This window comes from Bombina bombina, chromosome 6 (genome assembly GCF_027579735.1).
Source record: "Bombina bombina isolate aBomBom1 chromosome 6, aBomBom1.pri, whole genome shotgun sequence".
Classification (NCBI taxonomy): Eukaryota; Metazoa; Chordata; class Amphibia; order Anura; family Bombinatoridae; genus Bombina; species Bombina bombina.
Window position 1 is genome coordinate 892,430,092 of NC_069504.1, and position 288,358 is coordinate 892,718,449.

General features: G+C 38.6%; 1 protein-coding gene across 1 annotated transcript; it reads right to left on the bottom strand.

The window, feature by feature from the left end:
- Nucleotides 1-35,192: 35,192 nt before the first annotated feature.
- Nucleotides 35,193-166,912, bottom strand: MINAR1 (membrane integral NOTCH2 associated receptor 1). The gene is made up of 3 exons (XM_053716156.1): nucleotides 164,762-166,912; nucleotides 86,045-86,299; nucleotides 35,193-35,720 (listed from the first exon to the last, which is right to left on the bottom strand). The coding sequence occupies exons 1-3, from the start codon at nucleotides 166,910-166,912 to the stop codon at nucleotides 35,523-35,525; spliced, it is 2,604 nt and encodes an 867-aa protein (XP_053572131.1). The 3' UTR covers nucleotides 35,193-35,522.
- Between the last annotated feature and the right edge of the window lie 121,446 nt (nucleotides 166,913-288,358).

The following is a 288,358-nucleotide window of genomic DNA, read 5'->3' on the forward strand; positions in this document are numbered from 1 at the left end:
AGAGATGCCCAGGATCCCTGGGCATTGGAAATTATACCCCAGAGATATCTTCTGGATTTCAAAGCTTTCCCCCCCAAAAAAGGGGAGTTTTTGCCTTTCACATTTATCTGCAAACCAGATAAAGAAAGAGACATTCTTGCATTGTGTACGTGACCCATTCAGTTCCAATAGAGGAACAGGGACACAGTTTTCCTCAAATCGGTTTGTGGTTCCCAAGGAAAGGAAACCTTCAGACCTATTTTGGATCTAAAAGATCTTAAACAAATTCTTTAGAATTCTATCATTTAAGATGGAAACTATTCGTACCATCTTAACTATGATCCAGGAGAGTCAATAGAGGACTACAATGGATTTGAAGGATGCTTATCCTCACATTACGATGCATAAAGATCACCATCGGTTTTTCAAGTTTGCCTTTCTAGACAGGCATTACCAGTTTGTAGCTCTTTCCTTTGGGTTAACTACAGCCCCTAGAATCTTTATGGAGGTTCTGGGGTCAATTTGGCGGTCCTTAGGCCGCGGGGCATAGAAGTGGCCCCTTATTTAGACGACATCCTGATACAGGCGTCAAACATCCAAGTTGCCAAGTCTCATACGGACGTAGTACTGGCATTTCTGAGATCGCATGGGTGGAAAGTGAACAAGGAAAGAGTTCTCTATCCCCAATATCAAGGGTTTCCCTCCTAGGGATTCTGATAGATTTTGTAGAAATTAAAATTTACCTGACGGAGTCCAGGTTGTCAAAGTTTCTAAATTTCTGCCGTGTTCTTCATTCCATCCGCGCCCTTTGGTGGCTCAGTACATGAATGTAATCGGCTTAATGGTAGCGGCAAGGGACATAGTACCGTTTGCACGCCTACATTTCAGACCACTGCAACTATGCATGCTCAGCCAGAGGAACGGGGATTACACAGATTTGTTCTCCTGTTAAATCCGGACCAAGAAACCAGAGATTCTCTTCTCTGGTGACTATCTCGGGTCCATCTGTCCAAGGGTATGACCTTCCGCAGGTCAGATGGGACAATTGTTACAACAGATGCCAGCCTTTTAGGTTGGGATACAGTCTGGAACTCCCTGAAGGCTCAGGGATAGTGGACTCAGGAGGAGACCCTCCTTCTAATGAATATTCTGGAACTGGGAGCGATATTCCATGCTCTTCAGACTTGGCCTCAGTTAGCAACTCTGAGGGACATCATATTTCAGTCGGACAATATCACGACTGTGGCTTACATCAACCATCAAGGGGGAACAGAAGTTCCCTAGCAATGTTAGAAGTCTTAAAATAATTCACTGGACAGAGACTCACTCTTGTCTAAAAGCTATCCCTATCCCAGGTGTTGAGAACTGGGAGGCAGATTTTCTAAGTCGTCAGACTTTTCATCCGGGGGAGTGGGAATTCCCTCCGGAGGGGTTTGCACAAGATCAAGCAGGAGAGTGCTTTGGTGCTTTTGACAGCGCCTGCGTGGCCACGCAGGACCTGGTATGCAGATCTGGTGGACATGTCATCCTTTCCACCACGGTCTCTGCTTCTGAGACAGGACCCTCTACCTCAGGGTCTTTTCAACCATCTAAATATAACTAATCTGAGATGGACTGCCTGGAGACAGAACGCTTGATGTTATCAAAGCATGGCTTCTCCGAGTCAGTAATTGATACCTTAATACAGGCATAAAAGCCTGTCTCTAGGAAAAATTAACATAAGATATGGTGTAAATATCTTATTGTTATGAATCCAAGGGTTACTCATGGAGTAAAGTCTGGATTCCCAGGATATTATCTTTTCTCCAAGATGATTTTGAGAAAAGGGTTGTCAGCTAGTTCTTTAAAAGGACAGATTTCTACTCTGTCTATTCTTTTGCACAAGCGTCTGGCAGGTATTCTAGACGTTCAGGCATTTGGTCAGGCTTTGGTTAGAACCAAGCCTGTGGTTAAAAATGTTGCTCCGCCATGGAGCTTAAAGCTGGTTCTTAAGGTTCTTCAAGGAGTTCCATTTGAACCTTTTCATTCCATAGATATCAAACTTCTATCTTGGAAAGTTCCTTTTTGGTAGCTATTTCCTCGGCTCATAGAGTCTCCGAGTTATCTGCGTTGCAATGTGATTCTCCTTATCTGGTTCTCCGTACGGATAAGGTAGTCCTGTGTACCAACCTGGGTTTTTACCTAAGGTGGTATCTAACAAGAATATCACTCAAGAGATTGTTGTTCCATTCTTGTATCCTAATCCTTCTTCAAAGAAGGAACGTCTATTACACAATTTGGACGTGGTTCGTGTTTTAAAGTTTTACTTACAAGCTACTACAGATTTTCATCAAACATTCACCTTGTTTGTTGTCTATTCTGGACAGAGGAGAGGTCAAAGGACTTCAGCAACCTCTCTGTCTTTTTGGTTAAAAAGCATAATTCATTTAGCTTATGAGACTGCTGGACAGCAGCCTCCTGAAGGGATTACAGCTCATTCTACTAGAGCTGTGGTTTTCACTTGGGCCTTTTTTAAATGTGGCTCCTGTTGAACAGATTACAAGACGGAGTCTTGGTCTGCGTTTCATACTTTTTCAAATTTAACAAATTTGATACCTTGCTTCTTCGGAGGCTATTTTTGGGAGAAAGGGTTTTTTACAGGCAGTGGTAACTTCCGTTTAAGTACCTGCCTTGTCCCTCCCATCATCCGTGTACTTTAGCTTTGGTATTGGTATCCCATAAGTAATGGATGATCCGTGGACTGGATACACTTAACAAGAGAAAACATAATTTATGCTTACCTGATAAATTTATTTCTCTTGTAGTGTATCCAGTCCACGGCCCGCCCTGTCACTTTAAGGCAGGTAATTTTTCCATTAAACTACAGTCACCACTGCACCCTATGGTTTTCCTTTCTCTGCATGTTTTCGGTCGAATGACTGGTAATGGCAGTTAGGGGAGGAGCTATATAGCAGCTTTGCTGTGGGTGGACTCTTGCAGCTTCCTGTTGGGAAGGAGAATGTATCCCATAAGTAATGGATGATCCGTGGACTGGATACACTACAAGAGAAATAAATTTATCAGGTAAGCATAAATTATGTTTTTTATTATTTTCTATGCTTATATTACTTCTTGTCATTTCTCAAAATGCATGAATAAAGTAAAGCTTTTTCCTAGATTTCTACTAGCCCTTGCTCTGTAACCAGTGGAATCCCAAACTCTAATTTTTTACAGTAGAATGCTACTATAGAGGACTTATATCTGTTCTTATCTGGTCCCCACCACAGATTATCAACCTGAAAATGAGGGGAAATGTTAAAAAGTTGCACTTTTTCATCCTAATAATAATAAAAAAATAAGAGAATTCTAAAACCTGAAAAATTCTTCATGCACACTATTTACTTAGGTACCCCCCTAAAAATGTAGGACTGAGACTCAAACCCTTCCCATTCTAAATTGACCCTAAAAGTGGAACTCTCAGCAATTTTCATAATTAAATTAGGACCTAAGTTCTATGACTAAGGATCAAGAATGTGCAAAGTGTTTATATATCTACATGTACCTTGTAATGTGATCTAGAGCTAAGACAACCCTGAGCTTAGATATTGAGGTTTCTGTAAATATCTGTATAACCAAAATGTGTTGTGCACCATGACACAAAGATGGCTGCTGTGGTGAAACCAAAAAAAAAATAAAAATAAAAAACTGGTGGTTTTGCAATACCAATACATAAAGGTAATCACTATTAGGAAAAAAAAAATGGCCAAGCAACCTATATTAGACCATTTGAGATGGATTAACCCTATAGTAAAATGATATTTTCAATTTTTATTGGTGTAACATTTTTGGGGTAATTTCCCCTGAACCAATACATAGTTTGTCACTTCTTTACTTCTATGAATTGCTGATACCAGCACCCTGGTGGTTGATAATTATAGGTGAGAGTGCAGAACAACACTTGCATATTAAAAACCTACTAAATAGTGTTTGATACATACTGTTTTGGGGGGGGGGGCATGAATATTTGGATAAATGTGGAGAGAAGTTAGAATAAATTTGAGAGGTAATGGGGAAAGGTCCTGCAAACCTACTCACAATTTTTGGAGGATACAGGTAGATAAAGCTGTTGAGCGGAATCACTAATCTTATAATCTGAATGAGGGGGTGGAACTGTTATCAGATTTCCTGTAACAGATATAAGCAGATTAGAGAGCCTTCTCCAAGACTTTCGGTAGACATCAGCCTTAGGAACCACAATGGGCATAGGAACAGAAGAAAATCGGTATTTACATCAACCTACAAAAGATGGAAAAGCAGCAGATTCATGGCAATTGTTGTTCAATGCAAGTGGTGCCAAAGGCAACACTAATATCACAGGTAGAGAGCAGAAACAAAGGTCAGGGGAAAGATGACAGAACTACAACAGTGACAAGTGATTGAGATCAGAATCCAGTAGAGTTGAAAACAAATGTTGCGAAAGGCATCTGTTCCAAACCAGAGTATGTACCCCATGCATCATGTGTGAGTATGCACCCCATGCATCATGTGTGAGTATGCACCCCATGCATCATGTGTGAGTATGCACCCCATGCATCATGTGTGAGTATGCACCCCATGCATCATGTGTGAGTATGCATCCCATGCATCATGTGTGAGTATGCATCCCATGCATCATGTGTGAGTATGCATCCCATGCATCATGTGTGAGTATGCATCCCATGCATCATGTGTGAGTATGCACCCCATGCATAATGTGTGAGTATGCACCTCATGTATATTGTGAGGAGGCTGTAGGTAGGTGTCTAAATGTACATTTTAAAATGCATCAGTAGAGATAGGGAGGGAGCTGATTATTTTTTCTGAAGCTCCCATTTTCCGGCAAATGATTATGTATTTAGCATCAGCATGTACAGTACAAGACAGATACATAGGATAGAACCACCTGATATAGATGGGGATTTTTTGTTTTATATATATTGTTTTATAATGGTTTCTCACTTTTAGATAATGATAATAAAAAACAAAAATGAGTTACTTGATATAAAATTAAAAGGCGATCACGAACCCTCATCTATCATCTCTCTATAAATTAGATTTAAGCATAAAGGGAGATGCTTTAGAAGGAATTACAGTAATGTTTCCTTATATTAGTGTGTGAGTGTAAAAAATATTTTACTGGGTTAAATATGTTTCACTAGCTAAGCTGATTTTGAATCCTTATACATTATTGTTGTTTAATACTCTGCTCTTAGCAGACCAGCCCTACATAGAACTCAGCATGTCTGTGATTTATGCATCTGGGACATCCTTGTATCATTTTGCTTTGATGTTTTGTATTTATGTCAAATCTTCACTTTCCTTAATTTTCCCTCACGATCTGCTTTTGAAATAAATAATGAAATAAACCTGTTTCCAAAAGCACTGGGCGATATAAAAATATAAATCCTACAAAACTCAAAATGTTTTTTTTTCTTAGTAGTAAAAAAAAAAAAGAACCTAAACACTCAAACACACGCATATTTACAAATGTAGAGGCTTAGGCCCCAATTTATCAAAGGTCTTGCGGACCTGATCCGACACTGCGGATCAGGTCCACAAGACCTCGCTAAATGCGGAGAGCAATACGCTCTCCGCATTTAACATTGCACCAGCAGCTCACAAGAGCTGCTGGTGCAACGCCGCCCCCTGCTGACTCGCGGCCAATCGGCCACCAGCAGGGAGGTGTCAATCAACCCGATCGTATTCGATCGGGTTGATTTCCGGCGATTCCTGTCCGCCTGCTCAGAGCAGGCGGACAGGGTTATGGAGCAGCGGTCTTTAGACCGCTGCTTCATAAGTTGTGTTTCTGGCGAGTCTGAAGACTCGCCAGAAACACGGCCCTTCAAGCTCCGTACGGAGCTTGATAAATGGGCCTGTGTTGCTCTAAACCTCTCCACTCAGGTAAGAGGATCTGTCTCATCAATATTGCTCAAATCCTAAAAGAATTTTAGAAACACAAAATTTAGCTAAAGTCATGTTTATCTCTTCAAGCAGGGTTCTGCTTGTTTAAAATTTCTGCTAAATTGAAAAAAATTGTGCCTATTAAAATCATTAATATGGAAAAAAACACTTATCGAATAGGGAACCGGCTGCACCTTCCGTAGTCACCACAAACTTAGTAGCAGTATCAAAAGAAAAGTAAGAAAGCGCACCTCCTACTGCATATAAAACTAGACAAATATCCAATTCCAATCCATACAAAATATACTCACAAGGGAGACAGCACTTGTGAGTGCTAATCATCACCTGTTGAGAATTTATAGCGTCTCAGCTCACTAACCACCATTTCAGCTCTCCACATAAAGTTTTAGAGACACCCCTCCACATCTATATATAGGTACTTGTAAAAGAAAGACACAGTAGTGTGATACCGTAAAGACACAGCTCAGAATGTTGTGGGAAAGGAGTATACTCACACTTTAAGGAGCTGATACACAGCTCTGGATGAATTGCAGTCTCGGTATAAGCCACCCAGTCAGCTATACAGCGGTAGAGGAACACTTGGTAAAATAGTACATTTTAATAAAATCAAACATAAAACTTATAAAATATGTATGCCAGTGTTAGTCACTCGGGGGTAAAGTATATACATAATATTCCATACAAGGTATCAAGTTCTTAGAAGCAGGATGGCACCAGAATTGATACATTGTAACTCCCTCTCACTGTGATGTCACTGACAAACTAACCCGACGTACATTTCACCATGCCCACGTGGCGTTTTCAAGGGTGATCACTTCTCTCTGTCACTGCTCAAGTGTCGGATCTTTCACTACCAACACTTCAGCAGAGAAGGCAGTGTTAGCGTCTGCCTTCAATCTCTATAGAAGCTAGTGTTACAGCTTTTATGGCTATAGTGCTCTTCTTCTGTAACGGAAGTTTGATGTGGACAAGTCAGGAGGAGGACACTTTGGGTAAATAATAGTAATTGGGATTTGACCGTACAAACTTAATTTAGCGTTACCTTAATTTCTTGCGTGATATGAAAGGTAAGGATGCATTTAATTTAAAGGGACATGATACCCAAATGCTGATGCAGTATAGCTATACAAAGCTGACTAGAAAATATCATCTGAGCATCTCTATATAAAAAGGAAGTTATTTTAACTCAAATTTCCTAAGTATTCACACCACACTGTAAAGAGACTTTAAGAAGCCAGTCAGGATGCTTGTCCCAGGACTTGCAAGAGAGTGTGCATCTGTCATGTGCAGGCACATTCATGTTATTTTCCTATTAAGTTTAAGTAAGTTCTATGAAATCTATTGAGATTTCAATGAAATCTCATGAGCTTTCAGTGAAATCTCATGAGAACACAGCAACAGCAAAGCATTACCTCAGCACTGCTGATGCTGATTGGCTATTGTTTAGTCATGTGCAACGCTAAAAATTTAAAGGGACACTGTACCCAAATTTTTTCTTTCATGATTCAGATAAAGCATGACATTTTAAGCAACTTTCTAATTTACTCCTATTATCAAATTTTCTTTATTCTCTTGGTATCTTTATTTTAAATGCAAGGATTTAAGTTTAGATGCCGGCCCATTTTTGGTGAACAACCTGGGTTGTCCTTGCTGATTGGTGGATAAATTCATCCACCAATAAAAAAGTGCTGTCCAGAGTTCTGAACCCCCAAAAAAGTTTAGATGCCTTCTTTTTCAAATAAAGATAGCAAGAAAACGAAGAAAAAATGATAATAGGAGTAAATTAGAAAGTTGCTTAAAATTGCATGCTCTATCTGAATCACGAAAGAAATAATTTGGGTTCAGTGTCCCTTTAATTTCCTTTTCATTAGTTAAATAATTAATTTCATTTCGGCAAAGTAGTTTAGTTAAGTTTAAAAAAAAAAATTGTTTCGGCAATCAGTTCCGAAATTTGTTTTCGGATTTGTTTGTTTTTTCGGATCCATTCTTTATTCCTATGCATTATTCTATTCTGAAGTTTAGAACAGAATAATGCATATGAATAAAGAATGGATCCGAAAAAACGAAAGGATACGAAAAAACGATTTAACATAACTATTAAACCGCCGCCACCCACATCGCAACACTAAATAAAGCTATTAACCCCTAAACCGCTGTCCCCCCACATCGCCAACACTACCTAAACCTGTTAACCCCTGAACTGCCGTTCCTAAACATCGCCAACACTAACTAAAACACTAAATAAACCTATCAACCCCTAAACCGCCATTCCCAAACATCGCCAACACTAACTAAACCTATTAACCTCTAAACCGCAGTTCCCCGACATCCCCGACTTTAACTAAACCTATTAACCCCTAAACCGCAGTTCCCCAACACTAACTAAACATATTAACCCCTAAACCGCCATTCCCAAACATCGCCAACACTAACTAAACCTATTAACCCCTAAACCGCAGTTCCCCAACACTAACTAAACATATTAACCCCTAAACCGCCATTCCCAAACATCGCCAACACTAACTAAACCTATTACCCCCTAAACCACCATTCCCAAACATCGCCGACACTAACTAAACCTATTACCCCCTAAACCACCATTCCCAAACATCGCCGACACTAACTAAACATATTAACCCCTAAACCGCCATTCCCAAACATCGCCAACACTAACTAAACCTATTAACCCCTAAACCGCCATTCCCAAACATCACCAACACTAACTAAACCTATTAACCCCTAAACCACCGGCCCCCACATTGCAACAACCTAAATTAAACTATTAACCCCTAAACCTAACACCCCTTAACTTTAACATAATTAAAATAGACCTAAATTCAACGTGCAGCTGGACAGGAGCTGAAGTATAATTGTTTACATAGCACTTACTCTTGTGAGCTGAAGACATTTTGAGGTTCTTTTTTACATAGAGATGCTCAGGTGATATTTTCTTGTCAGCTTTCTACAGTTATGTAAATCTTATGTAATGTTTTTACAGACACTTTCAAGTGATTTAGCATATGAGTAGTATATCCCTTTAACTATAGTTTTTTTTTAAGTGTAATATTTTTATTAAATGTTTGAACAAGAAAAACAAATTAGCAAATACACAGGTCTATACGTATCATCACACTGCAATATTATTCATAAACAGTAAAATAAAATAATAACTCAACAAGAATTGTAATACATGAGAAATAGTGCACTTAATAGGGCCTATTTATTGCCCCGTGTTTCTGGCAAGCCTTCAGGCTCGCCAGAAACACAAGTTATGAAGCAGCGGTCAAAAGACTGCTGCTCCATAACCTGTCCGCCTGATTCTAACATCGCCGGAAATCAACCTGATCCAATACGATCAGGTTGATCGACACCCCCTGCTAGTGGCCGATTGGCTGTAAATCTGCAGGGGGCGGTATTGCACCAGCAGTTCATAATAACTGCTGGTTCAATGATAAATGCAGAGAGCGTATGCTGTCGGCATTTATCGATGTGCAGCGGACATGATCCGCAATATCGGATCATGTCCGCTCGCATCTTCTTAAATAGGCCCCAATGTCTTTAAAAAAATACACACTGTCCATAATTTATACCAACCATTATAAGCATCCATACATAGTAGGAATACGTTGAGTCCACTTTAACCTAATATTGTAAGGTCATATTACTAATAGATAAAACAGGGGGAACAAGGATTAAAGTTTGTAATCCCTAGTGTTCAGACAATATACCAGGCAAGATTGCTACTATCAACAATCATGTTACCACTAGGGGCTCCACTCCAATAAAACTCCACATTAAGGAAAAAAGCCAATTTACCCACTTTGATGTAACAAGGTTTTTCCAAGTTAAGAGTTCTCAACACTAAGGGGCCTATTTAAGAACGTGCAAGCGGACATGATCCGACATTGTGGATCATGTCCACTGCACATCGATAAATGACAACAGCATACACTGTCGGCGTTTATCATTGCACCAGCAATTTTAGGGAACTGCTGGTGCAATACCGCCCCCTGCAGATTTGCGGCCAATCTGCCACTAGCAGGGGGTGTCAATCAACCCGATTGTATTGGAGCAGGCGGACAGGTTATGTAGCAGTGGTCTTTAGACAGCTGCTTCATAACTTGTGTTTCTGGTGAGCCTGAAGGCTTGACAGAAATATGGGGCATCAAGCTCCATACCGAGCTTTATAAATAGGCCCTTAACTGTTTTCATTCTTTAAAGGACGGGCACTTTATTTGTTTTCAGTATTGAGGAATCAAACGATTAGCGCATTTTAGCATAATTTTGAACAAAGTGTTTATCTATTTACATTTTTTTGAGGGAGGATAATTGAGGAAGATCAAAGAAGATTCCATGTGATGAATTACCTGAGACCAGTATGGCTTCACCTTGCAGTCCCACCAAATATGAGGGTACTCTCTTCCCCCACACTCCCTCCAACACCTATCAGAGACTAAGTAATAAGTGGATTTAAGGTGAATTGGTGTTAAATACCACCTCATCAATAACTTTGTTAGTTTCTAAAACAGAAACAAATAATGAGAATTTTTTAGTGGATAAAAAAATGTTAGGCACTTATTCTTAAAATGTCCATTTTAATCTAATTTCTCATTGAAGGGGTAAAAGAAGGGAGAATATGGAATTTAATATCAAGCAGGGGCTGACATGAAACTGAAATTGTTCCTCTTACTAGAACACGTTTATAACATAGCATTTCAAAAGTTGTTTGTGATCTAATAAAATTACTCTTAACAGGGCTAGTAGAGGTATAATAATGTATTCTGTATGTTCAATAGTATACAATGTAGTTTTTTTAAGTCTAGGCTTCACAGGGCCCAGATAAATTGGTCCAGCAGTTACTATAATTAACAATGACTAACAATGTTTCTACTGGAACAATGGATTGTAGATAAGGATATGCAAAGGAGCTTCTCAATGCCTTAGACTTGTTCCAGTATCCATTTTAATCTTTTTGCTTTGCAGCATATGTGTGTATATGTGTGTGTATATATATGTTTGAGTGTATGTGTGTGTGTGAGTGAGTGTATGTGTGAGTTTGTGTGTGTGGTGTGTGTATGTGTATGTGTGAGTGAGTTTGTGTGTGTTTGGGTTTGTGTGAGTGAGTGAGTATATGTGTGTGTGTATATATGTTTGAGCGTATGTGTGTGTGAGTGTGTGTATGTGTGAGTTTGTGTGTGTGATATGTGTATGTGTGAGTGAGTTTGTGTGTGTTTGGGTTTGTGTGAGTGAGTGAGTGAGTGAGTATATGTGAGTGTGCGTATGTGTGAGTTTGTGTATGTGTGAGGGAGTTTGTGAGTAAGTATATGTGTGTGTGTGTGTGTGTGTGTGTGTGTGTGTGAGTGTGTGTGTATGTTTGTGTGAGTGAGTTTGTGTTTGTGCATGAGTGATATAAACATATTAAAAGTTTACAGTGCTATAATCTCTTCATAATTCACTACATAGCTCTTTCTCTTAAAAATGACAGCTGAATCATCAAGTACTTCAATAGTATCATTTGTATTCATAAGTAGCACATTCAAAGATTTGATTTGCTTCCCTAGTGAGGGAATTAAAGTCTTGAATCCCAATGAAGGACATCTCTATCATTCTTAAATTGTTCAGTTAATTTCTTCTCTACTGACTCATGTTAATATTGAAATTACAGCTAGAATATTTTCTCTTTCTGTCATTGCTAGTGTAGGACAATCATGGCATATTAAAGCGTGTCATGTAGAGAAAAAAGTAGAGGCTCAGAGACTTTTGCATAGATAGAAATATAGCAAAATAATACAAATACATCAACACAGCTGAGTTATAACCTTTAGAGGGTTCAGATAGATTTACTAAACATTTTTCATATATTATAGCATTTGCTGCTTTTCCATATACATGATAAATGTTTTAGTTTAACGACTTTAAAGGGATAGAAAGGTTAACACTGAAATATGCATAAAAAATGTTTCTAGTAAAAGTTAGTACTGTTTCAGCGACATTCATACAAATGCTACATATGACGAGAGGATCAGAATTGAAACATCATGGCTGCTCAGAGAGCTGGCAGAGGTGTTAGGGTTGCCACTTCGGCCATATTTTCCTGGACACTTATGAGTCACACATGCTGCAGGGCGTGCAGAGGGCAAGATACACTGCTCACCTGGACAGCACACGAATAGTGACCTGGACAGCGTGCCTAGCATCATAGGCAGTCCCCCATGATCCGATCCTGGGCCTTGAAATCACGTGATCACATTAAGGATAGCGTGATTTCGATTTTGCTAATAGTGTTTAAATCGGAACTTTGTTCTGGTGTGAACACTATTGTACCACCACAAAAGGGTTAAAATGGCACTTTAATAAACAATAATTTTAAATTGTGTGCCAAGTAGAAGTGTGAATATTATGGCAGCAGTTTAACTAATCATGTTAACCAATTTAGATTCATGTTTACATCAAATGTGCAAAAGTGATACTTTCTGCATTTGAATATAAGGATTTGTGACAGTAGTTACTTTTTAACTTAACCCTTTGAGCCATTTTGCTAAACTAGTTTTTTTCCAGCTATTTCTATTTTAACGTCTATCTGGGTGGGTTTTTGTGTGTGAGAAATCCTTGAAATTTGTATAATTATTATTTTTTTCAGACAGTTATGCATCTTCATTAATTCCTAAAAATTTCAAAAAGTCTCTAAACAAAATAAAAAAACAAAAACAATTATTTTCCCAATTTATTTTTTATTGCATACCTGGCTAATAATCATTATTTCTAAATTTTGCAGCCAAAATGTTTACAGTTTAATATTAAAGGGACATGAATACCTAGGTAGGCTCAAAAGCAACAATGCACTACTGGGAGATAGCTGCTGATTGGTGGCTGCACATATATACCTCTTGTCATTGGTTTACCCAATGTGTTCAGCTACCTTCCAAGGGGCGGAACTACAGGGGGTGTAGAGGTCGCAACTGCGATGAGGAACCCGAATCTGAGATTCTTGCACCTGGGCCCTGTGGTTTCTAGTTATGCCGTTGTACCTTCCTGTAGTGCAATGCTGCTCATTCAGCAAATAATACCAAAGGAATGAAGAACATTGCTAATTGAAGTAAATTGGAAAGTTGTTTAAAATTGTATAATTTATCTGAAATATGAAAGGAAAAAAATTTGGGTTTCGTAACCATTTAACCCTTTCATTGCTAAGCCTTTTCCACCTCAGTACTGAGACAATTTTGAGTCTTTTTTTGCTACTTATATTTTAACCCCTATTGCCTAGGCAAAAGCCTTTTGCTTATCTAGTATTCAGGGAAATAGTTTTGCACATTTCTTTTTTTTTCAGGCACCAAGAGAAAGTGTCCTCTGTTCACAACAGACACCCTGGTACTCCTGGAAAGTGAACCCTGCTTACTAATATACCGTGGCATTTGCCTCTGCTCAGCAATAGATGCCCAGGTACCCCAAGAAGTAGCCCCCACTCACTAATATTCACTTAGGTACCCTGTGAAAGTGGACCCAGCTCATTAATAGGAGCCTAGACAACCCAGGAAAGTGGCACCTGCTTGCTAATATCTGCCTAAAAACCCTCAAGAAGCGTGGCCCCTGCTCGCCAATAGGCTCCCAGGCACCCCAGGAAAGTGTTCCCTGCTGGCTAATTGGCACTCAAGCACCCAAGGACAGTGTACCCTGCTTGCCAATAGCCACTTAGGAACCCTCAAATAGAGTGGCCACTGCTTGCCAATATGTGCCCAGGCACCCTGGGAAAGTGGACTATTCTAACCAATAGGCACAAAAGCTCTCTGGGAATATGGACCTAGCTTGTCAATAAGTGCCCAGGGATCCCAGGAAAATGTGCCCTGCTCAGCAATAGCCACCAAAGAATACTCAAGAAAAGTATCCTCTGTTCTTCAATACATGCCCTGGCACCACAGAAAAGTGGCCCCTGCTCGCCAATAGCTGCCTAGGGACCCTCAAGGAAAGTTGTCTCTACTCACAAATATGCACCAAAGCACCCTGGTATCAGGGTGCCAAGAATCAGACTTAGACGAGAAGTGCAAAAATAATCACACCTTTATTAATAGCAAAAAATAATAAAAAAAAGTCCACAAGTCAAATAACAAGCCAGGAGTCAAAACCAGAGCTGGTAGTCAGACAAGCTGAGTCAGGAGCCAAAGCGAATAGTCAGAAAAGCCAAGTCAGGAGCCAAAGTGAATAGTCAGACAAGCCGGAATCAGGAACAAGGAGAACAGTAGAGTCAGGAACAAGCCAGAGATCAGGAACCAGGAGGGACGTCAGTCAGCCAGGTAATACACAGGAACTCTCACAAACTGGTCTGAGACAACGCAAGGGCAAAGCATACTGAACAGAGGCCCTTTAAATAATAAGTGATGATATCACAATTCTGAGACTGTAACCTGTCTCACATGGATGATGTACACCAGTCTGGCCATAAAAGGGCATGCAGGAAATGAGCAGCATCACACACTATGCACCAGAGTCAGCAAGAGAGGTGAGTAAAATGGCTGCCAGCAGCACATAGCAAACAAAGCAGGAAAAAAACCCTGACAGTACCCTCCCCTCAACGACCCCTCCCCCGTGGGAGGACAAAAGGCTTATTGGGGAAACGAGCATGGAAGGCACGGAGGAGGGCGGGAGCATGAACATCAGAGAAGGGAACCCATGAACGCTCCTCTGGACCATAACCCCTCCAGTGAACCAAATACTGTACGCGACCCCTGGACATGCGAGAGTCAATAATGCTGCTGACCTCATATTCTTCATGGTTGTCAACAAAGATAGGACGGGAACGAGGCAACATAGTGGTAAACCGATTGCAAACCAATGGTTTCAAGAGGGAGACATGAAAAACATTGGAGATGTGCATTGCAGGAGGAAGGTCAAGAGCATAGGCCACAGGATTGACCCGTCGGAGTATTCGAAAAGGACCACCATAATGGGGAGCTAGTTTATTGGAAGGTACACAAAGGTTCAAGTTGCGGGAGGACAGCCAATCCCTGTCACCAACCTGGTATGAAGGCGCGGGCAGACGCCTATGATCAGCCTGGAACTTTTGGCGCTGCATAGAATGATGAAGGCAATCCTGAATCTGCACCCACGTGGAACGGAGTTGCCAGAGATGCTCCTCCAAAGCCCTGAGACAAGAATGAATCGGGCAAGAAGGATGGTTGAAACCCATAATTCGCCATGAATGGGGATAAATTGTAGGAAGCATTAATAGCACTATTATGAGCAAACTCTGCCCAAGGTAACAGTTCAGACCAATTATTGTGGTGATCTGAGACATAGCAACGAAGAAACTGTTCCAGAGCTTGATTAGACCATTCCGCAGCCCCATTGGATTGAGGATGATATGCCGAGTAGACGGAAAGCTGGATCCCCATTTGAGCACAAAAGGAATGCCAAAATCTGGAGACAAACTGGCTGCCCCAGTCCGACACTATCTCCTTGGGTAAACCATGTAAACGGAAGACCTCCCGGGCAAAAATTGACACAAGCTCCTGAGCGGTAGGCAGCTTCTTCAAGGGAATGCAATGTAACATTTTAGAAAAACGGTCAACCACCATAAGGATAACAGTATTGCCATTGGAAACAGGGATCTCGACAATGAAGTCCATGGAATGATTTGTCCAAGGATGCTCACCATTAGCAATAGGTTGAAGAAGACCTACAGGAAGACGTCGAGGAGTCTTATTCTGTGCACAAACTGAGCAGGAGGCAACATACGCAGCAACATCAGAACGAAGACCTGGCCACCAGAATTGTTGGGTGACAGACCACATCATTTGGTTCTTGCCTGGGTGACCTGCGGCTTTAGGATAGTGGTAAGTTTGCAAAAGTTTAGTTCGAATATTCTCAGGAACAAAATACTTACCACTAGGTTTCTCAGGAGGTGCATTGGTTTGTGCAGCCAGGATCTCCTCCCCCAAGGGAGAAGTCAAATTAGTATGTATGGTAGCCAAAATATGGTCAGGAGGTATAACTGGAGTAGGTACAGACTCCTCGTTGGACAGAGGCAAAAATTGTTGAGAATGGGCATCAGCCCTAATATTCTTACTACCAGGCAGGTAGGAGACCTTATAATTAAACCGAGACAAAAATAGCGCCAATCTGGCCTGTCAGGGCGACAAACATTTTGCTTCAGATAGATAAGTTAAATTATTGTGGTCAGTAAGAATGAGCACTGGTACGCTAGTACCCTCGAGAAGATGCCTCCATTCCTTGAGTGCCAAAATTATGGCCATTAAGACTTCAAAAGGTGGCCCTGTAACCCACAATAGAGGCAGAGCCCCTCGCTCCTCCTAAAAGCCCTCTCCGCCGTGGAGAGATGCGTGAATCCCAACTGCATTGACTCAGCAGTACCTGGCGACTCGGGACCAAGAGGCATGGGAGGAGAGGGAGGCATGGGTGGGAACGAATACATAGGAGACAATGGAAGAGGAGGCTTCCGCAAGCGCTCCTTGAAAGAGGGCCTCTCTCTGAGTCTGATGTCAATTAGGATCAAAAAAGACACCAAAGCCTCAAGATCCTCTGGTAAATCTCTGGCAGCAACTTCGTCTTTAATCGCATCAGAGAGCCCATGAAAGAAGGCAGCAACAAGGGCTTCATTGTTCCAACCTACCTCTGCGAGAAGCGTATGGAACTTAATGGCATACTGAGCAACAGATCTCATACCTTGCTGAATGGACATGAGTTGTTTAGCAGCAGAGGAGGAGCGAGCCGGAACATCAAATACCCTTCGAAAGGAGGCCACAAATTCAGGATAATTTGAAATCACAGGTTTATTAGTCTCCCACAAGGGATTGGCCCAGTCAAGAGCTGTGTCAGAGAGTAACGAGATGAGAAATCCCACCTTAGCTCTGTCAGAGGGAAACGCCTGAGGTAACATGCCACATGGTTCAAAAACCCTCTGCACTAACCTCCAATTGCCTCGTTCACTGAGTTTCGAAGCTTTCCGCCTCTGTTCTATTCTTAAATCATGGGGATTCCCCAACACAGCCCTCAGGGATACCACAAACTGGGAAAGGCGTTAGTCGCTGGCTTTACAGATTAAAGGTGCTCTTTCTTATCACTACAATACACTTATTGAACCATACTCACTCCATAAATTATCCCAACATATAGCATGGGAAAAAGAGTTGCGTTTCGTCTGTGAAATTGATACCTGGCATAGAGAAATTTTAATTACCAGAAAAATTCTACACTGTGCCACCCTGTGGGAATTACACTTCAAAATAACAGTACGTTGGCACTTAGTCCCAGTCACTCTACACAAGATATACCCCACCCATCCACCTATCTGCTGGAGAGGCTGTGGGCATCTGGGCACACAGAGTCACATCTGGTGGTCCTACCCACTTATTACTCCCCTCTGGTACCAACTCTTCGACATACTTGAGCAACTAGGCATCACCTATCCATTAAGCCCCCAGACATGTATATTACATCTGGAGTTCCCTCCGCTCACTACTCCACAAAAATATCTAACAATATATTTATTAATGTCCACCAAACTAGAGATTGCGAAGGCCTGGAAGCAGAAATCCCCCCCATCCATCAGATAGGTCATGGCCACCGCTTCATTCATACACAAGATGGAATCCTACGCATATGCAGCCTTGGATTCGTCTGACACTTACCTTGATAAATGGCGCCCCTGGGTAGAGCAAATTACCCCCTCAGAAATTTAAGCTTCCTCCTTAGATACCTCCCCCCTTATCCCTTATCCCAAAACTTTTCCTTTCATCTCTCCCCTGCTTTCACTCTCTCCCCATTTCCTCCTTCTCTCTCCCCCTTTCACCCTCCCCCTTTCCCCCCCCCCCCCTTTTTTTTTTTTTTTTTTTTTTTGTTCTCCCTCCCACATATCCCTTCTACGAGCTGTGAGATATTACCAATTTCTGCACATCAGTAATAATTATCAGAAAAAGAGAAATCATCCTTGTAACTTCAGGTCATGCTTCTATCAATGTCTTATCGGTCATTAAGCTTAAGTTCTTAACCTTTTTTCCTTCCCACAAAGATAAGGTACTGGGGTCACGACCCCACTGCAACTGTTGGATATAATGCATCATTGACTGAATGTTCTTTTCATCTTGTTTTTATTTTTCTTGTATCTGACAATAACTGAAGTTACTTTGGAAAACAAAAGAAAACGTGTATATTGGAATTAATGTTATCCCTGCGCGGATACTGATCATTCACTTATTCGCATTTATTTTTCTCAATAAAAAAATCATTTTTTGCAAAAACCCTCTGCACTGAATAGGATCACCTCCATATCGCTGAGGTAGAGGTGCAGAACCGGACATGCTCCTGGTAGGACTAGGTGCAGCAGCAGAAACAGAAGCAGCCAAAACTTGCGGAACACTTTGGTCCAAATGTGCAGTGCGAGTTAACAGGGTTTGCAGGGCTAGTGCAAATTGAGCCAAGCGGTGATCCTGTTCATCCATCCTTGAAATGATGGTAGGTAAAGGTGGATTATTAGCACCATCAGGATTCATGGCCCTTGCATAATGTCAGGGTGCCAGGAATTAGACTGAGACGAGAAGTGCAAAAGTAATCACACCTTTAATAATAGCAAAAAATAATAAAAAAGTCCACAAGTCAAATAACAAGCCAGGAGTCAAAACCAGAGTTGGTAGTCAGGAGCCAAAGTGAATAGTTAGACGAGCCGAGCCAGGAGATAAAGCGAGTAGTCAGACAAGCCGGAATCAGGAACAATGAGAACAGCAGAGTCAGGAACAAGCCAGGGATCAGGAACCAGGAAGGACGTCAGGCAGCCAGGTAATACACAGGAACTCTCACAAACAGGTCTGAGACAACCCAAGGGCAAAGCATACTGAACAGAGGCCCTTTAAATAATAAATGATGACATCACAATTCTGAGACTGCAATCTGTCTCACATGGATGATGTACACCAGTCTGGCCATAAAAGGGCTTTCAGGAAATGAGCAGCATCACACACTATGTACCAGAGTCAGCAAGAGAGGTGAGTAAAATGGCTGCCAGTAGCACATGGCAAACAAAGCAGGGAAAAAACCCAGACACCTGGAAAGTGGCATCTGTTTGCCAGGAGGCACCCAGGTACCCAAGGAAAGATTGCCTGGGTGCCTATTGACATGCAGGGGCTATTTTCCCAGGGTGATTGTGCTCCAATTAGTAAGAAAGGGCCACTTTCTTTGAGGGTTCCTAGGTAGCTATTGGAAAACAGGGGGCACTTTCCCAGGGTGCCTATTGGCAGGGGCTACTTTACCATGGTGCTTGGGTGTGTTTTGGCGAGCAGAGGCCCCTTTCCTGGGGGTTTGGGCTACTTATTGGCTAGCAGGGCTACTTTCCTGTAATGCCTGGGTGCCTATTGGCAAGCAGGGACCACTTTTCCGGGGTGCCTGTGTGCCTATTTGGCAAGCAGAGGGCACTTTCTCAGGGTGCATGTGTGCCTTTTGGCAGGCAGGGGCCACTTTCCCAGGGTGTCTGGGCACCCAATGGCCACTTTTTCTGGGCTTCCTAGGTGCATATTAGTTAGCAGTAGCCACTTTTCTGTGGTGCTGGCTAGCTTATTGGCAAGCAGGGGCCACTTTTCTGGGGTGCCTGTGTGCTTATTGGGCAAGCAGGGGTCACTTTTCCAGGGTGTTTGGGCACCTATTGGCAATCAGGGGCCATTTACCTGGGGTACCTAGGTGCCTATTGGCAAACAGGAGCCACATTCCTGGGATGCCTGAGCACCTATTGGTAAGCAGGGGCCACTTTCTCCAGGTGCTTGGGTGTGTTTTGCTGAGCAGGAAACACTTTCCTGGGGCGCCAGGGAGCCTATTGGTGAGCAGAGGCCACTTTCCTCTGATCAAGTGCCCTAGCTGCATGAAACGTGTCTGATGCGGAGGGTCTAGGCTCTCTCACTTTGACTTTTTTCTATATATGTTTTTATTGTGTAGTGCAAGTGCCTTTGATGTTTTTAATGGATTTATTAAACCTTGTTTTATATTTTACCATGCTGGGACTTCTTTTGTTTTCACTTCCCTGTGGTGTCTGGGTGCCTATTGGCAAGCAGGCACCACTTTCTATGAGTGTCTTTGGGTCTATTGGGTGAGCAGAGGCCACATTCCTGGGTTGCTTTGGCTATTATTGGCTAGCAGGGCCACTTTCCATTTATTCCTGGGTGCCTATTGGCTAGCAGGCACCTCTTTTCCTGGGTGCCTGTTTGCCTATTGGCTAGCAGGGGAGAATTTTCTGGGGTACCTAGGTGCCTATTGATGAGCAGGGGCCACTTTCCTGGGTTGCTAGCAAGCCTATAGCAAGCAGGGGCCAGTTTCCCAGTATGCTTGGGTGCATTTTGGTAAGCAGGGGCCACTTTAAAATAATCTTTGAGAAAGCCGAATACCGGCGAAATGCACTTCAGGCGCTCTTGAGGCCAGTAATACTCTCAATTAGTTCCTTATATCAGCAATTCATGCCTATTTTAGTTGGATAATGGTAATTGGTCCTGACTTTGGCAGTTTGTTTTCAGACCGGTACTTACCGCTCCAGTACTGCATTTTATAAGAGTTATTGTTGCGAGGTTAATCATCTTTTGTAGTTAATTTACTTTTGCAGTCTGTGAGCATTTTTGGGTTTGTACCGAGCTGAGGATTTGCCATTGCTTCTATTTGACTTATTTTCTGAACCTTTTGGTATTACTGGCACTCACTCCTATGTTAGATTTTTTTTTTTTTTTTTTTAAAGACATTTTTTATTGAGGACATATTTTTAACATACAGCCTTTCTCAAACATGAACATAAACAGAATCTATATTTAACAAAGCCTGAAAGGTGCATTCTTATGTGCAGGGTTCTATTACTGCTGTCAATGACTGAGAATAGAAGCTTCTCCCTGTGTGGGAGTCCTCGTTTTTACAGAGGTCACCTTATGCATATACAATAAACTCTCAGGGGTATACAGGTGTATATCATCAGTCTACAAAGGTGTAATCCTTAGGGTAACAAACCAGTCAAGGGAAGTAATCGGTTAGCATGGCATTACTCAGTGTGTTGTGGCTCAGGCTTCAATTGGGGCATGGGGTTCTCCGACCCCTCTCCGCTTGTTATCTGGTAGATAGAGCTCTGGGCTACTGTCTTAGCTCCTATACAGGAAAGGGGGCAAGAGGTGAATATGGGGGTCATGCGTGAAGGTGGCTGGAGGGGATGCGTTCCTATCTCTCTGCCCTCTCTCCAGTGTCTAGTCTCTAATATTAGGGGTCGGGCGGGTTAGCATAGATTCCAAGGGCTCCCAGACTGCGCAGTAATTGCCCAGTTGTCTTCTCTCTCTAGCAACGTAGTTTTCCATATTTTTTTTTTTTTATAAATTCTTTTATTGAGGTTGTGCAGAATAATACAAATTATGTAAAATAACATAACAATTCACAATACTGGTAATACAATACAGAAGACTGGAACCTCTTTCACATTTTAACATGGCCTAAAAAGAGCATATTTCCTCACTTGACATTGAAGGCAGCTCTTGTGCCGCACAAAACGGCTACAGACTCTGAGGGAGGAAAATGATTAGATTGAATGAATACGTTTAGACCTATAAGCGTAGATTAGGGTGATAATTAACATACCAGGTGATAACCACAATGAAGGTATTATTCCCAAGTGGAAATAACATGATGAAGCAAACAATCAAAGACTCTTCTGAAAAGTTATGATGATCAGACCTGCTGAAGAATAGGTAGTAGTTAGAGCCATCTCTGTGGTAATATGTAGAAAAGAATGCCAGGAAGGCATTTATGGTGTGGCATGGGCAAGATAAGCCACATAGTTAATCCCCCTGCATTAGGAGGCATATTATATACTGGGGGGGGGGGGGGGGAGGTGGTAGGTTGAATACTATTAGTAAATATATAGCTATCAACTATAAATAAGTAGGTAGGGCAACCCTCAAGGGTTTATGCTGTGTGTTGGCAGCTAAAGATTTGATGGTTACTATGGGAGCGTCATTCTGGTAGTATTAGGCATATAGTATGAGCATAATTAAACATACATCTTTTTTTTTTTTTTTTTTTTTTTTTTGGCTTATTAAGGAGACAGAAGGTCTCAATCTCATAGCAGATTTAAGTTTGTACTATTAAATACGTACGAAATATAACATAGATAGCCTGTCTAGGGCCTTGCCGTAAAGTACATTGTAAACATTGCTTGCACAATTTGGTGTGCGCTGCGGTACAAGGCTGCGACTGCAATATTTCCCCTGAGCTGTAGATTTGTGAAGTATAGGCGTCACGCCGCCCCGGCCGCAGGCAGACGCGCGCCTTGTCTAATAGTTACACTAAAGCGCCAGGGACATATGTAAAGGTCAATACTGAACTCTGCAGCTCTGAGATACATAGGGAGATGATAGTTTAGCTGTACTTCAGCAAGTGTGATGAACCAAAGTTTAAAGCAATGGCTAGACATACATTCCTGATAGCCCAACTTGTTTTAGCTTATTCACTATTAATAACAAATAACATGTAAGAAAACAGGTATATCTTGCGCATCTCTAAAGATAATGCAAATATGTTAAGTAGGAGCTATTCTGCATATTAAACTTTAGGTAACAGTTTGTTAGCATAGTATAATGTAAGATAATGTAGATGAATATTCAGATTCAAAAGTCATGCCCAACAAAACAATATAGAGTTTAGCACAGATAGTAGGTTTTGAGTAACAGTTAGTCAGCATAACAGAGTAGATTAGTGTAGATGGGTACCTAGGGTAACTAGTCAAAATCAACAAACAATATAAAGTTAAGCTAAAATTTTACCAATAATAACAGTGTGGCCCTGAAGGGTGTTGATAGAAGGAACTGATTTGAATTATGAGGATATATATCAACGAAACTAATAAAAACAATGAAAAGGGTAACCAATCATATCACCAAAAACTATGGGGCAGAAGCTATCCAGGTGTTATGGGGGAGCAGGCAGATCTACGAGGAGCCAGTATATGTATAATGGCCTGCCATCCCCTATGTTACCAAAGCCCTCATCTTAGGAACTGACTACCGCTCTGCAAACATAGCCTTTCAGTGTTAAAAGATCAAACTTTAGTGTTCCGTTTATTTCTGGATTAGAAGGCTGCTCTTATCTGCTATTACACTGGTTATAGTCCATTAGTATGAAGTGTCCGCTATTCCGCGTGGTCTCTCTAAGCAGTCCTGTAGTCTAGGTTAGATAGAGAGCGGTGGAGCGGTGCACTAGAAAGAAGAGTTATTTACCCAACTCCAGTCCGCAAGATGGAAGGCAGTTCCGGAGCTCGCTGCAGCACACGGCTTCCAATATCGCCCTCCACCCCGCCGGGCGCCGTGTACAGAGTCTTGCCCGGGGCCTGACGAGAAAACCTCTTGCTTCTACCGGTACTTCGGTGTTATCCTAGGGTCGAGTACTGTGTAAGCTCGAGCGCTCCTGTTTCTGCACCCCGGAGCGTCTTTATGCCCAGGCTCGTTGTAAAAACACTATGAGTGACAGGGCGGCAATTAGAGCTAATGGCGCCAAGGCTCTTAATTTTCGATTGGGAGCCCAGGATGTCTTTGCCTTCCAAGACATCCATGCAGGTAAAATCCTCTGTTATGAGGTGCTGTAGTTCCAAGCTAGTAACTGGAATAGGTCCCGGACTCAGCCGATGCAAAACTTGTGATATGCGGGGAATGCCGGGGCCCCAAAGCATCCCCCCAGGCAGTGTCCGCCTCGCCTAGACTCAGGAACATCGCTGTTGGGATTTCGCCATTCTCCACCGAATCATCATCTCCAGCTAGAGCGGCAGCAAGCTTATTATGGTGGTGGGTAAGGAGCTTGTTGATCTCATTAAGTAATTGGCGGATGTCGGCCATAGTAACTGCTTACCCACGAGAGTGGCAAGATGGCCGTTGTCCTTATGAATGCGGAGTAGTTTTTCCAAGCTTATATCAAAGTTCATTGACCCCCAGACTGCAAAAGAAAGATTGTAGAAAGCATCTCACTATAGTGGAGGTTCCTTATGCATCAAAAAAGCTGATTTTAGGTCATTTTTAGTTGAATTTATGCAGGAGCTCTAAGAATATGCGACCTCTCCCGTGCACTGCTGGCTCCGCCCCGTTTTCCATATTTTTAATATAGTTCCCATTCTCAATTACGCTCTGTAGTCTAGGGGGTTGACTCTTTTTCCAGTTCCTGGCTATAAGCAATTTAGCAGAGATGAGAATATAGATCAAGAGGTTTTGTTTAGTTTTAGGGAGCTTGTCTATGTCTAGATGTAAGATGGCTAGGGCTGGGCTCAGGGTTGGAGTTAGTTCCAAGTCTGTACAAATCTTTCCTACTCTCTGCCAATAAGTCGCCAGTTTAGGGCAGGTCCACCAAACATGGATGGGGGAGCCCGGTTCTCTGCACTCCCTCCAGCACAGCTGTGAATGTTCTGGGAAGAGTCTCTTTAATTTTGTGGGCACTAGGTGCCATCTGGTTATCACTTTAAAATATAGTTCATAAAGAGTGACACAATGGGTTGCCTTTTTCGTTAGCTCAATGGCTTTGTCCCAGGTTTCTGCTGAGAATGTGACCTGTAACTCTTCTTCCCATGCATTCATATGGACTGTTTTTGGGGTAGTCCCTTCCTTTATAAGGCAATGATAGTGTACTGAGAGGGGTTTGTGTAGTTGGGTGTTGGTTGTCCATCGTGTCTCCCAAATGGTCAGGTCTCTCAATGAATCATCTAAAAAGCCCCAAGATCTCATCAGGGTACGGAGTCTCAGTAAGTCAAACTGGTGTCTAGAGGACAGTGTGGGAAGGCCCACCATGTCTCCATGTGCTCGTAGCTGTCCATTACTGTAAAAGTCTCTCACAGAGTTTATTCCCGTAGTAGCCCATGCACTAAGATTTGTGTTAAGTAGTCCTATCAAGAGACCCCTTATCGGATGTATTGGTGAGGGGTGTGGGGCCACTAATGTATTGTGTCTCAGCTTAGTCCAAGCATCTCGGCACCCTTTCACGATGTTGTTTGCAACGTGAACTTTGGCTTGCCAATGTTGGGGCAGCCAAAGAAGATCCTCTAGGTAGATGTACGCTGGGAGCGATGCTTGCTCTAGCTCCCTCCATCTTGTTGGTGGGAGGGCCTTAGCCCATGCTGTAGCATGGGTTAGCATTGCAGCTTCATAGTATGTTTTGACACTGGGAAGGCCAAGGCCTCCTTTCTCTATTGGCTGTTGCAAAATATGTGCTGCTACCCGGTGTAGCCAGGTGTATGAGTTAAAGAGGGTCTGAAACCTCCTCAGCAGTGCCCCCGGGACTGGTATCGGGATACAGCAGAATAGGTAGGTGAGCTTTGGTAGGATCATAATTTTTAGAGCCGCTACCTTGCCCATCCAAGATATATCACTATATCTCTTAGAGTTAATTTCCGAAGTGACAGTTGTTAGCAGTGTTTCAAAGTTCTCTTTGATCACCACAGTCTTTTTATGTGAGAGGAAGACTCCCAAGTGGCGGATTCCCTTGCAGGACCACTTGAAGGAATAGATACGCTGGATCTCATCCCTCTCATTCTGAGGGATATTGATGGAGTAAGCCTCCGTTTTGGTCACATTCAATTTGTAATAGGAGATGTCCCCAAATTGTTTAAAGAGGGCCATCAGTGGAGGGAGAGACTCTACCGGGTCCGAAAGGAAGACCGTAAGATCATCGGCGAAGAGAGCGAGCTTTTGGGGGGTATCATGCATCTGTACTCCATGAATCAGAGTCGACTCTCTGATTGCGATTGCTAGGGGTTCAATAGCTAGGACGAATAGTAGGGGGGAGAGAGGACATCCCTGCCTGGTTCCATTACTGATTGTAATTTTAGGAGAGCAGAATCCCACTCCCCTAACAACTGCGGTCGGGGCTGAATACAGTGTTTTGGTTGCAGTGATGAATGGGTCCGGCACACCAAACGCTGAAAGTGTTTGGAATAAGTAGTCCCATCTCACCCTGTCAAAGGCCTTCTCGGCATCAAGTGACAGGGTGAGTATAGGGAGTCCCATGTCCATTGCCTCCGAATAAATATTTAAGAGGCGTCGAGTATTATCGGTGCCTTGCTTTCCCTGCACAAAACCCACTTGGTACAAGTGTATAATTGTTTGTAGGTGCTTCCCTAATCTATTTGCCAATATTTTGGCATCCACATTAATAAGCGATATGGGCCTGTAGCTGGAGCACAGCAGCGGGTCCTTGCCCTCTTTGTGGATAGTGGTGATGTTCGCTTCCAGGAACTCCGCCAAGAAAGTGCCTTTAGTCGCCACACTCTGAAACAGCTGAAGCAATACCGGGGATATGATAGGGCTGAGCTCCCGATAAAACATAACCGTGAACCCATCCGGTCTGGGTGCCTTGTGAGGTGCTAGGTCATTTATAGCTCCTTTGACTTCCGCTAGTGTGAACTGTCGTTCCAGCTTGGCCCTAGATTCCTCCGATAAGGTGGGCACAGGCAGTCTCTCCAAGAACCTGGAGATATTGATATGTTCAGATTTGCTAGTTGCCTCCGAATTCTCAATATTGTATAGGGAGGAGTAGTAATCAGCGAATGCTGCTCCTATTTCTTTGGGAGAGTATACTACGCCTTCGCGCGTTGCAATGCAGGGTATCCTTTTCTGCAACGTACGCTTGCAGAGCTTATTAGCTAGGAGTTTGTCTGCTCTATTGCCTTTGTGGTAATATAGTTGCTTGAGCTTATGTAAATTCTCTTGGACCCATGATAAATCTCTCTTGGAGATTTCATCCCTGATAAGTCCGATTTGGAGAGCTATCTGGGTGTTTGGGCTTGTTTTGTTCTCCTGTTCAAGGGTACGGAGGTCTCCATACAATTTCGCTAGGGGCTGGCCAGTTTCTTTGCGCAATCTGGTTGATTTTTTTATAAAATGTCCACGTAGGTACGCTTTAAGAGCGGCCCACACCATTGTGACGTCAGCAAGTCCTGAGTCATTATGTGTCAGAAACTCCTGCACAACCTCCTGGAGTGCTGGGAGTTCTATTTCCGATAGCCATTGCTCCGACAGTTTCCATGGGGGTCTATTAGTGAAACTTGCAACTTGAAGTCTAAGTAGACCATGTCATGGTCTGACCATGTGCATGGGCTAATGTTAGGGTTGACAAATTGGTCCAAGGACCATGAGTCACAGAATATATAATCCAGTCTGGAGTATGAGTTATGGGCCTTTGAGTGGTGCGCAAAGTCTTTCACTGAGGGTGCTAAGCACCTCCAGGCGTCATAAAGGTTATGTTGGTATATGAGTTTCCGGAAGGCGTTGGAGATAGAAGAGGTGTTTCTGTCAGAGCGTATTGCACTCCTATGTTAGATTTTTAATCTGAGTTTTATGCACATTTACACAGTTAGTGTTTTTATTATTTTTTATATTGGTTCACAATAAATGTTTTAAATTATATCCCCTTTTGGGTGACTTCCTGCCTCAATACTATTTATAATTCTATATCCCTTTTTTTGAGTTCTCAGACACTGTCCATCTTTCCTTCTCCCTTTGTACACTTTAAAGTAGTGCCTAGGAGCCTATTAGCGAGCGGGGGCCACTTTCTCAGGGTGCCTTGCAGATATTGCCAAAGGGTGTGTCTGGGCACCTATTAGCTAGCAGGGGCCACATTCCCAAGTTGCTGGGTGCCTATTTGTAAACAGGGGCCACTTTTCCGGGGTGCCTGGGAACCTATTGTCAAGCAGGGGCCACTTTCCAATTTTGCTGAGTGTGTTTTGGCAAGCAGGGGACACTTTTCTGAGGTGACTGTGTGCTTATTGGGCAAGCAGGGGCCACTTTCTCAATGTGTCTGTGCACCTATTGGCAATCAGCTGCCATTTTCCTGGGGTGCCTAGGTGCCTATTGGGGAACAGGGGTTACATTTATGTGGTGCCTGGGTCTCTATTGGTAAGCAGGGGCCACTTTTTCTGGGTGCTTGGGTGTGTTTTGCTGTGCAGGGAACTCTTTTCTGGGGTGTCTATGAGCCTGTTGGCAAGCAGGGACAACATTTCTGTGATGACTGGGTGCCTATTGGCAAGCAGGCTCCACTTTCTAGGGGTGTCTGTGGGTCTATTGGGTGACTAGAGGCCACTTTACTTGGGTACCTGGGCTATTATTGGCTAGCAGAAAAATTTTCCAATTATTATCCTGACATCAGGCGCCACTTTACCTGTGTGCCTGTGTGCCTATTGATGCTAACAAGCCTATGGCCGATATTTCCGAACAGGTGCCACTTAGCCAGGGTGTGTCTGGGCATCTATTAAGTAGCTGGGGCCACATTCCCGGGTTTCTGGGTGCCTATTAGTGAGCAGGGGCCACTTTTCTGGGGTTCCTGGGAGTCTACTGACAAACAGGGGCCACTTTCCCATGGTGCTGGGTGTGTTTTGGTGAGCAAGGGACAATTTCCTGGAATGCCTTAGAGCCTATTAGCTAGCAGAGACCACTTTCTCAGGGTGCCTGTGAACCTATTGGGCCAGCAGGGATCACTTTCCCTAGGTGTCTGGGCATCTATTGGCTATCAGGGGCCATGTTCCTGGGGTGTGTGGGTGCCTATTGCAAACAGAGGCCACATTCCTGTGGTACCTATTAGTAAGCAGAGGCAACTTTCTCAGGGTGATTGGATGTGTTTTGGTGAGCAGGGGCTTTTTTCCAGGAATGCCTGGGAGCCTATTAGCTAGCAGTGGCCACTTTCTCAGGGTGCCTGTGAACCTATTTGGCCAGAAGGGGCCACTTTCCCTGGGTGTCTGGGCATCTATTGGCTAGCAGGCACCATTTTTCTGGGGTACCTATTGTCAAACAGGGACCACATTCCTGTAGTGTCTGGGTGCCTATTGGCAAACAGGGGCCACTTTCCAGGGGTGTCTGTGGGCCTATTGGGTGAGCAAAGACCACTTCATCAGGGTGCCTGGTTCTCATTGGCAGGGGCTACTTTACCATAGTGCTTGGGTGTGTTTAGGCAAGCAGAAGCCACTTTCTAGGCTGACTGAACTACTATTGGCCATTATTCTGTTATTCCTGGGTGCCTATTGGCAAGTAGTGGCCCCTTTGCAGGGTACCTGTGTGCCTATTAGGCAAGCAGGGCCCACTTTCTCAGGGTACCTGTATGCCTATTGGATAGCAGGAACCACATTCCTATGGTGCCTAGGTGCCTATGGTAAGCAGGGACAATTTTCCTGGAGTGCTTGAGATTCTATTGGCAAGCAGGAGTTACTTCCCTAGGGTACTTGGCTGCATTTTGGTGAGCAGGGGAATTTTTTGTGGAATGCATGGGAGCCCAAAAGTGAGCATGGACTGATTTCTAGGGGTGCCTGTGCCTATTGGTTGAGCAAAGGCCATTTTTTCCATGGCATCTGGGCACCTATTGGCTTGCCGGTATCACTTCCTGGTGACTGGCTATTGGCTAGCAGCAGCCACTTTCTCCAGGTGCCTGAGAGATTACTGAGTAGCAGGGGCCACTTACCAGGGGTACCTGTGTGCCATTGGCAAGCAGGGGAAACTTTCCAGCAGTACCTGGGCACCTATTGGCAAGCAGAGACAATTTTCCCTGTGTGACTAATGGCAAGCCGGTACTACTTTCCAGGGTGACTCTCGGGAAGAAGAAGAAGCCAATTTCCTCAGGGTCCCTGGGCACCTATTGGCAAACAGGAGCCATATTATTGGGGTGCATGGGTGCCTAATGGTGAACAAGGGACACTTTCATAGGGTTCTAGGGTGTGTTTTGGTGAGCAGGGCCCACTTTCCTTGGGTGCCTGTGAACCTATTGGTGAACAGGGGCCATTTTTCTAGGGTGCCTGGGAAATGATTGGTGAGCAGGGGCCACTTTCCCAGAGTGCCATGGTTTTAAAAGCTGGAAATAAAATATACACATATAATTTGAATTTCTGAAAACTATTTGACTTCGAATTAGACAAAAGGCTTTTGCCTGGACCAATCCTACATAGTCTAGTATAACTAAGTTATTGTTGGCTTCAGTTGTGATTTAAGTAATTTTGCTGTTTTTTTGGAATTCAATATACATTTTTTTCCCTCTTAATGTGCTATTGGGAAAGATTTTAACAATTTCTACTGATGTTTTGATACCAATTACTAGACATTAATAGATTCTAAACTGACACTCTACCACAGCATAATTACAATCAATAATTAATGTGATGTCTAATGTTAGGAATATTAATTCTGTTTATGCAAAGGTCAAACTACATTTATACTTTGAATTACCCTGTGTTAACTGCTGAATAAAGCATTTTATTTTTTTTGTACACACTGAAATCAAAACACATTAGTAGGCAATGAACAAGGCATTAATTTCATTAATTGTTGCCAGATATTTAAAAGGAAATGTGCAGTGAGCGCTTGTTACCTTATTAGCTATCTCAACCCATGTGTGATGGTCTTCATATGTGCATTATATATACAGTAATATTACTATTTGATACACATGGGAGCAGTACTGTTTTAAAGGGACATGAATCCCCAATTTTTTTTGGAACAGCATTCCAATTTACTTCTATTATTTAATTTGCAATGCACAGGAGTGAGCCAATCACAAGAGGCATCTTTGTGCAGCTACTAAGCCTATTTAGCTATGTTTTTCATCAAAGGATATCAAGAGAATTAAACAAATTACACAAAAGAAGTAAATTGGAAAGTTGTTTAAAATTGCATGCTCTTACTAAATCATGGGGGAGGGGGAATCAAGTTTCATGTCCCTTTAATGAAAAGGAGACCTATTTTTTTATTTAAAAGTATTACACATTTTTTTGTATAGCTTAAACACATATAGTGCTATATTAGTTAAAAAATGTTTTAAATATATTTTATTTACCCTCTTAAGTTTTTTGCCACCACCTCTCTGTGCAGCTTTTTTTTGTTTTCACTTTTGACAGGCAAGAGGTACAGCCAATGGAAAGCATACCGTCTGCCCTGTTGAAAACTATAACAGCTTGTGATGCTGCAATTTAACTAACGTGTGTAACTAGGGATCTTCCACTGGTTTAATGGTTTATTTCAACACATTTGCATGCCTCTCAAGCATAGTAACACCTTTTCCCCCATACTTCAGGAACATCCATTAAATTAAAAAAAAAATCTGTACCTTTTAGATGCAACAAAGAAAACAATTATTTTTCTGTCCCTTTAAGGTCATATATTGTAAAAAAATAGCACTATTTTCTCAGCACATACTTCATGACAAACTTCTTTAAACAAGCATGAAAGTCAAAATTAAACTTTCATGAGATCCGTGTTGACTGGCGATGTGGGCAGAGTTTTGAACAGGGAGTAATCCCTATTTTTGTCTTATTTAAGGATGGATTGTGAGACTTACAAGACAAAAATTGCAATTTCTCGTGTGTCTGATGATCCCTTTATCATTGGGGTCTAAGTATTGGTCTCACTGTGTAAAGAAAAATAAGATAAGGATGATTTTATGTAAACATAGACTGATAAGTTGACATCTGCTCTACCTACAAGCTCAGCCCATTTGTTTGGGTTGTGGTTTCAATTAGCAGCTATTTCATGAACAAAAATATAAATATAGTAGCAATTACCCCTTACTTTTTTATACTCTGCAGCTAGCAAGCCATTGCAAACACATTAAAGGAAAACCAATTTTACAGTGCACTGTTCCTATAATAAAATGTTTGACTTTTGAAACCTATCAGGGTGTTGTGCTTTACACGCCAACAACCATGGGCTCCTCTAAGTAGCCGACTGCAGATAAGAAAATATACATAATTGACTCTTACAAAGTAGTGGAATGTTATAAAAAAAAATAGTTAAACGCTTCCTGATTGCAGATTCCACTGTCTGAAATATCATTTAGAAATGGAAGCTAAGAGGAACTGTTCAAGTCAAAGCAAAATCTGGAAAACCAAGACAGATATCCTATATAATTGCTAGTAGACTGGTCAGGAAAGCAAATCCCCCCCCCCTTTACTATAAAGGACCTGAGGGAGGATTTAGATGGTAGCATAGTCCATTGAACAGAGATGCCTGCACAAACATAACATAATTTGCATCATGGATGGACCGGCAGAAGGAAACATTACAAGCAATCCAATCACAAAACTCAATGTCTGAAGTATGCAACACAAAATATAGATAAGCCAGAGGCATTCTGGGAGTAACTGCTGTGGTCTGATGAATAAAAAAATCAAGCTTATTGGATACAGTCAATCTAGGTATGTTTCAATTAATATAGAGAAGCATTTAAAGAAAAGAATGCATTGCATTGCCGACTGTTAAGCATTGAAATATATATTATGCTTTGGGGCAGTCTGTCTGTCAGTAGCAAAGGGAAAACTGTAAATGTAGAAGGAAGAATAGATTCTACTAAATAGCTACAAATCCTGGAAGCAAATGTTCCACAGTCAGTGAAAAAACTGAAACTAAAAAGAGCTTGAGATATACCGACAAGACAATGATCACAAACAACAAAGGCTCCACAGCACCAGTTTAATTTAAAAAAAAATGCTTAATTCAGTCCACATAAGCACAATAAGTTGCGGTCAATTTTGATGAATTAGTGCCCGGTTTTTAATAATCCTATTAATAAACAAGGGCACTTTAATTCATCAAAATTGACATTTCACTCATTTTCTTCAAAAACATACTTTTTAATCCTGATAGCCGCTGCAGCGCTTCCTCTGCCCGTCGCAAGCCCTCTTCGCGGGTCCAAAATGACGAATTTGGCTTCCTCCAATCACAGCGTTGCCTCAGGCCATGATTCCCCCGGGGGAAGCCATGATTGGAGGAAGCCGGATTCGTCATTTCTGACGTATGACTATGAAGAGGCTTCCGACGGCCGGGGAAATAGCTGGAGCGGCTGTCAGGATTAAAAGGTAAGTTTTTGAAGAAAATGAGTGAAATGTCAATTTTGATGACTTAAAGTGCCCTTGTTTTTAATAGGATTATTAAAAACCGGGCACTTATTCATCAAATTTGACCTTCACTTTAAACATGCATCCAAACAAGACAATGATCCAAATACATCTGAAAATTAAAGGCACAGTATAAACCAATTTTCACTTAACTGCATGTAATAGACGCTACTATAAAGAATAAGATGCACAGATACTGATATAAAATTCCAGTATAAAACTGTTTAAAAACTTACTTAGAAGCTCACAGTTTAGCATTGTTGAAAAGGTTAACTGGAACACACACTGAAAGTGGTTATATAGCAAAAAAAAAACAGACAATCCCCCCTTCCTCTGCATATGAAAAGATTCTTTACACAAACAGGAGCAAGCTAGAGAAGGTATACGTCGGTATTCTCCTAAAACTTTGGGGTTTGATTAGTAGTCTGAAAATCAGCACTATTTAAAAATAAGCAAAACTATACATTTTTACAAAAACACACCCAGATGAACTATATAAATGGATCATCTACAAAACATTTATGCAAAGAAAATTCTAGTGTATAATGTCCCTTTAACCATGAACTACATAAAGAAATGAAAGATTAAGGTTTTGGAATGACCTTTGTAGTCTTGAATATTACTGAAAATCTCTGGGTTAATCTACAACATGCAGTGTATGCAACAAGGAAGGGTGGAGGAATAATCCTAAAGCAAGAATAGAAAGACTGGCTAAAAATAATAATAAATAATAAAATCATTTGCAGGGTGTGATGACTGGAAGTACTGACTGGAAGGGTGCAAACACATTTAACCCTTTGAGCTTCTAAGCAGCATGCCCCCCTGCTCCTATACTTAACAATGTTAAGTATAAATAAAGTTGTGCGTGACGTCACCACGCAAAACGGGAAGCCCCGGCGATGCCTGTCACTCCACAGGTATGATCGCCGGGGTAGGAGCGGGTGGGAGCCCCCAGATCTCCCTCAAGTTGGGAGAGTGCTAGTAACGGCTCTGAGCCGTCATTAGCACCAGAGTGGGAAACTCTGTGACGGCTCAGAGCCGTCATTAGCACTCAAAGGGTTAAACATGTCACATTTACAGTTGATTTTTTTTTTACTCAGTTAAAGGGACATTGAACACTAAATATATGTGATAAGAATAGTATTGAGATTATTCCCTGCCTCCCTCTAGTCGTGGGTGCCGCCATATTGAATCTAGCTTTCACTGTATTACAGTGCTGATACGTCACTTCTGTTTTTAGTCTCTCTTTGGATGATTAACATAAGACATAAGAATAAAATACAAATCCAGCAGAACATTTCAAATATATTTATTTAAATAATATTATACTCTTATATTTTATACATTCATCCTGTCCATTCATAATACCGCAGGTTAATCTTTGTTAAAGATGCCCTCTGAACAATGCAGGTTAGTTTAAGGGACATTCTAATTCAAAAAAAATAAATAAACAAATGCTCCGGTTGGTTAGAGCAAGCAGTTTTTGCATTTTTTTTTACCTCCAGCTTGGTATGTGGTTTAAAACATATAAATAAATCCCTTCTCTGAAGTATTGCAAGTCTAAAGCAGAAAACATCCAGTTATTGGTGATTATTTATAACTGCCGCTCCGTTTGGCTGACCAGCCCTGTCCTGCTTGGAATCTGCTTGGAGTCAGTAATGCAAAACAAATTAGAGCATGTTATTTTTGCCTTAAAATGTCCCTTTAAGTTGATAATTATAAATAGCACTTTTCAGTCTCAAACACCAGCAGGATTATGCTTGTCATCTTTCAAAGCTAAAGACTAAAGGGGATTCTTGCAGTTACCTAGCAGACTAAGCCAGTGCAACCTGACCAATGTCTTTAGGAACTCTGCTAGGTTAAAGATATCACATTTAGATTACATGCTAATATGGGATTAGACTACAATGCATATTTAGAATACATTCACATTATTGTATTAAAGCCAAGAGTAGTCCAGGCTAACTGTAAGCATTTCCTCTTTTTAAAAAACAGTTGCTTTCAGGTCATTTAGAAACAAATTTGTTAGGGTAGTTTGGAAATTCCATTGGTTGTAACTATACGAGGAACAGCTTCAATAATGTACTAAACAGTTAATATTTAGCCCTAGCTATCATCTTTGACTTTAATCAATTTGTTAGACATGCAGCTGTTGCCCTTGTTATTTAAAAACAAATCCATCCCACACTCTTAAAGAACTAATTATTTCTCAAATATATTTTATCAGAACTAGACAAGATAAAAGATGCACTCTCTTAGCGCTTCCAAGGAGCAACTGATATCAACATTCATTGATGCAGGTGACGCAGATTCAAGATTTGCCATAGATGTATTGCAAAAGAGACATGTCAGATGTAATTATACAATTGTATTGCTGTTTGAAGGATGCTGATTCATCTCTTTGGCTGTTCATTATTTTCTGTCTCCCGTGGTAATTCTGTTCATTTCTTTCATGTATAGTACTGCTGATTTCATAACTACAAGGAATATTATTGAGTCTTAGTAATGGTACCAAGGTAACTGATCTTGAAATGAAAGAAAAAATAAAGATAATTGATCTTTTTACCTGAAGTCTGAACTCCACTTAGCAGTTGGAACATAAAAGATTTGGATTACAGACATTAGCCTATTTGGTTTGTCTTTTAATATTGCACTGCAACATTGCATTGTTATGGTCACATCTTTCATGGTGTATCAATGGCTTGTTTGTGTCTAACCAGTGGTCCATGTTCACTGTAGCAGATTAGGACTTCATGGTGCAAATAGGGACAACAATCACCAGTATAACTGTGCATGCAGCTGCAGTGATGAGAGCTGCCATTTTACACACTTTAGTACGGCGGAATTCTGCTTCCTTCCTCTTTAGAAGAGAATCGTAACCTGGAGTGTAAATGTCTTCCATCCAGAACTCCAGGTTGTTTGGATTCAGAGACTCCTGAGCCTGTGAATAAAGTGTAATAGAATATTTAAGTATGAGTCAACTAACTCTGGCTTTGTTTCATTGTTTTTATAAAACTCTGAGCTACATAGAAACATACATTTTGAGGACAGATGAGAACCATAGGCTGAACAAGTCTTCCCATACACGGAACTTCACCTTGAGAATTATTTTATTGTTAAGGTATAACACAAATACCTGTTACATTATTTTAACTTATCCCTCCTACTCACCTTTATATATATTTCTTCTTGTTAACTTTTAACCTTCTCATGCAGCCCATTCACATTGCACTATCCAATTATTTGTTTTACATCTTCCATATACAGTATACCATGTTTAAAATGTACGTGGTACACACATTATACATTTAAACAAAAATCTGTTTTTGAAATCGGTGGATGTAGATCTATTAGAGAAGGAGAGAGAGACAGTGTGTGTGTGAGGGGGGGGGGGGGGAGGGGGGGAAAGAGGGTTCCCAATAAGAGGGTTCCCAATAAATTGTTATAGTAGCTGCAAAGTCTAAAATGCATGGGAAGTTACTATTTTATCCCTCCATACATTAAGGCCCCCTTACCTTATCTCTCAGTAATTACACAATGGCTAAAACGTAGATAGATAAATTGTAAAGGAAAATGTATTACCTATCTCTTCCACACCACACTGGGAACTTGATTGCTGCCCATTGTTTACATAATCTTTCTAAAGATAATACTTAAGTATTCCGATTTTTAGTATAGGTTGTGGTTTTAACCGGCAAACACGGCTATTAAAGATAAAGGAACTACTGAGAACAAATTAAAGCACTGAAAATTTTACAGTGCAATGTCCCTTTAAACACATTTAGGTTGAACTCTCTGTGTATTCATAGAGCCGGAAGACAATGAGATACTACAACTCATCATACAGTTGCAATTACGCTTCCTCTAGCTGGTAATCAAACCTCTAAAGCCTGGAGAGCCGGTTGTTGTAGAACTTCCTATTAACCCTCACAGCACTGCACAAAAACTCAACCACATGCACTACTCTAGTGATAGAAAATCCACCATAAAATGCCACACAAATAGAGAGATATAAGACAACACAATAAGTGATGGCTATTGAGACCAGGAAATACAGTCTCAAAACTGAAGGCAGTACAAAAATGAAAAGTTAAAGGGACAGTAAAGTCAAAATTAAACTTACATGATTCAGATAGTTTACTTCTATAGTATCAAATTTGCTTTATTCTCTTTCTATCCTTTGTTGAAGAGAATGCTCAGGAGCAGGAAAGCACTACTGGGAGCTAGCTGAACACATCTGATGAGCCATTTACAAGAGGCATATATATGCAGCCACCAATCACCAAGTAGTACTCAGTAGTAAACTGCTGCTCCTGAGCCTACCTAACTGTACTCTTCAACAAAGGATACCAAGAGGAAGAAAGTAATTTGATAATTGAAGTATATTGAAAAGGTGTTTAAAATTGCATGCTCTGTCGAAAAACATAATTTATACTTACCAGATAAATTCCTTTCCTTCCTGGCAGGGAGAGTCCACGACTTCATTTCTTACGGTTGGGAAATACAACACCTGGCCACCAGGAGGAGGCAAAGACACCCCAGCCAAAGGCTTAAATATCCCTCCCACTTCCCCTATCCCCCAGTCATTCTGCCGAGAGAACAAGGAAAAGTAGGAGAAACATCAAGGTATAAAGGTGCCAGAAGAAATAATATAAAAAAAGGAGCCGCCCAACAAAAATTAAATTACAGGCGGGGTCGTGGACTCTCCCTACCAGGAAGGAAATTAATTTATCTGGTAAGTATAAATTATGTTTTCCTTCCATAAGGCAGGGAGAGTCCACATCTTCATTCATTACTGTTAGGAAAACTATACCCAAGCTCCAGAGGACACTGAAGGAATAATGGGAGGGAACAAAAAAGCGACAGACCCTATTCTGAGGGCACCACAGCCTGCAAAACTTTTCTACCGAAAGCTGCTTCAACCAAAGCAAACACATTAAACTTCTAAAGTTTAGAAAAAGTGTGTAAGGACGACCAGGTAGCCGCCTTACAAATCTGATCCATAGAGGCTTTGTTCTTAAAAGTCCAGGAGGAAGCCACTGCTCTAGTGGAATGAGCCGATATCCTCTAGGCTGTCGCCCCGCTGTCTCATAAGCTAAGCGGATGACACTCCTCAACCAGAAATATAGGGAAGTCGTAGTAGCCTTCTGCCCCTTACGCTTCCCCGTATAGATGACAAACAAAGAGGAAGATTGTCTGAATTCCTTAGTAGCCTGAAGAAAGAAATTCAAGGTATGAACCACATCTAGATTGTGAAGCAAGTGTTCCTTCGCTGAAGAAGGAACAACAATTTCTTGATTAATGCTACGATCTGACACCACCTTAGGGAGGAACTCTAATTTAGTACATAAAACTGCCTTATCAGCATGGAAAACAAGATATGCGGGGTCACATAGCAAAGCAGAAATCTCAGAAACTCTGCGCGCAAAGGCAATAGCCAACAAAAAAAGATAATTCCAAGATAACAATTTAATGTCAACAGAATGCATAGGCTCAAACAGAGCCTGCTGCATAACACTAAAAACAAGATTGAGTCTCCAAGGCGGAGCCCCAGATCTAAACACAGGTCTGATCCTAGTCAGAGCCTTAATAAAGGACTGCACATCCAGAAGCTCAGCCAATCTCTTGTGCAGTAACACCGACAGGGCCGATATTTGTCCCTTCAGGGAACTAGCAGATAGACCCTTCTACAGTCCATTCTGACGAAAAGATAAAATTCTGGCAACCTTAATCTTATGCCAGGAAAAGCCATGCTCTTCACACCAGTTCAAGTAAGTCCTTCACACTTTATGGTAGATACGACGAGTAACTGGTTTACGAGCTTGAACCAGAGTGTTCAATCTCCACGCACTCAGCCTCAGATAATCTAGAATTTGATGAACGAAGGGACCCTGTATCAGCAGATCTCTGCATCAAGGTAACCTCCACTGAGATGAGGACATCCCCACCAGATGTGCAAACCACGAAATCCTTCACGGCCATGATGGAGCAATCAGAATCACTGATGCTCGCTCCTGCTTGATGCGAGCCACCACATGAGGGAAAAGCGCAAATGGAGGAAAAAGATATATGAGTCTGAACCTCCATGGTACTGATAGGGCATTTATCAGTCCACCTGAGGATCCCTCAGCCTGTACCTGGGTAGCTTGGTATTGAGGCAGGATGCCATGAGATCTATCTCCGGCATCCCCCGCTCGCTGCATATCTCTGCAAACACCTCAGGGTGGAGAGACCATTCCCCTGGGTGAAAGGATTGCCTGCTGAGGAAGTCCGCTTTCCAGTTGTTCACACCCGGAAGGTGGATCGCTGACAGCATACATCTTTGAGTCTTCACCCACTATAGTATCTGAGATACTTTTCTCATCGCCAAGGGACTTCTCGTTCCCCCCTGATGGTTGATGTAGGCAACCAAGGTTAAGTTGTCTGATTGGAATCTGATAAACTGGGACAAACCCAAAAGGGGCCAAGCCTTCAAGGCATTAAAAATGACCTGGAGTTCAGTGGAGGCTCCTTCATAGGGGCAGTGGGGGCAGCACCCCACAAACTTGTGGGGGCAAAAAATAAAATACAAGAAAAGTTAGTCACATTCCTTGAATCCTTTTTCAGAATGAGTGGCAGTTAAAATAATAATATCAAAATATATAGAAACTATTTTTAATAAAAAAAAATAGAAATACTTTAGGGCTTGTTTACCCTACTAAAGAAGCAACAGTAGCAACTGAGCTTTCAAGATTTAAGGGCGTTTTGGACATCTGCCCTGTATTTGAGCACTTTACACATACTCCCTCTGTCTCTTTAATAGAATTCTGAGCCACCCCATTCAGTTCTCATTCGACCGTTTAGGCTCAGACGGCCTAAAAAAAAAAAAGAATGGTTCTAAAACTCTCATTGGCTAACAGCATGGGCGAGGGGGGGCTTGTAACAGTAGGCAGAGCGGGAAAAAAAGAGTCAACTCAGCTTACAGTATGGGATGTTGAGTATTCCTCTTGCCGGCTTCCATCATATTACAGCCAACTAGCCAAGAGGAGAGCAGATAAGTACGATAACTGTATGTGGGGCTTGCACACATTCACACTCATTGCCTGCCACAGCCGTTATCAAAATGACACCCAGGGAAAAAAAGCATCATCCCTAGGAGCACTGTGTGATCATCACAGTGTGATGTGCAACAGCTGTGTCCTCCTCCCCTACTCAGCCTAGCCCCCGTTTGTTAGGAGAGAAGCTGGCCTTCCTGACCAGGCTGCAGCGCTATACTACACTCTCCAGAGAACACTCACCATACAGTGTCACACTTGGGGGAACATACAAACGCCGACTTCAGCCATGGTTTCTTTCCCCCCAGGCATGTGACAAGTTGCTGGTTCTAGACATCTTGTCACACACCTGGGGGAGCGGGAGAAACCATGGCTGAAGTTGGCATTTTTATGTTTCTGCACGTATGACACTGTATGGTGAGTGATGTGTATCCTCTTTAAATGGTCACAGCAGTTTAGAAAAAAAATCTGACACACATACAATTTCCTTCAAAATGCTGACAATATTAATTTTGCTTGCATATTTGAAGTAGATTATATCCACGTGCACCGTGTGTTTGCATATGTTAACACAGCTATAAAAGCCACATACACGTTAAAATATACATACACATCTCAACCGGATGACTGAGTCATATTACAGGTCTAGTAAAAGCATTAGCAAATAGTTCATTCTCGTGCAATAGCTAAATTTGCACACACACTGACTGTCAATCACACCGTCGGTGAAAGGGTCCCACCCCTTGAAGCACATGCTAGATCCCAGGAGCTCCCTGACATGGACCTGCAACTGCTGGATTACCGGGTGCGAGTAAATACCACCCGCATCAACAAGGCTGGTCTGTGGTTCTATACTCACCCACTGGTTAAGCTACTGTTCCTGCGGCATCACACCAGTTATGCCAATGGAATTGATAATCCCTTGCTGGCTTTATTAATCAGTGCCACTGCCAGGGTTTTGCAGGTAAAAGTTTGAGGCACCTTACTGGCAGGTGAGAAGCAAGGCAGCAGAATCACCGGGTGAGGTCCCCTACTGCAGCTCAGCACTAACAGGCGAAATAGTTGTGAAAGGCTGGGCTAAAAGTATAATATTATCTTATATGCACTTCCTCTCACTGCTGCAAAAAATGCATTTTTTAAATCCTTAACCCTCACACATACTCCTCTTGCTTCGTCTGACTGCACTGTGTGAACGGCACGCTGACAGCTGCTATACAATTCATAACAGGGATATGAGAAAAGAAAGAGCAGTGTGTTTGATGGCTCAAGATAAAAAAAAAATTTTTTGCAGAGGAGAGAGGATATGGAAAAAGAAGAATGTAGTTTGTGCCCAGACTTTAACCCCTATTGCAATGTCTAGCGCTGAGCCGTGCTACAACAGCAAAAGCTGAATGGGAATAATAAAAAGGTGTAAGGGCTCTGGTAATGTGAGAGGGTGCAGTGTGGGTTTGTAGGCAATAAATAATTAGTATTTATCTGTAAGATGTACTGATAAGTTAGGGAACTTGCTAAGCATTTCATACTTTTTACTAAAACAAAGCATAATTTCCTGCATTTGGTAAGAAAGTGTGTGCATATATATATATATATATATATATAGTGTGTTTGTGTGTGTGTGTATATATATATATATATATATATATATATGTGCATGTATGTATGTATGTATATATATATATATATATATATATATATTTATATATATTTGTGTGTGCGTGTATATATCAATATATCTATATAACTATATATTTCTATCTATATATCTATATCTATATATATTTCTATCTATATATCTATATCTGCATCTGTAGTCACAATCACCCAGAATGGTCTTAAGAAGTACGTGCCTTGGGACAGATGATCTGGACAGAGCCACCAAGAGAGCGAGTCTCTCGACAGGTTGTCCAGCACAATCTGTTGAGACAGATCTAAATGGTCTCCTTTCCATTGTCTCAGCATGCATAGTTGTAAGGGTCTGAGATGGAATCTGGCAAAGGGAATGATGTCCATACAGGACACCATGAGTCCGATCACCTCCATACACTGGGCCACTGAGGGTCTCAAGGAGGCCTGGAGGGCAAGACAAGCAGTAGATAGCTTGCAACATCTCTGATCTGTGAGAAATATTCTCATGGATATGGAGTCTATTATCGTTCCCAGGAAATTCACCCTTGTACTTGGAGTAAGAGAACTCTTTTCCAAGTTTATCATCCATCCACGTGATCGAAGAAAACTGAGAAGGGACCCCGAGTGTTCTTCCACTAGATGAAAAGATGGTGCCTATACCAAGATATCATCCAGGTAAGGCGCTACTGCAATACCTTGTGTTCTGGCAACGGCTAGAAGAGCCCCCAGAACCTTTGTAAATATCCTTGGAGCAGTAGCTAGGCCAAACGGAAGAGCTATGAACTGGAAGTGCTGGTCCAGAAAAGCAAACCTCAGGAACTCAAAAATTTTCCCTTTGTATCAGAACATGAAGGTATGCATCCTTCAGGTCTATGGTGGTAATGAACTGTCCTTCCTGAACTAGAGGAAGGATTGACCGTATTGTCTCCATCTTGAAAGAGGGAACACTCAGAAACTTGTTTAGACACTTTAAGTCCAGAATTGGACAAAAAGTTCCCTCCTTTTTTTGGAACCACGAAGAGGTTTGAATAAAACTCCAAACCTCTTTCTGCTTTAGGTACCGGAACAATTACTCCTAGAGAGGAGAGATCCCGTACGCAACCTAAAAAGGCAGTCCTCTTTTCTGGTCTTGTAGACAGTCTGGATAGTAGGAATCTGCCCCTGGGTGGAGGAGATTTCAATCCTATCCGGTATCCCTGAGATACAACCTCCAGTACATCCTGGAACCAAGCGTCTGAAAAAATAGACATTCTGCCCCCTAATTGATCCGATTCCAGATTGGGGCCGCCTCTTCATGGCAATTTGTTCTCGGTGGGCTTCTTATAGTCTGTTTGGACTTATTTCAGGACTGAGCCGGCTTCCAAGTACTCTTGGGCTGCTCGGACTTGGATGAGGATTGCTGTCGTTGTGATTTGTTAGAACGAAAGGAACGAAAATTAGACCATTGCCGTCCCTTAGGCCTATTCTTCTTATCCTGCGGTAGGAAGGCACCTTTCCCTCCGTTAACCGTAGAAATAATGGAGTCCAGCCCTGGACCAAATAAAATATTCCCCTTGAATGGAAGAGAAAGTAGTCTGGATTTAGAAATCCTATCCTCAGACCAAGAGTTCAACCAGTGAGTCCGGCGGGCTAGGACCGCAAAGCCAGAAACCATTGCATTTAGGCAAATAATCTGCATATTTGCATCACAGATGAAGGAGTTAGCAATTCTCAGAGCTTTAATTCTTTCCTGAATATCCTTGAGGGGAGACTCCACCTCAATGAGCTAGAGTGTCGCACCAGTAGGTAGCTGCTCCAGCAACTGCAGCTACAGCTGCCACAGTGTAATGATCAGCAATTCGATTGCTGTTTCTTTAGTCTGATTATGAGTATTCTCTGGTAAATAGTTTGTATGTATCATGTGATTAAGTCTGTCTGCTAGTGAGGAGACAGAGTCTTAATCACCTGGATTAATGTAGCCCGGAATATTCACCTCAAAATTATAAGTAGTAAGATCAGGTGAATTATATCTGGGTCCAGAGATAAGTTTGTACTATGTAAACTTTTAGATAATAAGTAGCAGTTTATATAAGTTCACAGTGTGGAGTATAATGTTTCAGCTTGCTGGCCCTTTAAATAATATACCTTGTGGTAAAGATAAGTTCACAGTGTTAAGTTTACTGTTTCAGCTTGCTGGGCCTTTAAATAATACACCTTGCAGTAAAGATTTGTAAACAGTGTTAAGAATACTGTATCAGCTTGCTGCGCTGTTAAACATTACACCATACGGTAAAGATAAGTTCACAGTCTTAACGGCAATGCTAACACTTGTATACGGAACCTGGCTCTAGCAGCTGTGTGCGTGCAGCTTCACTGATCCTCTCTGCAGATTGCGGCCTGTGTCTGTTAAGCTGGAAGTTGTTAGAGCGGCGTGCGTGCTGCAGTTGCAACAGGTGACTTCTGCTTTAGATGAGAAGTAGCTTCAGTTGAAGGAGACAGAGCTAATCACAGAACAAGTGATACTCTGTTTTAGACAAGTAACAAGAAAGGCTGGAGAGTGAGTGGGTATCAACCTTCAATAAACCAGCAAAGGTGTATGGGAAATGGAAAGCTTTTAAAGGAAAAGAGAGCCAGATAATTGATTCTTAAGGTGGTATGTGAGATGTAGTAACATAAGTTAAGGTGGAACTGAGGAGTTCATGACACATCCCCCCCTCAAAAGAACCTCAAGGAGGTGTCAAGGCGCTGGACGATCAGGATGCCTACGGTGGAACACAGACACCAGAAGGGGAGCCGATAGATTGGATGCCGGGTCCCAGGAATCCTCAGATGAGTCATACCCCGACCAGCGGACAAGGTATTGGAGTTCACCGTGATACCTTCGGGAGTCGACTATAGAATGTACTTCGTATTCGGGGTCAGGTGTAGGAGATTCCGGAGGAGATGGAGAGACATGGGTAGAGGGATCACAGGGTTTGACAAGTGACACATGAAATGTGGGATGTATACGGTAAGTTGCTGGGAGTTGTAGGGTAACAGTGACAGGGTTGCTTATAGCCACTATCGGGAAGGGTCCCACAAACAGTTTATTGAATTTCCTACAGGGTGTAGGTAATTTAAGATTTTTGGTGGCGAGCCAAACTAAGTCACCCACTTTGTAGGCGGGTTGGGGACGATGGCGTAGGTCGTAGTATCGTTTCTGGGTGGCTTGTGCTTGCTTGATGTTCTCTTGTATGACAGTATAGGTCTGTTTAATGGAGTTGACCAAGTCATTTACTTGTGGACAGGGACTGTTTGCAGGAGGTAGCGGGTGAAAACGAGGGTGCCTTCCTGAGTTGACATAAAAGGGTGAAAATCCTGTGGATGAATTAGTAGTGTTATTGAAAGAAAATTCAGCCTGGGGAAGGAGCGAAGCCCAAGAGTCGTGTTTATGGGAGCAAAAACATCTCAGGTATTGCTCCAACCATTGGTTGGTACGTTCACATAGCCCATTTGTTTGCGGGTGGTACGATGTAGTCAGGTGTTGCTGAATGCCAAGAGATTGACATAGGGATCTCCAAAACTTGGATGTAAATTGCGACCCTCTGTCACTGAGTACAGATACTGGAAGGCCATGCAGTCGAACAATCTCTTTGATAAATAGATCTGCAGTCTGCTGTGCTGTAGGAAGTGAAGCTGTAGGAATGAAGTGGGCCATTCTAGAGAACAGGTCAACTACGACAAAGATGACAGTCATGCCACAGGAGCTTGGAAGATCAACGATAAAATCCATAGAGACGTATGCCCACGGATAGTCTGGTAAGGGTATGTTTTGCAATAGGCCCAGAGGGAGTTGATGAGATGGTTTACAGGTTTGACAGGTGGAACAGGAACTTATATATTGTTTTACTGAGTGTCTCATAGAAGGCCACCAGAAGTGCCTTTGTAGAAGGTCATAGGTCTTATGTATTCCCAAATGACCATCTAAGGAGGAATCATGAGTTATAGATAACACTTTTGTCCGGAGAGCTGGTGGTATGTAATATCTTGACTTATTACAGAGGATACCATTTTGATCAGGGGTGAGAGGGTAAGTAGCCTTTGTTGTATCCAGTTGTTGTTGGTTCTTTAATTCAGTGCTATCAGGTGAGAGTACACCAATTATGGATGTAACGGGAACTATTGTTGAGTTGGGATGAGCAGTGGAAGGCTTAATATCTTTTCGAGACAAAGCGTCCGCCTTACCGTTTCTTGAACCAGGTCGATATGTGATGGTGAAATTGAATCGTGAAAAGTACAAGCTCCACCTGAGCTGACAAAGTACGACTAGTTTGAAGATATTGTAGGTTTTTATGGTCCGTATAAATTACTATTGGATGTTCTGCGCCCTCCAGCAAATGTCTCCACTGGTCAAATGAAGTCTTAATTGCGAGAAGCTCCTTTTCCCCCACTGGATAGTTGAGTTCAGCAGGTGTAAGGAGTCTGGAGAAGTAACACACTGGGTGCAAAGGATCTTTTGGTAAGAGTCTCTGGGATAGAATAGATCCGATGGCGTATTCGGACGCATCCACTTCCAATACGAATTGTGCTTTGCTGTTGGGAATGTGCAGTACTGGGGAAGTAACAAATAGAGATTTAAGGTGTTCAAATGCCTTTTGAGTTTCTGGAGTCCAGATGAATGGAGGTCCTAGTCAGGTTAGTGAGTGGCCTAGCAATGGCTGCAAAATTGCAAATAAAAGCGCCTGTAAAAATTGGCGAAGCCTAAGAACCGCTGGACTTCTTTTATGTTGGAAGGTATAGGCCAAGTGGTGATGGCAGAGATTTTACTATCCTCCATAGATATCCTGCTATTGCTAATGCGATAGCCAAGAAATGATACTTCATTTACATGGAAGAGACACTTCTCTAACTTGACATACAGCTTATGTGTCTGTAATCTGGATAACACTAACCTGACGTGTTTGACATGTTCAGAGAAAGAGGAAGAATAGATAAGAATATCGTCTAGATAGACCACCAGGAAAGTGTCGAGGATGTCCCTAAAGATATCATTAATGAAATTCTGGAATGTTGCCGGAGCATTACACAATCCGAATGGCATAACTGTATATTCGAAAAGACCATACCTGGTCCTAAATGCAGTCAGCCACTCGTCTCCGGACCTTATTCTTACAAGGTTGTAGGCGCCCCTAAGATCAAGTTTAGTAAAAATAGTGGCGCCTCTTAACCTCTCAATTAACTCGGGAATGAGAGGCAAAGGGTACCTGTTCTTTTTAGTACGCTTGTTTAATTCCCGATAATCTATTATCGGACGTAATGACCCATCCTTGTCTTTCACGAAAAAAATGCCGGCACCGGCAGGGGAGGTGGAAGGGTGAATAAAACCTTTTTTTAGATTATCAGTGATATAGGTTTTTAAATGAGCCAATTCAGGTCTAGAAAGAGGATAGATGTGGCCATAGGGAATGGTTGCCCCGGGAAGTAAGTCTATGGGGCAATCGTAAGGCCTATGTGGGGGCAACGACTCGGCTTCTGTTTTATTGAAGACAGCAGAGAAGTCAAGATATTGTGTAGGAATAGGAGATGAGGAAGTAGTGAACAAGTGAGTGTTCGGAAAACAAGTTGAGACACAGTAGGGAGAGGAGAATGAAATGGTGAGGGTATCCCAATGTACCACAGGTTGGTGTAGTTGAAGCCAAGTGATTCCCAGAACAATAGGGTAAATGGGAGAAGAAATAATATCAAAGGAGATAGTTTCAGTGTGACCAGGTGGAGAGGAAACGAGTAAAGGAATAGTCTGTTGAGACACTGGACCAGATGCTAAATGCGAACCATCAATGACTTTTATAGGCAAAGGTGTGCTTTTAAACTGAAAGGGTATTTTATTTAATTCAACCAAACGTAAATCAATAAAGTTGGCGCAAGCGCCTGTATCGATGATTGCGTTACACTCTATCCTGTGTCGGTCCCACTGCAAAAGCAAGGGAATGGTAAGGTAAGCTGTAGCAGTGGTTTTTGTGTGGAAACAATGTTTTATGTTATGGATCTTACCTATCTTCTGCTTTAGTAATAGAGGGCACTCCTTAACTGCATGACCAGTACCTGCACAGTACATACATAAATTCGCAGTTCGGCGTCTAGCCTTTTCCTGAGGGGTAAGTGGACCCCTAATAAAACTGATGTCCATGGGTTGGTCGGACGGTGGACCAACGGTTGGAGGAGTTGGCAGTACCCTGCGAACAGGTGCTGTAGATGGGCTTCTTTCCTGCTTCCTCTCTCTAAGGCGTCTGTCAATTGTAATTGTGAGGGCATAAAGGTCGTCAAGACGATCCGGTATACCAATCCTGGCGAGCTCATCCTTGATCTCCTCTGCAAGTCCGAGACGGTATTGGTTTTTTAGAGATACCTCATTCCAGAGGGAATCTCTAGCCCAGATTCTAAATCTGGTAATGTACTCTTCTACCGGTGCTTTAGACTGCTTTAAGTTCCTGAGTTTACTTTCTGCAGTTATTTGACGGTAGGGGTCATCGTAGAGGCCTGATAATGCCTTTAGGAAAGCATCCAGGGAATTTAGAATGGGGTCCTGGGTCTCATAAAAGGAGTCGGCCCAGGCCCTGGGTTCTCCCCTGAGATAGGAGAGTATGGTTAGAACCTTGGACCTATCAGTTGCATATGTCCTAGGACGAAGGTCAAAAAGCAAGAGGCATGCATTCCTAAACTGCCTTAATGTGGAACGATCTCCAGAAAATTTCTCCGGGTAGGAGACTTGGGGTTCTGCTTGATGATCAGTTCCAGAGTTCCTATTTGACAATGCTTCCCTTAAACAGGCTTTGAGACTCTGGTTTTCTACCTGCAGCTCTCTAAAAGCCTGTGTCAGACTATCCAAACGCTGATTTAGGGTATGGATTTGTGATGTCAGGTCACTGGGCTCCATTATCAAATATAGATTTTATGGCTGGTTTATTATGTAATGATCAGCAATTCGATTGCTGTTTCTTTAGTCTGATTATGAGTATTCTCTGGTAAATAGTTTGTATGTATCATGTGATTAAGTCTGTCTGCTAGTGAGGAGACAGAGTCTTAATCACCTGGATTAATGTAGCCCGGAATATTCACCTCAAAATTATAAGTAGTAAGATCAGGTGAATTATATCTGGGTCCAGAGATAAGTTTGTACTATGTAAACTTTTAGATAATAAGTAGCAGTTTATATAGGTTTGTGACGGATAAGTGAGGTCCCCTTTAAGGTAATACTGTGCCTTTAAATAATACACCTTGCGGTAAAGATAAGTTCACAGTGTGGAGTATAATGTTTCAGCTTGCTGGCCCTTTAAATAATACACCTTGTGGTAAAGATAAGTTCACAGTGTTAAGTTTACTGTTTCAGCTTGCTGGGCCTTTAAATAATACACCTTGCAGTAAAGATTTGTAAACAGTGTTAAGAATACTGTATCAGCTTGCTGCGCTGTTAAACATTACACCATACGGTAAAGATAAGTTCACAGTCTTAACGGCAATGCTAACACTTGTATACGGAACCTGGCTCTAGCAGCTGTGTGCGTGCAGCTTCTCTGATCCTCTCTGCAGATTGCGGCCTGTGTCTGTTAAGCTGGAAGTTGTTAGAGCGGCGTGCGTGCTGCAGTTGCAACAGGTGACTTCTGCTTTAGATGAGAAGTAGCTTCAGTTGAAGGAGACAGAGCTAATCACAGAACAAGTGATACTCTGTTTTAGACAAGTAACAAGAAAGGCTGGAGAGTGAGTGGGTATCAACCTTCAATAAACCAGCAAAGGTGTATGGGAAATGGAAAGCTTTTAAAGGAAAAGAGAGCCAGATAATTGATTCTTAATGTGGTATGTGAGATGTAGTAACATAAGTTAAGGTGGAACTGAGGAGTTCATGACACACCGGTTAAAATAAAAACAACGTAGGTTGAAACATCTTCCTCATAAAAATTTCCATTTTCTTATCCATAGGCCCTCTAAAAGAAGAACTATCCTCCAGAGGGATAGTAGTACATTTAGCCAGCATAGAAATAGCGCCATCCACCTTAGGGATGGAGCCCCACAAATCTAATTGAGAGTCAGGGACCGGGAATCCTTTTTTAAAAGTAGACAAAGGGGAAAAGAAGTTCCTATTCTTTCCATTCATTACTTATAATGTTTGCTATCTTAACTGGCACAGGAAAAGTCAGAGGGTCCTTCCTGTCTTCATAAACCCTGTCTTATTTAGGGATCTTAGGCTCCTCAGAGATTTTAGCTTCTGGAACCTCTAGCGTAGACAGAACCTCCTTTAATAAAAAACGCAGATGCTTAATTTTAAATCTTAAGGAGGATTCCTCTGCTGAGGTTTAGAAATGGAAGTTTCCGACTCAGAAAGTTCACCCTCTAAAGCTATAGAGGTTAACTCATCCTCGGATAGCTGGGACATAGTAGCTAAATCCGACAAATATTTAGATGACTCTAGGTCAGGAGAACTATGTTTAACCTTTCTCTTACGTTTGCTAGAGGGAGGTAAGGCACTCAGGGCCTCAGACACCGCCGATTGTATCTGCGCGGTAAAGTTCGCTGGAAAAAAGCCCCCTCCAGATGGAGGATTAGTTGAGCCGCAGGGAACTGCATGTGGAGCTGGTAGTGTAGAAAGGGTAGTAATCTCTCAGGACACAGTTTCCCGAGAGGTAGACAGCTCAGAGGGGCTAATAGCACTATGAATATTAGCAGACTTGTCTCCCTTCTTAAACTTTAGAATAGTGCTTAGGCAAATGGAACAAAATTGAGCAGGCAGGCAAACCACGGCCTCCTCACAATATAAAATGGAATTATTAATCAGTACAGAAGGAGCAGAACCTTCTAATGTAGTATCAGAGTCCTCCATAGCTAAGATATATCCACAGGACAGACAAAAAAGAACGCTTTTATTCAAAAAAACGTCACCTTTATAATTCCAATGGCTGGGGCACTCACCACCTCGTAGACCCAGACAGCTAACAGTGAAAACGCTCTCCTTAGGAGTGATGTCCGCAGCAGGATCATAGGAAAATGAAAAGACTGCACCTGGTCATGTGGTGCGTAGTACTTCAAATGAATAAAGATGGATACAGCACCCACTACTCACTAGTGCACGGAGAGGGCTGACCAAGCCCAAACAATTCAAGTAGAAGAAGGCAGCCTCCAGCAGTGAGCAAAGTGACTTTTATTTATTAAACACAGGTCAAATACAGCAACGTTTCGGGCTAACAATAAGCCCTTTCTCAAGCCTGACATAAATTGAATAAAACACCATTTAAATAGCCATATTGGCGCCAAACAATTGTGAAAAAAATTGCACATATATCGCCCTCTAGTGGTGGACTTGAATATTGCATGTCAAAATACATTTCTTACAATTACAAAGATACAAATCTGTTACAAAATATTTTACATTGTATACATTGCACAAATTCAATCAACTTCATAAATAAAGTGCCAAGTGATCCTATAAAAAATGAAGAATAAAAAGTAAAAAATTAGAATAATATTTGTGACAACTAAATTCAATGTGAATATATTAGTGAAAATAAATATATTGAATATTCAAATGTATTAGAATTTGAAATCTAAAATTAATCACAATACTCATATCATCTTAATTACCATATATGTATATATAGAAACACAATCAATCGAATGGACTATATATAAAAAATTAAAAAAATTATATATATGGGAATCCTTCAACAAAGGATACCCATATTACAATAAGTCAGAGATTTAAAAACTAATGGGTACTCAGTGAAAATACAGGTAATGCCAAATGTCTATATCCAATAATGTCACTAAAATGACCTTTTTTGACTACTAGTTAAGGCATAATCAACTATAATGCTAAATTTAAATGTATAGCAAAGGTAAATGCAAACCCCTACGCTTAGAGAAGTAACCTCTTTATCTTACTCAATATTGAATTACACTTTTTAGATTTTAAATGTTGTCCAGTTACACTCCCTGTTGAGGCCTTTAGGCCATAAGGTGTTGAGTTCATTGATCCAAAAGGCTTCCCTTTTATTCAATAAGGCCTCTCTATCACCACCTCTCCTAGGCATGTGTATATGTTCCAAAATTTGGAAGCGTAATTGGCTGATACTATGTCCTGCTTGTAGAAAATGCGCAGACACTGGAGCATCCTTGCCACATCTGATATTTGACTTGTGCTCAGATATCCTCTCACGTGCCTCTCTTGTCGATTGTCCAATGTATACCAATGAACATGGACACTTAATGGCATATATGATAAACTCTGTCCTACAAGTCAAATATTCTTTAATTCTGTATTTTCTACCTGTATAGGGATGAAAAAATTCTCCTCCCAGGACTTCCCCTGCTATGAAAAAGGCGCTAAGCTATTATGAGCTGCGCAACACTCAAAAACTAAAGTTTCCAAGCCAAAAGCACACGGTCTATGAGCCCAAAAACTATCACATTAAAACAGTTATAAATAACCCCTAGCTGTTCAAATAATCTCCCTGAAGGAGATATTAACCCTTGATCCTATCGAGGCATAAAGGAGCCACACTGTGACCCTGTATAGCAAAAGTGTAAATATAAAACGGTCTTACCCTCCAGGATCCATGCTGTAGAACAGGTACAGCCTCTCAAGTTTGACAGTCTTGCTGCAACGCTCTGAAATAGGGGTCAATTTATTATTGGCCGAATTGGGCCAATGCACCCTGACCGCTGCTCCTTAGCTCATACGCCACCTCTGAGGCAGTGTACAGCAAGCCGCCCGATCCTAAATGATTGGGCTGATTGACAGGGGGCGGTATTGCACAAGCAGTTCACTAGAACTGCTTGTGCAATGCTGAAAACGGACAGCGTAAGCAGGGGTTGTCAATCAACTCAATTGTATTCGATCGGGTTGATTTCTGTCCGCCACCTCAGAGCAGGCAGACAAGTTATGGAGCAGCGGTCTTTAGACCGCTGCTTCATAACTTCTGAAACAAGGGGCATCAGAGCTTGATAAATATGCCCGTGTCTCAGTGTCGTAGTTGGGCAAATTTTACTACAGTAATTGTCACTATTTTACAGGTACTGTACAGTTTTTATTGAATAGTAATTGAATACTGTACTATACTGTGCTAGTGTTAATCTAAACTTAGTGCTATTGCACACCTAATATATGTTAGTTCAAAGATGTTTTCAGGTTGTTAAACACACTGGCAAGTGAAAAGAAAGCAAAAACTGCCTTGTTTCACTATAAGGTGGTTTTCACTTTACAGCAGGGCTCCGGTCCCTAATCCTAATGAACGAGGTATAACTGTATATATTCATATAGATATATAGATATAGATACATATTTTACTTAAAGGGACAGTCAAGTCCAAAAAAAACTTTCATGTTTCAAATAGGGCATGTAATTTTAAACAACTTTCCAATTTACTTTTATCACTAATTTTGCTTTGTTCTCTTGGTATTCTTAGTTGAAAGCTAAACTTAGGAGGTTCATATGCTAATTTCTTAGACCTTGAAGGCCGCCTCTAATCTAAATGCATTTTGATAGTTTTTCACCACTAGAGGGCATTAGTTCACGTGTTCCATATAGATAACATTGAGCTCATGCACGTGAATTTACCATAGAGACAGCTCTGATTGGCTAAACTGTCTGTCAAAAGAACTGAAATAAGGGGGCAGTCTGCTGAGGCTTAGATACAAGGTAATTACAGATGTAAAACATGTATAATTATAACTGTGTTGGTTATGCAAAACTGGGGAATTGGTAATTAAGGGATTATCTATCTTTTAAAACAACAAAAATTCTGGTGTTGACTGTCCCTTTAACATCATCAGATATAAATATGGCCCAGATTACGAGTTTTGCATTAGAGGCTATGCGGTGCTAACGAGCAGTTTTGTCTCACCAATCACTTACCTACAGCGCTGGTATTACGAGTTTTCAGAAACCCGTTGTTAAAAGACAAGAAGTGAGCGTTGAGCAAAATTTTGCTCATTACCGCACTCCAATACCAGCACTGCTTAAGTTAGCGGTGAGCTGGTCGTACGTGCTCGTGCACGATTTCCCCATAGGAATCAACGGGGAGAGCCGGCTGAGAAAAAGTCTAACACCTGCCAAAAAGCAGCGTAAAACTCAGTAACGCAGCGCCATTGATTCCTATGGGGAAATAAAAGTTTTGTTTACACCTAACACCCTAACATGAACCCCGAGTCTAAACACCCCTAATCTTATACTTATTGACTATAATCTGCCACCCCCGACATCGCCGCCACCTACATTATATGTATTAACCCCTAATCTGCTGCCCCCAACATCGCCGACACCTACATACTATTTATTAACCCCTAATCTGCCGCCCCCAACGTCGTCACCACTATATTAAAGTTATTAACCCCTAAACCTAAGTCTAACCCTAACCCTAACACCCCCTAACTTAAATATAATTACAATAAATCTAAATAAATATTACTATCATTAACTAAATTATTCCTATTTAAAACTAAATACTTACCTGTAAAATAAACCCTAGGATAGCTACAATATAACTAATAGTTACATTGTAGGCAGCTAGCTTAGGGTTTATTTTTATTTTACAGGCAAGTTTGTATTTATTTTAACTAGGTAGAATAGTTATTAAATAGTTATTAACTATTTAATAACTACCTAGCTAAAATAAATACAAAAGTACCTGTAAAATTAAACCTAACCTAAGTTACAATAACACCTAACACTACACTATAATTAAATAAATTAACTAAATTAAATACAATTACCTAAATTAAATTAAATTAGCTAAAGTACAAAAAAAACAAACACTAAATTACAGAAAATAATAAACAAATTACAGATATTTAAACTAATTACACCTAATCTAATAGCCCTATTAAAATAAAAAAAGCCCCACCAAAATAAAAAAACCCTAGCCTAAACTAAACTACCAATAGCCCTTAAAAGGGCCTTTTGCGGGGCATTGCCCAAAAGTAATCAGCTCTTTTACCTGAAAAAAAAAATACAAACAACCCCCCCAACAGTAAAACCCACCACCCACACAACCAACCCCCCAAATAAAATACTATCTAAAAAAACCTAAGCTCCCCATTGCCCTGAAAAGGGCATTTGGATGGGCATTACCCTTAAAAGGGCAGTTAACTCTATTGCAGCCCAAAGTCCCTAACCTAAAAAAAACCCCCATCCAATACACCCTTAAAAAAACCTAACACTAACCCCCTGAAGATCGACTTACCGGGAGAAGTCTTCATCCAAGCCAGGCCGAAGTCCTTAAAGAAGCCGGGAGAAGTCTTCATCCAAGCCAGGTGAAGTGGTCCTCCAGACGGGCAAAAGTCTTCATCCAGATGGCATCTTCTATCTTCATCCATCCGGCGCGGAGCGGGTCCATCTTCAAGACATCCGACGTGGAGCATCCTCTTCATCCGACGACTAAAGCTGAATGAAGGTACCTTTAAGTGACGTCATCCAAGATGGCGTCCCTTAGATTCCGATTGGCTGATAGAATTCTATCAGCCAATCGGAATTAAGGTAGAAAAAATCCTATTGGCTGATGCAATCAGCCAATAGGATTGAAGTTCAATCCTAGTGGCTGATCCAATCAGCCAATAGGATTGAGCTTGCATTCTATTGGCTGATTGGAACAGTCAATAGGATTGAACTTCAATCCTATTGGCTGATTGCATCAGCCAATAGGATTTTTTCTACCTTAATTCCGATTGGCTGATAGAATTCTATCAGCCAATCGGAATCTAAGGGACGCCATCTTGGATGACGTCACTTAAAGGTACCTTCATTCAGATTTAGTCGTCGGATGAAGAGGATGCTCCGCGTCGGATGTCTTGAAGATGGACCCGCTCCGCGCCGGATGGATGAAGATAGAAGATGCCGTCTGGATGAAGACTTCTGCCCGTCTGGAGAACCACTTCGTCGGCTTGGATGAAGACTTCTCCCGGCTTCGTTGACGACTTCGGCCCGGCTTGGATGAAGACTTCTCCCGGTAAGTCGATCTTCAGGGGATTAGTGTTAGGTTTTTTTAAGGGTGTATTGGGTGGGTTTTATTTTTAGCTTAGGGACTTTGGGCTGCAATAGAGCTAACTGCCCTTTTAAGGGCAATGCCCATCCAAATGCCCTTTTCAGGGCAATGGGGAGCTTAGGTTTTTTAGATAGTATTTTATTTGGGGGGTTGGTTGTGTGGGTGGTGCTTTTTTCTGTTGGGGGGTTGTTGATATTTTTTTTTACATGTAAAAAAGCTGATTACTTTGGGGCAATGCCCCGCAAAAGGCCCTTTTAAGGGCTATTGGTAGTTTTAGTTTAGGCTACGGGTTTTATTACGGGTTTTTATTTATTTTGGGGGGCTTTTTTATTTTAATAGGGCTATTAGATTAGGTGTAATTAGTTTAAATATCTGTAATTTGTTTATTATTTTTTGTAATTTAGTGGGTTTTTTTGTACTTTAGCTAATTTTATTTAATTTAGGTAACTGTATTTAACTTAGTTAATTTATTTAATTATCGTGTAGTGTTAGGTGTTAGTGTAACTTAGGTTAGGTTTATTTTACATGTACTTTTGTATTTATTTTAGCTAGGTAGTTATTAAATAGTTAATTAAATAGTTAAAATAAATACAAACTTGCCTGTAAAATAAAAATAAACCCTAAGCTAGCTACAATGTAGCTATCTTAGGGTTTATTTTACAGGTAAGTATTTAGTGGCGGCGACGTTGGGGGCAGCAGATTAGGGGTTAATAAATAGTATGTAGGTGTCGGCGATGTTAGGGGCAGCAGATTAGGGGTTAATACATATAATGTAGGTGGCGGCGGTGTCCGGAGCGGCAGTTTAGCGGTTAATAATTATAATGTAGGTGTCAGCGATGTTGGGGGTGGCAGATTAGGGGTTAATAAATATAATGTAGGTGTCGGCGATGTTGGGGGCAGCAGATTAGGGGTTCATAAATATAATGTAGGTGGCGGCAGTGTCCGTAGCGGCAGATTAGGGGTTACAATTTTTATTATAGTGTTTGCGATGCGGGAGGGCCTCGGTTTAGGGGTTAATAGGTAGTGTATGGGTGTTAGTGTACTTTTTAGCACTTTAGTTATGAGTTTTATGTTACGGAGTTGTACCATAAAACTCATAACTACTGACTTTTAAATGCGTTAGGACTCTTGACAGGGTAGGGTGTACCGCTCGCTTTTTGGCCTCCCAGGACAGACTCGTAATATCAGCGCTATGGAAGTCCCATAGAAAAAAGACTTTACGAAGTTTATGTAAGTCATTTTGCAGTAAGGCCAAAGAAGTGTGCGAGGACCCTAAATCTTCAAGACTCGTAATAGCAGTGGGCATAAAAAAGCAGAGTTAGGATCTTGACGCTGCTTTTTTACCCTATCGCACAACTCGTAATCTAGCCGTATATATTTAAAAATAAAAAGTGAAGAAAACTGAAATGCAAAATATGTGTATCGCCCTTCAGTTATCTTAAGCGTATTATGAAAATATTAAATATAAAATATTGAAAAAAATGTGTAAGAATTATAGTTACTGTAAAATATACATATATTCAAATTATTTTTTAGATTTTTTTAAGAACATCTATAATAATTATTTTCATTAATTATTAATATTTTTCAATATTTTATATTTAATAAATACAGTACATAACGCATTTCAATAGTACTCATGTCAGGTTACCGTGCATGAAGAATTAGTGTACTCCTGTCGGGTTTTGTGTACATGTGTTTATATATATTTATGCATATATACATTTATGAATACATAAATATACATGTAAATACACATAAATACATATATGTATACCACATACACATATTTAGACACATATACCTGTAGATATATATATATATATATTCATCATAGGCCTTTCTATTCAAACACCTTGTGATATACCATATACCTTAGAACCCTTGTAAACATTTGTATTAATACTTATATGAATAATTTTTATCAGCTAGTGTATATATGAGTGTTACACTCTCGCTAACCAGACAATCGCAAATTTTGTTTGCGCTTGATCTAACACATTTACTTTTGACTTTTAATACAAGTGCACATTAGCACAGTTGCGATATTGGTTGCCACTTGTAATCTAGCCCTTATTTAACTAATCAGTTATGACTGGGGTGAAGTCTTTGTGGTTTAAAACATGTTAATTATAAAATGATTACAATTCATTTTAAAAACTATATTCAAACATATTAGGCAATCATCATCAATACTTAAAAAATATTTGTCTTGTCTGATTTTCATTTTGTCAGCATATCAGGGGCTGAACTACCATTGGTGCAGCGGCACCAGGACCCAAGCACTGGAGGAGGCCCATAGCAGCCAGTCTATATATAGGTGTGTGCAGAATGTATACAATCCTAATGCAGGTGAGACTTTTATTAGTGCAGGTTGCAGGTCCTGCTATCTATTTATCTATCTATCTATTCATCCTCAAAATCCTTATAAAGAGCAGCACGTGCATTATTACTATTACCTACTACTGAATTCCCATTGGGGGCCCAAAAAACATTTTGCACTAGGGCCCTCTGTTAAGTAAGTCCACTACTGCAGCATATATTTTATCTCCATGAAAATCCGTGCACTTACTTGAAAATCTGGATATACCCTTTTCTTATAGTTGTACAGTTTGTTTTCATTTGTTTATCAAAGTACACAAAGGTAGCGACTCAGGTGATAGGTAAAAAAGTAAAAAAAAAATACTTATTATTATTATTCACATAATTAAAATGTCAGCATACACAATGCTGGGCAGACATGGGGAAACAAACAAATGTGTCGATCTTTCATTTGTTTATCTAATTGGGAAAAAAATAACATTGGAAGCCTGGAAATATCACAATGGCCGTCTATTGTTTTTTTCAAATTGATTTGGTGGTTTTACTGACTGATTGGAATCAATTGTTAAAATCAATTTAAAAAAAAAATTGCTGCTTTGCAATATTTTATTTATTGAACGTTTGTAAAAAATACAGGTCCCTGTAGGTTATGCTAACTGTCAATGTTATAAAATGTACTTAAAATGCAAAACATCTAATATTTAAGCCTTTCAGTTTCTCAAATCCTGTAGGCTGATGACTAGAAAAATCCTCACAATGTGCCTCCAGCTATACACAGCAGACCTCATCAGAGAAGCAAGCACAAAGCACTGGCTCTATAATGCGACCCAGTGGGACCATGTGACCCAAGCAACATATTCAGCAAAAAACTGCAGGACAATTTCTCTTTTAAATGGTGACATTAAGCTAAATAAATCAATTATAGAATAATCCTAGTAAATAATGATCAGACAAGTTCTTTAGGGATTTCCCAAGGACACGACAGCACAAATAAAATAATCCTCATCTCACATATCCATCAACAGTTTTTACCCATGATAGTTATATTTAGATGCATAGAAAATATTTTTAGGATAATAAATTAACAGGACCCCAATGACCAACAAAATGAAATGCTATAAATATTACAATGTGCACATAAAGCAATTAATAAAGAGTGCATAAATCTTCAGCCTGTAGTCTTAAAAATAAAAGCATGCAGTGGTGTAATATCTTCAGGATAGCAGTCAATACTAATAAACATTAATACTCAAGCGGGAGGAATCATAATCCTTCTAAGAATAAGTGCTTCAGAAATCTAATTTGATCCTTACATTCTGCTGATAAATTTCTCAAGGGAATGGTGTGTTGAAATTCTGACACATGTAAATAAGAGAGAGAACCTAGCAAGAACCTTCAGAAAGAATTTACTACACGCACACAAATAAAAAGTCTTACTATGTAAAAAGTGAGCCAAGTGACACATAAAAAGTTTATCAAATATATTCATATCCAGAATATAGATTGGAAAATAGTCCTCCTATTTTGTATTTTCATATAATGTGCAAGCAAAGTCTTAAATAGATAGAGAAGTATGGCATTAAAAAATGCTGCTATCAGTATGGAGAAACACATAAGTCCTTGTATCAAGCATTAGGGAGTATAATAAAACTGTAAAACTTTATTAGAAAAAAATGTAAAAAACATAGCATAGCGTTTTTAGCATAACATATGGTGTTCCCCTTCCTGTTTTATAGACAAATCAATCAAATATTTAACTCTATAATTGGTGAGTGTGTTTTATTCTAATATACTGTAAGATAGCTAAAGTTATTCATAACAACACTGACAATGGGGCCGATTTAAGAAGCAGAGGATGCTGCTGTTTCCGCGTGAGCAACATTTGTTAAGAAACAGTGGTCATAAGAAAGTTGCTCCTTAACTCGTCCGTCACCTCTGAGGTGGCGGACAGCAATCATGCCGATCAGATATGATCGGGATGATTGACACCCCCTGCTAGCGGCTGATTAGACGCGAATGTGCAGGGGGCGGCATTGCACTAGCATTTCACACAAAATGCATGTGCAATGATAAATGCCTACAGCGTATCATGTCAGCCCGCACATTAATAAATCGGCCCCGATCCCTATAGTACTAATTCAATCCAGAAAACTAAATTGATGAGAAAAATGAAGAAAGGTAACAAACTCTTTGCACAAATTTAGAAATAAGATGAAACAGAAATAAAAACATAACACAGTATAAACAAAAATAGATGTAACACAATAGTTGCAAACATATCTATCTAGTATCATATACTTCAGCAGTCAGATAAAGGGTTGACCTTGTGATGTCAATAATCCATAATATCATTATGATTTTACATCACTAAAATTAATTACTAGATGGTACTATACAAATTATACATTTTTCTTAGTCTCTTTCTAGGTGTCAGGGTTTTTCCCCTGCTTTGTTTGCCATGTGCTGCTGGCAGCCATTTTACTCACCTCTCTTGCTGACTCTGGTGCATAGCGTGTGATGCTGCTCATTTCCTGCATGCCCTTTTATGGCCAGACTGGTGTACATCATCCATGACAGGTTGCAGTCTCAGAATTGTGATGTCATCACTTATTATTTAAAGGGCCTCTGCTCAGTATGCTTTGCCCTTGCATTGTCTCAGACCTGTTTGTGAGAGTTCCTGTTCCTGTGTATTACCTGGCTGTCTGACGTCCCTCCTGGTTCCTGATCCCTGGCTTTTTCCTGACTCTGCTGTTCTTCTTGTTCCTGATTCCGGCTCGTCTGACTACTCATTTTGGCTCCTGACTCGGCTCGTCTGACAATTTGCTTTGGCTCCTGACTCGGCTCGTCTGACTACCAGCTCTGGTTTTGACTCCTGGCTTGTTATTTGATTTGTGGACTTTTTAAATTATTTTTTGCTATTAATAAAGGTGTGATTATTTTTGCACTTCTTGTCACAGTCTGATTCTTGGCACCCTTATATTACGCAAGGGCCATGAATCCTGATGGTGCTAATAATCCACCTTTACCTATCATCATTTCCAGGATGAATGAACAGGATCACTGCTTGGGTCAATTTGCACTAGCCTTGCAAACCCTGCTCACTCACACTGCACATTTGGACCAAAGTGTTCCGCAAGTTATGGCTGCTCCTGTTTCCGCTGCTGTACCTAGTCCTACCAGGAGCATGTCCGGTTCTGCACCTCTACCTCAGCGATTTGGAGGTGATCCTATTCAGTGCAGAGGGTTTTGGAACCAGGTGGGCATTTACTTTGAGATGTTACCTCAGGCGTTTCCCTCTGACAGAGCTAAGGTGGGATTTCTCATCTCATTACTCTCTGACACAGCTCTTGCCTGGGCTAATCCCTTGTGGGAGACTAATAAACCTGTGATATTTTAAATTACCCTGAATTTGTGGCATTTGATGTTCCGGCTCGCTCCTCCTCTGCTGCTAAATGACTCATGTCCATTCAGCAAGGTACGAGATCTGTTGCTCAGTATGCCATTAAGTTCCGTACGCTTGCCGCAGAGGTAGGTTGGAACAATGAAGCCCTTGTTGCCACCTTCTTTCATGGGCTCTCTGATGCGATTAAAGACAAAGTTGCTGCCCGAGATTTACCAGAGGATCTCGAGGCATTGGTGTCTTTTTTTGATCCTAATTGAAATCAGACTCAGAGAGAGGCCCTCTTTCAAGGAGCGCTTGCGGAAGCCTCCTGTTCTGTTGTCTCCTACGTGTTCGTTCCCACCCATGCCTCCCTCTCCTCCCATGCCTCCTGGTCCTGAGTCACCAGGTACTGCTGAGCCGATGCAGTTGGGATTCACGCGTCTCTCCATTGCGGAGAGGGTCTTTAGGAGGAGAGAGGGGCTCTGACTCTATTGTGGGTTACAGGGCCACCTTTTAAAGTCTTGTCCTACATGGCCGGAAAAACGATCACACCCAAGGTCCTGTCGGGGGGCAGACATTTGGTGGTTTATCCTTGTCCCCGGAACCACTAAAGGGGAAACCTTTGGTCATGGTTGTCCTTTCCTGGGTGGACTCCTCCATAGTCACCCAGGCTCTTGTTGACTCCGGTGCTGCCGGCTATTTAATTGACAGTGCTTTTGCATCAAAGCACTCCATTCCTGTTTTGCCTCAGTCCATTCTGCTTGCTATTGAGGCCATTGATGGCAGGCCCCTTCAGCCCACACTCTTTACTCATGAGTCCGGTTCATTATCCATGGCTGTTGGGGCTCTCCATTTTGAAAACCCTCCAGTTCCAGGTGAGAAATTCTCTGCATTTTCCAGTTGTTCTGGGTTATCCCTGGCTCCAAAAGCACAATTCCAGTCTCGACTGGCGCAGGTCCGAAATTTTGTCGTGGTCTCCGCAATGTATTTCTACTTGTCTTCAGAAACCAGTTAAAGTCTTGTGCACTTCTTCGGTATCTCAATTGCCAGAGGAGTACCGAGAGTTCCTAGACGTTTTTGACAAGGTGCGTGCTGGTACGTTGCCTCCTCACCGGTATTACAATTGTGCCATAGACCTGCAACCTGAAACCATTCCTCCTCAGGGCCGGGTTTACTCTCTGTCTGTTGCAGAGAATTGTGCTATGGAGGAGTATGTTGCCGATGCTCTGTCGCGGGGGATAATCCACAAATCCTGCTCTCCTGCAGGGGCTGGCTTCTTCTTTGTGAAGAAAAAGGGTGGCGAGTTAAGACTATGCATCAATTATAGGGGTCTTAATCGTCTTACCATTAGGAATGCTTACCCTATTCTGCTCATTATGGAACTCTTTGACCGCCTCAAGGGTTCTACGGTCTTTTCTAAACTTGATTCGAGAGGAGCGTACAATCTCATTAGGATCAAAGAGGGCCACGAATGGAAAACAGCATTTAACACCAGGAGTGGGCATTATGAGTATCATGTAATGCCCTTTGGCCTATGTAATGCTCCTACTGTTTTCCAGGAATTTATTGTCCTACGAGATATGTTGCAACAGTGTGTTGTGGTGTAATTAGATGACATCCTCATACACTCACCCACGCTTGAGGCTCATCGTTCTGATGTTACACGGGTTCTTCAGAGACTATGTGAGAACGCCTGTTTTGTAAACTCGAGAAATGTGAGTTCCATCAGACTCAGACTGTTATCTCTGTTGCAGGGTTCTCCATGGATCCTGACAAGTTGTCTGCAGTTCTGCAGTGGCCTCGCTCAGTTGGTCTTCGGTCTATTCAAAGTTTTTTGGGGTTTGCCAAGTACTATACAAGGTTTATTAAAAACTTTTCTTCCTTAGTCAAACCTATCACAGACATGACCCATAAAGAGAATGATCCACTCCATTGGTCACCTACTGCCATTAAGGCCTTTGATAGTCTTAAGACTGCCTTTGCGGCCGCTCCACTTCTGGCTCATCCTAACCCTGCCCTGCCTTTCATTCTTGAGGTTGATGCGTCTGAGACTGGAGTAGGTGCCCTCTTGTCTCAATGTCCTAAGCCTGACGGTTGCTTGCATCCGTGCGGTTTCTTCTCTAAGAAATTGTCTCCAGCGGAGTGCAATTATGAAATTGGCGACAGGGAATTACTGGCCATAATTTTGGCACTCAAGGAATGGAGGCATCTTCTCGAGGGTACTTGCATACCAGTGCTCATTCTTACTGACCACAAGAATTTAACTTATCTATCTGAAGCAAAATGTTTGTCACCCTGACAGGCCAGATGGGCGCTATTTTTGTCTCAGTTTAATGATGTGGTCTCCTACCTGCCTGGTAGTAAGAATGTTAGGGCTTATGCCCTCTCTGTACCTTCTCCAGTTATACCTCCTGACCATATTTTGGCTACCATACGTACTAATTTGACTTCTCCCTTGGGGGAGGAGATCCTGGCTGCACAAACCAATGCACCTCCTGAGAAACCTAGTGGTAAGTGTTTTGTTCCTGAGCATCTTCAAACTAAACTTTTGCTAACTTACGACTATCCTAAAGCCGCAGGTCACCCAGGCAAGAACCAAATGATTTGGTCTGTTACTCGACAATTCTGGTGGCCAGGTCTTCGTTCTGATGTTGCTGTGTATGTTGCCTCCTGCTCAGTTTGTGCTCAGAATAAGACTCCTCGACACCTTCCTGTGGGTCTTCTTCAACCTATTGCTAATGGTAAGCGTCCTTGGACACATCTTTCCATGGACTTCATTGTCGAGCTCCCTGTTTCCAATGGCAATACTGTTATCCTTATGGTGGTTGACCGTTTTTTCTAAAATGTCACATTGCATTCCCTTGAAGAAGCTGCCTACCACTCAGGAGCTTGCTTCAATCTTTGCCCGGGAGGTCTTCCGTTTACATGGGTTAACCAAGGAGATAGTGTCGGACCGGGGTAGCCAGTTTGTTTCCAGATTTTGGCATTCCTTTTGTGCTCAAATGGGGATCCAGCTTTCCTTCTCCTCAGCATATCACCCTCAATCCAATGGGAACGGTCTAATCAAGCTCTGGAACAGTTCCTCCATTGCTATGTCTCAGATCACCACAATAATTGGTCTGAACTGTTACCTTGGGCAGAGTTTGCTCGTAATAGTGCTATTAATGCTTCCTACAAGTTATCCACGTTCATGGTGAATTATGGGTTTCAACCATCCTTGTTGCCCAATTCATTCATGTCTCAGGGTATTCCGGCTTTGGAGGAGCATCTCCGGCAACTCCGTTCCACGTGGGTGCAGATTCATGATTGCCTTCATCGTTTTATGAAGCGTCAAAAGTTCCAGGTTGATCGTAGGCGTCTGCCTGTGCCTTCCTACCAGGTTGGTGACAGGGTTTGGCTGTCCTCCCGCAACTTGAACCTTCACGTGCCTTCCAATAAACTGGCTCCCCGTTATGTTGGTCCTTTTCGAATACTCCGATGGGTCAATCCTGTGGCCTACGCTCTTGACCTTCCTCCTGCAATGCGCATGTCCAATGTTTTTCATGTCTCCCTCTTGAAACCATTGGTTTGTAATTGGTTTACCACTGTGTTACCTCGTCCCGGTCCTATCTTTGTTGACAACCATGAAGAATATGAGGTCAGCAGCATTATTGACACGCATATGTCCAGGGGCCGCGTACAGTATGTGGTTCACTGGAGGGGTTACGGTCCGGAGGAGTGTTCATGGGTTCCCTCCTCTGATGTTCATGCTCCCACCCTCCTCTGTGCCTTCCATGCCCGTTTCCCCAATAAGCCTTTTGTCCTCCCGCAGGGGAGGGGTCGTTGAGGGGAGGGTACTGTCAAGGGTTTTTTCCCTGCTTTGTTTACCATGTGCTGCTGGCAACCATTTTACTCACCTCTCTTGCTGACTCTGGTGCATAGCGTGTGATGCTGCTCATTTCCTGCATGCCCTTTTATGGCCAGACTGGTGAACATCATCCATGTGAGACAGGTTGCAGTCTCAGAATTGTGATGTCATCACTTATTATTTAAAGGGCCTCTGTTTAATATACTTTGCCCTTACATTGTTTCAGGCCTGTTTGTGAGAGTTCCTGTTCCTGTGTATTACCTGGCTGTCTGACGTCCCTCCTGGTTCCTGATCCCTGGCTTGTTCCTGACTCTGCTGTTCTCCTTGTTCCTGATTCCGGCTCATCTGACTACTCGCTTTGGCTCCTGACTCGGCTCGTCTGACTATTCGCTTTGGCTCCTGACTTATCTCATCTGACTACCAGCTCTGGTTTTGATTCCAGGCTTGTTATTTGACTTGTGGACTTTTTTGTTGTTGCTATTAATAAAGGTGTGATTATTTTTGCACTTCTCATCTCAGTCTGATTCCTGGCACCCTGACACTAGGAAGATATTAAAGGAGAGGATTTAAAACTTTTTTAATTATTTTGGTATCTTAAAACAAATTGTATACTTACCTGATAAATTATTTTCTTTCCTGACATGGAGAGTCCACAAATCTATCCTAATTACTAGTGGGAATTCAACTCCTGGCTACCAGGAGGAGGCAAAGAACACCCCAGCAGAGCTGTTAAGTATCACTCCTACTTCCCATGAGCCCCCAGTCATTCAGCCAAAGGAATATGGAAAAAGAAGATGACACAAATGTATAGAGGTGCCTGAGGTTTATACAAAAAAGCTGTCTTAACACAAATTAAGGGCGGGTCATGGACTCTCCATGCCAGGAAAGAAAAGAATTTATCAGGTAAGCATACATTTTGTTTTCTTTCCAATGGCATGGAGAATCCATTCTAATTACTAGTAGGAAACAATACCCAAGCTAGAGAACACAGAATGGAAGGGCAGGAGAACAAGACAGGCGGACCTAAACAGAAGGCACCACCGCTTGAAGAAATTTCCTCCCAAAAGAAGCCTCAGCCAAAGCAAAAGTATCAAATTTGTAGAATTTGGAAAAGGTATGCAACGAGGACCAAGTGGCTGTCTTGCTGATTTGTTCCACAGAAGCTTAATTTTTGAAGGCCCAGGAAGAAGAGACAGCCCTAGTGGAATGAGCTGTAATTCTCTCAGGAGGCTGTTGGCCAGTAGATTGCCTAAAATCTTTAGTTGCTTGTAGATTAAATTTTAGAGCTTGCACAACATCCAGGTTATGCAACAGGCGTTCCTTCTGAGAAGAAGGATTAGGAAATAATGAGGGAACAATAATTTCCTGATTGATGTTGCGATCCAACACTACCTTGGGCAGAAATCCCAACTTAGTATGAAGGACCACCTTATCCAGGGGTTAAGTCAGACAGGAACGCTTGGGAATTGAGTTCCTGCACTATTTTTGCAGGAGGAACTTAGTTCCCTCTAGACAGAGAACAGAAATGCTTCAGTAAAGACTGCTGCTGCTGGTGGGAGGAGCTGGACCACAGTCTGGTTAGAAGGATAGTAAAATCTTCTAGTAATGGTCAGTAATACTTCCTACAATACACTAAATGTAAGACTGGCAGCGGTCCTGCTGTTTTTTCACCCCTGTTATGAATATAATCTTTATTATATTTTATTACACATGGTGCTTACATTTCTGTGTGGCTTGCCCCAGGGTTATTTAGCTCCCCTCAGCAGAAATAGAACTATTGCCCCTTAAGTGGGTGAGACTCTGTGACAGAGGAGGATTCTCAGGCCCAAAGGCAACCATTCAATGCTTTATTAGATTTAATTTGCTTTTATTAACCAAAGTCTATAGATTATATACATATAAATACAGTGTGTGTGTGTATATATATATATATATATATATATATATATATATATATATATATATATATATATATATATGGGGAAAACCAGACATGGACTCCTTGCTCAGTGTGCTTAGAGGAATATGGCTACACCTCACTGATGAGGCCCAATGAAGGCCGAAACGATCGTCTGGGGTTGCTGTGTTCCTTGTTCAGAAAGGAATTGCCTGGTATTTTGGCGCTGGACTGACCGTAATAGGCGGGATCAGAGTGATATACTACAGTAAAGTTCTTCTCTGTGAAAAGCATTATTGGGCTAAAAGAAGCTGCACCCAGGTGGTAAATCACCATAGAACAGGCTAACAATAGTATTGAGCCAGTTGTTTGTTCCTGTGAGTGTGCTTCTCTCTGTGTGTATTTAGTCTCCCTATGGGAAAAAGTAGAAACCAGACGTGGACTCCTTGCTCAGTGTGCTTAGAGGAATATGGCTACACCTCACTGACGAGGCCCAATGAAGGCCAAAACGATCGTCTGGGGTTGCTGTGTTCCTTGTTCAGTAAGGAATTGCCTGGTATTTCGGCGCTGGACTGACCGTAATAGGCGGGATCAGACTGATATACTACAGTAAAGTTCTTCTCTGTGAAAAGCATTATTGGGCTAAAAGAAGCTGCACCCAGGTGGTAAATTGCCATAGAACAGGCTAATAATAGCATTGAGCCGGTTGTTCATTCCTGTGAGTGTGCTTCTCTCTGTGTGTATTTAGTCTCCCTATGGGAAAAAGAGGAAACCAGACGTAGACTCCTTGCTCAGTGTGCTTCGAGGAATATGGCTACACCTCACTGACAAGGCCCAATCAAGGCCGAAACAATCATCTGGGGTTGCTGTGTTCCTTGTTCAGAAAGGAATTGCCTGGTATTTTGGCACTGGACTGACCGTAATAGGCGGGATCAGACTGATATACTACAGGAAAGTTCTTCTCTGTGAAAAGCATTATTGGGCTAAAAGAAGCTGCACCCAGGTGGTAAATCACCATAGAACAGGCTAACAATAGTATTGAGCCAGTTGTTCGTTCCTGTGAGTGTGCTTCTCTCTGTGTGTGTATATATATATATATATATATATATATATACAGTATATATATATATATATGTGTGTATATATATATATATATATATATATATATATATATATAAAACAATATTAATTGTGAGGGAGGGTGGAAGTCTTGGTAAGCTCCCAAACTTTTTTTTTATAGGATGTGACCCCTGGCCTTATCTGCATGAAATATAAAGTAAGGGGAATCACACTGCAGAGCCAAAAGCTCGGAAACTCTGCGAGCATAAGAAATAGCAAGGAGAAACAAAACTTTCCAAGATAACAACTTAATATCAACTGAATGCATAGGTTCAAACGGAGCCTGCTGCAGAACTTTAAGAACAAGGTTATGGCTCCAAGGAGGAGCAATAGGTTTAAATACAGGCCTGATTCTGAACAAGGCCTGAACAACAGATTGAATATCTGGCCGATCTGCCAGACATTTGTGCAAAAGAATAGACAGTGCAGAAATCTGACCCTTCAGAATACTGACTAACAAACCTTTCTCCTGGCCTTCCTGAAGAAAAGACAAAGGGGCCTATTTATCAAAGTGTCAACTATGTTGCATTCGCCAGCGTCAATACGCTCGCCAGACATCGCCAGACATTGCTGCTGCGGACCTGAATAAGATCTCCTTATTTATAAAAAAAGTCGTCAAAAACATGCATGTCAAGTACGGTGCAAAGAGCATTGGACTGGTGTTACGTAACTAACAATCATCGATGTCCCGGTTATTTGGGTTTTTCCAACTTTATTTATACCATTTCATTACTGTCCATGAACAAGCACATTTCTCTAAAGCTAATCTTCTATTTTTCAACAAACTTTATATTTATTTGTTATATGATACTTTCACATAAATGAATGTGTATTTGTATTTCTAGAAGTCATATTTTTTAATTTATTTTTTTAAATTATTATTAATGCTAGAATTTGTACATATATCCTTGCACATACTTGTATATGTGTGTGTGTTATGTCAGAAATCTTTTGCAAACATATTTACATGTCCTTAAGTTCCTTTTTTTGTTCTAAACAATATTGTCTGTCATACCTCTGTGTTTATTTATACCACTATATGTATATATTGTAAAGGTATTATTATTCTGAGCAGGAATAATTGCGAATATAACATGTTATTTAGAGTATCATATGTATTTATTTGCAATCAATGGATATTTTAAAAGGGATAGGAAAGTAAAAATTTAAGTTGCATGATTCAGATAGAGCATGAAATTTTAAAGCATTTTAAAATTTGCTTCTATTTTCAGATGTGGTTTGTTCTCTTGGTATCCCTTGTTGTTAAAGAATATGCACATATCCTACACTAGTGGGAGGTAGCTGCTAATTAGTGCCTGTACACATTTGTCTCTTGTGATTAGCTAAATAGATGTGTTTAGCTAGCTGCCAGTAGTGCAATGCTGTTCCTTCAGCAAAGGATAACAAGAGAATGAAGCAAATTTGATAATAGAAGTACATTTGAAAGTTGTTTAAAATTGTATGTTCTATCCAAATCATGAAAGAATATTTTGGGGTTTCCTGTCCCTTTAAGAGCTGGGCCAGGTTTCTCTCTGCACCTTTCTAACCCCTCCTGATTGCAATCTATTTTTAAAAACCACCCCTTCACAGGTGTTATAAAATGGGCTGGCATATAAGATGACATTTCTTCATGATAAAGAAATTCAAGAGAAGGAAGAAAAACACTGAAAATAGCATGCTAATAAAGAGGTGATGTTAATTTCTGCTGTATCTGAATCATGACAGTTTAAAGTTAGGTGGGCTATCCCTTTGAGCTATCAGCTAAAGATTCTATTGAATCAAACATCAATTTGAATTTTAAAATCCTTGTCTAAAATATTACACTGTGTGTCCTAATGTCAGCATCAATGTTTATCTTTAATTCTAAATTCACATATACATACTTTCAAAGTATAATACAAAATGTAACAAATGGCACTTACAAGTTCTGATGAGTGATCAATGACACAAGTTTTGAGCAATTTGATTCGTTAGTGATAGTTTATAATGTGTATTTGAATCAGATTGGCTGATGTCATAAATCGTGATTATGCATATTCCAATCAAAAGTGGTGGAAAAAGGAGTTTGCGTCATAATTGGTGCGAAAAGTGTTGAGTCAAATATGGCGCGAAGTGGAGAGTGGGACCTGTATTACATGGCTTAAACATGGTGCACATAGATTTTTCCAACAAATAAAAAGGAAGTTAGCTATATTATGTTGTGTATTTATTTCATTTTTATTTCTATATCTATTAGTGCAACAAGTTTGGGGCAAAACTTTGCACCAAATATGTAGAAATAATATTGCCCCCTTGCTTTGTAATGAGAGACAAAGTTGTAGCATAATCCATAAGTAGTAATGTATTTTTCATTTTTATCCCTATATCTACTAGTGAACCAAATGTGGAGCAATAATATTGTTTGATTTAGAAAGGGTATACAATTTTAATAGTGTTTCTAATTTACTTTTATTATGTAAAATACTTAATTCTCTATCAGCATCGAACATAAGCTTTCTGTGTTTTCAGACTCCCATTGAGTTCTATAGCATCCGCGACCTCAAGGGTGGCGGATTGAAAACTGGGTACGCTGAGTCAGAAAAGACGCGAGCGTAACTGTAGAATTTTTGATAACTTTATGAGAGCTTCAAATAGTGTTGATTAGGAGGGCGAATAAACACATTTCCGCTCGAATACCACGGTTTTCAACTTGCATCGATCTGTGTCGAATTGAGATTCCATGATCGTATTTTACGTCACAAATTTCAACATTTGCCGATCTTGACGCTTTGATAACTACGGTGGATCAATCTCTTGACAATTACGACACGGAATTACAGTGTATTTTCAGTTTACGCTTTGATAAATAGGCCCCAAAATGCGGGGAACCCTCACCCGACTCCAAAAGAAACCCTTCGATTCGCACCAATAAATGTATTTAATCTTGCGAGTAACAGGTTTACGAGCCTGAAGCATGGTATCAATGACCTTCTCAGAAAAACAACACCTAGCCAAGACTAGGTCCAATCTCCAAGCATTCAGCTTCAGAGAATCTAGTTTTGGGTGAAGGAAGGGACCCTGAAGCAGAAGGTCCTTCCTCAAAGGCAACCTCCAAGGGGTTAGAGATTAAATCTTCATCAGATCCGTGAACCAGATCCTGCGAGGCCAGGCAGGGGCTATTACAATCACAGACACCCTCTTCTGTTTAATGAACACATTTCCGCTCGAATACCACGGTTTTCAACTTGCATCGATCTGTGTCGAATTGAGATTCCATGATCGTATTTTACGTCACAAATTTCAACATTTGCCGATCTTGACGCTTTGATAACTACGGTGGATCAATCTCTTGACAATTACGACGCGGAATTACCGTGTATTTTCAGTTTACACTTTGATAAATAGGCCCCAAAATGCGGGGAACCCTCACCCGACTCCAAAAGAAACCCTTCAATTCGCACCAATAAAGGTATTTAATCTTGCGAGTAACAGGTTTACGAGCCTGAAGCATGGTATCAATGACCTTCTCAGAAAAACAACGCCTAGCCAAGACTAGGTCCAATCTCCAAGCATTCAGCTTCAGAGAATCTAGTTTTGGGTGAAGGAAGGGACCCTGAAGCAGAAGGTCCTTCCTCAAAGGCAACCTCCAAGGGGTTAGAGATTAAATCTTCATCAGATCCGTGAACTAGATCCTGCGAGGCCAGGCAGGGGCTATTACAATCACAGACACCCTCTTCTGTTTAATATGAGCAATAACTCGAGGAAGGAGAGAAAATGGAGGAAAGAGGTACGCAAGACTGAAGTCCCAAGGGACTGCCAGAGCGTCAATCAGAGCTGCTTGTGGATCTCTTGATCTTAACCCATACCTCGGAAGCTTGGCGTTTAGATAAGACGCCATCAGATCCAACTCTGGAACCCCCGACCTGAGGGTTATCATTGTGAATACTTCCGGATGGAGATCCCACTCCCGGGATGAAAGGTTTGCCTGCTCAGAAAATCCGCTTCCCAGTTGTCCACCCCTGGGATGTGGATGGCAGAGAGGAGACAATCGTGAGACTCTGCCCACTGGAGAATGCGAGTCACCTCCTTCATAGCTAAGGAACTGAAAGTTCCTCCCTGGTGGTTGATATACTCCACCGAGGTGATTTTTTCCTACTGGAACCTGATAAACCGGACCAAATACAATGGAAGCCAAGCTGTTAGGGAATTGAAGATTGCTCTCAACTCTAGGATATTTATTGGGAGAGAAGACTCATCTCATGTACAAAGACTCTGAGTCTTTAAAGAACCTTAAACTGCTCCCCAGCCCACCAGGATAGAGAGTCTCTCATTAGGGAGTCTAGAAATATCTTCTAAGAGAGATGCGAGTGGTCTCCGTTCCATTGTCTGAGCATGTATAACTGTAGAGGTCTCAGATAGAAACGAGTAAAAGGAATAATGTCCATGGAAGCAACCATTAGACCAATTACTTCCATACACTGAGCCACTGATAGACGGATAGAGGACTGAAGTGAAAGACAAGAAGCAAGAATTTTGGATTTTCTGACATCCGTCAGAAAAATCTTCATGGACAGAGAGTCTATGATCATTCCCAAAAACATACCTTGCTGTCTGGCACCAGGGAACTCTTTTCCAGATTTACTTTCCACCTGTGGGAACGAAGAATAGACAACAGAGAGTCTGTATGGGATTTTGCTAAATGAAAAGATGACGCCTTAACCAAGATGTCGTCCAGGTATGGCGACACCGCTATCCCCTGAGATATGACCACTGCCAAAAGGGCCCCTAGGACCTTTGTAAAGACTTGAGGAGCTGTGGCAAGGCCGAAGGCCATAGAAGTCAAGGGAGAATAAAAGTGGAAAACACCCCATTCTCGCGCAAACCCGATCGCATATTCTCATGTGCACTAACCCAACATGAAAATATGAATATTTCTTCTTATTGCTCCCATGCACTTTATATATATATATATATATATATATATATATATATATATAATCTGAGCAGTAATAAGCACTCACTGGATTTAAGCACAGCAAACTATTTATTAGGCAGTGACGTTTTGGGGCATACACCCCCTGAAGAAGGGGTGTATGCCCCGAAACGTCACTGCCTAATAAATAGTTTGCTGTGCCTAAATCCAGTGAGTGCTTATTACTGCTCAGACTGAATATTTTGTTAAGCACCCTGGTCTCTGTTTGGGTTGGCAAGTGAGAGTGCACTAATTTGGATTCATATATATATATATATATATATATATATATATAAAAAAAGTCTATATATGTGTACATATGTATTTATATGTGTATATGTCTGTAAATACATATATACACATATTAATACATAAATACAGTAACTGCTTTACGTCTAAGTTTTACAGTAGGGTACTTGCTCTTATGTAAAATTAAAAAAATAACAGTTTAGATTTACTATATTAAAAATACGGGCCCCAAAGCAAGAAATCAATGCAACAAGTCAGTACACCTGAGATTCAAATCTTTTATTTTTTTCAATACTTTGCATGTCCACCTTTAGTTTTGATGACAGACTCAATTCTCCTTGGCATGGAGGAAACCAGTGTTGTACAAATTTCTGTAGAGATGTTCTGCCCTTCTTCAGAGATAATTGTTTTCAGCTGCTCTTTGCTGGATGGGTTTTGTTGCTCTACCATTCTCTTTAAAATACCCCAAAGGTGTTCTACTGGAGTCAAGTCAGGTGACATACTTGGCTAGGTTATAGTTTTCACTTGTTTCTCCTTTAGAAACTCCTTTGTGATTTTGGCAGTGTGTTTTGGATCGTTATCATGCTGGAATATTCATCCTCTGCCAAACTTCTGGAGACTGGGAGTCATCTTGTCAGACAGTATTTTGGTATATTGCAGGCATTCATGGTACCATCTATAAATATCATCTCCCCAACAACTTTTGCAGTCATGCAGCCCCATATTGTCACACTCCCACCTCCATGATTCACTGTTGGGACTATGCATTCACTGTAATAATCCTGACCAGGTTCACACCAAACATGCAGCACCCCATCTGAGCCGAAACATTGTATCTTGGTCTTGGCCATCTTACCAAATAATGTGCTCCCAGTATTCATCAGGCTTTTCATGTTTTTTAGCAAAGTTTAATCTTGCAGTTTTGTGCTGAAGAGCAAGCAAGGTTTTTTTTTCCTTGGATGCTGTCCATAGAAGTTGACATTATGCAATGTCCTTAGCACTGTCTGAGCTGTCACAGAAACTCCAATTACTATCGATAATCCCTGAGCCAAATCTGAAGCACTTGCCTTGATGCAAATCTGAAGCACTTGCCTGTTGCCTGTTTTTTAGAGCTAGATTATGCAAGTAGCGCACTGTCTGTGGCGTCATTTTAGGTCAGCCACTGCGGCTCTGATTTTTGGCACTGTGTATCGATCTATACCTCCTGATTACTGCTGCAACTGCGTTTTGACTGGTTTTTAGTTGGTCACCAATCTTTCTGTATCCTTTTCCATCTTTGTGAAGTCTCACAATCTGATTTTACAATTCCTCTGGCAATTCTTTTCCATGTGGAGACATGATGCAGACTAGCAGATAGACACAGCTCATTGGTCAAAAAATTAGACTCTTCTGGTAACTACGCTCCTGCAATTAGGCTAATTGGAAATCATAGGTGTACTCAATTTTGTTTAAGTGATCTAACTTGTGTGTCAGTGACCACAGGTGTATTCACTTTTGTTGCATTAAGTCAAAAAATTAGACTGTTCTGGTAACTATGCTCATGCAATTAGGCTAATTGGAAATCATAGGTGTACTCAATTTTGTTTCAGTGATCTAACTTGTGTGTCAATGACCACAGGTGTATTCACTTTTATTGCATTAAGTTTATACTTTGGGGCCAATATTTTCAATATAATCTTTCTAAAGTATTTGTTTTGTTTGTTTATAATAGGAAACAGAAATACTCTACTTGGTGATAACATTTTGAATAATTTGATATTTAAGTGATATTGCCCAGGGGTGCACTCACTTCTGTTACATACTGTATATAAATACATACATGTACATATTTAAACATATATATGTATGTATGTCTATGTTAAAGCCCTTGCCTGCCTTTTTTTCCAACACCTGAGACCTCCTTTCTTTGAGCCTTTATCACTTTTGTATGCAACTTTTTTGTTTTGTGAAACAGATCTCTGAAGTTTTATTCTAGCGTAAATCGCATTTACTTTTAACTTGTGATACCAGTGGTAAGCCCAATGAGCCCAAACACCCACGATAAATCCCTTATCGCTCGCGTGCAAACATTTGCGCTCTGCTTGTAATCTGACCCTTTATGTTTTAAACCATAAAACTTTATTTACAATCCCTTTTAGAACCTCATTTACTTTTTTGATTTGTAGTGTATGTTTTCCATTAATAATTCTTACAAGTATTATACAATTGTAAAATTATATGTGTAATAAAATGTGTATTAATTGCAAAATGCTTTATATGAACTAAGAAATATAAAGCTGTGTTGAATTAAAGGGACATGAAACCCACATTTTTTTTCTTTCAAGATTCAGAAAGAGCATGTGATTTTAAACAACTTTCCAATTTAATTCTATTATTTCATTTGCTTTCTTCTCTTGTTGTCCTTTGCTGAAAAGTTTATCTAGGTAGGCTCAGGAGCAGCAAAGAACCTAGAATCTAGCTGCTGTTTTTTTTAACATCGCTGCTCCATTGAATTCAACGGGGTGAATATGATATTGCAAACACAATATCCTCTGGTTAACTTTTTTGAGCGATTGCAAAATTTTTACTTTCAACTTGTAATAACCGATGCGCGCAAAAAGTAAATTTCTATCAATGTTAATGATCAAGTGGGAGCGGTAATCACAGCTCCACTTGTAATCTAGCCCAAAATGTGGGACCGTTGCGAACTTTGGGATAGATGTCCTTAGATCATATATGCTTCAAGCTTTCCCAGTAAGGGTTTCATGAGAACATGTTGGATTAGGAACCATTGATTTAAGAGTTTCCGTTTGATCAGTTTCCAAGACACATTTTATTTTAATCCGACTAATATCTTTATTTGAACTGTACTAAGTGGCTCTTTCATTTTTTACATTAAAGGGACATAATACTCATATGCTAAATCACTTGAAACTGATGCAGTATAACTAAATATAAAAAGCTGACAGGAAAATATCACCTGAGCATCGCTATGTAAAAAAGAAAGATATTTTACCTCTCAATTTCCTCAGCTCAGCAGAGTAAATTCTGTGTAAAAAGTTATACTTCAGCTGCAGGTAAAAAAAATTAAAAAAAATGAAGAAATGAACAGCAGCCAATCAGCATCAGCAGTGCTGAGGTCATGAACTCTTTTACTGTGATCTCATGAGATTTCATTGTAAACTTCCTTACACTGAATAGGGAAATAAGATGAGTGTGCACGAATGCTCGCTCCTTCCGCTGTCCCGGGACAGACATACTGATTTGCTGCTTAGAAGTCTTTTACAATGGGATGTGACTACTGATAAACTTTTGAGGTAAAATATCTTTCTTTTTTACATAGAGATGTTCAGGTGATATTTTTTAGTCAGCTTTATACAGCTATGCTGCATCACTTTCAAGTGTTTCAACATTTGGGTAATATGGCCCTTTAACTTTAATTCTGCTGTTGTGTATTCAGTAACTGCAAAACCTCCCCAGCTGGTACTCAAAGATGACCTCACTCCCATAGAGCAGCACTGGCTGCCACATCTGTAGAACTATTAACCCTTTTTGTGTAGGTAAATCACCAGACAGAGCAAGTACCATTAAGCCTCTACAATAAAATGTGTATTTTGTTAAAAGTGTTGGATTAGTTTAATGTTAGTTACATTTGTGCTATGAAATGATGGTTTGCTTTTTAATTATAGGGACAATAAACAGTAAATAAACTAGTGATGCACCGAAATGGAAATTCTGGACCGAAACCGAATCCGAAAATCCGGGATGCACTTGGCCGAAAACCGAAACTGATACCGAAAATGTGTTTTTTCAAATTATTTTTTTTAGTTTTTTTTTTTGCATAATTAGAGCCAATAAAAAAGCCCACACTTTTATTGAAAGTAATACACTAAAATTGGACCAAAATATCTTAAAACAATAATATGCTACACAATAATTTTACCAAGAAATAAAAAAAAAAGAAAAAAATGCAATTTTCGGCCAAAATGTTTCCTTACTTAAAACAATTATAAATATCAATATACTGTATTCTTCATTTAGTTCTATGTAACAGAATCATATTTAACTGTTTTTTTTTTTTAACCAATTATCCAAATAAAGTATAGTCCTAGAAAACTCATTATATGCAGAACAGTAAGTCAAGTAATAAACTTAAACAGCAGCTCTAGGCTAGCATCAAATTTGAAACATGCTACACAATAATTTTACCGAAAATAACAGGCAAAAAAGCCGAAAACCGAAATAGCCAAAAAGGCTATTTTCGGCTGAAACTTTCTGCGGCCGAAATTTCGGTGCATCCCTAAAATAAACATTAGATATAATGAGGTTATCAGAGCAAAGAGAAGCCTGATAATTAAATATGTAGTTGTACAGTATTTTTAAAAGTATATTAGTTTTTAAATATTGAAGAAATAAGTGCAAAGTTTAAGTTTTTATAAACTAGTGGGTGCACGTTAAAGCCTGGGTTTCTCTTATCTAATCACTTCTGCTGAGGAAAATAAAGTGTGCAAGCAATAGCCGTGTGGACTATATCAATGTTAAAGGTAGAGTACTGTATTGTAAAATTGATTTCTCCCTAATGTGTTTCCAAATACTTGTTATATCAGCTGCAGAGTTTAAAATGTATGGGCGTTGTTCATTTAGGTTTATTTTTGTATATGAAATAACCGTTTCTGCTAACTGAAAACACAACCCAAACATAGCTAGATTACAAGTGGCACTTTAATTTTTTTGCGATAAATGCACTCAAATTAAAATGTTAACACAGGGGGGTTAGCGTGCGTATTAAAAGTTGAAAAAAGTCTGCATGGGAGCAAAGCACGATGCACGCAAACTTCAGGACTTCGGATATTGAGACTGTATTAACTTCTAACTACCGAAAGACTTTAATGGAATGTGCAACTTAAAAAAAAAATGTGTGCAAACCCGACACACATTAGATCTACAGCGCTAAAGCCAAAGGTAGTTATGAATATCTAACGTTTTAATGTTCTTCAAATGGAAGAAAATAGTTTTTATTTCTACTGTATATAGTTAGTGTAAGAAAAGTTTTTGTGTTATCATTCTTATTCTCTGAAAAATGTCCAAGAAATCATAAATTCTGCCAGGGTATGTAAACTTATGAGCACAATTGTATATATCTGAGGATTTTTTTGTTAAATATATATCTATACCTAAATATAATATATATATATATATATATATATATATATATATATATATAAAGTAAATATTTAAAAATAAAAATATTTTTACAATGTTAATTATTTCTATTAAAAAACAGTAAAAAACCACTACAATATATAAAAATATAATAAAAAATTATTTTCACGTTTATATAAAATGTAATTTTTCATGTTTAAAGTGATGGTAAACTCTAGTGTTTTTGAAACACTAGGACTTACTAGTGCTATAAATAAAGGGGACTTTCAGCCATGAAGTATAAAAAAAACTCATGCTTAAAGTAACTTCATTTGCCCTCGAATTTATGCAGAGCTGAGTTGCGTGTTAGCCATACAGCCAATTGCGTGTTAGCCATACAGAATAATGCCGATCGGGTACCAGGGCTATTGGAATCACTTTAAATGTATTTGAGTGGAAAGGGCTCCAAAGTGTGTGTGTGTGTGTATATATATATATATATATATATATATATATATATATATATATATATATGTTAAGATAAAAAAACACATCACAAAAACAAAACAAAAAACAAAGCACTACCAAAAATAAAAAGAACTGTTATGCCTATCCTAAAACTAAAAAGTCCTCTTAAAAAAAGGCCGCCCAAAATAAAAAACCCTATGCTAACACTAAAACCTACGCTAACAATTGCCCCGCAAATGGCATTTTATAGGGCATTACCCTAAAGTGATTAAGATCTTTTACTTGGTACAAAAATCCTTAATCTAAAACCAAATTAATCCCCCTATCCCCCAAATAAAAAGCCTATCTTAAAAAAACTAATCTAAAAATTGCCCTTATAAGGGCATTTGGTAGGGCATTGTCCTAACGTAATTACAGCTCTTTTGCCCAATAAAAAAAACCCTATTCTAAAAAAAACTAATTTAAGAAACAAACCTATCCTAAAAAAATGGCCCTAAAAAGGGTATTTTGTTAGGCATTGCCCTTAGAAGTGCATTTGGTAGGGCTGTAACCTTAAGTAATTACAGTTCTTTTGCCCAATAAAAAATCCTATTCTTAAAAAAAAATCTATCCTAAAAAAAAAACTGTCAAAAAAACCAACCCTATCCTAAAAATATATATACAGTTGTAATCAAAATTATTCAAACCCCAAAATTATGTACAAATTTACAGACTTTAAGCTGTTTACAATGAACAAATCAAACAAAAGCAATTGAAATAGCTCCACACAACAAATGCTTCAAGTGGTTTCCCCAAATTCAACAGAAAATGTAACTCTTAATGAATTTTGCATTTGTTTTTTTAACAATATTGGGTGATTTGAATAATTAAATAAATGGCTGTCAAGCACATTTACAAAGTATCTAAATCAAGTGGTCTTGATGTGCGTATTCATATTGGTAAGTCTTTGATGATGCCCTTGAGTTGAAGGAGAACGTAGCTGCAGATGACAACCATATGTTTTTTTGTTTTGTTTTTTTATTTAAAGGGACAGTCAACACCAGAATTTTTGTTGTTTAAAAAGAAAGATAATCCCTTTATTACCCGTTCCCCAGTTTTGCACAACCAACACAGTTATATTAATATACTTTTTACCTCTGTAATTATCTTGTATCTAAGCTTCTGCTGACTGCCCCCTTATTTCAGTTCTTTTGACAGACATGCAGTTTAGCCAATCAGTGCTCAGTCCTAGGTCACTTTACGTGCATGAGCTCAATGTTATCTATATGAAACATGTGAACTAATGCCCTCTAGTGGTCAAAATGCATTCAGATTAGAGGCAGTCTTCAAGGTCTAAGAAATTAGCATATGAACCTCCTAGTTTAGCTTTCAACTAAGAATACCAAGAGAACAAAGCAAAATTGGTGATAAAAGTAAATTGGAAAGTTGTTTAAAATCGCATGCCCTATTTAAATCATGAATGTTTTTTTTGGACTTGACTGTCCCTTTAAATGTTATTCTAAGATTTTAGCATTGCATTTAATTATAACTTTGCTAGTGGACAGATAGAGTGGGATGGAGACATTGCTAGGAGGGAAAATAATTCTGTTTTGTACAAGTCAGTTTTCAAGCAGTTGTGCTCCTTCACATATCATAAATATCAGCTCACACTATCTTGCCAACTCCATCTGTAGAACATAAACAGAAATTGACATTTGCTCAGAAACTATACAACTTACCTTCATTATCTACAGAATTGACAACTGCAATATATTCTCGTTATCCACCTCACACACTGTTCCCCCTTTGTAATCACCTGTCATCTATAATTTTTTTAATGTCTTCATTGGGTTAAATTGACTTCTATAATTACATTTTAACTCCTTTCTCTAATATTTAAAGTCAAAATTCAACTTTAAAGGGACACTAAACACAAATTGTAAACTACATGATTATAAACATTCATATATAAGAACAATTTTGCAATGAAAACTGCAACTTTATTTTGTCAAATGAGTATATTGTTTTATGTTTATTCTTTTTACTGATTTCACTGTTACCCAGAACAAAAGAACCCTTGCTGAACAATCACAAACTAATATTCAGATATAGCACTAACTGGAGTATCTTGCCTTCTTGTATTCCCTCAAGGTGGTTTAGCACTGATTCAACTTGGTTACTACTGTAAAGAATGATTTGCCTATCGTGATTGTTAATGCACAACTGATAATCCACATTTTAAAAGCATGTTACACCATAGAAACTTACGGCTAGATTTGGAGTTTTGTCGGTAACGACCCGAAAATCTAACGCCGGCTTTTTTCTGGCCGCACCATAAAAATAACTCTGGTATTGAGAGTCCACATAAAGGCTGCGTTAGGCTCCAAAAAAGGAGCGTAGAGCATTTTTAACGCAGCTTCAACTCTCGATACCAGGGTTGCTTACGCAAGCGGCCAGCCTCAAAAACGTGCTCATGCACGATTCCCCCATAGGAAACAATGGGGCTGTTTGAGCTGAAAAAAAACCTAACACCTGCAAAAAAGCCGCGTTCAGCTCTTAACGCAGCCCCATTGTTTGCTATGCGGAAACACTTCCTACGTCTGCACCTAACACTCTAACATGTACCCCGAGTCTAAACACCCCTAACCTTACACTTATTAACCCCTAATCTGCCACCCCCGCTATCGCTGACACCTGCATATTATTATTAACCCCTAATCTGCCGCTCCGTAAACCGCCGCTACTTACATTATCCTTATGTACCCCTAATCTGCTGCCCCTAACACCGCCGACCCCTATATTATATTTATTAACCCCTAATCTGCCCCCTCAACGTCGCCTCCACCTGCCTACACTTATTAACCCCTAATCTGCCGAGCGGACCCCACCGCTACTATAATAAAGTTATTAACCCCTAATCCGCCTCACTAACCCTATAATAAATAGTATTAACCCCTAATCTGCCCTCCCTAACATCGCCGACACCTAACTTCAATTATTAACCCCTAATCTGATGACCGGAGCTCACCGCTATTCTAATAAATGTATTAACCCCTAAAGCTAAGTCTAACCCTAACACTAACACCCCCCTAACTTAAATATAATTTACATCTAACTAAATTAATTATCTCTTATTAAATAAATGATTCCTATTTAAAGCTAAATACTTACCTGTAAAATAAATCCTAATATAGCTACAATATAAATTATAATTATATTATAGCTATTTTAGGATTAATATTTATTTTACAGGCAACTTTGTAATTATTTTAACCATGTACAATAGCTATTAAATAGTTAAGAACTATTTAATAGTTACCTAGTTAAAATAATTACAAAATTACCTGTAAAATAAATCCTAACCTAAGTTACAATTAAACCTAACACTATACTATCATTAAATTAATTAAATAAAATACCTACAATTACCTACAATTAAACCTAACACTACACTATCAATAAATAAATTAAATACAATTCCTACAAATAACTACAATGAAATAAACTAACTAAAGTACAAAAAATAAAAAAGAACTAAGTTACAAAAAATAAAAAAATATTTACAAACATAAGAAAAATATTACAACAATTTTAAACTAATTACACCTACTCTAAGCCCCCTAATAAAATAACAAAGCCCCCCAAAATAAAAAAATGCCCTACCCTATTCTAAATTACTAAAGTTCAAAGCTCTTTTACCTTACCAGCCCTGAACAGGGCCCTTTGCGGGGCATGCCCCAAGAAGTTCAGCTCTTTTGCCTGTAAAAAAAAACATACAATACCCCCCCAACATTACAACCCACCACCCACATACCCCTAATCTAACCCAAACCCCCCTTAAATAAACCTAACACTAAGCCCCTGAAGATCATCCTACCTTGTCTTCACCTCACCAGGTATCACCGATCCATCCTGGCTCCAAAATCTTCATCCAACCCAAGCGGGGGCTGGCGATCCATCATCCGGTGGCTGAAGAGGTCCAGAAGAGGCTCCAAAGTCTTCATCCTATCCGGGAAGAAGAGTAGACCCGGACCGGCAACCATCATCTTCCAAGCGGCATCTTCTATCTTCATCCGATGAGGACCGGCTCCATCCTGAAGAACTCCGACGCGGCCCCATCGTCATCCGGCGACGTCCAACTGAAGAATGAAGGTTCCTTTAAGGGACGTCATCCAAGATGGCGTCCCTCGAATTTTGATTGGCTGATAGGATTCTATCAGCCAATCGGAATTAAGGTAGGAATATTCTGATTGGCTGATGGAATCAGCCAATCAGAATCAAGTTCAATCCGATTGGCTGATCCAATCAGCCAATCAGATTGAGCTTGCATTCTATTGGCTGATCGGAACAGCCAATAGAATGCGAGCTCAATCTGATTGGCTGATTGGATCAGCCAATCGGATTGAACTTGATTCTTGGGTTGGATGAAGATTTTGGAGCCAGGACGGATCGGTGATACCTGGTGAGGTGAAGACAAGGTAGGATGATCTTCAGGGGCTTAGTGTTAGGTTTATTTAAGGGGGGTTTGGGTTAGATTAGGGGTATGTGGGTGGTGGGTTGTAATGTTGGGGGGGGGTATTGTATGTTTTTTTTACAGGCAAAAGAGCTGAACTTCTTGGGGCATGCCCCGCAAAGGGCCCTGTTCAGGGCTGGTAAGGTAAAAGAGCTTTGAACTTTATTAATTTAGAATAGGGTAGGGCATTTTTTTATTTTGGGGGTCTTTGTTATTTTATTAGGGGGCTTAGAGTAGGTGTAATTAGTTTAAAATTGTTGTAATATTTTTCTTATGTTTGTAAATATTTTTTTATTTTTTGTAACTTAGTTCTTTTTTATTTTTTGTACTTTAGTTAGTTTATTTCATTGTAGTTATTTGTAGGAATTGTATTTAATTTATTTATTGATAGTGTAGTGTTAGGTTTAATTGTAGGTAATTGTAGGTATTTTATTTAATTAATTTAATGATAGTATAGTGTTAGGTTTAATTGTAACTTAGGTTAGGATTTATTTTACAGGTAATTTTGTAATTATTTTAACTAGGTAACTATTAAATAGTTCTTAACTATTTAATAGCTATTGTACATGGTTAAAATAATTACAAAGTTGCCTGTAAAATAAATATTAATCCTAAAATAGCTATAATATAATTATAATTTATATTGTAGCTATATTAGGATTTATTTTACAGGTAAGTATTTAGCTTTAAATAGGAATCATTTATTTAATAAGAGATAATTAATTTAGTTAGATGTAAATTATATTTAAGTTAGGGGGGTGTTAGTGTTAGGGTTAGACTTAGCTTTAGGGGTTAATACATTTATTAGAATAGCGGTGAGCTCCGGTCATCAGATTAGGGGTTAATAATTGAAGTTAGGTGTCGGCGATGTTAGGGAGGGCAGATTAGGGGTTAATACTATTTATTATAGGGTTAGTGAGGCGGATTAGGGGTTAATAACTTTATTATAGTAGCGGTGCGGTCCGCTCGGCAGATTAGGGGTTAATAAGTGTAGGCAGGTGGAGGCGACGTTGAGGGGGCAGATTAGGGGTTAATAAATATAATATAGGGGTCGGCGGTGTTAGGGGCAACAGATTAGGGGTACATAAGGATAATGTAAGTAGCGGCGGTTTACGGAGCGGCAGATTAGGGGTTAATAATAATATGCAGGTGTCAGCGATAGCGGGGGCGGCAGATTAGGGGTTAATAAGTGTAGGTAGCTGGCGGCGACGTTGTGGGGGGCAGATTAGGGGTTAATAAATATAATATAGGGGTCGGCGGTGTTAGGGGCAGCAGATTAGGGGTACATAAGTATAACGTAGGTGGCGGTCGGCAGATTAGGGGTTAAAAAAATTTAATAGAGTGTCAGCGATGTGGGGGGACCTCGGTTTAGGGGTACATAGGTAGTTTATGGGTGTTAGTGTACTTTAGAGTACAGTAGTTAAGAGCTTTATAAACCGGCGTTAGCCCAGAAAGCTCTTAACTACTGACTTTTTTCCTGCGGCTGGAGTTTTGTCGTTAGATGTCTAACGCTCACTTCAGACACGACTCTAAATACCGGAGTTAGAAAGATCCCATTGAAAAGATAGGATACGCAATTGACGTAAGGGGATCTGCGATATGGAAAAGTCGCGGCTGAAAAGTGAGCGTTAGACCCTATTTTGAGTGACTCCAAATACCGGAGGTAGCCAAAAACCAGCGTTAGGAGCCTCTAACGCTGGTTTTCACGGCTAACGCCAAACTCCAAATCTAGGCCTTAGGGAGGGAGGTAAAGTAAACAAAAGCTCACATAAATTGCCTCAAAGTATTAACTCAAGCTTCCCTGAGAGAAAGTGAAACAAACACATTTTTTTAGATGTATTTTACAACAAAAGGCTGTAAAATAAACAATGAATGTATATTGCAATAATGTTTCACTTGCAAAAATAAAAATTTTTATGCGTTGTTGAAATGTCAAGTTTAATGTTCTTTTAATGTGCAAGGTAAATGTGTTTATCATATGGTATGTTTTGGTGCTTACCCTTATTTTTTACTTTTTGATGGAACAGTATGTATTTAGCCCACTCTCAAGAAAAATAAATGAATAGAAATAATAAAAATTGTGGTTTTTCATATGCATTTAAAAGACCAACTTTGTATAGAATTTAATAATATATTCCTTGGTGGGGAGGGGAATTTAATTTCAGAATTACAATGCTTTTTAACATTTAACATTGATTTTTTGCCAGTCTTTTAGATTCTAATGTGCGAAATCATTGTTTTTAACACCAGTCTGTCTGTCTATCTGTCATGTGTTCCTAAATCTGTTTTTTAGTGTATGCTCAGAGCAGGCGCAAAACAATTTTTTTCTAGGCCCCTTGCAAGCTAGATTTATGGCCCCCCCTTAAGCTAAGCCTAAATAACATGCTACAACTTGTGTGCACATAGGTTGCTCCATGGCCCCTGGCCTCTCTCTCTCTGCTCAGACTGGTCCGGTCCCCATCCAGGCAGCGGCCCCCCACTCCTGGTTGCCTGAACTGCAGTGGAGCGGCCTTGCAATATGTGCAATGCAAACAGGCTGTTCTGTGGTCTCCCCCTGCTCCGATTGCCGCTGTTTTCCAGCTGGTGATGCGTAAATATCCCAGTAGGCCAATAGAGCCCTGAGAAACTCTTGCCAGATGGCAGCCCCCTCTTACCTGCGGGCCCACCCACATTGTGGGGTCTGCAAGGACAACATTGCTGCCACTACTACAGAGGATTTCAGAGTAGTAAATGTTCTCTTTGTATGAAAGGATAAGTGATTTTACTACTTACCTGTAAGTCTAAAGCTGTCAGTCTCCCTTTTTCTCCTGAATTATGTGCATATTCCTCAATGGTCCATGATGGCTGAGTCCGTTTTACCTCGGCCATTTCTGTGAGACGCATATCAGTATAGATAGGGTTGCTTTTCATGTGGGACTTTAGGGATGCTGGGTATGGGTGTGGACTAAAAACCTGTTCCACCATGAACGACTCCTTGTGGGGTTTGGGCATCCTGTGCAGATGAGGTATTTCATGTTGTCGTTCCCCCTACATAATATTAGTAGGGATAAAACAGAAAGAACAATTGTCATTTAGTTAGAAAAAAAATAATATCTACAGGGCATAAGACAGGCCAGCATCTTCACAGATTAACAAAGTATATTATAATTCCATTGCAGCTAATTTAGCTTTTACCATCCTCAGTTAAGGGGGCATTAAAGTCAATCTCTCTCTCTGTCTCAAATTTTAAGTAACTTTCTAACTTACTTTTATTATATAATTTGCTTTGCTCTCTTGGTATCTTTTTTTAAAAGCATACCTAGGTAGGCTCAGGAGATGGGAGCTAGCTGCTGATTAGTGGCTGCACATATATACCTCTTAACATTGGCTTACTTATATGCTCAGCTAGCTCCCAGTAGTGCATTGCTACTCCTTTAACCCCTTAGTGACCAGACCATTTTTCAATTGTCTTACCTTTAAGGACCAGGGCTGTTTTTACATTTCTGCTGTGTTTGTGTTTAGCTGTAATTTTCCTCTTACTCATTTACTGTACCCACACATTTTATATACCGTTTTTAGCGCCATTTAAGGACTTTCTAAAGATACCATTATTTTCATCATATCATATAATTTACAGTAAAAAAATATAAAATATGATTAAAAATTTAAAAAAAACACACATTTCTTTCTAAATTTGACCCCCAAAATCATCTACAACCACCAAAAATTCCCATGCTAAATAGTTTCTGAATTTTGTCCTGAGTTTAGAAATACCCAATGTTTACGGACCGGGAATTTCAGACTAAAACTTCCCCAAAAGACCAGAGTATTTTTAGCATTTTGCTATCACTCCATTTAAACAGAAATAGAGCCTTGTTTTATATTTACCTATCAAAACTATATATATATATATTTTAGTAGACAGCCCAAAGTATTGATCTAGGCCCATTTTTGTATATTTCATGCCATCATTTTACCACCAAATGTGATCAAATAAAAAACAATTGTTAACTTTTTCACAAACTTTTGGTTCCGCACTGAAAATATTTACAAATCATGACACAAATGATTGTAAATGCTTCTCTGGGATCCCCTTTGTTCAGAAAAAGCAGGCATATAAGACTTTGGCATTGCTTTTTGGTAATCAGAAGGTTGCTAAATGCAGCTGCGCACCGCACTTGTATTATGCCCAGCAGTGAAGGGGTTAAGGTAGCTTGTAGAGTTCATTTTAGCTTTAGTGTATAGCTTCACCTCCCACCTGACACATCCCACCCCCTGATCCGTCCCTGGTCCCTCTCAAACAGCTCTCTTCCCTCCCCCACCCCCCAATGGTCACCCCCATCTTAAGTACTGGCAGAAAGTCTACCAGTATGAAAATAAAAGTTTTTTTTAAAATATTCTTTTTAAAATATGTTTTGTGCAGTGTAGGATACCCCTTACCCCCCAACCTCCCTGATCCCCCCAAACATAACCCTCCCCCTCTACCTATTAGCCTCCATTTTAGGTACTGGCAGCTGTCTGCCAGTACCCAGTTTCCTATATTTTTTTACTTATTTAAAAAAAATATATATATATATATATATATATATATATATATATATATTGTGTGTAGTGTAGCTGCCCCAACTCATTACCCTCCCCTCTCCCAAATCCCTTTCCCACATAGGATCCCCCTCTCCCTCATTCCCACTCCTCCCTCCTTCCCATTCACTGCCGTTTTTTCTTTTCTTTTCCATAGCGTAGCCATCCCATCTGCTCTCCTCCCTCCCTCCTGCCCCCTCCAGCGATGGGCCACCCACCTGCCTCCCTCTTAACCCTCCCACGCTACCAACAATCAGCACCATCGCTGGCTGATGCAAAGAGGGCCACAGAGTGGCCCTCTCGGCATCAGTTACTGACCAGAGGGTGCTGCACGATGCCTCAATAACCCTGAGAGTGCCTGGAATCACTTCCAGCGCTCATTATGACCAAGGACGTGCTAAATACATCCACTGTCGTTAAGGGATGTTTTTTGGAGGTTGTATCTAGCACGTCCATGGTCGTTAAGGGTTTAATAGAGGATGCCAAGAGAATCAAGCAAAATTAATAACAGTAAAGTAGAAAGTTGTTTAAATGGTATTCTCTATCTGAATCATGAAAGAAAAAATATGATTCATCTCCCTTTAACTGATTTGAACAAAAATTGAACAGTAAGGGCCAGATTACAAGTGGAGCGCTAAATATCACTTTCATGAAAGCGATATTTGCGCTCCACTGTGTAATATCAGTGCACACCAATGGGAGACCAGCACTCTATACCGTTGTTTAACTGGGATAATTTAAATGAGCAAAACGAATGGTGAAATAAATTGTACTTTATTCACTAAAAATAGGCAAACACACAGAATACAGAAAGAACACACTCACTTTGGAGCTAGGAGAAAAACTACCCTGTTCTATCAGCCACAGTCAGTAGAATCCAGGTAAATACAAATAGTCCTCTAGCACAGTCTTGTTATAGTCCCTTAGAGAGCTCTTGGATAATCGACCCCTGTATAGTTCAGGCAACTTTTAATAACTCTATCTTTTTCCTCACGCAAAGTGGTTTTGAAAACTGCCCATCTCTCAAGTCAGCTCACAACACGCCGCCTAGCGATGATCTTAGCAACCAATCGTAACCCAGCACACAGAGGGGCATCAATGTTAACAGCTGTCAGTCCCACCCCTGATCACCTGCTGAGATTGTAGTCAGTCTAGCTGAGGATGTACAAATGCAGCCTTTTGAAGTGCCAGACCTGAAGGTAATAGATGGACCAGATACCACTTTTGTCCCTAGAAGATTTACTGCCATGAGTAATTAACTCTCTGATTTGAAGCAGCCTGCTCAGATATGTAAATCAGTCTATTAAGCAGAGACTGTGAAAATCTTTCTTTGTACATTGGCTTGTGACGTAATTTGTAAAAATAGCAATACACCACTGTTATTGACATACATGCATGAGAGGCAAGCCCAAAAACACAGAAAAAGGGAAACCATGTGGGCCCAACCCCCCATTAGTGAGTCTGGGCACCCACTCTTCTGTCTCAGCGCTGGTATTACAAGTTGTCAGCAATGCGAACGTGAGCTGGGAAGCATTGTGCTCACAAGAGCGTGCTTCCATAGGCTGCAATGGGAGCCTCGTTCTGATGCCGTCAGAACGCAAATAAATGAGCGGTAAGGCACTCTCCATAGCGCTGCCATTACAAGTTTCACAAAAACCTTCTTTTGTTGTGTGATATGGTGCGTTAAGCTCCATACCGCACAAAAGCCAAGGCCTGACTTGACGTGCTCGTGCATGTTTTCCCCCATAGACAAAACTAACACATGCAGTTGCGGTAGGGTGATCGCTATAGCGCAATCCCCATTGATGTCTATGGGGAAAAGAAGATTATGTAAAAACATAACACCCTAACATAAACCCCTAGTCTAAATACCTCTAATCTGCTATCCCCCGACATCGCCAACACTAAATAAAGATATTAACCACTAATCCACCGCCCACACGCATCGCTAACACCTAAATAAAGTTATTAACAACTAAACTGCCGCACCGATACTAAATAAAACTATTAACCCCTAAACAGCTGCCCCCTGTATCGCTAACAACTAAATAAAGCTATTAACCCCTACACTGCTGGCCCCCCACATAGCAACTACTATAATAATCCTATTAACCCCTAAACTGCCGGCCCCCCACATCGCAACATACTAAATTAAACTATTAACCCCTAAACTTAACACCCCCTAACTTTAAATTAAACTTACAATATAACTACCTTAAAATAAATAAAAACTTACCTGTTAAAATCAGCCAATAGGATTTAAGCAGCTCTAATCCTGTTGGCTGATTTGAATATTCAGCCAATAGGAATGCAACGATACCCCAATATAAAAGGGGTACCTTGCACTCAAGCTTCAGTGTGCTGTGGATGATCGCATGAAGAGGATCCACGTTGCCGAAGATTGCCGCCGCTGAAGGGGACCAGCGCTCCAGATGAGAACCAGCGCTCCTGATCTCTGAATACCGCACCACACCTCCAGGAAGAAGATAAAAGATAGTGCCGTCCTGTAAGAAGATCTTCACCTCCTAGATGAAGACTTTGCTCCGCCTGGAGTTCTGGACTTCAGGAATGGTGAGTACATTTTCTGGGGTTAGTGTTAGTTTTTTTGTTTTTTTTGGGGGTGTTTTTTTTTTAGATTAGTTTTTTGTCATATGGGCGCAAAAGAGCTGATTGACCTTTTAAGGGCAATGGCCATACAAATGCCCCTTTAGGAGCAATGGGTATAGCTTAGATTTTTTTATTTTAGGGGTTGGTTGTGTGGGGGGGTTTACTGTTAGGGTGGACTTTGTGATTTTTTAGGTAAAAGAGCTGATTGCTTCAGGGCAGTGCTCTACATAAGGCCCTTTTCAGGGCTATTGGTAGTTTATTGTTAGTTAGGGGGTGTTTTTATTTTTGGGTGGCTCTTTTATTTTTATAGGGTTATTAGATTAGGTTTAATTTTTATTATTTTGGATAATTTAGTTTATTATTTTTGTAATCTTAGTGTTTTTTATTTTTCGTAATTTTAGTGTTTTTATTTGGTAATGTTAGGTTTTTAAATTTCTCGTAATTTTAGTGTTTTTTTTTTGTAATGCTAGTTTTTTTAAAATTTTTCGTAGTGTTAGGATTTTTTAATATTGTAATTTTTTTAAATTTTTTTTTATTTTATTTTTTTAAAATAGTAACGTTAGGTTACCGTAATTTATAGTTTAATCTTAGTTTTTTTTTTTATTTCACAGGTAAGTTTTTATTTATTTGAAGGTAGTTATATTGTAAGTTTAATTTAAAGTTAGGGGGGTGTTAGGTTTATGGGTTAATAGTTTAATTTAGTGTGTTGCGATGTGGGGGGCCGGCAGTTTAGGGGTTAATAGTTTTAGTTTAGTATTAGCGATGTGGGAAGCCGGCGGTTTAGGGGTTAATAGGTTTATTATAGTAGTAGTGATGTGGGGGGCTGGCGGTTTAGTGGTTAATAGGTGTAGTATAGTAGTAGCGATGTGGGTGGGCGGCAGATTAGGGGTTAATAGGTTTATTATAGTATTTGCGATGTGGGGGGCAACGGTCTAGGGGTTAATAATTTACTCTAGTGTTGGCGATGTGGGTGGGTGGCAGATTAGGGGTTAATACTTTAATTTAGTGTTGGTGATGTGCGTGGGCAGCGGATTAGGGGTTAATAGGTTTTATATAGTATTTGTGATGCGGGGGATGGCGGTTTAAGGGTTAATAAGTTGTTTATGGGTGTTAGTGTACTTTGTAACATTTTTGTTATGAGTTTTGTGAAACATTTTTGTTTCACAAAATCCATAACTACTGCTCTCAGATCGCGGAATGGCTCACGGCGGTATAAGCTATAACGCTAGCCGGACCGCACAGCCTGTAATATAGGCGCAATGAAAATCCCACACTCAAAAGTCATTTTTTGAGTGCGGAATGGAGAGTTGCGTAAAGGCTAAAATGCTAGCAGTATAGCCGTACCGCCGCAACTTGTAATACGGAGACCTGCATATTCCACGCACAATGTCCAATTTTTCAGCGGTATAGCCGTACTGCAACACTTGTAATCTTGCTGAAAGATAGCAGCAGCTTTACTTTTTTTTATTGAGGTTAGCATATAGTACAGAAATTAGATATACATGTTACATAAACATTAAACAAGTACATGAACATTACGTGTAGTAATACAATTGCCTGTTATCCTGTAATACAATGAGTATTAGACATGTGCATGGCGGAAAAATTTGGTTCGGTTCGGATCGATTCGGAATTTTTCGAAGTTCGGTTCGGATCGATTCGAATTCGGAAAATTCTGAATCGATTCGTTTCGGATTAATTCGGATTCGAAGAAATTCGGCTGGATTCGGTTCGATTTGGTTCGATTCTGTTCAGAAATTCGGCATTTCGGTAAGTGTTAGGTGGGATTAGACTAGTATTATACTGTATATTAGGTGTTAACCTAACATACTGTACAATACTAGTGTAATCCAATGGCCATCCCGAATTTACGAATCGATTCAAACTAATTCGGTTCAATTCGGAAAATTCGGCAGAATTTTAATTCGGAAATTCGGAATTGATCCGAATCCCCGAATTTGCCGAATTTTCCGAATTTACGAATCGCACCGAACCGAATCGCACATATTTAATGAGTATAGCTGTAATCATAATAATGAACAAGCACAACTGAAACCTCCTTTTAGTGAATACAAGTTCCTCTCCTGCTGCAATGAGCCACTTATGGACCCCAATATATTTTAATTATTTTTAGAGGAAATAGAATAAACAGTCTTACTAAACTGGGGAAGGAAGGAGTGAATGAGTGAAGCTGACCAATCATGCTAGGCCAAGTGGGAAAAATAAGGTCAGCGCTGTGATGAAATGTAAGACTTACAATTATATAGGTTGCGGCATAGGCAAGATAAGCTGCATAGTTAACCCTCCTAAATTAGGAGGTGTATGGGGGGGGGGGGGGGAGGTGGTAGGTTGAATACGCTAAATACAAGCTGTAGCGTATAAGGCTTTTAAAATGTAGGGTACCGACTATGAGCAGATAAAGCAAACCTCAAATATAAAAATATAGTATAATAATCAGTAAACTATATGTGTGGGGATAATATATGTGTAACCTCAATGGCTACTATGGAAACACCAATTAAAGGCTAGAATTATATAGGGGGGAGAGATGGTTAATTAAGCTATGGTTTCACAGCTCAAGGTAGACAAGCTATAATAGATCCAGACAGCATATCTATATGAAAAATCTTGTGTTCGCTCTGGATATCAGTGAATACCCAAGGCTGAGCTAATTCGTATTGGGTTAACAGTATGTTTGGCAAAGTAAAGTCTAACAGGCTATTAGCACTGGCATATATTATGGGAGGGGAGACTGTACCTAATGGCAGTAGTGCAGGTCCAGTCTGCACTGAAAACATAGCTATTACTTAGAAGGAGAGCTGTACATCACCTCTCAGGGATGGCCGTAGCCTCAAGTAATGAGCCCTGTACTCAATGGTGCCCACCAGAAGTGAGGAGCCCTAAACATGCACATAGACCTACAGCGTTACAATAGATTTTAATAGCAATCAAGCATCTGGGTGTTGAATGTTGGCAGTGAAGTCCCCCGACCATATACTCTACCTATCATGCCCAGAAATGCAAAAGTTAAAAGGCTCAGATATCCCGGCCGCGGACATCCAAGCCCCTAGGCAGATAATTATTACAAGATACAGGGAGTGCAGAATTATTAGGCAAATGAGTATTTTGACCACATCATCCTCTTTATGCATGTTGTCTTACTCCAAGCTGTATAGGCTCGAAAGCCTACTACCAATTAAGCATATTAGGTGATGTGCATCTCTGTAATGAGAAGGGGTGTGGTCTAATGACATCAACACCCTATATCAGGTGTGCATAATTATTAGGCAACTTCCTTTCCTTTGGCAAAATGGGTCAAAAGAAGGACTTGACAGGCTCAGAAAAGTCAAAAATAGTGAGATATCTTGCAGAGGGATGCAGCACTCTTAAAATTGCAAAGCTTCTGAAGCGTGATCATCGAACAATCAAGCGTTTCATTCAAAATAGTCAACAGGGTCGCAAGAAGCGTGTGGAAAAACCAAGGTGCAAAATAACTGCCCATGAAAAGAGAAAAGTCAAGCGTGCAGCTGCCAAGATGCCACTTGCCACCAGTTTGGCCATATTTCAGAGCTGCAACATCACTGGAGTGCCCAAAAGCACAAGGTGTGCAATACTCAGAGACATGGCCAAGGTAAGAAAGGCTGAAAGACGACCACCACTGAACAAGACACACAAGCTGAAACGTCAAGACTGGGCCAAGAAATATCTCAAGACTGATTTTTCTAAGGTTTTATGGACTGATGAAATGAGAGTGAGTCTTGATGGGCCAGATGGATGGGCCCGTGGCTGGATTGGTAAAGGGCAGAGAGCTCCAGTCCAACTCAGACGCCAGCAAGGTGGAGTACTGGTTTGGGCTGGTATCATCAAAGATGAGCTTGTGGGGCCTTTTCGGGTTGAGGATGGAGTCAAGCTCAACTCCCAGTCCTACTGCCAGTTTCTGGAAGACACCTACTTCAAGCAGTGGTACAGGAAGAAGTCTGCATCCTTCAAGAAAAACATGATTTTCATGCAGGACAATGCTCCATCACACGCGTCCAAATACTCCACAGCGTGGCTGGCAAGAAAGGGTATAAAAGAAGAAAATCTAATGACATGGCCTCCTTGTTCACCTGATCTGAACCCCATTGAGAACCTGTGGTCCATCATCAAATCTGAGATTTACAAGGAGGGAAAACAGTACACCTCTCTGAACAGTGTCTGGGAGGCTGTGGTTGCTGCTGCACGCAATGTTGATGGTGAACAGATCAAAACACTGACAGAATCTATGGATGGCAGGCTTTTGAGTGTCCTTGCAAAGAAAGGTGGCTATATTGGTCACTGATTTGTTTTTGTTTTGTTTTTGAATGTCAGAAATGTATATTTGTGAATGTTGAGATGGTATATTGGTTTTACTGGTAAAAATAAATAATTGAAATGGGTATATATTTGTTTTTTGTTAAGTTGCCTAATAATTATGCACAGTAATAGTCACCTGCACACACAGATATCCCCCTAAAATAGCTAAAACTAAAAACAAACTAAAAACTACTTCCAAAACTATTCAGCTTTGATATTAATGAGTTTTTTGGGTTCATTGAGAACATGGTTGTTGTTCAATAATAAAATTAATCCTCAAAAATACAACTTGCCTAATAATTCTGCACTCCCTGTATGTAAAATATGCATAGACGCAGCATATGGACCTACACAAATAGGCTCACAGTGCCTCCACCCATTTACTAAATTATAAACCATTGATGCATCGCTCATAACAAAATTTTCTATGTCTAAGAGTGAATAGAGTTACACAGTAGGATTGTACAAGTCATACCTCTTGAAACCAGTAGTTCCTGGAGGGAAAGCTATAGTAGGGTTATATATCTGGTTACAGGTGCAGCACATGAAATAAAAAGTTAAAGTGCGGTATATACAAAGTAAACCCCATATTGAAATCTCCTAACTAAGGCGATATTTTATATATTTGGGGGGAGAAGGTGGTTAGTAAGATATATAATAAGGTAAGCAGTCCTTACTCAAATATAAGGGGAAATTCTGTGCCATCACTGAGGAACAAGGAAGACTGTTACATGATGACTCTAAGTGAATCAGTGATACCGTTAGAAAGTAATCTTAACTCTGTGGTAAACTATTCCCCCAAAAATACAAAGGCTTTCTTTTTTCCCCACATCAATGTAAACCTATCAGGTTTGCTATTTCTTTAAAAGGATTGGAAGGATGCATCTTTTGTCCAAATACTAAAATCTGATGTGCTTAGCAAGGAGCAGCAAAATAATGGGGCAGACAAATTGCATTTTAATGCTAACATGCATAAACCTGCAAACATATATTATTGAACCGTGATATAGTTTAAATCTATAGAGAAAGGGGGGAAGCTTAGTTAGTGCTCTCCTATGGATGAGCTAGCAATAAAGTACTGATTAGGAGCTAAAACAGTAGGGGTAATCACCCTTCTTTGAAGTAGAGTGTGCATATTACAATATTTTGGCAGTAATAGAGTATATAGTATACGCCACATTTAGAAATGCATATTAAGAAATAATATAGAATAATAAGATAGTGACCACTGACTCGAGCCATGTCATTTAACCACTCAAATAGATACATGGAATTCTGAGTAGATAACAGCACGTGAATCCTATACACAACAACTAACAAGTATAAATGGAGGTGCAAATATAAACTAAAGATATAGGAACAGTAATATATAGTCATACTAGTATAGCAAAACAAAACAACCAGGGCATTAACCATCTTTTATAAGCTCCAGAGTAGATGAAGCTACTCATATTACGAGTGAGGCACTAACCCACACCATCTTGCCTAGCTGCAATGTTTATAGTGCCAAATGTGATGAGACCGATGGAAACCTCGGGAATGAGCCCCTGCAGCATGCTGAATCCCTGATCCTTGGTATATGGGCAGTGTTGGATGAGGCCACCCGGATAAAGGAACAGTTCTGAGCGTGTAAAGTAAGAGACCTTCCAAGCTGCAACTCCGCTGATCCGAACTGCCCGAGACTGATCCCAAAGGTCACTGCCAGTCGCAGCATAAGATGACTGGTGTTACTCTGGCACTTTGCGGTCTGCTGCCTCAGATGATATGTAAGCTAGGTCGACTCCGCTTGGGAGCCGTGAGCAATCAGTTATGTAAGTTTTGTCCCCTGAGTCCACCTCATTCATGCGGGATGCTGCCGCCCTATGCTTCACTCCCATAGAATTCTGTACGTGGTGCAGCGGTGAACTCTGCAATCCCATGGCTCCCCTATTCTCCGGAACAGGAATGAGTGAGTGAGCAGCGTGATTTGTGAGCGTTATTGCTGTCTGCTGAAGCTCCGTTTAAAATTGGTGTCCGAACACAGCTCTACACCTATCTAGAAAGATATGCATTTTTTCCATAATGCATTCTGCATCCTCCATGCTTAGATAGGATAGTGGGCCCCTAGATTGAGGATGAAAAAAATAATAGTCTTTGGTCAAATTTTGCTCACAGCTGGAGGTGCCGAATAGGCCGCAAGATGGCTTCTTCAAACCACGTTATCAGTGTTAAGCGCACCAGGGTTATGGGGATCTGTTGCTATAGTAATTCTCCCTCTAAAAATAGTCGTTAAGAACGGCTGTGGCTTCAGGTCTTCATTAGTAGCCAAATAGATAAATATATGAGCACAGACGATCGCTAATTTTGCTTTGTATATACATTATAGATAGAGCTGTTGAAAAGTGCGACCGTCTGGTTTAAAAGTTGTCTCCGCCCCAGCAGCTTTACTTTTTAACGAAATACACTAGACTGTATTTTGGTAGCATTTGGGGCACATTTATAAATTAACCAGATATCTGATCTCTGGTTAATTTTATAAGTGCTAATTGCTACCGCAAACTCACAGTAGCAATAACTAGCCACTTGTAATGGCTGATTAATTATTACATTTTCCCGTTTGCAGGCATGCGATAATTTAGCGCTCCACTTGTAATCTAGCCCTGTATGTGGCATGCTCAAAAGTTTGTGCACCCTTCTAGCAGAAATCACAACCTCTAAACACTTTTTGTAGCCGGTTAACCGTTTTTCTATTATTGTTTAGTAATATTACTCCATTCATGTTTACAGAAAACTTCTACTTCAGAAGTATTCTCAGGTAGTCTTGCATGCACTGCGTGTTTGAGATCATCTCAGATATTTTCAATAATTCTGTATATTTAGATTTTTTTTTAACTTTGTTCTGTAGCAGCTGCTACACTGCAGTGTGCCAGGACTATCCACATATATGTCTTGTTAATTAAATACATAAAACACAAACTTTGAAAAAACAGAAGCAATCAAGCACAGGTGGCACAGAAAAACAGGAGCTTACCTGAACGTCATGCTCAGTTCAGTAGCTGAACACCACCAAAAGCATTGAGATTTATTATCTTATTCATTGCATACTGCATTTTAAAGGGACATGAAACCCACATTTTTTTCTTTCATGATTTAGGTAGAACATACAATTCTAAACAACTTTCCAGTTTACTTCTATTATCAAATTTGTTTCATTCACTTGGTATAATTTGTTGAAGAAGCAGCAATACGCTACTGGAGGCCTATTTATCAAAGGTCTTGCGGATCTGATCCGACCGTGCGGATCAGGTCCGCAAGACCTTGCTGAATGCGGACAGCAATACGCTCTCCGTATTCACCATTGCACCAGCAGCTCACAAGAGCTGCTGGTGCAACGCCGTCCCCTGCAGACTCTCGGCCAATGGGCCACCAGCAGGGAGGTGTCAATCGGGTTGATTTCCGGTGATTCCTGTCCGCCTCATCAGAGCAGGTGGACAGGGTTATGGAGCAGCGGTCTTTAGACCGTTGGTTCATAACTGCTGTTTCTGGCGAGTCTGAAGACTCGCCAGAAACACGGGCCCACAAGCTCCGTTCAGGGCTTGATAAATGGGCCCCCTGGTTTCTAACTGAACACATGGGTGAGCCAATGACAATCGCTATATATCTGCAGCCACCAATCAGCAGCTAGAACCTAGGTTCTTTGCTGCTCCTGAGCTTACCTACAGTAGATAAACCTTTCAGCAAAGGATAACAAGAAGGAAGCAAATTAAATAATAGAAGTAAATTGGAAAGTTGTTTAAAATTGTATGCTCTGTCAAAAATGTCTAATTATGACTTTACTGTGCCTTTAAAGAAATCCGTTACCAATGTCCTACTAGTATTCTAATTATATAACATTTTTAATTGGGACAGTTTAAAAGAGAGATGTCTTAAAGACCATTCAGAACATTATTTTAGAATGAAAAACTTGAACTATTATATATTAATAAGTTAGATGATGGGATGTATATCCTGCGCAAAAAACAGATAGGGGAAAGGGGATAGGGGATACCTCTAGCTCTCCTCAGCGGGTACCCTAGTGTACCCAATGTAAAGATAAAACGATAGGAAGTGGAGGTGAGCGCCAAGTAGGCTGAGGATGGGGAAGGAAACACTTAATAGGCTGATGGAATGGTGCCCACAATGTGGGATCTAGATAGTAGTACCTTTAATATGGGTTGTAGAGTTAATGTGCAGAGATATTTAAAAATAGCGTATATAAAATGGTTGTTAAAATTTAAAATGTTTATTTCACACAGTTGATTAAAATATCGGTGAACTTCTGGTAAAACATATACAGTAATAAAAAATCATGGATCCATGTTACAATAACAAGACAATGAAAATACACATAAAAATAAACGTAAAACTATTAGACTTGAAAAACGTATGATAAAGGGTGACCTAATAAGCTAAGTGTCCTATTTGGAAGGTACACCTTGGTGATGAATGTTCTTACAGTTGTATATAGTTAGTCTTTATCCAAACAAAAAATTATGCAACAAAAATAAGTGTCTTAAATCAATATCCAATTCTAAAAAGTCCCAATAAGAATGTCCTGTGCTTGAAAAGATGCAAAAAAATGTGAAAATGTGAAAAAAAAAATTGTGATCATTTGATGTGAAAAGATAAGAAAAAAATGAGAAAAAAATGGTGGCCTTGCAAAAAATACAAAATGTGAGAATCCTCAAAACAGGTGAAGCAAATTGTAAGTATTTCAAAAGTCAATCCAGAGTGTCCAATGTGATGTAGTGATTTCTGTGCAATGAAGCAGTCGCTCAATATGATGCGATAGATATAAATAAAACAGTGAAAAAACCTGTAAAGAAAACAAACAATACTATAATATATACAAACTATTCAGTTGATATATCAGTATTTAGCTTACTCAAATCAGTCGACGCGTTTCGGCCTTTATCAAGACCTTGGATTGACTTTTGAAATACTTACTATTTGCTTCACCTGTTTTGAGGATTCTCACATTTTGTATTTTTTGCAAGGCCACCATTTTTTCTCATTTTTTTCTTATCTTTTCACATCAAGTGATCACAATTTTTTTTTTTTTTTTTCACATTTTCACATTTTTTGCATTTTTTCAAGCACAGGACATTCTTATTGGGACTTTTTAGAATTGGATATTGATTTAAGACACTTATTTTTGTTGCATAATTTTTTGTTTGGATAAAGACTAACTATATACAACTGTAAGAACATTCATCACCAAGGTGTACCTTCCAAATAGGACACTTAGCTTATTAGGTCACCCTTTATCATACGTTTTTCAAGTCTAATAGTTTTACGTTTATTTTTATGTGTATTTTCATTGTCTTGTTATTGTAACATGGATCCATGATGCACATTAACTCTACAACCCATATTAAAGGTACTACTATCTAGATCCCACATTGTGGGCACCATTCCATCAGCCTATTAGGTGTTTCCTTCCCAATATTATATATTAATAACCCTTTCCAACACTAAGCCACATACCTGCCATGGTATCCACCTTTAAAATATTGTATTGAAGGGTATTTAAAGGGATATAAAAATGAGCAAAATGACATTGATCTAATAGGTTAGAGTGTTTTATTACTGCACTTTTGCTTACATATAAATCTTGTATTGTTTAACCTCTGCAAAAACGATTAAACACATAGTTAAAACTAGCTCCAGATCAGCAATGAACTGCTGGGAACTAACTGAACACACTGAGCCGATGACAATGAGAAGAGGCAAATGTGTGTAGCCACCAATCACCAGCTAACTCCCACTAGTGTAGAATATGTACATATTATTTTTCAACAAAGGATACCAAGAAAAAAATAAATTTGATAATAGAAATTAATTTAAAAGTGTCATAAAATTACATGTTTTACCTGAATCATTAAAGTATAATTTTGACTTTCCTATCCCTTTAAGAAATCCCAGTTATTATATGGCTGTTCTCAGCTGTTTTGTTCCATTCTGGCTTTAACTCTGTCGTGTTAGGAAGAAATGTATTAAATATATGCAACAATTTATTTAAAAAATGTAAAGCAGAGTTACCTAACCTGAGGCCCAGGGAACCTGACATGACCTGCAGGTGTTTTTTTTCCCCTTGTGGTCACCAGTGCCTCCTGTTTATAACATAAATGGTTTGTTCCTCTTCTTATTTACTCCCATGTATATTTTGGCTTCTGTCTGTAGGTCTGTGGTTAATATATTGTCAAATAATTATTGTGGCTCCTCGTACCAATTAGTTTATCCCCATGTTTTAATTATTAATCAGAACTGTTTGGTTCTTGGATACTTCATCCTGGGAATATCATTTCTATTAAATTTGAAACATTTCTCACAGAATGAATATACAGTAATTCCCACAGACTTTAAAGAAAAATTTTGTAAAAAGAAATATTCATAGATTTGTGTGCTAGAATATTGCCTTTAATTTTCATGCCACACACAATTTCACATAAGACTAAGATTTGTAGCGTAAAAGGTGAATGTGCTGTATAGAATCATAAGTATATTGCACATATTCCCACCCTTAAGCAAGTGTAAAATTGAAGATAACACAATCTCAGTTTATTACATGACACCTCAGCTATGCTCAAGTGAGGTGAGATTTACTAATTTGAATATATTTTTTGTATTCACCAAAAATATCTTGCAGCAAAATACGCAAATAACTACTTAACACCTCTGATGCCAAAGCATTCAAGGCTAAGCTATTTTTAAAACTTTCTTCCACACTGCTTATATTTATTTTAACACACATTTGTCGTTCCAAGCAAAGTTATTCCTGTATAATGAAAATGTGACTTTTCATTGTCAGAATTGATGGAGTAGACATGCCAAGATATATTCAAAGTAAAAAATATTAATTTTGTAAAAAAAAAATTCAATTACTAATCTCTTGGGATAACTTAAGGCTACAATACAAGTGGAGAGCTAATTTATAACATACCCGTAAATGGGCAAATTCGCCATTTTACGGGCATACAATAAATAACCAGCCATTACAAGTGGCGCTCAAAAAATTAACGAGAGTTTAGACCTCTGGTTAATTTTTAAAATATCCCCTAAAATAACATGTGAGGTCCTTTTTTAAAAGCAGTTTTTAAGGGTTAAAGTGTGCTGGTGTTAGAAAAAAAACCGCAGTGAAAAGTGCTTTTACATAGCGGTCTATGGGGAACTTTGTGTTCTCTATAGATATATATGTATATCCTTATATACATATTTATTTATGTGTTAATATGTGTATATACACATATTAACGGTTAAATATATATGTATATATTCATATACATATATATTTTAAATCTGCTACCCATCGCTGTGCGACTTACCCCCTTTGCTGCGCTAGGTTTTCATGCCGTGTCTGACGGCATGAGAATGAGGCTCCCATTGGAGCCTATGGACGCGCACTCTCTTGAGTGCAATACTTCCGTGCCATGTGAACGCAAGGTCACATTCGCATTGTACCTAACGTGTAATACCAGTGCACATAAAGCAATATTTTGCGCTCCACTTGTAATCTGGCCCTTAGTCTTTAATGATTAGTAAAAAATTGTTTTTTTATGCTCATCAGGGACTATAGGCTAGATTATAAGTGGAGCTCAAAATATTGCTTCCGCGAGAGAGAAATTTGCTCAATTTAGTAATACCAGTGCACGCAAATGTGCACAAGTATTTTCAAGTTAGGTGCAATGCAAACACGACGTAGCAATCGCATTGTGCTCATGAGAGTCAGACACGGCATAAGAACATAGCGCAGCGAAGGAGGTACGTCACAAAGTGATGGTCAACAAATTTAAATATATATGAATATGAATATATACATATATATTTATTTGTTAATGTGTATATACAGTACACATATTAACACATAACTATATATATGTATATAAGCATATACATATATATATATATATAGCCAACACACAATCCCCATAGACCGCTATGTAAAGGCACTTTTCAGTGCAGTTTTTTTCTAACAACCCACAACCGCTACATTTAACCCCCAAAAACTGCTTAGTGCAAAAAAAATTGAAAAAATTTAATATTTTTTTAATTACAAAAAGCCATTACACTCATTTTTGGGGGGGCAATTAGGGCACATTTTAAAAAATTATGGGTATTTATCGCACAACCGGAAACTGACTATTTTGCCCATTTACGGGCACACAATAAATTAGCACTCCACTTGTAATCTAGTCCTATATGTGTCTGTCAGTTATTCTACTAGGTTACTCTGTCTCACAGATAGAGGCATCTCTACAATATATTCACCTTTGCAAAAATGCTTCCTGTGAAGTGTGCACTTATTTTAAATTGCATGTGCTCTTGCTGTTAGCTATGACGTTTCACAGGTGATAAAATGCACAAGCATACCGACCATAGTTGGAGGTGGATTACATGAAACAGTGATATCTTTTAAAAGAAGTATTTTTTCAAAAATTAGTATATTACAAAGATGCTTCTATTCGGATTTGAAAAGCACTGCATTTCAAATGTTATCATCATAACCCTTTTGGCATCAGGGAAGGCAGCGAATGTTCCTTACATTTATAGCAGAACCACCTAGTGTCGCAAGGAGAGGAGTTCACTGTATGGCAGTTCTGTGCGGAGAACTCTTATATGAGCGTATGTCTCTTTAAGGGCTTTGAACAGGGGTATTATCAGTATAGTGAGTATGTGTATTTGTTGTGTTATTAGATTTGCTAATTTTCAGAAGCGCTTATTATTTTTTTAACTTTAATTGATTGAGCGCAACACATTTGTATATGTCTGATGCGGTTATCCCATACAGCAGGGGTAATTTAAAGTGTTTAAAAATATTTGGGCTACTCAAAAGCCAAAAATAGTTTTCTGGGATTTATGAAGTTCTTTTAGATGTTGAGTTAGATAAGTAAAGAATTTAAATATGTTGTTAAAGGGACATGAAACCCAAATTTTTTCTTTCATGTTTTAGAAAGAGCAAGCATTTTTAAACAACATTCTAATTTGCTTCTATTATCTAATTTGTTTTATTCTCTTGATAATCTTTGCTGAAAAGCATATCTAGATAGGCTCAGTAGCGGCTCAGTAGCTGCTGATTGGTTGTTGCACATAGAAGCCTTGTGTGATTGGCTCACCCATGTGCATTGCTATTTCTTCAACAAAGGATATCTAATAAAATAAGCAAAATAAATAATAGAAGTAAATTAGAATGTGGTTTAAATTTGTATTCTCTATCTGAATCATGAAAGTAAAATTTTGGGTTTAGTGTCCCTTTAAGTAACAAGAATGTGGATTGTGATCAGAAAATAAAGACTTCACCATGTTAAATACGGGGCCATTTTTCACTGAAACAGTATTAAAAATTTTCTGCAGATAAACAAAGAATATGGCTTATTGTGATTTAGTCGTCATCAAAATGTCTCTTTGGTATCCGTTAACATGCAAATAATTATCAAACAATTGATTATAATTGGCCCCTATTTTTGCTAAATAAATAATATTGATACAATTATTTTTTATGTTTATGTCTATATACAGTATAATCTCAGTTCAGCCACTTACCAAGGAAAAAAAATAAAAAAAATAGGGCGCACTTGTGTAAAGAACACTATAAAATAGAATTATGCTACTAAAGATTTGTGTTCCAAATTCTACAAGCTTTATTCATTATGCCTTGAGGAATAACAAAGCCTTAAGAAACCTAAAAAAATATAGAGGAATGGATAATCATTCCTAAAACAGACTTGATTTTCTGAGTAATACTTGTCCAGTGGGGAAAAAAAGAATCCACTGGAACATTGAATTTTTTTATTTTTTTTAAAATTTATTTTTTATTGAGGGATAGTAAAACAAAAATACATCTCATATCTGCAATATCTGGCATACAGGAACATTGAAATTTTAATGAATTCTCCACAAACAACTATATGACAACGATGATGTTACATTTTCAGAAAATGGAACATCTAAATTGAGCAGTGCTGTCTATTCCATTCTGTAAAATATACAGAGTAAATCCAAACCCTATGGGGTTTACACATGTCAGATTGACAAGAATGGTCTTGTTGTCCATACGTCTTCTTAAATCAATATCACTCCCAAGAATAATCCAAATGGCATAGAAAAAAATACAATGAGCAAAAACACAATATATATATATATATATATATATATATATATATATATATATATATATATATATATATATATATATATATATATATTATAAAGGGAAATTGTTAATCAAAACTTTTTTCCATTTTATCTAAAATAGAATATATAAACGCTTATTATAGTGCTTGTTTTTTTTATTTATTTATTATTATTCTTAATGCTGTTCCTGTGCTGAATAATCAACTTTATTACTGTTTTTCTGAGGGAGCTGACCCTCCCATAATCTTAGTTGTACGCAATCATGCAGTTCCATATATTTATATATATATGGAAATCCAAGGGGCACCATATGGTATAATCTTGTATTGTTACAAATGAATGTAGATACACTAATAGTATCAACTCACAAGTGTAATGCCACCAAAGGGAAGATTAGTGCTAATAATGCTGGCATTCACAGTCCCCAGCTAACTGGAGAGAGAGAGAAAGAGATAGAGTGACGAGAGTGAGTGACGAGAGATAGAGTGACGAGAGAGAAAGAGTGACGAGAGAGAGAGTGACGAGTAAGATAAAGAGAGAGAGAGAAAGAGTGAGATAAAGAGTAAGAGAGAATGAGAGAGAAAAAAGAGAGAGAGAGAGAAAGAGAGAGATAATTCTATAATTCCACTAATGGTATAACCCCAGGCTCCTCCAAATTCTATTGTCTGTTTTCTTAAAGGGCCATAATACCCAAATGTTTAAACACTTGAAAGTGATGCAGCATAGCTGTAAAAAGCTGACTAGAAAATATCACCTGAGTATCTCTATGTAAAAAAGAAATATATTTTACCTCAAAAGTTTCTCAGTAGCCACATCCCATTGTAAAGGACTTCTAAGCAACAAATCAGTATGTCTGTCCCTGGACAGCGGAAGGAGCGAGCTTTCGTGCACACTCAATTTATTTCCCTATTCAGTGTAAGGAAGTTTACTATGAAATCTCATGAGAGTTAAGTGAAATCTCATGAGATCACAGTAAAAGAGTTCATGACCTCAGCACTGCCGATGCTGATTGGCTGCTGTTCATTTCTTTCTTTCTTTCTTTTTTTTTTTTACCTGAGTATAACTTTTTACACAGAACTTACTCTGCTGAGCTGAGGAAATTGTGATGTAAAATATCTTCCTTTTTTACATAGAGATGTTCAGGTGATATTTTCCTGTCAGCTTTTTACAGTTATACTGCATCAGTTTCAAGTGATTTAGCATATGATAATTATGTCCCTTTAACTTATCTCACCCTGAATCAAATTTTCCCAATTGGCCTTTTGATTGTCTTTGATCATATCATTAACTAATTTATTGCAATCAGCTAAATGCTCTGGCCAATAAATTTAACACTGCTATGGGGAGGCATTGCAGGTTTAGAAAGCATTATTGTAACATCACTCTTAAGTGAACAGTTATAAGTGAGGCATTAACAATTGGGCAAAATAATTACACAAGAATTGAACAAGGTTTGGACAAGGCATAAGGCAAGTTCTGTTGTAACACTGTGTGTTATCCACTGTTTGCTTAGTTTGTAATAATGCTCAATTTCTTCACATTCCTTTTTGCTACTTTTTGTCTCTATAACAAACTACTTTATTCTATTACTCCTTCCCCCTCACCACCTGCACTGTTCATTAGCCCATCTCTCTTAACCTCACCTTATTTTTGTATAACCTTATTCTAATTCCTCTTGCATCTAAAGCCATCACCCCCTTCACTTGTGCACTCTGGAACTCTCACTCTGTTTGCAAATAGCTCACTTCTATCCACGACCTCTTTATTTACCACTCTCTCAACCTTCTGGCTCTTACAGAAACCTGGCTTTCTGCTTCAGACACAGCATCCACTGCTGTACTGTCACATGGGGGTCTCAACTTCAGCCACACTCCTAGGTCTGGCAATAGACAAGGAGGTGGTGTTGGTATTTTACTTTCCTCTCATTGTACCTTTCAACAAATACAGCCCTTCTCTTCCCTCACATTTTCTATATTTGAAGCACACATGATTAGTTTATTCTTTCCCCTCTCTATACGTGTTGCAGTCATATACCGCCCCCCCTGCCTCCTCAACTAAATTTTTAGATCATTTTGCTGCCTGGCTTCCTTCTTTCCTTTCCTCAGACACCCCTGCCCTCATTCTTTGCGACTTTAACATCCCTCTTGACAATACCACTGCCTCCTCTGCAAAACAACTTCTGCAACTAACTTCCTCTTTCGGCCTGTCACAATGGACTGACTCTCCCACTCACAAAGATGGTCATTCCCTTGACCTGATTTTCAGCTATCAATGCCCTATCTCAAATTTCACAAACTCCCCTTTTCCTCTTTCTGACCATCATCTCCTCACTTGCAACATCACTTCCCTCCCTACAACTCCCCCTCCCTCCCTCTACCCCCACACCAAACTTCACAGAAGCGCTAAGACTAAGTCATTAGATCACTAGCAACAGCTTGCTAGCACTCTCAAACCTTTCCTCTCTCCCATCCCCTCCTTTTCCTGCCCTGACCAATCTATATGCCACTATAACTCCACCCTTACATAGGTCATTGACAATCTGACCCCACCTACCATAGCTCAGAAACCACACTCTCATCCTCAGCCCTGACATACTCCTCTGGCACGGTACCTACGCAGATGTACTGCTGAGCGACACTAGAGAAAATATCGGCATTCCGCTGACTTTCTTCACTACAAGTTCAACTTTAACTCCTACTATTATGCCCTTAATCTTTATAGGCAACAATACTTCTCTACTCTCATCTCTACTATTTCCTCTTACCCAAAATGTCTGTTTTCCACGTTCAATACTCTTCTCCGCCCACCCCTACCTCCTAACACAACTTTTTTCTCAGCTCAAGATTTTGCCAACCACATCAATAACAAAAATGGCTCCATCAGAAATGAAATCAGCTCTCAACATATTACCAATCTCCCACCCCCTCAAAAGCTCACAATCATCCAAAACCCAAATAGCCATAAATTTAGCTCTTTTGCCCCTGTTACCAAGGAAGAAGTTTCTGCCCTTATACTGTCCTCCCACCTCACTACCTGTCCCCTCGACCCCTTCCACTCACAGCTACTTGCCTCCCTCTCTTCTACCCTTACCCCTATACTCACACACATTTTCAACCTCTCCCTCAGCACTGGTATATTTCCCTTATCTCTAAAACATGCACAGGTCACACCTAACCTCAAAAAAATTTCTCTCGAGCCAAGCTCCCCATCCAACTACCACCCTATTTCCCTACTCCCTCTTGCCTCAAAGCTCCTTGAAAAGCTAATATATGCATGTCTATCCAATTTCCTTACACTAAACTCTCTTCTTGACCCACTGCAATCTGGATTTTGTCCCCATCACTCCACAGAGACAGCAATTGTCAAGGTTACCAGTGACCTACTTACAGCAAAATCCAATGGCCACTTCTCTCTGCTTATCCTCCTTGATCTGTCTGCAGCCTTTGACACTGTCGAGCACTCTCTTTTGCTCCAAACCCTCCAGTCCTTCGGCATCTGCGACACAGCTCTCTCGTGGTTCTCTTCCTATCTATCTAACCGTACCTTCAGTGTAGCTTTCTCTGCAGCATCCTCTGGCCCGTTACCACTTTCTGTTGGGGTACCTCAAGGCTCTGTCTTCGGTCCCCTTCTCTTTTCAATCTGCACGTCATCATTAGGTTCCTTAATAAAGTCCCACGGGTTTTAATACCATTTGTATGCAGATGACACCCAAATCTACCTCTCTGTACCAGACCTACCTCCTTCCTTACTAACCCGTGTCACTAAATGTCTTTCTCATATCTCATCTTGGATGTCCTCTCACTACCTTAAGCTAAATCTCTCCAAAATCTTTCTGTGATTCTACCAGGAGACGAGCCCCTCTCGCAGCTCATTTGCCGCTGGGGAGTCAGCCGAACGGCTCTGAAGTTTCGGCTTATCTATTATTGCACTAGATGTGCATGCACACTTGTTAGTACCTGATCATTATTATATGATACCGCTTTGCATACCTAGAAGTTTCTGCACCGAGGGCGCCTCTTTTTGTGTTTTTTAGGACTCGACGACTAAATCTCTCAAAAACTGAACTCCTTATTTTTCCCCCTTCTTCCAAAATCTCCACACCCCAATTTTCTATAACTCTTGATAATTCCATCATTACCCCTACCCCGCATGCCTGATGTCTTGGGGTCACACTTGACTCAGACCTTTCTTTCACTCCTCACATTAATTCCTTGGCTAAAGCCTACCGCTTCCACCTTAAAAACATCTCTAAAATTAGACATTTCCTTACACAAGACACAACTAAGATTTTAATTCACTCGCTCATTCTTTCCTGTCTCGGCTATTGCAACTCTGTCCTCTCTGGTCTACCTAGCTGCCGCCTAGCTCCTTTACAATCCATAATGAATGCCTCTGCCAAGCTCATCTTCCTTACATGTCACTCTTCATCTGTTGAACCTCTCTGCCAATCCCTTCAATGGCTTCCTCTTGCCTCCTGGATTAAACACAAAATCCTCGCTCTGACATACAAAGCCCTCAACTGCACTGCTCCCCCCTACATTTCAGATCTTGGGGTCAATTTATTATTGTGCAGATGGACATGATACGATGTTGCGTATCATGTCCACCGCACATCGATAAATGCCGACAGCATACGCTGACAGCATTTATCATTGCACCAGCAGTTCTTGTGAACTGCTGATGCAATACCGCCCCCTGAAGATTTACGGCCAATCGACTGCTAGCAGGGGTGTCAATCAACCCAATTGTATTTGATCAGGCTGATTGCTGTCCGCAACCTAAGAGGTGGCGGACGAGTTAAGGAGCACCGGTCTTAGGACTGCTGCTTCTTAACTATGCTTCAGGCGGAACTGAAGCGGAGTGGGTCAGAAGCAACATCCGCTGCTTCATAAATAGACCCCCTTGTCTCCAGATACTCTGCCTCCCGTCCACTTCGCTCTGCTCACGATCTCCTACTCTCCTCATCTCTTGTTACTTCCTCACATTCCTGCATCGTTCCACAAGACTCTCCCCTAGTTTTAACAGCTTCAAGCGCTCCCTAAAGACTCTACTATTCAGGGATGCATACAACCTACACTAATCTTTCCTAACTCCATTGCTTTCCCCTTGAACCCCTTAGAATGTAAGCCTATGAGCCCAGCTATATATATATATATATATATATATATATATATATATATATATATATAGAGAGAGAGAGAGAGAGAGAGAGAGAGAGAGAGAGAGAAAACATTTGTATGGCTTAACAAACTAAGCATGCCACAAGCCATGCATCTGGTAATGGACTAATAGTGACTTTTTAATTTTAGCAAATAGTCGCTAATGGTAGCAGCGGTATCATTGGTGCTTTCAAATAAACAACTGAAGAGGGGGGATTAAATAGAGGAGTCACATTTAATTAAACCAATTTGTTTTATTTTGTGATTAAGATAGAGCATGCAATTTTAAATAATTTCCAATTTCTTTCTATTATCTAATTTCTTTTGTCCTTGTTGCATCCTTTGTTGAAAATAAAACCTAGGTAGACTTAGAAGCTGCCGATTGGTGGCTGCGCATATATGTTATCATTAGCTTTCAGCTAGCTCCCAGTAATGAATTACTGCTCCTTCAAACATGAGAATGAAGCAAATTAGATATCAGAAGTAGAAAAAGTTGTATATTCTATTGAAAACATGAAAGAAAAAAGTTGTTTCATGTCCCTTTAACTGCGGTGCATGGCATCTGGACAGCTGAAATTAGGGTTAATGACCCTATAACATTGATGCTTTTGTATAGATAAAGGTGTTGTACCAACTTTGGGCTAGATTATGGGGCCTATTTATCAATCCGTCAACTGTGCTGCATTCGCCGGCACCAATACGCTCGCCTAAGATCGCCTAACTTCACTGCCGCGGACCTAAATATGCTCTCCAAAGTTACCAAAAAAGCTGTCAAAAAGCTGCGCACCAAGTACGGGGCGATGAGCAGCGGACTGTTGTTAACTAACAGTCATCGATCTCGCTGCTCTTCGGCTTTTCCCCAGCTTTATTTGTATACTGTTACTAAACGGTGCTCGGACAAAATTCCGACGGACAAAATGCCGAAACACATTCGTCCGTCAGACATATGTCCGATATACACTGCTTCCGACTGCACGCCGAACAGCACAATCACGCAATCACGTAATTGCATAATTGTCATCAGTATAAAAGCGGAAAATTTAGATATATATTGTGGCTACTGAGGTAAAAAAAACAACACAAACACTTAAATAAATAAATTTAAAAAAAACATCAAATTAAAAAAATGGAGTTCATAAAGACGTGTAAAGGAGGAAGAAAAATGTTATATGAAGGTTATGCATACATTGTAGACAAAAAAAAAGAAAATTTCACATATTGGAGATGTGAAAAAAAAGGTTTTTGTGGAGGAAGGCTAAAAACCATTAATGATATAATTGAAAAAGATGCATCAAATCATTCACATCCACCTAATGCAGCAAGAATTTTATCTATGAAAACAATTGAAAAAATAAAAGAAGTTGCTAAAAATTCAGAAGAAGTAACATCAAGCATAATACAAAATTGCACATCTAATTTCCCCCTTGAAGCAGCAGGAGCTCTACCTAAAAAAGAAACTCTTGCCAGAATGGTACGTCGACATCGAACAACACCAAATGGAAACATTTTAAATGATGATTTAAGAAAAACAACCAGAGGAGAAAATTTCATCATGCACGAAAGTGAAAATTTAATCATTCTGTCTACTAAAAAAAATGTAGATCTTCTTTCAAAAAAACAACACTGGCTCTGTGACGGAACATTTGACTCAGCTCCTTTAGGTTTTCAGTTGTATACAATACATGTTTTAATAGAAGATAACCATACCATACCATTAGTATACTGCATATCAAAAAATAAAAATCAGGAAACTTATAATTTAATTTTTAGTATTATAAAAGAAAAAAATCCAGATATCAATCCTATATCAATTACTGTAGATTTTGAAAGAGCAGCAATAAATTGCATGACAAATTTTTTACAAAATACAATAATTTATGGATGCTTTTTCCATTTTTCCCAATGCCTGTGGAGAAAAATACAATCTTTGGGCTTAAAAATATGGTATAATAATGAAAAAAATGCTCTGATCATAAAATGCTTAGAAGCATTAGCATTTGTGCCAGTGGAAGATGTAGTTGAAACATTTAATGACTTTGTAAAATCAATAGAAAAACAAAACAGTAACATTTTATCTGAATTTTTAAATTATTTTGAAAAAACCTGGATTGGCGAACTACAAGAAGGTACAAGAAGAAAACCTACTTTCGATATTACGATGTGGAACACTTTTGAAAGAACAAAACTAGGGTTACCTAGAACAAACAACTCTCTAGAAGGATGGCACAGAGCATTTGACCAACGAATGTCTATAACCCACCCAAGCATTTGCAGACTAGTTTCAAAAATAAGAAAAGAACAAGCAGAATGGGAGTTAACAATTGAAAAAATTGATTCTGGAGTTGAACTGAGAAAACCCAAAAAAAAATATGAAATCATAAACAACAGGATAATGAAAGTTTTAGAAAAATACAGTGAATACTCAAGATTAGACTTTTTAAAGGCAATAGCACATAATATATAAGATTTACTTAAATAAATCAAGATACATTCGGCCAAGGGCAGATACGATCCAAAATTTTCTGTTACAATCAGTGACTCGGGCGCCGCAACCGCCTCTGGGAACCTATCCATGGGTCCCTACCCTCACGATGTACTTTTAACACATAATATAATTATTATAATTATAATATTATAATTAATATGTTATATATAAGTTGATTTAATTGTCTTTTGTCAGTCCACTATTAAAAATGTTATAAATGTTATATATAAGTTGATTTAATTGTCCTTTGTCAGTCCACTATTAAAAAAGTTATAAAACCGTGATTTTTAAGCTTCATTCCCACCCAGCAGCCGGATAAATGTCTTTCGTAATATTGTCCGTCGGACAAATGTCCATCGGAAAAGCGTCAGTCGGATAACAGTCCGGCCACGTTACTAAACACCCACACTATACTAAAATGTTTAACCCCTATACCGCTGCTCCCGGACCCCGCCACAACTAAATAAACTTATTAACCCCTATCCCGCGGCTCCCAGAGCCCACCGCCACTCTAATAAACTTATTAACCCCTATTCCTCGGCTCCCGGAGTACACCACCACCTACATTATACTTATTAACCCCTAATCTTCCGCCCCCTACACTGCCGCCACCTACATTATACTTATTAACCCCTATCCTGCCGCTCCCGGAACACACCACAACTAAATAAATGTATTAACCCCTAAACTGCCAGCCCCCCACATCGCCATAAACTAAATTAACCTATTAACCCCTAAACCTAACAATCCGCTAACTTTATATTAAATATTAACTCATCCCTATCTTATAATAAATTTAAACTTACCTTTAAAATTACATTAAACTATATTAAACTATTAATTAATCTACCCTAACTATTATAATAAAATTACATTAAACTATTAATTAACCTACCCTATTATAATAAAAATACATTAAACTATATTAAATTAATGATTAATCCAACCTATCTTTTAAACTAAAATTACATTAAACTATATTAAAATAAAAATGAATCTAACCTAACTTTTATACTAAAATTACATAAAACTACAAATTAAATTAAATATATTATATATTTAAACACCTAACCCTACTCAAATAATTTAAATCTATACTACAAAATTACAAAGTTACAAAAAACTAAGTTACAAAAAATAACAAACACTAAGTTACACAAAAAATAAACACTAAGTTACAAAAAATAAAAAAGAAATGATCAAAGCTTTAAACTAATTACACCTAATCTAAGGGCCCTATGAAAATAAAAAAGCCCCCCCCCCCAAAAAAAAATAAAAAAAAACCTAGCCTACAATAAACTACAAATAGCCCTTAAAAGGGCCTTTTGCGGGGCATTGCCCCAAAGTAATCAGCTCTTTTACCTGTAAAAAAAATACAAATACCCCCCCAACAGTAAAACCCACCACCCACACAACCAACCCCCCCCAAATAAAAAGCTAATCTAAAAAAACCTAAGCTCCCCATTGCCCTGAAAAGGGCATTTGGATGGTCATTGCCCTTAAAAGGGCATTTAGCTCTTTTGCAGCCCAAAACCCTAATCTAAAAATAAAACCCACCCAATAAACCCTTACAAAATCCTAACACTAACCCCTGAAGATCGACTTACAGTTTTGAAGATCCGACATCCATCCTCCAAGAAGCCGGGAGAAGTCTTCATCGAAGCGGCAAGAAGTCCTTCAAGAAGCCGGGCGAAGTCTTCAACCAAGCCAGCAGAAGTCTTCACCCAGACGGCATCTTCTATCTTCATCCATCCGGCGCGGAGCGGGTCCATCTTCAAGACATCCGACGCAGAGCATCCTCTTCTTCCGACGGACTAACAACGAATGAAGGTTCCTTTAAATGACATCATCCAAGATGGCGTCCCTTAGATTCCGATTGGCTGATAGAATTCTATCAGCCAATCGGAATTAAGGTAGAAAAAATCCTATTGGCTGTTGCAATCAGCCAATAGGATTGAGCTTGCATTCTATTGACTATTCCAATCAGCCAATAGAATGCAAGCTCAATGCTATTGGCTGATTGGATCAGCCAATAGGATTGAAGTTCAATCCTATTGGCTGATTGCAACAGCCAATAGGATTTTTTCAACCTTAATTCCAATTGGCTGATAGAATTCTATCAGCCAATCGGAATCTAAGGGACGCCATCTTGGATGACGTCATTTAAAGGAACCTTCATTCATTGTTAGTCCGTCGGAAGAAGAAGAGGATGCTCCGCGTTGGATGTCTTGAAGATGGACCCGCTCCACGCCAGATGGATGAAGATAGACGATGCCGTCTGGGTGAAGACTTCCTCACATTCCCGTTTACAGGACTTCTCCAGACTGGCTCCCATCTTGTGAAACTCCCTGCCTCGTTCCACAAGACTCTCCCCTAGTTTTAAAAGCTTCAAGCGCTCCCTAAAGACTCTACTATTCACTTGTGCACTCTGGAACTCTCGCTCTGTTTGCAAATAGCTCACTTCTATCCACGACCTCTTTATTTACCACTCTCTCAACCTTCTGGTTCTTACAGAAACCTGGCTCTCTGCTTCAGACACAGCATCCACTGCTGCACTGTCACATGGGGGTCTCAACTTCAGCCACACTCCTAGGTCTGGCAATAGACAAGGAGGTGGTGTTGGTATTTTACTTTCCTCTCATTGCTCCTTTCAACAAATACAGCCCTTCTCTTCCCTCACATTTTCTATATTTGAAGCACACATGATTAGTTTATTCTCTCCCTCTCTATACATCTTGCAGTCATATACCGCTCCCCTGGCTCTTCAACTAAATTTTTAGATCACTTTGCTGCCTGACTTCCTTATTTCCTTTCCTCAGACACCCCTGCCCTCATTCTTGGTGACTTTACCATCCCTCTTGACAATCCCACTGCCTCCTCTGCAAAACAACTTCTGCAACTCACTTCCTCTTTCAGCCTGTCACAATGGACTGACTCTCCCACTCACAAAGATGGTCATTCCCTTGACCTGATTTTCAGCTATCGATGCACTATCTCAAATTTCACAAACTCCCCTTTTCCTCTTTCTGACCATCATCTCCTCACTTGCAACATCACTTCCCTCCCTACAACTCCCCCTCCCTCCCTCTACCCCTCACACCAAACTTCACAAAAGCGCTAAGACTAAGTCATTAGACCAGCAACAGCTTGCTAGCACTCTCAAACCTCTCCTCTCTCCCATCCCCTCCTTTTCCTGCCCTGACCAATCTATATGCCACTATAAGTCCACCCTTACATAGGTCATTGACAATCCGGCCCCACCTACCATAGCTCAGAAACCACACTCTCATCCTCAGCCCTGACATACTCCTCTGGCACGGTACTGCTGAGCGACACTAGAGAAAATATAGGCATTCCGCTGACTTTCTTCACTACAAGTTCAACTTTAACTCCTACTATTATGCCCTTAATCTTTATAGGCAACAATACTTCTCTACTCTCATCTCTACTATTTCCTCTAACCCAAAATGTCTGTTTTCCACGTTCAATACTCTTTTCCGCCCACCCTACCTCCTAATACAACTTTTTTCTCAGCTCAAGATTTTGCCAGCCACTTCAATAACAAAAATGGCTCCATCAGAAATGAAATCAGCTCTCAACATATTACCAATCTCCCACCCCCTCAAAAGCTCACAATCATTCAAAACCCAAATAGCCATAAATTTAGCTCTTTTGCCCCTGTTACCAAGGAAGAAGTTTCTGCCCTTATACTGTCCTCCCACCTCATTACCTGTCCCCTCAACCCCTTCCCCTCACAGCTACTCGCCTCCCTCTCTTCTACCCTTACCCCTATACTCACACACATTTTCAACCTCTCCCTCAGCACTGGTATATTTCCCTTATCTCTAAAACATGCACAGGTCACACCTAACCTCAAAAAACCTTCTCTCGAGCCAAGCTCCCCATCCAACTACCACCCTATTTCCCTACTCCCTCTTGCCTCAAAGTTCCTTGAAAAGCTAATATATGCATGTCTATCCAATTTCCTTACACTAAACTCTCTTCTTGACCCACTGCAATCTGGATTTTGTCCCCATCACTCCACAGAGACAGCAATTGTCAAGGTAACCAGTGACCTACTTACAGCAAAATCCAATGGCCACTTCTCTCTGCTTATCCTCCTTGATCTGTCTGCAGCCTTTGACACTGTCGACCACCCTCTTTTGCTCCAAAACCTCCAGTCCTTCCACATCTGCGACACAGCTCTCTCGTGGTTCTCTTCCTATCTATCTAACCGTACCTTCAGTGTAGCTTTCTCTGCAGCATCCTCTGCCCCGTTACCACTTTCTGTTGGGGTACCTCAAGGCTCTGTCTTCGGTCCCCTTCTCTTTTCAATCTGCACGTCATCATTAGGTTCCTTAATAAAGTCCCACAGGTTTTATACCATTTGTATGCAGATGAAACCCAAATCTACCTCTCTGCACCAGACCTACCTCCTTCCTTACTAACCCGTGTCACTAACTGTCTTTCTCATATCTCATCTTGGATGTCCTCTCACTACCTTCAGCTAAATCTCTCCAAAATCTCTCTGTGATTCTACCAGGAGACAAGCCCCTCTCGCAGCTCATTTGCCGCTGGGGAGTCAGCCGAACGGCTCTGAAGTTTCGGCTTATCTATTATTGCACTAGATGTGCATGCACACTTGTTAGTACCTGATCATTATTATATAATACCGCTTTGCATACCTAGAAGTTTCTGCACCGAGGGCGCCTCTTTTTGTGTTTTTTAGGACTCGACGACTAAATCTCTCAAAAACTGAACTCCTTATTTTTCCCCCTTCTTCCAAAATCTCCACACCCCAATTTTCTATAACTCTTGATAATTCCATCATTACCCCTACCCCACATGCCTGATGTCTTGGGGTCACACTTGACTCAGACCTTTCTTTCACTCCTCACATTAATTCCTTGGCTAAAGCCTGCCGCTTCCACCTTAAAAACATCTCTAAAATTAGACATTTCCTTACACAAGACACAATTAAGATTTTAATTCACTCGCTCATTCTTTCCTGTCTCGGCTATTGCAACTCCGTCCTCTCTGGTCTACCTAGCTGCCGCCTAGCTCCTTTACAATCCATAATGAATGCCTCTGCCAAGCTCATCTTCCTTACATGTCACTCTTCATCTGTTGCACCTCTATGCCAATCCCTTCAATGGCTTCCTCTTGCCTCCTGGATTAAACACAAAATCCTCACTCTGACATACAAAGCCCTCAACTGCACTGCTCCCCCCTACATTTCAGACCTTGGGGTCAATTTATTATTGTGCAGATGAACATGATACAATGTTGCGTATCATGTCCACCGCACATCGATAAATGCCGACAGCATACGCTGTCGGCATTTATAATTGCACCAGCAGTTCTTGTGAACTGCTGATGCAATACCGCCCCCTGAAGATTCACGGCCAATCGGCTGCTAGCAGGGGTGTCAATCAACCCAATTGTATTCGATCGGGCTGATTGCTGTCCACAACCTAAGAGGTGGCGGACGAGTTAAGGAGCAGAGGTCTTAGGACTGCTGCTTCTTAACTTCCGCTTCAGGCGGAACTGAAGTGGAGTGGGTCAGAAGCAACATCCGCTGCTTCATAAATAGACCCCCTTGTCTCCAGATACTCTCCCTCCCGTCCACTTCGCTCTGCTCACGATCTCCTACTCTCCTCGTCTCTTGTTACTTCCTCACATTCCCGTTTACAGGACTTCTCCAGACTGGCTCCCATCTTGTGAAACTCCCTGCCTCGTTCCACAAGACTCTCCCCTAGTTTTAACAGCTTCAAACGCTCCCTAAAGACTCTACTATTCAGGGATGCATACAACCTACACTAACCTTTCCTAACTCCATTGCTTTCCCCTTGAACCCCTTAGAATGTAAGCCTATGAGCCCAGCTGTTTTTAGATCGCCTTCATAAGAGCCGACTACAACAGCGGAATTGGTTGGCACTCTACAAATACCTGATAATAAAAATAATAATAATAAGAAGAGAGAGAAAAAAAGAGAGAGAGAGAAAGAGGGAAAGAAAGAGAGAGAGAGAGAGAAAGAAAGAGAGAGATAGAGAGAAAGAGAGAGAGAGAGAGAGAGGGATATATATATAGAGAGAGAAAGAGAGAGAGAGAGAGAGAGAGAGAGAGAAAGAGAGAGAGAGAGAGAGAAAACATTTGTATGGCTTAACAAACTAAGCATGCCACAAGCCATGCATCTGGTAATGGACTAATAGTGACTTTTTAATTTTAGCAAATAGTCGCTAATGGTAGCAGCCTTTGTTGAAAATAAAACCTAGGTAGACTTAGAAGCTGCTGATTGGTGGCTGCGCATATATGTTGTCATTAGCTTTCAGCCAGCTCCCAGTAATGAATTACTGCTCCTTCAAACATGAGAATGAAGCAAATTAGATATCAGAAGTAGAAAAAGCTGTATATTCTATTGAAAACATGAAAGAAAAAAGTTGTTTCATGTCCCTTTAACTGCGGTGCATTGCATCTGGACAGCTGAAATTAGGGTTAATGACCCTATAACATTGATGCTTTTGTAATATAGACAAAGGTGTTGTACCAAATTTGGGCTAGATTATGGGGCCTATTTATCAATCCGTCAACTGTGCTGCATTCGCCGGCACCAATACGCTCGCCTAAGATCGCCTAACTTTGCTGCCGCGGACCTGAATACGCTCTCCAAAGTTACCAAAAAAGCTGTCCAAAAGCTGCGCACCACATACGGGGCGATGAGCAGCGGACTGTTGTTAACTAACAGTCATCGATCTCGCTGCTCTTCGGCTTTTCCCCAGCTTTATTTGTATACTGTTACTAAACACCCACACTATACTAAAATGTTTAACCCCTATACCACCGTTCCTGGACCCCGCCACAACTAAATAAACATATAAACCCCTATCCCGCCACTCCCGGAGCCCACCGCCACTCTAATAAACTTATTAATCCCTATTCCTCGGCTCCCGGAGTATACCACCACCTACATTATACTTATTAACCCCTAATCTGCCACCCCCTACACTGCCGCCACCTATATTATACTTATTAACCCCTATCCTGCCGCTCCCGGAGCCCACCGCAACTAAATAAATGTATTAACCCCTAAACTGCCAGCCCCCCACATCGCCATAAACTAAATTAACCTATTAACCCCTAAACCTAACAACCCGCTAACTTTATATTAAATATTAACTCATCCCTATCTTATAATAAATTTAAACTTACCTTTAAAATTACATTAAACTATATTAAACTATTAATTAATCTACCCTAACTATTATAATAAAATTACATTAAACTATTAATTAACCTACCCTATTATAATAAAAATACATTAAACTATATTAAATTAATGATTAATCCAACCTATCTTTTAAACTAAAATTAAACTAAAATTAAATTAAACTATATTAAAATAAAAATTAATCTAACCTAACTTTTATACTAAAATTAAATAAAACTACAAATTAAATTAAATATATTATATATTTAAACACCTAACCCTACTCAAATAATTTAAATCTACACTACAAAATTAGAAAGTTACAAAAAACTAAGCTACAAAAAAATAAAAAACACTAAGTTACACAAAAAATAAACACTAAGTTACAAAAAATAAAAAATAAATTATCAAAGCTTTAAACTAATTACACCTAATCTAAGGGCCCTATGAAAATAAAAAAGCCCCCCCCCCCCCAAAAAAAAACAAAAAAAACCCCTAGCCTACAATAAACTACAAATAGCCCTTAAAAGGGCCTTTTGCGGGGCATTGCCCCAAAATAATCAGCTCTTTTACCTGTAAAAAAAATACGAATACCCCCCCAACAGTAAAACCCACCACCCACACAACCAACCCCCCCGGGTCCATCTTCAAGACATCCGACGCAGAGCATCCTCTTCTTCCGACGGACTAACAACGAATTAAGTTTCCTTTAAATTACATCATCCAAGATGGCGTCCCTTAGATTCCGATTGGCTGATAGAATTTTATCAGCCAATCGTAATTAAGGTAGAAAAAATCCTATGGGCTGTTGCAATCAGCCAATAGGATTGAGCTAGCATTCTATTGGCTATTCCAATCAGCCAATAGAATGCAAGCTCAATCCTATTGGCTGATTGGATCAGACAATAGGATTGAAGTTCAATCCTATTGGCTGATTGCAACAGCCAATAGGATTTTTTCAACCTTAATTCCAATCGGAATCTAAGGGACGCCATCTTGGATGACGTCATTTAAAGGAACCTTCATTCGTTGTTAGTCCGTCGGAAGAAGAGGATGCTCCGCGTCGGATGTCTTGAAGATGGCCCGCTCCACACCAGATGGATGAAGATAGAAGATGCCGTCTGGGTGAAGACTTCTGCGGGCTTGGATGAAGACTTCTGCCGGCTTCTTGGAGGACTTCTTGCCACTTCGATGAAGACTTCTCCCGGCTTCTTGGAGGATGGATGTCGGATCTTCAAAACTGTAAGTCAATCTTCAGGGGTTAGTGTTAGGATTTTTTAAGGGTTTATTGGGTGGGTTTTATTTTTAGATTAGGGTTTTGGGCTGCAAAAGAGCTAAATGCCCTTTTAAGGGCAATGCCCATCCAAATGCCCTTTTCAGGGCAATGGGGAGCTTAGGTTTTTTTAGATTAGCTTTTTATTTGGGGGGGTGGGTTGTGTGGGTGGTGGGTTTTACTGTTGGGGGGGTATTTGTATTTTTTTTACAGGTAAAAGAGTTGATTTCTTTGGGGCAATGCCCCGCAAAAGGCCCTTTTAAGGGCTATTTGTAGTTTATTGTAGGCTAGGGTTTTTTTTTTATTTTTGGGGGGCTTTTTTATTTTCATAGGGCCCTTAGATTAGGTGTAATTAGTTTAAAGCTTTGATAATTTCTTTTTATTTTTGTAACTTAGTGTTTATTTTTTTGTGTAACTTAGTGTTTGTTATTTTTTGTAACTTAGTTTTCTGTAATTTTGTAATTTTGTAGTGTAGATTTAAATTATTTGAGTAGGGTTAGGTGTATTTAATTTGTAGTTTTATGTAATTGTAGTATAACAGTTAGGTTAGATTAATTTTTATTTTAATATAGTTTAATGAAATTTTAGTTTAAAAGATAGGTTGGATTAATCATTAATTTAATATAGTTTAATGTATTTTTATTATAAAAGGGGAGGTTAATTAATAGTTTAATGTAATTTTATTATAAAAGTTAGGGTAGATTAATTAATAGTTTAATTTAGTTTAATTTAAATCTAAAGATAAGTTTAAATTTATTATAAGATAGGGATGAGTTAATATTTAATATAAAGTTAGTGAGTTGTTAGGTTTAGGGGTTAATTTAGTTTATGGCGATGTGGGAGCTAGCGGTTTAGGGGTTAATAGGTTTAGTAAGTGGTACTGATGTGGGAGGTCAGGGGTTTAGGGTTTAATAACTTTATTTAGTTGTGGTGGGCTCCGGGAGAGGCGGGATAGGGGTTAATACTTTTATGTAGGTGGCGGCGGTGTAGGGGGCAGCAGATTAGGAGTTAATAAGTATAATGTAGGTGGCGGCAGTGTAGGGGGCGGCAGATTAGGGGTGTTTAGACTCGGGGTATATGTTAGGGTGTTAGGTGTAAACGTAACTTTTATTCTTCCATAGGAATCAATAGGATATTGGGCGGCAGCGAACATAAGCTTTTGCTGCTTTCAGACTCCCATTGATTCCTATGGCATCCGCCGCCTCCAGGGTGGCGGATTAAAAACCAGGTATGTTGGGCCGGAATAGTGGCCAGCATACCTGGTAGTTATTTGATAACTAACAAAAGTAGTCAGATAGTGCCGAATTTGCATTCGGAACATCTGTAGTGACATAAGCATCGATCTGTGTCGGACTGAGACCAGCGGATCGTATGTTACGTCACAAAATTCTACTTTTGCCGGACTGTAGGCTTTGATAAATAAGGGGAATCAGGCTCTCCACAATTATGCTGCGGAATTCCAGTGTATTTGCGGTTGACGGCTTGATAAATAGGCCCCTATGAGCTGAGTGCAAACATTTGTACCTGAGAGTTAAGAGGTTTATTGGGAGGGTTTGTGCTCGTCGGGCTTACGGGTGGCATTACGAGTTGAAAGTAAACGCTATCCCTTGAGTGCAATCATGATTTATGCTAGAATGATTACAGTGACTTCAGAGCTCTGCTTAACTGTTTCGTGAAACTAAAAAGTGTCACAAAACACATCAAAAATATATTACAAAGTATAGTTACACCCATAAAAAAATATTGCACAGAAAAGTTATAAAGGCTCAAAGATATAAGGTTTCAGGTGTTAGAAAAAAAGGGAGCCAAAGGGATTTAACATATACATACATACAGTACATACATATAAAGTGTATAAATATGTATATGTCTAAATATGTATATGTGTATATATATATATATATATATATTTATCAAATTAAATCCAGAAGGCACTCTCCGCTTAAAAGTACCCTTTTATTAAGTGGTAAACATTTTCAGGGTCGCCTCCATCCTCAGACCAATAAAATATAAACAGAAAAACTCACCCATATATACCCATAAACCTCCACCATGTGATTACAATGCCGGGCTATTGTGCTTCTATTCAAAGCAACTGTGCATGCGCCGACGGCGGTAAGGAGCCTCAGCAAGGACAAAATTGCTAAAAAAGCAAAAAGTGAAAAACAGCAATATAATACGTTGTTATGTAAACATAATAGCTTAGCAACAGTACACCTATTCACTACTCATAGCTTCTAATGGATCACCTGCACTATAGTATATAACCTAAATACTATCTAATGCAACTTTAATTCCCTACAGTAAGTAAGGATGGTTACAGTAAGTAACCATCCTTCCTACAACTCCTGTTATGGACAAAGTGTCATTCTAATTCGGCATAAAGATCAAACTGGTTAAATTAATCTAGCGTGTACAACCTATTCTAGTATATAAAAAGGATAACACTCAAAATGAGAAATAATTAGGCTAGTTCAAGAATTTTAACTCTACAAAACATGGTTACATGGAATAATGGAGGAATCATCAACTAGGGGGAAGCCCAATTGTAACTACTTTTAAAGACACAGACACCAAATGCCCACTACAGAAAACACTGGTAATTCAGGACTAGATTGAGTCCCTTTGGATGCATAGTATCCAAATTAAATATCCACTGGGACTCTTTCTGTAGTAGGCATTTGGCCCTGTTTCCTCTTCTTAGTGGCCCTGGGACATGGTCTATGGTTATATGCCTCAGATCAGAGACACCATGTTTGTTGACCAAAAAATGTCTAGCCACCAGCTGGTCACACTCTCCCTTATTGATGGCACTACGAATGGCTGACTGGGGGTTAGCCATTCTGGTCCTGAGATCATCCTTGGTCTTCCCAACATAGAAACTGCCACACGGGCAATGCAAAAGATAGATAATGTACTCTGTGGTACAAGTCACTCTATGTCTGATATAGTATTTTTGTTGGTCCATGGATGTGTAAAAAAATTGCTTTGTTTTAAGCCACAACAGGTTGTGCATCCACTGCATCAGAAGCAACCCTTCTAGGTGGTACTCAACCATGTTCTGCTGGTATAGCACTCTTTGTAGTCAGGTCATAATAATAGGTCCTTTAGGGATCTCCCCCTCCTAAAGCCAACCATGGGGTATCCATCTGGTCAAAAGGTAACAATTTGTCAGAAGTCAGAATGTTCCAATGCTCTTTTAGGGATCTTGGAAACTCAATCCTATCCAGGGTAAATGTGGTTGTGAAGATCACCCTGCTCTTCTTTTTATCTCTTAACACCTTGCTCAATGCCTGTTCTTGTGTCATCTCCAGGGTTTCAGCCAAAACATGTTTAGTTTGGGTCACACCATACCCTCTTTCTTCAAACCTTTGCTGCATTGCCAACAGTTGGGTTTGTTTATTGGTTTCATCTGAATTATTGCGCACCACCCTCTTGAACTGTGATTTTGGTAATGCCCTTTTGAGGCTAGATGGATGGCAACTTGTTACCTCCAATAGGGCATTCCTATCAGTCTCTTTTTGGAAGAATGTGGTAGAGAAATTGGTCTCCCCCTTGTAAATTCTAAGTTCCAAGAAGTCGATTTGTTCAGCATGGTATGCTAGTTTGAACTGTACCTGTGGGTTTTCTTGATTTAATTCTTCAAACGAAAGAAGAAGCTCAGTGATCGTGCCACCCCAGATTATAAACAAATTGTCTATATATCTCTTGAACAGTTTAACTCTGCCTGAAAACAGGCTGGCCTCATTCGTCTCAATTTGTGCCATGAACAAATTGGCAAACGATGGGGCCAAATTGGATCCCATTGACGTGCCTGATACTTGCAGAAAAAACTCATTCTCAAATTTAAAGTAGTTGTACTTCAAACAAAAATCCAAAGGTTGCATAATGACGTCAATCGGAGGGCCAGTGTAAGGATATTTTAGGAGGTGATTAAAGGCAGCTGCCATACCCTGTTCATGAGGAATTATCATGTATAGACTGGTCACATTCAGTGTGACAGGAATGTTTCCAATATGAAAATCAGGCCATGTCTGTAGAATTTTGATTAATTCCATAGAATCCAACAGAAATGACGGAGTGTTGTGTACAATAGGTTGAAGTATTGAATCAACAAAGGTGTTGAAGGATGGAACCCCTTGCAGACACTATGGGTCTGCCAGATGGACACGTAGGGTTCTTGTGCACCTTGGGCAAGGTATATATATTAGCGGAATGATTGGAAAGTCAACTTGTAAATAATCCCTTAAGTACTTAGTGATAGCATCCTGCTACAAGAGGCACTCTAAATAGGAGTCAATCTTCTTTTTGAATAATTTTGTGGGGTTACCTGGAAAATGGAGATAGGTGCTAACATCAGACAGTTGAGACAAGATTTCATTCTTGTATTCACCATAGTCCTAATGTACCAAGGCACCCCCCCCCCCCCTTATCGGCCTGATGATTCCATTAGGTTGCAATGGAAAGGGAAATTTGATCCCAAAAGCAGTAATTCCAGCATTAACACTTTTTCTAGAACGGTTAAAGGGTGTATAATTGATGACCATCATACTAAAAGAAATATAGTTTGTAACAATCTGACAAGATTGGAAAGACAAGTTCTTAAAGGGTTACAAGAAACTAAGGAGTTGGTGATCCGTGAGGCCAATAAGGGGGGTGGCTGATTTTCATATTGGAGACATTCTCATCACACTGGATGTGATCAGTCTGTACACAATAATTCCTCATAAACAGGGTATGGCAGCTGCCTTATATCACCTCCTAAAATATCCTTACACTTTCCCTCCGAATGATGTCATTATTCAACTTTTTGATTTTTGTTTGTAGTACAACTACTTCAAATTTGAGAATGATTTTTTTTTCTGCAACTATCAGGCACAGCGATGGGGTCCAATGTGGCCCCATCATTTGCCAATTTGTTCATGGCACAATTTGAGACGAATGAGACCAGCCTGTTTTCAGACACCAGAGTTAAACTGTTCAAGAGATATAAAGGCAATTTGTTTATAATCTGGGGTAGCACAGTCACAGAACTTCTTCTTTGGTTTGAAGAATTAAATCAAGTAAACCCACAGGTACAGTTCAAAATAGCATACCATGCTGAATAAATCGACTTCTTGGACCTTAGAATTTACAAGGCGGGGACCAATTTCTGTTCCACACTCTTCCAAAAAAAGTTTGATAGGAATTCCCTATTGGAGGTAACAAGTTGCCATCTACCTAGCCTCAAAAAGGCATTACCAAAATCACAGTTCAAGAGGTTGATGTGCAATAATTCAGATAATAAACCAATAAACAAACCCAACTATTGGCAATGCAGCAAAGGTTCAAAGAAAGAGGGTATGGTGTGACGCAAACAAAACAGGCTTTCGCTGAAACCCTGGAGATGACACAAGGACAGGCATTGAGCAAGGTGGTAAGAGATAAAAAGAAGAGCAGGATGATCTTCACAACCACATTTAACCCAGAGAGGATTGAGTTTCCAAGATCCCTAAAAGAGCATTGGAACATTCTGACTTCTGACAAATCGTTACCTTTTGACCAGATAGATACCCCCATGGTTGGCTTTAGGAGAGGGAGATCCCTAAAGGACCTATTATTACGACCTGACTACAAAGACTGCTATACCAGCAGAATGTGGTTGAGTACCACCAAGAAGGGTTGCTTCCGATGCAGTGGATGCACAACCTGTTGTGGCTTAAAACAAAGCAATTTTTTAAACACATCCATGGACCAAAAAAAATACTATATCAGACATAGAGTGACTTGTACCACAGAGTACATTATCTATCTTTTGCATTGCCCATTGCAGTTTCTATGTTGGGAAGACCCAGGATGATCTCTGGACCAGAATGGCTAACTACCAGTCAGTCATTCGTAGTTCCATCAATAAGGAAGAGTCTGACCAGCCGGTGGCTAGACATTTTTTGATCAACAAACATGGTGTCTCTGATCTGAGGTATATAATCATAGAGCATAGACCATGTCCCAAGGCCACTAAGGGGAGGAGACAGGGCCAAATGCCTACTACAGAAAGAGTCCCAGTGAATATTTAATTTGAATACTATGCATCCAAAGGGTCTCAATGTAGTCCTGGATTACCAGTGTTTTCTGTAGTGGGCATTTGGTGTCTGTGTCTTTAAAAGTAGTTACAGTTGGGCTTCCCCCTAGTTGATGATTCTTCCATTATTCTATGTAACTACATGTTTTGCAGGTTTAACTAGAATAGGTTGTACACACTAGGGTAATTTAACCAGTTTGATCTTTATGCCGCATTAGAATGACACTTTGTCCATAACAGGAGTTGTATCATGAAGGAAGGATGGTTTCTTACTGTAGGGAATTAATTTAACCAGCTTGATCTTAATGCTACATTAGAATGACACTTTGTCCATAACAGTAGTTGTAACATGTAGGAAGGATGGTTACTTACTGTAGGGAATTAAAGTTGCATTAGATAGTATTTAGGTTATATACTATAGTGCAGGTGATCCAAGCTATGAGTACATAACGTATTATATCGCTGTTTTTCAGTTTTTGCTTTTTTAGCAATTTTGTCCTTGCTGAATTGCGCTGAATGGACGCACAGGAGCCCAGCAGTGTAATCACACAGTGGAGGTTTATGGGTATATATGGGTGAGTTTTTATGTTTATATTTTATTGGTCTGAGGACAGGAGCGACCCTGAAAATGTTTACCTCTTAATTAAAGGGTACTTTTAAGCGGAGAGTGCCTTCTGGATTTAATTTGCTACATACAGGAAGATTTTGAGGTGCACCGTGGCAGCTGTGTCTTGTGAGAGTGAGTGCTGGATCTTATTTGTTCTACTTGCTATATATATTATTATATATTTGTCTATATATGTGTGCATATATATTTATGTATTTAAATGTGTATATATGTATTTACAGACATATATACACATATAAATGCATAAATAGATATGTACACATATATAGACATATTTAAAGTGCATTGGAGCCCTTTGCAGTACGTAGATGAAAACATAAAAAAAGCATATTTATGCAATATTATTTTTTAATAAAGGTTAAAGATATATATACAGTATATATATATATATATACATATATATATATATATATATATATATATATATATATATATATATATATATAGGTATAGATAGATATTTTACCAAAATACCATCAGATATATGTAGAAATATGTATTTATGAATAAATATAACATATTCTGTTATTTGAAGAACATTGGAATGTGACATTTTCATATTTTCATGTCGGGTTAGCACAAATGAGAATATATGATTGGATTTGTGCGAGAGGGAGGTGTTTTTTCCCACTTTTTTTTCTCCATTGACTTCTATGGGGGAATACGTGAAAGCTCAAGTGATATTCTAACCGTCTTTTTGCGCTTGTCAAGTTAGCACAAGAGCAAAAATCAGTTTACTTTCAACTTGGCGAGTGCAATTAACACTAAAGTGGAAGCGTAAATTTGTGCTCCACTCGTAATCTGGAAAACAGAAAGAGAAGCAGTCTGCCAGAAATGAACAGCAGCTCAATAGCTTGTTTTATGGCCTGGTTGCCACCTGGGAGTAGCTTCTTTCTGCCCAATTGTGATTTTCACAAAGGAAAACTTTCCTGTAGTATATCAGTCTGATCCTGCCTATCAAGGTCAGTCCAGCCCCGAAATACCAGGCAATTCTCCTCTGAACAAGGAACATGACAACACCAGACGATTGCTTCTGCCTTCTGCGGGCCTTGTTAGTGAGGTGCAGTCATATCCCTCTAAGCACACTGGGCAGGTAGTCCACAACTGGTTTCCCCCATCACCCTTAGGGAGACCTCCCCAAGGTCATAATACAAATGCATACAAAGAAACAAGAGCTCTAACAGGAACAAACAACAGTTCTGTAGCTTGTTCTGTGGCGAGTAACCACCTGGGAGCAGCCTTTTTTAGCCCAGTTGTGCTTTTCACAGAGGGAAACTTTCCTGAATTATATCAGTCTGATCCCGCCGAGTAAGGTTAGTCAAGTCCCGAAATACCAGGCAATTCTCCTCTGAACAAGGAAAACGGCAACCCCAGATGATCGTTGTAATCTGGCCCTTTGTGAGACACATGCTAAATAATAGCAGTGAGCAGTGTTCCCTCTAAGGCCACATTTTGTGATCGGTCCAGCAGTGAAACAGTTAATTAGGGAACTGGACCCAGCAGTTAAAAAACACTACACAATGCAGATAGCAAGGTATGGTTCCCTTATTAACTGTTTCACTGCTGGGCCGCTCACAAAATGTGGCCTTAGACAGAACAGAGGTAGCTAAAGTACACACATTGGGCCAGATTACAAGTGGAGTGTTATCTAATGCTCCCTCTCGAGTGTGAAATCCACTAGAAGTAAGCTTTTGTGTGAGTTGGGTAGCGCTCGTATTACAAGTTGAAAGTAAACTGTTTACGCTCACGTGCTAATTTCTACATATATCTGATGTTTTTTTGCACAAATATATATATATATATTTATAACTATATATATATATATATATATATATATATAATTATATATAGGTACAAATATATACAGAAATATATATATAAATATATTTTTATAAATATATAGAACATATTCTGCTATGTATAGAACATTGGAATGTGAAATATTTACTGTAAATACACAGCATAACACTTTATTAAATATGAATATTGCATACATATGCTTTTATATGTTTTAAATCTACTTAAATGCAAAGGGCTCCAATGCACTTTTTATATATATTATATATAGCACTTTTGCATCAAAACTTACATTCACTTTAACCAGTGGTCGTGCTAACCCAATGCGCATGAGTATCCAAAAAGGCACTAAAACAAATTTGCTGACACCATCACTGGGCTACCACAATATTGATTGGTTTCATTGTCTATATTAGTAGCACTTATTATTAACTATTTGTGTTTTGAATCCATGCTATATGTCAGCAATTAAACATTTCTTTGTATATATTATGGATGTATAGGAAAATATTTGCTAAATGTCCCTCCAAATTTTAAAAAAGGTACCATGGGCACAGATTATTATCAATTTGGGCACATATTCTCAAAAAGGATACCCACCCTCTGATGGAGGCCATAGTGTAAGAAGTGTATTTTTTCATAAATTGAATTATCTAATGAAATAGAGTAATTTTATTTTTACCCATATTCCTCATTAATACAATAAATATTTACTTGTAAATATTGATATATATTTTTTAAACATGAATATGTAAGCCAGTTTGTGGCAGAGAAGTGAAATTAAAAAGTAATTAGAAGCAAATCCTGAAATATATCATATAAAACACTCATGTAGAGCAGCAGAGGAGGAGGAACAATTAGGTAAATAAATATTTACTGATGATTGATTAGGATACCAGATAAAAGGATTTGCTTGGTTAACTGCAAACTTTTGGTGAGAAGGTAGATTAGAGGAACATTAATACTGAATAAATGTTAAATATAATGAGCTATTCAAACCAAATATTAACCCGAGAATAATATGCATTTTTTTAAATTATATTCATTTGTAAATATGAAGAAATATTTTAGTCCCTAAAAAGCAATGTGTGCCGCTATATTGTAACTTAAAGAGATATGAAACCAAAATTAAACTTTCATGATTTAGATGCAATTTGAAAATACTTTTTAATAACTTCAGTTACCAAATCTACTTTGTTCTATTGGTATTCTTTGTTGAAAAGTATACCTAGGTAGGCTGAGTTGGGAAATGGTGATTGGTGGCTACACACAAATAACTGATCTCTTTGGCTCACCAGATGTATTCAGCTAGCCCCTAGTAGTGCATTGCTTCTTTGGAGTCAACTTTAACTATGGCTTCAATCACAAATTATTTAGAACAGTGTTTTCAGCTCTTTGGCGCTATCACAAAAGCACATTTTCAACAGATTCCCGCACTTGCAAATGGCCTTTCAGATCTTCGGTAAAATAACTATTTTTCCTATGGAGCCAAAAAGATCTCGGTGATCATAACACTTTTTTGGGTCACTTTTCAACAACTTAATTAAGACCATTTTCTGCTTATCGAATTTGATACCTTAGTCACTTAATAAGTCCTTGAGAGGTAATTTCGAACATCTTTAACACTATTTCATGGCTATTTCAAAACAGTCTATTTGCTTGCACATATGTTAAAAACTCTTAAATAATCACTGGAGACATTCTAGCGGGTTTATTAACATAAATTGTATTTATTCATTAAAGCTCCATTAATTCTTATTGGAGAGGTTGCATACAGGGAACATTGCACACATTTACATATGTACTGTATAGGCACATATACATGTACAGCTAAGGGAATCTGCAGAAAATCTCACTTCAGGACCCCAACATCTACAAATGGCGTAATTGTCACTAACAGTACTGGCGTTTATAATTAGTTTTTTTTTAAAGGAGATCGTTTCATAGTTTACTATTGCAATCCATCAAAAAAGCAGCGTTCAGCTTCTAACGCAGCCTCATTGATTCCTATGGGGAAATACTTTTTATGTCTACACCTAACACCCTAACATGAACCCCGAGTCTAAACACCCCTAATCTTACACTTATTAACCCCTAATCTGCCGCCCCCGACATCGCCAACACCTTCATTATATTATTAACCCCTAATCTGCCGCTCCGGACACCGCAGACAATCTTCCTCCACCAATGTCGTCGCAACCTAACTACATTTATTAACCGCTAATCTGCTGCCACTAACGTCGCCACCACTATAATAAACACATTAACCCCTAAACCTAAGTCTAACCCTAACACCATAGTTATTTTAACTAGGTGCAATAGTTATTAAATAGTTATTAACTATTAAATAACTACCTAGTTAAAATGAAGACAAATTTACCTGTAAAATAAAACCTAACCTAAGTTACAAGAACACCTAACACTACACTATAATTAAATAAATTAACTAAACTAAATACAATTAATTACAATTTTAAAAAATTATCTAAAGTACGAAAACCCCCCACTAAATTACAGAAAATAATAAAATAATTACAAGATTTTTAAACTAATAACACCTAATCTAATCCCCCTAACAAAATAAAAAAGCCCCCCATAATAAAAAAGCCCTACCCTACACTAAATTACAAATAGCCCTTAAAAGGGCCTTTTGTGGGGCATTGCCCCAAAGTAATCAGCTCTTTTACCTGTAAAAAAAAAAAAAATCCCCCCCAACATTAAAACCCACCAGCCACACAACCAACCCTACTCTAAAACCACCCAATCCCCCCTTAAAAAAACCTAACACTAACCCCTTGAAGATCACCCTACCGTGAGACGTCTTCACCCAAATGGGCAGAAGTGGTCCTCCAGACGGGCAGAAGTCTTCATCCAGACGGCATCTTCTATATTCATTCATCCGGTGCGGAGCGGGTCCATCTTCAAGACATCCGACGCAGAGCATCCTCTTCTTTCTTCGTCCGACGACTGAATGAAGGTTCCTTTAAATGACATCATCCAAGATGGCGTCCCTTCAATTCCGATTGGCTGATAGAATTCTATCAGCCAATCGGAATTAAGGTAGAAAAAATCCTATTGGCTGATTGGAACAGCCAATAGAATGCCAGCTTAATCCTATTGGCTGATTGGATCAGCCAATAGGATTGAACTTCAATCCTATTGGCTGATCCAATCAGCCAATAGGATTTTTTCTACCTTAATTCCGATTGGCTGAATCTATCAGCCAATCGGAATTGAAGGGACACCATCTTAGATGACGTCATTTAAAGGAACCTTCATTCAGTCGTCGGACGAAGAAAGAAGAGGATGCTCCGTGTCGGATGTCTTGAAGATGGACTCGCTCCGCACTTCTGCCCGGTTGGGTGAAGACGTCTCACGGTAGGGTGATCTTCAAGGGGTTAATGTTAGTTTTTTTAAGGGGGGATTGGGTGGGTTTTAGAGTAGGGTTGGTTGTGTGGGTGGTGGGTTTTAATGTTGGGGGGAATTGTATTTTTTTTTACAGGTAAAAGAGCTGATTACTTTGGGGCAATGCCCCGCAAAAGGCCCTTTTAAGGGCTATTTGTAATTTAGTGTAGGTTAGGGCTTTTTTTATTTTGGGGGGCTTTTTTATTTTGTTAGGGGGATTAGATTAGGTGTAATTAGTTTAAAAATCTTGTAATTATTTTATTATTTTATTCTGTAATTTAGTGTTGTTTTTTTTTTGTACTTTAGATAATTTTTAAAATTGTAATTAATTGTATTTAGTTTAGGTAATTAATTTAATTATAGTGTAGTGTTAGGTGTAATTGTAACTTAGGTTAGGTTTTATTTTACAGGTAAATGTGTCTTTATTTTAACTAGGTAGTTATTAAATAGTTAATAACTATTTAATAACTATTGTACCTAGTTAAAATAAATACAAAGTTGCCTGTAAAATAAAAATAAATCCTAAAATAGCTACAATGTAACTATTAGTTATATTGTAGCTAGCTTAGGGTTTATTTTATAGGTAAGTATTTAGTATTTAAATAGGAATAATTTAGTGAATTGTAGTAATTTTATTTAGATTTATTGTAATTATATTTAGGGGGTGTTAGGGTTAGGGTTAGATTTAGGTTTAGGGATTAATACATTTAATATAGTGGCGGCGACGTTGGGGGCGGCAGATTATTGGTTAATAAATGTAGGTAGGTGTCGGTGATGTTAGGGAGGGCAGATTAGGGGTTAATAATATTTAAATAGTGTTTGCGATGCGGGAGTGCGGTGGTTTAGGGGTTAATATGTTTATTATAGTGGCGGCGATGTCTGGTTCGGGCAGATTAGGGGTTAAAATTTTTATTTTAGTGTTTGCGATGTGGGAGGGGCCTCGGTTTAGGGGTTAATAGGTAGTTTATGGGTGTTAGTGTACTTTTTAGCACTTTAGTTAAGAGTTTTATGCTAAGACGTTGTAGTGTAAAACTCTTAACTACTGACTTTTAAATGCCAGTACCAGTCTTGACAGGAGAGGGTCTACCGCTCACTTTTGGTTAGACTTGAAATACCGGCGCTATGCAAGTCCCATTGAAAATATAGGATACGCAATTGACATAAGTGGATTTGCGTTTTTTTCCGAGTCTGGCCAAAAAAGTGAGCGGTACACCTGTACCTGCAAGACTCGTAATACCAGCGGGTGTTAAAAAGCAGCGTTGGGACCTCTTAACGCTGCTTTTTAACAGTAATGCAAGACTCGTAATCTAGGTGAGTGTTTCTTAAAGCCCAATTTCATTTTGGTATGAACCAAAAACAAAATGGCAACCACAAGTTTCAATGCAAAACACATAATATATTTTTTAATTTTTTAACATTATTTTAATTGTAAATTGTGACTCCGTTGCCTTGCTGCTTTGTATCTTCCAAAGAGACCTTTAAACAAGATTGCACCTTGGTAAGCAGGTTTTTATAGGTGACACACCTCCATGCACACTAAGGCCTCTATTTAACAAGGTCTGGCGGTCCTGATCCAACGGATCAGGTCCACCAGACCTCGCTGAATACGGAGAGCAATACGCTCTCCGTATCAGCATTGCACCAGCAGCTCACATGAGCTGCTGGTGCAACGCTGCCCCCTGCAGACTCGCGGGCAATGGGCCACCAGCAGGGGGTGTCAATCAACCCGATCGTACTCGATCGGGTTGATTTCCGGCAATGTCTGTCCGCCTGCTCAGAGCAGACGGACATGTTTTTGGAGCAGCGGTCTTTGTGATCGCTGCTTCATAACTGCTGTTTCTGGCGAGTCTGAAGACTCGCCAGAAACACGGGCCGTCAAGCTCCTTTCGGAGCTTGATAGATAGGCCTCTAAGTCCAAACTCGCTCATGAGAATGCCTTTCAATTGCCTGTGCCTACATGAGTGAACTTTTAACCTGCAGCAAGCATTCGTGACCATAAGCTCAGTAATGTGGGCTAATGATTAAAGTCACGACTAAGCAATCTCCTTTAAAAATACAATTAATAAAATCATGCCTTTTGCTTATGTTGTTGTCTGAAGTGACTATAGAAGGATGTTCATGTTGAGGATATATTGTGATGACGATAGTTTAATGTCACACATGTAAATGAGTATTTTCCTGCCGAGTGAACAAAGGAGTTAAATGAGAGCATTCCTGTAACCTTAATGGTACAGTAAAGTAAAAATGTAACTTTTAGATACAGCATGCAATTTTAAACATCTTTCCAATGTACTTCTATTGTCAGATTTGCTTTGTTCTCTTTGTATTCTTTGTTGAAGACTAAACCTAGGTAGGCTGATAGGAGCTAAGGAGCAGGTACGTGTCTATAGCAGTTTATGGCAGCAGTGTTTGTAACTATGTATAATATTGCTATAAACAATGTTGCAAACATTGCTGCCAGATGGCTTAGACATGTGCACACTCCTAAGCTTATCTAAGATTGATTTTTAACAAAGGATACAAAGAGAACTAAACACAATTGATAATAGAAGTAAAATGGAAAGTTGTTTAAAATGTATGCTCTATCTAATCAATTTGTTTCATTTTTACTTTACTGTCCCTTTAAGAAATGTGAACGTGTTATTGTATGTGTCAGTTTTGGGAGACTTCACAGTTTCTGTTTTGAAAAGAGGTTCTTAACACATGAAAAGACCTTTTCAGTAGCTTTTTTGTTGAAAACTCGTTCACATGGGCAGGTTTCTAACAAACAAAATTATATAGCATTGTGATCACTCAAGAAACTTGGCTCCCAATTCAGGACTCCTTTAGATTGAGGGCTAGGTTACTAGTGGAGAGGTAATTACTGCTCCCACTTGCACACTAATTCCGTTAAACTTCTGCTCTTTGTGCACATCGGGTAGTGCTAGGGATGGGCGAATGTGTACATTTTCGAATTTGAATGTTAGAATGAATGTTATTACCGAAGTTTGAATTACAAATTCGAATGTTGATAAGAATGAATATTCTTAAAAATTCTGTTTTCGAATGTTATTTACAGTTTTCGAATGTCCCTTTCGATTTCGAATGTGTATATTCGATTTTGAATGTCACTTTCGATTTCGAATATACATAAAAGATCGAATATACACATTCGAAATTCGAATGTATATATTTGATTTTTTATGGACATTCAAAATGGATTGCATTATTTCGAATATGACTCTGAAAATCGAATATAACATTCAAAAACATTTGATTGAAATCGATTATTCGAAATGTATCAAAATGTATCTTTTTAACATATCATACTTCACAAATCTAAAAGAAAATCTAGTCTACAAATATAATTTAAACCCTAGTCAGGCAGCCAATGCCCATTCAATACCCAGTTACAAGGCAGGACTAGCACAGTAAAATACAACCCACACTACATTACAAGTACAATGAACATCAGTACTTCTATAATGAACATCAGTACTTCTCAACCACAGTCCTCAAGTAAACCTAGGCTAGTGGGCAATATTTTCAGAACATCTTAACTGGAGCACAGGTAAAATAATCAGTAACCATGGTAACTAACCTGGCTCTCACCATAGGTACTGATTATTTTACCAGTGCTCTAGTTAAGACACCATGAAAATATGGCCTGTTAGGGCCACTTCTGGACTGTGGTTAAGAAACACTAATGTAGAATAGACTTAAAAATTTACAATGAATATAAAGATGAATAATTTTTCAAATTAAATTCTTAGAAAAAAATCAACTAAATAAATGCACAAAGTAAAAGCAGGTAGCCACCTATCACTATCACCTGAATTTTTGCCTATAAAAAATAATAATAGACCCCATATTATCTCTCCAAAAATATATGAAATTGATTGAAGATGAAGATAAAAAATGCGACTTCTCATGGTGTGCAGTCCACCCTCCACAGTTGTGCCCACACAAAAATAAAAAATAAAAGATGCCACAGGAGCAAATAGATAGATAATAGTAGTATTTAGAAAAAAAATCAGTATCAAAATATTCCAACACGACCACCAAACCAGTACGTCCCTTTTCTCCAAAACTAAACCTGTCAAATGAAATATTAACAACTACAACTATTTAATTTACATATGGGAGCGAATAAGTTGATTTGAATATTTAAATTTGAATATTAAATAATTCTAATATTTATAAGATAACTGAATTCTAAAAACCAATTCGAATTAGAATATTACATTACAAAAAAAAATTGTAGCTTAGAAATACTATTTTGAAATTAAAATCAAATTCGAATATTACATTACAAAATTAAATGTGATATATTGGAATCGAATTAGAATATTACATTTCGAAATCGAATGTGAAATATAGATATCGAATTCGAATATTGAATAAAATACAAAGCTAAACATTCTATTATTCGAAAAAATATTTTCAAATGTAATCTAAAAATATGAAAATGTTAGAATGTTATGTAAACATTCGAAGTTTGATTTGAACGAACGTATAAAAATTCATTTTTAGAAACATTCGCCCATCCCTAGGTAGTACACGTATTACAAGTTGAAATCTTTTTAACTCACGCGCTAACCCAACATGGGCAAAAAGCAGAAGTTACAATATTGCGTCAGCATTAACATACTCTCACATTGACTTCAATGGAAAGACAAAAGTGGAAAAAAACACCATACTAATGTGCTAATCCGAATCGCCTAAAGACCCCTAACCCGCCGCATAGCCCACTGCAAAGTCCCCACTATAAACCCCTAAACCACCACAACCCCCATCGCAAAGTAACCCACTACACTGTTAACCCCTAAACTGCCACACACCCACATCACAACGTAACCCACTACATTATTAAGCCCTAAACCTGCCACACCCCCACATTGCAAAGTAGCCCACTACACTATTAACCCCTAAACCACCACAATCCACATCGCAAAGTATCCCACTACACTATTAACCCCTATTAACCCCTAAACTGCCATGCCCAGACATCACAAAGTAACCTACTACACTATTAACCCCTAAATCGTCACACATTAGTGGTGTGTGTGGCTGTTTAGGGTTAAATAGAATAATTTAGTGATATTGTGATATAACCTTTCAGGTCGCTTAAAAAGTATGAGCGTTAAATGTTATTGTGACATGAAACAACACACCGGTGGCACTCAAAAAATGGCAACAGTGCCTTTGGCGAGACGACCCAACGGGTCAAGGACCGCATATGCCAACATAAATCTACGATTAGAAATGAGAAAACTGCTAACCTCCCTGTACCTGCACATTTTATTGAGAAAGGCCACCAAATCAATCAGCTCAGATATATGGTAATAGACCAGGCCCCTACACAGATTAGAGGGGGAGATAGGATCAAGGACCTCCTATATAGGGAGGCCAGATGGATCTGGAAGTTAGATACTATGCACCCTAAGGGTTTTTAACAGGGAATTTGATTTACTTCCTTTTATTTAAGGCCCTTGTTCATTATGTTTCTGTTCTAGTTGATCAATACACTATAGATATATGATATGTAGCCAAATAATTAGCCATATAGCATAGTTTATATAGCAACTTGCTGCATCTGTTTTTAAATGGAGTCTTTTTCACATTAGGTTCTGAAGGGGTTAAAATTTGACTATGTGAGAATGACTTACTTATTTGTTAGGTCAGTTGAGACCTTAACAGGTGTGTGACCCCTTCCCTTAAATTTGTGATTGGTCTCCTATGTACATAAATGTGTGTTTTTGCTTCATATATGTTAGCTTGATAAAGGGGCAGGAGCCCCGAAACGTTGCGCTGTAATAAAGGCACTGTTGCCATTTTTTGAGTTGTTTCATGTCACTTGTTACTGGACTTGTTACTGGACTCTGGAAAGGGAAGTCCCCCTGGTGTGCACCATCTTGAATTTGTTGGAAATATTAAGGACAAAGTGAGTGCTGGTCCTGTTTGTCTAATGTTAAATGTTATTGTGTTTGAATGATCGCATTTTCTTTCAACTTGTAATACGAGTGGGCATTGCCATTCAACGCCGACCATAGAAAATATGGGGAGCATAATTTAAACAGAGTGCCACTTGTAATATGGATTTGAGTTAAAGAAAACATTTTTGCTCCTCGCGCAAATGAAATTGCTCTACTTTTTGACTGGAAAATCTGTCTGATCAGTTATCGAATGATGATTCTGCTTGAAAGGATATTCTTAACCTTTTAGGTCTGTTGAATTCTGATAATGCTTTTATTTGTGATGCAGTTTGGACATAATTAATTTTAAAGGGACATGAAACCCAAATGTTTTCTTTCATGATTTAGAAAGAGCGTGCAATTATAAACAACTTTTCAATTTACTTCTATTATCTAATTTGCTTCATTCTCTTGATATTCTTTGCTGAAAAGCATATCTAGATATGCTCAGTAGCTGCTGATTGGTAGATGCACATAGATGCCTTGTGTGATTGGCTCACCCATGTGCATTGCTATTTCTTTACCAAAGATATCTAAAGAATTAAGCAAATTAGATAATAGAAGTAATTTGGAAAGTTATTTAAAATTGTATTCTCTACCTGAATCATGAAATATTTTTTTTGGGTTTAGTGTCCCTTTAATTCTAAGAGTTTGTCTTTAGCAGTCCTTTACAGAAGGGTTTTATGGCTTAAATCTTGGTCTGCAGAAATGGTGTCTAAGTCCAGACTTTTATCTCTTTCTTTTCATGGAAAGATGGGTTGGATTTTATTATTTCTAATTGGACTGGTGGCAAGGGAGCTTTTCTTCCCCAGGACAAGAAGTTTAACTGTAAATTCAAAGCTCCTAATGGTTTTTGTTCCTTTCGTCAGAAAAAGGAACATACATTTTCTTTCTTTTCTCAGAAACAAGAATCTTCCAATTCTGCATGGAATCCAAGTTCAAACTGGAATAGATCTAAACAGTTTAAGAAACCTTCTCCCTCTACCAAATCAGCATGAAGGTGCGGCCCCCAATCTAGATACTCTAGTAGGGGGCAGATTATTCCTTTTTCAGGAGGTTTGGTTCCGGTCTATTCAGGATCCCTGGGTTCAGAATATTGTTTCTCAGGGTTACTGTATTGGTTTAAGGTGAGACCTCCCAGAGGAATATTTCTTTTGTCTCATGTTTGATCGAAAGCAAGAGTTTTCTTTCAGTCTGCATCAGAACTGGAATTTATGGGTGTTATAGTTCTAGTTCCAATGGTGGAAAAGGGTTTCCGTTTTTATTCAAACTTCTTATAAAGAAAGAAGGAACTTCAAGACCAATTCTGGATTTGAAGGCCCTTAACATGTTTCTCAGAGTTCCAATTTTCAAAGTGGAAACTATTCAGACTATGCTGCCCTTAGTGTAGCAACGTCAGTTTATATCCACAATATATTTAAAGGATGCATTTCTTCATACTTCTATTGACAGGGATTAATACCAGTTTCTAAGGTTTGCCTTTCTAGACAAAAACTTTCAGTTTGTTGCTCTTCCGTTTGGTCTGACTATTGCTCCCAGGATATTTTCATCTAGCAGCATCTCCCACCCACAGACTTGTGTTGTTTCTACAGCAGCATAGTTGGAAGATCAATTTTCTAAAAAGTTATCTTGTTCCCTAGTGAAGAGTCACTTTTCTGGATGTTCAACTAGACTCAGTCTCTATGAGGGATATTTATCAAGCCGTCAACCGCAAATATGCTGGAATTCCGCAGCATAATTGTGGCGAGCCTGTTTCGACCCATTTTTCAAAGCCTACAGACCGGCAAAAGTTGAAATTTGTGACGTAACATACGATCCGCCGGTCTCAATCCAACACAGATCGATGCTTACGTCATTACAGATGTTCCAAATACAAATTAGGCACTATCTGACAACTTTTGCCATTTATAAAACTTCTAACAGGTACGCTCACCACTATTCCAGCCCAGCGTACCTGGTTTTCAATCCGCCACCCTGGAGGTCACGGATGCCATAGGAATCAATGGGAGTCTGAAAGCAGCGAAAGCTTATGTTCGCTGCTGTCAGATATCCCATTGATTTCTATGGTAGAAAACAAATTACGTTTACACCTAATACCCTAACATAAGCCCCGAGTCTAAATATCCCTAATCTGCCACACCGACATCGGCGCAACCTACATAATGTTATTAACCCCTATCCCGCCGCACCCGGACCCCGGCGCAACTGTAATAAAAGTTATTAACCCCTATCCTGCTGCTCCCGGACCCCGCCGCAACTGTAATAAAATTATTAACCCCTATTCTGCCACTCCCGGACCCCGCCGCAACTAAATAAATATATTAACCCCTATCCCGCCGCTCCCGGACCCACCATAACTAAATAAAGTTATTAACCCCTATCCCGCTGCTCCTGCTCCCCGCCGCAAATAAATAAATGTATAAACCCTATCCCTCCACTCTCGGAGCCCACCACAACTCTAATAAAGTTATTAACCCCTATCCCGCCGCTCCCGGACCCCGGCACAACTAAATAAATGTATAAACCCTATCCCTCCTCTCCCGGAGCCCACCGCAACTCTAATAAAGTTATTAACCCCTATCCCGCCACTCCCGGACCCCGCCGCAACTAAATAAATGTATAAACCCTATCCCTCTGCTCCTGGAGCCCACCGCAACTCTAATAAAGTTATGAACCCCTATCCCGCCGCTCCTGAACCCCTCCGAAACTAAATAAATGTATTAACCCCAAAAACCCCTGGCCTCCCACATCACTACCACTTACTAAACCTATTAACCCCTAAACCGCCAGCCCCCCACATCGCCATAAACTAAATTAAGCTATTAACCCCTAAACTTAACAACCCGCTAACTTTACATTAAATATTAACTCATCCCTATCTTATAATAAATTTAAACTTACCTTTAGAATTAAAATAAACTATATTAAACTATTAATTAACCTACCCTAACTATTATACTAAAATTACATTAAACTATATCAAACTACTAATAAACCTACCCTAACTATTATACTAAAATTACATTAAACTAACAATTAAATTAACTATATTACATATTTAAAAACCTAACCCTACTCAAGTTATTTAAATCTACTATTAAAAATGACTACGTTACAAAAAATAACAACTAAGTTACACAAAATAAAAAACACTAAGTTACACAAAATAAAAAATAAATGATCAAATATTTAAACTAATTACACCTAATCTAATAGCCCTATCAAAATAAAAAAAAAAAAACCTAGCCTACAATAAACTACCAATGGCCCTTAAAAGGGCCTTTTGCGGGTCATTGCCCCAAAGAAATCAGCTCTTTTACCTGTAAAATAAAATACAAACACCCCCCCAACAGTAAACCCCCCCAACCACACAACCAAACCCCCCAAATAAAAACCTATCTAAAAAACCTTAGCTCCCCATTGCCCTGAAAAGGGCATTTGTATGGGCATTGCCCTTAAAAGGGCATTTAGCTCTTTTTCAGCCCAATGTCCCTAACCTAAAATAAAACCCACCCAATAAACCCTTAAAAAAACATAACACTAACCTCCGAAGATCCACTTACAGTTTTCGAAGACCAGACATCCATCCTCATGCAAGCGGCAGAAGTCTTCATCCAAGCGGGCAGAAGTCTTCATCCAGACGGCATCTTCTATCTTTATCCGGCGCGGAGCGTCTCCATCTTCAAGACATCCGGCGCGGAGCATCCTCTTCTTACAACGTCTCTTGAAGAATGAAGTTTCCTTTAAATGACGTCATCCAAGACGGCGTCTCTTACATTCCGATTGGCTGATAGAATTCTATCAGCCAATCGGAATTAAAGGGGAAAAAATCCTATTGGCTGTTGCAATCAGCCAATAGGATTGAGCTTGCATTCTATTGGCTATTCCAATAAGTCAATAGAATGCGAGCTCAATCCTATTGGCTGATTGCAACAGCCAATAGGATTTTTTCCCCCTTTATTCCTATTGGCTGATAGAATTCTATCAGCCAATCGGAATGTAAGGGACGCCATCTTGGATGACGTCATTTAAAGGGAAACTTCATTCTTCTTTGACCATCAGAAGAAGAGGCCGGATATCTTGAAGATGGAGCCGCTCCGCGCCGGATGAATGAAGATAGAAGATGCTGTCTGGATGAAGACTTCGTCCCGCTTGGATGAAGACTTCTGCCGGCTTCGTCGAGGACTTCTGCCGCTTGGATGAGGATCGATGTCCGATCTTCGAAAACTGTAAGTGAATCTTTGGGGGTTAGTGTAAGGTTTTTTAAGGGTTTATTGGGAAGGTTTCAATTTTAGGTTAGGGACTTTGGGCTGAAAAAGAGCAAAAAATAAAAGGTTTTTATTTGGGGGTTTGGTTGTGGGAGTGGTGGGTTTTACTGTTAAGGGGGTGTTTGTATTTTATTTTACAGGTAAAAGAGCTGATTTATTTGGGGTAATGCCCCACAAAAGGTCCTTTTAAGGGCCATTGTTAGTTTATTGTTGACTAGGGTTTTTTTATTTTGGGGGGGCTTTTTTATTTTGATAGGGCTATTAGATTAGGTGTAATTAGTTTAAATATTTGATCATTTATTTTTTATTTTGTGTAACTTAGTGTTTTTTATTTTGTGTAACTTAGTTTTTCGTTATGAGCTGTGCGGTGCTAATGAACAGTTTTGTCTCATCGCTCACTTACCTGCAGCACTGGTATTACGTGTTATTAGGCAAGAAGTGAACGTTGAGCAAAATTGAGCTCCTTACAGCACTCCAATACCAGCGCTGCTTAAGTCAGCGGTGAGCTGGTCGTACGTGCTTGTGCACGATTTCCCCATAGGAATCAATGGGGAGAGCTGGCAAAAAGCAGCGTAAAACTCAGTAACGCAGCCCTATGGGGAAATACATTTTATGTTTACACCTAACACCCTAACATGAACCCCGAGTCTAAACAACCCTAATCTTACACTTATTAACCCCTAATCCACCGCCCCCGACATCACCGACACCTACATTATTCTTATTAACCCCTAATCTGCCGCTCCAGACACTGCCGCCACCTACATTATACTTATGAACCCCTAATCTCCCTACCCCTAAATCTAAGTCTAACCCTAACACCCCCTAACTTAAATATAATTACAATAAATCTTAATAAAAATTAATATTATTACCTAAATAATTCCTATTTAAAACTAAATACTTACCTATAAAATAAACCCTAAGCTAGCTACAATATAACTAATAGTTACATTGTAGCTATCTTAGGGTTTATTTTTATTTTACAGGCAAGTTTGTATTTATTTTAACTAGGTACAATAGTTATTAAATAGTTATTAAGTATGTAATAACTACCTAGCTAAAATAAATACAAAAGTACCTGTAAAATAAAACCTAACCTAAGTTACAATAACACCTAACCTAACCCTACAATTAAATAAACTAAATTAAAAACAATTAAATAAATTAAATTAAATTAGCTAAAGTATAAAAACAAACAAACACTAAATTACAGAAAATAATAAACAAATTACAAGATATTTAAACTAATTACACCTAATCTAATAGCCCTATCAAAATAAAAAAAGCACCCACAAAATAAAAAAAAAACCCTAGCCTAAACTAAACTATCAATAGCCCTTAAAAGGGCCTTTTGCGGGGCATTGATCCAAAGAAATCAGCTCTTTTACCTGTAAAAAAATATACAAACAACCCCCCAACAGTAAAACCCACCACCCACACAACCAACCCCCCAAATAAAATACTATCTAAAAAAACCTAAGCTCCCCATTGCCCTGAAAAGGGTATTTGGATGGGCATTGCCCTTAAAAGGGCAGTTAGCTCTATTGCAGGCCCAAACCCTAACTTAAAAACAAAACCCACCCAATACACCCTTAAAAAAATCTAACACTAACCCCCTGAAGATCGACTTACAGTTCTGAAGACCAGACATCCATCCTCAAGGAAACAGCAGAAGTCTTTATCCAAGCTGGGCCGAAGTCCTCAACGAAGCCAGGAGAAGTCTTCATCCAAGCCAGGCGAAGTAGTCCTCCAGATGGGCAGAAGTCTTCATTCAGACGGCATCTTCTATCTTCATCCATCCGATGCGGAGCAGGTCCATCTTCAAGACATCCAATGCGGAGCATCCTCTTCATCCGGAGTCTTCTTACTGAATGAAGGTACCTTTAAGTGACGTCATCCAAGATGAAGTCCCTTAGATTCCAATTGGCTGATAGAATTCTATCAGCCAATCGGAATTAAGGTAGAAAAAATCTTATTGGCTGATGCAATCAGCCAATAGGATTGAAGTTCAATCCTATTGGCTGATCCAATCAGCCAATAGGATTGAGCTCTCATTCTATTGGCTGTTCCAATCAGCCAATAAAATGCAAGCTCAATCCTATTGGCTGATTGGACCAGCCAATAGGATTGAACTTCAATCCTATTGGCTGATTGCATCAGCCAATAGGATTTTTCTACCTTAATTCTGATTGGCTGATAGAATTCTATCAGCCAATCGGAATCTAAGGGACGCCATCTTGGATGATGTCACTTAAAGGTACCTTCATTCAGTAAGAAGACTCCGGATGAAGAGGATGCTCCGCGACGGATGTCTTGAAGATGGACCCGCTCCGCGTCGGATGGATGAAGATAGAAGATGCCGTCTGGATGAAGACTTCTGCCCGTCTGGAGGACCACTTCGCCTGGCTTGGATAAAGACTTCTCCCGGCTTCGTTGAGGACTTCGGCCCTGCTTGAAAGAAGACTTCTGCCGCTTCCTTGAGGATGGATGTCCGGTCTTCAGAACAGTAAGTCGATCTTCAGGGGGTTAGTGTTAGGTTTTTTAAAGGTGTATTGAGTGGGTTTTATTTTTAGGTTAGGGTTTGGGCCTGCAAAAGTGCTAAGTGCCCTTTTAAGGGCAATGCTCATCCAAATACCCTTTTCAGGGCATTGGGGAGCTTAGTTTTTTTTAGATAGTATTTTATTTGGGGGGTTGGTTGTGTGGGTGGTGGGTTTTACTGTTGGGGGGGTTGTTTGTATTTTTTTTTACAGGTAAAAGAGCTGATTTCTTTGGGGCAATGCCCCGCAAAAGGCCCTTTTAAGGGCTATTGATAGTTTAGCTTAGGCTGGGGGGGGGTTTATTTTGGGGGGCTTTCTTTATTTTGATAGGGCTATTAGATTAGGTGTAATTAGTTTAAATATCTTGTTATTTGTTTATTATTTTCTGTAATTTAGTGTTTTTTTTGTTTTTTTTACTTTAGCTAATTTAATTTATTTGTTTTTAATTTAGTTAATTTATTTAATTGTAGGGTTAGGTTAGGTGTTATTGTAACTTAGGTTAGGTTTTATTTTACGGGTACATTTGTATTTATATTAGCTAGGTAGTTATTAAATAGTTAATAACTATTTAATAACTATTGTACCTAGTTAAAATAAATACAAACTTGCCTGTAAATTAAAATAAACCCTAAGATAGCTACAATGTAACTATTAGTTATATTGTAGCTAGCTTAGGGTTTATTTTATAGGTTAGGTAAGTATTTAGTTTTAAATAGGAATTATTTAGGTAATTTTTATTAAGATTTATTGTAATTATATTTAAGTTAGGGGGTGTTAGGGTTAGACTTAGGTTTAGGGGTTAATACATTTAGTATAGTGGCAGCGACATTGGGGGCGGCAGATTAGGGGTTAATAAATGTAGGTAGGTGGCGGCGATGTTAGGGATGGCAGATTAGGGGTTAATAATATTTAAATACTGTTTGCGATGCGGGAGTGCGGCGGTTTAGGGGTTAATATGTTTATTATAGTTGCGGCGATGTCCGGAGCAGCAGATTAGGGGTTAAAAAAATTATTTTAGTGTTTGCGATGCAGGAGGGCCTCGGTTTAGGGGTTAATAGGTAGTTTATGGGTGTTAGTGTACTTTTTAGCACTTTAGTTATGAGTTTTATGTTACGGCGTTGTACCATAAAACTCTTACCTACTGACTTTTAAATGCGTTAGGGATCTTGGAGGTAGAGGCTGTACCGCTCACTTTTTGGCCTCCCAGGACAGACTCATAATATCAGCGCTATGGAAGTCCCATAGAAAAAAGACTTTACGAAGTTTACTTAAGTCATTTTGCAGTAAGGCCAAAGAAGTGTGCGGTGCCCCTAAACCTGCAAGACTCGTAATAGCAGCGGGCGTAAAAAAGCAGCGTTAGGACCTCTTAACGCTGCTTTTTTACCTTAATGCACAACTCGTAATCTAGCCATTAGTGTTTTTTATTTTGTGTAACTTAGTTGTTATTTTTTTGTAACTTAGTAATTTTTTATTGTAGATTTAAATAATTTGAGTAGGGTTAGGTTTTTAAATATGTAATATAGTTAATTTAATTTTTAGTTTAATGTAATTTTAGTATAATAGTTAGGGTAGGTTAATTAATAGTTTAATATAGTTTAAAGTAATTTTAGTATAATAGTTAGGGTAGCTTAATTAATAGTTTAATATAGTTTAATGTAATTTTAGTATAATAGTTAGGGTAGGTTAATTAGTAGTTTAATATAGTTTATTTTAATTCTAAAGGTAAGTTTAAATTTATTATAAGATAGGGATGAGTTAATATTTAATGTAAAGTTAGCGGGTTGTTAGGTTTAGGGGTTAATAGCTTAATTTAGTTTATGGCGAGGTGGGGGGATGGCGGTTTAGGGGTTAATAGTTTAGTAAGTGGTAGTGATGTGGGAGGCCAGGGTTTTAGGGGTTAAAACATTTATTTAGTTGCGGAGGGGTCCGGAAGCGGAGGGATGGGGTTAATAACTTTATTTGAGTTGCAGTGGGCTCCGTGAGCGGAGGGATAGGGGTTAATAACTTTATTAGAGTTGCGGTGGGCTCTGGGAACAGAGGGATAGGGATTAATAACTTTATTAGAGTTGTGGTGGGCTCCAGGAGCAGTGGGATGCGGTTAATACGTTTATTTAGTTGTGTCAGGGGTCCGGGGTAGCGGCGGGATAGGGGTTAAATATTTTAGTATAGTGGTATAGTGGTGGTGTTTAGTGACAGGGTATAAATAAAGTTGGGAAAAAGCCGAATAGCAGCGAGATCAATGACTGTTAGTTAACAACAGTCCGCTGCTCATAGCCCTGTACTTGGTGCGTGGCTTTTTGACAGCTTTTTATATAAATAAGGAGAGCGTATTCAGGTCCGCGGCCGCGATGTTAGGCGAGCGTATTGGTGCTGGCTAAAGCAACATAGTTGACGGCTTCATAGATAGGCCTCTATGAGTCTATCTTTGACCGAACTAAGAAGGTTGAAGCTGGTTGCAACTTGTTCGAATCTTCAGTCTATTCTATGTCCTTGAGTAACACTTTGTATTGAAGTTTTAGGCCTAATGATTGCCACATTGGATGCTATTCTGTTTGCTCTGTTCAACTTTGTATGGTTCGACAATGGTGCAGGGATAATAGCTTTCCCAGAAAATCCATCTGGATTCCAAAACAAGACAGTCCCTATCTTGGTGGCTGGATAATCATGTTATTATTCAGGCGCTTCTTTTGTTAATCCTATTTCGACTGTGATCACGAGAGAAAGTCTTTCAGGCTGGGGTGCAGTCTGGGGGTCTAAGAGAGCACATGGAGTTTGGTCTCTTCAGGAGGCAAGGTTACCAATAAATGTTTTGGTACTCCATGCAATTTTCAGGGCCCACCAGAGTTGGCACTGTTGGAGAGGGAGTCTTATCTGTGCTTTCAGTCAGACAATGTTACAGCAGAAAAGGGCTATAAAGTACATGTATATATGTATGTATATATATATATATATATATATATATATATATTATATATAGTCATGGTCAAAAATATTGGCACCCCTGCATTTCTGTCAGATAATGCACCACTTTGCCCAGAAAATTGTTGTAATTACAAATGTCTAGGCATTCTCGTGTTTATTTATATTGTTTGTGATGTTATGACACAAAAAAGCGGAGAGAAAACCCCCCCAAATCTGACACATTCCATGCAAAACTCCAAAAATGGACTGGAAAAAATTATTGGCACCCTCAATTTAATATTTTGTTGCACACCCCTTGGAAAAAATAACTGAAATCAATCGCTTCCTGTAACCATCAATGAGTTTCTTACACCTCTCTACAGGAATTTTAGACCACTCCTCTTTCGCCAATTGCTCCAGGTCTCTCAGATTGGAAGGGTTTCTTTTGCCAATTGCGGTTTTGAGATCTCTCCACAAGTGTTCTATGGGATTGAGAGCTGGACTCATTGCTGGCCAGTTCAGTACTCTCCAGCACTTTGTCTTAAACCATTTCAGGGTTCTTTTTGATGTGGACTTTTGGTCATTGTCCGGCTGTAAGACCCATAACCTGCGAGAGACCCAACTTTCTGACACTGGGCAATACATTGCACCACATAATTCTTTGGTAGTCTTCAGATTTCATAATGCCATGCGCACAGTCAAGACATCCAGTGCCTGAAGCAGCAAAGCAGCCCCAAAACATCAGTAAACCTCCACCATGCTTGACTGTAGGGACTTTATTCTTTTCTTTAAAAATCTAATTTCTTTTTCTGAAAACAGTAGAATGATGGGCTTTACCAAAAAGCTGTAATTTTATTTCGTCTTTCCACAGCACATTTTTCCAAAAGGATTTTGGCTTCCTCAGGTAAGTTTTGGCAAACTCCAATCTGGCTTTTTTATGTTTCTGTGTCAGCAGTGGGGTCCCCCTGGGTCTCCTACCATAGCGTTCCTTATTATTTAGATAGCAGCATATAGTGCAAGCTGACACATTTGTACCCTGTGTCTGAAGGTCAGCTTGAATTTGTCTGGAAGTTGATCGAGGTTCTTTATCCACCATTCGAACAATACTTTGTTGCAATCTTTGATCAATTTTTCTCTTTCGTCCACATCCAGGGAGATTAGCTACAGTACCATGGGCTGTAAACTTCTTGCCAATGTTGCGCACAGTGGACACAGGAACATTAAGATATCTGGAGATGGACTTGTAACCTTGAGATTGTCCATGATTTTCCACAATTTTTGTTCTCAAATCCTCAGACAATTATTTGCTGCTCTTTCTCTTCTCCATGCTCAGTGTGGCACACAGAGACACACGACAGAAAGGTTGAGTTAATTTTTCACAATTTTATCTGGTTGCCGGTGTGATTTCTATATTGTCAGCACCTGTTAATTGACACGCACATGTTAATTGACACAGGTAAGTTTAATTACAACTCAAAGGAGCATCACAAACTTGGAATGCAATTATTTCGTACAATTTTAAGAAGGTGCCATTAATTTTGTCCAATCCATTTTCGGAGTTTTGAGTGGAATGTGTCAGATTTGGCTTTGTTTTCTCCACTTTTTTGTGTCACACCAATACAAACATAAGAAATAAACATGAGAATGCCTAAACATTTGTAATTGCAACAATTTTCTGGGCGAAGTGGTGCATTATCTGACAGAAATGCAGGGGTGCCAATATTTTTGGCCATGACTGTATATATCTAAATATGTATGTATGTGGGTATATATGTATTTACATGTGTATTTATGTGTAGATATGTATATAACTACACACACACACATATATATATATAAAAAAATGCTCTGTTGTGTTGAATAACGCTATATAAAATCAGTCTATTGGCTGCACTATAACCGTAAATGGCAACCTAAGCCTGTACATGATCAAATGTTTAAGTATGTGAAGTTGATTAAATGCATACTTGCAGGCAATATCTGATGGTAGTTATGAAGGGCTGTAGTGTGAATATGAGCCATAATTGTGGAAACCAGTAACATGAGAATGTGCTTGTGATTATGGTACCCATGGCAACTACAATAGTATTATTGTACACAATTGTTTTGTGGAAATAGTTTTATAAGTATTTAGCTTTGTGTGATGTTACTGTACTCTTTTAGTACATGAGTGTTTAGCACAGATATATGTAAATAACAAAATTTAAAACACATGATGAAGTTTATTGCAGAGAGCAGAAACCAGAAGTAGGCAAGAGGTCACTTCCGGTTACACAATGTTGTGTAGAATCACAATTTTACAGTTATGAAGTCATATGAGGTATGATGGTGCACCTTTTAGGCATAAGTATGTAAGCATGCGTTTATGTATATATGTATAAGGCACAGAATCTACCATAACACAGAGATACGATACCAGAAGTAGACGAGGGGTCACTTCTGGTTGCATGTTTGTGTTCCATATAAACACTGATCGTTTTTGTTTGACACCACAGTTTGTAAAAGTGGGGGTATGTATTTAATAATGTACACTATATAAGTGTTGTATTTCACCACAATCGCCTAGATTACGAGTTTTGCGCTAAACAGGGTGCAAAACTAACACCAAAAAAGTTGCGTTATTTCACTCTCCTAGCACTGCCATTACGAGTTACTGAAAAGCCTCCTTGTACTGTGCGATATGATGCGTTAAGCTCCATACCGCACTAAATCCAAGGGCTGATTTGACATGCTCGTGCACACTTTCCCCCATAGACATCATTGGGGAAAAAAGCTAACACCTAAAGTGTGGAATGACAAATCTCCGTAATGCAAACCCATTGATGCCTATGGGGAAAAAAAAAGTTATATTTAAACCTAACACCCTAACATAAACACCAAGTCTAAACACCCCTAATCTGCTGCCCCAGACATCGCCGCCACTAAATAAACCTATTAATCCCTAAACCACCAGCCCCCCACATCACAAAACACTAAATTAAACTATTAACCCCTAAACCTAACACCCCCCTAACTTTAAATTAAAATGACAATATATCTATCTTAAAATAAATAAAAACTTACCTGTGAAATAAAAAAATACTAAATTTAAACTATAAATTAACCTAACATAACTATTCTAATAAAATAAAAAAACTACCAATTAAAAAAATCTAAATTACAAATTTTAAAAAACACTACAAAAAAATAAAAAAAATCTAAAATTACAAAAAATAATAAACACTAAATTACAAAAAACAACAACACTAAGATTACAAAAAATAATAAAGGAAATTATAAAAAATAAAAACAATTACACCTAATCTAATAGCCCTATAAAAATAAAAAAGCCCCCCCCCCAAAAAAACCACCCCCTAACCTACAATAAACTACCAATAGCCCTTAAAAGGGCCTTTTGTATGGTATTGCCCTAAATTAAGCAGCTCTTTTACCTGTAAAAAAATACAAAGTCCCCCCAACAGTAAAACCCACCACCCAACCAACCCCCCAAAATAAAAAACCTATCTAAAGGGGCATTTGTATGGGCATTGCCCTTAAAAGGGTATACAGATCTTTTACACTGCCCTTAAAAGGGCATTCAGCTCTTTTAAAAGTGCCAATCCCTAATCTAAAAAAAAAACCCAACCCAAAAAATTAAAAAAAAACTAACACTAACCCCATAAAATCTACTCACGGTTCCTGAAGTCCGGACATCCATCTTCATCCGCACGGCGGGAAATCTTCATCCAGGCAGCAACACCTTCATCCATCTCGGGACCTCTTCTATCTTCATCCGGGCGGCCAGGAGCGGAGCTATCCTGGAAGACATCCTGCGCGGAGCGTCCTCTTTATACGTTCACCATGGTACACTGAAGTTGAATGCAAGGTAGCCATTTCAAAATGGCGTACCTTGCATTCCTATTGGCTGATTTGATTCAGCCAATAGGATGAGAGCTTCTGAAATGAAACTCCACCTGGACCTCTGCCTCCGCATCTACTGACCGCTCCGCCTGGAGGAAGATAAAAGATGCCGGTCCCGAGATGGATACAGATGGAGCCGCCTGGATGAAGTTGCTTCACCGCTGGGATGAAGATCTTTCGCCGGACTTCAGCAACTGTGAGTACCGATTTTGGGGTTAGTGTGAGGTATTTTTTTTTTGTGGTGTTTTTTTTTTAGATTAGGGCTTTTTTTATTTTTATGGGCTGAAAAAGAGCTTAATGCCCTTTTAAGGGCAGTAAAAGAGCTGAATGCCCTTTTAAGGGTAATGCCCATACAAATGCCCTTTTCAGGGCAATGGGTAGATTAGTTTTTTTAGTTAGGTTTTTTTAATTTTGTGGATTTGGGGAGGTGGGGGTTTGTAAAAGAGCTGTTAACATTAGGGCAATGCCCTTCAAAAGGCCCTTTTAAGGGCTATTAGTATTTTTTTTTAACTGAGTATTAGAATAGGAATCATTTTTATTATTTTGGATAATTTTGTTGGTTATTTTTTGTAATGGAATTTTTTTTATTTTTGTGGTGTTTGTTTTTTAGATTAGTCATTTTTTATTTTTAATGGGCTGAAAAAGAGCTGAATGCCCATACAAATGCTATTTTCAGGGCAATGGGTAGATTAGGTTTATTTTTATTTTGTAGGTTTACGGGGTGGGGTTTTAAATTTTCTTGCAAAAGAGCTGTTAACTTTAGGGCAATGCCCTACAAAAGGCCCTTTTAAGCAATTTATTATAGATTAGTTTTTTTGGGGGGGTGGTTTTTTTTAAAATGGGGTATTAGAATAGGAATAATTTTTATTGTTTTGGATAATTTCTTTTGTTATTTTTGTAATGGTAGATTTTTTAAATTTTTTGTAATTTTAGGTTTTTTATTTTTAGCAATGTTAAGTTTTTTATTTTTAGTAATGTTAGGTTTTATTAGTGTAAGCTTAGGTTTTATTTTTATTTCACAGGTAAGTTTGTATTTATTTTAACTAGGTAGTTAGTAAATAGTTATATTGTAGCTAGCTTAGGTTTTATTTTTATTTCACAGGTAAGTTTGTATTTATTTTTAAATAAGTAGTTAGTTAATAATTGTAACTTTATTTTAGGTCTATTTTAATTATGTTAAAATTAGGGGGTGTTAGGTTTAGGGGTTAATATAGTTTAATTTAGGTTGTTGTGATGTGGGGGCAGTGGTTTAGGGGTTAATAGGTTTTTTTTTTTTTTTAAATTCTTTATTTATTCAGCGAAGAGACATAACATGAATCAAAACAGAAGAAAAGAAAACATTTCCCGATTCCTGGGAAGATTGTTACAGAGTATCAAACTAGCATTGATTCATCAATTGGTTTTACATCAACATGACATATCTCTCACAGTTTTTCTTTTTTAAGTTTCCCCCCCCCTCCCTTTCTTCCCCTCCTCCCTTATGCGCCTATTACTCAGCCAGCCGGCTCCTCTTCCCTCCCCCAGGGTGTCAGTCCTCCCCGTCCACCTCCCGTCCCACCTTCCACTAAAGAAGCGTTATCTCTCTATTTACTATTCTGCAAGATCTACCTTCCATTCTCCTCGTAACTGAGCTTCCAACAGATATTCGGAATTGCGTATGGGGTATAAGATTCTCGCCAATTGTGGAGCATGTAGTGAGTGTAAGTAAGTGTCCCATTTCTTCATGAAACGTGCCGTGCGGTTTGCTATATCTCCCAAAGTGTCTGCCTGTTCGTGTATCAGCTGTGCATGTATCTCATTTTTTAACTGCAATAGGGTTGGTGCACGTCTATCTATCCAGTACTTCAGAATCATTTTCCTCGCTTGGAGAATGACATTGTGTAGAAAAGCTGTCTTATTTCTGGGCAGCTCAGGCGTATCTAGGAATAATACCATTTGTGGTGTAAGCGTTGCCACTTGTATGTTCAGGGAACGTAGCCAATGACAAATCATTCCCCAAAACTTCTTCAGCCTAGGGCACTCCCATAGCATATGCAACAAGGATGCCTGTGCCTTAGAGCACTTCGGACAATTCCCCGTGTGATCCCTTTCCCATTTTCTGTATTGGTGAGGAGTCACATAGGCGCCCTGCAATATTTTTGTGTGAGATTCTCTAATGTTCATCGCCAAGGTGGCTCTCCGAACATTTTCGATACTATTTTGGATCTGTGCTTTGGCTATAGGAACATTTAGAATTCCGGTCCATTTTTCCCCTAGGTATTCCAGGGTATGTCCGTTAGTGGGGGCCAACAATGTCTGGTATATTGGGGAGATGGAAGTGCAACCCTGGGAGTATAGACTGCAGAGTTGGTGGACACCACTGTTAGGTTCAGGGAAATCTTCTGAGTTAACCAACTCCAAGACGTAATGCCTAGCCTGGAGGTAGGCGAAGTGGTGCGTACGTGGCAGATTGTAAGTCGTTTGGAGTTGTGAGAAAGTACATATAGTTTTCCCAGTGCCCTCCAGCATCTTGGACACCCTGTCTAGTCCCAAAGACTTCCAGGTCTTGAATGTCTGCGTGGTCATGCCTGGCACGAAGTGTGGATTCCCCTGCAGGGGTAAATACTTCGATATTTCATGACTACATTTCAATTTGCTGCATATTTTTCTCCATGCCTGTAAAGGCTGTGACATGAGGGGATAATGTATCAGAGACTTGTCTAGCTTATCAGCCTTAAGATGTGGAAGAACAGAGAGCGACCAAGGCTGAACCACCTGCCGCTCTAGTTCTGGGATTGTGAAATGACTATTTCCCGTTAGCCAGTCTAGGACGTATTTCGCCTGTGCCGCCCAGCAATAGAGCTCAAAGGGGTTAATAGGTTTATTTAGTGTTTTAGTTAGTGTTGGGGATGTGGGGGAACTGCGGTTTAGGGGTTAATAGGTTTCGTTAGTGTTGGCAATGTCGGGGAACTGTGGTTTAGGAGTTAATAGGTTTAGTTAGTGTCGGGAACTGCGGTTTAGGGGTTAATAGGTTTAGTTAGTGTCATTGATGTCGGGGGAACTGCAGTTTAGGGGTTAATAGGTTTAGTTAGTGTTGGCAATGTTTGGGAACAACACAACATGTTATGGGTTAATAGGGTTATTTAGTGTTTTAGTTAGTGTCAGCGATGTCGGGGAACTGAGGTTTAGGGGTTAATAACTTTAGTTAGTGTTGGCCGATGTGGGGGGATGGCAGTTTAGGGGTTAATAGCTTTATTTAGTGTCGGCGATGTGGATGGTGGCGGCGGTTTTAGATAATTTTGTTTCGGCAATCGGCGGCATATTAGTTATGTTAAGTTAAATCGTTTTTTTAGGATCCTTTCGTTTTTTCGGATCCATTCTTTATTCATATGCATTATGCTATTCTAAACTTTAGAATAGAATAATGAATATGGATAAAGAAAGGATCCGAAATAACGGACGGATCCGAAAAAAAGATTTAACTTAACATAACTAATTTGCTGAAACAATTTTTTTTTTTAAACTTAACTAAATGAATTTGCCAAAACAAAATTGTTTATTTAACTAATGAAAACGAAATGAAGCTAAACTAAATTTGTAGCATTGCACATGTCTAGTATATACAAAACATCTATTAAATTAATTTAGAAATCTACAGGAAAATATATATTTATTTGCAGTGATAATTTATATATCCTCAAATATATCCTAAAATGATTCAATAATTATTATTATTATTATTATTAAGGGACAGCAAAAGCTAAACCCCGCATATATATATAGGTTAATATCAGTTATTTTATTAAGACCTTGGGGTATTGTACTTTGTAATTTAAAATTCCAAAATGTCTCACGTAGATTAAGTTTACTTTCCCTGTCACCAACTCTTCTCCAAGTGGGAACATGGTCAATGCCTTGAAGCATGACTAATTCAGTATCAGAGTTATGACATTCCCTAAAATGTCTTGCTACAGGGGTGTCAGATTCAGGGTCTTTAATAGATCTGATATGTTGAAAAAATCTATCTTTGAGCAATCTTTTTGTCTTACCTATGCATTGTTTGTAGCATCCCCTACAGGTCAGAAGCTATACTACATGTGTTATGGCACAGGTAATGAAAAAAATAATTTTATATTGTTTGATGTCTTTAGTAGACACAAAAGTTTTACAGATTGGTCTCCTACACTTGTAGAATCCCTTTCTCTGTTCCAACCAACAATTATAGCTTTTTTTGGGTAGTTCTGAGGGGGAGACAAAATTTGTAATTGTTTTCCCATTTTTGAAGATAAATTCACAACCTTGTTGAGTTATAGTTTTAAGGACAGTGTCAGTATAAAATATAGGCATAGATTCTTTGATAATGTTGCAGATACCAGTGTATTCCAAACTATAAGTAGTTATAAATTTAGGTCTAGAGTAATTTCTTTTGGAAGACTTGGAATTATAATGCAATAAATCATCTCTGTTGATATAATCAACTTTGATTTGGGCTTTTTCAAGGGTGATTTTATCATATCCTCTATCTGTAAGCCTCTTGGGTAATGATATCAGCTTGTTTTAAGTATCTCTCCTGACTGGAACAGTTTCTTTTTGCCCTGATATATTGTCCTTTCAGTATACCCCCTTATTGTATGTCATGAGTGACAGGAATTGAAATCAAGAATGATATTACCTGCAGTGGGTTTATGATACAGATCTGTCTCAATTATTCCCTTCTTTCTGTATAAAAAGTGTATAAAAAGTGTATATACACATATACACTTTGGAGCCCTTTCCAGTTAAATACCTTTTAACTTGAAAAATATTTTGTATTAAATGTTAATGTGTTATAAAGTGTTTACTGGGTATTTATTATAAATATTTTACATTCCAATTCTGTTCACTTAGAAGAAAATGATGACCGGGAGGATGGCTACGATGCCGCTCCAGTGTGTTTGACACGCTGATGAAAAAGATACAGAATCTCCCAAAAGTGAGTACACCCCTCACATTTTTGTAAATATTTTATTATATCTTTTCATGTGACAACACTGAAGAAATGACACTTTTCTACATTGTAAAGTACTGAGTGTACAGCCTGTATAACAGTGTAAATTTGCTGTCCCCTCAAAATAACTCAACACACAGCCATTAATGTCTAAACCATTGGCAACAAAAGTGAGTACACCCCTAAGTGGAAATGTCCAAATTAGGCCCAATTAGCCATTTTCCCTCCCCGGTGTCATGTGACTCGTTAGTGTTACAAGGTCTTAGATGTGAATGGGGAGCAGGTGTGTTAAATTTGGTCTTACCGCTCTCACACTCTCTCACACTGGTCACTGGAAGTTCAACATGACACCTCATGGCAAATAACTCTCTGAAAAAAAGAATTGTTGCTCTACATAGTTGGCCTAGGATATAGGAAGATTGCCAAGACCCTGAAACTGAGCTGCAGCACTGTAGGCAAGACCATACAGCGGTTTCACAGGACAGGTTCCACTCAGAACCGGCTTCGCCATGGTCGACCAAAGAAGTTGAGTGCACATGCTCAGCGTCATATCCAGAGGTTGTCTTTGGAAAATAGACATATGAGTGCTGCCAGCATTGCTGCAAAGGTTGAAGGGGTGGGGGGTCAGCCTGTCAGTGCTCAGATCATACGCTGCACACTGCATCAAATTGGTCTGCATGGTTGTCGTCCCAGAAGGAAGCCTTTTCTAAAGATGATGCACAAGAAAGCCTGCAAACAGTTTACTGAAGAGAAGCAGAATAAGGACTTGGATTACTAGAACCATGTCCTGTGGTTCGATGAGACCAGGATAAACTTATTTAGTTCAGATGGTGTCAAGCATGTGTGGCGGCAACCAGATGAGGAGTACAAAGACAAGTGTGTCTTGCCTACAGTCAAGCATGGTGGTAGGAGTATCATGGTCTGGGCCTGCATGATTGCTGCTGGCACTGGGGAGCTACAGTTCATTGAGGGAACCATGAATGCCAACATGTACTGTGACATACTGAAGCAGAGCATAATCCCCTCCCTTCAGAGACTGGGCCACAGGGCAGTATTCCAACATGATAACGACCCAAACACACCTCCAAGATGACCACTGCCTTGCTAATGAAGCTGAGGGTAAAGGTGATGGACTGGTCAAGCATGTCTCCAGACCTAAACCCTATTGAGCATCTGTGGGGCACCCTCAAACGGAAGGTGGGGAAGCGTAAGGTCTCTAACATCTACCAGCTCTGTGATGTCATCATGAATGAGTAGAAGAGGACTCCAGTGGAAACCTGTGAAGCTCTGGTGAACTCCATGCCCACGAGGGTTAAGGCAGTGCTGGAAAATAATGGTGGCCACACAAAATATTAACACTTTGGACCCAATTTCGACATTTCCACTTAGGGGTGTACTCACTTTTGTTGTCAACGGTTTAGACATTAATGGCTGTGTGTTGAGTTATTTTGAGGGGGCAGCAAATATACACTGTTATACAGGCTGTACACTCACTACTTTACATTGTAGCAAAGTGTCATTTCTTTAGTGTTGTCACATGAAAAGATATAATAAAATATTTACAAAAATGTGAGGGGTGTACTCACTTTTGTGAGATACTGTATGTTGTCTTGATAAAGGCTTGACTATGAGCCAAAACGTCGACATCTGACTTTTCATGAAGATTTACTAATAAAATTTGAAGATTTTTAATACACATATATATATATATATATATATATATATATATATATATATATATATATATATATATATATATATTCATAAAGATATATAGGTAAATATATATATTTTACAAATAAAATTAATCATATATATATATATAGAAATAAATATTATTTAAAAACAGGAAATTTTCTTCTATGTGAAGAACATTGGAATGTAAAATGTTCATAATTTACTAACGCTATTAGCCTAAAGGGTGTTGTGTTAGCTCCACTGAAATCTATGGGGAGATAAAGTTAACACGGTCACAATATAGGAAGTCATAAAGTTAGCACACATTGGGTTTTGATCGCAAGCAAACTTTTTTCTTTTTAACTTTGTAATAAGCATGCTAACCTGCCCTCCTTAAAAGCTTAATTCTAGCAAAGATTGCAAGCTAGCAAAAAAAAAATAATATAAATAAAGAGCTTGCCACTTTTAATCTATACCAGTGTGAGGGTGCTTAGTGTCCCATTAAACATTTACATACATCAATTATTTCTCCCTTGTGTTGGTAAGTATTGACAGCGTAATCAGTGAGTAGATGTATTGGAGTCATGTGTACAGGCATTCATTGCCCACAGCAGTAGAGAAATACCACTGTGAGCATATTGGAGTTGTAATCAAAGAGTTCAGGTGTATTTATTTTAATGACAAACACTAGTTAACAGCACCACTTTTGACTAAACTCACAGAGTGCAATGCAAGTGGGCAGAATAAACAATCCACTAGATAAAAATATATGCAAAAGCCTAATTATATTATGGCATAAAGTGATATGCTAATAACTTAAATAATTATTAGTAAAGATTGATATATATATATATATATATATATATATATATATATATATATATATATATATAAACAAACTATAAACACACACATTACATGTGGTCTGTTTTCCTAATTTTGGTCTTTAATTCCTAGTTTGGCATTTGTCTGTGTTCTAGCAACAACATACTATGGTTTAAATGGCCTTCATTCCAGTACTGACACACACGTTAATGGTTTAAATAGCTTTCATTACTACAATACTACAATGACAAATACACAGTATGGTTTACTCATCTAATACTACAGCAACACTGAGTTTATGCTACGGAGAATAGAGGGCTGTGCATGTTATTATAACATTAGAAACAGGTTTGATTAATAATTACTGATGTCTCATAATGGGTAAAGTATATTAATGAGCATGTCAGTTAAGGGTTCTGCTTGGTTTGATGCAACCTTTTGATGAGTGAGTGGTTTAGATATTTATAGTTGTTTAATTACAACATTAATCTGCCAAAACATTGTTTATTGGAAGCAAATTTTTTTTTGTCAGAAAATGAACTGGTGTTGTTAGTATGTGTACAGAGGACAAATAGCAACATATGTATGTCATTGTCAGTGTGACATTGTGGGCAGATAATTCATCTGGGGAAAGAAACTGGAGGGGGAGATTTATGGAAAGAGCTCAATCCTGTTGCAATTACACTTGTGGTTAGACTAGTAAATACTGCTAACCTGATGAAACAGTTGTGACTCACAAGTCCTCATATATACAACTGCAAGAATTTGTGATTCTCACCAGTTACAAAAGAAATCGCAAAAGGCATTTTGCAACAGTATCACAATCTCTTGCAATTTCTTATCACTAGCAGCTATCACTTACTCTTTTTTTTATACATGCCGTGATCTGGTGTAAAGTTATTTCATTTAAATGATAAGTAGTACAATTACCACTAACCACATTCACCCCAAATGCAATTAATTCCCACATTCTTTATTGCATTTGATATAATCTGCAATCTCTTCACATTGCAACTGTCCCAGCCTCCCAATGTCTAATTCAAGGCTCACAACTAACAATTATTTTGTTTGCAGATATACTGCAGTCCAATGGTTAAGTTCTGATGCATTTATAAAAATATGACTCCACAGTCAACATATTTAAAACATTCAAACTCATAATTGCAACCATAGATTAACTTTCTGGTCATCACATTGTAGCTGTGTACATGTTTCATGATTTAAAATGTGTAATTATATATATATATATGTGTGTGTACTTATGTATTTATGCATATACATACATATTATTATTATTATTGGTTATTTGTAGAGCGCCAACAGATTCCGCAGCGCTATACATACATATATACACATATAAACACACATATACCACACACACACACTTTGTAGCCCTTTCCATCCAAATACCTTAAAATATGAGAGATCATTTTTATTCAATTATAATATTTTAAAATGTGTTTTCTGTGTATGTACTGTAAATATTTTATATTCCAATGTTCTTAACATAGTAGAACATATAAAAATCTGTATATATCTATATCTGTATATATAAATCTCTATCTATCTATCTATCTATCTATCTATCTATCTATCTATCTATCTATGCATGCAATAGGATAAGTGCACTTCCACAAACATAAAGTTAAATGCCAGGGTGCTATGAGAATGTAGATAATAAAATAGAACAAAGCACTCACTGGTCTAATCAAGTAGTTTATTCCATAGTGACGTTTCGGGGTGATGAAGGGGTGAACACCCCGAAACGTCACTATGGAATAATCTACAAGGTTTGGACACTTGATAAGACCAGTGAGTTCTTTGTTCTACTTTATTATATATACATATATATATATATATATATATTTTTATATATAGTATCCCACAAAAGTGAGCACACCCCTCACATTTTTGTAAATAGTTTAATATATATTTTCATGTGACAACACTGAAGAAATTACACTTTGCTACAATGTAAAGTAGTGAGTGTACAGCCTGTATAACAGTGTAAATTTGCTGTCCCCTCAAAATAACTCAATACACAGCCATTAATGTCTAAACCGTTGGCAACAAAAGTGAGTACACCCCTAAGTGGAAATGTCCAAATTGGGCCCAAAGTGTCAATATTTAGTGTGGCCACCATTATTTTCCAGCACTGCCTTACCCCTCTTAGGGCATGGAGTTTTCCAGAGCTTCACAGGTTGCCACTGGTTGTCCTCTTCCACTCCTCCATGATGACATCACGGAGCTGGTGGACGTTAGAGACCTTGCGCTCCCCCACCTTCAGTTTATAGCTCCCCAGTGCCGGCAGCACTCATGCAGGCCGAGACCATGACACTCCCACCACCATGCTTGACTGTAGGCAAGACACACTTGTCTTTGTACTCCTCATCTGGTTGCCGCCACACACGCTTGACACCATCTGAATTAAATAAGTTTATCTTGGTCTCATCGAACCACAGGACATGGTTCCAGTAATCCATGTCCTTAGACTGTTTGTCTTCGGCAAACTGTTTGCGGGCTTTCTTGTGCATCATCTTTAGAAGAGACTTACTTCTGGGATGACAGCCATGCAGACCAATTTGATGCAGTGTGCAGCGTATGGTCTGAGCACTGACAGGCTGACTCCCCACCCCTTTACCCTCTGCAGCAATGCTTGCAGCACTCATACGTCTATTTCCCAAAGACAACCTCTGGATATGACGCTGAGCATGTGCACTCAACTTCTTTGGTCGACCATGGCGAGGCCTGTTCTGAGTGGAACCTGTCCTGTGAAACCACTGTATGGTCTTGCCCACCGTGCTGCAGCTCAGTTTCAAGGTCTTGGCAATCTTCTTATAGCCTAGGCCATCGTTATGTAGAACAACAATTCTTTTTTTCATATCCTCAGAGAGTTATTTGCCATGAGGTGTCATGTTGAACTTCCAGTGACCAGTGTGAGAGAGTGTGAGAGCGGTAAGACCAAATTTAACACACCTGCTCCCCATTCACATCTAAGACCTTGTAACACTAACGAGTCACATGACACCGGGGAGGGAAAATGGCTAATTGGGCCTAATTTGGACATTTCCACTTAGGGGTGTACTCACTTTTGTTGCCAATGGTTTAGACATTAATGGCTGTGTGTTGAGTTATTTTGAGGGGACAGCAAATTTACACTGTTATACAGGCTGTACACTCAGTACTTTACAATGTAGAAAAGTGTCATTTCTTCAGTGTTGTCACATGAAAAGATATAATAAAATATTTACAAAAATGTGAGGGGTGTACTCACTTTTGTGGGATACTGTATATATTATTGTCTGAAGACGGGGGTAACCCCCGAAACGTCACGTATGGATTAAAATCCTCTTTTGAGCATCAAGACCCTGTGAGTGTATTATATATATATACTGTGTATATATATATATATATATATATATATATTATATATATATATATATATATAATATTGTTATTACATAAAAATATATTCAGAATAGAATATGAATAGTTGATTATTGTTATTATCATGGGGGAAATCGTATCCAACAAGGGAAAAGTTACAATTAATGTTGAATATAGAAAAAAAATTATGTATTTTTCTTCTGACAGAATTTCTTACTAGTCGAGGAATAGTAGACAAGTGGGAAATTTCAACCCTGAATATTATTATTACCTATTTGGCATATGTATATTTCATAACATGTTGTTTATTTACAAAGAGCTTATCTTTATTACCTATTACATTTTAAAGTTAAAAACAATTTTGGCAAGATTACAACTCGCACAGCAAATCAGTTGCAAGAACACAGCGCGTTATGGCTTTTTGCATTTGGTGTTGTGCAGCTATTACAAGTTGCAAAATAACTTATTTTGCGTGCGCATTAAGCCCGCGTAATCTAAACAGCCAAATTGTGTGCGCGTTCAAGTATTCCCCATAGAAGTCAATGGAGATGACAAATAAAAAGCACACAAATACCATAATATGATCCGCAAAGCCCATGACGTATTCTCCTTGAAAAGTGTACATGAAAATGCGAATATTTCATATTGTGAAAATGTTTTCATAACGGAATATGTTCTATTTATTTATAAATAAATATTTCTCTCTCTCTCTCTCTCTCTCTCTCTCTCTCTCTCTCTCTCTCTCTATATATATATATATATATATATATATATATATATATATATATATATATATATATATATGATTTTTTGGCTGATATATCTATTTATAGCGAGATATGTATTTGAATATATATCTATATTTCTTGAGATCTATATGCGAATATTGCTTTGAAAATCCCTCTGAGATATTGTTTAATGTGCATAAGATTGTAATGTAAAATCTTTTCATTATCTCCCAAGTTAAACATATCTCTATTTAAATCCATGTTTCTCTATGTATGTGTATGTTAGTCAATGCAAAATCCCTGCGTCTGCTTTTTTTTCTTTAACACCCGAGATCTCCTATCTTTGAGCCCTTATAACTTTTGTGTGCAATATTTTTTTTTAAATAATTTTGTTAGACAGTGTTAATATGAGTGTTAGTGTAATGTATTTTTTAAGTGTTTCGTAAATTTTTTATGTTGCATAGAACTTTTAACTACAGCTCTTCGAGCGCTTAAAGGATTGTTGCATAAAAGGTGAATGCACGCGCAACTTGTAAAAGCTACGCAATGAAAATTGATTGCAAAAAGACCAGATTGAGCGCAGAAAAAGTATAACGTGTGACTTGTAATCTTGCCCTTTGTCTCTTATCTTAAAACACACTAAATCTTTTACTTATCTATAAATTTGAAGTGGTTACCTCTTTAGATTTGCGATGCCAGTCTCTGCTATTTGACCCTCCTTTATCTTTTTTTTGTTCCTCAGACACACTTTGCTGTTTAGGGAATCCCCAAGGTTTGCAGTCATGTGGTGAGTTGCTGATTTTATTATCACTAATTGAAATTTCCTCAGTCAAGGAGCGTACAGACCGTTGTGTAAAGAGATTTTTCTTCAAGGCTTTGACTCGAAGGCTCTCAGTAGTACCATTATTGACATCAGAACAACAGCATTCTGACTTACTTTCCAATTTGCCATTGTGGGAAGTATTTTGATCTTGAAATGAATTTGGAGAGGCCCTTGTGGTGGTAATGACATCAATCTTGTGAGAATAGTTATCCCCTTCTGCTTTTATTTTCTCTGATGGCTGCTGCATTCTCTCATCCAGCTTATTGAGTTTGGCCAGCACCTGAGAGACCTCGTCACGCACACCTGAAAGTGACTCCAGCTTCTTTTCAATCTCTCCAATTCTCAAGACAAGCTTTCTGACACTAGACTTTAACTCCTCCTCTTCCCCTGTCTCAGTCCGAGGCCCCTTGGTTGGCTTGGTATTTGTTTTGTTTGTCCCTTGCTCAGGAGAACTTTCATGATCTGTTCGTTGGGCTTGAGTTAAAGATCCACTGCTGTTGTAGCAAGATGACTGAGGAATTCCAGAAGAACCACAAAGACTCATATCATCTAGAAAGCGGAATATATCACTTATATCATCACTAATTAGCTCAGAGTCTGCTTCAGATTGATTACGAGCTCTGCCTTCTCCATACCGAGTACACGTAGAGGGAACATTTGATTCCTTTCCCTTTTTTGTCTCTGTTTGTTCTGTCTGGGTGCCTACACTTTCTGTCTTGTCAATGCTGAACTGACAAGATGTAGGTTTGCTGTTCTTGTCACGAAATCTCCTCAGAGCCTCCTGTTTTTCTACATCTTGTGGTTCACAAAATTTCTTTGCATTAGCTTTTATACCTAGATCTGGCAAATAAGAATGATGATGATCTGGAGCTGATACAAAGCTTCCACTCTGTGCTAACCCTTTGGTTGGGTAACAAAGACTTTCTTCCTTACGGTGGTTAAAAAAAGATCGTTCAAAATCAGGCACTTCCTCAGTGTTCAGACTCCAGCTCTTTACTGGTTTAGTGATTGGCTGTCTTGGCTTGCTTAAAATTCTTTTATGTTCTTGTGATCCAAGCCCTGTTGTTGGACCAAAGTAAGTGGAAGCCTGAAGATCATCTAAGCTCTCATGCTTTACCCTTCTGCTGTCCTCAGAGGAGTAAGCAGTGCTCAGATAATGGGAACTGTATGGCATCTCAAAACTATGATTAAAGAAAACTGTTGTTTTGGGGTTTATCCTTCCTTCAGTTTTCTTCATTGTAGCATTTGGAGAAATACTTAGGAGGTTGTGGAAATCATCCTTAAAGATATTCCTCCTCTGTCCAGTAGAAGATGATAGACGAAACGGCTCCTCGTTTGGTGTGGGTGGCAATGATTCTGGTTCAGAAAGAGGCTGACTGGGAAAGTAAGTACTTTGCATTTCACAGGGTTCTGAAGTCCCTATTGGGTAAGAATCCAAAGCTTGGAGTCTGTCTAGGGAGCCACCTCGATCATTACCTTCCTTTTTAACTCCCAAGAGGAAATTTGGTTCAGGAAGAAATGTATGGCATCCTTCACACTCATCCTTGTGGCAGCTGGAGGATCTAGTAATGGAGTAAGTCCGACTAGTGTCCCTTTTCTGTGTTTCCTTATGAGGGGCAAGATCTGTTCCACTATACACTTCATTGTCTAACTCTATTGATTCTTTCTGCTTAGATTGCTGAGAAATTGGAAGCTTCTCTTTAGCCACTCCATCATTCATCTGTATTAAGTTAAATATTGTAACAATATCAGCAGCAGCAATGATTTTCTTTGACTGTTGGTTCTCTGCAGCATTTCTCATCTTGTCCCGGAAGAGGCTTGCTGGAAAGTTGGGATCTTGGCATGCTGTATAATACAGGAGGCTACGTAGTTTGGCAAGTTCGGGTAAATCATAACGGGAACATAATGACTTGCAAAGATCTTGGTAAGAGACAGAATTTTGCTTAGAATCTAAATCTTCCAGAATTTTTACAAGAAGGAAGGAGGGATCCTGTGCTTCACTCATCATTATAACTGCCCAGACCCCTAATGGAGAGAAAATAGTAATGCTAGTAAAAGTATTCATAAAACTTATAAATAAAATTGACACCAAAAAAATGACATAACATTTCAAGTCATGATTCTTTGGAACTCACCCATTATCTCTCAACTACAAAACAGATATTTGTATAAAACACCCTGAAAACTTTACCTGTATCTTAACTTTCATAGATAGTTGAATTCCCATGTATCAGTTAGTCTTTGCTTAAAGAGACATTATTATTATTATTATTATTATCAGGTATTTGTAGAGCGCCAACAGATTCCGCAGTGCTGTAAACACAGTTGGTATACAGGATAGCTTTTGTATGTATCAAGTGGGTAGAGGGCCCTGCCGAGAGTTTCACTGTTGAAGTCGGCTCTTATGAAGGCGATCTGCAAACAGCTGGGCTCATAGGCTTACATTCTAATGGGTTCAAGGGGAAAGCAATGGAGTTAGGAAAGGTTAGTGTTGGTTGTAAGCATCCCTGAATAGTAGAGTTTTTAGGGAGCGCTTGAAGCTGTTAAAACTAGGGGAGAGTCTTGTGGAGCGAGGCAGGGAGTTCAACAAGATGGGGGCCAGTCTGGAGAAGTCCTGTAAACGGGGATGTGAGGAAGTATCAAGAGAGGAGGAGAGGAGGAGATCCTGAGCTGATCGAAGAGGACGGGAGGGAGAGTATCTGGAGACAAGTTCTGAAATGTAGGGGTGAGCAGTGCAGTTGAGAGCTTTGTATGTCAGAGTGAAGATTTTGTGTTTAATCATAGAGGCAAGAGGAAGCCAGTGAAGGGATTGGCAGAGAGGTGCAGCAGATGAAGAGTGACGAGTAAGGAAGATGAGCCTGGCAGAGGCATTCATGATGGATTGTAAAGGAGCTATGCGGAAGCTAGGTAGACCAGAGAGGACGGAGTTGCAGTAGTCGAGGCGGGAAAGGATGAGAGAGTGGATTAAAATCTTAGTTGTATCTTGTGTAAGGAAATGTCTAATTTTAGAGATGCTTTTAAGGTGGAAGTGGCAGGCTTTAGCCAAGGACTGAATGTGAGGAGTGAAGGAAAGATCTGAGTCAAGTGTGACCCCAAGATATCGGGCATGCGGGGTAGGAGTAATGATGGAATTATCAACAGTTATAGAGATTTTGGAGGTGGAGACATTGGAAGAAGAGGGAAAAATAAGGAGTTCAGTTTTGGAGAGATTTAGCTTAAGGTAGTGAGAGGACATCCAAGATGAGATATGAGAAAGACAGTTAGTGACACGGGTTAGTAAGGAAGGAGGTAGGTCTGGTGCAGAAAGGTAGAGTTGGGTGTCATCGGAATACAAATAATATTGAAACCCATGGGACTTTATTAAGGAACCTAATGACGACGTGTAGATTGAAAAGAGAAGGAGACCGAGGACAGAGCCTTGATGTACCCCAACAGTAAGTGGTAATGGGGCAAAGGATGCTCCGGAGAAGGCTACACTAAATGTACAGTTAGTCAGATAGGAAGAGAACCACGAGAGAGCTGTGCCGCAGATGCCGAAGGATTGGAGGGTTTGGAGCAGAAGAGGGTGATCAACAGTGTCAAAGGCTGCAGACAGGTCAAGGAGGATAAGCAGAGAGAAATGGCCTTTGGATTTTGCTGTAAGTAGGTCGTTGGTAACCTTAACAATTGCTGTCTCTGTTGAGTGATGGGGACGAAATCCAGATTGCAGTGGGTCAAGAAGAGAGTGAAATGGGATAAACATGCGTATACTAGCTTTTCGAGGAGCTTTGAGGCAAAAGGGAGTAGGGAAATAGGGCAGTAGTTGGATGGGGAGGTTGGAACGAGGGAAGGTTTTTTGAGGATAGGTGTGACCAGTGCATGTTTTAGAGATGAGGGAAATATACCAGTGCTGAGGGAGAGGTTGAAAATGTGTGTGAGTATGGGGGTGAGGGTAGAAGAGAGGGAGGGGAGTAGCTGCAAGGGGATGGGGTCAAGGGGACAGGTAGTGAGGTGGGAGGACAGTATAAGGGCAGAAACTTCATCCTCATTAACAGGGGCAAAAGAGCTGCATTTTTGGATATTTGGGTTTTGGATGATTGTGAGCTTTTGAGGGGGTGGGAGATTGGTAGTATGTTGAGAGCTGATTTCACTTCTGATGGGGTCAATTTTGTTATTGAAGTGGCTGGCAAAATTTTGAGCTGAGAGAGAGGTTGCATTAGGAGCTGGGGTGGGTGGAGAAGAGTATTGAACGTGGAGAACAGATGTTTTCGGTTAGAGGAAAAAGTAGAGATGAGATTAAAGAAGTATTGTTGTGTATAGAGATTAAGGGAAGAATAGTAGGAGTTCAGGATAAACTTGTAGTGAAGAAAGTCAGCTGAACTCGCTCAGCAGTACAGGAACATCTGCGTAGGTACCGTGTCAGAGGAGTATGCCAGGGCTGAGGATGAGAGTGTGGTTTCAGAGCTATGGTAGGAGGGGCCAGATTGTCAATGACCGATGTAAGGGTGGAGTCATACTGGCAGATAGATTGATCAGGGCAGGAAAAGGAGGTGATGGATGAGAGGAGAGGTTTGAGAGAGTTAGCAAGCTGTTGCAGATCTAATGACTTAGTGCTTCTGTGAAGTTTGGTGTGAGGGGTAGAGGGAGGGGGAGTTGTAGGTAGGGAAGTGATGTTGCAAGTTAGGAGATGATGGTCAGAGAGAGGAAAAGGGGAGTTTGTTAAATTTGAGATAGTGCATCGATAGGTGAAAATCAGATCAAGGGAATGACCATCTTTGTGAGTGGGAGAGTCAGTCCATTGTGACAGGCTGAAAGAGGAAATGAGTTGAAGAAGTTGTTTTGCAGAGGAGGCAGTGAGATTGTCAAGAGGGATGTTGAAGTCGCTAAGAATGAGGGCAGGGGTGTCTGAGGAAAGGAGATAAGGAAGCCAGGCAGCAAAGTGATCTAAAAATTGAGTTGGGGAGCCAGGGGGACGGTATATGACGGCAACACATATAGAGAGGGGAGAGAATAACCGAATCATGTGTGCTTCAAATGAAGAAAATGTGAGTGAAGAGAAGGGCTGTATTTGTTGAAAGGTGCAACAAGAGGAAAGTAAAATACCAACACCACTTCCTTGTCTATTGCCAGACCTAGGAGTGTGGTTGAAATGGAGACCCCCATGTGACAGTGCAGCAGTGGATGCTGTGTCTGAAGCAGAGAGCCATTTTTCTGTAAGAGCCAGAAGGTTAAGAGAGTGGGAGATAAAGAGATCATGGATAGAAGTGAGCTTGTTGCAAACAGAGCGAGAGTTCCAGAGTGCACAAGTGAAGGGGGAGGTGGTTTTAGATGTAAGAGGAATGCGGTTAAGGTTACCAGAGTTTTGAGTATGAAGTCTATTGAAAGGCACACAGGGATGTGAAAGGCTAGGAGGTTGTGAGGGACCAGAATTAGGGGAGATGTCGCTACTCGCCAGCAGCTAGTATGAGCAAGAGGGATAGTGACATGTGATGAGAAGCAGATTTGCAGTAGTGAGAATGTTTTTGGGCTGAAGTGCAGGGGGGAGAGAGAGTGTTTAGGAATAGGTAAAGTTCATGAGTACAAAAGTAAGGTGTGTATAAGAGAGATGGGCTAATGAACAGTGCTGGTGGAGAGGGAGAAGGAGTAATTGAGTAATGTTGTTTGTTATAGAGACAAGAATAGCAAAAAGTATGAAGATATTGAGCATTATTATGAAAGTGGGAACCAAGTAAACAGATAAGACACAGTGTTACAGCAGCACTTGCAAAAGGATACAATGAGATACATAAAACACAGTATTACAAAAGTACTTGCCTTGTGTCTTGCCCCTTGCCCAATCCTTGTTCAATTCTTGTATAATTCTTAAATTAGTGCCTCACTTATAAAATGTTCACTTTAGAAATGTGAACATATGCTATTGTTAAAATGTACACTGCCCAGGCAATGCACCCCCCTGTAAACTTTCATGTTTCAGGTAAAGTGTACAAATAAAAAGAACTATATTAATATTATTTCTATTGTCAAATTACTTTTTTCATAGTTTTGTTGAAACTTAAAGTGATGGTAAATCCTAGCGTTTTTGAAACACAGGCAACAATAAACATGTAAAAGGGAAAGTGGGGCTGCACTATAAGCATTTAACCTAAAAAAACAGAGGTGTTAAGCTGCTATTAACATTTCTTATTTTCTCTCTCATCTGTCCCTTCTCTCACAGTCTCCCCTGTCATCCACTTTATTCCTTACTCTTTTCTCTCTCACTCCCCTCTTGTCTCTCCCTCTTCTCTCCTTCCTCTACAGGGAGTGCAGAATTATTAGGCAAATGAGTATTTTGACCACATCATCCTCTTTATGCATGTTGTCTTACTCCAAGCTGTATAGGCTCGAAAGCCTACTACCAATTAAGCATATTAGGTGATGTGCATCTCTGTAATGAGAAGGGGTGTGGTCTAATGAAATCAACAGCCTATATCAGGTGTGCATAATTATTAGGCAACTTCCTTTCCTTTGGCAAAATGGGTCAAAAGAAGGACTTGACAGGCTCAGAAAAGTCAAAAATAGTGAGATATCTTGCAGAGGGATGCAGCACTCTTAAAATTGCAAAGCTTCTGAAGCGTGATCATCGAACAATCAAGCGTTCCATTCAAAATAGTCAAAAGGGTCGCAAGAAGCGTGTGGAAAAACCAAGGCGCAAAATAACTGCCCATGAACTGAGAAAAGTCAAGCGTGCAGCTGCCAAGATGCCACTTGCCACCAGTTTGGCCATATTTCAGAGCTGCAACATCACTGGAGTGCCCAAAAGCACAAGGTGTGCAATACTCAGAGACATGGCCAAGGTAAGAAAGGCTGAAAGACGACCACCACTGAACAAGACACACAAGCTGAAACGTCAAGACTGGGCCAAGAAATATCTCAAGACTGATTTTTCTAAGGTTTTATGGACTGATGAAATGAGAGTGAGTCTTGATGGGCCAGATGGATGGGCCCGTGGCTGGATTGGTAAAGGGCAGAGAGCTCCAGTCTGACTCAGACGCCAGCAAGGTGGAGGTGGAGTACTGGTTTGGGCTGGTATCATCAAAGATGAGCTTGTGGGGCCTTTTCGGGTTGAGGATGGAGTCAAGCTCAACTCCCAGTCCTACTGCCAGTTTCTGGAAGACACCTTCTTCAAGCAGTGGTACAGGAAGAAGTCTGCATCCTTCAAGAAAAACATGATTTTCATGCAGGACAATGCTCCATCACACGAGTCCAAGTACTCCACAGCGTGGCTGGCAAGAAAGGGTATAAAAGAAGAAAATCTAATGACATGGCCTCCTTGTTCACCTGATCTGAACCCCATTGAGAACCTGTGGTCCATCATCAAATGTGAGATTTACAAGGAGGGAAAACAGTACACCTCTCTGAACAGTGTCTGGGAGGCTGTGGTTGCTGCTGCACGCAATGTTGATGGTGAACAGATCAAAACACTGACAGAATCCATGGATGGCAGGCTTTTGAGTGTCCTTGCAAAGAAAGGTGGCTATATTGGTCACTGATTTGTTTTTGTTTTGTTTTTGAATGTCAGAAATGTATATTTGTGAATGTTGAGATGTTATATTGGTTTCACTGGTAAAAATAAATAATTGAAATGGGTATATATTTGTTTTTTGTTAAGTTGCCTAATAATTATGCACAGTAATAGTCACCTGCACACACAGATATCCCCCTAAAATAGCTATAACTAAAAACAAACTAAAAACCACTTCCAAAACTATTCAGCTTTGATATTAATGAGTTTTTTGGGGTCATTGAGAACATGGTTGTTGTTCAATAATAAAATTAATCCTCAAAAATACAACTTGCCTAATAATTCTGCACTCCCTGTATTACCCTCTCTCTCTCTCTCTCTCTCTCTCTCTCTCTATAACCTCACTTTTTCAACTCTCCTTTCTCTTACTACTCTTCACTTCACTTTCTCCTCTCTTTTCAATCTCTCTCTCCCTCCTCTTGCTTGCAATCTCCCATCTCTCCTTTCTCCCACTCTTCCTCCTCTCTTCCACTCCTTTATCTTCTCTCATCCCTCTTTCCATTTTATCTTCTGACACTATTTTTAATTTCTCTCTTTTTCTCCCACTCTCTTGTTCTTCCTGCATACTCTCCACTACACTGTATCTTCTCTTTTTGTTCTCTCTCTCAGTTTTCTTTTCAGTACTATCTCTCCTCTTTGTCCCTTACTCTCTCTCTCCCTTCTCTGTCTTCATTCCTTCTCCCTTCTACAACTATTATATTTATTATCTTACCCTTTTTATCTCTCCTTCACACTCTCTAGAAAATGCTTGCGGGAGCATAACTAAAATCATACCGCACTTGCTCTGCAGCTAGCGCAACACTTGTAATATATAGCTGTTTGTAAGATCCGCTAATTGCTTTAAGGAGTCTTACCTACTTGAAGCTGACATCTCTTCCCCAAGCCTGGGCTGACCTCAGTGCTGAGCATTGCAGGCTTCCTAGGACAGAAGGGGTTAAGTCCCCAGCAGCAGTAAGGAGCTTTATACACTTTTACTCATATGCTCTTGTTACATATCCAGGGCCAGAGGAGCCAAATAAATCAACGATCATGACCCACCTAAGCTCTCAAGTCCAGTCCGCTTTTGCATCACACTCAGCCAGTCTGCCACTAATGTAGGCAGCAAGCGTCTTCACCAAGTTTGCCGGCTTTGCCTCTTTAGCCATACCTGATTGCCACCTGCGCACGTACATGACTCACTGACTAGAGCCATGTGCAGACTCCAGGAAGGCGGCTATTGGTTGCCGTCACATGATGGCGGCGGCAAGTCGGACAAAGTAAATTTAATATTTTTAAAGTACCGTACACTACTAGTGCAGCGGACGGGAGCAATGAGCCAAAAGTGCCTCCCCCTAAAATCTGCCGCCCTAGGCCCGGGCCTTGTTGGCCTAGGACTTAATACGTCCCTGCTCCCAGAGGAATCATTGCCAGAGGCCAATGTCGTGATTGGAGGAAGCTGGATTAGTCATTGCTGACTTGTGAAGAGAGGATCTCCGGGCGGGGGAAGCTGCTCCGGCTGTGAAGAGAAGAAAGGTAAGTTTTTAAACAAAACGGCTGCTTTCTAAACTTTGATGAATGAAAGTGCCCCTGTTTTTAATAGTATTTTTAAAAACCGGGCTTTCGGCAGACATCATGGGTGTCGAGATCGAAATTATTACTCCAGGAGACGGTAGGACATTCCCAAAGAAAGGCCAAACATGTGTTGTCCACTATACAGCATCTATCATGCCTTCTTAGAGCACCTAACTTGCTGGATTATCTGTGGACCCTCGCTTGTGCTGAAATAGAAGCGCTCTCCCTATATTCTTTGACAAGGGTGACTGCCGCAGCAGAACACTCACTGCACAGAGGCGGCTCCGGTATATGAGACCTAACCCAACGGCCTGTATGGTATCGGATGCCTAAGAACTCTGCCCGGATTCCTAACAAGACCAGTGATACCAAAACTGTGTACCCACATAACCTACATAAGCGGGTTGCTTTGGAGTCAAAGAGCGCGAAGATCGCCATCATACAGTGACGTCATTGTATAGCTGTATTCACAATCTGTGGCTATAACATATAGTTACGATCTGTAAATATGGAGGTTCCCTATACCCTTCTACAAGCCCTATTTAGTGAATTTGAGAAGAAAGTACTGGACCGTTTTGATCGTTTACAGTCCCTGCTAGAGCACGGGGTGGATAGGAGGAACCCGTTTGAAGCTGAGCTGCTGGTGACAGGGGGATCTGCGGCTCAGCAGCGGGACACTTGTTTACCGCGCCACACACAGTCTCCGGGAGGTAATGAGGTGTTGATGGACCTGTGTGAGGATTCTCTATACATCCCTTTAGCCCTGGTGCGGGAGGAGGCGGCTGGTCCTCCAGCGCAGCATATGGGACCTGTTGGCCTGCAGGAAGTGAATGGCAGCAGCGAGCTTGTCGTACAAGATAATACAGTATACAGCATTGTGAAGCTGCCGGGGATACTCTGGGAGCAGTTCGGCCCAGCGGAGGTGACGCTGCAACTCTCCCACAAGAAACACATTACCCGAGGGACAAAGCACCAACGGAATGCCCTATTGGATCATAGCTGCACAGTCTGGACCCCAGAAGTAATGGCTGAAGGATTCACAGGTTTGCAAAGGCTGGGAGCGACTTTGGCAATTAAGACTGGAGTGGGTTAATGTTTATAAATGGACAGATCCCTGTGCCCCATACTGTTTGAAAGGGGGGTGAAGGCGAGGTTATCATTTCCTTTTCTTCTTTATTTTTTATGAGGACGTATAAAGACTGTGTAGTGAGTACATATAAAGACTGTGTAGTGGGAAAAATAATCATAACCACATATACCTCTGTTTGATATTATATGAACATCCCTAATGCGGGTCCACACTTTTCTCCTCTTACAGTTTTAGGTTAATGTTGTAAACCCTTGGGGTGCCCCCTTAGGAAAAGAAACGGAGATTGCTAGTTTTGGACACTCATGTATTTATATGTTTAGTATGTTAGATATGAGCCCACGGACCCCCACTCGCTACATCATGGGATATGCTATATACCTATGATTATATAGAGATCAAGTTAGTAAAAGTATTGGGTCCTTTGAATTTTGATTGTTGCTGGTCAATGCCTGTAAGCAACTCTATAGCAGCATATGTGCAGGATATATGCCTATGATATATGTGTGGTCCACTGGGCCCCCATAGAGTGTTTAAAACATTAATTCCAAAACCAATAGAACATACAGGTCATATGGTAGATGTTCCATAACACTAGTTTCCTGTGATGCCTAACCCTGTACTACTCTATGCTTTGTGCTACCAGTCCTTATATAATTTAGATGCCTGTATTGTTTAGATATGCTCCTATGGATTGGAAAGGCCTTGGATCTTTGGTAGCCTCTGACACAACCAAGAGCTGCTTGGTGCTCCCTAGCAAATCTTCTGTGAGGTTATTTAATTTTATGTGATTCTATGATCTGTATAACTTAGTCCCCCCATAAACTGAATATCTACAAGTGCTTAATATGATTCCATGTCTTGACCTTAGATACCTACCTAATGTTAACTAATTACCAGTTATACCTGACTTGTATTATTGCTTCTGTGTATTCTATGTGATAGATTTCTATAGGCCCAAAAGTGGTCTATATCTTGCTAAACCCCTCAGTTAGTGTGGTGTGTAATTGAGGGTCCAAAAGCGGCCTGAGCAATTATGGAGGGGAAAAATAGAGGGTGGTTGAGTGGTTACTCCCCAGTTTGCCTATTATACTGTGAGATATTCATGTTAGTTGTTATATATGTATATGTTTCATTGAGTAACCTGCATGTTGTATATTTTATTACCCTCAATAAAAATAAATTAAAAAAAAACAAAAAAAAACGGGCTTTCATTCATCAAAGTTTACCTTCACTTTAATAATAGGTAATATAAATTAAACATAATTTGAATTTTGCCTAAGGCCTCACCAACTCTAGAGCTGCCCCTGCCCCCAGCACTCTGGCTCTGCTATCACTGCCCCTGCTACACCAATGATAGTTTGGCACGGAAAACAGTAAAATTGCAAAATCAACAAATGAATAATAAAAATATAATTAAATATCACTTACTTTTTTTGTGACAAATTTCAAAATTTCCGTCTGTTTTCATAAAACCTGCGTGATGTGACAGCTATCAGCTAACTACAGACTAACATATGTATAAACTGAACTTTTGCACATGCTCAGTAGGAGCTGGTGCCTCAAAAAGTGTGCAAATAAACAATTGATAATGGAAGTAAATTATTTTTTTAAATGACATCTGGATCATGAAAGTTTAATTTTGACTTTAGTGTCCCTTTAAGTATATATTTGCATTGCTAACTTGTTGATATAAAGGCAAGTGGTCCCATAAATGTTCTTACCATTATGATAAGGAGGTCTATTTAGGCAAGAGCAATATAATATACAAATATTACAGGGAGTGCAGAATTATTAGGCAAGTTGTATTTTTGAGGATTAATTTTATTATTGAACAACAACCATGTTCTCAATGAACCCAAAAAATTCATTAATATCAAAGCTGAATAGTTTTGGAAGTAGTTTTTAGTTTGTTTTAAGTTATAGCTATTTTAGGGGGATATCTGTGTGTGCAGGTGACTATTACTGTGCATAATTATTAGGCAACTTAACAAAAAACAAATATATACCCATTTCAATTATTTATTTTTACCAGTGAAACCAATATAACATCTTAACATTCACAAATATACATTTCTGACATTCAAAAACAAAACAAAAACAAATCAGTGACCAATATAGCCACCTTTCTTTGCAAGGACACTCAAAAGCCTGCCATCCATGGATTCTGTCAGTGTTTTGATCTGTTCACCATCAACATTGCGTGCAGCAGCAACCACAGCCTCCCAGACACTGTTCAGAGAGGTGTACTGTTTTCCCTCCTTGTAAATCTCACATTTGATGATGGACCACAGGTTCTCAATGGGGTTCAGATCAGGTGAACAAGGAGGTCATGTCATTAGATTTTCTTCTTTTATACCCTTTCTTGCCAGCCACGCTGTGGAGTACTTGGACGCGTGTGATAGAGCATTGTCCTGCATGAAAATCATGTTTTTCTTGAAGGATGCAGACTTCTTCCTGTACCACTGCTTGAAGAAGGTGTCTTCCAGAAACTGGCAGTAGGACTGGGAGTTGAGCTTGACTCCATCCTCAACCTGAAAAGGCCCCACAAGCTCATCTTTGATGATACCAGCCCAAACCAGTACTCCACCTCCACCTGGCTGGTGTCTGAGTCGGACTGGAGCTCTCTGCCCTTTACCAATCCAGCTACGGGCCCATCCATCTGGCCCATCAAGACTCACTCTCATTTCATCAGTCCATAAAACCTTAGAAAAATCAGTCTTGAGATATTTCTTGGCCCAGTCTTGATGTTTCAGCTTGTGTGTCTTGTTCAGTGGTGGTCGTCTTTCAGCCTTTCTTACCTTGGCCATGTCTCTGAGTATTGCACACCTTGTGCTTTTGGGCACTCCAGTGATGTTGCAGCTCTGAAATATGGCCAAACTGGTGGCAAGTGGCATCTTGGCAGCTGCACGCTTGACTTTTCTCAGTTCATGGGCAGTTATTTTGCGCCTTGGTTTTTCCACACGCTTCTTGCGACCCTGTTGACTATTTTGAATGAAACCCTTGATTGTTCGATGATCACGCTTCAGAAGCTTTGCAATTTTAAGAGTGCTGCATCCCTCTGCAAGATATTTCACTATTTTTGACTTTTCTGAGCCTGTCAAGTCCTTCTTTTGACCCATTTTGCCAAAGGAAAGGAAGTTGCCTAATAATTATGCACACCTGATATAGGGTGTTGATGTCATTAGACCACACCCCTTCTCATTACAGAGATGCACTTCACCTAATATGCTTAATTGGTAGTAGGCTTTCGAGCCTATACAGCTTGGAGTAAGACAACATGCATAAAGAGGATGATGTGGTCAAAATACTCATTTGCCTAATAATTCTGCACTCCCTGTATATGCAAGTGAAAGTCTTGTTGCATCAATATGATTATTAAAGTTGCATTAGCCTATAATAAACTGTATTGTACAAAACTTATAGGAAGTTTCTGTATGATTGTTTTAATAATCTTTGTGCTCTATTCTCTATTTGCCTGTCATGTGTTGGTTTTTAATTAATGTAATAAAAGCACAGATATTAATCAAGGGGTTGAGTCTTGTGTTTGTTTTTAACAGATAACGATTTCTGAACTTTGTCTGGGATTGTCTCCTACAGACTCTCGACTCTCTTGGATTCACTCTTAATTGTCTAAAAGGTATTTTTCTGCGTCATTTGCTGGTGACTCCTCCTCTTCAATGCCTCTATCAGTTGGCGTACCTCTAGGCTCTATCCTGGGTACTCTACTTTTCTCTACTTATAGTGCTTCACTGGGTAAACTTATCAACAGCTATGGCTTCAAATATCACCTCTATGCTGATGATACTCAGATCTACCTCTCTATCCATGTTGGCAGCATCACTATATCCCCATCACCCCAAGTCTGCTACATCAGAGTTACACTTGACTCCAATTTGTCCTTCATCATCCATATCCAATCTTTCTCTTCATCCTGCCGAAAACCACCTACGCAATATCTCAAAAATGTGTCTGTTTCTGAGCGCTGACACCACTACAAAACTAATACACTCCCTGGTAATTTCCAGACTTGACTACTGTAATAACCTAATAACTGATCTTCCTCTCTCCCCTTCAATCCATCATTAATGCCTCTGCCAGGCTAATCCACCTTTACCGCTGCTCTGTATCTGCTGCTCCTCCCTATGAATCTCTTCACTGGCTCCTCATTCACAGCAGAATTAAATACAAATATCTCATCCTGACCTACAAAGCCCTTACCAATGCTGCCCTCCCACCTGTCCTCACTAATCAACAAATATACTCCAGCCCACCCCTAAAGTCCAACAATGATCTGTTCCTTGCATCTTCTACCATCACCTCCTCCCATGCTAGACTGCAGGACATCTAAAAGGCACTTCCTCACGCTGTCCTACTTTCCCCTAGTCAGTCCTCTATTAAGCGCATCCTAAAGACATTTTTGTTCAAGTAACCCTACTACCCTACTCAGTAACAAATTAATTCCACTTACCTAATAATTGCCTTCATAATTACCTAACTCTATACTAACTAAATTCTCACACTTGCAGCCCACACCTCCTGTTTCTCATCCTCCTACCCTTCTAGATTGTCAGTTCCCACTGGAATAGGGTCCTAAATTTCTCCTATATTTGTCTAATTAATTGTCCTGTCTCTTAAAAATTTTGTATCATTGCTATCTTTTATCTTTTGTACCCATGGACAGACCTGCAGAATTAGTTGTCGCTTTATAAATAAAGTATAATAATAATAATACTGGTAGAAAACCCTTTATCCAAGCTGCTTGGGACTGGAAAAGTTTTGTATTTGGGAATACTTGCATCTTTAAAATGGGACAGTTGTGAGAGGGCATGAAACCAAGTGTAAACAACAATATCTTATGTCATTTAGGCAATATTTAAATTTCATGTATCACATTAATCTTGTGTTTAGAAAATTGAAAAATTAAATGCGCATGCGCATTAATAAAGAACAAAATGGCGATTTTAGGGGTTTAGCGATTACATCACAGGTTGATGTATGTTGAGTGATCCTTCTTAATAATGTAGACGTTAATAGGACACAAGTGTGCACTTAACCTGTTGTGCTCCAAGACCATAGAGATATGTGCTTATATCTCTCTAAGGAATTTTAAGAGGCATTATTGGTATAATGGGCATGTGTGTTGGGTTATTGATTTCTATTTTATTACTGAAATATTGCTTATTATTAATTGTTTTTTATTAATGGTATTTACTTTAACTGATGGAATAGGAAACATTTGTATCTGTTTGTTGAATCATCCAATATGACAGCAGGTATTTTAATTGTAGTTTGTCCATGTCCGAAACCAATATAACATTCTACAACTCAATAACAAATAGAAAAATGTTGTCTGAGAATTATGACAACTTTTAAGCCCATAACATGTCATTCAATATCTAGAATCTGGATTATGACTATAAAAACAGAACTGATGCATATTAACCCCTTGGGGACCAAGGAAGTGTCCGGCACATCCTACAAAAAAAATACAGTTAAGGACCAAGGACGTTCCTGATACAAGGACGTTCCTGACATGTCCTCAGGTAATCTGAACACTGGAAGCAATTGAGATCGCTTCCAGTTGCTCAAACAGTATTGCAGTGATGCCTCAATGTTGAGGCATCCTGTAATAGTGTTCCTGACTGCTGGGCTCCGTTTTGATCGCTCCTACTTCCGGTTTTGCTCCACGTTGAGCCCGGCAGTCAAGCAGAGCATCAGAAGCCATCAAGCAGGCTTCTGATGCTCTGACAGTGTGCTGAGAACCCCAGTGGGTCGAGGCACTTAGTAAAATATAATATTTTTTTTAAAAAAATACACATTTTTAATAAAAAAAAGCCCCATATAATCCCCCTCCCCCATGTGGCTTCAAAGATGGCTCTACCCAGTGCATCATGGGGCTTCTGGGGGTGTCCCTAGCCTCAGCCTGCCTCATCATAGGGGCAGGCTGGGGTCATCCAATCTGAGCTTGCTCCTATAATTACATTTATACTAATAAAAAAATCCCATTTGTCTGATAATGTCAATATTAGTAAATATTGACACTGACCAGTGTGGATTTCCCTCCCGCTCCTCACTTGCATTTTTGTGGGAGAGAGATCTGTGTTTAGGAGAGAGATTTATGGCTAGATTACGAGTTTGGCGTTAGCCTTAAAAAGCAGCGTTGAGAGGTCCCAATGCTGCTTTTTAATGCCCGCTGGTATTACGAGTCTGGCAGGTACAGATGTACTGCTCACTTTTCTTCCGCGACTCGAGCATACCACAAATCCCCTTACGTCAATTGCGTATCCTATCTTTTTAATGGGATTTGCCTAACGCTGGTATTAAGAGTCTTGGAAGAAGTGAGCGGTACACCCTCTCCTGTCAAGAATCCTACTGCATTTAAAAGTCAGTAGTTAAGAGTTTTATGGGCTAACGCCGTAACATAAAGCTCTTAACTAAAGTGCTACAAAGTACACTAACACCCATAAATTACCTATTAACCCCTAAACTGAGCCCCCCCCCCACATGGGAAACACTTTAATAAATATATTAACCCCTAATCGGCCGACCGGACATCGCTGCCACTTTAATAAATATATTAACCCCTAAACCACCACACTCCCACCTCGTAAACACTAGTTACATTTTATTAACCCCTAATCTGCCGTCCCTAACATCGCCGACACCTACCTACATTTATTAACCCCTAATCTGCCACCCCCAACGTCGCTGCTACTATATTAAAGGTATTAACCCCTAAACCTAAGTCTAAACCTAACCCTAACCCCCCTAACTTAAATATAATTTAAAATAATCTAAATAAAATTACTACAATTAAATAAATTAATCCTATTTAAAACTAAATACTTACCTATAAAATAAACCCTAAGCTAGCTACAATATAACTATTGCAGCTAGCTTAGGGTTTATATTTATTTTACATGCAACTTTGTATTTATTTTAATTAGGTACAATAGTTATTAAATAGTTATTAACTATTTAATAACTACCTAGTTAAAATAAATACAAATATACCTGTAAAATAAATCCTAACCTAAGTTACAATTACACCTAACACTACACTATCATTAAATTAATTACATAAACTAACTACAATTAGCTACAATTAAATTAAATAAACTAAAGTATGAAAAACAACAAACACTAAATTACAGAAAATAAAAAATATATATATATTTTTTAAACTAATTACACTTACTCTAATCCTCCTAATAAAATAAAAAAGCCCACTAAAATAATAAAATTCCCTACCCTATACTAAATTACAAATAGCTCTTAAAAGGGCCTTTTGCGGAGCATTGCCCCAAAGTAATCAGCTCTTTCACCTGTAAAAAAAATACAATACCCCCCCAAACATTAAAACCCACCACCCACACACCCAACCCTACTCTAAAACCCACCCAATCCCCCCTTAAAAAAACCTAACACTACCCCCCTGAAGATCTCCCTACCTTGAGCCATCTTCACCCAGCCGGGCACAAGTGTGCCTCCAGAGGGGCAGAAGTCTTCATCCGATCTGGGCAGAAGAGGTCCTCCAAGCGGCAGAAGTCTTCATCCAGGCGGCATCTTCTATGTTCATCCATCCGGAGCAGAGCGGGTCCATCTTCAATCCAGCCAACGCGAGCATCCTCTTCAAATGACGTCCTAACACTGAATGAAGGTTCTTTTAAATGACGTCATCCAAGATGGTGTCCCTTGAATTCCGATTGGCTGATAGGATTCCATCAGCCAATCGTAATTAAGGTAGGAAAAATCCTATTGGCTGATCCAATCAGCCAATAGGATTGAAGTTCAATCCTATTGGCTGATTGGATCAGCCAATATGATTGAGCTCGCATTCTATTGGCTGTTCCAATCAGCCAATAGAATGCAAGCTCAATCCTATTGGCTGATCTAATCAGCCAATAGGATTTTTCCTACCTTAATTCCGATTGGCTGATAGAATCCTATCAGCCAATCAGAATTCAAGGGACGCCATCTTGGATGACGTCATTTAAAGGAACCTTTATTCAGTGTTAGGACGTCATTTGAAGAGGATGGCTCCGCGTTGGCTGGATTGAAGATGGACCCGCTCCGCTCCGGATGGATGAAGATAGAAGATGCCGCCTGGATGAAGACTTTTGCCGCTTGGAGGACCTCTTCTGCCCGGATAGGATGAAGACTTCTGCCCCTCTGGAGGTCCACTTGTGCCCGGCTGGGTGAAGACGGCTCAAGGTAAGGAGATCTCCAGGGGGGTAGTGTTAGTTTTTTTTTAAGGGGGAATGGGTGGGTTTTAGAGTAGGGTTGGGTGTGTGGGTGGTGGGTTTTAATGTTGGGGGGGTATTGTATTTTTTTTACAGGTGAAAGAGCTGATTACTTTGGGGCAATGTCCCACAAAAGGCCCTTTTAAGGGCTATTTGTAATTTAGTATAGGGTAGGGAATTTTATTATTTTGGGGGGCTTTTTATTTTATTAGGGGGATTAGATTAGGTGTAATTAGTTTAAAATTCTTGTATTTCTTTTTTTTTCCCTGTAATTTTTTTTTCGTAATTTAGTTTATTTAATTTAATTGTAATTAATTGTAGGTACTTTAGGTAATTAGTTTAATTATAGTGTAGTGTTAGGTGTAATTGTAACTTAGGTTAGGGTTTATTTTACAGCTACTTTTGTACTTATTTTAACTAGGAAGTTATTAAATAGTTAATAACTATTTAATAACTATTGTACCTAGTTAAAATAAATACAAAGTTGCCTGTAAAATAAATATAAATGCTAAACTAGATACAATGTAACTATTAGTTATATTGTAGCTAGCTTAGGGTTTATTTTATCGGTAAGTATTTAGTTTTAAATAGGAATATTTTTTTTAATTTTAGTAAATTTATTTAGATGTATTTAAATTATATTTAAGTTAGGGGGGGTGTTAGGGTTAGGGTTAGACTTAGGTTTAGGGGTTAATAAATGTATAATAGTGGCGGCAACATTGGCGGCGGCAGATTAGGGGTTAATAAATTTAATATAGTTGCAGCGACATTGGGGGGGCAGATTAGGGGTTAATAAATATAATGTAGGTGTCGGCGATGTTGGGGGCAGTAGATTAGGGGTTCATAAGTATAATGTAGGTGGTGGCGGTGCCCGGAACGGCAGATTAGGGGTTAATAATATAATGCAGGTGGCGGCGATGTCGGGGGCGGCTGATTAGGGGTTAATAAGTGTAATATTAGGGGTGTTTAGACTCAGGGTTCATGTTAGGGTGTTAGGTGCAGACAAAAAAATAATTTCCCCATAGGAAACAATGGGGCTGCGTTAGGGCTGAACGCTGCTTTTTTGCAGGTGTTAGGTTTTTTTTCAGCCAGCTCAGCCCCATTGTTTCCTATGGGGAAATCATGCACGAGCACATTTAGCCAGCTCACTGCTGACTTAAGCAACACTGGTATTGAGGTGAGATGTGGAGCTAAATTCTGCTCTACGCTCACCTTTTAGCAGCTAATGCCAGGTTTAAAAAAACCTGTGATACCAACGTTGTCTTAATTGAGTGGTGGGGAAAAAAGGCTCGTTAGCACCACAAGCCTTATCGACAAAAACTCGTAATCTAGGCGTTAGTTAGTTAGTTAGTTAGTTATAGTAGTTTAAAAAATGTGAGACCCAAAGGTTCTTTTCAGAGCCATTTAACCCCTAGCTTGCCAGTGATCACTACATATCACTGGCTCTTGAACAAAAGCACTTTTTTGCTCTGTGCATTTTTTTAGGGGTTAATTTTTTTGTAGTAATTTTTTGTGAGACAATTAGAAAGAACCGCGCAGGTTTCCCAGGACAACTTGCATGCATCCGGCTACGAAGGGGGGAGACCTCAGCTCTGTGCCAAGAGGAGCCGTTGGCAGTTAAGTACAGAGACAAGAAGGATGTTTACCTTCTTACCACCATCCACACAGAGAGGACTGTAGAGGTCTCTACGTGGCAGAGCTGAGAGCATAAGGAAGCCAGTGTGCATTAAGGCTTATAACCGGCATATGCCTGGGGTTGATCTGGCAAATCAGCTGCTGCAGCCCTACCTAATTATGCAGAAGACAATGGCCTGGTACAAAAAGGTTGCAATTTACTTAATGCAGATTGCAACCCTCAACAATTTTTTGTGTAATGAAACTGACTTTTTTACAGTTTCAGCTCCAGATCATTTCGGGATTTTGTACCAAGATGCACCTGCTCCCCGGGCGGTGATGTGAGAGAGCAGAGTTGGGGCTACCCATTTTATTTTCAAAAGCCACCCTACTGCAGCGAAGCAGAATCCTCAGAAAAAATGAGTCTGTACCAAGAGGGGGAAGGGACACCACCTTTTACTGTCCTGATTGCCCTGGACAGCCTGGATTCTGCATTGGGGACTGCTTTAAGCGAAGCGTTATCACACACTGGTAAATAAAAAAAAAAAATTACATTTACCTTTGTGTTTTTTTTTTGGGGGGGGGGGTTGGTTACATTTACTGTTACTAAGTTTGTTTTTGTTTTTTACTTTTTTACATTTCACTGTTCTATTTTTACAAGTTCTAAAATTGGTGCTGTATTTTACCAAAACCCCTGTCAAACCTATGCATGGGGGGCATGGGTGTACTTAGGGGGTCTTGCAGAAAACAACCTGGAGTGTTTTTAGCAATAACTTACAACAAGCTCTTGTAAATCATAGTCAAAAAGCAATGTGTGTGTAAAAATGAAAATTGAAAAATTACCACCATACACTTTCTCCAAATTTTTTGGCTAAAACGGTTGCATCAAAGGCATCAAAGCACACCATATACAATGCCCTGGGGTGTCAACATTTCAAATACATACACTTTCATGGCAATAAATAAAACTGCGGTATGCAAAAGGCCCCAAACTATAGGTAGGCCTATCAGAAGAAATACTCTCACTTTCAACTCAAATTACAAGTCCTACATGTGTAACTGAACCTTCCTAAAATCCTGGCAAACCTATGCATGTGGGCATGGGTGTACCTAGGGGGTCTTGCAGAAAACAACCTGGAGTGTTTTTTAGCAATAACTTACAACAATCTTTCCTAAATCATAGTAAAAAAGCAGCATGTGTGTAAAAATGAAAATTGAAAAATTACCACCATACACTTTCTCCAATGTTTTTGGCTAAAACGGTTGCATCAAAGGCATCAAAGCACTCCATATACAATAGCTTGGGGTGTCAACATTTCAAATACATACACTTTCATGGCAATAAATAAAACTGGGGTATGCAATAGGCCCTAAACTAAAGATAGGCCTATCAGAAGAGATACTCTCACTTTCAGCTCAAATTACAAGTCATACAATTGTATCTGAACCTTCCCAAAATCCTGGCAAACCTATGCATGGGGGGCATGGGCGTACTCGGGGTCTTGCAGAAAACAACCTGGAGTATTTTCTTGCAATAACTTACAACAAGCTCTCCTAAATCATAGTCAAAAAGCAATGTGTGTGTAAAAAGGAAAATTGAAAAAGTACCACCATACACTTTCTCCATTTTTTTGGGCTAAAACAGTTGCATCAAAGGCATCAAATAAATTGGGGTATGTAAAAAGGCCCCCAAAAAGAAGATAGGCAAAGAAGATATGTTAAATGTGAAAAAAGCACAAACACATGTCAGAAGTTTGGCATTGCACCCCCCAAACAAGCCAACAAACCTATGCATAAGTGGTATCACTGTACTCAGGAGATCTAGGAGGAGGAGAAGACAAGGGGCGCCAACATAGTGTAAATCAGATATATGTGATGTGATAAAATAATTTGCATAAAATCTACTCACAAATATAGTGCCTGATGAAACGGTCCTTCACGGACTGAGAAACGCGTAGCAAATAAATAATACGTTTTTAAGCCAGACCTGGTTTTTGCTTTTCTATTATTGCTACTTGTAGCCCTTCTTTCCAGTGGGACTTTTAACCAGCTTTATCGTTGATACTGACGCTGTCAGTGTGAGCAGCACTTCGGAATACCAATACAGCCGTTTGAATTCCTGCTTTGGCGAAACCGGCTTTCTTCACCATCCACAGCTGCTGTTCCCTCTACTTACATCTACTTATCCACAGGTCTCCTGGGCGAGACCTCCAGCGTACTTACTGCTGGTCCTGAATGTCAGCCTGCCTGAACGCACCTAGTTCATTCTAGGTGCCACTATATTTGTGAGTAGATTTTATGCAAATTATTTTATCACATCACATATATCTGATTTACACTATGTTGGCGCCCCTTGTCTTCTCCTCCTCCTAGATATCCTGACCCACCACACCGTGGATACAAGTGGAGCAAGCCTAACACCTGGACACACAAAATTTATATCCTTTATTTCAAAGTGGACTTTTCTTTTTTATGGACACTGAGAGATATTTGCATATATCCATATATATATATATATACTCTCGTTTTTTATGTAATGTTATTTAGTATTGTCACCATAATTATATTTAAATTGCACATATTGTCACTTACCTAAATAGTTTGTACACCTGAGACCCCTAATATATCTATTATTATTTTTCTATTCAGATTTATCTATACAGATGCCTTTTTGAAAAAGATACCAAAGGGTTTGCAAATTTATATCATTGTCACTTCTACTTTAGCGCATCCTCTCAGTTTTTTCTTGTTTAGAAATCACTTTATCGTACTCAGGAGATGTAGCTGAACACATATTGGGTTCTTCTTTGGCAGTAACACATAACTGGAGCTTAGAATCCATGCCTAAAGTGAGCTGCGCCTCCACATTTTATCATTTTCTTCTTTTAATTTGGTTTGATTTGTTTTGCCTTTTTATGTAATGTTGAAAAACTGATAAATAAATATATAAAAGAAAAAAGAAAAAAAGAAAAAAAAGAATCCATGCATAAAGTACAATGTGTGTGAAAAATGACTGCCCAATAGTTTGACAAAGACTGGTGGTTGAATTAGTGCATGGAAAGTGTTAAAATACCAGGGGGTCGATCCGATAAAAATCGTCGCCCGCAAAAGCCGGCGACGCCAATAATTGCGCGGATTTGGTATCCTATATACGGCGTAAGCTAGAAGTTACGCGCGTATATTTCTGCCGTCGCCCGCAGTTTTTTGGGCCATAGGCAGGTATACCAAACCCGCGCAGTTTGGTATCCAATATGCAGCGTAAGGACTTACGTGGCGAAAATGGAGAAAACTTACTCCATTTTCACCTCGCCACAAAAAGCAGCCGTAAGAAGCCTTACGCTGACTATTGGAGCCCCGTAACTCCCTAAACTAACTAGAAAATAAACCTAACACCTAACGCATGCGCAATGTCTATCTCCCTGTCAACTGCGATCTGCTAAAATAAACCTAACACCTAACGCATGCGCAATATCTATCTCCCTGTCAACCGCGATCCCCCCCCCCCCCCCCAAAATCCCTAATAAAGTTATTACCCCCTAAACCGCCGCTCCCGGACCCCGCCGCCATCTACATAAACTAACCCCCTACTGTGAGCCTCTAAAACCGCCGCCATCTACCTTATCTATCCCCTAATCTGACCCCTTACACCGCCGCCACCTATATAAAAATTATTAACCCCTAACCTAATCCCCCTATACCGCCGCCAGCTATATTAATATTATTAACCCCTAATGTAAGCCCCTTACACCGCCGCCATCTCTATTAAAATGATTAACCCCTAATTTAATCTACCTACCCCGCCGCCAGCTATATTATCTATATTAACCCTAAGTATATTATAGTTAATATAGTTATTACATTATATATATTAACTATATTAACCCTAATTATATTAGGGTTAATATAGTTACTATAGTATTTATATTAACTATATTAACTCTATCTAACACTAACACCCCTAACTATATTTATATTAAATTAATCTAATTAATTTATAAACTAAAATATTCCTATTTAAATCTAAATACTTACCTATAAAATAAACCCTAAGATAGCTACAATATAATTAATAATTACATTGTAGCTATGTTAGGGTTAATATTTATTTTACAGGTAAATTGTTAATTATTTTAACTAGGTATAATAGCTATTAAATAGTTATTACCTATTTAATAGCTACCTAGTTAAAATAATTACCCAATTACCTGTAAAATAAATCCTAACCTAAGTTATAAATACACCTACACTATCAATAAATTTAATAAAGTACAAACATCTATCTAAAAATACAATTAAATTAACTAAACTAAATTACAAAAAAAAACAAACACTAAATTACAAAAAATAAAAAAAAGGTTACAAGATTTTTAAGCTAATTACACCTATTCTAAGCCCCCTAATAAAATAATAAACCCCCAAAATAAAAAAAATTCCCTGCCCTATTCTAAATTAAACATATTTCAAAGCTCTTTACCTTACCAGCCCTTAAAAGGGCCTTTTGTGGGGCATGCCCCAAAGAATTCAGCTCTTTTGCATTCAACAAATACAATCCCCCCCCCCCCCCATTACAACCCACCACCCACATACCCCTATTCTAAACCCACCCAAACCCCCCTTAAAAAAGCCTAACACTACCCCCCTGAAGATCTCCCTACCTTGTCTTCACCACACCGGGCCGAACTCCTGATCCGATCCGGGCGATGTCGTCCTCCAAGCGGCAAAGAAGAATTCTTCCTCCGGCGATGTCATCCTCCAAGCGGCAAAGAAGAATTCTTCCTCCGGCGACGTCTTCCTCCAAGCGGCAGCAAAGTCTTCATTCTTCCGGCGGCATCTTCAATCTTCTTTCTTCGCTCCGCCGCCGCGGAGCATCCATCCCGGCCGACTGCTGTACTTGGAATGAGGTACCTTTAAATGACGTCATCCAAGATGGCGTCCGCCGAATTCCGATTGGCTGATAGGATTCTATCAGCCAATCGGAATTAAGTTAAAAAAATCTGATTGGCTGATTGAATCAGCCAATCAGATTCAAGTTCAATCCGATTGGCTGATCTAATCAGCCAATCAGATTGAGCTCGCATTCTATTGGCTGATCGGAACAGCCAATAGAATGCGAGCTCAATCTGATTGGCTGATTGGATCAGCCAATCGGATTGAACTTGAATCTGATTGGCTGATTCAATCAGCCAATCAGATTTTTTTAACTTAATTCCGATTGGCTGATAGAATCCTATCAGCCAATCGGAATTCGGCGGACGCCATCTTGGATGACGTCATTTAAAGGTACCTCATTCCAAGTACAGCAGTCGGCCGGGATGGATGCTCCGCGGCGGCGGAGCGAAGAAAGAAGATTGAAGATGCCGCCGGAAGAATGAAGACTTTGCTGCCGCTTGGAGGAAGACGTCGCCGGAGGAAGAATTCTTCTTTGCCGCTTGGAGGATGACATCGCCGGAGGAAGAATTCTTCTTTGCCGCTTGGAGGACGACATCGCCCGGATCGGATCAGGAGTTCGGCCCGGTGTGGTGAAGACAAGGTAGGGAGATCTTCAGGGGGGTAGTGTTAGGCTTTTTTAAGGGGGGTTTGGGTGGGTTTAGAATAGGGGTATGTGGGTGGTGGGTTGTAATGGGGGGGGGGGGGGGGATTGTATTTGTTGAATGCAAAAGAGCTGAATTCTTTGGGGCATGCCCCACAAAAGGCCCTTTTAAGGGCTGGTAAGGTAAAGAGCTTTGAAATATGTTTAATTTAGAATAGGGCAGGGAATTTTTTTTATTTTGGGGGTTTATTATTTTATTAGGGGGCTTAGAATAGGTGTAATTAGTTTAAAAATCTTGTAATCTTTTTTTTATTTTTTGTAATTTAGTGTTTTTTTTTTTTTTGTAATTTAGTTTAGTTAATTTAATTGTATTTTTAGATAGATGTTTGTACTTTATTTAATTTATTGATAGTGTAGGTGTATTTATAACTTAGGTTAGGATTTATTTTACAGGTAATTGGGTAATTATTTTAACTAGGTAGATATTAAATAGTTAATAACTATTTAATATCTATTATACCTAGTTAAAATAATTAACAATTTACCTGTAAAATAAATATTAACCCTAACATAGCTACAATGTAATTATTAATTATATTGTAGCTATCTTAGGGTTTATTTTATAGGTAAGTATTTAGATTTAAATAGGAATATTTTAGTTTATAAATGAATTAGATTAATTTAATATAAATTTAGTTAGGGTTAGATAGAGTTAATATAGTTAATATAAATACTATAGTAACTATATTAACCCTAATATAATTATGGTTAATATAGTTAATATATATAATGTAATACCTATATTAACTATAATATACTTAGGGTTAACATAGATAATATAGCTGGCGGCGGGGTATGGGAGCGGCGGTTTAGGGGTTAATAACTTTATTAGGTTGCGGCGGGGTAAAGGAGCGGCGGTTTAGGGGTTAATAGCTTTTTTATTGTTAGGCTAGTGAGGGGGGATAGCGGATAGAGGGTTAAACAGTGCGGGCTATGTTAGGGAGGCGTGTTAGACAGTGCGGGCTATGTTAGGGAGGCGTGTTAGACAGTGCGGGTGTTTTAGACTTTAGTCAGGTTTTATAGGCGCCGGCAGATTCTAACGTGGCGCAAGTCACTGGCGACGCCAGAAATTTGTACTTACGCAGATTTCTGGACATCGCTGGTTTGTGAGACTTACGGCACGTTAGCATCTGACGGCGACCTATATGGGATGGCTCGAGTTGCGAGCTGAAACTGCGGGCGACGCCGGTTCCCTCGCTTGCGCCGCAAACTGCGATCATTATCGGATCGCGCCCCAGCTTTTCAAATACCCTAGGGTGTCTACTTTTCAGAAATTACATTGGCCGGCTTCAGAAATGTCCCAAATAGGACATGGGTGCATGTGATGTGAAAATTCCAAGTTGGAAAACTGGAATACACCCCCTAAAAATAAGGCATTTTAGCCCCCTGAGAACCTGACAAACAAATATATGGTTTGATGGGGGTAAATTATATTGGCCGGCTTCAGAAATGTCCCAAATAGGACATGGGTGCATGATGACAGATGTGAAAATTCCAAGTTGGAAAACTGGAATGCGCCCCCTAAAAATAAGACCTTTTAGCCCCCAGAGAACCTGACACACCTATACATGGGTGATATCACTGTGCTCAAGAGATTTTGCTGAACACATATTGGGGTGTTATTTGGCAATAACGCTTAACGTTCTCAGTAAATGTATTCTTAAATTGCTATTTTGTAAAAAACTCACCACTTTTTTTTCCAAACGTTGGCATAGATTGGTGGTAAAATGGTTACATTAAAAGAGTAAAAATACCCCAAGTTTAATACCTTATGTTGTCTTCTTTTAAAAAAATATATACATGTGAAGGGTCATTCAGGGATTCCTGACAGAAAAAAATGGTTTGGAAATAGCAAAGTGCTACTTGTACTTATTGCCCTATAACTTGAAAAAAAAGCAAAGAACATGTAAACATTGGGTATTTCTTAACCACGGACAAAATTTAGAAACTATTTAGCATGGGTGTTTTTTGGTGGTTGTAGATATGTAACAGATTTTGGGGGTCAAAGTTAGAAAAAGTGTGTTTGTTTCCATTTTTTCATCATATTTTATAAATGGTTTTATAGTAAATTATAAGATATGATGAAAATAGTGATATCTTTAGAAATTACATTTAATGGCGAGAAAAACAGTAAATGAGTAAGAGGAAAATTACAGCTAAACACAAACACCGCAGAAATGTAAAAATAGCGCTGGTCCCAAACGGTAAGAAAATGGAAAAGTGCTGTGGTCACTAAGGGGTTAAAGAAGTAGTCTAGTCAAAATTAAACTTTCATGATTCAGATAGAGCATGCTATTTTAAGCAAATTTCTAATTTAGCAAATTTTCTTCATTCTCTTGGTATCTTTATTTGAAAAAGCAAGAATGTAAGGATAGGAGCCAGCCCATTTTTGGTTCAGCACCTGGATAGTGCTTGCTGATTGGTGGTAGCATTAACCAGCAACTTCTGATGGCGGGTTATTTAACGTACGTCCGTAAACTGTTAAATTTGCCCCTTTACATACGCACGTTAAATTAACTCTCCACATGTAATCTAATCCTATATGTTTGAGATTCTTCAGATTTAATGACAAAGAAGGAAACTGGTGTTATAGTCACTATCAATATATTGAAACAGAGAAATGTAAATAAAAGGATATTTACATTGTATTATTTTTTGCATGTAGAAGTGGGGGAAATGATTGTTCATTATTATACTTGTGGGGCTTGTCGCAGTACACCGATAAAGCTGTAGGATAAACCAGTGAGCAATCAGGCCTTAAGGCCCACCTACACTTCCTGTTAGCTTCAAAATTAAACAGCTTCAATGTAATCTTCTTTTCATGAAATAAACATTTTAGAGTTTTCAGTCCCCTTGAGAAATAAGTGTCAAACCAGCAACTTGTGGATTCTAGAAAATATTTTAGTATATGAAGAAATTTATGTAAAGCTTCTCAGAAATCTTTAAAGATGGAAGCAAGATGCATGGACACATATAATGGTGCCAGAATACTAGATAATAGATTCATGTATGTATATGTTCTGCACGGTTCATTTTGAGAAGATGTTTTTATATTGTTGTCTGTTAAAAATCTGAAAACTTGATTATTCATGATAAAATCAGATTAGGAAGTGAGAAGTGATCTAACTGTAGGACACATTGTGAATCCTTAAGAAGCACAAAAAGATTATCATTTGAAGGAAAAAAACTCACTTGCACTTAGCACATAAAATCATATTACAATCCAACATCTTGAACATTAAAGGGACAGGTAAGACTAAAAACATTTTATATGCATGGTATTGGTGTTATTTCCTGCATCACTCTAGTCATGAGGGCCACCATGTTGAAATCTAAGTTTAATTGCTTTACAGTGCAGATGTCTTTGCACATGTGCAGCAACTCTCCTTCAGATACCTGCAGTGAAATCTAGGTTCCAAAACAGAGGGAGGTGCATGAACCGTATTTGGTGTTTAATGTCCCTTTAAATAAGTTAACCTGATTATGAAAATGTAATCTTCAAAGGTGGACTTTGAACTGGGAAACACCCACCAGGAACACTTTATTTTCCAAAGTATCTGACAGTGTAATCTTGAAGGTCCATGTTTCTCCAGTAATTTCTAATTGGCTGCAATGGGCAACCAGCTGAGCATACACTATAGGATGGAACAAATTGTATCACAATGCTTTATCACTTGATCAGCCTGGAAATTGCTCCTCTTAGAGAAGATGTCTATAGTCAGTTGCCTACTTAGCCTAATGAGAAATCCAAACCTGCCAAAGAAGGCTGAATTCTATAAAAAGGAAACTATCGGCTAGATTACGAGTTTTGCGTTATGAGTGAAAAAGCAGCGTTATGGCTCTTTTTCACTACAGCTGGTATTATGAGTTTTGCAGGTATATCTGTACCGCACACTTTTTTGACCGTAACGCAACGTAACTACCGCAGCTTTCAAAAAGTAATTTTTCAATGGGACTTCCATAGCGCCGGTATTACGAGTTTGCCAAAAAGTGAGAGGTACAGCCCATAACTACAAGATCCATACCGTAAACTGAAAGTCAGTAGTTATGGCTTTTATGTTACAAAGCTGTTACATAAAACTCATAACTAAACTGCTAAAAAGTACACTAACACCCATAAACTACCTATTAACTGAGGCCCTCCTGCTTCGCAAACACTAAAATAAAATTATTAACCCCTAATCTGCCGCTTCGGACATCGCCGCCACTATAATAAACATATTAACCCCTAAACTGCTGTACTCCAGCATCGCAAACACTAGTTAAATATTATTAATCCCTAATCTGCAGTCCCTAACATTGCCGCAACCTACATTACTATTATTAACCCCTAATCTGCTGCTTCCAAAATCGCAGCCACTATACTAAAGTTATTAACCCCTAAACCTAAGTCTAACCCTAACACCCCTAACTTTAACATAATTAAAATAAATCTAAATAAAAATTACTATCATTAACTAAATAATTCCTATTTAAAACAAAATACTTACCTGTAAAATAAACCCTAACGGCTAGTTTACGAGTCTTGCGTTAGGGTTAAAAAGCAGCGTTGAGAGGTCCCAACGCTGCTTTTTAATGCCAGCTGGTATTACGAGTCTGGCAGGTACAGGTGTACCGCTCACTTTTCTTCCGTGACTCAAGCTTACCGCAAATCCCCTTACGTCAATTGCGTATCCTATCTTTTGAATGGGATTTGCCTAACGCTGGTATTACGAGTCTTGGAAGAAGTGAGCGGTACAGCCTCTCCTGTCAAGACTCCTACCGCATTTAAAAGTCAGTAGTTAAGAGTTTTATGGGCTAACGCTGTAACATAAAACTCTTAACTAAAGTGATAAAAAGTACACTAACACCCATAAACTACCTATTAACCCATAAACCGAGCCCCCCCCCCCCACATCGCAAACACTTAAAAAAAGTTTTTAACCCCTAATCTCCCGACTGGACATCGCCGCCACTGTAATAAATATATTAACCCCTAAACCGCCGCCCTCCTGCCTTGCAAACATTAGTTAAATTTTATTAACCCCTAATCTGCCATCTCTAACATCGTCAACACCTATCTACATTTATTAACCCCTAATCTGCCGCCCCCAACGTCGCCGCTACTATATTAAATGTATTAACCCCTAAACCTAAGTCTAACCCTAAGTCTAACCCCCCCTAACTTAAATATAATTTAAGTAAAATGAAATAAAATTACTACAATTAAATAAATTAATCCTTTTTAAAACTAAATACTTACCTATAAAATAAACCCTAAGATAGCTACAATATAACTAATAGTTACATTGTATCTAGCTTAGGCTTTATTTTTATTTTACAGGCAAGTTTGTATTTATTTTAACTAGGTACAATAGTTATTAAATAGTTATTAACTATTTAATAGCTACCTAGTTAAAATAAGTACAAATTTACCAGTAAAATAAATCCTAACCTAAATTACAATTACACCTAACACTATACTATCATTAAATAAATTACCTAAACTAACTACAATTAAATTAAATAAACTAAAGTACGGGAAAACCCCCCCACTAAATTACAGAAAATAAAAAAATAATTACAAGAATTTTAAACCAATTACACCTAGTCTAATCCCCCTAATAAAATAAAAAAGCCCCCCAAAATAAAAAAAATTACCTACCCTATACTAAATTACAAATAGCCCTTAAAAGAGCTTTTTGCAGGGCATTGCCCCAAAGTAATCAGCACTTTTACCTGTAAAAAAAAATACAATACCCCCCTACATTAAAACCCACCACCCACACACCCAACCCAACCCTAAAACCCAACCAATCCCCCCTTAAAAAAACCTAACACTACCCCCTTGAAGATCACCCTACCTTGAGCCGTCTTCACCCAGCCGGGCACAAGTGGACCTCCAGAGGGGCAGAAGTCTTCATCCGATCTGGGCAGAAGAGGTCCTCCAAGCGGCAGAAGTCTTCATCCAGACGGCATCTTCTATCTTCATCCATCCGGAGCAGAGCGGCTCCATCTTCAAGACATCCGGCATGGAGCATCCTCTTCAAACGAAGTCCAAGCGAAGAATGAAGGTTCCTTTAAGTGACATCATCCAAGATGGCGTCCCTTGAATTCCGATTGGCTGATAGGATTCTATCAGTTAATCGGAATTAAGGTAGGAAAAATCCTATTGGCTGATCCAATCAGCCAATAGGATTGAGGTTGCATTCTATTGGCTGATTGGAATGACGTCTTTTAAAGGAACCTTCATTCTTCGCTTGGACTTCGTTTGAAGAGGATGCTCCGCGCCGGATGTCTTGAAGATGGAGCCGCTCCGTGTCGGAAGGATGAAGTTAGAAGATACCATCTGGATGAAGACTTCTGCCGGCTTCGTTGAGGACATCTTGCCGCTTGGATAAAGACTTCTCCCGGCCAATAGAATTTTTTCAACTTTAATTCCGATTGGCTGATAGAATTCTATCAGCCAATCAGAATTCAAGGGACCCCATCTTGGATGACATCATTTAAAAGAACCTTCATTCTTCAAGATCCAGCGAAAGAAGAGGATGCTCCGTGCCGGATGTCTTGAAGATGGAGCCGTTCCGCGTCGGAAGGATAATGATAGAAGATGCCGTCTGGATGAAGACTTCTGCCCGTTTGGAGGACAACTTCTTGCCGCTTGGATGAAGACTTCTCCCGGCTTTGTTGAGGACTTCTTGCTGCTTCGATGAGCACTTCTGCCCGCTTGGATGAGGATGGATGTCCGGTCTTCAAAAACTGTAAGTGGATCTTCGGGGGTTAGTGTTAGATTTTTCTAAGGGTTTATTGGGTGTGTTTTATTTTTAACTTAGGGTTTGGGCTTAAAAAGAGCTAAATGCCCTTTTAAGGGCAATGCCCATCCAAATGCCCTTTTCAGGGCAATGGGGAGCTTAGGTTTTTTAGATAGGATTTTCTTTGTGGGGGTTGGTTGTGTGGGTGGTGGGTTTTACTGTTGGGGGGGTTGTTTGTATTTTTTTTACAGGTAAAAGAGCTGATTTCTTTGGGGCAATGTCCCACAAAAGGCCTTTTTAAGGACTATTGACAGTTTAGTTTAGGCTAGGTTTTTTTTTATTTTGGGGGGCTTTTTTATTTTGATAGGGCTATTAGATTAGGTGTAATTAGTTTAAATATTTGATCAATTCTTTTTTATTTTGTGTAATTTAGTGTTTGATTTTTTTGTAATTTAGTTAATTGTATTTAATTAATGTAATTTATTTAATTGTAGTGTAAGGTTAGGTGTTAGTGTAAGACAGGTTAGGTTTTATTTTACAGGTAAATTTGTATTTATTTTAACTAGGTAGCTAGTAAATAGTTAATAACTATTTACTAACTAGTCTACCTAGTTAAAATAAATACAAACTTACCTGTGAAATAAAAATAAAACATAAGATAGCTACAATGCAACTATTAGTTATATTGTAGCTAGCTAAGGGTTTATTTTACAGGTAAGTATTTAGTCTTAAATAGGAATTATTTAGTTAATGATAGTATTTTTTATTTAGATTTATTTTAATTATATTAAAGTTAGTGGGTGTTAGGGTTAGACTTAGGGTTAGGTTTAGGGGTTAATAACTTTAGTATAGTGGCGGCGGCAGATTAGGGGTTAATAAATCTAGGTAGGTAGCCATGACATTGGGGGCGGCAGATTAGGGGTTAATAAGTGTAATGTAGGTGGCGGGGATGTTAGGGGTGGCAGATTAGGGGTTAATAAGTGTAGGTAGGTGGCGGCAAAATTTGGGCAGCAGATTAGGGGTTAATAAGTGTAATGTAGGTGGCGGCAAAATTTGGGGCGGCAGATTAGGGGTTAATAAGTGTAATTTAGGTGTCAGTGATGTCGGGGGCGGCAGATTAGGGGTGTTTAGACACAGGGTTTATGTTAGGGTGTTAGGTGTAAACATAAATTTTCTTTCCCCATAGGAATCAATGGGGCAGCGTTATGGAGCTTTACGCTCGTTTATTGCAGGTGTTAGGCTTTTTTTTTAGCTGGCTCTCCCCATTGATGTCTATGGGGAAATGGTGCACGAGCACGTAAAACCAGCTCAAAGTAGCGCTGGTATTTGGGTGTGGTATGGAGCTCAATGGAGCTCAATGCTGACATATTGCCTGCTAACGCCGGATTTTTGCAAACCTGTAATAACAGCGCTATAGGGAGGTGAACGGTGGAAATAACTTGCAAGTTAGTACAGAGCCGCTCATAACGCAAAACTCATAATCTAGCCGTATGTTTGTGATTCAATGTATGATATATATTTAACTAAATTATTTAAGGATCATGTTTTTTTTCCCATACCAGATTCAGTAATATTAAAGACCTTCTTGTTAAGAATGCATTTTGTTTTTGAGAAGCAACAGAGCCTATTCTATTAGGGTTGCATCAGTTTGGCTTTCAATTCCAAAGGAATTTCCAAAGCATTTGTAGTTTAGTTGCTTAACCATCAACAAAGTAGTGGCTTTTTAAACTTTAGGGTTGCAGGAACTAGTCAAGGGAGGGACAACGTAGTTGTTAAAAGCTGAAAATAAATTAAACTGAAATCCTTTAATTAAAGTAAGAGAACATGGCAATACAGTTTTATTATGCATTCTGCCTGCATTTACTGTAAAATAACCCTGATGTGGAGAAGGAGTTAGCGCAATCTCGAAATCCGAAGTCCTGAAGTAAGCGTGCCTGAGTTTTTCGATGCTCGCTAAATTTTTGCTTTCAACTTGTAATACCAGCGCTAACGAAAGAGTGATTTTTTTTTTACCTTGAGCCATGTTAGCACTGATAAGAAATAAAAAAAATATATATCGCTCCACTTGTAATCTAGGCCTATATCGATAATTAATAATATTAATATGGAGTATTTGCTGATAAAGTGCAGGCCCTTTTGCTTGCCTAGGGAGTTTGCATCCACTGTTATTACTGCAGTATACATCCCCCCGGATGCTAATGCTAAACTTGCCATGGAAGAACTCCTAAAAACTATTAACAGGCTACAAACTGCTTACCCAGATGGGGCCTTTGTTGTTGTGGGGGACTTTAATCACTCAAATCTAAAAACTGTACTCTCTAAATTTCATCAAAATGTCACTTGTGCCACTAGAGGAAATAAAATATTAGACCATGTCTATACGAATATTGCCAATGCCTACAAGGCTACTCTTCTTTCTCACCTGGGAAAATCTGACCACTCTGCACTGTTCCTGTATCCTAAGTACTTTCCGCTTATTAAACAGGAAAAACCATCTGTGAGGATAGTCAAAGTGTGGCCAGAAGATGCAACCTCAAAACTCCAGTGTCAGTTTAAATACACTAATTGGAGCATGTTTGCCAGGCAAGCTATAGGGGATTCCCATATAGATATTGAATTATATGCCTCCTCTATTCTGGATTATATCAGCTCGTGTACCAATAGTGTAACCACTTTTAAAAAGATAAGAATCTTTCCTAACCAGAAACCTTGGATGAACAGGGAGGTTCGGCTCTTACTGGATGCATGGGATGCTGCTTTTAGATCTGGTGATGCTGAAGCATACAGCTCTACCAGGGCAAATTTAAAAAGGGGAATAAAAAGTGCTAAACATGATTTCAAGATGCGTATTGAAGATCTCTTTTATAACAACTGTGACCCCCAACGTATGTGGCAGGGTATCCAGGGCATCACAAACTATAAATCTGTAAATACAATCTCCTCAGTCAAGGATGCCTCCTTTCCAGACCAAAAACAATCCTCTGCGGTGAGTCTGAATGACTACCGTCCCATTGCACTTACCCCAATCATCATGAAGTGTTTTGAGAGATTGGTCATGGCCCACCTTAAAGACTGTTTACCATGTACACTGGACCCTCATCAATATGACTACCGCCAAAATAGGTCAACAGAAGATGCTATTTCTATGGCATTACATTCTTTTTTGACCCATTTGGACAATAACAATACTTATGTAAGGATGCTCTTTATTGATTTTAGTTCAGCATTCAACACTGTTATTCCCACAAAGCTGGTTGCGGAACTTCATGACTTGGGCATCAACACCTGGCTCTGTAATTGGACCAAGGACTTTCTGACCAATAGACCTCAGTCATTGAGGTTAGGTAATTTAATCTCCTCTACCCTGACCCTTAATACTGGAGTTCCACAAGGCTGTGTACTGAGCCCTCTACTATATTATCTTTTTACCCATGACTGCCTGCCTAAGTTTGTGTCGAATACCATCATTAAATTTGCAGATGACACTACTGTGGTAAGCAGGGTATGCGATAATGACAAGTCGGCATATATGGAGGAGGTAACGCACTTGGTAACTTGGTGTGCTGATAACAATCTGTCTCTTTATACCAAGAAGACCAAAGAGATTATTGTGGACTACAGGAAGACCAAACGCTGTACACACACGCCCATTTATATTAATGGGTCCAAGGTAGAACGGGTGACTAGTTTTACATTTCTGGGAACCAACATTACCGAAAATCTGTCCTGGTCATTAAATATCTCCACTTTAGTTAAAAAGGTGCAACGGCGACTCTATTTTTTAAATAGGTTGAAGAAAGTTCATCTGTCCTCTCAGATTTTGGTTAATTTCTATCACTGCACCATTGAGAGCATTCTTACCAACTGTATTTCGGTGTGGTACGGCAACTGTACTAATCTCAAACAGAAAGCTCTGCAACGGGTGGTGAAAACTGCCTAGTACATCATTGGGGTTCAGCTACCCTCTATTGAAGAACTTCAACATAGGCGATGCCTGCAAAGGGGGCGCTGCATCATTGGAGACTCCTTCCTTCCTAGCCATGGACTGTTTGTTCCTTTGCCATCTGAGAGGCAGTTCAGGAGTCTGAATAGCAAGAGAGCCAGGCTACAAAATAGTTTTTTTTCCCAGAGCTGTTGTTATTCTGAACACAAATACCTAGTGCTGATTTAGCTAATTTGTTTATTATATCTTTTCTTTTTAGACTATTCCATTTTTTTAATTGTAGGCTATTTTGGATTATAATTGCTGTTTATCACTCATATTTTATCTATTATCTGTGCTTACTACACGGATTGCACTATGCACTTATCCATAACACATTGATAATTTCTATAACACTGTTACACCTTTTCTGTGTTTTAGATATATTTTTTACAACTGATTTGCTGGTTGCTATTGATCTGCACTATGCCCTTTTTAACTATGCTGAATTATGGTCACACTGGGATTCTCAGTGTGTAAACCATTGTTTCTTGCCATATTACACCTATACTGCACATATTTTTTTATGCATTTACACATAGGGGCCTATTTATAAAATGTCTTGCGGACCTGATACGACAGTGCGGATCAGGTCCTCAAGACATCGCTGAATGCAGAGAGCAATACGCTCTCTGTATTCAGCATTGCACCAGCAGCTCACAAGAGCTGCTGGTTCAACACCGCCTCCTGCAGACTCACGGCCGCCAGCAGGGGGTTTCAATCAACCCGATCGTACTCGATCGGGTTGAATTCCGGCGAATTCCTGTCCGCCTGCTCAGAGCAGGCGGACAGGGTTATGGAGCAGCGGTCTTTGTGACCGCTGTTTCATAACTTGTGTTTCTGGCGAGTCTGAAGACTTGCCAGAAACACGGGCCGTCAAGCTCCATTCGGAGCTTGATAGATAGGCCCCAATAGGGGCCTATTTATCAAGCCGTCAACCGCAAATACGCTGGAATTCCGCAGCATAATTGTGGAGAGCCTGATTCCCCTTAGTTATCAAAGCCTACAGACCGGCAAAAGTAGAATTTTGTGACGTAACATACGATCCGCCAGTCTCAGTCCGACACAGATCGATGCTTACATCACTACAGATGTTCCGAATGCAAATTCAGCACTATCTGACTACTTTTGCTAGTTATCAAATAACTACCAGGTACGCTCTCCACTATTCCGGCCCAGCGTACCTGGTTTCCAATCCGCCGACCTGGAGGCAGCGGATGCCATAGTAATCAATGGGAGTCTAAAAGCAGCGAAAGCTTATGTTCGATGCTGCCAGATATCCCATTGATTCCTATGAGAGAATAAAAGTTACGTTTACACCTAACACCCTAACATGTTCCCCTAGTCTAAACACCCCTAATCTGCCGCCCCCTACACCGCCGCCACCTACATTATACTTATTAACCCTTAATCTGACGCCCGCCACTGCCGCCACCTACATTATACTTATTATCCCCTAATCTGCCACCCCCTACACTGCCGCCACCTACATGTTATTAACCCCTAATCTGCCGCCTCACATTGTAGCTAGCTTAGGGTTTATTTTTATTTTACAGGCAAGTTTGTATTTATTTTAACTAGGTAGAATAGTTACTAAATAGGTTTTAACTATTTAATAAACTACCTAGCTAAAATAAAGACAAATTGACCTGTAAAATAAAACCTAACCTAAGTTACACTAACACCTAACACTACACTATAATTAAATTTTTTCCCTAAATTAAATACAATTAAATTAAATTATCTAAAGTACAAAAAAAACAAACACTAAATTACAGAAAATAATAAACAAATTACAAGATTTTTAAACAAATTACACCTAATCTAAACCCACTAACAAAATAAAAAAGCCCCCCCCCAAAATAAAAAAGCCCTGCCCTACACTAAATTACAAATAGCCCTTAAAAGGGCCTTTTGTGGGGCATTGCCCCAAAGTAATCAGCTCTTTTACCTGTATAAAAAATTACAAATCCCCCCCAACATTAAAACCCACCACCCAAACAACCAACCCTACTCTAAAACCCAACCAATACCCCATTAAAAAAACCTAACACTAACCCCTTGAAGATCACCTTACCGGGAGAAGTCTTTATCCAACCGGGCCGAAGTCCTCAGCGAAGCCGGGAGAAGTCTTCATCTAAGCTGGGCGAAGTGGTCCTCCAGGCGGGCAGAAGTCTTCATCCAGACGGCATATTCTATCTTCATCCATCCGGCATGGAGCGGGTCCATCTTCAAGACATCCGGCGTGGAGCATCCTCTTCCAACGAAGTCTTCTGACTAAATGACGCTTCCTTTAAGTGACGTCATTCAAGATCGCGTCCCTTCAATTCCGATTGGCTGATAGCATTCTATCAGCCAATTGGAATTAAGGTAGAAAAAATCCTATTGGCTGATGCAATCAGCCAATAGGATTCAGCTGGCATTCTATTGGCTGATTGGAACAGCCAATAGAATGCCAGCTCAATTATATTGGCTGATTGGATCAGCCAGTAGGATTGAACTTTAATCCTATTGGCTGATTGCATCAGCCAATAGGATTTTTTCTACCTTAATTCCGATTGGCTGATAGAATTCTATCAGCCAATCGAAATTGAAGGGACGCCATCTTGGATGACGTCACTTAATGGAACCGTCATTTAGTAAGAAGACTTAGTTGGAAGAGGATGCTCCGCGCCGGATGGATGAAGATAGAAGATGCCGTCTGGATGGACCACTTCGCCCGGCTTGGATGAAGACTTCTCCCGGGTTCGTTGAGGACTTCGGCCCAGCTTGGATGAAGACTTCTCCGGGTAAGGTGATCTTCAAGGGGTTAGTGTTAGGTTTTTTAAGGGGGTATTGGGTGGGTTTTAGAGTAGGGTTGGTTGTGTGGGTGGTGGGTTTTAATGTTGGGGGGGATTTGTAATTTTTTTACAGGTAAAAGAGCTGATTACTTTGGGGCAATGCCCCGCAAAAGGCCCTTTTAAGGGCTATTTGTAATTTAGTGTAGGGTAGGGCTTTTTTTTATTTTGGGGGGCTTTTTTATTTTGTTAGGGGGATAAGATTAGGTGTAATTAGTTTAAAAATCTTGTAATTTGTTTATTATTTTCTATAATTTAGTGGGGTTTTTTTTGGAACTTTAGCTAATTTTATTTAATTGTATTTAATTTAGGGAATTAATTATAAAAATTAAAAATTATAGTGTAGTGTTAGGTGTTAGTGTAATTTAGGTTAGGTTTTATTTTATGGGTAAATTTGTCTTTATTTTAGCTAGGTGGTTTATTAAATAGTTAATAACTATTTGATAACTATTCTACCTATTTAAATAAATACAAACTTGCCTGTAAAATAAAAATAAAACTTAAGCTAGCTACAATGTAACTATTTAGTTATATTGTAACTATCTTAGGGTTTATTTTATTGGTAAGTATTTAGTTTTAAATAGGAATAATTTAGTTAATTATAATAATTTTATTTAGATTTATTTAAATTATATTTAAGTTAGTGGGGGTTAGGGTTAGACTTAGGTTTAGGGGTTAATAAATTTAGAATAGTGGCGGCGACGTTGGGGGCGGCAGATTAGGGTTAATAAATGTAGGTAGGTGGCGGCGATGTTAGGGACGGCGGATTAGGGGTTAATATTATTTAACTAATGTTTGCGATGCGGGAGTGCAGCGGTTTAGGGGTTAATATGTTTATTATAGTGGCGCCAACATTGGGGCGGCAGATTAGGGGTTAATAAGTGTAGGTAGGTTGCGGCGACATTGGGGGTGGCAGATTAGGGGTTAATAAATAATATGTAGGTGTCAGAGATGTTGAGGGCAGCAGATTTGGGGTTCATATGTATAATGTAGGTGGTGGCGGTGTCCGGAGCGGCAGATTAGGCGTTAATAATATAATGCAGGTGTCGGCGATGTCGGGGTGGCAGATTAGGGGTTAATAAGTGTAAGATTAGGGGTATTTAGACTCAGGGTTCATGTTAGGGTGTTAGGTGTAGACATAAAATGTATTTCCCATAGGAATCAATGGGGCTGCGTTAAGGAGTTTTACGCAGCTTTTTTGCAGGTGTTAGACTTTTTTTCAGCCAGCTCTCTCCGTTGATTCCTATGGGGAAATCGTGCATGAGCATGTTACACCAGTTCACCGCTGACTTAAGCAGCGCTGGTATTGGAGTGTGCGTTAATGAGTAAAATTTTGCTCAACTCTCACTTCTTGTCTGGTTTGTAAAAACCCGTAATACCAGCGCTATCTACAAGTGAGCGGTGAGCATAAACTGCTCATTAGCACTGCACAGCCTCTAACGCAAAACTCGTAATCTAGGTGAAAGGCTTTATTTCTGTTTCAATGATGTTATAGTAAAAATGTTAATGTTTTCCTCTAAAATTCCAAGTAGTGAAGGGTTAGGGCTAGATTAAAAGTAAAGTGCAAACTATTTTGCAAGGGTTTTTGTTATCGTTTGTGCTCCGTTTAAATTGCAAGTTGCAATCGTGATTTACGCTGGAATTCTTACTGTGATCTCAGAGCTGTGGTTAACTGTTTTACGAAAATAAAAAGTTGCACAAAACACATCAAACACATCAAAACACATCAAACATACATTACAAAGTACACTTACACTCATAATAATGCTGTAATTGATTAATAAAAAAAATATTGCACACAAAAGTTATAAGGGCTCAAAGATATGAGATCTCGGTTGTTAGATAAAGCTTCACACATATATACGGTGCACTGTAATTCTCCTATCTTCACAATATTTTTTGCCTCTGCCTAACATCCATCCCAAGTAAATATTCACCCCCCTTGAACACCCCAGGCGGAGGCAAAAAAGATAGTGAAGATAAGGGAATTACAGTGCATCGTATAAAATTTTAGAACATCGGCTTCTAGGTTATGTGTGGGTTGTAGGTTTATGTGTGGATTGTAGGATTATGTGTGGGTTGTAGGAAGTGATGAGCAAAATGGCTGCAGATAGTGATTTCCGTGCTGTTTTCAAACAGCACTTATAGCTTTATCCAGAAGCGTTTGGGTAATCCTAGGATTACCCTAGGATTACCCGGGTAAAGCCAGATGCATGATGTTACATTGGGCTTTACCCAGAGCCGCTGGTTAATGCCAGTTTTACACGGCTAATCCTAGGATTACCCAATATCTGACTTAACCCATAACATATATATACTTGTAATACCAGCGCAACCTGACTAGTCCAAAAATGTAAAACCTAGCGGCGTTTTCACCATAGCGAAAACCCAAAATACAGCTTCACTTCTCATTTAGCCTTTAATAAGGTGTAGAAAGTTCCCAACTTTTAAGAACTGTAATAATCTTAAAAAATACTTAATGCCCCTTTAAAACCACATGATCATGTCAACAGTTCTTCATTAATAACCCTTCTAGAGAGCCAGACTCTAAAGCCACAGGACACAATACGTAAGTAACCCAACATCACTTTATGCTGTTTGTGCTTTTCTATAAAGAGCTCTATTTTTTGAAGTTATCTTGATAAAGCTTTCCATACCAATGATTCATTTTTCCCCAGAGTTGATTTATTTTTGAACATAAAAAAACCATATGTAAAATGTCTGCATTTGCTAAATGACATTTAGGGCAATACTGTTTAATAGCTCATTTAGATAATCTGGAAGGGGTCAGATATGCATTCTGTAATAGTTTGGTGTGGGATTCTTTCCAACTAACTGAGATATTTAATTTTTCTAGTGCAGCAAAACTATAATTAATTTTGGCAGACTCAAAACAGGGAAAAAGCTGTAGCCAAAAAAGTAGATTTTTGTTTAGCTAACAAACGGCCAGAGTTTTGCATTATAAGTGGCTCGGTAATAATTTGCAAGTTATTGTCACCGCTCACCTCCCTAAAGCGCTGCTATTTCAGGTTCGCAAAAACCCAGCGTTAGCAGGCAATATGGCAGCGTTGAGCTCCATACCACACCCAATTTTACCAGCGCTGCTTTGTGCTGATTTTACATGCTCGTGAACGATTTCCCCATAGACATCAATGGGGAGAGCCAGCTTAAAAAAAGCCTAACACCTGCAATAAAGGAGTGTAAAGCTCCGTAACGCAGCCCCATTGATTCCTATGGGGAAAGAAAAGTTATGTTTACACCTAACACCCTAACATAAACCCTGAGTCTAAACACCCGTAATCTGCTGCCCCCGACATCGCCAACACCTACATTATACTTATTAACCCCTAATCTGCCGCCCCTGACATCACCGCCACCTACCTACACTTATTAACCCCTAATCTGCTGCCCCAATGTCGTCGCTACCTACATTACACTTATTAACCCCTAATCTGCCGCCCCCAATGTCGTCGCAACCTACCTACACTTATTAACCCCTAATCTGCCGCCCCCAATGTCGTCGCCACTATACTAAAGTTATTAACCCCTAAACCTAACCCTAAGTCTAACCCCAACCCTAACGTAACCCTAACACCCACTAACTTTAACATAATTAAAATAAATCTAAATAAAAATTACAATTAATACCTAAATAATTCCTATTTAAAACAAAATACTTACATATAAAAAAAAATCCTAAACTAGCTACAATATAACTAATAGTTGTATTGTAGCTATCTTAGGTTTTATTTTTATTTCGCAGCTAAGTTTGTATTTATTTTAACTAGGTAGACTAATTAGTAAATAGTTATTAACTATTTACTAGCTACCTAGTTAAAATAAATACAAATTTACCTGTAAAATAAAACCTAACCTGTCTTACAGTAAAACCTAACATTACACTAAAATTAAACAAATTACATTAATTAAATACAATTAACTAAATTACAAAAAAAAATAAACACTAAATTACACAAAATAAAAAAGAAATGATCAAATATTGAAACTAATTACACCTAATCTAATAGCCCTATCAAAATTAAAAAGCTCCCCCAAAATAAAAAAAAACCCTAGCCTAAATTAAACTGTCAATAGCCCTTAAAAGGGCCTTTTGCGGGGCATTGCCCCCACAAGCTCTTTTACCTGTAAAAAAAAAAATACAAACAACCCCCCAACAGTAAAACCCACCACCCACACAACCAACCCCCCCAAATAAAATCCTATACAAAAAACCTAAGCTCCCCATTGCCCTGAAAAGGGCATTTGGATGGGCATTGCTCTTTAGCTCTTTTCCATTGCCCAAACCCTAAGCTAAAAATAGAACCCACCCAATAAACCCTTAAAAAAACCTAACACTAGCTTCCAAAGATCCACTTACAGCTTTTGAAGACCGGACATTTATCCTCATAAAGCCGGGAGAAGTATTCATCCAAGCGGACAGAAGTCCTCAACAAAGCCGGGATAAGTCTTCATCCAAGTGGCAAGAAGTGGTCCTCCAGGCGGGCAGAAATCTTCATCCAGACTGCATCTTCTATCTTCATCCTTCCGACGCAGAGCGGCTCCATCTTCAAGACATCCGGCGCGGAGCATCCTCTTCTGTCGACGGCTACTGAAGAATGAAGGTTCCTTTAAGGGACGTCATCCAAGATGGAATCCCTTGAATTCCGATTGAATTCTATCAGCCAATCGGAATTAAAGTTGAAAAAATCCTATTGGCTGATGCAGTTAGCCAATAGGATTGAGCTTGCATTCTATTGGCTGTTCCCATCAGCCAATAGAATGCAAGCTCAATTGCATCAGCCAATATGATTTTTCAACTTTAATTCCGATTGGCTGATAGAATTTTATCAGCCAATCGGAATTCAAGGGACGTCATCTTGGATGACGTCCCTTAAAGGAACCTTCATTCTTCAGTAGCCGTCGACAGAAGAGGATGCTCCATGCCAGATGTCTTGAAGATGGAGCCGCTCCAAGTCGGAAGGATGAAGATAGAAGATGCCGTCTGGATGAAAACATCTGCCCGCCTGGAGGACCACTTCTTGCTGCTTGGATGAAGACTTCTCCCAGCTTGATGAGGATGGATGTCCGGTCTTCAAAACTAAGTGGATTTTCGGGGGTTAGTGTTAATTTTTTTAGGGGTTTATTAGGGGGGTTTTATTTTTAGCTTAGGGTTTGGGCAATGGAAAAGAGCTAAATGCCCTTTTAAGGGCAATGCCCATCCAAACGCCCTTTTCAGGGCAATGGGGAGCTTAGGTTTTTTTAGATAGGATTTTATTTGGGGGGTTGGTTGTGTGGGTGATGGGTTTTACTGTTGGGGAGGCGTTTGTATTTTTTTTTTTACAGGTTAAAGAGCTGATTTCTTTGGGGCAATGTCCTGCAAAAGGCTCTTTTAAGGGTTATTGGCAGTTTAGTTTAGGCTAGGGTTTTTTTTATTTTGGGGGGGCTTTTTTATTTTGATAGGGCTATTAGATTAGGTATAATTAGTTTAAATATTTGATCATTTCTTTTTTATTTTGTGTAATTTAGGGTTTATTTTATTTTGGTAATTTAGTTAATTGTATTTAATTAATGTAATTTATTTAATTTTAGTGTAATGTTAGGTTTTAGTGTAAGACAGGTTAGGTTTTATTTTACAGGTACATTTGTATTTATTTTAACTAGGTAGCTAGTAAATAGTTAATAACTATTTACTAATTAGGCTACCTAGTTAAAATAAATACAAACTTGCCTGTGAAATAAAAATAAAACCTAAGATAGCTACAATGTAACTATTAGTTATATTGTAGCTAGCTTAGGGTTTATTTTACAGGTAAGTATTTAGTTTTAAATAGGAATTATTTAGTTAATGATAGTAATTTTTATTTAGATTTATATTAATTATATTAAAGTTAGGGGTGTTAGGGTTAGACTTAGGGTTAGGTTGAGGGCTTAATAACTTTAGTATAGTGGCGGCGGTGACGTTGGGGGTGGCAGATTAGGGGTTAATAATATTTAACTAGTGTTTGCCATGTGGGAGTGCGGCGGTTTAGGGGTTAATATGTTTATTATAGTGGCGGCGATGTCCGGAGCAGCAGATTAGGGGTTAATAATTTTATTTTAGTGTTTGCGATGCAGGAGGGCCTCGGTTTAGGGGTTAATAGGTAGTTTATGGGTGTTAGTGTACTTTTTAACACTTTAGTTATGAGTTTTATGCTACAGATTTGTAACGTAAAACTCATAACTACTGACTTTAGATGGCAGTACGAATCTTGACGGTATAGGGTGTACCGCTCACTTTTTGGCCTCCCAGGCAAAACTCGTAATACCGGCGCTATGGAAGTCCCATTGAAAAAGGACTTTTTGAAAGGTGCGGTAGTTACGTTGCGTTACGGCCAAAAAAGTGTGCAGTACACCTATACCTGCAAGACTCGTAATACCGGCGGTAGTGAAAAAGCAGCGTTATGAGGCTTTTTAACTCGTAATCTAGATAATGTTATATAATAAAGAAATTTTAAATTTACCTGCTGCAAACTTTTTGATACACTCATTAATATCAGACCATTGATAACCACCCTCAAAGCCACAATCTTGGGAATTAATATTATGACGAACTTGAAAGTATGCATGTAGATTATATCTGGGAAGTTCCAACATATCTATTAAGTCATTAAAAGGAAGAATTTGTCCAGAAGAAGAAAGTAATTTAGAAAATGTTTGAGTCCTTTTTGGGCCCAAATACAATATACTGGACCATGCAATCCAAGAGTAAACTCTGGATTACCTTGGATTGCTAAAAAAAATGAGGATCTATAGTCTATATCCAGTATATTACAGTTTCTTTGCCATGCAATAACAATATTTATTATTATTACGGGGAAATAGTATCATTTTAATGAGATTTATATGTGAAAGAAGAGACAAAGGAAATGCAGCCCAGTTTTGAAGATCTGAGATAGCTTTTTCAAACACTGGTGGGAAATTTAATTTATACCATATATTAGGGTTTTTGTGAAGTGTGATACCTAGGTATTTAATACTGTCCGAATTTTTAAAGGGATGATCAGAGTAGCTCTCCTTACATTTTTGAATCCACAGAAGCTCACTTTTTTGGACATTAATCTTATATCCCGAGAAGGAACTAAAGAACGACAAGATCTGGAGAATTGTTGGGATAGACTTAGTTGAGTCTTCTAAAAAGATAAGGAGATCATCCGCATAAAGCAAGATTTTAAGGGCCATTGTGCCGACTCTTATTCCAACAAGTTCTTGTCGTAACCATATGGCCAATGATTCATTTGAGATATTAAATAACAAAGGGGACAGTTGGCATCCTTGTCGCGTGCCACGTGCTAGAAAGATTTTTTCTGAGAGATTACCGTTTATCAAAGTGAAGAATAAGGATTTTTACAGATCTTAGAAAAAAATTCAAGACACTGGGGGGTAGTTATCAAGCCGTCTACTTTTCTGGCTTCGCCGGCCCAATACGTCCGCCTAAGCTCGCCTACCTTCGCCGCCGCGGACCTGAAAAAATACGCCTAAGTTATCAAATAAAGCTGTCAAAAAGCCGCGGGGCGATGAGCAGCGGACTGTGACAGTTATCACTCATCCGATCTCGCTGCCCTTCGGCTTTTTCCCAGCTTTATTGCTAGCCTGTCACTAAGCACTCACAATAAACTGCACTGTTCTACCCCCTATACCGGCGCCCCCGGAGCCCCCCTAAACCGCCGCTCCTAGACCCCGCCGCAACTCTTATAAATGTATTAACCCCTAAACCGCCGCTCCTAGACCCTGCCGCAACTCTTATAAATGTATTAACCCCTAAACCGCCACTCCTAGACCCTGCCGCAACTCTTATAAATGTATTAACCCCTAAACCGCCGCTCCCGGACACCGCTGCCACCTACAGTATACCTAGTAACCCCTATCCGGCCCCCCTACACCGTCGCCACCTATAATAAATTTATTAACCCCTAATCTGCCCCCCCTACACCATCGCCACCTATAATAAATTTATTAACCCCTATCCTGCCCTCCACTACGCCGCCGCCACTGTAATAAAATTATTAACCCCTAAACCTAAGTCTAACCCTAACCCTAACGCCCCCTAACTTAAATATTAATTAAATAAATCTAAATAAATTAACTCTTATTAACTAAATGAATCCTATTTAAAACTAAATACTTACCTTTAAAATAAACCCTAATATAGCTACAATATAAATAATAATTATATTCTAGCTATCTTAGGATTTATATTTATTTTACAGGTAACTTTCAATTTATTTTAACCATGTACAATAACTATTAAATAGTTATTAACTATTTAATAGCTTACCTAGCTAAAATAAAGAGAAATGTACCTGTGAAATAAATCCTAACCTAAGTTACAATTACACCTAACACTACACTATACTTTAATAAATTATTCCTATTTAAAAATAAATACTTACCTGTAAAATAAACCCTAAGATAGCTACAATGTAATTAATAATTATATTATAGCTATCTTAGGATTTATATTTATTTTACAGGTAACTTTGTATTTATTTTAGCTAGTTAGAATAGTTATTAAATAGTTAGTAACTATTTAATAACTACCTAGCTAAAAGAAATACAAAATTACCTGTAAAATAAATCCTAACTTAAGTTACAATTAAACCTAATACTACACTATCATTAAATTAACTAAATAAACTACCTACAAATAACTACAATTAAATACAATTACATAAACTAACTAAAGTACAAAAAATAAAAAAAGCTAAGTTACAAAAAATAAAAAAATAAGTTACAAACATGTTAAAAATATTACAACAATTTAAAGCTACTTACACCTAATCTAAGCCCCCTAATAAAATAACAAACCCCCCCAAAATAAAAAAAAACCCTACCCTATTCTAAATTAAATAAATTTCAAAGCTCTTTTACCTTACCAGCCCTTAAAAGGGCCATTTGTGGGGGCATGCCCCAAAAAGTTCAGCTCTTTTGCCTGTAAAAGAAAAATACAACCCCCCCCAACATTAAAACCCACCACCCACATACCCCTAATCTAACCCAAACCCCCCTTACAAAAACCTAACACTAATCCCCTGAAGATCATCCTACCTTGAGTCGTCTTCACGATTCAAGTTCAATCCGATTGGCTGATCCAATCAGCCAATCAGATTGAGCTCGCATTCTATTGGCTGATCGGAACAGCCAATAGAATGCGAGCTCAATCTGATTGGCTGATTCCATCAGCCAATCAGAATTTTCCTACCTTAATTCCGATTGGCTGATAGAATCCTATCAGCCAATCGGAATTGAGGGGACGCCATCTTGGATGACGTCCCTTAAAGGAGCCGTCATTCGTCGTAGTCCGTCGGTGAAGAAGGTGGTTCCGCGTCGGCGGAAGGAAGATTCAAGACCCGGCTTGGAAGATGACTTCGCCCGGATAGAAGACCTCTTCAGCGCCTCTTTGAAGATGACATCGGCCGGATCGAAGACTTCTTCAGCGCCGCCTGGATGATGACTTCATCGGATGGAAGATTTCTTCAGCGCCGCTTGGAGGATTAACTTCTTCCGCTCCGGATGTCCTCTTCAGTTCCATCGGTGGCTCGGCTGAGTGAAGACGACTCAAGGTAGGATGATCTTCAGGGGATTAGTGTTAGGTTTTTGTAAGGGGGGTTTGGGTTAGATTAGGGGTATGTGGGTGGTGGGTTTTAATGTTGGGGGGGGGGGTTGTATTTTTCTTTTACAGGCAAAAGAGCTGAACTTTTTGGGGCATGCCCCCACAAATGGCCCTTTTAAGGGCTGGTAAGGTAAAAGAGCTTTGAAATTTATTTAATTTAGAATAGGGTAGGGATTTTTTTTATTTTGGGGGGGTTTGTTATTTTATTAGGGGGCTTAGATTAGGTGTAAGTAGCTTAAAATTGTTGTAATATTTTTAACATGTTTGTAACTTATTTTTTTATTTTTTGTAACTTAGCTTTTTTTATTTTTTGTACTTTAGTTAGTTTATGTAATTGTATTTAATTGTAGTTATTTGTGGGTAGTTTATTTAGTTAATTTAATGATAGTGTAGTATTAGGTTTAATTGTAACTTAGGTTAGGATTTATTTTACAGGTAATTTTGTATTTCTTTTAGCTAGGTAGTTATTAAATAGTTAATAACTATTTAATAACTATTCTAACTAGCTAAAATAAATACAAAGTTACCTGTAAAATAAATATAAATCCTAAGATAGCTATAATATAATTATTAATTATATTGTAGCTATCTTAGGGTTTATTTTACAGGTAAGTATTTATTTTTAAATAGGAATAATTTATTAAAGTATAGTGTAGTGTTAGGTGTAATTGTAACTTAGGTTAGGATTTATTTCACAGGTACATTTCTCTTTATTTTAGCTAGGTAAGCTATTAAATAGTTAATAACTATTTAATAGTTATTGTACATGGTTAAAATAAATTGAAAGTTACCTGTAAAATAAATATAAATCCTAAGATAGCTAGAATATAATTATTATTTATATTGTAGCTATATTAGGGTTTATTTTAAAGGTAAGTATTTAGTTTTAAATAGGATTCATTTAGTTAATAAGAGTTAATTTATTTAGATTTATTTAATTAATATTTAAGTTAGGGGGGCGTTAGGGTTAGGGTTAGACTTAGGTTTAGGGGTTAATAATTTTATTACAGTGGCGGCGGCGTAGTGGGGGGCAGGATAGGGGTTAATAAATTTATTATAGGTGGCGACGGTGTAGGGGGGGCAGATTAGGGGTTAATAAATTTATTAGAGGTGGCGACGGTGTAGGGGGGGCAGGATAGGGGTTAATACATTTAATATAGGTTGCGGCGGGTTCAGGGAGCGGCGGTTTAGGGGTTAATACATTTATTATAGTTGCGGTGGGCTCCGGGAGCGTCGGTTTAGGGGTTAATATGTATAGAGTAGCTTGCGGTGGGCTCCGGGAGCGGCGGTTTAGGGGGTAATTTGTATAGAGTAACTTGCGGTGGGCTCCGTGAGCGGCGGTTTAGGGGTTAATCATTTTATTTAGTTGCGGCGGTGTAGGGGGGACAGATTAGCGGTGTTTAGACTCGGGGTACATGTTAGGGTGTTAGGTGCAGACAGTTCCCATAGAAATCAATGGGATGTCGGGCAGCAGCGAACTTGTACTTTCGCTATGGTCAGACTCCCATTGATTCCTATGGGATCCGCCGCCTCCAGGCTGGCGCTTTGAAAACCAGGTACGCTGAGCCGTAAAAGTGCCGAGCGTACCTGCTAGTTTTTTGATAACTAGCAAAAGTAGTGAGATTGTGCCGCACTTGTGTGCGGAACATCTGGAGTGACGTAAGAATCGATCTGTGTCGGACTGAGTCCGGCGGATCGAAGTTTACGTCACAAAATTCTACTTTTGCCTGTCTCAAACCTTTGATAACTAAGGCGAATCAGCCTCGCCACAAATACGCTGCGGAATTCCAGCGTATTTGAGGTTGACGGCTTGATAACTAGGCCCCAATGTCCTTTGATACCAAAATGATCTAATGAATAGAGCAAATTATCCCAGGAAATTGAATCAAAAGCCTTCTCAGCGTCTAAGGATAGGATGGCTCTATCCTTACCTGATTCCTCACTCTTCTCTTTCTGCATTAGCTATTGATTCCATAGATAATCTAGTAAAGTTTCAACTTTTCGAAAATTAGAGGATACATTACGGCCGTTCATAAAACCTGTCTGGTCTATATGGATTATTTTATTTAAGCAACTTTTAAGTCTATTAGCAATAATAGAGAAGTATTTTATAGTCCGCATTTAGGACCAAAATAGGCCTATATGAAGCAGGCTGTTCAAGATCTTTTCCTTTCTTTGGGATTAATGTAATATTTGCTGCGGAAAAATAGTTTGAAATATTAGAGGCGGTTCTATAGTAGTTGTTAAAGAGGACCTGTAGGAATTTACTAATCTCCTCAGAAAGTATTTTAAAAAATTCTATCAGGATCCCATCTGGTCCAGCTGCCTTATTCAAATTAGCATTTTTAATCGTCAGCAAGATTTCTTCGTTGGATATTGGAGCATTAAGAATTTCTAAATCTGATGGAGAAAGTTGCGGGGTTATTAACTTTGCCCAACACTTATCTCTATTAGTAGTATCTATATCTTGTCTAGCATAAAATTTCTGAAAATAGTAAAAAAAAAACAAAAAAAAACGCTCTAATATCTTTGTTGTCAGTATACCTCGTTTGATCATCTTTAACCGCAGATATAACATTTCTGCTTTTATTGTTCTTGATAACTCATGCCAAATATTTTGCAGAGTTAACATAGCAGCCTCTAAAGCGATTTGTAAGTTTTGTCTCGACCTCTAAGCATTGTTGTTTAATGTATATATCTCTTTCAGTTCTACTATGAGAGTACTGTAACCAATTATTTTGAGTAGGATGAAGCTTATAACGGTTAAAAGAATTTTTAACCTGGTTAGATAATTGTTTTTCTTTCATTAAACATTTATTTTTATAGTGGCACATATAAGCCTTGATTTGGCCTCTGAGGACAGCCTTAAAGGCTTCCCAGAATACTTCCATTTTATTCAGATATGAGGAATTATTACGATAATAGTCTTGCCATTGGGTTTTTAACCAATAGATAAATTTACTGTTGTGAATTAAATACCAGGGGAATATGCATCTACAGTTTTGGGTGCTATCTCTTTGACCTGAGAATATGTCTAGTGAAATTATCGCATGGTCTGAGATAATGATGTCATAAATCATAGGACTTAAGTTGGACAAGAGAAGTTGTTCTGATATAAGAATATAATCGATTCTAGAAAACGTAGAATGTGATTTGGACTCGCATGTAAAAGAAGAGGTATCAGGAAATTTGATCCACCATATATCATTAAGTTTGAGGAATAGACATTTTTTTTAAATTTAGTTGCTTTATTATCTAGTCCTTTTTAGGAAACATTCTGTCGTCTAGGGCAAAGTACCATATTAAAGTCACCTCCCAATAACAGTCTAAAACTACAATATGGATATAATGTTTTTTAATTGTGTTCCAGAAGGGCATTGAAAAATGATTTGGTCCGTAAACATTACATAAGGTGTACTCAAAACCTCTAAAATAAATTTGTATTATAATGAACCTGTTATTAGGATCATATTCCATTTCAATAACTTGATATTCTAAATTCTTACTAAAAAAAATTGCTACACCACATTTACGGCTAATACAGGGGGTCGCAATTACTCTTCCCACCCAACGTGACTTAAGTTTAGGGAGTGCTATATCCTTGAGGTGTGTCTCTTGAAGGAACACAATATCGGTGAGTGTTTACCTAACTGCGATATGACCTGTTTGCGCTTTATGGGGGAGGTTATTCCGCCCACATTCCATGATAGAATCTTAAGTGATCCTATGATGATACCTTAGTTAGTATACAATGTCTATTCCTAGAGTGGAAAAAAAAAACAAGACCGGGGGACAGAGGGGAGAGCCAAGAGGGGAAATAGAGAAAAAAAAAGAAAAGAAAAAAAAAACTAATTTAAAATAACCTGGGTAGAAGGTCGTTCTAACCAGTAACATTGGGTGGTCAAATATATCCGATAAACCATTAATATCAAAACCCGAACAACATGTCAAAAAGTGAAAAATAATCACTTTCAAATAACACATTACAAACAATACAGTTAGAAGCTGACTGTAGGATTACTGTTTTACAATTTCTCTTTGGTGAGAAAATCTCTAGCTTTTTTACTATTGTTGAGTGTACTTATTTTACCATTATTCTCCACTACTATTTTAGTCGGATATATCATCTTTACTTTGTAGCCTTTGTCTATCAGTTGGGGGAAGAATGGGGACATTTCCTTCCTTTTAATTTGCGTTTCGTTTGAAAAGTCTTGGAAAAGTGAGATTTTATGATTATCAATAGTTAGGGGTAGGTTTTAACGATAATATTGAAAATATTCTAGTTTATCCTGGAAATTTAAAACTTTAAATATAAGCATCCTATCTCTGGGGGAACCATCTTGATTGAATCTTTTTGGACCAACAGTGTGTACTTTTTCTATGGCTATGGGTAATTTATCTTACGGAAAACCTAGAATTTGTGGAAGGAGCTGGGAGTTGAAGTGTAATAAATCAGCATAGACCGGGGTCTCTGGAAGACCCACCAGTCTGATATTATTGCGCCTGGCGCGATCCTCATTATCCTCCATTTTAGCTGTTAATATTAATATTTTATTATCATGCTTATTTACTGTCTTTTCTTGAGTGTTTAACTGATCCTCTAAGTTGGAGATCCTACCTTCCGCTTCCACTAGCCTGGACGCAAACTGTTTTAGATCACCTGCTATAGCAGCTATTTCGGTTGTTATGCCCCGCAGTTCCTTTCTAATACTATCAAGCTGTGGCAAAAAAAAAACTCTGACAACTGCATCATTAGAGAAGAATGATCTACATAAGTACTTTGAAAATCAGAAGTATTCTCAATACTATTATCCATCATTTTGGATTTCTTATCTTTTACTTTCGGTGGCATGATTGGTGATCGAATATTTGTATATTGAATATATCTTACTGCCAAATGGTTTCATGAAATATGCCAAAAATGGGCCTAGATCAATACCTTGGGTTGTCTGCTTTATAAATATATATATAGTTTTGGTTGTCAATTTTGAGAATGTTGCCAGTTCTGCAATACCAAATGAGAATTACCCCTTTGCATCATTTTATAATATGGTATACATAGCTGTAGATAAAATTATCAAAAATAATGCAAAATATAGGTGTGATCTTTTATAATTCTGTGAATAAATATCTAGTTGAAGCTGTTATCCACTGAACGCTCTTTTATGCCATACTAGTCCTAAAGCCCAATTTTTTAGGTACCACGGTTCCAACCCTTGCTCCCTTTCTCTCCTCCCTCTCTTTTGCGCTCTCTCTCCCCCCCTCTCTTTTGAGTTCTCTCTCTCCCCGTTATTTTGCACTCTCCCCCCTCTTTTGCTCTCTCACTCTCCCCTTTTTTGCTCTCTCTCTCTCCCCTCTTGTGCTCTCTCTCCCCCCTCGTTTGCTCTCTCTCTCCCACCTCTTTTGCTCTCTCTCCCCTCTTTTGCTCGCTCTCTCTCTTCCCTCCCTCTTGCTCTCTCTTGCCCTCTTTTGCTCTCTCTCTCCCTTATTTTGCTCTCTCCCCCCTCTTTTGCTCTCTCTCTCCCCCCTCTTTTGCGCTCTCTCTCTCCCCCCTCTCTTTTGCTCTCTCTCCCCCTCTCTTTTGCTCTATCTCCCCCCTCTCTTTTGCTCTCTCTTCCCCTCTCTTTTGCTCTCTCTCTCCCCCTCTCTTTTGCTCTCTCTTCCCCTCTTTTGCTCGCTCTCTCTCTCTCTTCCCTCCCTTTTGCTCTCTCTTGCCCTCTTTTGCTCTCTCTCTCCCCTATTTTGCTCTCTCCCCCCTCTTTTGCTCTCTCTCTCCCCCCTCTTTTGCGCTCTCTCTCTCCCCCCTCTCTTTTGCTCTCTCTCCCCCTCTCTTTTGCTCTATCTCCCCCCTCTCTTTTGCTCTCTCTTCCCCTCTCTTTTGCTCTCTCTCTCCCCCTCTCTTTTGCTCTCTCTTCCCCTCTTTTGCACTCTCTCTTCCCCTCTTTTGCGCTCTCTCCCCTTCTCTTTTGCGCTCTCTCCCCCTCTCTTTTGCACTCTCTCTCCCCCTCTTTTGTGCACTCTCTCTCCCCCTCTCTTTTAAACTCTCTCTCCCCCCCTCTCTTTTGAGCTCTCTCCCCCCTCTCTTTTGAGCTCTCTCTCCCCCCTCTCTTTTGAGCTCTCTCTCTCCCCCCACTCTTTTGCGCTCTCTCCCCCCTCTTTTTTGCGCTCTCTCCCCCTCTCTTTTGTGCTTTCTCCCCCTTGCGCACTCTCCCCCTCTTTTTTGTGCTCTCTCCTCCTCTTTTTTGCGCTCTCTCCCCCTCTCTTTTGTGCTCTCTCCCCCTCTCTTTTGCGCTCTCTCTCTCCCTCTTTTGCTCTCTCTCTCCCTCTTTTGCACTCTGTCTCCCCCTTCTCTTTTGCGCTCTCTCCCCCCTCTTTTGCGCTCTCTTTTAAACTCTCCCCCCTCTCTTTTGCGCTCTCTCTCCCCCCTCTCTTTTTGAGCTCTCTCTCTCCCCACTCTTTTGCTCTCTCCCCCCCCCCCTCTTTTGCGCTCTCTCTCTCTCTCTCCCCCTCTCTCTTTTGCTCTCTCTCCCCCTCTCTTTTGCTCTCTCTCCCCCTCTCTTTCCCTCTCTTTTGCGCTCTCTCCCCCTTCTCTTTTGCGCTCTCTCCCCCTCTCTTTTGCACTCTCTCTCCCCCCTCTCTTTTAAACTCTCTCTCCCCGCTCTCTTTTGAGCTCTCTCTCCCCCCCTCTTTTGAGCTCTCTCTCTCTCCCCACTCTTTTGCGCTCTCTCCCCCCTCTTTTTTGCGCTCTCTCCCCCTCTTTTTTGCGCTCTCTCCCCCTCTCTTTTGTGCTTTCTCCCCCTTGCGCTCTCTCCCCCTCTTTTTTGCGCTCTCTCCCCCTCTTTTTGGCGCTCTCTCCCCCTCTCTTTTGTGCTCTTTCCCCCTCTTTTGCGCTCTCTCTCTCCCTCTTTTGCTCTCTCTCTCCCTCTTTTGCACTCTGTCTCCCCCTTCTCTTTTGCGCTCTCTCCCCCCTCTTTTGCGCTCTCTTTTAAACTCTCCCCCCTCTCTTTTGCGCTCTCTCTCCCCCCTCTCTTTTGCGCTCTCTCTCCCCCCTCTCTTTTGAGCTCTCTCTCTCCCCCTCTTTTGTGCACTCTCTGTCCCCCTCTTTTGCGCTCTCCCCCTCTCTTGCGCTCTCTCCCCCTCTCTTGTGCTCTCTCCCCCTCTCTTTTGCGCTCTCTCTCTCTCCCACCTCTCTTTTAAGCTCTCTCTCCCCCCTCTCTTTTGAGCTCTCTCTCTCCCCCCTCTCTTTTGAGCTCTCTCTCCCCCTCTTTCTCTCCCACTCTCTTGCGCTCTCTCTCCCTCTTTTGCTCTTCCCCCCTCTTCTGCTCGCTTTCTTTCTTACTTTCCTATATATATATAGGTTTCATAGCTAAATTAAAAAACCAAAGGCTTTATTTCTGTTTAAATGATGTTATAGTAAAAATGTTAAAAAATGTTCTGGTACTTTGAGCAAGTTTTCCTCTAAAATTCCAGGTAGTGAAGAGTTAGGGCTAGATTAGAAGTGGAGTGCAAACTATTTGCAAGGGTTTTTGTGATCGTTTGCGCTGTAATAATCTTAAAAAATACTTAATGTCCCTTTAAAACCACATGATCATGTCAACAGTTCTTCATTAATAACCCTTCTAGAGAGCCAGACTCTAGAGCCACAGGACACAATACGTAAGTAACCCAACATCACTTTATGCTGTTTGTGCTTTTCTATAACATTTTCTTTCATGATTAAGGTAGAGCATACAATTTTAAAGAACTTTCGAATTTACTTCTATTATCAAATTTTCTCCATTTTGTATCTTTTGTTAAAAAGCAGGGATGCAAGCTCAGCAGTGTGCATGTGTCTTGAGCACTATATGGCAGCAGTTTTGCAAGAATGTTATCCATTTGCAAAAGCCCTATAGGCAGCACTATTTCCTGTCATGTAGAGCTCCAGATGCCTACCAAGGTATCTCTTCAACAAAGAATACAATGGAAACAAAGTAAATTTGGTAATAAAAATAAATTGGAAACTATTTGAACTATTTGAACACTGATTTGAACAGCCAATAGGATTTTAGCAGCCCTAATTCCTATTGGCTGATTCAAATTTTTCAGCCAATAGGAATGCAAGGGACGCCATCTTGAATCACGTCCCTTGCATTGAAGATTCAGTGTACGGCAGCGACCGTATGAAGAGGATGCTCCATGCCTCCGGGATCAAGATAGAAGATGCGGCCTGGATGAAGATTGAAGAGGCCACCTGGATGAAGACTTCTTGCCGCTTGGATCAGGACGTCGCAGCTGGGATGAAGATTGAAGGGGCCGCCTGGATGAAGACTTTGCATGGATGAAGATCGTTCAAGTGGGACTTCATCAGGGGGTTAGTGTTAGGCTTTTTTAAGGGTTTATTGGGTGGGTTTTATTTTTTAGTTTAGTGTCTGGGCAGTAAAAGAGCTAAATGCCCTTTTAAGGGCAATGCCCATACAAATGCCCTTTTCATGGCAATGGGTAGCTTAGGCTATTTTAGATAGTTTTTTTATTTTGGGGGGGGGTTGGTTGGGTTGTGGTTTTACTGTTGGGGGGGTGTTTGTATTTTTTTTTACAGGTAAAAGAGCTTATATCTTTGGGGAAATGCCCCACAAAAGGCCCTTTTAAGGGTCATTGGTAGTTTATTGTAGGCTAGGTTTTTTTTGTTTTTTTTGGGGGGGGGCTTTTTTATTTTGATAGGGCTATTAGATTAGGTGTAATTCTTTTTTATTTTTGATAATTTGTTTGTTATTTTGTGTAATGTATATTTTTTGGGGGTGTTTTTTTTTAGCAAAAGAGCTGTTTATCTCAGGGCAATGCCCTACAAAAGACACTTTTAAGGGCCCTTGGTAGTTTGGGGGGTGGGGGTTTGTATAGTGTTAGGGGGTGTTTGTATTTTTTTGGAGCAAAAGAACAGTTTATCTCAGGGCAATGCCCTACAAAAGGCCCTTTTAAGGGCCCCTGGTAGTTGGGGGGGGTTTGTATAGTGTTAGGGTGGGTTTGTATTCTTTTTGGAGCAAAAGAGCTGTTTATCTCAGGGCAATGCCCTACAAAAGGACCTTTTAAGGGCCCTCGGCAGTTTATTCTAGAGTAGGGTTTTTTATTTTGGGGTGTTTTTTTAAGGGTATTAGAATAGGATTAATCTAAATTTTTTTGGATAATTTCGTTTGATTTTTTTGTAATGATAGGTTTTTTATTTTTTGTAATGGTAGGTTTTTTATTTTTTGTAATGTTAGGTTTTAGTGTAAGGCAGGTTAGGTTTTATTTCACAGGTAAGTTTGTATTTATTTTAACTAGGTAGTTTGTATAGTGTTAGGGGTTTGTATAGTGTTAGGGGGTGTTTGTATTCTTTTTGGAGCAAAAGAGCTGTTTATCTCAGGGCAATGCCCTACAAAAGGCCCTTTTAAGGGCCCCCCAAGAGGCCCTTTTAAAGGCCCTTGGTAGTTTATTCTAGAGTAGGGTTTTTTATTTTGCAATGTTTTTTTAAGGGTATTAGAATAGGATTAATCTAAATTTTTTTGGATAATTTCGTTTGATTTTTTTGTAATGATAGGTTTTTTATTTTTTGTAATGGTAGGTTTTTTTATTTTTTGTAATGTTAGGTTTTAGTGTAAGGCAGGTTAGGTTTTATTTCACAGGTAAGTTTGTATTTATTTTAACTAGGTAGTTTGTATAGTGTTAGGGGTTTGTATAGTGTTAGGGGGTGTTTGTATTCTTTTTGGAGCAAAAGAGCTGTTTATCTCAGGGCAATGCCCTACAAAAGGCCCTTTTAAGGGCCCCCCAAGAGGCCCTTTTAAAGGCCCTTGGTAGTTTATTCTAGAGTAGGGTTTTTTATTTTGCAATGTTTTTTTTTGTAATGGTAGTTTTTTTATTTTTTGTAATGTTAGGTTTTAGTGTAAGGCAGGTTAGGTTTTATTTCACAGGTAAGTTTGTATTTATTTTAACTAAGTAGTTAGTAAATAGTTTATAACTATTTACTAACTAGTCTACTTAGTTAAAATAAAAACAAACTTACTTGTGCAATAAAAATAAAACCTTAGCTAGCAACACTATAACTATTAGTTATATTGTAGCTATCTTAGGTTTTATTTCACAGGTAAGTATGTATTTAGTTTTAAATAGGTATTATTTAGTTAATAATTGTAAATTTCATTTAGATCTAATTTAATTATGTTATCCCTTTAAGGACACAGCTTTCAGTTTGCTCAATTGTTTTATGACGGAAAAATTCCGTCATATGTCCTTAAGAGGTTAAAGTTAGGGGGGTTAGTGTTAGATTTAGGGTTAGGGTTAGGTTTAGGGGTTAATATAGTTTAATTTAGCTTGTTGCGATGTGAAGGGACTGGCGGTTTAGGGGTTAATAGGTTTATTTAGTTAATAATTGTAAATTTAATTTAGCTATATTTTTATTATGTTAAAGTTAGGGGGTGTTAGGTTTAGGTTTAGGGTTACGTTAGGGTTACGTTAGGGTTAGGGTTAGGTTTAGGGGTTAATATAGTTTAATTTAGCTTGCTGCAATGTGGGGGGCTGACGGTTTAGGGGTTAATAAATATAGTATAGTGGCGGCGATATCAGGAGCGGCAGATTAGGGGTTAATAATTTCATTTATGTAGCGGCGATATCGGGAATGGCAGATTAGGGGTTAATAACTGTAGGTAGGCATCAGTGATGTTGAGGGCCACAGATTAGGGGTGTTTAGACTTAGGGTTTATGTTAGGGTGTTAAGTTTAAACTGTATTTTTATTTCCCCATAGACATCAATGGGGCTGCGTTACGGAACTTTTGTTTCTGCGATCGCAGGTGTTAGTTTTCTTTTTTGTTGGCTCTCCCCATTGATGTCTATGGGTAAATCGTGCACAAGCTCTTATTGTGTGCTGTATGGAGCTCAACGCAACCATATCGTACGCAAAAGGCGTATGTTTGAAAACTTGTAATGGCAGCACTATAGGAAATGAAATACCGAAACTTTTGTTGCGTTTGTTAATTTCTCTATAGCGCTCAAAACTTGTAATCTAGGTGAATGTTATTTGTAGAATCAAACAGAAAATGCATATGTCGTTATTTGATCCTGTATTGCTGCCTCTACGATATAAAATAAAGCTTGTTTGAAAAAAAAAACAAAAAACAGTAAGGAGTAAATTGAACAACAGGCGTCCTTCTGAGTGAAAATGGCCCTAGGCAGCTAACCATTCAATCTAATCATAAATCCCATCATGCATTGCTGAAACTAAAGTGCCAATTCATAAAGCACTAAACTAGGGTGTCAATATAACAGTGATTGCTTGAAAAATGCTTCTTCAAAACATAATGTTCTTTCCAACTTACAGAGGAATCCTGAAGAAACATTTTTTAACAGATGTTTCACCTTAAAAGTATATTCATGCTTCTCTAAAGAGTCACATAAATGCTGCAGGGGTATTTATCAAATAGTGAAAGTTTGAATTTATGGGGGAACTAGTTGCCAGTTAGGTTAATGATGTATCACAAACATACTGATTTCTTATTTGCAGCTACTGGGATGCAAACCTTTCACTTCATGACTCTGGCTGCATTTAAACGCTGCCTTCTGAATGTTTCCTAAAGAACCCTGACATGTCACATTTATTCACAAGTGAGTGCAGAAATATAGCGCTAATAACTAAAGTAGACCTAGGCCACTCTAAGAACAATCACCCCTAGATTGTCACAAGTATACAAAAGTAGAAAAAATAAGAGGGCGCTGAAGCTAAGATCCCACCACACTTAGTAAAAATATTAAAGACAATGGTTGAAAAATAAATCACTTTACTTAACATATAATCATATAATACAAGATAAAGATAAAAGGACAAGAGAAAAAAGGGACGTCTCCCTTAATAAAATATGAAATAAAATAAATTGAATTGCCACCTTTAAAAGATAAAATGTGTGCTAGAGTTAGTAAAAATATTTACTTATATTCAATGAGCGTTATTCATCCACTGATGATGGCTACAATTTAATGAGTAGCTACTCTTTGGAAACAATGTTCATTATATGAGCCGATCAGAGAGGAAGACTTGTTACTGTCCATAAAACAGTTATAACATAGATAAATTGTATTATTATTCCTTGTGTGACTCTCTATGTTATAGTTCAAACAGTCAGAATACACACCTTGGAGTAAAGATGATAAGCGATCTTTTATAAAAACTCACACTTTCGGATGTATAGCAGGTAAGCGATTTCCTCCAATGTTGTTTTGTTTTTTTCACTTGCTGGAGCTGAACCAGGTCAGCGTGTATGGAAACTGCTTGTCAGTGCATGCTTAGCTGTTTGTTTCCGAAGGTGAGAAATGAAATCCACAGACCCGCACTTAGCGTGAATCACGCGCGGGTTTAAAAATTCTTCTAGGTACCTAGATAAGAGATAAGATAACAGTCCTTTGTGGGGAACAACTGGAGATCAGTCTACGCGTTTCGCCCGTTAACAGGGCTTTATCAAGATGCCGGTATGTTCCCGGGACAGAGTTTAAATATTCGTCAAAGTGTGCTGATTGGTGTGACGCTTTCCAGTAAAAGGTGGAATTTTATCCCAACTTCTAATGATTTTGCTTAAGGTGGTATATTTAGTTAAGACCAGACGATCATACTTGCTTTCCAGAAATTGGTGTTGAGGCTTGTAGAGGTACGATGTTATTAGGTGAAGTATTTTTTGCGCTCAAAGAAATATAAATTTGTAATAAATTAGAAATAAAGGTGGCAAAACCTTAGGTGGTCTTACATATTAAATGGAAAAAAAAAAAAAAATTTTTTTTTTTTTTTTAAATTAATTTAAGTAGTATATAAAATCAGACAGACATTTATATAATTTCATTGATTCTAAAAATTCCATGTGTTCTAATTAAAGAGTTAGAAATATAGAGAATGGAAAATTGAAAATGACAATAGTATAAAAATTAATTTTAATTCTATTTCAGTTTTTGTTCAATGCTCGTTAGGAAATCTATTCCTAAATAAATTGGGCTAAACTCATAGAAAGGTTGAAACCGTAGGTTTTTTATATATATTGTCAAGGATACCTAACATAGTTTTTTATCTATTGCATTATATTAGAATTGGTTTAAAAAATTTTTGATACATAATTTGTGGTAATATTATCATAAAACTAAGGTGGGGGTTTTTATTATTATATTAGAGTTCAAATTGGTACATTTTAAAAAAATTTTTTGTTAAATTTTGACACCTAGAAAGGGGGACAGGTCTATTTCAGAATTAAGGCCTCGGGGGAAGAGGGTATCGAATTTATAGATTAGTTCCGCTTCTTTTTTTAGTAGCTTACTTCCAAAGTCACCCCCTCTCCAATCACCTCTGACCTTACATATTCCCCAGAATTTTAAATCCTGTATTTTATTTTTGTGTATCTCTCTGAAGTGTTTGTATAAATGAGTGTCTAGATTCCCCTTTTCAATATTGCAGAGATGTTCTCTGATCCTATCACGTAAAAGTCTAGTTGTTTCTCCAATATAAAAAAGATCACATGAACATTTTAAAATATATATGATGCCTTTATTTGAACATCTGATTGTGTCTTTGATTTTAAAATTTTCGTTTGTACCTGTTATCTGGATGGAGCTAATTTTGCTGCTATATTTACACGCCCTACAGGAGATGCAGGGGAAAAAACCTTTCAGGTTATTACCTCTAAGATCTTGATCTATCATAGTGGTGTTTTCTTTTTGTAAAACACTAGGAGCAAGGATTTGTTTTAAATTCCTGGCTTTCCTAAAGATGATTTTTGGTTTATATGCTAAGTGGTCTCCTATCAAGGGATCTTTTTTAACTATATGCCAATGTTTTGTAATTATTTTCCGTAATGCTTGGTGGTCATCGTTATAGTTTGTAATTAATGCTACATCATATTCATTTTTATTATCTCTTATGTCCAATGTGTTTTTCTCTTTATATTGTAAGAGAGAATTTCGTTCAGTGGTCCTAGCTCTTGTCATAGCTCCTTCTAATTCTTGTTCACTGTAACCTCTTTCATGAAATCTTTGTTGAAGAACATTTACTTGGGTTTCGAAGTCTATTAACCTTGAACAATTTTTCTTAATTCTAAGGTACTGGCCTATAGGTATGTTATCTTTCCATCTCTCATGATGGCAGCTCTTTTTGTGGACATACCCATTACAATCTACTTGTTTAAAGAACGTCCTGGTAGCTAGACTACTTTCATCTGCAAATATTTCTAAATCTAAAAAGGAAATGGAAGTCTTACTGTATTGATAGGTGAAATGGAGATTTTTATCATTATTATTCATTATTTGGAAGAACAATTTTAAATTTTCCTCAGAACCCTTCCATATAATTAGTATATCATCTATATACCTCTTGAAGAGCACGAGGTCCGCGCCAAAATCATGTGATCTAAGGAAATTTTCTTCCCATTCTCCCATGAATAAATTAGCATAACTTGGCGCGAACCTCGTGCCCATCGCGGTACCCTCTAATTGAAGATAATATTTTCCATTGAACTCAAAATAATTATTTTCTAATATAAATTTTATTCCCTTTAAAATAAACTGTCTAAGATGTATATCTATGTCTTTGTCTAATTCAAGGGTATTTTCAATGGCCTTAAGGCCCTGTTCATGGTCAATAATTGTGTAAAGGGATGTAACATCACTAGTGGCAAGTATATAATTGTTTTCCCATTTGATTTTTTCTACTAATTGTAGTACTTGAGTAGAATCTTTAAGGTAGGTTTTTAAATTTTTCACATATTTCTGAAGAAAAATGTCCACATATCTGGAAAGGTTGGATGTTATAGAACCTATTCCAGATATAATGGGTCTCCCCGGAGGATTAGTAAGATCTTTATGAATTTTCGGGAGGAAGTAAAAGATGGGGGTTCTGGGAAACTCAGGATATAAATAGTTGAATTCATTATCATTAATAGTGCCCCCATCTTTTCCTTCCTCCAAAATACATAATAGACTTTTTTTGATTTTCTTAATCGGATTTAATTCTAGTATTTTATACGTCTTAGGATCATTCAGTATTCTATTTGCTTCTGCGATATAGTTTGTTCTATTCATAATGACAACCCCCCCACCCTTGTCAGCTGGTTTTATGATCACATCTTTGTTCTTTTGTAGTTTGTCTATGATCTCTTTATCTTTTTTTGATAGGTTAAAATTGGGTTTCGATTTTTTGGGGTTGAAATCTTTTAGATCTTGTAGGACCATTTTTTCAAAGGTTTCTATGTTAGACCCTTTAGCATATGAGGGGTAGAATTTAGAAGTGGGTCTGAGATTGGTATAAATTCTCTTGCCATCATTTGTTATTATATTTTTAGGAAATTTTGATGGATTTACCTGTCTTTCTATGGGATTTTTCAAAAAATAGCGTTTAAGCGTCAATTTTCTGGTGAATTGTTTTATATGAATGTGAGTGTTGAATTTATTCAAATTCGTGGTGGGGGCAAACGATAAACCTAATGCCAATATCCTTTTTTCGTCATTATCTAATTCTTTATTACTCAAATTGAAAATGCCCGTGTTATCGGTTATTATCTCACTCTCTTTGCCTCTCCTTCTATTCTTTCCTCCTCTTTGTCCTCTAGTTGTCTTTTTTTTAAGTTTAGTGGGGTGTATGTTCTCTCTCTCTTGTCTAGAGCTGTAAGACTCTTTGAGGTGCCCTCCCTCGGAGGGCTGTAGCCTAAAAAATCTTTTTCATTGGTAGTTGTCCCTATTCCACTTTCGTTATCTAGAGCTAAAAATCTTTTATTGGTTTCTAAATGCCAACTATCCTTCCTGGATCTATTTCTCCTATTGTCATGATATTCGTTATTTGGGTCATAATATTGATTTCTTGATTGTGATGGGTTGTACCAATAGTTGGAGTTATTGTGATTCCTATTGTCATAGTAGTGTGGCCTGTATTCATTTCTATATGTGTTTCTGTAATTCTGGGGCATTCTGTTGCCGTAGTCCGAATATTCGTGATAAGTTCTATTTTGATGTTTATAATTACGGTGATAATGTTGAAAAGGAACTTTATGTCCATAATTGGAACGGTCCCTCCAATTCGTGTTGGACTGATAGTATTCAGGATATTGTGTGTCATAAGTGTTCTCTGGCTTATCCTTGTGTATATTTCTATTTCCATATGTGTCAAAAGTTCTATCTTTAGGTGTATTCAGTGATGTGTGGCCTCTATGATTTTGTTGATTGGTATAAGTGTGTTTGTTCCAATCATCTGAGTGTGATGTGCCTTTGTATACATTTTCGATCTTGTCTTTCAATTCTTTAGTTTGTTCTAATAGATCATTCCTATCCCTTTCTAGTTTTTTCCATTTAGTGTCCAATAGGCCATGTTTTAGTTCTAACAATTTATTTACTAAAATGTTCTGCCTTTCTTTAAAATTTGGATGTTCTTTTTTATTTTCTAGTTGGTTTTTTAAAATTGTGATTTTTGTGTTAATCTCTTCTAAAGTTTCATTACGTGATTTTTTTATAATATCAATCAATTTGTGTGAAGTTTCTTTTAATGCCAAATCCCATTCTTTTTGATGTGTTGAATTTAAAGTAAATGTGCAGGCTTTCTTAAATTTCAAGCCTCTAGGAATTAAATTTAAATTAGTGTATTTCTCTAGGAAAACTAGTTCCATTTTTTGTTTAATTTCTTTTACCATAAGTTTATCTAGTTCATTAACTAGTTGATGAAAATCTAAAAAATTGCCTTGTGGGCGTTCTTCTGTGATTTGTGTATTACTTAATTCAGTTAATAAATTGTCCCTAACAGAAAAAAGTTCTGAATCCATAGTGAATGCAATCGGTTATAAGGAGATCCAAAATGATCAAATAAACTATAAGTGAGTGCTAAAAGCTGCTATATAGAGGGGAGAAAGAGAACAGGTGAGTGCAGAAATATAGCGCTAATAACTAAAGTAGACCTAGGCCACTCTAAGAACAATCACCCCTAGATTGTCACAAGTATACAAAAGTAGAAAAAATAAGAGGGCGCTGAAGCTAAGATCCCACCACACTTAGTAAAAATATTAAAGACAATGGTTGAAAAATAAATCACTTTACTTAACATATAATCATATAATACAAGATAAAGATAAAAGGACAAGAGAAAAAAGGGACGTCTCCCTTAATAAAATATGAAATAAAATAAATTGAATTGCCACCTTTAAAAGATAAAATGTGTGCTAGAGTTAGTAAAAATATTTACTTATATTCAATGAGCGTTATTCATCCACTGATGATGGCTACAATTTAATGAGTAGCTACTCTTTGGAAACAATGTTCATTATATGAGCCGATCAGAGAGGAAGACTTGTTACTGTCCATAAAACAGTTATAACATAGAGAAATTGTATTATTATTCCTTGTGTGACTCTCTATGTTATAGTTCAAACAGTCAGAATACACACCTTGGAGTAAAGATGATAAGCGATCTTTTATAAAAACTCACACTTTCGGATGTATAGCAGGTAAGCGATTTCCTCCAATGTTGTTTTGTTTTTTTCACTTGCTGGAGCTGAACCAGGTCAGCGTGTATGGAAACTGCTTGTCAGTGCAATGTGCTTAGCTGTTTGTTTCCGAAGGTGAGAAATGAAATCCACAGACCCGCACTTAGCGTGAATCACGCGCGGGTTTAAAAATTCTTCTAGGTACCTAGATAAGAGATAAGATAACAGTCCTTTGTGGGTCTGTCTGATTTTATATACTACTTAAATTAATTTAAAAAAAAAAAAAAAAAAAATTTTTCCATTTAATATGTAAGACCACCTAAGGTTTTGCCACCTTTATTTCTAATTTATTACAAATTTATATTTCTTTGAGCGCAAAAAATACTTCACCTAATAACATCGTACCTCTACAAGCCTCAACACCAATTTCTGGAAAGCAAGTATGATCGTCTGGTCTTAACTAAATATACCACCTTAAGCAAAATCATTAGAAGTTGGGATAAAATTCCACCTTTTACTGGAAAGCGTCACACCAATCAGCACACTTTGACGAATATTTAAACTCTGTCCCGGGAACATACCGGCATCTTGATAAAGCCCTGTTAACGGGCGAAACGCGTAGACTGATCTCCAGTTGTTCCCCACAAAGGACTGTTATCTTATCTCTTATCTAGGTACCTAGAAGAATTTTTAAACCCGCGCGTGATTCACGCTAAGTGCGGGTCTGTGGATTTCATTTCTCACCTTCGGAAACAAACAGCTAAGCACATTGCACTGACAAGCAGTTTCCATACACGCTGACCTGGTTCAGCTCCAGCAAGTGAAAAAAACAAAACAACATTGGAGGAAATCGCTTACCTGCTATACATCCGAAAGTGTGAGTTTTTATAAAAGATCGCTTATCATCTTTACTCCAAGGTGTGTATTCTGACTGTTTGAACTATAACATAGAGAGTCACACAAGGAATAATAATACAATTTCTCTATGTTATAACTGTTTTATGGACAGTAACAAGTCTTCCTCTCTGATCGGCTCATATAATGAACATTGTTTCCAAAGAGTAGCTACTCATTAAATTGTAGCCATCATCAGTGGATGAATAACGCTCATTGAATATAAGTAAATATTTTTACTAACTCTAGCACACATTTTATCTTTTAAAGGTGGCAATTCAATTTATTTTATTTCATATTTTATTAAGGGAGACGTCCCTTTTTTCTCTTGTCCTTTTATCTTTATCTTGTATTATATGATTATATGTTAAGTAAAGTGATTTATTTTTCAACCATTGTCTTTAATATTTTTACTAAGTGTGGTGGGATCTTAGCTTCAGCGCCCTCTTATTTTTTCTACTTTTGTATACTTGTGACAATCTAGGGGTGATTGTTCTTAGAGTGGCCTAGGTCTACTTTAGTTATTAGCGCTATATTTCTGCACTCACCTGTTCTCTTTCTCCCCTCTATATAGCAGCTTTTAGCACTCACTTATAGTTTATTTGATCATTTTGGATCTCCTTATAACCGATTGCATTCACTATGGATTCAGAACTTTTTTCTTTTAGGGACAATTTATTAACTGAATTAAGTAATACACAAATCACAGAAGAACGCCCACAAGGCAATTTTTTAGATTTTCATCAACTAGTTAATGAACTAGATAAACTTATGGTAAAAGAAATTAAACAAAAAATGGAACTAGTTTTCCTAGAGAAATACACTAATTTAAATTTAATTCCTAGAGGCTTGAAATTTAAGAAAGCCTGCACATTTACTTTAAATTCAACACATCAAAAAGAATGGGATTTGGCATTAAAAGAAACTTCACACAAATTGATTGATATTATAAAAAAATCACGTAATGAAACTTTAGAAGAGATTAACACAAAAATCACAATTTTAAAAAACCAACTAGAAAATAAAAAAGAACATCCAAATTTTAAAGAAAGGCAGAACATTTTAGTAAATAAATTGTTAGAACTAAAACATGGCCTATTGGACACTAAATGGAAAAAACTAGAAAGGGATAGGAATGATCTATTAGAACAAACTAAAGAATTGAAAGACAAGATCGAAAATGTATACAAAGGCACATCACACTCAGATGATTGGAACAAACACACTTATACCAATCAACAAAATCATAGAGGCCACACATCACTGAATACACCTAAAGATAGAACTTTTGACACATATGGAAATAGAAATATACACAAGGATAAGCCAGAGAACACTTATGACACACAATATCCTGAATACTATCAGTCCAACACGAATTGGAGGGACCGTTCCAATTATGGACATAAAGTTCCTTTTCAACATTATCACCGTAATTATAATAATTACAGAAACACATATAGAAATGAATACAGGCCACACTACTATGACAATAGGAATCACAATAACTCCAACTATTGGTACAACCCATCACAATCAAGAAATCAATATTATGACCCAAATAACGAATATCATGACAATAGGAGAAATAGATCCAGGAAGGATAGTTGGCATTTAGAAACCAATAATAGATTTTTAGCTCTAGATAACGAAAGTGGAATAGGGACAACTACCAATGAAAAAGATTTTTTAGGCTACAGCCCTCCGAGGGAGGGCACCTCAAAGAGTCTTACAGCTCTAGACAAGAGAGAGAGAACATACACCCCACTAAACTTAAAAAAAAGACAACTAGAGGACAAAGAGGAGGAAAGAATAGAAGGAGAGGCAAAGAGAGTGAGATAATAACCGATAACACGGGCATTTTCAATTTGAGTAATAAAGAATTAGATAATGACGAAAAAAGGATATTGGCATTAGGTTTATCGTTTGCCCCCACCACGAATTTGAATAAATTCAACACTCACATTCATATAAAACAATTCACCAGAAAATTGACGCTTAAACGCTATTTTTTGAAAAATCCCATAGAAAGACAGGTAAATCCATCAAAATTTCCTAAAAATATAATAACAAATGATGGCAAGAGAATTTATACCAATCTCAGACCCACTTCTAAATTCTACCCCTCATATGCTAAAGGGTCTAACATAGAAACCTTTGAAAAAATGGTCCTACAAGATCTAAAAGATTTCAACCCCAAAAAATCGAAACCCAATTTTAACCTATCAAAAAAAGATAAAGAGATCATAGACAAACTACAAAAGAACAAAGATGTGATCATAAAACCAGCTGACAAGGGTGGGGGGGTTGTCATTATGAATAGAACAAACTATATCGCAGAAGCAAATAGAATACTGAATGATCCTAAGACGTATAAAATACTAGAATTAAATCCGGTTAAGAAAATCAAAAAAAGTCTATTATGTATTTTGGAGGAAGGAAAAGATGGGGGCACTATTAATGATAATGAATTCAACTATTTATATCCTGAGTTTCCCAGAACCCCCATCTTTTACTTCCTCCCGAAAATTCATAAAGATCTTACTAATCCTCCGGGGAGACCCATTATATCTGGAATAGGTTCTATAACATCCAACCTTTCCAGATATGTGGACATTTTTCTTCAGAAATATGTGAAAAATTTAAAAAAATACCTTAAAGATTCTACTCAAGTACTACAATTAGTAGAAAAAATCAAATGGGAAAACAATTATATACTTGCCACTAGTGATGTTACATCCCTTTACACAATTATTGACCATGAACAGGGCCTTAAGGCCATTGAAAATACCCTTGAATTAGACAAAGACATAGATATACATCTTAGACAGTTTATTTTAAAGGGAATAAAATTTATATTAGAAAATAATTATTTTGAGTTCAATGGAAAATATTATCTTCAATTAGAGGGTACCGCGATGGGCACGAGGTTCGCGCCAAGTTATGCTAATTTATTCATGGGAGACTGGGAAGAAAATTTCCTTAGATCACATGATTTTGGCGCGGACCTCGTGCTCTTCAAGAGGTATATAGATGATATACTAATTATATGGAAGGGTTCTGAGGAAAATTTAAAATTGTTCTTCCAAATAATGAATAATAATGATAAAAATCTCCATTTCACCTATCAATACAGTAAGACTTCCATTTCCTTTTTAGATTTAGAAATATTTGCAGATGAAAGTAGTCTAGCTACTAGGACGTTCTTTAAACAAGTAGATTGTAATGGGTATGTCCACAAAAAGAGCTGCCATCATGAGAGATGGAAAGATAACATACCTATAGGCCAGTACCTTAGAATTAAGAAAAATTGTTCAAGGTTAATAGACTTCGAAACCCAAGTAAATGTTCTTCAACAAAGATTTCATGAAAGAGGTTACAGTGAACAAGAATTAGAAGGAGCTATGACAAGAGCTAGGACCACTGAACGAAATTCTCTCTTACAATATAAAGAGAAAAACACATTGGACATAAGAGATAATAAAAATGAATATGATGTAGCATTAATTACAAACTATAACGATGACCACCAAGCATTACGGAAAATAATTACAAAACATTGGCATATAGTTAAAAAAGATCCCTTGATAGGAGACCACTTAGCATATAAACCAAAAATCATCTTTAGGAAAGCCAGGAATTTAAAACAAATCCTTGCTCCTAGTGTTTTACAAAAAGAAAACACCACTATGATAGATCAAGATCTTAGAGGTAATAACCTGAAAGGTTTTTTCCCCTGCATCTCCTGTAGGGCGTGTAAATATAGCAGCAAAATTAACTCCATCCAGATAACAGGTACAAACGAAAATTTTAAAATCAAAGACACAATCAGATGTTCAAATAAAGGCATCATATATATTTTAAAATGTTCATGTGATCTTTTTTATATTGGAGAAACAACTAGACTTTTACGTGATAGGATCAGAGAACATCTCTGCAATATTGAAAAGGGGAATCTAGACACTCATTTATACAAACACTTCAGAGAGATACACAAAAATAAAATACAGGATTTAAAATTCTGGGGAATATGTAAGGTCAGAGGTGATTGGAGAGGGGGTGACTTTGGAAGTAAGCTACTAAAAAAAGAAGCGGAACTAATCTATAAATTCGATACCCTCTTCCCCCGAGGCCTTAATTCTGAAATAGACCTGTCCCCCTTTCTAGGTGTCAAAATTTAACAAAAATTTTTTTTAAAATGTACCAATTTGAACTCTAATATAATAATAAAAACCCCCACCTTAGTTTTATGATAATATTACCACAAATTATGTATCAAAAAATTTTTAAACCAATTCTAATATAATGCAATAGATAAAAAACTATGTTAGGTATCCTTGACAATATATATAAAAAACCTACGGTTTCAACCTTTCTATGAGTTTAGCCCAATTTATTTAGGAATAGATTTCCTAACGAGCATTGAACAAAAACTGAAATAGAATTAAAATTAATTTTTATACTATTGTCATTTTCAATTTTCCATTCTCTATATTTCTAACTCTTTAATTAGAACACATGGAATTTTTAGAATCAATGAAATTATATAAATGTCTGTCTGATTTTATATACTACTTAAATTAATTTAAAAAAAAAAAAAAAAAAATTTTTTCCATTTAATATGTAAGGCCACCTAAGGTTTTGCCACCTTTATTTCTAATTTATTACAAATTTATATTTCTTTGAGCGCAAAAAATACTTCACCTAATAACATCGTACCTCTACAAGCCTCAACACCAATTTCTGGAAAGCAAGTATGATCGTCTGGTCTTAACTAAATATACCACCTTAAGCAAAATCATTAGAAGTTGGGATAAAATTCCACCTTTTACTGGAAAGCGTCACACCAATCAGCACACTTTGACGAATATTTAAACTCTGTCCCGGGAACATACCGGCATCTTGATAAAGCCCTGTTAACGGGCGAAACGCGTAGACTGATCTCCAGTTGTTCCCCACAAAGGACTGTTATCTTATCTCTTATCTAGGTACCTAGAAGAATTTTTAAACCCGCGCGTGATTCACGCTAAGTGCGGGTCTGTGGATTTCATTTCTCACCTTCGGAAACAAACAGCTAAGCACATTGCACTGACAAACAGTTTCCATACACGCTGACCTGGTTCAGCTCCAGCAAGTGAAAAAAACAAAACAACATTGGAGGAAATCGCTTACCTGCTATACATCCGAAAGTGTGAGTTTTTATAAAAGATCGCTTATCATCTTTACTCCAAGGTGTGTATTCTGACTGTTTGAACTATAACATAGAGAGTCACACAAGGAATAATAATACAATTTCTCTATGTTATAACTGTTTTATGGACAGTAACAAGTCTTCCTCTCTGATCGGCTCATATAATGAACATTGTTTCCAAAGAGTAGCTACTCATTAAATTGTAGCCATCATCAGTGGATGAATAACGCTCATTGAATATAAGTAAATATTTTTACTAACTCTAGCACACATTTTATCTTTTAAAGGTGGCAATTCAATTTATTTTATTTCATATTTTATTAAGGGAGACGTCCCTTTTTTCTCTTGTCCTTTTATCTTTATCTTGTATTATATGATTATATGTTAAGTAAAGTGATTTATTTTTCAACCATTGTCTTTAATATTTTTACTAAGTGTGGTGGGATCTTAGCTTCAGCGCCCTCTTATTTTTTCTACATTTATTCACAAGTTTTATAAATCTGCTAGGTTTGTTTATGCAGCAAGTTTGCACTATAAAGCTGTTCAGTTCTGTAAATTGGTCCCATAGGGGCCGAATTATCAAGCTCCGAATGGAGCTTGATGCCCCTGTTTCCGCGCGAGCCTTCAGGCTTGCCGGAAACAGCAGTTATCAAGTAGACCGCTGCTCCATAACTTCTCTGCCTGCTCTGAGACTGCGGACATCAATCCGCTTGATCCTATACGACACCCCCTACTAGTGGCCTATTGGCTGCAAATCTGCAGGGGGCGGTATTGCACAAGCAGTTCACTAGAACTGCTTGTGCAATGATAAATGCCGACAGCGTTCACGTTCATCTCAACCTCTCTACCAAATGTGCTAATAGCTGTGCTAGCTTTCACTTAAGCTTCTTCAGTGCAGCCTATTCCTGGAACTGGAGATTGTGCTAGGACAGACCCTAGCTTCTCCACAGCTCGGATTAATTGAGGTTGCTCGGCTGCCAAACGCATATTGAGAACACTGCCCTCTCGAGTAAGATCATCAACGTGTGTGTCGGTTACACGGTGTCGATCTATAGCTTTTCACCAAAAACTAGTTTCTGAGTAGTGAGGATTCAATTTGAATGGCACTGGTATCAGATGGATGGAAACACAGTGATGTCCGGACTCTAAGCATGAGACTATTCATATATTAGGAACATTGAGGACTGTGCATACCAGCTAAGCATCCTTTGTTTGAGCATACTTGCATTAACTGTTATTTTGCCATCCATTTGCTGGGGTGTACTTTTGTGTGTATTATTGTGATGTATTCTATAACCATGCATGACTGTATATCAGTGCTTAAATTCCCTTTTTAAGGTGGTATGAACCACAGTGAATTAAAATTGATAGTCTAAAAGCAAGAGTGCTGTTATGGAGGCTCTGTTTTTCTTTGGCTTATTAATAGTCTTTATAATTAGAATTCCGCACCGGTACTAGTGTGTACCTTTTGCTTGATTTAACTGTCCCGAGCAAGGGTGAAAAGTTATTACTTAATTAATGTGTGGAAAATAACTTTTAAGTCTGGGGTTTAGACTCAGTTTTTTATAGGAATTGGATAGCCCACCATTTTCAGGATTAAATTACAGGAAAACTGGACAAAATAAACATTGAAAGTAGCAAAGTAGTTTTACTACAAATAAGTAAACATTTTATATTACAATCTCATAGGGCCAGAATACGCGTGAAGCACTTACAGATGTGCTGTAGCGATAAGGGCTTTATTGCGGGTGTTTGTGCTCATAGGGCTCTATTTAACAAGCTCCGTATGGAGCTTGATGGCCCCTGTTTCTGGCGAGTCTTCAGATGTACAATTTAAACATGATTGAATATCAAATGTTTCTCCAGTTACATAGGATTTAAATTTAGGTGTTATTTGTACAAATTCACAAGGCCTGCACTTCCTATGTCCACATCTGAACATACCCAGATGTTTCAACCAAGAGCTATTAGGGTTGCTCAATGACCTGAGTTGTGTGGGTGCTAACCTGGATCCCAAAGTACAGCTTTTGCGGTATGAGCATTTCAACCCATTTTTTACCACTTCTTGTAGTCCATCGTCTGCAGATAAAATAGAGAAATGTTTTTTGACTATTGCACATACCTCCTGATATTGGGAGCTGTACCCTGTCACAAAATAGACTCCCTGTGTTTGTGAACAATTTGTCTGTGGACGACGTTCAGCTATTAGTGTCTGTCTATCAATGGCATTTACCTCTTTCTTGGCCCTTTCTATATCTCTCTTTAAGTATTTCCTCTCATGTAATCTCCTCTCCAAGTCACCAGCAGCCACCCCATAATCTACTGGGCTACTACAGTTACGTTTAAGTCTCGTAAACTGGCCCTTAGCCACTGCATATCTTACGTGATCTGGGTGGCTGCTCGCGGCGTGGAGAAGAGTATTTCCCGAGATAGGCTTCCTGTAAACAGTAGAATCTATGGTACCATCACCATTTCCTATTAGGGTCACATCCAAAAAATTAATAGAAGATTTGTCATATTCAAATGTGAACCGCAGGCCCACATCATTGTTGTTTAGAAATCCCACAAACTGAGTAATTGTTTTCTCTGGTCCGCACCACACAAATAACAAGTCATCAATGAAACGTTTATATATTCCAATGAGTTGTCTGAAGGGATTTCCATCTCCAAAGATGTGTGCCATCTCCCACCACCCTAAGTACAAGTTGGCATATGATGGTGCGAATTTAGCACCCATGGCCGTACCACATCTTTGGAGAAAGAAATCCCCCTCAAAACGAAAAAAATTATGGGTCAAAAGAAATCTTGCTAATGCTAATGGATAATAGGCTCCAGTATAGTATGTTCATTATTAGTTCATTTGTTATATATTACAATATATGAGTCCTTGAGTCCTAACTATATAAACCATAAAAACTCTGCTATGTCTCTTTAAATCTGCATAAAAGAAATCGTATATTTACTGAACAAAAGGTTTAACCATCTGTGAATTTTCTAAGTATACCCACTGTATGACAACCAAGGTTTTAGAATTTAAACATTTGCTTTACTTGATAACCATTCCTAACTTATGTTAAATACTAAACCTATTTACAATCTGATTATTGTATGAAATGTCAGTATTCTAAGTGTTAATCAGGCGTACTTGTTGTTTTTAAATTTGTTGACCAATCAAATTTTAAGTTGTTCTTTAAAAGAAGGGGGAGTAGACCCAGCACCTATGGCTATGACTACGGCAACAGCCGAAACGCGTAAGCCAGTCTAGGTGTGAGCCTACTCTGCCTACTTGAGCGTGTGCTTTTTCCATGTATTTTAAAATTTCCTAATAAAATTATTTTTGTTTTTAAATGGACTGTCCGCACCTCTTGTATTTTGTTTACTGTAAATAGTTCACATTCCAATGCTCTGCAATTAGCAGAATATGTTCTAAGCATTTTTAAATAGATATTCCTATATATATATATATATATATATATCTGTATATATATATACCTATATATAATTAGATAGATAGATAGATAGATAGATAGAGATATATATTGTACCAAAATGCCATCATATATATATAGAAATATGTTTTTATGAATAACTAGAACATATTCTGTTAGGTGAAGAACATTGGAATGTGACTTATATGGGGGAATACGTGAACACGCACGCAATATTCTAAGTTCAGGTTTTTGCACTCGTGTTAACGCAAGAGCAAAAAACGTTTACTTTTAACTCATTATACGAGCGCAACCGGACAAGCACAAAAAGCTTACTTCTAGCGCAGTTAACACTTGAACGGGATCGTTCAATACACTCCATTCGTAATCTGGCCCATATTGTTTAATGTTTCTTTAAATAAACACAATCAATACACATTTTTTGTGTAGAACAGAGAAATATGAACATAATTAGTATTTTGTAGATATGGTTTCTAATTCACAGAGCTATATCCCTGTGTTATACCATTCACCCATTTGTTGACCCTGTGTTATCCCAAAGGCCTAATTATTGACCATGCTGCAGAGCCTGGAATAGGCATATGTTTATCCTGAAAACCAACAATCAATTAAAGATTACAGGTTTCAAACAGATGGAAAAGCCATAAATTCAGATAGCCTGGAAGTTTGTTTATGCTGTCAAATATAGTCTTTGTATTTTTCTGTTTCAACACAAATCGGGTATTCACAAAACTATCCTTTCTGAATCTCAAAAAAGGGTAATGATAACATACAATTTCAGGCTATAACTATGTTGGGATTGGGATAGGGAATACATATTGTCATCAATTCTGCAGGCATCTATTTAGTGCTGAAAATGACATATTAGGATCTAGCTATTCATTTCTGATATGGCTTGCTATTTTGACACATCATTTTGGAGAAATAAACAGCTGTAATATCTTCTTACCCTAAATGCTCCCATCGTTTTGGTGTCCTAAGTAGGGATGAGCGAATGTGCTGAAAATGCTATTTGTCTGGTAGAACAATTAGTACTGTGGACATTGGTTTTGGAGAATCAAATGTTGATAAGAAGGAAAATCCATTAACATTTGGTAATGAATGTTATTTCCTGTTTTCAAATGTTACGTTTGTTTTCAAATGTTTTTAATTAGATTGAATATCCATATTAGAAATTTTGAATGTAACATTCGACTTAACAAATACTATTAAGAATTTAAATAGTTCATGTGGTAGGGAATTTAGAAAAAAAAAAAAAAAAATATATATATATATATATATATATATATATATATATATATATATATATATATATATATATATATATAATAGATACAAATGTGTTGATTCCTTTTTTTTCCATTTCAAATATTGCATAATTTGAATATTAAATTTAAAGAGAACATTAGAAATACTATTACAAATATATATTGATTCAATTTTTTCAAATTCGAATATTGCATCATTCGTATTGAAGTATTGGAAAAATTTGAATTGAATATTACATTTAAAGATAGCATTAGAAATACTATTACACTAAACAAATGTTAGAATGTTGTAAAAACATTTGAAATTCGAAACGAACGAACGTGATAAAATTTGTTTCATATTTTGAATGTTGCAATACTTTTGCCCCTCCCTAGTTGCTCCATTGGATTATTGACTATTGTAAAGCAGTCTGATTATAACATGCACTTGTTCATGACAAACTGCTAACACTTTTATGGTGAGCATTATGCTATTATTATTTAAGTTACAATAATTAGCCAATTAAAGCCGATCTTTGTTCCTCAAAACTGGGCATATTTTGGCACAGGTTAATTAGATATGTGCCAAGGTGGCAGAATTCGGGGGGACATTTTCTTTTTAAAATAGCGCTGCAGCATGCTGTCAAGTCACAACACTACTCTTTTTTTTCAGTGAAGCAGTCAGCAGTATGCAGACAAGTCACTCTATTACTTTTGTCTCAGTTCTATTATTCTTGCCTTGTTCTCATACTCCTGTCTTTCTTTACATACAAGGTGAGTTGTAATTTCTTAATAATTAGCCTCTGTCTGCCGGTCACATAGTCATTAAAAGTTCCATAAAGAGTTAAATGCTATTCTATATTTGTTAGGCATAAGGAGTCAATTACTGCTCTATGTGGTTGGTGAAAGTGACTGAAAGAAGGGGTTAATCACTGCCCTTTTTAACAGAAAGAATTGATAAAAAAACGACTTTCTTGTCAAGAACAGATGTAAATTGCTAAGACAAAAAGATGAGAGGTGGTCAGTGAGGGCTAAATTATTAGTACATAGGGCTGCATGAAATCTAAATTCTTGGTCTTAACTTTTGAGAAGTGGTAGGATGGTTTGCACGGTACTCCTCACCAGAAACCAGTGGTTCATTAAATAAATGATCATTAATTGGCATTGAGTAAATACTTCTCCATGGGAAGAAAACACGTTTGATTATTAATTTTTGTTGTTGCTGACAACTAAAATCTTAACCATATACGGAAGATCATGGCACCATATTTATATATACTAAACCTAGATATTTTACTAATTACAATATACGTTATAACTATCTGTTCTTTGTTAACATAGACAATACACTTAAGAGTCTAATTCTTTAAGGGTAAAATTATAGCCTGAAGCGACTAATAAAATCACATAACACATAATATAATCATAGTGCAAATCAATCAGTGGAGTAAAAAAATCATCATACAGATGGCAGTATATTAGCTGATGAACATCCTTAATTTTGGTATCAACAAAAGGTTGTGATTATTAGGAAGCAATAAAACCTTTTCATTACATGAGATTATTAACCCTTTAAGGACACAGCTTTCAGTTTGCTCAATTGTTTTATGACGGAAAAATTCCATCATATGTCCTTAAGAGGTTAAGGCCCCATAAACAGACAGCCAGTATTTTATTCAGAAAAAAAGAATAAGGCAGTGTTGCCAATATGCACATAAGCATATATTATTCTATATACCAGAAGAGCATTAATTGTGTGACATAGAGCTTCTGCAGATATTATATATATAAAATGATACAAAACAATGCACATACCCCACTGAGACCCACAGGTAATATAATACACTATATTATTGATCTAAATAGAAACTACATGTTTTATGATGCCACTGTGGGCTTCATCCCCTCCTTTTTGTTTGGTGTCTTAGGGCCTATTATATCCCAAAAGCTTTTTTTAAGGAGTTTTCTGTCAACCTCCTTCAGTTTTTTTCCCAAGCTTCTGCCCCTTACCTGTAGCTCAGGGATAAGCAGAAATGTAAGTATCAGATGCTGGATAGAAAGCAGAGTGATGTTTTATCCAGGTTGGTTATTTGCTATGTACCATGTAGCATGTGTGTTATTTGTGTGATATTTATATAATTAAAGTTGTTTTTGTTTGTTTTTTGTTTTGCTTTATTATATTTATGTGTTTATATTCTACATGTCTTTGTATCTTTTCTGTGTCATTGTGAATGTGCTCAATAAGGTTTGAAATGTATGTGTTTTTGTGTCTGTGTTTGCATTAAACAATGTGTTTTTATATATATATATTTTTTTACAAAAAATCAGTGCCACAGGTTATCTATAAATATTTGTTTTAGTAAAATGTAAGGTGTGTGAGCATTTCTGCAGCTATTGTCTGTTTGCATAAATAATGTGCAGGTATGCATGTACTCTAGTAGCATACTATATATACAGTATTTATCTAAATGATATTTGGATCTATATGTTTCAGTGTGTATATGTTATTGTGTTTGTTCTGTACATGTTTATGTTTTGATCTATGATATATGATATAAACATAATGTCTATGCACTGCTATTTGTGGCTTATTTGGACCTATTCTGTTGGTTTTTCTTATACTTGCTGTGGTGCTGCAATGTATCAATATGTTGTGCTTCTCTGTTTAATTCATGCTTGTGCCAGTATTGTGCGTGTCAGTGATGTGTTAGTATGCTGTGCTGCTGTGACACTGCTCTCCTACGTCCAGCTCTCAGATTCAAGCATCCTCATGTCCTGGCTGCAGTCCTCTCTCATCTTCAGCTGCAGAAATTAAAAGTCCAGTCACCAGCTGCAGACAAAATGCTCAGTAGAGTTCAGCACTGCACAATCCTGCACATTCTAAACCAGCTCTGCACAAGTCACCTCTGCAGAGCTCCTTCCTGCTCGTTCTCATAGGCACACAGCAGCTCTCGGGTGCACTGCTCTTCTCTGTTACACCATCCCCCCCTTTCGCCCATTCCATCTTTGCATTAGTCTCTGTCTTTCTCTTCTGCAACCTGATTTGTTAATCTTTTCCCCCTACCCTCCCTACCCTCTCATTATATACCCCTACCTCCCGGTCTCCCATCCCGCCTCTTATTTATGTTTTGTAAATGTATTTCTAGGAAAGCCAATGTAGCATCTCAGACACAGACTGGGGGGGTGACAATCCCAACCTTCCTTATGAGGTGGTGGGGAGGAGAATTATCAAGGTCTGTTTAATCCTCATGAGATAGCTTGCACATGCAATGCACCTGTACTCTGTGTATCTAACAGCAGTAACAGAGCAATCCCAGTAGCAATCCATAGCACTATGAGACAAATTAAACAGAAGAGAGGGATAGTTAGGGTAAACTGTACTTAGGAAAGATTCACTAAGCCAAGTTGAGATCCTAGGGGGGCAATATGATGTTAATTATAATCAAGATGTATTTATTATGGGTATTTTTATTTAATGGATGATTTAGTTAAAGTATATTACAGTGCACCTATAGTTAGAAGCATCTTGTATCTTGCTAAACTATTTCATATTCAGGTCATATCTTAGTGAATATGGACAGGTTGCAAAATTACAAGAGTGAAAGAATACAATCTGTCAATCTCCAGTGTGATTTGCATACTGGTGCTTTTGAAGATCTCAAGATTATAAAAAATGCCCCCAAATAAGTTCTCTTTTTTTTTTTTAACAAATTTTTAACATTTTTCAAAATGTTTTGCACATGTTGCATCATTACATCACCTTGATATAAAGGGAAATATATAGAAGACAGACAGATTGTCAGATATATAGAAAGATAGATAAACATTTGATGTGGTCCTGCATTGTATTTAATGTAATAAAGATATATGAACTCTATAGCAAGTTAGTTAAATATTTAAAGGGACAGGAAACCCCAAAAGTTTCTTTCATGATTTGGATAGAACATACAATTTGAAACAACTTTCCAATTTACTTCCATTATCAAATTTGCTTCGTTCTCTTGTAATCCTTTGCTGAAGGAACAGCATTGCACTACTGAACACATCTAGTCAGCCAATCACAAGAGCCAAATGTGTGCAGGCACCAATTAGCAGCAGCTCCCACTAGTGTAGGATATGTGCGTATTCTTTATCAACAAGGGTTACCAAGAGAACAAAGCACATTTGAGAATAGAAGTGAATTTAAAAGTGTCTTAAAATTACACGCTCTATCGTAATCATGCAAGTTTAACTTTGACTTATCTATCCCTTTAACCATACATTGCAGTGTAAATGTTAACAAAAATATATTCGCCCTATACCAATCCATCTAAGTTCCTATGTAAAAACATTTAATTGTAGTTTATCTCCCTTTTCAAAGCCATTCCAATCCATTACAGCAAATTAGCAAACTACTACAATGAATATGCATATTACAAACTTCTCCAGGAACTGTAAAAAAGGTTTTTCTTACAATCTAAAATGTGCTTAAATTAAGTAGTTTTTTTCCACTTAAATGGACAGTCTACCTGATTTTTTTTTATTGTTCAAAGAAATAAATAACGCCTTTACTACCCATTCCCCAGCTTTGCACAACCAACATTGTTATATTAATATACTTTATAACATTTAAATCTCTGCCTGCTTCTAAGCCCCTGCAGGCCACCTCTTATCTCAGTGCATTTTCACAGCTAGACAGTGCTAGTTCATGAGTGCCGTATAGATAACATTGTGCTCATTCCCGTGGTGTTATGCAGCAACAGCACTAATTGGCTAAAATGCAAGTTTGTAAAAAGCACCCAGATAAGGGGGCAGTCTGCAGAGGCTTAGATATAAGGTAATCACAGAGGTGAAAAATATAGTAATATAACAGTGTTAGTTACATAAAACTGGGGAATGAAAGGGATGATCTATCTTTTTAAACAATAAAAACATGTCAAGCAGACTGCCCCTTTAACCATTGATAATATCAATTCATGACATATATGCACAACATTATTTCATAACATTTTTGGATGTTTAAACATTTATTTTCAATTATAAATTAACATTGTTTTGATCATATTTAATTTGTATGCAACATTCAAAGTATGAACTAAGCAATATTTTAACTTTCTATTTAATCAAGAAAATAATTGTGTTTATTAACATGTAAACATAACATGCTTAAAAATGTTTTAATAAAAGAAAGAAAAAAAGCCATGTCAACATCCATGATACCCCAGTCAAAACATGCTAAAATAGGGTTTCAAGAGGTCTGTAGAATTAGAAATGATAGAAAATATATAAGGTATAATATAAAAGGTCTCTTCAAAGTTGATCAAATAAAATCATCCTTAATTGGTGTAGTCCCCTACACATCTGTATACATCCTTAATTTCCACCTTAAATAAATCCCTTCTAATAATATTAACAAACAAATATATTTTATAAAGCCTAAAGCACTAAAATGTCAGTGCCATCCAGTGAACTCAGTGCTGCCAGGGTAATTATGAGTCTCAAAATTGTACTCACAGAAGTTTCTGTGAAGTGCACTTGAAAAAAATGTTAAATAAGGAAATATGTTTCCTATTTATTGAAGGTAGATTATAGTTCAAAATTGACTTGCTTTAATTTGTTAGAACATTTTTAATTTTAGAACTACTCACTTTGTAACTCTATAGGTTGAACTCCTTTACAGGGTAAAGAACTACCTGGAAGTCACATGCATTGCAGCTCCTAAGCTGAGCACAGCCAGTGATTGTCAGGGGTTATGCGTATGCCGCTGCCAATTGGCTGACTGGCTATTTCCTGCTTGAGACCAGGACTTTATCTATGTTTTCTACTTCTTTTGCGGATATAGTTCCAGGCTTATAAGTGCAAAAATGACATGGTCTAACAAATTAGAGCATATCTTTTTTCTTCTACAATTTCCCTTTAAACTTATCAGCAGGACTTACAGTAATTGTATCCCGATATATTATTATCAGTTATTATAGCTGGATACTATTATTATTCTAATCATTTAATTGCAAAACACAGCCACATTTTGTAGAGCTACAATTTACCAGTCTGATTGGGCAGCTAGAAAGATCCAGATAGTCTTTACCAGAGCAGATCTAAATGAACCACTGATCTAAAAGATTCAGATTCATTAAATATCTTTATGTCTTCCTAATGGAAGTTTGTGTTGATCTTGCTTTGACAGCTCTTTTAATTCACATCAATACATCCTATCAACTACTGAGACTTCCATCATTTTTTATCTTTTACTGAAGAATGGTATAACATTAATCTACATTATAAAAGCAATCCTGCAAGTTACTATATATTCAGTTAGCAGGCTTTTATTAATTATTATGTAATTAATGGCCAGATAATTCAGTTGTATGTCAGATATTTTTCTTTTTTTATATACCTAGTTATATATACTGTACTGAAAAGTATATACTTCAATATTAACAGATACAATTAGAAATCATGTAGAAAAGTATAGAAGGATGTTAGTTAATACTTCAGAATTCTGTATTTTCTGCCCCCATTTCCTGAGGATACAGAACTTTATTGCTCAAAGCCCACAGCCATGTTCTTGGTAACGTATGCTTTTTTTTAATTATCTGTCATATCATCTTATTATCTAATTATCTTTTAATACATTTTCATATTATACCTAAAGGCTTTTGTAATTCTGGTCTCTTATTCTACCTCACTCACAATCTAAAAGCACAAAAGGCTTTTGTCATAATACTGTAAGATATAGTTTACCTCTTATGCTTTCATAAGTGCCATTTGCACCTTAACCCAAAATGATACTCACTGGCTCTTAGAGAGTGAATAAGAATGAGTAAATAACTGTATGTGCTGCAAATGGGGAGAGGACAGAAAGTATCAGATCACAGATGATGCACTCTTATGAATTTTTGCATTACTGATAGGATAGTAATTTGCAAGTTACTGCCCTTTGTGGGGATTAAACATAAGGGTGGTTGATTAGAATCTGACTCTTGTTTCCGGAAGAGAACAATTTGTGAACATCGGTAGATATTGTCAGTGTGTTTCTAGTGATCACAATGATAAAATGGCTTGTCCCTTTGTGAAAACTTGAAATTAAATCTTTATTTGCTGTGCTAATCTCCCAATTTGAAAATCTAACAACTAAGGCTTACGCTCATATTACAAGTTGAAAACAAATGCAATTTTCCTCTTAAGCTTTTATTACGACTTAAAATCTTATGTAAATAGGCTGATTTTTTTTGGCACTAATCACAGCAAAAATATCATGAAAAGAAAGTATTTGGACCTACACTATTTAACCCCTAAACTATTTAACCCCTAAACCCAACCCAATCGCAAAAAATTCTGCTACATTACTTAAACCCTAAACCGTCACAACCCCCATCGCTATTAACCCCCTACACTACTTAACTCCTAAACCACCCCAATCCCTATTGCAATTATCCCCCTACACTACTCAACCCCCTAACTGCTAACCCCTCAAGACAGCTAACCTAAGACTCCCTAAGTTACACAAAAATGAAAAAACACTACCAGTTTAAAAAAAACTTTACACCAAAATTTAAAACAACACTACAAGTAAAAAATAAAATAAAAAATAACACAAAAATAAAAAAAGCCCTATACTAAAACTAAAGAATATTTCAATTCAAATTCAAATCAGCCAATGGAATGAAAGCTTGTTCTATTGACTGATTTAAATTTGGTTTGAAAAATCAGCCAATAGCAATGCAAAGAAACCCCTATAAAAGGGGGAACCTGCATTCAAACTTTGGAAGAAAAGAAGAGGATGGGTATTAGTCCCCATGAGTAATGACTCAGTGACTCTCACCACTTTATGAAAGAAAACAATATTTATGCTACCTGATAAATTAATTTCTTTCATGGTGGTGAAAGTCCACAACACCTGCCCTATTTTATTTTTCCAACTGGCAGCAGTTTACTATGCACTTCATTTGCCCTGCTTTGTCCTTTCCTACTTCTATGTTTTTTCCCTTTTTCTCAGCTATAAGTTAGACTGGGATATCAGAGAGATGAGAGGGATTAAATGGTTGTGGTGAAATTTTTAGGTATCTTCGCCTCCCCTAGTGGCTAGGAGTTGAATTCCCAGGATTAATGGCTCGTGGACTCTCACCACCATGAAATAAATTAATTTATCATGTAAGCATACATTTTGTTTTTGCATGACCCTACACAAAGAATGATGCACAAACTGGCATTACAAGTGGATGTATAAATAGTTTAACCAAAGTATCTTAATGCATCTGAAACTTTTATAGCACACCCTATACTATTAATGGAGAGTGCAGCTAGAGCGATTAGTGAGCTAATTGCTCTTGTATTAAAAGTGTTGACCTAAATGTTGCATTCAAGCACAATGTAAAGTACTGATGTAAAATTTAGCACTTTTCAAGATCTGTAATAAACTATTATTATTTATAGTATAGCACATAACTTTATGAAGAACTCTACTACTTGCACACAATCTAAGTAGTGCACCAACCACCAACGACTAAGGGCTTGATTACGGCTGGCGCAATATTGTTTGCACATGAGCGATATCAGGTTTTCGCAGCCCATTGCACAAAAGTTAAATTCCACTAGCAAGTAAATGCGAACGATTTAGCGCAATCGCAATTTATGCTAGAATGATTACCTCAGAGCTCTGGTTAACTGTCTCACTAAACATAAAAAGTGTCACAAAACACATCAAAAATACGTTTAAAAGTACAGTTACACTAATAATAACACTATCTAATGAAAAATATTTGAAAAAAAAACTTGCATAAAAAAGTTATAAGGGCTCAAAGAAATGAGGTCATATTTATGCAATTGTTTAACAATGTATTTACTGTAAATATGTCACATTCCAATGTTCTGCACATAGCAGAATATGTTCTAAGTATTTTTAAATAGATATTCCTATATATAACTGTATATTTATTATTATTATTATCAGGTATTTGTAGAGCTCCAACAGGTTCCTCAGCGCTATGAACATGGGTGGTATATTAAAAAAACGATTACAGGAATCAAATGGGGAGAGAGGGTCCTGCCGAGAGTTGCACTGTTGTAGTCGGCTCTTATGAAGGTGAACTACAAACAGCTGGGCTCATAGGCTTACATGCTATGGGGTCTTAGGGGATAGCAGTGGAGATAGGAAGGTTAGTGTAGGTTGTAAGCGTCCCTGAATAGTAGAGTCTTCAGGGAGCACTTGAAGCTTTTAAAACTAGGGGAGATTCTTATGGAGCGAGGCAGAGAGTTCCATAAGATGAGAGCCAGTCTTGAGAAATCTTGTAGACGGGAATGTGAGGAGGTAACAAGAGAGGAGGAGAGTAGGAGATCATGAGCGGAGCAAAGAGGATGGGAGGGAGAGTATCTGGAAACAAGGTCTGAGATGTAGGGGGGAGCAGTGCAATTAAGGGGTTTGTGTGTCAGAGTGAGAATTTTGTGTTTAATCCTGGAGGCAAGAGGAAGCCAGTGAAGGGATTGGCAGAGAGGTGCGGCAGATGAAGAGCGGCGTGCAAGGTAGATGAGCCTGGCAGAGGCATTCATTTTGGATTGTAAAGGAGCTAGGCGGCAGCTAGGGAGACCAGAGAGGATAGAGTTGCAGTAGTCGAGGCGGGAAAGGATGAGAGAGTGAATTAAAATCTTTGTTGTGTTTTGTGTAAGGAAATGTCTAATTTTAGCGATGTTTTTAAGGTGGAAGCAGCAGGCTTTAGCCAAGGACTGAATGTGAGGAGTGAAAGAAAGATCTGAGTCAAGTGTGACCCCAAGACATCGGGCATGTGAGGTTAGGGTAATGTATATATCTATTCCTATATATAATCATCTATATATATAGGTATAAATATATGTGCACAAATCCATCCGATATATATTTAAATATCTCTTTAAGAATAAATAGAACATATTCTGCTACATTGGATTATAATATATGCAATATTATCTTCTTATGTTGCGCTTTTAAATTACCGCGATCGTGTTTGCACGACTTGAAGTCTCAACTGAAGTCTATGGGGAATTTTGCATCCATTTCTCAAAATCCATTTGTTACGCTCAAACTACCACTCCACTCGTAATCCAGCCCTAAGCACTTAAATGATAAACATAAAATGTACTGCTCCCTCATAGAAGTCTATTATGTGAAGGATTTAGTGCACCCATGCTCTCCGACGTGCACATGTTAGTGTGCCCTAAACTATCACTCAAGAGTTAAAAAATAACCTTGGACTTGTAATTTAACGGTAAAAATAGAAGCATTATTGATTGCACTCAAGCAATGTTAACACACAATAGCACTAATATTTTTGCACTCTACTTGTAATCTAGCCCATAGTAAACTAGGATCAGTAATGCAAAAATAACCTGTAACAAATTTGAATATTACATTAGTTTTGCATTAGAATGACCCTTTAAATTATCAAGCAGCTTGAGAATGTGAATTTAAATGTGCTGATATTGGATTCACCGTGTGATTTATGTTTGAACTTTGTGTATCAGGTTGTATCTGTTTTCAGAAAATCAAAAGCTGTAAAGAAACTGATCGTTCACTGCTAATCTCAAAAACCCACATCTTTCAGTAAGAAATGGAAGATGGCAGAGATCTTTAGGGGCTAATTTTTTTATCCTTAGGAGCTGAATGTCACACTGTAGGTCTCTTGCTGTGTAATATTATGAAGGCATCATAAAACAAAATTGATATCCATAACCTTTAGGAGACAGAATTTTAAGACTCAACAGAACAAGGAAAACATAGCTTTAAGCAACCTAAAAGAATAAATATGGATTTGATTTTTTAACGGGTCAGTTAGCTACTCGAGGGTGAAGGGTAAAAGGACTATACAGTTACAAGTAGAGAGAAGCTTTTAAATAATATATAAATATAGTTTACTAGTCAAAGATTTAAAGTTACTAGCCCAATGGGAATACGTTGCTAGTCCACTTAATGTTAAAAATAGGAAACAGCTCAAATTGTTTACTAGTCTGCTGCAATTTCTTTCTCTGGAAATAGTGGGCTTGCAGAAATTTCAAGACATATGAGAAGAGTGCTTGCACAAAACATCTTTCAAGGCAGTCTCCAGAGAAGAGGACCTTACAGCATTTATATAAGAAATAAAGATGTGAAATTCACCCTCAGAATACACTGCAAACCACACCAAAGCATCCAGATTGTAAGAATTTAAACAGTATGCTGTGTAATGGGTCACAAATGTTGACTTTGGAGAAGATAAACTGGACTATTACAAAGATGATTCCGTTGAAAGCTACTGTACATAAGAAAACAGAATAGCATATTCAACAAACTAAAAAAGGACTTCCCCATTAATCTGGGGCCTCATTATAGAGGGATACATATAGAGAGATATAGAAAAATACTGAAGCTACAGTGTGTGAACAGCATGGTTTAAGTAAATTGAATAGTTATAGCGCTGCAGAATCTGTTGGCGCTCTACAAATAACCGATAATAATAATAGTGACTATTGAATGAGTTTGGCAACAAGATTTATTACACATATTCTCACATACTCTTTAAATACCCATATTCCTCTTCTCTTTTCTGCTCCTTTTTTCTCTTTCAAACCTCTCATTACCTATCCACACTCCTTATTGCTAATTGATATTGATACAGTGTGCTGTCAGGTGGCTTGAGTGTTAGTTTATTAAGCCAACTGGCCTCCATAACTCAAACTTGAATAAAGGTAAATAGCTTAGGTCAAAGTAATCAAGTATTGTAGATGATGTGTAGACCAACTTCAGTTATGGATTTGTGCAATTTTGAACACTTTTTAGCATCATTAGATAATTCATATTTGGTATATATGATAGCTAACATGGTAGATCAATAGGATTATTATTATTATTATTATTATTATTATTATCGGTTATTTGTAGAGCGCCAACAGATTCCGCAGCGGGATTTGTGTGTTGCGTATATGTCTGTATGTGCTTTCACCATTTGCATGTCAATATCACAAGAACTACTATTAAGATTACATATAATGATAATAAAACTGGCAACTAATGTTAAAGAACTATTAAATACAGTAGAATTGCACAATTATCAAGTGCATAATAAGTAGACAATGCAATAGCACTTTGAATTTCAAATAAGAAGTAGTTTTTTTTTTGGACAAAGATATATTGCCACCATTTTCTGGCCCCTGTATCATGTGACAGCCATCAGCCAATCACATACTAGTATACGTATACACTGTGTACTTGTGCACATGCTCATTTGGAGCTGGTGCTTTAGAAAGTGTGTATATAAAAAGAATGTACAAAATTTGGTAATGGAAGTAAACTGGAAAGTCTCTTAAAATTGCATGTTCTATCTAAATCATGAAAGTTTAATTCTGACTTTAGTGTCCCTTTAACTAGATTAGCTGCAAAAAAGCAACCAGAGATATATATTTTAAAACATAATATTGTCTCTGCCACATATATATTTACAAGCAACTGATATCCATATCCCACATTTAAAAAAAAAAAAAAAATAGGTAGTCAGAACTCGCTCCATTCAAATGAATCAAGTATTGTAGATGGTATGTTAGGAATTTCAGATATATCAAATTCCTCTTCCAGCACCATCAGGTAATCTGTACTTGGTATATAAGAGAGCTGATTGTGTTTTGATGATTTTAAATTACAGCATTAGTTAATTTGCATTTCTCTAGACAAACTTAATGACACCAAACCGAGGACTAAGTGCTTAAATCAAAATGGAACTTCAGGTCCCTTGGAATAAAGGAGGCATATAGGAAAGCACATTGGCCTAACAGATATAATGCCATAATCAAATAGCAGAGATTTGCATACATTTAATTGAACAAGTTTTGCTTGTTGGCAGTGGTCTAAACCATTTATTATGCATGTAGCAGTTATACACCTGCATTCAACTGTGTATCTAAACTAATAGAGTTATATCATTTTATGATAAATCTTCTTATCTAGTAATCACATGTGAGAAAATTATACAAGATATGGATAGGTATATATTAGTATATCTTTGAAAAGCTATGCTGTACATGACATATCCATATTGGAATTGCAAACCATTCACATATTTATAAAATGAAGTTTACAATTTATTTACAACTGTTCTTGCCCAAGAGTCACACAGTGAGTGGAGAAGTCTTTCTAAGCCTTCTGTATCATGAAGATCCTGTAAATCTACATGCTGACAGATACTGGAGCTATATGGTCCACCACCACGTTTCACATATATTGACTCTCGACTTTTGACTGGGTTTGGCAACAAGATTAACAACTTTCTCTTTCTTGTAAAACTCTCATTGGGCAAAATTTATAGACATGTATCTTTTTTGTGGAGCCTCATTGTAAAGCTAAGGTCATGTACAAAATGTATTGAACATTGTTTCAACTATGTTTTCCTGCATTTTGTTAGTGGACATTCCTATCATTAATACTACACGTCTGAGAGCACAATAGAAGATTAGTTAAATAATTTTAACACTTTACATACATATTCTAACATTATACTATGCAATACATATACATAGTGATGTCGCGAACATAAAAATTTGGGTTGGCGAACGCGAACTTCCGCAAATGTTCGCGAACGGGCGAACCGGGGCGAACCGCCATAGACTTCAATAGGCAGGCGAATTTTAAAACCCACAGTGACTCTTTCTGGCCACAATAGTAATGGAAAAGTTGTTTCAAGGGGACTAACACCTGGACTGTGGCATGCCGGAGGGGGATCCATGGCAAAACTCCCATGGAAAATTACATAGTTGATGCAGAGTCTGGTTTTAATCCATAAAGGGCATAACATTCCTAAATTGTTTGGAATAACGTGCTTTAAAACATCAGGTATGATGTTGTATCGATCAGGTAGTGTAAGGGTTACGTCCGCTTCACAGTGACAGACCAAACTCTCGCAGCGGGTACAACATCATCATCATCACACCGTACGTCCATGTGTGTAATGCTGCCTGACTGAGACATATCCCTGTTATCTACAGCCTCTGGCAATAATGGTTGCGCATCACTCATTTCTTCCAACTGATGTGTAAATAACTCCTCTGACAGATCAAGTGAAGCGGCTGTGGTGCTAGTGTTGGTGGTGGCAGCAGGCGGGCGAGTGGTAACTTGAGAGGTGCCCGAAGCTAAGCTGGAGGAGGATGGTGCGTCAAGGTTCCGAGCGGAAGCTGTAGAAGATTGGGTGTCCTGTGTTAGCCAGTCAACTATGTCCTCAGAACTTTTCGAGTTCAGGGTACGTGGCCTCTGAACACTGGGCATTATTCTAGGGCCAAAGGGAATCACAGCACCACGACCACGACGGCCCCTGCGGGGTGGCCTGCCTCTGCCTGTCATTTTTTTCCGATTAGTGGTACTATGCGTGCAAGCTACTGTGACAACAGATATGAGTGGCACTGTGCACTCACAGAAGTTGGCAGAGTAGATGCTGTAGGCCTGACACACACGCTTGCAGACAACTAACTGCTATTCAATCTATTACAGTCAAAATTGTATTTTTTTTTAATGTACACTACTGTTACACCAGATATGAGTTGCACTGGTGTGACACTGTGCCTTGGCAGGCCCTGAAACGCACACGCGTGAAGGAAACTGACTGCTATTATTTCACAGTCAAATTTCTAGTTGTTTTTTTTTAACCCCTTAAGGACCAAGGCCATTTTTCAATTTCTTTCCCTTAAGGATCAGGGCTATTTTTACATTTCTGAGGTGTTTGTGTTTAGCTGTAATTTTCCTCTTACTCATTTACTGTACCCACACATATTATATACCGTTTTTCTTGCCACTAAATGGACTTTCTAAGGATACCATTATTTTCATCATATCATATTTATTATTAAAAATATTATAAAATATGATGAAAAAATGAAAAAAACACACTTTTTCTAACTTTGACCCCCAAAATCTGTTACACATCTACAACCACCAAAAAACAACTATGCTAAATAGTTTCTAAATTTTGTCCTGAGTTTAGAAATACCCAATGTTAACATGTTCTTTGCTTTTTTTGCAAGTTATAGGGAAATAAATACAAGAAGCACTTTGCTATTTCAAAACCACTTTTTTTCAAAATGAGCGCTAGTTACATTGGAACCCTGATATCTGTCAGGAATACCTGAATATCCCTTGACATGTATATATTTTTTTTAGAAGACATCCCAAAGTATTGATCTAGGCCCATTTTGGTATATTTCATGCCACCATTTCACCGCCAAATGCGATCAAATAAAAAAAAATTGTTCACTTTTTCACAAACTTTAGGTTTCTCACTGAAATTATTTACAAACAGCTTGTGCAATTATGGCACAAATGGTTGTAAATGCTTCTCTGGGATCCCCTTTGTTCAGAAATAGCAGACATATATGACTTTGGCGTTGCTTTCTGGTAATTAGAAGGCCGCTAAATGCTGCTGTGCATCACACGTGTATTATGGCTAGCAGTGAAGGGGTTAATTAGGTAGTTTGTAGGGAGCTTGCAGTTTTAATTTTAGCTTTAGTGTAGAGATCAGCCTCCCACCTGACACATCAGACCCCCTGATCCCTCCCAAACAGCTCTCTTCCCACCCCCACCCCACAATTGTCCCCGCCATCTTAAGTACTGGCAGAAAGTCTGCCAGTACTAAAATAAAAGGTTTTTTAAAAATGTTTAATTTTTTTTTAGCATATTTACATATGCTGTGGTGTAGCATCCCCCCTTAGCCCCCAACCTCCCTGATCCCCCCCAAAACAGCTCTCTAACCCTCCCCATCTGCCTTATTGGCGGCCATCTTGGGTACTGGCAGCTGTCTGCTATTATTTCGCAGTCAAAAAAGTGTTGTTTTTTTTAAATGTACACTACTGTTACACCAGATATGAGTGGTGGCACTGGGTAAGTTGGCACAGTATACGCTGTGTGCCTGACACACATGCTGGCAGGCAGGCAACTGCAATTAGATTACATAGGGAAAAAAAAAAGCAGACTGATGTTCTAGCCCTAAAGATCAGATGAGTCCTTCAGGACTGTAGTGGACACTGAATACACTAGCCTAACTATCGATTTACCTATTAAATCAGCAGCAGCTACACTGTCCCTCCTCTCACTAAGAATACAGCTTCCGAATGAATCTAAAATGGATGCTGTCCAGGAGGTGGGAGGGTCTGGGAGGGAGGGTCTGCCGCTGATTGGCTGTAATGTGTCTGCTGACTGTGAGGTACAGGGTCAAAGTTTACTCAATGATGACGAATAGGGGGCGGACCGAACATCGCATATGTTCGCCCGCCGCGGCGAACGCGAACAAGCTATGTTCGCCGGGAACTATTCGCCGGCGAACTATTCGCGACATCACTACATATACATTAAACAATGTATATACATATATCATATACACACAATTACGCCTACTCATATAGGTGTATTATTACTATTCTATTTTAAGAACAGGGGTCGGGTTTCTGTTGACACGTAAATTGTATTGTCATACAGTACTGTGTAAAGAGATAATTTACATTACACCTTCGATGTAGGTGGTGATGCTGAAATGTATGGTAAGACGCCACGGTAAGACGGGGTCCCTATTTGCTTTTTTGACCATCAGGGCCTGGATGAGAAGGAGAGGCACCTACATTACAATATAATGCTAGAAAACTCCCAAAAAGATTAATTGTAATCTCTTTCCATGCCAGTGAGTCATTTGTCCCATGGTGATAATCATGTCACCTAATGCAACTGATAATTGTTAAATAGGATACCTGCAAAAATCAATATTTTTAAACTGTGAATTGTGTATGATATTCCTTCAATTTCAAGCCATTGGCTTCCATTACCTAAACTTGAAAAAAGTCAACAGAACTTACCCTAGTCAAAATAATTGTATATGCTCTGTAGATTGACTTCAGTTAGAAGTATGTGCAATATCAATCACTTCTTTTAACACCATCAGATAATCCTTACTTAGTATATAAAATCAGTATAATCTGTGCATGTGTGTTTGTTTGTGCTTGCTCGTGCCGGGCATGCATTTGTGTGAGTGTCTATGTTTGTACTTTCACCTTTTGCATGTCAATATCTCCAGAACCACTTTTATAATTACACATAGTGATAACATTATAGGCATAGTACAACTGCCAGCAATTGTTAACATGCATGATTAAGGACTACTAGGTCCGAAATGTTGCACTTTATTTGTTTCACTCTAAAGCTACATTTATATAGGTGCTGCTGTATTTTGGATATTTAAAAGTGTTGAGGGCTCTGGTGTGGAGCCTGACAGCTTGCACATATACTGGTGCTGAATTACTTTTATATTACAGCAATTGTTTATTAGGACAGCTGCAAAAATAACCCAGGCCTTTTGTTAAACTGAATATTGTCTCTGCCGAATCTGCATTTTCAAGCAACTGGCTTTCATAAACCACACTTAAAAAAAAGGTTATCAGAACTTGTCAGATGAATAAAGTATTGTAGATGCTCAGTTACAAATGTGTGCAAATTCAAACACTTCTCTTAGCATCATCAGATAATCCATACTTGGGATATAAGAGAGCTGATTAGGTGCTGATGATTTTAATTACACCATTAGTTAATTTACTTTTCTGTAGTCAAACATAATGACAACAAATTGAGGAGTAAGTGCTTCAATCAAAATGGAGCTTCAGCCCCCAAGTAAGATACGTGCTATGGTGCTATAATGGAAAGCACCCGATTATAAACATTTTTTAAGTGTACTATTTTTATTTAACATTTTCAAAGAGAAAAAATTGCCCAAGCAAAATGTTACATTTCAGGATTCAAAGAATATTATAACAAATAAGGCGGTCGTTCACAATCTATTGACTATCTGAAAATTGAATTTGCCTGCTAAAAGCCCATGGGGGGTAGTTATCAACGTGTCTACTTTACCTGCCTTCGCCGGTCCAATACGCTCGCCTAAGCTCACCTACCATCACCGCCGCGGACCTTCAAAATTTCGCCTAAGTTATCAAAAAAGCTGTCAAAAAGCCGCACACCAAGTACAGGGCGATGAGCAGCGGACTGTGATAGTTATCACTCATCCGATCTCACTGCTCTTCGGCTTTTTGACAGCTTTATTGCTAGCCTGTCACTAAGCACCCACACTAACTACACTGTTCTACCCCCTATACCGGTGCCCCCGGAGCCCCTCGCAACTCAATAAAGTTATTAACCCCTAAACCGCCGCTCCTAGACCCCGCCGCAACTCTTATAAATGTATTAACCCCTAAACCGCCGCTCCCGGACACCGCCGCCACCTACATTATACCTAGTAACCCCTATCCTGCCCCCCTATACCGCCGCCACCTATAAAAAAGTTATTATCCCCTATCCTGCCGATCTCGGACCTCGCCGCAACTAAATAAATAGTTTAACCCCTAAACCGCCGCTCCCGGACCCTGCCGCAACCTATATTAAATTTATTAACCTCTAATCTGCCCCCCCCCTACACCGTTGCCACCTATAATAAGTTTATTAACCCCTATCCTGCCCCCTACACTGTCGCCACCTATAATAAGTTTATTAACCCCTATCCTGCCCCCCTACACCGCCGCCACTGTAATAAAATTATTAACCCCTAAACCTAAGTCTAACACTAACCCTGACACCCCCCTATCTTTAATCTAAATAAATATAACTCTTATTAAATTAATTATTCCTATTTAAAACTAAATACTTACCTTTAAAATAAACCCTAAGATAGCTACAATATAAATAATAATTATATTGTAGCTATTTTAGGATTTATTTTTATTTTACAGGCAAATTTCAATTTATTTTAACTAGGTACAATAGCTATTAAATAGCTATTAACTATTTAATAGCTACCTAGCTAAAATAAAGAGAAATTTACCTGTAAAATAAAAACTAACCTAAGTTACAATTACACCTAACACTACACTATACTTAAATAAATTAATCCTATTTAAAACTAAATACTTACCTGTAAAATAAACCCTAAGATAGCTACAATATAAATAATAATTATATTGTAGCTATTTTAAGATTTATATTTATTTTACAGGTAACTTTGTATTTATTTTAGCTAGTTAGAATAGTTATTAAATAGTTATTAACTATTTAATAACTACCTAACTAAAAGAAATACAAAATTACCTGTAAAATAAATGCTAACCTAAGTTACAATTAAACCTAACACTACACTATCATTAAATTAATTAAATAAATTAGTTACAAATAACTTCAATTAAATTAAATTAAATAAACTAAAGTACAAAAAATAAAAAAAGCTAAGTTACAAAAAATAAAAAATATAAGTTACAAACATTTAAAAAATATTACAACAATTTTAAGCTACTTACACCTAATCTAAGCCCCTAATAAAATAACAAAGCCCCCCCAAAATAAAAAAATGCCCTACCCTATTCTAAATTAAAAAGTTAACAGCTCTTTTACCTTACCAGCCCTTAAAAGGGCCTTTTGCAGGGCATGCCCCAAAGAATTCTGCTCTTTTGCCTGTAAAAAAAAAATACAACCCCCCCAACATTAATCAGATTGAAGTTCAATCCGATTGGCTGATCCAATCAGCCAATCAGATTGAGCTCGCATTCTATTGGCTGATTGGAACAGCCAATAGAATGCGAGCTCAATCTGATTGGCTGATTGGATCAGCCAATCGGATTGAACTTCAATCTGATTGGCTGATTCAATCAGCCAATCAGATTTTTCCTACCTTAATTCCGATTGGCTGATAGAATCCTATCAGCCAATCGGAATTGAAGGGACGCCATCTTGGATGACGTCCCTTAAAGGAATATCCATTCGTTGTTAGTTGTCGGGAAGAAGAGGATGGCTCCGCGTCGGCTCGTCTGAAGATGGCTCCGCTCCGCTCCGGATGGATGAAGATTGAAGACGCCGTCTGGATGAAGACTTCTATCGCATGGAAGACTTCTTCAGCGCCGCCTGGATGATGACTTCATCGGATGGAAGACTTCTTCAGCGCCGCCTGGATGATGACTTCTTCCGCTCCGGATCTCCTCTTCGGTTGGTCGGCTGGCTGAAGACGACTCAAGGTAGGATGATCTTCAGGGGGGTAGTTTTAGGTTTATTTAAGGGGGGTTTGGGTTAGATTTGGGGTATGTGGGTGGTGGGTTTTAATGTTGGGGGGGTTGTATTTTTTTTTTACAGGCAGAAGAGCAGAATTCTTTGGGGCATGCCCCGCAAAAGGCCCTTTTAAGGGCTGGTAAGGTAAAAGAGCTGGTAACTTTTTAATTTAGAATAGGGTAGGGAATTTTTTTATTTTAGGGGGCTTTGTTATTTTATTAGGGGGCTAAGTAGCTTAAAATTGTTGTAATATTTTTTAATATTTTTTAAATGTTTGTAACTTATTTTTTTTATTTTTTGTAACTTAGCTTTTTTTATTTTTTGTACTTTAATTAGTTTATTTAATTTAATTTAATTGTAGTTATTTGTAACTAATTTATTTAATTTAATGATAGTGTAGTGTTAGGTTTAATTGTAACTTTGTATTTCTTTTAGCTAGGTAGTTATTAAATAGTTAATAACTATTTAATAACTATTCTAACTAGCTAAAATAAATACAAAGTTACCTGTAAAATAAATATAAATCCTAAAATAGCTACAATATAATTATTATTTATATTGTAGCTATATTAGGGTTTATTTTACAGGTAAGTATTTAGTTTTAAATAGGATTAATTTATTTAATAAGAGAAATATTATTTAGATTTATTTAATTAATATTTAAGTTAGGGGTTTTTTAGGGTTAGTGTTAGACTTAGGTTTAGGGGTTAATAATTTTATTACAGTGGCGGCAGTGTAGGGGGGGCAGGATAGGGGTTAATACATTTATTATAGGTGGTGACGGTGTAGGGGGGGCAGATTAGGGGTTAATAACTTTAATATAGGTTGCGGCGGGGTCCGGGAGCAGCGGTTTAGGGGTTAAAGTATTTATTTAGTTGCGGCGAGGTCCGGGATCCGCAGGATAGGGGTTAATAACTTTATTACAGGTGGCGATGGTATAGGGGGGCAGGATAGGGGTTAATAGGTATAATGTAAGTGGCGGCGGGGTCCGGGAGTGGCGGTTTAGGGGTTAATACATATATTATAGTTGCGGCGGGCACCGGGAGCGGCGGTTTAGGGGTTAATACATATATAATAGTTGCGGCGGGCACCGGGAGCGGTGGTTTAGGGGTTAACATATTTAGTATAGCTTGCGGTGGGCTTCGGGAGCGGCGGTTTAGGGGTTAACATATTTAGTATAGTGGCGGTGGGCTCCGGGAGCGGCGTTTTAGGGGGTAATACATTTATTTAGTTGCGGCGGTGTAGGGGGGACAGATTAGGGGTGTTTAGACTCGGGGTACATGTTAGGGTGTTAGGTGTAGACAGCTCCCATAGGAATCAATGGGATGTCTGGCAGCAGCGAACATGAACTCTCGCTATGGTCAGACTCCCATTGATTCCTATGGGATCCGCCGCCTCCAGGGCGGCGGTTTGAAAACCAGGTACGCTGGGCCAGAAAAGTGCCGAGCGTACCTGCTAGTTTTTTGATAACTAGCAAAAGTAGTCAGATAGTGCCGCACTTGTGTGCAGAACATCTGGAGTGACGTAAGAATCGATCTGTGTCGGACTGAGTCCGGCGGATCGAAGCTTACTTCACAAAATTCTACTTTTGCCGGTATCTAGGGCTTGATAACTAAGGCGAATCAGCCTCGCCACAAATACGCTACGGAATTCCAGCGTATTTGAGGTTGACGGCTTGATAACTAGGCCCCCATATATTTTTTATATACCAATGTGTTTCAAACAGAAAAGTTCCCGAAAATGGGCTAGATTACAAGTGGCATGCTATTAAGCGCTCCTGCTTGAGCGTAAACACAGCTAGAAGTAATCTTTTTGTGCATGCTGGTAAGTTGAGAGTAAAACTTTTGTACGCTAACTTCAGGACCTCGGATATCGCGACCGCGCTAGCTTTTTCTCCCTATAGACTTTATTGCAGAAGAAAAAAAATCCTAAAATGTATTGCTCGCGCACTAACCCGACATGAATTATTAATATTTCCCAATCCAATGTTCTTCACATACAGGACAATGTTATTTTTTATTTAAAGGGCTATGATACCCAAATGTTGAAACACTTGAAAGTGATGCAGCATAGCTGTAAAAAACTGAGTAGAAAATATCACCTGAACATCTCTATGTAAAAAAGAAAGATATTTTACCTCAAAAGTTCCTCAGTAGCCACATCCCATTGTAAAGGACTTCTAAGCAGCAAATCAGTATGTCTGTCCCAGGACAGCTAAGGGAGTGAGTTTCGAGAACATTCATCTTATTTCCCTATCCAGTTTAAGGAAGTTTACTATGAAATCTCATGAGAGTTAAGTCAAATCTCATGAGATCACAGTAAAAGAGTTCATGACCTCAGCACTGTTGATGCTATTGAGGTGATTTGAGTAAATAATTGTGGGAGGAAACAACCTATTAGTTATAAGTCACAGGTGTAAGAGGCACAGGTATGGTCTATGATTAAGGCGTATCCATACTGCCGAAACGCGTAAGACTGACCCTGCTTACACCTGTTTGAACCACCTAACTGTGTGTGATCTTTCTCCATATTCCATGGAATTGTTATTTGAAGAATTTAATATTTGACAATAAAAGAAATTGCTGTTTTCACTATCTGGACCCACCTTTTTATTTTTGGTATATATATATATATATATATATATATATATGTGTGTGTGTGTTGGAAAGGCTTACTAATCTCAACATTTGACAACTGATCTAAATTTTCAGTTATGGGTAGTAGCGGGAATAAAATTAAGAGGTTGGATAGGGTGATGGTAGTAACCACAAGTAAAACTCCTGTGGGAGGAGAGGTCAGTTGAGAGGTCAGTTAAACTACCGTTAATAATAGAAATGTTTCTAGCAGAAATAAAACTGTGACTGAGGACAGTACTAAAAGGGCAAGCAATAACTGGGAAAGTGCTGTCAAACGGTATTTGAGAAAGCAATGGCAGTGCCATTTACTCTTGACATTTTCCTCTTGATATATGGCTTCCTGTATAAAGCCTGTTATCCATGCATGATTGGTCCATTAATATCAAATTGTTTTAGTGCTATCTTTACATTACACCAACAGACTATAACTAACCAGCATTAATGCTAAGAAAGAACAGCTTTGAGGCCGTACTATCAACTTGATTAAGTAAATGAATAATCTGTGCCTGACATTTAAGAATTAAATTACTGCAATTTTATTTTAAACTGATTGGGTATATTCCAATCCATTGGAAAGGAAATGCAAAGTGGTTTGCAAGAGGATCTCCATTTCATAACCACTGAAATAATTTTGCATAATTTTCTCATTAACCCCCACCCCCTCCGCTCTTAGGGCTAGTGTTGCGTGTAAGTGAAAAGGGGTTTATTGCGGGTGTTTGCGTTTGTTGTAAGTATAGCGTGTATGTGTGTATATATATATATTTCTACATATGTGTACATAAACACATACATATATACATATGTACACATGTATAGACATATATATATATATGTGTGTGTGTGTGTGTGCATTGGAGCCCTTTGCAGTTAAGTAGATGAAAACATAAAAAAACATATTTATGCAATATTCATATTTAATAAAGTGGTATAATGTAAATATTTCACCTTCTACTTCTAGCTTACTTGAATATTAAATATCAGGCTAGAATTAATTCCCAGAAATTCACGACATCATACTGGACATTAAAACCTGAGGGTAGTCTGGTCTTAAGTTTAAAGGTATATATAATCCAAAAGTATGAATCAACACAACTGATGAGTGCACGAGTGACTGGGGTATACTGCTTAGCCCCAAATGAGGAAATGTGCAAGAAGTCAAAAAGTCACCAGCACTATATTATTTAAACAGTAATCTTTAATTAAGACTCATATAAAACAAGCAACATTTCGGGGATTAACCCCTTTGTCATGGTTGAGCATGACTAAGGGGTTAATTTGTGACTTTTTGACTTTTTGCACATTCTTAAGTTTAAAGGGACAGTCTACACCAGAATTTTTATTGTTTAAATAAGCCTAAGCCTCTGCAGATTGCCCCCTTATCTCAGTGCGTTTGACAGACATGCAGTTTATCCAATCAGCGCAGACTCCTAAATAACTCCACGGGAGTGAGCACAATGTTATCTATATGACACACATGAACTAGTACTGTCTAACTGTGAAAAACTTTTTAAAATGCTCTGAGCTAAGAGGCGGTTTTCAACGGATTTGAAATCAGTTTGAGCCTACCTAGGTTTAGATTTTGAAAAATACCACCAAGGGAACAAAGCAAATTTAAAGGGACAGTAAAGTCAAAATTAAACTTTAATGATTCAGATAGGGCATACAATTTTGAACAACTTTCCAATTGACTTTAATCATTAAATTTGCTTTGTTCCCTTGGTGGTAACCCAATGTTGTGAGGGATCAAGAAATCTCATATATTTGCTTGCTTCTACAATCCCTGTAACACAGTTTCACATATATTATAGATATTATAGATATGTTTTTATAATTGCTCTCTTATTTACCTTTACTCACTATAAATGTCGGATTTAGTTTATAAGTCAAGCCATAGCCACTTATTTGGTACCATTGTTTATAATGACAGTAAACACATTGTAATAACAAGTCTAAACATTTAAAAACAAAATATTATTCTTATTACTGTAATTGTTTATCAATAGCAAAACTCCACCTACCCTTTGCCTTATTTAGAGCAGAAAATATAGGTTTTAATCTGCAGACAAAAAGGCTAGTCATGGACATAATGTTAAAGTGCATTGTTTTGCAGTTGTTATCAGCTATAGCTAATTGGTGAAAATATGTAGCAGGGTTGGCCTTGATAAGTCAGCAGGGTGCCTTTTACGTTATGGGAAATAGGAAATCCTCAATTTTCAGAGCTACATTACATGAAAAGTGGGCTAAATAAATTATTAAAAACATTGCAAAGTTGTTTAATTGTGCATAAGTAAACACTAAAGTTATCAAGAAGTTATGTAGCAGCAGTCTAAAAACCTCTGCTCCATAACTTGTCCACCGGTTTTGAGGCGGCGGACAGGAATCAACTCGATCTAATACGATCGGGTTGATTGACGCTCCCTGCTAGCGGCCGATTGCTAGCAGGGGCGGCATTGCACCAGCAGTTCACAAGAACTGCTGGTGCAATGATAAATGCTGACAGCGTATGCTTTTGTTATTGATGGGCAGCGATGGGCAGCGTACATGATATGCTACTTCGTATCATGTCCGCTCGCACATTGTTAAATATGCCCCTTAATATAAGAATCTCAAGTTGTTTACTGTTCCTTTAATTATTTACAAGATCATCTTCTGTCTTTTTAAAATGTATAATCTGTTTACAAAGAAGACTTAGATCCAGAGCTTCTAAACTAGATTGGAACCCACGTTTGAATTTTGAAGTTGAATTAACCAGCAGTGTTGGAGTGCTAATGTTCTCCAGTCTGCCTCTTACTGTAATACGTTAGGCTTTGCCCAGGCAGTGTCCCCCTTATACAACATCACACCAAATCCCATGTCTGTGGTGGGACATCTCATTCAGACCAAACCACACCAGCTTCATTCCTCTGAGTGTCTGAAAAGGTTGTTCTTCCATGGCCCAAGCAGAACTAGAGAAGTTCTTCAGCGCTCTCTAGATGTCTTACAGCCTTTCACCACTGAAGTGGTTATGCTTAGCTCCCTCCTGTGGTAACTGGGCAGAGCTTATTATCCCTAATGATATTTAAGGCAAATGGATCAAAGCAAGGTTCTGTCTTGCTCTGAATGATTTAGTGGCTGAGCAATGGTGTCTCTGCCCTTGATCTTAATTTACTTAGAAGTATAGAAGGCCTGTGTGTTACTTTCTCTTTAATTACCTTCAGGCTACATATATGACTTGATGCATGTGGTTTAGATTACATGGTGGGCGGTGATGGTCTGACCCCCTATTACTGTATATAGTGACACTGTTCAACCCACCAGTACTGTATATAGTGAGTTAGTGACACAGTCTGTAATCTGCTGGCCTGACCCTACCCGCCCCAGTATTTTATAAAGTGACCACAGTAGTCTGTGACATAGTCCAGCCACCCTGTACTGTATATAGTGGTACTGTATAGTGACAGTGTTTACCCCCTCCCCCCATGCTGTAGTAACAAGGTCTGTAATTTGCTGCTTCCACAGACATACACATACATGCATAAATACACACACAGTCACATACATAGAGGATATCAGGAAAAAAATGGAAAATATTAAGGTAAATAAAACTCCAGGCCCAGATGGAATACACCCAAGGGTGTTAAGGGAACTTAGCACTGTTATAGACAAACCTTTACTCTTAATTTTTCAAGACTCATTTTCCTCAGGCATGGTACCCCAGGATTGGCATAAAGCTGATGTGGTGCCACTCTTCAAAAAGGGAAGCAGGGATGATCCAGGAAGCTATAGACCAGTTAGTCTGACATCAATAGTGGGGAAGATATTTTAAGGGATTATAAAGGATTATATCAATGAGCATATTCATGTAAACAAGATTATGAGTTCTAATCAGCATGGCTTTAGGAGAAATAGATCATGTCAAACTAATCTAATTAGATTCTACGAGGAAGTAAGTAAAAATATAGATAAAGGGGAATCAGTTGATGTGATATACTTAGATTTTGCAAAGGCATTTGATACAGTGCCACATGAGAGATGAATGCACAAAATTAAGGGACTGGGAATAGCTGAAAATGTTAGCTCATGGATAAATAACTGGATAAAAGATAGGGAGCAACGAATAGTAGTTAATGGATCATACTCAGATTGGACAAAGGTAGTCAGTGGCGTCCCCCAGGGATCAGTACTGGGCCCTGTTCTTTTTAATATTTTTATAAATGACTTGGAGCAAGGATTAAATAGCGACATCTCTATTTTTGCAGATGATACTAAGTTAAATAAGGTCATTAGGTCAGAGCAGGACAAACTCTCTTTACAAAGGGATTTGCTAAAATTAGAACTATGGGCAAGTGAATGGAAAATGAGATTTAATACGGAAAAATGCAAGGTTCTACATTTTGGAAGTAAAAATAAGCAGGCTACGTATTTTTTAAATAGGACAAGACTTAGCCAAACACAGGAGGAAAGGGATTTGGGAGTAGTAATAGATAACAAGCTAAAGATGAGTGCACAATGCAGGGCAGCGGCTTCAAAGGCTAATAAGATACTAGCATGTATTAAAAGAGGCATTGATTCAAGGGAGGAAAGCATAATTCTGTCATTATATAAAGCCCTGGTAAGACCTCACCTTGAGTTTGGAGTGCAGTTCTGGGGACCGATTGCTAAAAAAGATATTGCAGAACTAGAAAAAGTTCAGAGAAGGGCCACAAAGCTAATAAGGGGATTGGAGAAATTAACCTATGAGGAGAGGCTAGCCAAACTGGGTCTGTTCTCTTTAGAAAAAAGGCGCTTGAGAGGTGACATGATTACTTTATATAAATATATTCAAGGGTCATATACAGAGATGGCAGAAGCTCTGTTTATTCCAAGAAAATTGGTTCTGACAAGAGGTCATAATTTAAGGTTGGAGGAAAGGAGATTTAATCTCCTGCAACGGAAACGTTTTTTCACTGTAAGAGCAATAAAATTGTGGAACTCATTACCAAAGGAGGTAGTGAATGCCAATACCATAGATACATTTAAAAAAAGTCTGGATACATTTCTGTATATAAACATAATTCATGGATATGATTGCTAGTATTAAATGGGTCACATTTTAATGGGGTTATTTAAGCTTAACTGGAGCTTTTTGTAAGTGTTTTAGATTTGTATAGGTTGAACTCGATGGACTTCAGTCTTTTTTCAACCTTATTTACTATGTTACTATGTATGTTACATAAATACCAATGGGTAAAACAGAAAAACTAACCCCTGTAGTCAGAGATACTAGGGAAACATCATGTCACACTCACATGATATCAGTGCAGGCAGTGGCAGGTCAACGTTTTTTATTAAAAAAATAAATAAATTGCGACCTCTGCACCCCCTTTAGGTTCGCCCCTGGCTACCTTTCTGAAACCTAACACTTGCAGGACAAAGGAGAACATTATGAATCATTGACTGTAACTTTTGGTTCTCAGACTGCCCCATTATTTACTGTTTAATTAATTAGACATGACAAGATTGTGGTTCTGTATTTTGAAGTATCTGTTATTGCTGACTTCTGCTTTGGATCTACTTTACGGGTTGAGCTGCTTTTTACCCGTTATTTATGTTAACATTAGAATGTTCAATTAATTTGATTAGTGGTGCAGTTTTTTCACTGTTATAGTGCTTTCAGTGGTCTTAATACACATTTATTTGTTAGATTATAGTGTGTGTATGTATTTGTGTTTATATATATACAGGTGGCCCTCGTTTTACAACGGTTCAATTTACACCGTTTCAGAATAACAACCTTTTTTTTCAGTCATGTGACTGCTATTAAAAAGCATTGAGAAGCAGTGCATTTATTAAAATAGCCAGTAGGTGGAGCTGTCCGCTTGTGTTGCCACAAAGCCAAGCAAGCTGAAATTAATCAGTTTAACCAGACATGAGATATCGAGCAGATTTCAAAGGAACAAGATCTTCCTGTCTATAAATCAGTCCAGATTGGAATGCATAGAAAGAACTGTTTGCAGAAAAATGCAAGTGAAGTCTGTGTTGTGTGATTATTTTATTAGGTTTATAATGCTGTTTAGCAAATGTTTTTGTTCATTTAACTTAGTTTAATTATATATTCTGTGTTGTGTGATTATTTTATTAGGTTTATAATGCTGTTTAGCATTTAAAGTCTTCATTTCAAAGCTTTAAAAATAATGTATTAGGTGTTAATTATGACAATTTTGAGAGAGGGCTGGAACCTATCTCCCTCACTTCCCATTGACTTACATTATAAACTGGGTTTCAATTTACAACGGTTTCAATTTACAACCATTGCTTCTGGAACCTAACCCCGGCGTAAACTGAGGGCTACCTGTATATATACCGTATATATATATATATATATATATATATATATATATATATATATAGTATACCACAAAAGTTATCTTTTCATGTGACAACACTGAAGAAATTACACTTTGCTACAGTGTAAAGTAGTGAGTGTACAGCCTGTATAACAGTGTAAATTTGCTGTCCTCTCAAAATAACTCAACACACAGCCATTAATGTCTAAACCGTTGGTAACAAAAGTGAGTACACCTTTAAGTGAAAATGTTCAAATTGGGCCCAATTAGCCATTTTCCCTCCCGTGTATCATGTGACTCGTTAGTGTTACAAAGTTTCAGGTGTGAATGGGGAGCAGGTGTGTTAAATTTGGTGTTATCGCTCTCACACTCTCTCATACTGGTCACTGGAAGTTCAACATGGCACCTCATGGCAAAGAACTCTCTGAGGATCTGAAAAAAAGAATTGTTGCTCTACATAACGATGGCCTAAGCTATAAGAAGATTGCCAAGACCTTGAAACTGAGCTGCCGCACGGTGGGCAAGACCATACAGCGGTTTCACAGGACAGGTTCCACTCAGAACTGGCATCGCCATGGTCAACCAAAGAATTTGAGTGCACATGCTCAGCGTCATATCCAGAGGTTGTCTTTGGGAAATAGACGTATGAGTGCTGCCTTCATTGCTGCAGAGGTTGAAGGGGTGGGGGGTCAGCCTGTCACTGCTCAGACCATACACCACACAATGCATATGTCGTCATGGAGGAGTGGAAGAGGACTCCAGTGGCAACCTGTGAAGTTCTGGTGAACTCCATGCCCAAGAGGGTTAAGGCAGTGCTGGAAAATAATGGTGGCCACATAAAATATTGACACTTTGGGCCCAATTTGGATATTTCCACTTAGGGGTGTACTCACTTTTGTTGCCAACAATTTAGACATTAATGGCTATGTGTTGAGTTATTTTGAGGGGACAGCAAATTTACACTGTTATACAGGCTGTACACTCACTACTTTACATTGTAGCAAAGTGTCATTTCTTCAGTGTTGTCACATGAAAAGATATAATAAAATATTTATAAAAATGTGAGGGGTGTATAAACCTTCTATTCTGTTACATAGTTTTTGTCTAACTGCAAGCAGAATAGCAACTATAATGCTCTGGTTGTTATATTAAAATGCCAAAGCTTGAGTGTAAAGTAGGCTAATATGGTAACTTTCATTACAGGTTTTTCTATAGCTTAGCTCTTTTAATGCAGTTTTATAGTTTTCAGCTTATGAGTTGTAGCAGTTTCCTTGGCTTGCATACAAGCTGGCCTCTGTTTAGAGCTAGCACCTTTACATAAAGCTCAGAAACAAATATCTGGGAACAGTTTAGTTACCATGGCATTGCACAATGGCATCATTACACTGGCTGATTATCAGATCACACTCACACAAGACTTGAATAAAAAAACATAAATTACATAAATACTTTTTTACAAGATATATGAGTCATCGATACTTTCAGGGAATGTGACATAACATTCACAGTGTCCATTGCAAACACTTTCCACATTGATTGAGCGGAACAGTTTTCAGTTCATAGAAAGTGCTTATTGATCTTGGGATGTCCTTAATGCCACAGGGGTGTGTGGTGGTCATAAAAAAAAGAAAGAAAGAATAAATGATGAGAGTAAAAATTGTAAAGTGATATGAGAAATGTTCTTTATGACATTGTTCACAATGTGATGTAGGTGATCAAGATAGTTATATAGCAATCTTTTTGCTTTATTAACACTTGTTTGATTATGCTTCTACAGTATGGTCTGGAGAGAAATTGATTGCTCTGTAGGGGAAGGAGTTTTTCTGCTCAGATAATATAGAGATTCTAATAATGAAGAAGAAACTTTGTCTTGTGTTTTATTTAAAGTGCCAGCAAATACAGTAGATTTGCATTATGAACAAATGCATGATATTTTTCTGACAAATTTCAAAGTTATGTCTATTTCCAATCCTCCTGTATCATGTGACAGCCATCAGCCAATCACAATTGCGTATACATTTATTCTATGAATTCTTGCACATGCTCAATAGGAGCTGCTGACTCAAAACGTGTAAATATAAAAAGACTGTGCACATTTTGTTAATGGTATTAAACTGGAAAGTTGTTTAAAACTGCTGAATCATGAAAATTTAAAGGGACAGTATACACCAATTTTCATATAACTGCATGTAATAGAAACTACTATAAAGAATAAGATGCACAGATACTGATATAAAACTGTTTAAAAACTTACTTAGAAGCTCTCAGTTTAGCTCTGTTGAAAAGGTAGCTGGAAAGCCCACTGCAAGTGGGAAATAAGACCCTTCCCCCATACCCCCCTTTCTTTTGCATATGAAAAGACCCTTTACACAAACAGGAGCAAGCTGGAGTAGGTATCTGACAGTATTCTCCTAAAACTTTGGGGCTTGGTTAGGAGTCTGAAAATCAGAGCAATGTTATTTAAAAATAAGAACTATAAAAAATATTTAACCCCTTAATGACCAAGGACGTATGCCACACGTCCTCCAAAAAAATACAGTTAATGACCGAGGACGTGTGGCGTACGTCCTTGGTCTGGAAAGCAGCTGGAAGCGATCCTGCACGCTTCCAGTTGCTTTCCGGTTATTGCAGTGATGCCTCGATATCGAGGCATCCTGCAATAACCTTTTTTAGCAATCCGGTGCAGAGAGAGCCACTCTGTGGCCCTCTCTGCACCGGACATCACCGGCTTAATCCGTTGGTGGGTGGGAGCCGGTTCGGGAGGCGGGTGGCGGCCATCGATGGCCCTGATGATGTGGAGGGGGGCGGGATTGGGGGCGGGGGTGATCGGGGGCGCGCACGGTCGCGCATGCGTGCACGGGAGGGCGGGGGGCGGGCGCGTGCACGGGGAGGGAGCGGGTGGGAACCGCTCCACTACAGAAAAAAAGTAGTATTAGAAGTTATATAAATATTGTCAATTTTTTTTAAAACTACATCAGTCAGGGGGTGGGGGATTGGTCTGTGTGGGGGGGAAGCTACACTACAGAAAACGAACATAAAAATAAAAAAAAAAACCATTTCTCTTGCAAACTGGGTACTGGCAGACAGCTGCCAGTACCCAAGATGGCCCCCAATAAGGCAGAGGGGGAGGGTTAGAGAGCTGTTTTGGGGGGGGGGGATCAGGGAGGTTGGGGGCTAAGGGGGATCCTACAAAGTAGCAGACTTTCTGCCAGTACTTAAGATGGCGGGGACAATTGTGGTGTGGGGGAGGGAAGGGAGTTGTTTGGGAGGGATCAGGGGGTCTGATGTGTCAGGTGGGAGGCTGATCTCTACACTAAAGCTAAAATTAACCCTGCAAGCTCCCTACAAACTACCTAATTAACCCCTTCACTGCTATCCATAATACACGTGTGATGCGCAGCAGCACTTTGGGGCCTTCTAATTACCAAAAAGCAACGCCAAAGTCATATATGTCTGCTATTTCTGAACAAAGGGGATCCCAGAGAAGCATTTACAACCATTTGTGCCATAATTACAGAAGCTGTTTGTAAATAATTTCAGTGAGAAACCTAAAATTGTGAAAAATTTAGCGTTTTTTTTAATTTGATTGCATTTGGCGGTGAAACGGTGGCATGAAATATACCAAAAAGGGCCTAGATCAATACTTGTGGTTGTCTACTACACTACACTGAAGCTAAAATTAACCCTAGAAGCTCCCTACATGCTCCCTAATTAACCCCTTCACTGCTGGGCATAATACACGTGTGGTGCGCAGTCGCATTTAGAAGCCTTCTAATTAGTAAAAAGCAAAGCCAAAGCCATATATGTCTGCTATTTATGAACAAAGGGGATCCCAGAGAAGCATTTACAACCATTTATGCTATAATTGCATAAGTTGTTTGTAAATAATTTCAGTGAGAAACCTAAAGTTTGTGAAAAAAATTGTGAAAAAGTGAACAATATTTTGTATTTGATCGCATTTGGCGGTGAAATGGTGGCATGAAATATACCAAAATTGGCCTAGATCAATACTTTGGGATGTCTTCTAAAAAAAAAATATATACATGTCAAGGGATATTCAGAGATTCCTGAAAGATATCAGTGTCCCAATGTAACTAGCGCTAATTTTGAAAAAAAGTGGTTTGGAAATAGCAAAGTGCTACTTGTATTTATGGCCCTATAACTTGCAAAAAAAGCAAAGAACATGTAAACATTGGGTATTTCTAAACTGAGGACAAAATTTAGAAACTATTTAGCATGGGTGTTTTTTGGTGGTTGTAGATGTGTAACAGATTTTGGGGGTCAAAGTTAGAAAAAGTGTGTTTTTTTCAATTTTTTCCTCATATTTTATATTTTTTTTTATAGTAAATTATAAGATATGATGAAAATAATAGTATATTTTGAAAGTCCATTTAATGGCGAGAAAAACGGTATATAATATGTGTGGGTACATTAAATAAGTAAGGGGAAAATTACAGCTAAACACAAACACCGCAGAAATGTAAAAATAGCCTTGGTCCCAAACGGACAGAAAATGGAAAAGTGCTGTGGTCCTTAAGGGGTTAAAAACAAACTGTATGGGCTATACAAATGGATCATCTACAAAACATTTATGCAAAGAAAAAATTAGTGTATAATGTCCCTTTAATTCTGACTTGAGCGTCCCTTTAAATATTGATATCTCCACTCATAAGGTAAGCTAGCTGGGGATACTAGATTCATCACAGCAGGGAGTGTATTCCTACTGCTTCATGGTCCATTGTTATTGATCTCTAAAGTACTCATCTGACGCCTGGCACTGTGTGAGGCAGTGTGGGTGCGACAGGTGTGATTTTTTGTTTGCAGGACAGTGGCCTTTTTTTCCTCGTGTAGAAGCTCTTCACACTATGGGACTGCTCTCCGCTCAGGCAAGAATGATCTAAGACATCTCGTCAGCACGGAGAGGGCTCTAAAAAAATGTTAGAAACACAAATTTTAATTTGAAAGGTATTTATCTCCCTATACAGGGTTCTTTATGTGAAGGAGATACACCTACATTACAATATAAGGTCTACAAAAAAAATCCCAAAGCCTTTGCATGATATCTCTCCATGACGGCAAGCTTTTGCATATAAGGCCCTATGTCAACCCTCAGCAGTAGAAGGGAAAAAAATAAACCTCAAAGCTGAATGTAATGGTACAGACCCCTAGAAACAGTGACCTGTGGGTAGCTGAAAACTACCAGAAACCAAAAAGTGTATACAGGCCAACATGCTTTTAAAACCCAGGAACAGCTCTAGTTAACTGTTACATGAGTCAAAAAAGTAGAAAAAATACTTCAAAATACATTTAAAAGCACAGTTACAATCATAATAACTGTCTGATTAAAATTATTAATAAAAAGTATTGCACAAAAAAAAAGCTATAAGGGCTTAAAAAGGCCTCAGCTGTTGAAGAAGAAAAAAAGGCTGCAAAGGGCTTTAACAAAGAGATACATACACACACGTGTCTATGGATTTGCATGCATATATATATATATACAGTATATATATATATATATATATATATATATATATATATATCAGAAAATCTGATTAAATCTGCGCTTAGGAATATATAGCTGGAATATAGGTGATATACCTGGACACAAATAAAATTATACACTATATTCAGATGTAACTGAGTATATAAGTACAATATATGAATACAATGTATGAATATTAACAGCCTATCAATGTTTACAACAATAAGTCTGTGAATAGTATCACTAGGATACAGACCTAGTCCAGCACAATGATTTTTTAAAATAATAGGCTGTCCACAGCAGAGTCAGATTGTAACAGCTCGTGTGACAGTTCCCAAGTGCCTTTTATCTCTCTGCTGCTTCGTCCGGTGATGAGAGTGTCCTCTTAAAGAAGCGGATCCTCCCCAAGTGTTTTCTGAAAGAATGAAGTTTGGACAAGCGCACAAGAAAGCACACCTAGTGAAGCCTGTTTACAATAAAGAATTCACTTAGCACAAGTAGAATTAACCACTCACGTGATTTAACCTCATCCAGTATGAGGTATAGATAAGACACTTTTGTTATAGTTGATGTCTCCTTCCGCTCTCCTTATATTGTCTCCCCACTGTGGTCCCTCTGTTCCTCTCCAGCTGGTAGACAGACTGTAAATCCTCAGCCGTGGCGATAAGTGAACTTAAGGGGTTAATCCACTTGTGAGCTCCAGGGGCTTATAAGGGCAATCATTTCTCAGGCTTGATGTATATATATAATTGAACACGCTTTATTCAAGTCCAAATAAAAACTATATGTACATATACACTTACAAAAAACGGTTAAAAGGTTAAAAGCCACAATCAATGGCCATTCAAGTTTAAGCAACACAAACGGATTGGACTGGCATATATAATATTATACCTTCAAGTCGTTTCGTTATTTTGCTGCTGTTTGGATGTAATGTTAAAAAGCAATATATGCACCGTGTGCTTGTAGCTTCAGATCACACAATCTAGTATGTAATACTGGCTACTGTATCGCACCAGTTCAGCAGTGAATCAAGCTGTGCATGTGGCGGGGGGCGGGCCTAACGCGTTTCGCAACACCATTGGTTGCTTCATCAGAGGTCCTCGGAACGACTTGAAGGTATAATATTATATATGCCAGTCCAATCCGTTCGTGTTGCTTGAACTTGAATGGCCATTGATCGTGGCTTTTAACCTTTTAACCGTTTTTTGTAAGTGTATATGTACATATAGTTTTTATTTGGACTTGAATAAAGTGTGTTCAATTATATATATATATATATATATATATATATATATATATATATACACACCAAGCCTGAGAAATGATTGTCCTTATAAGCCCCTGGAGCTCACAAGTGGATTAACCCCTTAAGTTCACTTATCGCCACGGCTGGGGATTTTCAGTCTGTCTACCAGCTGGAGAGGAACAGAGGGACCACAGTGGGGAGACAATATAAGGAGAGCGGAAGGAGACATCAACTATAACAAAAGTGTCTTATCTATACCTCATACTGGATGAGGTTAAATCACGTGAGTGGTTAATTATACTTGTGCTAAGTGAATTCTTTATTGTAAACAGGCTTCACTAGGTGTGCTTTCTTGTGCGCTTGTCCAAACTTCATTCTTTTATATATATATATATGTGTACATATGTATGAATGTATTTATATGTGTATGTATGTATTTACAGACATATATACACATATAAACACATACATACAGAAAATGCAATTATTGAGCTTTCGCGCAAGTAGGGTATTTTAAACTTTTCTTGCTCCATTGACTTCTTTGGGGGAATACGTTAACACGGTCGCAAAATTCTAACCGGCTTTTTGCACGTGTCGGGGTAGCACTTGTGCAAAATATTTTTACTTTCAACTTGTAATACGCACGCTACCCGACGTGTGCAAAAAGCTTACTTTTAGTGCAGTTAATGCACGAGCGGGTGCGATAAATTGTGCCTCAATCCTAATCTAGCCAGTAATAGACTACAGTATGATGTAAACATAACTTTTATATGCACTGGGAAACTGTGACTCTCTTTATTGCGATATTCGATTTATTGCTGTGATCTGTGATGGCTGCTGATTTTGGAGCACATAGAGTCCAATTCCTGTCACTCAAGTGTTTGTATAGTACATGTATACAAACTACTGTCTCTGAATGTTCTGTGGTTGGTAAGGGGCATATGGAAAAAATCTTGGAGGTAATGTATTGCTTACTTTATTTAAAGTATAAGACAAAGTTGTATAAATATTTTGCTGTGACTAAACAGACCCAGTATCTTTTTTTTAACCCTTTCGTGACAGGGTTAAAGTGCCTACATCGGAACAACTGTTCCGATGTAGACAAATTGAAACTACGCGATCGTGCATACGATCGCGAGATTTCAATTATTGGATCGCATCTGGGGGGCGTCCCTACAATCCTAGGAACGCCCTCCAGACCGCGATTAAATCCCTGAAGCACAGAAGGCTTCAGGACAGCCGTTAGTTATGACGTTCCATTCCGTCATAACGGCTTTAAAGCCCAGTCTAATTATGACGGAATGGAACGGCATAACGGCTTTAAAAGGTTAAGCTACCAAGCAATCAATTTAAAAACATTAGCAGAAAAAAACATTTATGTCTATGCACAGCTCAAACATTATTCACTGAGGGGCTATGTAAAGGTCACAAGCAATATCATAAAAGCACCATTAATCTTCGTAGCGCTGAAGTACAATAGCAGAACTGAAACAAAAAATAACACGCTGCTGTGGGTATGTGTGTCAAGTTGACACAGACGATATTTTTTAGAATATTAGGTTTCTAGGATATAAAAGCTATTTTTTTATATGCATAGTATATTTCAATAATTAAAGGGACACTGTACCCAAAAAATTTCTTTCGTGATTCAGATTGAGCATGAAATTTTAAGCAACTTTCTAATTTACTCCTATTATCAAATTTTCTTCATTCTCTTGGTATCTTTATTTGAAATGCAAGAATATAAGTTTAGATGCCGGCCCATTTTTGTTGAACAACCTGGGTTGTCCTTGCTGATTGGTGGATAAATTCATCCACCAATAAAAAAGTGCTGTCCAGAGTACTTAAAACAAAAAAAAGCTTAGATGCCTTCTTTTTCAAATAATGATAGCAAGAGAACGAAGAAAAATTAATAATAGGAGTAAATTAGAAAGTTGCTTAAAATTGCATGCTCTTTCTGAATTACAAAAGAAAAAATTTGGGTTCAGTGTCCCTTTAAGCCATTGTAGGGTAACTGATATACAGTATGTACTCCAGCTTTTCTGGGGGAAATTGAAAGAATAAAATTTTCATATTTAGATTAAAGGGGAATTTTGAGCTTGATGCCAATACGTAGAGCTAGATAAAGAGTGGAGCACAAATTAGCACGTTAACTCCGCTAGAAGTAAGCTTTTTGTGTGCGTCAGGTAGCACGCATATCACAAGTTAAAAGCAAAAAGTTTTTGCATGAGCGTTAACCAGATGCTCTCAAAAAGTCGAACTTAGAATATTGCAACCTTGTTAACGTATTCTCCCATGGGGTATATTTATCAAAGTGCGAGCGTGGGCAGGCCGCTAGCATGGGGTGTCAATCAACCCGATCGTATTTGATCAGGTTGATTTCTGTCCGTCACCTCAGAGCAGGCGGACAGGTTACGGAGCAGCGGTCTTTAGAAACAAGGGGCATCCATACGGAGCTTGATAAATCGGCCCCATAGACTTTAATGGAGCACAAAAATGTTGGAAAAAAACTAACACCCTTATTCGTGCACAAACCTGATTGCGTTTTTTCAAGTGCTCTAACCCAACATGGAATATTAATATTTCACATTCCAATGTTATTTACATAGAAGAATATGTTCTATTTATTCTTAAATACATATATATATATATATTTATATACATATATATAACACATTTTTGATTATATATATATATATATATATTTATATATATATATATATATATATATATATATATATATATATATATATATATATATATTGTACCAAAATACCATTAGTATTTAGAATGTATAAATATCTATTTATGAATAAATAAATAGAATATATTGTGCTATGTGAATAACATTGGAATGTGAAATATTTATATTTTCATGTCGGGTTACCACGTTTGAGAATATGCTTACTTCTAGCACAGTCAATGCTCGAGCAGGAGCATTAACTAACGCTCCATTTGTAATCTGTTCTTTATTGTTTATAAACTTGATCTTAAAGAGACTATGAAGTCATTTTATTCTTCTTTTTTTTGCACTAAAAGATTCATTTTATGCCATGTTTTATTTTTGTGGGTCATGCCACTGTCCACCAACTAAGCAGTGTAAGATCTGCTTATCAGCCGGTGAGAAATACGGCTGTATGGTCCGGCTGTTCACAGAAATGCACTTCCTGTTAGCTTTAAAGTTAAAATAGAAAACTTTAATTTGACTGGTTTTTCATGCAAAAAAAATGTTTTAACATGTTTAAATATTAATATATATTCATGTATACGATAGAAATGTTTACAGTTCACTGTCCCTTTAACCTGTTAGATGTGCATGACGAGGCATCCTCATTTTTTCAGCAGACCGACCATTTTTAGAAAATAACTTCAGTTTGCAGAATATATAATAATTTGAGAAAATTCCATTGTATTAAATGCAAATTTACATTGTTGTGCCATATGATGTGGTGTACATAGTAAATACCAACATGGGAGTCATTATTTCCTAAATATTTCAAGCATTCATTGAAATATTTAGGAAATAATGAGGAAAATTTGATAATAGACGCTTACATTTAAAATGGTATACATTGAGGCCAATTTAACAAATGTCTTGCGGACCTGATCCGGCAGTGCGGATCCGGTCCGCAAGACATCGCTGAATGCGGAGAGCAATACGCTCTCCGTATTCAGCATTGCACCAGCAGCTCAAAAGAGCTTCTGGTGCAATGCCGCCCCCTGCAGACTCGCGGCCAATGGGCCACCAGCAGGCAGGTGTCAATCAACCCGATCGTACTTGATCGGGTTGATTTCCGGCGATTCCTGTCTGCCTGCCCAGAGCAGGCAGACAGAGTTATGGAGCAGCGGTTTTTGTGACCGCTGCTCCATAACTTGTGTTTCTGGCGAGTCTGAAGACTCGCCAGAAACACGGGCTGTCAAGCTCCGTTTGGAGCTTGATAGATAGGCCCCTCTATCTGAATCATGAAAAAAAAATGTTGGGTTTCATATCCCTTTAATATCTTCTGCAGATTGCTGCTTTGAAACATATATTTATATGGATGTGTTTATGACTAATCACAAAATGTCCATGGGGCAGATTTGGGGCACCAAAGTCTGGAAACCCAGATTCTCCACAATACGGACCTTATATATCTAGGTGTAAAAAGATTTCTCTGGTGTCTAGAGGTAGGATCATTCCTTCATGCCTCCCTGATACTTTGTTCCATACTCCCTTCCACAAAGCAAATTTATAGAGCAGTGTATCAAGTGGTGCAGGCAGGAGGTAAATAAGGTTGCTTGTTATATGTGACCAGGATGCACATTCTTTTTTTTTTTATAACATTTTATTAATCCAACAGAGTGTACAGAATTGCGGAATAAACAAGATGGCCATACAGAACAGGAAAGGAAAAAAACAAAAACAAATGCAGAACGAAAAAAATGCCCTTATAATAAACGTAGTATATCAAGCATATATCCATCTACGTCGAGTAAAATAAAACTACTTGCATATCCTAGCATAACTCTTGGGCTAAATTTATTCTGAAATAATTATTTTTTAGCCAAAAATAAAAGCTTAGTGTATTCACTGTTGGGGTTTTTTTTTTCCACTATGGCAATAAAACAAAACAAGACACAACAACGAGAGAAAAAGAAAAAGAAAAAAAAAAAAAAAAAAAGAAAAAAAAAATTGGGGGAAATTGTCTTCCTGGTCCTTCCCCTTTCCCCTCTCCTTCAAAATTAAATTCCTCCCCTCTCCCTCCTCCCTCCCTCTAATGTTATTTTATCGTCCGATCCTCCTTCCCCCATAGGACATAAATATCTGTACGTATGTAGGTGTTACCACAAAATATTCATAACCCCCATCTCGCGTCTCACATAATTATTTCACGATAACCAGTTACCCAAGCTGGAGGGAATAGCTCAAGTATTACCAATTCTAGGAAGGGTATAGAATTTAAGAAAGGCAATAAAATGAGTCTTTGAATAGGAAGAGGGTAAGACCTAATTAACGGTAGCCAATCCCGGAGGAAAATTCCTACCCTACTATCCACTAAAAATTTAGTGTGGAAAGATTCGAATAAAATCTGAAATTGAATTTCTTTAAGAAAGGAAGAAAAACTCGGAGCTGCGTGACTCCTCCAACCTTTAGCTATTAACTGTCTTGCTGTCAAGATTATTGTATTGAATATCTTTACCGGACAATTCGATCGGAGATCCGGGTTCGATAAAAGAAATATCTCCTCAGCCGAGAACAGGCTTAAATCTTTGTACAACTTGCCATACCAAAACCTGATCTTTTGCCAAAACTGTTGTACTTTAGGACACGACCAGAACATATGAAAAAAATCAGCCTTATCAAGGGAACAGCGTGGACAACAAAAAGCTTGAGTCGGGTAAAATCTGACCATTTTATCAGGGGCGAGATAATAGTTGTTAATTAATTTAAAATGGGCTTCTTTCCATGAAGCAGAAATCTGTAACTTATCTAATTCCAAAAAACTTCGCTCAATTCTGTTCTCCTCTAATTGCGGGAAATACCTTTTCCAAAAATTATATAATTTATCTATACATAATTCCCCCTGTTTAGCCAAGAGAATGTCATAGATCAAAGACATTGAAGAAAGACCTAGCGAGAACTGGCGGATTATACACTTAATGTTTATCCAGTCAAGGAATACTACTGTGTCCCACCTCTGATTAGATATATAATGTCATAGCTGGAAATAAGCATACAAATTTGAACTAGGTAAATCGAATTTCCGAAACAGTAACTCTGATGTAAGCAATTGATTAGAGTCAAATAACTGATGGATATAGACCAATCCTGCTTCTGCCCAACGCCTAAAAGCTCGCTGATTAATACCAGGCATAAATTCAGGATTACCTACTATCGGAAGAAACTCAGAAAATACTGGTGAGATTTTTAAAACCCGGCAGATTTTATGCCATGACACAATGACATTTTTAAAGGAGATCAATTTACAAACATTTAACGGCAGACTTTTCAAGGAACAATGAAGGATAGCTTTTAATGCAAAAGGAGAAATCAGAAATGATTCTAACTCCAGCGCAACAAACTTATTTGACTCCGTAATCCAGTCAAAAGCTAACTTGGCTAAACATGCCCAGTTATATAATCTAAAGTCTGGCAAGGCTAAACCTGCATGTGACCGCTTTTGTGTCAGTCTGCTCAGGCTAATTCTCGGTTTTTTATTGCCCCAAATAAATTTGGATTGCCAAGACTGTAAGTCATGGACATCTCTATTGGTCAATAATAACGGGAGATTTTGTAGGAGGTATAAAATCTTTGGAAGAATAATCATTTTAATTAAATTAACTCTTGCTGATAAGGAAATTGGGAGAGAAGACCAATTTTGAAGATCATTTTTAATTTTCAGCAAAATCGGGCGAAAATTTAATTCATACCATTTCGCAGGGTTTCTATGCAAGATGATACCTAGATACCGAAAAGACTCCACCACTTTAAAGGGGTGATCTACCCATTTAGAGCCATTCCTATGTAACCAAAGGAGTTCACTCTTGTCATAATTAATTTTGTACCCCGAGAAAGAAGAAAAGGTTTTAAATAATTGCAACACTAAGGGGATAGTATCTTTTGCATTGTCCAAAAAAATCAAAAGGTCGTCTGCATAGAGAAGAGTTTTTAACTTAGAAGAACCCAAGGAAATTCCGGGTAAGTAATCCCTTAATAAAATGGCAAACGGTTCTAATGCCAAGTTGAAGAGCAGCGGAGAAAGGGGGCATCCTTGCCGAGTCCCCTTTTTAAGTGAAATATATGGAGAAGAGTGGCCATTGATGCAGAGAAATGAAATAGGATTTTTATATAAGTTCTTGATAAATTCCAAAAACTGATTCTTGAATCCAAATCGTTCTAATGCTGAAAATAAATAATTCCAGTTCACTGCATCAAAGGCCTTTTCCGCATCAACCGTGAGAATTGCTGCAGAGCTGATCTTCTTAAAGACATTACTCTTGGGGTCTAAATTCCAAGCAAAGTCCAAAAAAGAGGTTACTTTGCGAATATTCTTAAGAGAATTTCTATCCTTCATAAATCCAGTTTGGTCTGGATGGATAACTCCATCCAGTAATTTAGCCACTCTGGATGCAACAATGGCGGTCAATAATTTATAATCTGCATTTAGAACAGAAATGGGTCTATAAGACCCAGGATCCTCCGGGTCCTTACCTTTCTTCAAAATTAGAGAAATACGGGCCGCCGAGAAATAATTTGATATTGCATTGCTAGAAGAAAAATAGAAGTTAAACAAGTTGACTAATGTTAGTTTGATTTCTTCCTTCAGAATTTTATAGAATTCCACCGGGATGAAGTCTGGACCAGGTGATTTATTGATTTTAGCTACCTGAATAGCTTCTAAGACTTCTTCCTCCGAAATAGGACTATTAAGAACTGACAACTCTTCCTCAGAAATACTAGGTACCTTAACACTGGCCCAAAAATTCAATGCATTATCTATATTAATCTCTGAATCTGAATATAGACGTTGAAACACCTTAAAAAATACTTGAGTAATATCATCTGCATTAGTATGTTTTTGATTCTCATATTTAATAGAGGAAATAAGATTCTTACTATTCCTCACCTTAACTATCTTAGCCAGAAATTTAGCCGAATTCCCGTAATGTCCCCTGAATTGATAATTGATTTTTAATTCTTCTTCTTGAGATCTTTGTTTTAAGTAAATATCTCTTTCCCGTTTAGATTTGCAGTACCTGTCCCAATTATCTTTAGTCTTATCAATATAGAACTTCCTAAGTGCATTCCTTACATGTGCGGATAATTGAGATTCTTGGGCCAGAGCTTTCTTCTTCCAAGTACTCAAGTATAATTTAATTTCCCCCCTTAATACAGCTTTCGCCGCCTCCCAGAAAACCTCCGGCTTGCTGAATTGCCTTATATTGATAGTCACGTAATCCTTCCATTTCTGCTTTAACCAATTTATAAACCTGGGGTTATCAGTCAGGAAGCGAGGAAAAAAAAACGAGGTATTTTGATTCTTGGGAGGGGCAGTGGCCAAGATTGTAAAGGAAATTACTGCATGGTCCGAGATGGCAATATCATATATATCTGCCTCTGATCTACATAATGCTAAAGGTTTAGATATTAAGAACAAGTCTATTCTAGAAAATGTCATATGTGTTTTTGACTCGCAAGAAAAACTACGCTGCTCCGGGTTTTTAAGTCTCCATATGTCAATTAAATTCAATTCATGACAGAATGTTTTAAAATATTTTGCTACTTTATTATTTTCCCGTAAGTTTTTTAAAGACAATCTATCCAGAACAGGGCACAGTGTCATATTAAAATCTCCCCCTAAAATTAAATTAGCTGCTGAGGAGAGAAATACCTTACTCCTAATAGTGTCCCAGAAAACAGGAGAAAATAAATTCGGGCCATATAGGTTGCATAACACAAAGTCGCAATCCTTAATCTGTATATGTAAAATCAAGAATCTTCCCTCGGGATCAGCCTCCGTTTTAACAATTTTATAATCTAAATTTTTATGCAGTAAGATTGCCACTCCTGATCTCCTTTTGACCGCAGGGGCTGCGACACATTCACCCACCCATTTACACTTCAGTTTTGCCGCTTCTATATCATTAAGATGTGTTTCTTGCAGCATTACCACATCCGGTTTAAATTTAGCCAGGTATTTAATAATTAGTTTGCGTTTCTTGGGAGATGTTACTCCCCCAACATTCCAGGAAAGTAAATTAATCTTGGAGGACATCTAATTACATATCATACTTAGTATTTATCCGACCCAGTGATGGAGGGAGGAAGAGAGGAGGAGAGGGAAAAAATAAGGGAGAAAAAAAAAAAAAAAAAAAAAAAGGGAGATTTAAAAACAGAAAAATAGCAATTAAATATGCTTCTACTCCTAGGAACAAATACCCAACCTGACCACCATCGCAACCATAAATATATGATGCTAAATTTCAGGTCTACTCTTTTTTTTTTCCCTTTAGAGAAAACAGTAAATAATATTTCAAACAGGCAAAAATCCAAAATAAAATCAGCAATAAAAAATAACAATTCAGTCCGATACATTTCGGGTTTGTAAAGAATAATTTCCGTTTTAACCTACAAGGCACTGATAAACTCCTGAGCCTCTTGGGGATTATTAAGGACATGTCTAATGCCATTCTCATCCACTATAATTTTAGCGGGATAAGTAATCCACGCTTTTATGCCTTTACTGGTGATCCTAGCACAATAAGGGACCATTTGTTTCCTTTTAACAGATGTCTCTAATGAGAAATCTTGAAAGAATAATAATTTGTTTTTCTCAAAGATAAATTCCCCTGACTTTCTGTATAATTTCAAAAATTCCAGCTTATCCTGGTATCTAAGTAGCTTAAAGATACACATTCTACTTCTATTAGCAGTGGTTCCATTTGCTTTCGAATATCCAACCCTATGCTCTCTTTCTACTGCAAGGGGCAATTGTTGGGGAGGGAAACCTAACGCTTTGGGAAGTAGTAAAGAAGTAAGCTTCAACAGGTCCTCATACTCGGGGGATTCGGGGAGTCCAATAATTCTGATATTATTCCGCCTGGAGCGATCCTCGAGGTCCTCCAGGCGGGATTGTAAGCTAGATATTCTAACTCCTTGGTCATGTACTACTTTATCTTGGACGTTCGCCCGATCCTCCAAGTCTGAGATCCTGTCTTCCGCTTCCCTCATTCTTGAGGCGAACTGCGTAACCTCACTTGACAATGATGAAATATCTGTGGAAATCCTACTGAGCTCATTCTTGATGATATCGAATTGGGGAGTAAAAATGCCTGTTAATTGTGATACTAAGTTACCTACATCTAGGTGGGATGTACCCCCATCCAGTACGGGATCTAGTGAGGTGTCTACACTCTTAACCTTCCTGTCCTTAATTTTGGGTGGCATTATGGGGGAACTTTGTTTCGTGTGTGTAATAAATCTTTCCATGTACCCAGTGATTTAAGAAATTCGTGCAAAAACAAATAGCAAAATACAAATATGCATCAAATGTGATATCAATACCAAAAACAAACAAAAAAAAAAAAAAAAAAAAAAAAAAAAAAACAAATTTACAACCCCTAAATAAATAGGAGAAAAATAGGAAGCAGGAAAGCTTCCACTGTGAGAGTGATATATATTTTTTTTCCCCTTATTTTTTCCCTTTTTTTTCCCCTTTCTTTCTCCCCCCCCCCCCCCTTGGAGGGGGATACACAGAGAGTGTAAAAAATTAGTGAATTTTAAGACCTTTACAGTGATATTAGTTTATAGATTGTGCAAAAAAAAAAAAAAAAACCAGGGGGGTATATCACCTAATTCTGATACCTAACCAATATATCTTAGCACCACAATCTTATATAATATTTCTCAAAAACAAAAAAAAAGAACAAGGCAACAAAAAAAAAAAAAAAATACACTGTCAGCAGGCCCAGAATTGCTCCTCTCAAAAATTTAAGCAGTCACATATATGCTACTTGTGCCTTCTATTCCTTACTCCTTTTCCCCACTGTACAGTTCATAAAGATTCAAATGCTGACTACACAGGGAATCAGGGAGCTCAGAGCCAAAAAAAAAAAAAGAAAGTTCCATCAACTGCTGAAGCTGTTAAAATAAAAACAAAACGTTCCATCAACTGATGCAGAAGTTATGTAGATAAATAGAACAGTTATATAGCTCCTCAATTTTT

Coding starts and splice junctions, on each gene's coding strand:
- MINAR1 (XM_053716156.1), bottom strand. CDS start 166,912: ATGAGTGAAGCACAGGATCCCTCCTTCCTTCTTGTAAAAATTCTGGAA. Junction 86,300..164,761: donor GGCATCGCAAATCTAAAGAG/GTAACCACTTCA, acceptor AATATTATGTAG/GGGGAACGACAACATGAAAT. Junction 35,721..86,044: donor TGACAGCTTTAGACTTACAG/GTAAGTAGTAAA, acceptor CTTTATTCACAG/GCTCAGGAGTCTCTGAATCC.